The sequence below is a fragment of the Pongo abelii genome, chromosome 8, assembly GCF_028885655.2.
Source record: "Pongo abelii isolate AG06213 chromosome 8, NHGRI_mPonAbe1-v2.0_pri, whole genome shotgun sequence".
NCBI lineage: Eukaryota > Metazoa > Chordata > Mammalia > Primates > Hominidae > Pongo > Pongo abelii.
The window spans coordinates 116,979,896-117,204,661 of NC_071993.2; the positions used below are offsets into that span (position 1 = coordinate 116,979,896).

Sequence of the window (224,766 nt, forward strand, 5' to 3'; positions counted from 1 at the left end):
GGCCCACAACATGGAGGCTTAAAATGAAGCCAATCAAACAGAAGGCAGAGCCTAGAGATGGAGAGAGACCAAGCCCTGATGACCTCATTTGAGCCTTGAAGCCCCACTCCTGAAGCCAGCTAGCCTTGGGCTTTTTTGTTGATTCAATACAGTTCATTCTTCACTTAAACCAATTTGAATTGGGTTTCCTGTCTCAACAGAAAGGGCCCTAATTGATAACCTCTCCTACTCTAGCAATAGCAGGCAATGTGAGAGGGAGTGATATTTGTCTTATACTCAAAGCATACTGATGAAACTTCAGTCTGATTTAGTACACCAATGGGTCGGTCACGGACCATGCACAAGTGCTACTGAGGTGTAAAACCAACATGTGACACTTCCCCAGTTTAGCCCTGCAAGCGCTTGAGACACTGCTCACTGAAAGCTTCTTATGAATATTTCGTGTTTCTGTCTGAGTCGATCAAATTTCTCAAAGCAGTTGAGGTGAGAGTGAAAGGCAGGGGTTCAATGAGGCAGCTGCTTAAAGATCCCCTAAGTCTTGGGAGACCCTGGATAAAATTTGGCCAAGAAATAAAGGCAGAGATTTTTTCAGTCCAACCTGTCCTGGAAAGGCACTGTGTCATCTCACGCAATGAAACATAATAACCAGTCTCTCTTCCAGGCCGAGCTCTCAGAGCTCTCTGCAGGTGCACTGGCAGAGCCTGGAGAGGTTGGCAAAGGCCAGGTGGCTTTCTTCCCCCTGCTGCCTCCTCCTTAGAAGTTGCTCATTACAGAGTGGGACAGTGGTGTTATATAACACAAGCTCAGCCTGATTCTACTAGAGTAAAAGGGAGAGGAAAATGTCTAAATGTCTTAAACACACTGCAGACTGAGACCATATATAAGACTCTTTAGACATTGACAGACGGGCAATGCATTGAAGTCATAATACACCCTAGACTTCCTGTACAGTGCCCCTTATAAATGCAAGCACTTGTTATATAATAAGAGTCTTCTAGAGTAGAGCCAACAACAGCAAAGCTTGTATTTCTAATAATTCTTGGGGTTGGCCAAGCAACCTCTTTCCATGGATCTCCAAGAGCTTTGCAAACATTTGCTGTGAAGAAACCTCACACACACACACACACACACACACACACACACCCATATTTTTAAAAATCACCCTTGTGAATAAGGGTGATTATACACACTCCCACTTAATTAACAAACATGTCCTCTTGTAACCACATGTCTCCTGTGACATGAATAAGAAATTCAACACCCAGGAGGTGGAAATGAGTCCTGCTGTTTTTTAACCCTTTGTAAAAGTATGGGAACACTGTATAAAGGAGGTGGTTTCTGAGCAGAGGTATGTAGGACAAGAATGCTTAAGCCATGGAAGCACCAAAAAGCAGAAGCCCTGGAGGCTGTGAGCATGTAAACAGTCATGCCTGTACCAAGCTGAGCTCAGTCATACCTGTCCAGGTCCCTCTGGGTCAATCTATGAAGTCTCGGAGTTGGAGGAAGATCAGACGAAGTTTTATTCAGGGAAATAAATGGTAGCCAAGGCTACCATTTTGTAGGTATTTTGTAGATGTGGTTAACATTCATAATCAGTTGACTGTAAGTAAAGTAAAGTGGATGACCCTCCGTAATGCAGGCGAGCCTCATCCAATCCAGTTGAAGGCTTTCAGAGTAACCACTGAGGGTTCCTGGGGAAGAAGAAATTCTGCCTCTAGGCTGCAACATAGAAATCTTGCCTGTGTTGAAATTCTGTTGGCCTGCTCTAAAATCTTAGGCAGAAGCCTGCAACACGACTCTCATTTGAATTTCCAGTCTGCTAACATGCTCTATGGATTTCAGACTTGCCAGCCTCCACAATTGCATGAGCCAAGTAAAAAAAATAAGTCTCTCTTTTTCTCTCACTACAGCCATTTGCCCTGACTCACCTTGCACTTGACCTCCCTACCTGACCTCAGTTCTGGCTTATTTTTCTGTGTTTGCCTCACCCCTCAGCTCTATATTTCTAGCTTCAACCTTGTGCTTTTCACCTAGATGACCATTATTTAAACTTTCTTTTTGGCCTTGGCTACCATTTATTTCCCTGAATAAAACTTCCTCTGATCTTCCTCCAACTCCGAGACTTCATAGATTGACCCAGAGGGACCTGGACAGGTATGACTGAGCTCAGCTTGGTACAGGCGTGACTGTTTACATGCTCACAGCCTCCAGGGCTTCTGCTTTTCGGTGCTTCCATGGCTTAAGCATTCTTGTCCTACATACCTCTGCTCAGAAACCACCTCCTTTATACAGTGTTCCCATACTTTTACAAAGGGTTAAAAAACAGCAGGACTCATTTCCACCTCCTGGGTGTTGAATTTCTTATTCATGTCACAGGAGACATGTGGTTACAAGAGGACATGTTACAAGAGGACAGCAACATCTAGACTAGTGTCTGACCAAACAACTGAGACCATAGCCTAGACAGTTGACACATAAAATTAACCATCATGGGGTGTTTAAAGATGACCAACAGACCGAAGTGTTTACAAAATTCCTTACTCATAGAGACGTAGGGCTAGGAGATAGTCTATAGGTAAGGAATCTAAGAACTGGTCCTTAGATTCCTTATCTATAGAGTATAGATGAAGAGAGTATGGTGAAAAGTGATACCTGGATCACCCAAAAGATGGCAAGGACGTAGGCCTCCTAAACCCAGTCCTGTGCTTTTTCAAACTCTAGATCTAGATATCCTAAGCCCCAGTGTGCCAACTCCCACACAGTTTCTTTTTTGATCAAATTTGGTTGGGTGCAAAAACAGCCATGTGTCTTTAAATTTGTGCCAGCTAGATCACATTCTAATCATCCAAATATCTATTTCTTCAATAACCTTGGGAGGAAGTTAGGGATAGCAGAAGGCTAAGGACAACAACAAAATGCAAAAGTTTCCAAGAGACTGGAAAACATATGTGGAGTTGGAGCCTTGCCCTTCTGGGTTTTATTTCGGAGCCATCTACATCTAGCCAGCAATTACTTTGGGAATTCTCATTTGCACCTATGTTCATCTATTTGCAAAACTGAGTTACATCAAGATGGGCCTGCCTATCAAGAAAGGGCTGTTCACTTTTCCGTTCGTTAGGCCTAAAATGGCGAAATCAGCTTGTTTTTGACTTTTTGTGAATGAAATAACAGTGTTTGCTGTGTGGAACCATCTGGCCCATGCACAGCATGGATTGTTTGCATCAAACCCCGCCTGGCATCCCTCTGAGGTCAGAATCCTCCTATGGCTGGGGTGGCTCCAGGAAGTGCTTAGAGCAACAAAAAACTTGGCAAAAATAATCCACAAGAGCATCATGAATGCAAAAACTCTTCCCATAACAGAACAATCACCAGAGGAGCCAGGCGCTTTTCTGTGGGAACCAGGGTGTACTTGAAAAACTCACCCAGAGACCAAGGCAGAGAGGAACGATCTGTTACCATCCTCCCAATTTGGCCTGCTTTTATTTCTCTAAAATCATCGTTTGCAACATGTGGGTGTTACTGTGCTGTTTTTTTCCCCTAGTAGAATGACAACCAGGAAAACCTCCACACTTCAACTGAGCAAGTATTTGTCAACTTGAGTGGGATATAGTGAATAATAACAATAGCTAATTGAGCATTTACTATGTTCCAAGGAATGTTTTGAGCATTTTACATGAACCGACTCTTAAATCCTCACAACAACGCTGAGGTAGGTACATTATTATTCCCTTTTTTTTTTTTTTTTTTTTTTCTGAGACCGAGTCTTGTTCTTTCGCACAGGCTGGAATGCAGTGGCGCAATCTCGGCTCACTGCAAGCTCCACCTCCTGGGTTCACACCACTCTCCTGCCTCAGCCTCCCAAGTAGCTGGGACTACAGGCGCCCGCCACCGCGCCCGGCTAATTTTTTGTATTTTTAGTAGAGATGGGGTTTCACCGTGTTAGCCAGGATGGTCTCAATCTCCTGACCTTGTGATCTGCCCGCCTCGGCCTCCCAAAGTGCTGGAATTATAGGTGTCAGCCACTGAGCCCAGCCCTTATTATTGCCATTTTTTAAATGAAAAGATGAAGTAGAGAGATGTCAAGTTAGGGAAAGATTAAATTTCCTAAACAAACACCATAGTTTATCAATTCTAAAATAATTTTTGTCACATTTTAACATCACTGAAATTAGAATGTGTCCTACAATTGATGGCATGTTAGCACTGTGTCATAATTTAATTAACTACTTTTTTTCTTTTTTGGTGATGCTTAAAATAATATTTCATCTTACAGCAACAGTATCTTAAATTTGATGAGAAATGGCAGGGAGAGAGAGTCAGGGTAAAACCCAGGCAGTTTGACTGTGGAGTCTGTGTTCTCAGGCCATGCAATGAGAGATTCCCAGCTGCCCAGGGAGAAGGGGAGGGGAAAAAAAATTAGATTTTGATTTCAACTAGGAGTTCAGAAAATGCTATAAGTAGGATTTCTGAGACCTCACCATTCACCTAGTTCTTAAATTGGTCATCAAAAACAAAACAAAACAAAAACTTTACTTGGTTTTGAAATGGATAAAAAGCTAAGGCAGCCTAAGCAGTTTTCCAGTCTGTTAAAACAGAAATCTTCAATGCTTTTTGATAAACAAAGACCTCATACTGGTCCCCTCCCTATGACACCCCCAGAAATTCTGATACTATATGCTGACCCTACCATCACCCCACTCTGTGAGAATATTTGGCCTAAAAAATATTCAAAAACTGTCTTGTTCTGTGTACAATTCTACATGGGATTTGATCCACCTTTCTCTTTTCTTATCTTCTCAAGCATGATAATATTTAGATAGCAATAAACTTAATTTTTTTTAAAGAGTGAGGGTGAGTGAAAGGGTAAAGAGGGAGTGTGTGTGTGTGTGTGTGTGTCTGTGTGTGTTTTGGAATTGTTTTGTTTTGTTTTATATTTGGGTTAGTAAGGAAGAAGTCTGTATTTTTTTCTTTAAAGGAAATCTGTAATTTTAACCAATTTATTATTCCCAGTTTTTCAAGCAACAACACATTGATTTTGTTGCCCAGGAAACTGGTGGGAGTTTCTGGAGAATTAATTACCTCATTCCAAACCAGGAGGTCACCAACCACTCTCTTTTCAACTCAGTTTTTATATGAAACAAAGGCCATTCCTTGTAGCTCACCTGAGTCTCTCTAGAGTCTGAAACCTGAGTCTCTACTCATTCCTGGGATTTCGCACTTCCTGCTGCAAACCATATGTCAGGTTATGACGGGAAAACCCTATAGTTACATTTGGGGAGGGTGGGGGAGGAAGGATGAGGTCACAAATCCCTGCAGGAGGCAATCACAGCTCCAACTCAAAGCTGCTAGAAAAACATGTTCCAATAAATTAGATAGATTGTTTTCATAGCCCTTTAACAACATTTTGCTTTTTACAGTTTGAAGTGTCTTTCCCTCTACTCTGTGCCATAAGTGGGCTCCTTTTAGACTTTTGCAAAAGCTAGCGGCTAGCCTGCCCTGAGCGGTAATCTGCCTAGATTTTGTTCCCTGCACCTGGAAAGTTCTTTTAATTGGAAGCGTTTTTTATTCCCTTCCTTTCTTTGGTGGAGACACCAAACACAGAAAGCCTGGGGGGAAATGGGGTCTCTCGAGTCACTAAGAGACTGAAGTGTCTTAGGGGGCTTTGGTGGTACTGAGGACTCACCTAGCACTCCAGTAAAAGATGCCTAGGGATCTGGGAGGCATGCCTTAGGGAAGAATTTGTCCTCCTAAGGCCAAAGGGTGAAAAAGAAGGCTTGCTGACATGCCCCACTATTGATAGGAAACCCTGAGTACCAGGAGTAATCTGGTTACCAATCTGAACCACAAGAAATCTATCACTGGGGATGAGAACATAGTCCTTGTCCCTTAAGTGGAGGACAAGAAGAATGTTTCTTTAAAGATGACTGGCAGAAAACTGACTCATGTCAGGGTGGTGGAGGAGAGAAGGAACAGGATCTGAAATCTGGCAGACCTAAATTTGAATCCTGGCTCTGCCACTTGCTAGCTGCATGACCAGCAGTGAATGAACCGCTCTCTGAGCCTCTGTTTCCACTTGTACAAAATAAGGATAACAATATATAGTATGAGTACTATGAGGATTAAATTATATCAAGTATTTACACTGCCTAACACATAAAGGCATGGAATGGCTGCTCTATCCATGCAATGCATCGTGCAGATCTCTCTGACTTCACATCTCCACGTGAGAGGATTAGGGCAACAACTTGACAGCAGGTATGCCCCATTTTCTTTTCTCCAACAAAGCTCAGACTTATCCTATTCCTCAGCACACCTCAACTGCTTCTCCCTGGGGCCTGGTGGGCTTCAGGGGTTAAATCTGTGCTTATTTCACTTCTCCTAACAAGAGACCAGGAATGACGAAACCTCTAGCCTTGCAGCAACTGTGTTGCTTCGGCTAATTTAGGTTAATGTCATGGACAACTCATTGTCTTATGCACTTTCTTTTTTTTTTTTTTTGAGATGGATTTTCACTCTTGTTGCCCAGGCTGGAGTGCAATGGCATGATCTTGGATCACTGCAACCTCTGCCTCACAGGTTCAATCAATTCTTCTGCCGCAGCCTCCCAAGTAGCTAAGATTACAGGCATGCGCCACCATGACCAGCGAATTTTCTTTTTTTTTTTTTTTCCGTAGAGATGAGGTTTTACCATGTTGGTCAGGCTGCTCTCGAACTTCTGACCTCAGGTGATCCGCCCTCCTTGAACTCTGAAAGTGCTGGCATTACAGGCGTGAGCCACCACGCCTGGCCTTATGTACTTTCAAAACCAACTCACATCAAAGCAAGACCCAGATGTAAAAAAACAAAAACAAATTTATAGGGGTATCATCCCTTTCTTTCAGCTCTGTTTCTGTGAATTTATTTCCATAATAAGCACATTTTAGAAATCACTTAGTCTATTGCTATTTCCACTAACAGTTTCTATAGCTCAGAAACCTTTAAAACCCTCACTCTGCTAGATTGGGAAGTCCCACCTCCTCTATGAAGCCTTCTCTGGTTGCCCAGTTCACATTGTGCCCTCCCTTCTCAGAAATCCTGCAACACTGCTAATCAGCACCATATGGCTTAGCAGGGAACGTTGTTCTTGCTCCATAGTGCTGTGCTCATCTCTCTTGATTGCTATTAAGATTCTCGACGATGGTTGCCAGATAAAATACAGGATGCCCAGTTAACTTTGAATTTCAGATAAACAACAAAAAACATGTTAGTAGAAGTACATCTCAAGTATTGCATCCCATATTTTTATTTGCCAAATCTGGCAGCAGTAAGGCCACATTCTTATGCTTCTGCATCTGCAACAGCATTGCGGAGGTGAGACTGTCCTGGGCCACATCACAGATAGTTACTGATATCAACAACAACAACAATAATGGCTAACATTTATCAAGCACCAAGCACTTACTGCCAGACACTAGGCTAAATACCTTATGTCTACCATGTCAAGGAGAGGGTCCAAAAACATGTACATAAATATGTCAATGACAAAGCACGGTTGAATATGTTTTTTTTAAGGCAATGTAGCTTCAAGATTGAGGGGAGACACTCTAAGCCACATAGCCCAGCACTATCATTTACTGTCCTTACCACCGTGGGTGTTTACCTAATCTCTCCTTATTCTCCTCATTTATAAAATAATGATGCTAGTAAGGCTTTCCTCCCGGAACTGTGGTAAAGATTAAAGTAGGTAATACACGGCTGGGCGTGGTGGTTCATGCCTATAATTCCAGCACTTTGGGAAGCTGAGGCGGGTGGATCCCTTGAGCTCAGGAGTTCAGAACCAGCCTGGGCAACATGGCAAAACCCCATCTCAACAAAAAAAAAAAATACAAAAATTAGCCAGGCATGGTGGGATGTGCGTGTAGTCCCAGCTACTTGGGAGATGGATGTGAGAGGATCGCTTGAGCCCAGGAGGTTGAGGCTGCAGTGAGCCGAAATCACACCACTGCACTCCAGCCTGGGCAACAGAGTGAGACCCGGTCTCCAAAAATTAAACAAAATAAAGTAGGTAATACGTTAAGAGAGTGGCAAGGTGCCCAGCACATGGTAAGTACTCAGGAAATGGTAAGTACACACATTGGTGTGGTGGTAGTGGAGATGGTATCATTCTGATGGAACTTAGAGGTGGAGCTCTTTGGCCTGAGTGTTCGGTAGGCCTTCAGGACTGATAAGTGTGACGAATCAGGGAAGATTCCCAGGACAGCAAGAAAGTGGAAGGCCTTTTTAGGATGTGGTGGGTAGACTTACCTAGCTGCTTCAGTTTGCATGGGATTAATGCAAAACCTTGTTTACAATCAAAATGCTCTGTTAATCTAAATTAACTAATAGTCCTCATAGCTTAAATATTTGCTCTTGTGGCTAGAGCAATTGACAGGTCTTGGGACACACGTTGAATATTTGGTGACATGATTTTTTTTTTTTTTTTTTTTTGAGACAGAGTCTCATTCTGTCGCCAGGCTGGAGTGCAGTGGCGCGATCTCGGCTCACTGCAACCTTCACCTCCCGGGTTCAAGTGATTCTTCTGCCTCAGCCTCCGAAGCAGCTGGGACTACAGGCACCCGCCACCATGCCCGGCTAATTTTTGTATTTTCAGTAGAGACGGAGTTTCACCATGTTGTCCAGGATAGTCTCGATCTCTTGACCTTGTGATCTACCTGCCTCGGCCTCCCAAAGTGCTGGGATTACAGGCATGAGCCACCGCGCCCTGCCCTACATGATTCTTTTTTAAGGGAAACAGCAGGGATAGTTCTGAGAATTGATATCTGTCATTGCACCTCATTTCTAAGCTTATCACAACAAGATAACATTCACCAAGGCACTAAGATATTTATTGATTATCTATCGATTGGCACTAAAGAGAGTTGTACTCTCTTGGTAATGAACCTTGAGGATCCCCTCCAAAAGTTCCTTTTGCCCCTTCTCTTCTGAAGGAGGACTTGAGCACAGAAGTATAGACCCAGCGCTCGGGACCTTTTGCTGGATCTGTTTCCGCTGAGGCTTCTGCTCGGAGCTGAGGCTGTGGGAATGAAACCAGAGAGGGTGCCAGATGGCAGGGTGTGGGAAGTCTCAGGCTGGAAAGGGATGGCCAAAATAAACAAGCGACTGGAGGTCTGAAAAATGAATGGATAAACATCCAGACCAAAGTCAACAGTGCTGGAGAGTCCAACCCGGTCTCCGCAGCCGGGGAGGTTTCGACACGTGAGTTCAGTCTCAAGTCCTTGAAAGAACTTTTGTGCATCTGATTCTTAAGCATCCCTGCCTTGGAGGGGGTTGTAGGGAAGAGATCACACGGTTCCTGTAGCAATTCAGGAGTCGTTAGATTTTCATCAACATGCTTTTCTATAAAGTTTCTGCTTAAAAATCAGTAGATGACTGGACACTTGTTGATATTAAAGAAGTAATGTTAGTTTTTTTAGTATAAGAATAGTATTGTGTATATATTTTTTAAATAATTTTTTTTTGACATGGAGTCTTGCTCTGTTGCCCAGGCTGGAGTGCAGTGGCACGATCTCGGCCCACTGCAACCTCCCCCTCCCAGGTTCAAGTGATTCTCCTAACATCAGCCTCCCAAGTGGTTAGGATTACAGGCGTGCACCACCATGCCCAGCTAATTTTTTGTATTTCTAGTAGAGAAGGGGTTTCACCATGTTAGCCAGGCTGATCTGAAACTCCTGGCCTCAAGTGCTCCACCCGCCTCAGCCTCCCAAAGTGCTGGGATTACAGGTTTGAGCCACCGCGCCCAACCTTTAAAAGAATCTTTATCTATTGAACATTTACAGATGAAGTGATATGATGTTGTGCATTTTCTTAAAAATAATCTGGGAATGGAGGCTGGGGATTGGCCAAAAATGAACAATTTTGAGCTTGGAGAGCATTATACTATTTCCTGTACTTTCATATATGATGCTTAAAATTTTTCATAGTACAAAGGTTTAAATAAAAGTTGTCAAAGGTGCATTTATTTTTATCTCATAGAAAGAACCAAAGTAGGATCTAACAGAATATTTAGGGTTTTTTTTAAAGTATAAAAGATCCTGTTTTAGGTCTGCATAAATCACAATGAAATGGAAAAGAAGCAGAATTAAGCCATTTGGAGATAAAGCATAAATAAGTGTTTTACACATCTGAATATTTTATGACAGAATATCTGTGCTTTCCTATAAAGTCACGGATAATATGTGTATAGCACATTTGGTATTCTCACTTCTCCAGATAACTGGATTGTGTTCACCTCATTTTGGGAAACAGTAAATTCAGAGAGTAGAGTTTATGATGTACGTCTAAGAGATGCTTCAGAGTAGCAGTTATTACTTTGCTGGTTGGGGGCCCATTTGCAGTTCAGTGGGGTCTTGACTTAGACTGGGGCAAAAAGAGGAAACAACTCCGTGAAAGAAAGGAGTCTAGCACACTGACCAAAAAGTCCCTGCTGGAATTCTTCTCTGACTCAATTCATTTCCTCCCAGCCTTCTGGTATGATGGGTTTTTTGTTTATTTGGTTTGTCTTTTCAATCCCTGATAAATTTGAATTACAGTCACTCTATGATGTGTGCTATGGAGAAAAGCAAAAAAGCAAACTGTTTAGAATCCTTGTTTAAACTGGAATCACTGATTCAGCTTTGAAAGTAACACATGATCATTTCCTGGCCAGCAAAAGACCCCAAATCCTGTGTGACCAGTTCGTATTTATGCAACTAAAATGCCTCCAGTTTGTTTGCTGTTGTTGGGGGCTGGGTAGAAATGTCCTACTGTTTCTCTAAAGTATGGTTGGCACAGGCATTGACTCTATAATCTTACTGCGTTTGCAAATGTTGTTAGGAGACCAGCACATGTCATATCACATTGTTTTTAATGCAGTAAAGAGTCAGATGATACCGCACAGCCTGCTCAGTGCGGGAAGGTGCCTGGCTGCTCTGCTAGCGGAGTCCAAATCAATTATCCTCTAATCAGGACTGTTTCCGGAACTGGTCAGAGTGAGGTTCAGAGTGAAAAGGAAAAATTGCTATTTCTCTCCAGATCCTGTTTGCATCAGCGGACTCCATCTGAGACACATCCTGTTTGACCTCTGGTGTGGCGGGGGAGGGGAAATGGTCTGTTTGACTTTTGACTGTCACTGATCCGAGGGCCTCTTTTTCTCCAGGAAATTCTAGGATTAGTATTAAAACTTAGTCATCATCCTCAGTCTAACAGGATATACAGTCTGAGCTATTCAGGTTTCTCAGAGTAGTCTGTGGGACACTTGTTCAAAATGCAGAGTTTGACACAGTCTCTAGGAAGATGCTATTTAAACAAACTACCCAGGTGGTTCTGAAGTACAGCCAAACTCAAGAACTTGCATCGGAATGAGAACTGCTCAAATCTAGGCCACTGACTCCAGCCAGGCCCAACTCTTCTATTTATACTCTAATACTGGGAAACTTGTTTAGAGTTCTGGGCACCTAGAAGGGACCACAAAAAGAGATGCCGCTGTTTATGGGCACATAAACAGACACCACCTTCATACATGCCTAGGTGGCAGATAGTGAGAACCTGGCCTAACGCGGCGTCAGCCTGCAGGCTACAGTCAGACCCTGACCAGCTTCCCCCCAAGGCATGTCAAAATGGGAAAAACAAAGATAAAGTTAATTCACTCAAATTATTTTGTGATTATTTTAGCCATATCTTTCTTGAGGTCCTAAAATAGCTTTTCTTTTAGAGATTTATTTCCAATTTATGTGTTTATTTTTTGAATGGTTAATACCTGATACCCCTTGCACAAAATTTAGAATGTTCAAAAACCTCCTACCTTGACTATGTGGGAAGCCTCCTTCCCATCCCAAAACAGCTACTGATTTCTTTTTCTTCAAAAAATGCTTATTCAAGGAGGTAAATCTGTAGAACTCATTTCTAATTAAGCAGGTAGCATCTTCCTTAACAATATATTGTGGAGATACTTCTATATCAGTACATTTGGGGAATTTTATAAAATTAAATGACAGTGATGATATATTATAGTTGGGTATTCTTAAAATGCCTTAAAGACTGCGCACACACACACATAAACACCCCACAAAATCACACACATACACACATATTTGGCGGCCCCATACCAGAGCCCCAAAAATGTTTTTACATTTTTTTTCTAGTCCATGAAATCTGAAAGCTAAAGCCAGGGACATAATACTAATGAAGAATAATAATTTTAAAATTATATTATTGTAATATAACATCATACATAATACATAATAATTATTTATTTAATAATAATAGTAAAAGGGTTTCGGACTCAAATGGGTTTGAGCTTAAAGTTCTAGTTCTGTTATTTTCTAGTTCCAAGAATTTAGATAAGTTGCTGGTTTCTCTGAGCCATTTTCCTCATTTAGCAAAACAGAAGGTGGGGTGAGAAATAAAATCTCCTTCCTGAAGTTGTGAGGAGTGAATAAATAATGAATAGAAAGCACCTGGAACCTTGAACTTGAAGGATTATCAGTACGTGGGGCGCGGCTAAGATAGCTGGCAACAGAAAAGAGCTGCAGAGAGGTGACATTAGATAAGGACTGGAAGTGCTCATTGACTTTGGCAGTTGGAAAATCAATGAAGATTCAGCCACAGAGCTCAGGGGAGTGTTATGGGCAGAGATCAGAGCTGGCAGCAGGGGTGGCGCAGCGGCTGGCGAGGAGAGGAGGCAGTTGGTGCTGAACACGTGCATCCTTGTTGAAGCTCTGCACTGTGTGCTCCAGTCTCAGAGCAGACAGGCGTTCTTAGTCAAAGAAATACTGTCTGGCAAGCAAAAAGATCTTTCTGTTCCTTTATCTGCATTTTCTGAACACCGTGAAGGGATTATACCGGGAAGGGTGATATTTCTTTAAGCCCCACTTCTTTCTCAAGGACGCCACTCATATCCTGCGGCTGTTCTTGTGCTTCTCTCACGAAAACAGCCGCCCACCAATCTTCTCCAAAGACTCTTTCTCGCTAGTTCGTTCACGTCTTCCTCCTCTCCCCACTTCCTCTCTGATTCTATCCCAAGAAAGCCCAAAGAACCATTGGTCTAGAAGACAGAATCCTTCTCAGAGGGCAGAAACAATTCACAAATACACAATCCTCTTTGGCTGTCAACAGCAGGGTGGAAAGGGTGGGAACCCTGCTGGGTAATAATTTTTGTCCGTTTACAAGTGAATGAATGATGGGTTAAACTGAGCCAAACCCCAGTTGGGCTGCAGAGACACATGGAATGTGCCAAGGGTGTATCTGAGCAAAACTTTGAGGAGCTGTGAACAGACTGTGTGCCTGTGACAAACAGTGTGCTGCATTTAACAGAAATTAGGTGATCACAGTTGCCTTGCTGGACCAGCAGGAGTGATACTTCGGGATAGAGAGCATTCCAGGACCTCTTCGGTTAAGGGATCTAGTTCTCTTTCTGCATAAAGAACTGGCTGTCTTGACCCTGAACCACGCACTGTGCTGTAGCATGCTACCTTTTTCCATTTCTGAGTAAGCCATCTACGGTCAAAGCCCAACTGGAAAGTTCTGGGAGAATCCTGGGCATCAGGCCCAGCATCCCACATGATGGGCAAAATAAGACTGAAGCCAAGGGGAAAGGGCCAGTTGCTTAGCTCTGAAGAGTGTTCCAAGTTCCTTGGAAGAGAGGTCTCTCCCTGCCCCCTCCTTCTGGAGAACTGAGGCCCAGTTTAACAAAGCAGAAATGTGAGGGATTTTACCTTCTATTAAACTTTGTTATTTCAAAATAATGCTCCGGTTTACTTAAAGGTACAGTGCAAATAATTGGGTTCACATGTTTCACCAATTCAGATAAAAGGTGAGAGTCAATCTGCATAAGTGATGACTCTTTCTTACAGCGAAACTCAAGCCGGGAGAGGCAAGACAGTGTAGCTGTGGAACTGCTGAGAGCCCAGGCTTTGGGGTTAGACAGACCTTGTCACATCCTAACTCCATCGATGAATTAGTATCTGTGTGTCTTTGGGCACCTTATCACTGTGAGCTATAGTTTCCTTATCTGCAAATTGAAGATAATAACCGTACCGGCCAGGCGCAGTGGCTCACGTCTGTAATCCCAGCACTTTGGGAGGCTGAGGCGGGAAAATCACTTGAGGTCAGGAGTTTGAGACCAGCCTGGCCAACATGGTGAAACCCCATCTCTACTAAAAATACAAAAATTAGCCGGGCGTGGTGGCGCATGCCTGTAATCCCAGCTATTCAGGAGGCTGAGGCAGGAGAATCGCTTGAAACTGGAAGGCGGAGGTTGCGGTGAGCCGAGATTGCGCCACTGCACTCCAGCCTGGGAAAACAGTGAGACACCATCTCAAAAAAAACCATACATACTTACTTCATAACGTTGTTGTGAACAAATGTATATGGCACTTGGCATTGTGCCAATAGGGTATCTTTCACTAAATAGTTTATATTGTTGTTGGTAGGGGTTCTTGGAGAATCACACTTTATGAATGTGTAAGAATTTTTAATAAACTTTTAAATTTTGGAATAATTTACAGCTACAGAAAATTTGCATAGCTAGCCCAGAGAGTTAGCATATACCTTTCACCCAGATTTTTTTTTTAATGTTAGCATCTTAATATTACCATGGTACATTTGCCAAAACTCAGAAGACAACTTTGGTACATAACTACTGACTAAACTCGACATTTTATTTTTATCCATATTTCAGTTTCCTGTTCCAGGATGCAATCTGGAATATCAGATTACATTTAGAAGAATGTTTTTTAATTAGCACAACAATCAACATTATTAATCAATCAACTAGTGTCTCTGTTCTCAAAACCTAAATGTGGGGCCAAATACGGTGGCTCATTCCTGTAATTCCAGCATGAGTTCTTGCGTTGTTGCCCAGGTTGGTCTTGAACTCCTAGCCTCAAGGAAACCTCCTGCCTCAGCCTCCCAAAGGGCTGGGATTAAAAAACAAAAAAACAAAAAACCCTAAATGTACCTTTCAAGACCACTTGAGAGGTCTTGAAAATCCTTTATTCTCTTAAGTAGTTTTTTGCAATTTGTTGTATTGATTGGCATGGTAAGTCTTTTTTGCATGGTTAGTGAAATAATCGAATACAGGTTAGCATCCGCCTGAATTATCACAATATTCAGTATATTTGGATTTGAAATTAATAACATTTTACTTTGTACATAATCATGTCCTACAAAGAGATGTAGTACCTGGCACTTAGTTTGTGTTCAAAAATCGTAGTTGGTCAGCTAAATGTAAAAGGGAATTCAGATCTCCCGACAGCTTGATCTGTTTACAAGCACAGCTAGGTGTAGTTTGCCATCAGCTGGGTCTTGTTTTGAATGATCCCTTGGAGTTTAACTTTGCCTTTGCACATAAAGCCTGTTTGTACAAGATTATACAGAATCTGAGCAAATAAAACTTACTATTTGGCAAACCATGAATTTCTCTCCCACCTTTCACTCAGCAAGAATTGTCCCTCAGGGGCAATCGATTCCGACGTTGAAAATAATCAGTTTTGCTTTCATCTCTGAAGAAAAAAATACCTGTGTGTGCAAATTCAATTTCTAGGAAGTTAGATGTGGTAGTTGCTGTTTTTAATAAACGGTATTAACTGAAAATGATGAGAATTACCAGGGTGGCTGTGCCAATGAGAAAAACAGAGATACGGGTGTCCAAGCAGCTGTGAACTTTATGGTGTGACCAGGTGGGTCTGCTGCAGCCCTGCTGGGACCTCAGGGGTAAGTTATTACAAGATAGGTGTGGCTTGAAGGTATAGCTTCCTTCACCAGTATTGAATGCAGCATTGCATCCAAGGCATTCATTTAGCCATTCTTTAATTCAACTTAAAATACCTGTCAAGTGACAACTATAGACCATCTACTAGACTACTGTTACCAAAAGTGTGACCTATGGAGCATCCGTTGACCTGGGAGCTTGTTAGAAATGCAGAATTTCAGGTCCCACCCCAGTCCTCTGAATAAAAATCTGGATATTAACAAGATCTGTAAGTGATTCTCATGTCCATTAATATTTGAGAAGCACTTGGCCAGATGACAAGTGTTAAGAGCCAGGATCCTGTCAGGAGACGGATGATACATTTATTGAAGAGACTATTAATAAAAGTTAAGTTAGACTTACAGGAGGACACCAATAAGGAATGGTGAAGTGCCCTGGAACTAGTACCAGCAGGAAGTTGTTTCCATACCAGCAAGAGCTGTAGCTGTAGGAGAGGGCTATGCAGTAGAACCAATGGTCTTGGGTAAAAGAAAGCATTACCAAACTGTGCCTTGGCAAAGAGTGAGCTACAGGAATAAATAGTCCAACCTTTCTCTCATTCTCCAGCCAGTGCCACCCAACCCAATGCAAAACTGGAAAGCAAGAAAGTCCAGTTGATGCAGTTGGTAAAGGTCAGGTGCCCAGGGCAGAGGGCACAGTGGGGAAGGGTGGAAAGTGTCTCTGGGTCGGGCCGGGGTAGGGGTGCCAACAGAAAATATCCATCACACCACCAAACATGGCCTTTAACGTCAATGAATTTGTTCTACAGAAGAACTTATATATGTATAGTTTAGAGGTGAAGATAGCCCCTTTTGTTCCAACTTATACAAAAACTAGATTTTTCAAAGTGGCCTTGAATTTGATATTCTAGGATTCTCCCAGATCACTCTTTCACAAGCTGAGCATATTTCTAAGCAAGTATTATGTCAAAGGTCCTCAAGTAGGCGCTAAGAGAGAGATGGAAGTATTAAAGATGGTCTCTGCCTTCAAGAAATTTGCGATTTTAGGTAATCAGTGCTTCCTGTATAAAACTTTGCAGACAGGCTCACATATCAGCCAGAATCCAGTAAAGCAGTATTCCGAGTTGAGACTCTGGAACTAGGCTGCAGGGTTTGAAACTCAGTCCTTACTTATACTAGCTGTGGATGTGCTCCCTAACTTCTCAGTATCTTTGTTTCCTCCTCTGTGAAGCTGTGATGATAAAAATAATTACCTGCTTCAAAGGGTTGCTGTGATTGATGATTGTGAAGATTAAACGAGTTAGTACACAAAAAGTATTTTTAGTGGTCATCAGCTAGCACACTGACAACCCTATACGTGTTAATTATTGAAAACTCAGAGAGAACTATGCCCCTAGGGGCAGAGGGTCTAAAAAGCAGAGTACCAGACTAATGATATAAAGTTCCCTCTCTAAATTTATTAAAACATGTCAATTAAAGGAGAAAAACAAGGAGCAAATAATCACAGAGTTGGCACAAGGATAAGGAGGCATTGAAACACATAAGTTTGAGAAACCCCGACCCCTGGTTACTTCCAGCCCCTAGACTCTATGCAATCCCTGTTTGAATGTCCTCAGAAGATTAAGAGTCTTTCAAAGGGGACAGGTTCTTATAGAGCTTTCTGGTTCAGAGGAAAATGAAATGTAAATATAAAAATAGGAATGCTTTTAAGAAATGGAAGTTGGGGCCAGGTGCGGTGGCTCACGCCTATAATCCCAGCACTTTGGGAGGCCGAGGCGGGCGGATCACAAGGTCAGGAGATCGAGACCATCCTGGCTAACCGGGTGAAACCCCGTCTCTACTAAAAATGCAAAAAAAATATTAGCCGGGCGTGGTGGCGGGCGCCTGTAGTCCCAGCTACTTGGGAGGCTGAGGCAGGAGAATGGCGTGAACCCGAGAGGCGGAGCTTGCAGTGAGCTGAGATCGCGCCACTGCACTCCAGCCTGGGTGACAGAGCAAGACTCCGTCTCAAAAAGAAATGGAAGTTGGTTGGCCGGGCGCAGTGGCTCACCCCTGTAATCCCAGCACTCTGGGAGGCCGAGGCGGGCGGATCACGAGGTCAGGAGATCGGGACCATCCTGGCTAACACAGTGAAACCCCGTCTCTACTAAAAAATACAAAAAATTAGCTGGGCGTAGTGGCGGGCGCCTGTAGTCCTAGCTACTCGGGGTGCGGAGGCAGGAGAATGGCGTGAACCCGGGAGGCGGAGCTTGCAGTGAGCCGAGATGGCGCCACTGCGCTCCAGCACTCCAGCCTGAGTGACAGAGCGAGACTCTGTCTCAAAAAAAAAAGAAATGGAAATTGGTTGTGTATTCAAAACTAAAGGAGTTCTAAATATGTATGGGGGAACAGCTACTCTGAGTATCAAATGCGCTATGCACCCGTGCCAATATAAGTCATGTGCATATATCTGAGGGCAGAAGTCAGCTCTTGAGGCTTCATTTAGTTACCTCTTTGTCAGGATTTCCAACTTTTCAGGCTTCTTTTGTTAGATCCAGCACTGGTTTTCTTTGCTTTTAGATGAACTTTTGACCTATATTGCATTTCCAATCTCCAGTCTTTTAGTGGAAGGCCATTAGTGACTGGTTAAACACAGTGTGCACACACACACACGTGCACGTTCATATATTACATTTCCAGACCAATTGAATTACAGATGGAACCAATTTGAAAAGTTATTGAATTAAAACCCTAGAAGACAGAGATGGGTTTTATTGTTAGTGGTTGGCATGACAACTTGACATGCTAGAGAGTAGTATGTGCTGAGTTCAGGTCGTTGGAGACTCTGACAAGTTCAAGGCCAAGGCTTTGCTTCTAAATCTTGTTGCCAAGGTAATGCAGCATAAGGCCAGAGTCCACTGAAATGAATACCTCTGACGGGTCATGCCAGCAGGAGCTATCTGATTAAAAGGGATCTTTTTTTTGTTTGTTTGTTTAAGAAGAAGAAGAAGAAAAGAAAAAGAAACAGTATTTTAACAAGAGCAGGAAGAGAATGCAAAGGCGGGATATTGAAATATGGGCAACAGAAAGTCTGAAAGGAAAGCAGCCAGTGGATGCCAAGAAGTAACTAAATAATGGGGTCTGTTTTATTAGCAAGAAGTTGGTGATGTGTGAAGGTCTGCAGGCAGGGATTCCAGCCTGCTGGGCCATCTTGCATGCAAAATGATACTGCCCCAATTTGGTTCCCTGGCTCAAGTTCAGCAGAATGATTTCACTTGATTGGTGGCCACCCTCCTCCCAATGACAGACTTTAACAGATTTTCTTCTCTGATAATACATTAAGGAAAATGGTTTCTGAGGGACTTCATAGGTTACAGACATTTCCCAAGATGAGAAGGGAATCCACAAAAATCTCAACTCAAGAGTAGAGGCCACCAAAATGCCACTGCCTTCAGCCACTAGAATGGCCTTTTTGATATTCATGTGATTCATGCCCCAGTGATTTATGAGTCAGTAATGTATAAGATAATATTCTTAGATTCATAATCTTATGAGATCCTCATTTTCCTAGATTTATGTACTAATTTATCTTGGATTTGATCATGATGAAGCTGTGGTCCTTATGCTCCAAAAATGGGGAAGAACAAGTCCTTAAGCACATGATCTTATTTCCCATAGGGATTTGACCCAAGCACTGCATGAGCCATCTCTCCTTTACACTTCCAGGGATTTAATGGAGATAATCAGTAAATGGGGATATGTGGCTAAGAGGGTAAGAGGTGGAATCTGAAAGGAATTCAGAATCCCAGATCAGCAGTTCTAAAGTTCCTACATATTCAGATCAGAGTACTATTTCATAAGCAAATGAGGGAGTAAAAATTTACTTTGCTTATCCTACCCTATACAAATAGCTTATACTGTATAAGCTATAATGGAAAGTAGTAATATAGTAGCCCCTGGAATTACTGACAAAAATCCAACTCCTGCCTCTGCAAATGATTTGCTGAATGACATTGGGGCAAAGTATTTAACACGTTTTGTCTCTGTTTCTTACGTTTTAAAACAAGGTAGATTATCCCAGCTTTCACCTGTAATGGTCGTTCTCTACCTGGAATGTACAGCCAAATCATGGAGAGAGCTTTTTAGAAATTCAGATTCCCTAGGCCCCACCCCAGTCTCTACTGAGTCAAAATTTGTCATTTCCAAAAGCTCTACACATGATTCTGATTTGCATCTTTAAGAAGCACCAAATATTATGGATAACTTATAAAGATGAGCAAGCTGATATATGTGAGTTGTCATAAGCTCCTTAATCAAAGGGGTACTGCTAAGTTCAGCTTACATATTCGTTCAGCTTATATTTTTAATATAAAAAATTTCCTAAATTCCAAAGAAATTTGGAATGTAGGAAACTTGGCATACACAAAGTGGCTACATTTCCCTCTACCACTTGAAGTATTTAGAGTTGTCCAAGCTTTAAATGAAAAGCTCTTTGAAGTATCTTTCTTTGTTCATGGTTTGCAATATTCCCTTCAGTCTTTATTGATCTGGACAGAATAATAATGATGTTTATCTAATGCTTACTGGCACTCAGTCTGAGTGGTTTGTAAGTGTTAGCTCATTTGATCCTACTTCCTCTTACACACATGCTGTGAAGAGATTAAGTAACCTGTCTAAAGCCTCATGGGTAATAAGAGGTGTAGGTGGGCTTTGAACCCAGGAACCCCACTCTAGAGCCCCACTGTTAATCACTGTGTTACTCAACCACGTGATGGGTCAGATGTTTCCAGTGAATTAATTTTTCAACTATTTCAAGTGAAAACAAAAGCCTAGATGGTATATGAATTTTTCCAGGCCTCAGATCATCATATTTTAAAGTGTGAGCCTTAGACCTCCTGCATCAGAATCACCAGAGGTGCTTTTCTAAAATGCAATTTCCAGGAACTGCTCCCAGGCTTATTACACTAGAATCTCAGAGTGCAAGTGAAGACTGGAAACTGACATTTAGAAAATACACTCCTTAGGTGATTCCCGAACCCAGTGAAGTTTAAGAACCACTGGCCTGTATCAACATTTGTAGGTCACCATCATAGGGAATGAGGGTAGGTAGAACATCTTGGGAGCTGCGGGAACCAAAGTTGTTTTCCAGAATCAGATATTGGGCACTGCCTGGGGCAGAACATTCAGTCAAGTGGCTAATAAATGATCTGTGCAAAGCACAGCTTCTGCCCAGGAACCGTGGTTGTTGTCCTTCACGGAGGAGAGCCAGCAAATTGACAGCATGAATTTGGCTTCAGGGCCCAGATCTCATTTCTCCTCAAGGGGCTTGTGCTTGTTGATGGCAGGGCTAGCACTGGCCTGGAACTTTGATGTTTTCCTTTTCAGTATCCAAATGCTACAGAGACTGTGTCACTGCATACGCCGTCTCTGGTATAATGGCAGAGGCGGGGAGCAGACTGTTTGGAATGCAGTCTGGCCCCATTGGGACTTTGAATTGGGCTGGAACTTGCAGAGTCTAAGAGTTTAATCGTGGCATCTTTTTCAGATAGGCAAAGAAAAGGAAGCCAACCCAGAGGGGTTGGTGTTTAGTACTCTGGAAGAAATCCATGATAATTTTTTAAGGAATTGAAAGTTTTTATGAGGCTTACTGAGTATCATTTATATACAGTTAATTTTACCCTTTTCCAGTGCACAATTCAATGAGTTTTGGAAAGCAGCTATACTCATCGTCATACCACCATTGCCAGTCCGATAAGTTTTTACTAACGTATGTAGTCAAGTCACCAACATCAAGTAAGATAAAGAACATTTCCATCTCCCCGAAAAGTTCCCTAACACCCGTTTGCAACCAATCCCACCATATTTCCCCAGCCCTGTGGCTGCTGCTGATCTGGTATCTGTCTGATTCCAGAATGTCACATAAGTAGAACCTTATAATTCACAGCCTTTTGTTGCTGTGTGTCAGTAGTTCTTTCCTTTTTATTACTAAGTAGTATTCTATTGTATGGATGTGCCACAATTTGTTTATTGATTCCCCAGCCAGGCATTCGGGTTATTTTCACTTTTTGGCAGGAATTGACATTTAAATGAGCTCAAATTCAGCAAGCATTTATCGAGCATGCACAGAAACAGACTGTGGAAAATGAGATAGTTTATGTTTACAGCTTCTAATAAAAATTATAATCACACTGGAGATTCAAACTAACACCTAAAGAAGAAAGAAGTCTATTTGTGACCCTAGAAACAAACATGGAGGAAAAGGACTCCGTTCAATAGTATTGGTCTAATGATTAGAAAAGAATCTCATGTCCTTGGAAAGCCCTAAAATGATACTACCATGCTGAGACACATGAGGGCGCTGTAACCAACCAGCATTACCAAACACTTTATTCTTACAAAAGTTGTTTGTTTTTTAAATTTATTGGAATGCTTTGTTGAAAACTCTAGTGAATTCTCACTCCCACCCTTGGTCTCCTTGGCCACTCTTGAATGATAGAAAAAAACATAGGCATCGAGTGAATCTGTCTTTGACTAGTCATCAGCGGATTACTGTACCGACCACAGCTGTATGGTGAGGCTCCCGTCGGCTTTCCTACTTAAACTCACAAGGAAAGGCTCCCAAAGGAACTCTAGATTAGAACACCTCATGATCACAAAGAATACCTCATGATCACAACGAAACCTAAAGTTTCATTTTTATTGTTGTTTTCAGGCCTTCCCCGAACAAAACACACAAATATTAAAACATAATTGCTGGACAACATTTTAGAAAGACTTGTAAGGTACTTCTTTCACATCTCAGTAATTTGGCTGGTTGAAAGTTATTCCTTCTTCAATGAGAACACATGGACACAGGGAGCGGAATAACACACATTGGGGCCTGTAGCGGGAGAGCATCAGGATAAATAGCTAACACATGCGGGGCTTAATGCCTAGGTGATGGGTTGATAGGAGCAGCAAACTACCATGGCACACGTTTACCTATGTAGCAAACCTGCACGTACTGCACTGTATCCTGGAACTTAAAATAAAATATAATAAAATTTTTTTTAAAAAAAGAAAGTGGTTCGTTCTTGTCAAAGCAACCACTACAATCAGTTCAGAGGAAAGCTATCTTTACAGCAAAGCAGCCAGGAGAACTTAGGGTTACTGGGTTTGGCTTCTGAATGGCTGTTCAAAACAAAAACCGAAAAAAAAAAACCCTCTGGATACATTTAAAATTTTTTGAAAATCAATGACTCATTTGTTACAGAGTAAGCAAGTACAAAATAAAAGACACTTCATAAAAATTGCATTCGAATGTTCTGGTGGGATTCTAAATGAATTTAGCTGTGGGATGGTATATGATTTTTGTGCAAGATCCAGTAAGGCTTAGGGATTCCTCTCTTAGAGAAAGGATTTGATTCCATTATTTGAAAGGATGTCTTTCCAAGCCCTTTCTATAATTAATAAAATGCTCACTTGAAGAAAGATTTACTCAGTCAAACCTTTCCAACCTAAAATATGACTAATTGTTTCAAGCAGAAAATTATCTCTGGCTGTCATATCCAAATTATATAACAACATGGCCTTAAAATTGGGTGGAAAATAGTGAAGACATGATTCTAAAGGCAGGGTGTGGCTCTGGTCTGGATTCTTTAAGCAGTTTCACCCCATCTCTCACCCAGAGGGACCAACCTGATGTTTTCTTTCTTCCTATTTGAGTAAAACTCTGAAGCACTCGATCAAACCTGGGCCCTTCACACAATCCCACTGTGGCCCTTTCAATTATCCCCTTCAAAAGGCATTTTCGCATTCTTTCCTGACCTTATTCCTTGCGTCCAGAGCTCGCTGGCTCTGTGAGTGTGCTGGTAAAAGCATGCACCAATGAGTTGTTGCTGGCTACGTAATCTTGACCTGGCTACGTCACTTAACCTCTCTAAGCCTCAGTTACCTCCACTGTAAAATAGAGATTATAATAATACCTACTTCAGGCCCCCCTAATAGTATCTATCTGAAGTTGTTGACAAGAATAAATAAGATCATGCATATAAAGTAATATAATCCAGCATCTGACACACAGTAAGCCTTCAGTAGAGACTGACATTATTATCATCATCCAACATTATTATTATTCTTATTAATTTCCAGTATGGTCCCTCTCTGTATGATCTGATCTCCCGATCCTGGTAATCCATCCTCAGAGCTCCCTGGAAAGAACTCTCCTAGTCAAAAAAGCCCTTAACCACTCCTATCTCTGCATCTCCCCTGAGGGTTGTCCTCTCCTCCCACCAAGGTTCACAAACAAAATGTAGTCAATGCTAAAAATCCTGTCCCATCACATACTAAGTTGTGCTAAGACTACCAGGAATGGCCATCACTTTAGGTAACCATCAATTCGTGTGGCTTTACCTTAAAGGTGGCACACACTTCATCCTATTATAAATCTCTGCACTATTCATGTTTCTTTCCCATAGGGGAGAAACATCACTTCAGTAGCATATTCTGCCCATCAACAATCTTCTTCTTATAAATGAGATTCAGAAAGAGTACGATGTGAGTGGACAGGTGTTCTGTTTAAGGAAGGGAAATGCTATTTTACATAATTTCAATTATGTGCCCAGCAAGCCACAGAGTCAAGGCACAAGTTGACAATTATAGCTCCAAGTTTTGCAAGAGAAATGGAACAGAGGAAAAGGAAATCCAAAGAGACTATCATCCCAGTTTTTCGAAACTGCCTCTGGTGATAATGTCCTGTGAAAGATGAATGAGGAGAAACAAAGTGCCTCAAAATAGATTTGTTAATATTTCCTTTGAATAATGGGGGAGAGGTGTCCTACAGACAATTCAGAATAACTTAGAGACAAGTTGTATTTTAAATCAGTTTTCTTGATTAGCTTCTGTGGTATTTAGGAGTGTGGATTCTGGATCTGTCTGGTTAGTTTGATATTCTGTCTCTTCCCTTTAGCCTCCTTAAGCCTCAGTTTCTCCATATGTAAAATGGGGATGACAGCATTGTCTGCATTGTCTACTCTAGTGTTGTCATTAGAATTAAATAAGATAGTCCATTTATACGACAAGCATAGCACCTGGAAAGGGAAAGGGGATGGGAGATGAAGGAGAAGAAAATAATACAGTAAAATTAGGCCAGTTCCGGTGTAAAATTAGGCCAGGTCAGCACTTTGGGAGGCCAAGGTGGGTGGATCACAAGGTCAGGAGTTGGAGACTAGCCTGGCCAACAGGGTGAAACCCCATCTCTACTAAAAATACAAAAATTAGCTGGGCATGGTGGCGCACATGCGTAATCCCATCTACTTAGGAAAATGAGGCAGGAGAGTTGCTTGAACCCAGGAGGCAGAGGTTGCAGTGAGCTGAGATTGTGCCATTGCACTCCAGCCTGGGCGACATAGTGAGACTCTGTTCCCCCCGCAAAAGAAAAAGAAAAAAAAGAAAATAATATAGTAAAATTAAACAGAGAGAGGCCTTATCCAGACTAATGATGAAAGGGTGCATGAACCCACAAGTATGATTTACTCAACCCCATGCTCCTGAGGTCGAAGAAAAGCAATAAGGAGAAGGAGTTTAACACATGGACTTTGCCATTGTGTTTGTCCATTAGCACATCTTGGCTTATTTCCTCCTTCTCCACTGTGTCTGATGTGGTGAGTTTGCTCAGTAGCCAAGTTCTAAAGAAAATGAGTAATAAACAAAAAGGAGCCAAAACAATTATATACCCATAGATGTAAACCCACATACTAATAAGACTTTAGAGGCTCTTCAGATCAATCCTCTGAGACTGCAGAGGTTGAGTGGCCTGTCAAAGTCATGTGGCTAAGGAGTAGCCAAGTCAGGACCAGGCTCTAAAGGTGTCCTAGGGTCCCCCTCAGTACATCAGGCAGCAGGAGGAATGGAGATAATAATAATAATGTTACCTTATATCATATTTTACATCCAATGCAACATGAAAGAGAAACTTCTATACAAGTATCTTTTAAAGTTCAACTCACAATAGGCTTTACACTTTAAATGGGTCACTCTTCATCACCATGGTGATTCTTCCAAGTTTTCCTGGAATTATCAGCTGTTTTCTAATAAGGACACTCCCCAGAACTTGCAACTGCACCAAGCAGATAAATATTTCCCAGTAGAAAATACTTAGCTCCTCACTCAGCTTAGTCAGCAATTGCTTTTTCTTCTCCACTTCCCAGGAAAACAGCCTAAAGCATGCTCCTACATTTGCTTTAGATATCACAGAGTTCTTTAAAAATCTCTTGATTCTACTGAGGACAAGCTTGCTTCCTTGGATTTTATGTGATTTATATGTTGAGAAACAGCCACCTTCTTGCTTTCTATCTTTCTAACTGAGCAATGAGTAGATCACAATTTAAAAACATTGGAATAGTATGGCAGCTCTTCAAAAAATTAAAAAAGAATTACCATATGATTCAGCAATCCCTTTTTTGGGTATTTATCCAAAAGAATTGAAAGCAGGATCTTGAAGATATATTTGTACAGCCATGTTCATAGCAGCATTATTCACAACAGCCAAAATGTAGAAGCAACCCAAATGTCCTTTGACAGATGAAAGGATAAACAAAATGTGCATATTATTCAGCCTGAAAAAGAAAGGGAATTCTGACACATGTTATAACATGGATGAACCTTGAGGACATTAAGCTAAGTAAAATAAGCCATTCACAAAAAGAGAGAAACATTGTATTATTACACTTATATGAGATAGCTAGACAAGCCAAATTCATAGAAATAGAAAGTACAATGGTTGTTGCCAGGGGCTGGAGGGAGAGGGAAATGGCAAGTTGGTGTTTAAGGAGAATAGAATTTTAGGTTTGCAAGATAATAAAGCTCTGGAGATTGGTTGCACAACAATGTGAATATCCTTAGTAATACTGAACTATACACTTAAAAATGGTTAAGATGATAAATTTTATGTTGTCTATTTTATCACAGTTAAACATTTTTAAATTTTTTTAAATAAGAGGGAGAGAGAAAGAGAGATGGGGAGGCACGACAGAATGCATCCTGTACAGTTTGTATTAAATAGTCTCATTGTTTTAAATAGTTTTGTTCCATTTTATTTTATTTTATCTTATTTCAATTCAGGGTCTTACTCTGTCACCAGGCTAGAGTGCGATGGCGCAATCTCGGCTCACTGCAGCCTCAGTCTTTCAGGCTGAAGCAATCCTCCCTCCTTAGCCTGCTGAGTAGCTGGGACTACGGGCGCGTGCCACCACGCCTGGCTAATTTTTGTATTTTTAGTAGAGACGGTTTTGCCACGTTGCCCAGGCTAGTCTGGAACTCCTGGGCTCAAGCAATCTGCCTGCCTTGGCCTCCCAAATTGTTGGTTACAGGTGTGAGCCACCACGCCCAGCCTAAATAGTTATTTTAAATAGTCTCATTAGTCTTATCATGCATCTCAGTCATAGTTGTGAAGGTTCAGTGTTTAAATCTCAGGGCACTAAGTCTGCCAAAAGCACCAGCTTAAGGCAGTGTAAATAGACAGTGAACAACCATGACCAATTATTTACCTGAATGTTCCCCCGAATTTGTCAAGTTTCCTCTTGCCTCATATTGATCTCCAGTTGGCTAGAGACATCTACCCTTCCAGTTTTGTCAATATGCCTAGAGTTCCTTTGCATAAGTTATGATTTTGACTAACACTTAGAAATTGTTGATTTCACAGGGAAAAAAATGGTTCTTTTAAATGGACAAACCAAAATTCTTGAAGTTCAAATCCTTGCTTGTGACACAAGTTCCCCCAGAATTTTTTATACCTGCCTTTATGAGTAAAACTGTGTTCCTCTCCTAAAAAAATTTACATATTGAAGCCTTAACCCCCATAACTCAGAATGTGACCTTATTTGAAAACAGGGTAATTGCAGATTTAAGTTAAGATGAAGTCATAGCAGAGTAGAGTGAGCCTCCAATCCAAGATGACTGACGTCCTTACAAAAAGGGGAAATTTGGACACAGTCACATACACAGAGAGAATGCCATGAAGGCAGAGATCTACCAGCCAAGGCATGCCAAAGATGGGCAGCAATCCCACAGAAGCTAGGGGAGAAGCATAGAGCAGATTCTTCCCTACAGCCCTGAGAAGAAACCAACCCTGCCCACACCTTGATCTCAGATTTCCAGCCTTCAGAACTGAGACAATACATTTCTATTGTTTAAGCCAAAAATAAATAAAAATCATTGCCTTGATATGAGCTTCATTAATGCCACCATTTCCCTTTCTCGATTCCTTTGCCTCTTAGCGCCTTCTGCTTTTCTTCAACTTAGAAGTAGCCAGCTCTCTTCCCTCCAAAGTTTCCCTGCCCCTCTAGGCTCCCACCCCATGCACCATGGTGGGTTTTTTGTTTGTTTGTTTGTTTGAGACAGAATTTCACTCTGTTGCCCAGGCTGGAGTGCAGTGGCGCCATCTTGGCTCACTGCTACCTCCACCTGACGGGGTCAAGTGATTCTCCTGCCTCAGCCTCCTGAGTAGCTGGGATTACAGGCATGCACCACAATGCCTGGCTAATTTTTGTATTTTTAGCAGAGATGGGGTTTCACCATGTTGGCTAGGCTGGACTCGAACTCCTGATCTCAAGTGGTCTGCCTGCCTCAGCCTCCCAAAATGCTGGAATTACAGGCATGAGCCACTGTGCCTGGCCCCATGGTGTGTTACAATATGTGCAGGCTTTTTTTTCTTTCTTTCTGTTCTAAATTTTTTTATTTCCATAGGTTTTTGGGAACAGGTGATATTTGGTTACACGAGTAAGTTCTTTAGTGGTGATATGTGAGATTTTGGTGCGCCCATCACCCAAGCAGTACACACCGAACCCAATTCATAGTCTTTTATCCCTCACCCCCTTCCCACCCTTTCCTCCTGAGTCCCCAAAGTCTACTGTGTCATTCTTATGCTTTTGCAGCCTCATAGTTTAGCTTCCACTTATGAGTGAGAACATACGATGTTCGGTTTTTCATTCCTAAGTTACTTCACTTAGAATAATAGTCTCCAATCCCATCCAGGTTGCTCTGAATGCCATTAATTCATTCCTTTTTATGGCTGAGTAGTATTCCATCATAAATATATGATATATATATATATATCATAGTTTATATATCTTTGATATATATACCAGAGTTTCTTTATCCTCTCATTGATTGATGGGCATTTGAATTGGTTCCATGATTTTGCAGTTGTGAATTGTGCTGCTATAAACATCCATGTGCAAGTACCTTTTTCGTATAATGACTTCTTTTCCTCTGGTTAGATATCCAGTAGTGGGATTGCTGGATCAAATGGTAGTTCTACTTTTAGTTTTTTAAGGAATCTCCACTGTTTTTCATAGTGGTTGTACTAGTTTACATTCCCACCAGCAGTGTAGAAGTGCAGATTCTTTTATTATGGCCATTCTTGCAGGAGTAAGGTAGTATCACGTTGTGGTTTTAATTTGCATTTCCCTGATCATGAGTGATGTTAAGCATTTTTTCATATGTTTGTTTGGCCATTTGTATATCTTCTTTTGCGAATTGTCTATACATGTCCTTAGCCCACATTTTGATGGGATTGGTTTTTTTCTTTCTTGTTAATTTGTTTGAGTTCATCGTAGATTCCAGATATTAGTTCTTTGTCAGATGTATAGATTGAGAAGATTTTCTCCCACTCTGTGGGTTATCTGTTTACTTTGCTGAATGTTCCTTTTGCCGTGCAAAGCTCTTTAAATTAAGTCCCAGCTATTTATCTTTGTTTTTATTGCATTTGCTTTTGAGTTCTTGGTCATGAAATCCTTGCCTAAGCCAATGTCTGGAAAGTTTTTTCTGATGTTATCTTCTAGAGTTTGTACAGTTTCAGGCAAAAGCAACCAAGCTGAGAAATCAAGATCTCAACTCCTTTTACAATAGCTGCAAAAAAATTAAATACTTAGGAATATACCTAACCAAGGAGGTGAAAGACCTATACAAGGAAAACTACAAAATACTGCTAAAAGAAATCATAGATGACACAAACAAATGGATCAACGTCTCATGCTTATGGATGGGTAAAATCAATATTGTGATAATGACCATACTGCCGAAAGCAATCTACAAATTCAATGCAATTCTCATCAAAATACCACTATCATTCTTCACAGAGCTAGAAAAAAAATCTTAAAATTCATGTGGAACCAAAAAAGAGCCTGCATAGCCAAAGCAAGACTAAGGAAAAAGAACAAATCTGGAGGCATCACATTACGTGATTTCAAACTATACTATAAGGCCATAGTCACCAAAACAGCATAGTACTGGTAAAAAAATAGGCACATAGACCAATGGAACAGAATAGAGAACCAAGAAATAAAGCCAAATACCTACAGCCAACTGATCTTTGACAAAGCAAACAAAAACATAAAGTGGGGAAAGGACACACTATTCAACAAATGGTGCTGGGATAATTGGCAAGCCACCTGTAGGAGAATGAAACTGGATCCTCATCTCTTACCTTATATAAAAATCAACTCAAGATAGATCAAGGACTTAAATCTAAGTGCGGGCTTTATTTTCATTTAATTTTATTAACTTGTTTGCTTTTTATTATAAAAGTAATATATACTCAGGTTTAAGTTTACTTTGGCTGGGAGTGGTGGCTCGCCCCTGTAATCCCAGCACTTTGGGAGGCCGAGCTGGGTGGATCACTTGAGATCAGACATTCAAGACCAGGCTGGTCGACATGGTGAAACCCCTTCACTACTAAAAATACAAAAATTAGCTGGGTGTGGTGGTACAATTAGCAATTAGCACCAAAATGAGCATTCTTGTGTTTGTATCTTTAAGCACTTATTTGATTGTATTTAGAGGATGAATTCCTAGAACTATTGGGTCAAAGGACACATGCATTTTACATTTTTATAAATATTCTCCATGGACCTTAGTACCAGACAAAGCTGGGATTGAATCTGTACTCTGATACTAGCTGTGTTGCTTCAAACATGTTACTTTATTCATTCTTAGCCTCAGTTTCCTTGGCTGTAAAATGGATATAGATTATATCTCACAGTTGTTCAAGGATTAAACAATATGTTTAGTTCATAATGGTTAGCAGTTCACATATATTCATACCTTTCTCTCCTCTTTATTGTCCCTCTCCTAATTCCTCTCTGAGTTTTTGCAAATATTTGGCAAATATCCCACTTCATTTTATGTCAACAAATATTTATAAAACATTAATATGTGCAAGTTTTGACAAACGCTGTAGGGATTCTAAATGTTTTCTTTTAAGGCACAGTCCTTTCTGGAACTTACAGTACTGTACAGGAGAAAACTATCTCCCAGGTCCTACAATAGGGCAGGCCCTTACTTAAGATGTTTGGAATGAGTGAGTAAAGAAAGGAAGGAATGTTGCTGAATGAGTAACACCACAGTCTGGAAAAGAGCTCAGTGTAGGTTCTAGCAACATAGAGTGGAGCATGGAGTCAAAAGTGATGGAGATGAGATTTTGCAAAACTTTTCTTCTGGATTTTACCTAAACACAAGGGAGGCATTGGGGCTGAAGGCCAAAAAAGCATTTGCTAGAAATATACTTAAAGTCTTATGTTTTATCTTAAAACTTCACATGAAGTTTGCATTCTACTCCATAATATATTGTTTGTTTCCATATAAATGGAATCTTTCTCCTCAGTCTTAGCATAAAATGAACATTCCAACAAAATGTACTATATTTATTGGGTGGCTCTAGTTCCTCCTAACATGCTTTCAGAGATATGTACACCCAAGTTTGAGAAGCGTGAGATTAAAATAGATGCAGAATGAGTTCTCACTTCATGCTTCACCAGCCATCTCCCCTCTGTCTGTACTACACACCCACTCACAGCCTCATCCCTCTCAACTTTCTGCTAAAACTCTTCCCTACCCCTGTTTTCTCTTCACTCCTGGTTTTATTTTCCTTACTAATCTAAATTTTATGTTGAAACTCTGCTACTCAAAATATATGTAAGAAAAAGAAATCAGCTGCAAAACTCTTCCAACAACATTTGAGGTCATTAAAGTCTCAAGGGACCCCGTCATTCATCCACATTGTGTTAGCTTCTTCTGTCTCATCCCGGTCATCTATGACAATAGACTCTCAGAGAGATGTAGCTTGTTTCATTTAAATCTTGAAAAGCACCCAAACTAATGCCGTGGTCAATTAATGTTGCTTGGGTTCTGAGCATTCAGCTGAGTGTTCTCCTCTGTGTTTGAAGGACACTGTAAATGGAACACATGTTTTGAATTGCTTCTCCAGAGCTCTGATCTGTCCACCCCTTCTCTACCCCCACTGCTTGGGCTCTGGGTCAGTCCTCATCATCTCTTGCGTGGATTATTTCTCTAGCTCCTTCCATGGGTCTTCTTGTCTTTCTATTCTACCCTCCTCGAAGCTGCTAAAGTAGCTTTTCTAACCCAGAGGTCAGCCCATACTACTCCCTTGCTTAAAACTTAGGTGGCAACAATCTATTACCATGGGCAAGGACATTCCATTTCACTTATAAACATGAGTGAAAGAAGCCAGACACAAAAAAAGTACACACATTAAAGCTGTAAAATGGGTATAAATTCTATCTCAGAGTTGTTCAAGGATTAAATAATATGTTTAGTTCATAATGGTTAGAAAACCGATCTATGGGGTTAGAAGTCAGGATAGTGATTCCACTTGGCAGGGATGTGGAGCAGTAGTGATTGGTAGGGAGCACGGAAGGGGTTTCTGATAGGTTGTTAATGTCCCATTTCATGATCTGAGTACTAGAAAAATAGATAGGTTCAGTTTATGCAAATCCATCCAGCTGTACTCATGTTTGGGTCACTCTTCTCTATGTCTATTCTGTCAATAAAAAAGTATAAACAAACAAAAAAATTGGCCAATTTCCGTTAGCATAATGCACAGTCATTCTCATATCTCCCACCCATTCCCCCCACCAATTATCTGCCCTATGAATCAGCCACACCGGATCACCTGATGTTCTCCAAACACAGCATGCTTCCCATTTTCTCCTGATGCTGTTCACTTTGCCAGCAAGCTCTTCAACTGAAAGTCAACTTATTCTTTGAGGCTCCTTTCAAATATCACCTACTCCAAGAGATTTCTTCCTGACTTCCCTTACTTTGTATTTCCTTTCCTGTTTTTCCTACATATATAACAAGATGCATGCTCTGAAAAGTATGATTTATACTTAATGGGGCAATAGGATTAGAATGCAGGCATCAGGGATGGCCTGGAAAATCCACACTGTGTATAACATATTGTATTATAGTAATTTCTCTGGATTTATCTCTCTATCTGGACCAGAAGTTCTTAATCATTTCTGTGTCATGAACCCCTTTGGCAGACTCGGGAAGTCTATGGATCTCTTTTTTTTTTTTGACACGGAGTTTCACCCTTGTTACCCAGGCTGGAGTGCAATGGCCCGGTCTTGGCTCACTGCAACCTCCACCTCCTGGGTGCAAGTGATTCTCCTGTCTCAGCCTCCCAAGTAGCTGGGAGTACAGGCGCCCACCCCACACCCAGCTAATTTTTGTATTTTTAGTAGAGACATGGTTTCACTATGTTGGCCAGGCTGGTATCAAGCTCCTGACCTCAGGCAGTCGGCCTGCCTTGGCCTCCCAAAGTGCTGGGATTACAGGCGAGAGCACCTGGCCTGGATCTCCTTTTTAAAAGTAAGTTTTTTGTTTGTTTGTTGTTTTTTGAGACAGAGTCTCACTCTGTCACGCAGGCTGGAGTGCAGTGGCACAATCTTGGCTCACTGCAACATCCACCTCCCAGGTTCAAGTGATTCTCTAAAGTAAGTTTTTATAACTATAAGTCCCTAAATCATGTACAGCTCAACGAATTTGTACAAACTGAATATATTCATATTACTAGCATTTGGATCAATAATTAGCTAACCCCAAAGCCCCCTTGTCCCAGCCACCACCCCACAAAAAAGTAAACTATTTTGAAATTAGTCTGTTTTTAAACTTTATGTAAATGGAAAAATATAGTATGTTCTCTTTTGTGTCTGGTTTCTTTTGCTTAACCTTGTGTTTGTGAGGTTCATCCATGTTGCTGAATGTAGCAATTGTTTATTCATTCTCATCTCTGGGTGGTATTTCATTGCATGATTATACCAATGGTGATTTATTCATTCTTCTATTGATGAACATTTACTTTGTTTTCAGTTTTTTATTTAATGAATAGTGCTATTATAAACATCCTCATGCATGTAATACAGTACATATATGTACCCATTTCAGAACACTTTTTAAATGAATAAATACGTAGGAGCACAAAAGAAATAAATGTACAGCTTTCAAAATACAAAAAAATTTCAGATATAATTACATATGTGCTTCATTAACACAATTTCTACATCTAGCAGTGAGTCTAATAACTATTGTAATTTCAAAGTTATGATGTGCATAAATGACATTTTAAAATTTCTGCCAAACTACCATATGCTATGAAAATATCTGATTTCTCTTGGTAACAAAGTCACACATATTGTGAGTACTTCTGTTCTTTGGTGAATACATTTACAATTGAAGGAAATGTAAAATTTTAGTTAGAGGTTAGTGGAAAATAGACATGTGATTGTTTTTCCCCATCCAAATTCAAGAAGCCTCTGAATTCTATTAGGTTAATAACCTCTCACCTAGACTTAACCCCCTTAAAAGCAAGGATCATATCTTAACCATATTAAAAATTCAGAATTTGGCACAAAACTTGGCACACATTAGGTGCTCAAATATTTTTTGAATGACAAACTCATGAACGACAATAGCCAACTTTTACTGAGCATGTAATATGTGCCCGGTTCTATGCTAGGTACTTTAAATGTTCTTAAATCCTCACAACAACTTTTTGATTACTGCCTCCATTTTACTGATGAGAAAACAAGGACTTGGATAGGCTACATAAATTGCCATGATTTTATAGCCAGTAGGTGTCAAGGCAGGAATTTAAACTCAAATGTTTCTGACCGTCCCCCCACCCCCCCATGACCCCAGCTGACTGCTAACTTCTGTTTACTGCTGACAATTGAATGAGGAGATAAATGAATAAATGAATGAACAAATGGATAAACTTAACCAACTACACACTCTACTCCACTAATTTTTACAACTAGTGGAACAATTTCAAGAAGCAATTGGCTGGAATTAGTGATGCAGGGTGGTTGTTGAATATTTCTTTGCATGAGGCAATTTGGCTCCTTGAAAAAAATTAAGCTCAAGTGCTCATTAACACTGTTCTTTAATCAAATGAACTGGCATCTGGCAAATGTTAGATGATAGACGTTTGCAGTGCCCAGCTTTAGCAGGCAAGCTCCTGGGCCACAGAGCTTTATTCACTGTAACCAGTACCAAGCTCCAAGTGCACACATCAGGTTTTTTGTGGGAAATGATCTGATGACCAAGTCTCACTTCCTTTCAAAAAAACACTCATAATGGTCATATGCCAGTTAGGGCATTTTGCCCTACCTGAGATCCAAAGGAAGCTGTGGAGGGATATAAAGGAACCCTACATGTCAGGGGTTCCAGATTCCTCCCTTGTCTTGAGGGCTTAGATAGGTGAGGGTCTTTCTAGGGTATTAAACCAGATGGTCTTTCAGTTCTGACTTTTATCCAAAGGAAACATATTAACTTATTTATTTCCTTTAAAAAGGTATTCTCTAAGTGAGGACTCCTGAACTTTGTGAAAAGGTAACCAAGTGCTTAAACTTATGTTTGTGAATTTAGCTATTCTTATTTTACTGTTTTTTGAAATTATACAAATAATACTTGCACATGTAAAAGCACTCAAATATCCAAACATTTAAAGCAAAAAATGAAAATCTCTCTTTCTCCTAATCCCACCCCTCGGAATTAACTACTGTTAACTGTTTTTCGTACAGATTTCCAAACTTTTTTCTAAATACATACACCATATATTTATATCTATATACTCACATAAATATAGGCACATGCCCATGCATACATAGATGCATATATACAAATATAGCTCATCATATAGTGGCCTAAAACCTACTTTTTTCCTCAACAATATGTCATGGACATCATACCAGGTTAACATGATGTTTCATCAAGGCTGTATAGTATTCCATTTTATGGATCCATTATCATTGTTTTTACTGTTCTCCTATTGAAAGCTTTAGATTGTTGTTGTCACTGTTGTTTTGTTTGTTTGACATTGGAAACCACCTGGCAGTGAACATCCTTGTAACTATCTTGTTTAAATGTTCACACAAGAATTTCCGCACAGTAACTTCATTACCATGGATTTTTTTTAGTCAAAGAGTCACATGTTTTAATTTTTCATATTTATAGCCAAGTTCAAAAAGAGATGTTTTGAAGCTTCTGTTCCTACGGAAACTTTCTGTGAAGTTTCAAATGACTGTGAGGTCCACAGCTCTGGGTTATCTCACTCCTAAACTCATGGAATTCCTTTCACTTTAGTAAAGTTAGCATGTTTCCTGCATTACGACAATCTCTTATCCCAGAGCACATTTGAACTCCTTTCCAAACTATCCTTTATTTCAGATGCCTCTCATGCTGGAAAGTAAAGATTAAACTCTGCCTCCACTATGGATTTTTTCTAACTACTTAGCATACACTTGTGTACAGCTTCATTAAGTCCCTGTGTTTAAGCTTCCTTCTTTTCTATTGTACAAGCAAAAGAAGGTGGTTTTATTGAGAAGGAAAATGCAAGGTAACGTACAGAAAGTGGTTATTTATTTGAAACAGGAACAAGGGAAAAGTTGAGAACATTTCAGAACAAATCATCATAACAGGAACCTGAAATCATGCCATAAACACCTCAGGCCCCAAGAAATACTGACTTCAATATATTTTAAGAAAAGAATTCTTAATCGTAATTTTACCAAGCACTCTCTATGTGAAGGCATTTTATACATTTTATAGAAATTATTTCTTTTTCTTTTTTTTTTTTTTTTTTAAACAGAGTCTCACTCTGTCGCCCAGGCTGGAGTGCAGTGGTGCAATCTTGGCTCACTGCAAGCTCCGCCTCCCGGGTTCACTCCATTCTCCTGCCTCAGCCTCCTGAGTAGCTGGGACTACAGGCGCCCACCACCACGCCCAGCTAATGTTTTTGTATTTTTTAGTAGAGACAGGGTTTCCCCGTGTTAGCCAGGATGGCCTCGATCTCCTGACCTTGTGATCCGCCCACCTTGGCCTCTCAAAGTGCTGGAATTACAGGCGTGAGCCACCGCGCCTGGCCTAGAAATTATTGCTAATCCTCCCAATAGACTTGTCAGGTAAGTTGCAACATCTCCGTCAGGTAGATGAGGAAACTGAGCTTTACAGAACTGATGCAATTGGGTCAAGATTTCATATCCAGTAAAGTGCTTAAGATGGGGTTCAAACTCAGATTCATCTGATTTTCTTTCCATTGTACTTTGTTGTTTCTCTTGCCATCCACATTGCCAACTCAGAACTTCAAGGAAAAGAATCAAGACCAATGAATGGAAGTGCCAAGATGCAGAACTTAGCTCAGAGTAAGGAACATGAGAAGATGAGTCACTTTTCATGGGAGGTTGGATGAGGGATTACCTGTCAGGAGTAATGTAAATTATATTTCTGCAGTGGGTCAGAGGCTAGATCAGTCCTCTCCCAAGTCTACATATGTATACTTTGACTCCCATATCCATTTTACAGATAGGGACACAGAAGTTCAGAATCATTAAGTGATTCGTTCAAGTCCACAGCTAATTAGTGCAGACCCCAAGCATAGTGGTGGCTCTTCTACTGACCTTTCCACAAGAAAACACCCACTTCTAAGCTTGTAGACTTTCTTCCATCTTGTCTATATTTTCTTGAATCCCTTTAGTCACTGGTTTGTTTTTGTAGGTTCTGCCTTGATATCTTAAACAAATACAGGATTGGGGTAGAGAGTGTCATGCTTTTATTTTCTCCTCCTATCTCTTCCAAGAACAAAGGCACAAGGGGCAGTCTAGCGCAGGACCATTTGGCGTCACCCTACATCACCCTACACTTTTTTTTTTTTTTTTTTTTTTTGAGATGGAGTCTTGTTCTGTTCCCCAGGCTAGAGTGCAGTGGCGCCATCTCGGCTCACTGCAACCTCCGCCTCCCGGATTCACGCCATTCTCCTGCCTCAGTCTCCTGAGAAGCTGGGATTACAGGTGCCCGCCACCACGCCTGGCTAATTTTTTTGTATTTTTGAGTAGAGAAGGGGTTTCACCATGGTAGCCAGGATGGTCTCAATCTCCTGACCTTGTGATCCGCCCGCCTCTGCCTCCCAAAGTGCTGGGATTACAGGTGTGAGCCACCGCACCCGGCCACCCTACATTTTTTAATGCTTTGAATTCCTCATCTAGTAGTAAAAGTACTGATGCTATATATAAAGGAAGCAATAGCATGGAGAAAGAGGACTGAAATATTCCTCAAAAATACAAAAGCCATCCCAACCACAGGTACATCCAGTAAAAACTCTGGCAATCTTTTTAAAAGCAGTCAGGGTTGTATAAATTCTATCATCCCGTTTCATGGAAAAGAAAAAAAATGAAGGGTCTTTCAGAAACCACCACCTTCTGGACTGATGCATGTTGGGTCATGGCCAGACTTCAGGGAGACTGGCTCAGAAAATTTACACTGTATTTGAAGAGCCCCTGAATGTTTACGAGTAGGCTGTTTGATTTATGTGCCACCCACACTCCATACCAGGTCGCAGATACAAGTTCCAGTCTGGTTTCTCAGTTACTTCCCTGGCAGAGAAGTGAAACCACCTATCAGAAAAATAACTCACCTTTCTGAGAGAGAATGCCACTTACCTTCTCATCCCAAATTCACTGCAACAAAGTATAAACTGCATTTGAAAACCAGAGGCCTTGCTCATGCATTTGGAGACTTTGACTAGATCCCTAAATCCTTACTATTTAACTTAATGTAAAGTCTGGATAAGTAACTTTCTGTAAAGGCTGCTAGAAAGGCTTATCATTGAGTTAACAATTAACATCCAAACAATTTGACTCCTGGAAAGCCTATTTACTTTGATTACCTGGTTCAGGTAGTTTTCAAAATGGAATTCTTAAACATTCAAAGTGAGGGTTAGAAGGGCCTCAAGTACAGGCAAAAGCAAAGACCAGGTGCTCTCTCACTAACTGGCCAAGCAATGTTGGAAGGCGGTAAGGAGAAGGGGCTGATAGCCCAGACTCAAGCCGTTTTGTTGCCTGGTATTGTGCTGAACTCCTATAGACTCCAATGGGGATGGCACCATGTTCAAGAGGCCAAAGAAGAGACTCAGAGACATGGAGTTTTACAGAGGAGAGAGGCCAGTGGCGGTGGGCTGGGTATGAGAACCACTTGAAAAAAGCATGCAGTTTATACAGCATTATATAGCATTATATATTATTAGGCACTCCCTGTGCCTAAAACCTCCACCTGGCAACCTTCATTTAACCGAAAACAAAGGACCTCGATCTCCTGTACAGCCCTCATTCCACTGGACAGGATGGGGGCTCAGATGGTCCTTATAAGATAAGGAATAGATCCCTGATTTGGCCACTCTTGGATTTCTTAGCTCAGAATTCTGAACACACATTCAGGTGCATCTGCCATGTAGGATCATTCTCAGGATATGCACAAGTCAAGTGATCACTGTCAGGTGTGTCTAACATTACCTGGATTCAAAACCCAACCACTGCTATTTACCTGCTCTTTGATCTTGGGCAAATTACTTAACCTCTCAGTGCCTTAGTTCCACTGTTTCTAAATAGGTATATTAGGGCAATACCTCATGGAGGTGTATTAAATGAAACAATCTACATTAAAAAGCACTTAACATAGTACCTGGCACATAGTGAGTGCTCAGCAAATGTTAGTAATACTATTATGTTTTAATAAGAAGAATGGTGATTTTTCTCCACCCCCATTTGAAATGAAAATGATTGGCCATGCAGAATCAATATTGTTTTATATCCAGATTTTGTTATGTTTAATTTTCACAAATACCAACCACTATTAAAAATAAAAAATATTAACTAGACTGGTTTTTACAACTTGATCTCTATTTATACTGTATATAATCTGCAAGTGATTAGATTTCATTTTTATTACTCTTGTTAAACTACAACATGCTTCGTTATCTCTCCCTGGGTGTGGCTTACACCCAGAACTCCTGCTGGCTTTGTTCAGTATGCTTTCTGTCGTTACTTTAGTTTCAGTAATCATTGTGAATGAGACTGTGAGAAACTTGGCTTGTTCAGAAGATACTGTGCATAAGACATGAGGTAAGTCATTAATTTCTTAGCATTTTAAAGAGTTATAAGTCTTTTCAAAAATGGGGGAAGGAGGAAGGTCAACAAATGACTAGGATTTAACTCAAATGATTAAAAGGACAGGATGTTCCTCTTTTTCCCCTGGGGCCAGAGAAGGAAATGAGAACTAAATTTAATGTTATGAATTCTCATGTTCATAAATTAATGTCTTAGGTTTATGTGTCCTAGTAATTATGCCCTGCTTTGGAAAGCCTTGCTCTGAAAGTTTAGTCTGAAGGTAGAAACTCAGTATCTGGGAGGGCTTAGTAGAAACTATGAAATAAAAGTGTAGACAGTTTGCAGCAAGGTACTTAAATCATGTGTTAAACTTTCCTTCCTACCTCAGTGGTCGGACTGATGTCAAGCCATGGAGCTCTTCACTCTCTTCTGCCTCAATGAATTGTGCTGTTCAGGCTCTGCTATCATACATTTACACTTTAGTGAGAATTTAGGTTAATGTGTTACTACTCCCAGGAAGGATTTGTTTTGAAAGCTTTGCCTCTAACTATAGATAACAAGGTTTTTATTGCTATGCCATAGATTATATTTCAAGCAACTGAGGTCACTCTAAGTTAAGCAAAGCAGGAATTTATTGGAAGAATAAGGCACAGAGCTCACAGAATTGAAGAGAAAGCTGAAGAATTGGGTCTTGTAAAGACAGGAGCTAAGTGGGTTTTATGAGGTCTTTGTAGCAGTATCTAATTCTCATTTTCTCCCAGGACCTCCTTTAAGTGGAATTCTAATCTTAAGTCTTTGTGTTAGTACTCAAGATTCAAATGCTAGGAAGAGATTATCTGTTTGATTCAGCATGGGGTCAACCCCTATCTCAGAAGAGGGTGGGGTGCCAAGCTGCAGCAATGAGGTAAAAAAAGGCTCCAAAGGAATATTGGGGCACTCTTACTGGAAAAAGGAAGGAACACTGTGCAAACAAAAACATACATTTACTATAATCAACAAGTAAAGGAATTTCACAGACCTGTAAATAGAGATACTTTGGAGATATAGTCAGAGAAGGCTGTTGCTGCCCTTGAAATCCCCGCACTTAGGTAGCCATTTTTCTTCACATGATGAATCCTTCTGAAGGACCCCTTCACAATGACAGTCTATAAGTCAAATGAGACAGAAGGGACTCTAGGATTCTTTCGTTGCTTTTCTCTCAAAAGCTTTTAAATCACACCGTACGATTTGACTATATTTGGGAACGCCATTGAATTCTTAAAGCCATGCTTTGTGGTCTTTTACACAGATGCCGCTGAAATGTAGTTTCTAAGGCAAATATTTGAAAGAACACTGATACATCTAAAGTTGTAGATGTATCAGTACATCTACAAGTAGTACTTGTAGTCCACTGCACACCTACAGTGCTGGCTAAATATGCAGCTTCCAGAGTGCAACACCAGACCTACTACAGAAGAGTTTTGATGGGGAAGGGTTAAGATGGGGGCTGATGCTAAACTTTTAATGACCATCTAAATCTGGGTGGTTTTCATGTACACTTAAATTTGAGAACTACTGAACCAGTCTCAACAAATCCTAATATTTATTGGGTATATACTCTGTGACAATCAATGTTCTAGACTCTAGACTGTACTAGGGATACAACAATGAACAAGATAAAGTTCTTGCTCTTTTGAAGATTCCTATGGGGAGGAAATTAATGATAAATAAGTACGACAAAATTAATTAACAAAATAATTATAAAGTGGAGTTTGTACTCTGAAGAGAAGAAAGAGGGTAATCTCAAACTTAGCAGAAGGGCTCACTTTTATCTGTTATACTACTTCTTCTCAAGTCTTCTCTGTCTCAGGTAATGGTACTACCATCCACCAAGACACTAAGGTCAAAGGCTTTGGAGATCACTCTGGATTGAGTCCTCTCTTTCTCTCCTTTTCTGCACTCACCTCATGTACTCCATCAGCAAGTCTCCAAAATATACCCAAGATCTTTCACTTCTCTTCTCCACAGCTACCCCTACAACAAGACCCCATTTCCTCTTGTCAGGATGACTTTAATGGCTTCCTAACTAGCTTCCCAGTCTCTAGTCACATCTCTCTAGTGTTAATTCTGCACATAGCAGCCAGGAAATTCCAAAAATGCAAATGAGACTGTAGCCTTCCTTTGCTTAAAACCTTCTGAAAGTCAAACTCCTCACCGTGATCTGCCAGACCCACATGATCCGGCCCCCACCTGGCTCTCCTGTCTTGGGCCTCTTTCCCTCAGTCGCAGTGTTCGACCACCATGCCTTTCCCTCAATCCCTCAATCATACCAAACTTGTTCCTGCCTCATGACCTTTGAACTTACTTGTCTCTCCAGCTGCCGACTACAGATCATTCAGGTCTCAGCTCAAATGTCACCTCCTCAAAGACACCTTCTTCATCCATCCTAACTAAAGCAGTACCCCTCCCCCACCCTAGTCATTGTCAATGGCCTATTTTACTTTCTTCTTAGACTTTAGCATCTGAAATTACCTTATTTATTGATTTGTTTACATGTTAACATCTGTTGTTTTCCCAGTACAATAAAAGCTTCATGAGTACAGGGATTTTTGTTCATTTTGTTCACTGCTTTGTCTCTACCACCAGGAACAGTGCCTGGCACATAGCAGGAGTTCAACAAATACTGTTGCCTTAATGAGTGAAAATAACTGAGTGAATTAATGGACAGTGACTGGAAGTGGGGGGACTTAAGCAAGCTCTCAGTAAATGAAGGCTGGGTGTTTCAGGGTTTGGGGACTACGTACATTCTAAATTTGCCCTACACAAACTCTCTACTCCAGGCAAACAGATTTGTTTGCTGTTCTACCAACACACTTTATATGTTGCTGTCCATGTTCAATGAAGAGACCTAGGTTGTGCATTCATAATGAGCTTGACCCTGAGCAAAGCACTGTGGGACCTGTCTCAGAAAGCTCACATACATACACTTCCTCCTGCCACTACCATCACCTAAGGCCCTTCTCCTCCTCTTTACCCCATTAAAGTTCTGCTCTTCCTACTCACAGACATCCTCCCTGTTTTCTCCAGCAGGAATTGACCTCTATCTTCCCTGACTCCTTTTAGACTCTCTTATTCCCTGACTCTGGTATATTATACTTACAAAATACATGCCTGGGCAAATTATTTAACCTCTCTGAGCCTCAGTTTCCTCATTTGAAAAACAGGATCAATGATACTAATTTAGCAGGACTGATATCATGATTAAATGTAATATAAACTTCAAGCATAGTGCTTGGCACATAATCACTTTTTAAACTGTAGCTATAACAAATATTATTTTCCTCATTATTAATAAAACTATCATTATATCTTAATTATTAAAATAAAAATATTGATAAGGCAGTTATTTATTGAACATTCAGCATTTCCTAGGAGTTTACATTTATTATGTCATATGAAATAATTCTGCAATCTAGTTGTTTCATACATTTGTGTTTCATTTCCCAGCTAGATGTTGAGGCCATAAGCTATGTCTTAAGGTTGTTTTTTTTTTTTTTTTTTGAGACAGAGTCTCATTGTGACACCCAGGCTGGAATACAATGGTGCGATCTCGGCTCACTGCAACCTCCGCCTCCTGGGTTCAAGCGATTTTCCTGCCTCAGCCTCCCGAGTAGCTGGGATTACAGGCACGCACCATCATGCCCAGCTAATTTTTGTATTTTTAGTTGGCCAGGCTGGTCTTGAACTCCTGACCTCAGGTGATCCGCCCGCCTTGGCCTCCCAAATTGTTGGGATTACGGGCATGAGCCACTGCACCTGGCGTCTTAAGGTTTTTTTAAATAATCCTTCCACTACCAGACTAGTGTGCTGTTAATAACACATGCTCAAGAACTATCTGCTGTAAATAATAAGATGATTTATAGCTCTGAGAGTTAGTGATTTGTATTATGTCAGAATATAAGCTGGTCTGAAAAATCAGATCAATTCAGTCTGCAATTTTTTGTGTGAAAACTTGGGTTTGGATCTGTCAGCTGCTTAAATAGTGTGCTGATGCAACCTGTCCCTTCCATTCATTCGACGAGTACTTTTGAGCACCTACTATGTGCCACTCTCTGTTATGAGCAACTGGTAAAGGCTTCTAAAATAGGGAAATTATTACATTCATTTGTCAATATTTCTGTTATGTTTATAAACTCTACTTTTGCAGTTGCATACTCTTCCCAAGAAACTGGCTCATATTTTAGAATCTAAGTACTTAGAGAATGTACAGAACATACAGCATGATGAACTGTTAGGCTCTGGAGTCAGAAAGCCTGGATTTGAATCCTAGCAGTGTTAATTCTATGCTTTGATATCCTGGGCAAGTTACTTATCCTCTCCAAGGCTCAGTTCCTTAATCTGTACAATGAAGATAATAATACAGTAGTATCTACCTTTAAGGGTTATTGTAGGTATGAGATGAAATAACACATATAAGACATTCAGTACTGGTATGTTTTAAGAGCTCAAAATTTTAGCTATCATTAAATTACTAGTTCACATTACTCTACCAAACATACTAAGAACACTAGACAAGAATAATGCACCTGGAAACTCATTTTTGCACAAAGAGTGAGAGAATAAACAAATATTTAAATTCCATATGGTGTCAGGCATTAGAAGCTCTCCATATGTTACGTCATTTAATCCTCACAACAATGTCAAACAGGTATTATCTTACAGATTAAGATACTAGGGGCTGGGCATGTTGGCTCTCACCTGTAGTCCCAGCACTTTGGGAAGCCGAGGTGGGTGGGTCACTTGAGCCCAGTAGTTCAAGACCAGCCTGGGCAACATGGCAAAACCCCGTCTCTACTAAAAACACAAAAATTAGGCATAGTGGTGCACACCTGTAGTCCCAGCTACCAGGAAGGCTGAGGTGGGAGAGGATCGCTTGAGTCCGGAAGATTGAAGCTGTGGTGAGCTGAAATCATACCACTGCACTCCAGCCTGAGAGACAGAGTAAGACCCTGTCTCAAAAAAAAAAAAAATACTAGGACTCAGAGAGGTTAAATATTTTGCACACATTTATGCAGCAGAAAAGGTGTAGCCAGTTTTGTCCTTATCTGAATCTCTTTCACATAATAAAACGGGGGCCATCTGCATTTCACTCATGTCTGAGATTCTGTCTACACAGTACATGTTTCTATAGGATAGCTGTGATCAGACTGGTGGTACATGAGAATCACTTGGGGTGCTTAAAAAGTCCTCAATCCTCTTCTTTATTCAGAGATTAAAAAAAAAAAAAGTCTCAATCCAGGGCCCCATCCTAAAAGATTTAATTCAGTAAATTTGGAGTAGAGCCTATGAATCAGTATTTTAGGAAACACTCCAAATGGTTCTGTTGGAGGTAGTTCCCTGATTACTTTCTAGAAATACTGTCATAAGGAGTAAAACACCTGGTTTTAAGATCATGTAACATACTAGAGATTCGTAGCTGAAGTGTGAAGACATATGACCATGTGATGAAAAGATGTATATGCAACTAACGTATTTTAGGTTTCACATAGCAATTGCATTTTTTGCATTCATTTTAAAGTTTTTCTACATAGAAACTAGTGATTCTTGGCTGGGTGCAGTGGCTCACACCTGCAATCCCAGCACTTTGGGAGGCTGAGGTGGGCAGATCACTTGAGGCCAGGAGTTCAAGACCACCCTGGCCAACATGGTGAAACCTCGTCTCTACTAAAACTACAAAAATTAGCCAGGCATGGTGGCAGGCAACTGTAATCCCAGCTACTCAGGAGGCTGAGGCAGGAGAAACACTTGAACCCAAGAGGCAGAGGTCCCAGTAAGACTCCATCTCAAACACAAACAAACAAAAAGAAACTAATGACTCTTCTTTTTTTTTTTTTTTTTTTTGAGACAGAGTCTCGCTCTGTCACCCAGGCTGGAGTGCAGTGGCACAATCTTGGCTCACTGCAAGCTCCGCCTCCCAGGTTCACACCATTCTCCTGCCTCAGCCTCTCCAGTAGCTGGGACCACAGGCTCCCGCCCCCCACACCAGGCTAATTCTTCGTATTTTTAGTAGAGACGGGGTTTCACGGTGTTAGCCAGGATGGTCTCAATCTCCTGACCTCGTGATCTGCCCACCTCGGCCTCCCAAAGTGCTGGGATTACAGGCGTGAGCCACCGCGCCCGGCCGGAAACTAGTGACTCTTAAGTTGAGTTTATATGAGTCTTTATGTTCTACATATGAGTGGGCCTCCCATTAGGAGTTTCTTATTTGTAGCAGTTGTTTGCATATTTATTTAGCCATGATGATTTTAAGTTACCAAATAGAAAATGAATAAATGAGAATAAACACTTAAAAAAAAGAGGACCCTAAGGGTTATATTTCATTAAAGTTTCAGAAATATATCAGGCTTGATTACTTAAACAGTTGTATAAAGATCTTTCAGATATTTAGCTGAGGTTAATTCCTTTAAAATAAACCATATAGGTCACATAGTACTAATAAAATATGTTGACGAATCCTTGAGTATTGCCCTGATTATATCTCCTTGGGGAATGGAGAACTCATTAGCATGAATTCCGTGTTAGTCCTCCCTGCCTTGTTCCCCAAGTACTTTCCAGACTGGCTTGGCATAAAAGGGTGATCAAAATGTATGTAGCATGGCCAAGTTTCAAATGAATGGCTCATCTAACTCCACTGATTAAATACATAACATTACGTAGTTTGAAAAGGCTGTTGTGCTTCATTAAGTTTACTTTTCTGTCTGAGAGCTTTAAAAAGGTAAATTTTGGGGGGTGGGATAGGGAAAGGAGTCTATAAATTCTTGGCTCTTCATATTCAAATGGCATATGCATATTTCCCAACCCAAGGGAAAATCCTCAAAGCTGAGAAGTTGTTAAATTGGGAACAGTAAGGGGGTGTGTGTGTGTGTGTTCGTGTGTGTGTGTGTGTATAGAGAAAGAGGAAGAGTGTGTGTGTGTGTGTGTGTGTGTGTGTGTGTGTGTGCGCGCGCGCACATAGAGAAAGAGGAAGAGAGAAAGATAAACCTGTTTGCTTTCTGAAACAACAAGTAGTAAAACAGGTTGTTTAGGGTAAAGTCCCTTGAACTAGATAATTGATTTTAAATACGTTTGCCTATAATAATACCTTATATTTACATAGTGCTTTGAAAAGTTCAAAGCATTTTTACATTTATTATCTCATTTGAACTTCACTACAACCCTATGAAGTAGGTACAGCACGTATTACAATCCACCACCACCACCACTTAAAAGATAGCTAAACTGAGGCACAAGCATGTCGAGAAACTTGTTTAAGGTCATATAACCAGTTGGTGTTACATCTAGAACTGGAACACCAGAATTCTGAAACTGAAGCCTGTGTTTTCTTGGCAGAAAGTGCCTCTGCTACTGCTTGATCTACCCAGAGTTCCTGTTGAGATTTGTGGCTACAATTTAATTGGAGAATACAAATCAGGCATGTCTAAAGAGCTCTACAGAAAAGAGATTGTTTCTTTTAGATCATGACTGTGTTAGGAAAGGGAGGTAGAGAATGGAGTCACTTGTTTTGGACAATGCAAATTAAAAACAAACAAAAACACTTTGTAGTCAGTTTCTGGATATGTTGGGAGCAATTCATTCATTAAATCGTGTATTCATTTTTTAAAGTATCTATTAAGTGCCTTTATATAAGAGACTGTGCTGAGCACTTTGGGAAGAGGTAAAGAAATGCATTCAATTTGCGGGGAGGGGATGTGGGGGAATGCTTTGAATTATACAAATAATCACCATTTTATTCATTGTTCAATACTACCTGGTAGATGAAATAAAAAGCCCTCCTTGCAGAGAAGCAAGGAAAACAAAAACAGATGAAGGAAACTGGGCAACTAATTTCTTTTAATTCTCTCCCTGTAGGAGGCATTAAAAAAAAAATTGAGGCCGGGTGCGGTGGCTCACGCCTGTAATCCCAGCACTTTGGGAGGCCAAGACAGGCGGATCACAAGGTCAGGAGATTGAGACCATCCTGGTTAACACTGTGAAACCCTGTCTCTACTAAAAATACATAAAATTAGCTGGGTGTGGTGGCATGCGCCTGTAGTCCCAGGCTGAGGCAGGAGAATCGCTTGAACCTAGCAGGCAGAGATTGCAGTGAGTCGACTAATTTTTGTATTTTTAGTAGAGACAGGGTTTCACCATGTTGGCCAGGATGGTCTCGATCTCTTGACCTCGTGACCTGCCCGCCTCAGCCTCCCAAAGTGCTGGGATTACAGGCATGAGCCACCATGCCAGGCCAGACCCTGGGAAATTTCAATCCAACTTCCTCATTTTACAAAATAGGGAACTAAGAACCAAATAAGGTTATTTACTTGTTCAAGATCTCACAGGTACATAATTAACAAAAGCTGTGCGAAGAAAATCAATGGCAGAATATTTCCTGTATTTTTTTCTATTCATATTTTGAGATCACACCTCTTCATTAACTTATAGAGAAAAAAACATAACTGGTCAGTGCTTAAATCAAGTAATATAAAGATAAAATGTAAGGTTATAATGCAGATTCTCATGTGGACATAACACATTTTAATAGTGTAAATAGTAGATTCATATGCACTTAGAGTCAGTCAATCCACTTGTGTTTAATTTTGCTGAACTTTGAATTGCCACTGAAATAGCATTATACTGTGCTATTATCCAAAAATTATTTTATATATATTTTGTTTTTTTCTATATATAATATTGTAATTTTTTTTTTTTTTTGAGACGGAGTCTTGCTCTGTCACCCAGGCTGGAGTGCAGTGGCGCGATCTTGGCTCACTGCAAGCTCTGCCTCCCGGGTTCAAGCAATTCTCTGCCTCAGCCTCCTAAGTAGCGGGGATTACAGGCGCCTGCCACCACGCCCGGCTAATTTTTGTATTTTTAGTAGAGACGGGATTTCACCATCTTGGCCAGGCTGGTCTTGAACTCCTGACCTCGTGATCTACCCGCCTCAGCCTCCCAAAGTGCTGGGATTACAGGCGTAAGCCACCACGCCCGGTAATATTGTTATTTTTTTTATATCACATGAGCACACATTGAAATCTGTCAACAATATATTTTCTAATACTGGTATTCACTGAAGTTCCAAGTATGCTTATAGATAGGACTTGAATCCATTGCTTCTAGTCACATAAACGAGTTTTAATTCATTTTTCTTTTTATTCTTATATTAAATACTAAATAGTTTTCCTTTATGTAGTTATTATTTTAGTACGATGATTGGAAATTAAATATTAGCACAAATTACTAATCAGTTTCAAGGCATACAACTTTATTTTGCCATTACCCCGATGTTTGAAATTAGCAGGGCTCTTTAAAACTGGTGCTTCTAGCATTTCATTGACTTACACTAAAATCATTGCCTCCATTCCTCAACCACCCAGTTCATTTTAACCTTGACCTCTCACAGCTGTACTGATTTACTCAGTCCACAAAACTCCCTGATTCCACCCTCTCTGCCTCTTATGAAGCAATACTAGAGAGGAAAAACAAAACCCATTCCTTTAAGAGAGATTCCGCCTCCTCTCTTATAAGCAAGCGCCTAATGGTAATTGTAGAGTTTACTAAGTCAAACACTTTACTACTCAGCATTGAGAGAAGCTGCTGCTGCTAATGCTAATGCTGCTGCTGCTGCTGCTGCCGCCGCCGCCGCCGCTGCTGTTGGTCTGAGGCTGCAGTAGATTTCTGTGCAGCATTGCAGAATCCACACCTAGAGAACAGAAGACACAGACACGTACGTCTACTACCCTTGTTAGAAGGAAGCTTTGGATCTTCGGTGGGTAAGGAGATCTATCTATCTATTTTGTCCAGAAACTGTGAGAAAAAGAATGATCATGGAAAAGACTGTTCATCAGACATGCTTAAAATGGATTATGTAAATTTATCTTCCTTTGGTGGTGGTGGGGGTGTCTAGATTTGCGACTAGCAAAATATAGTGGGGACTATATTCTGATAGGTGCCCTTAGGATACTTTTTTTGCTATTCATAAAAAGGCTAACCTTGATGCATGCAAAGCTTTTCATTTTTTTGCTTTTTAAATGCAAGAAAATATCCAGCCACTCCCAATATCTCTCTCAAATACTGCAGATATTTTTAAATGCCAAATAAAATGTCAGGCTGAGCATTTTCTAAACAATTTTCTTCCCCAAACTAGGAAGCCTTCCCCACGATTCGTTAAGAGTATTTAAAAATAATAAGGCATTGTTGGATTTTTGAGCAAATGGGAGATCGTGGTAGACTCAAATTTCTACAGCCTTAGTCCAGTGGAGAGAGAAAACAATAAATGCATCACAGTTTGTGCCAAGACAAGATTCATTTTCCACACTTCATATGTGGGAAGAGGAAACTACATTTTAATTAGCACATTTTTAGGCAGGAGGGAGGGGATGAAGATGAGGGGGATGGCGTGAGGTATTTGAGGGGGACGAGTCTGCAGATGAGGAAAGGAAATGAAGTGGATTGTCGCCAGTGCCTTGGAAACGAAGGGAGATAAGGGTGGGGAAAGAAGTTTGTTGTGCGTGTTAGGGTGGGGTTGGCCCAAGGGACCATGAATCACTGGAATGGCGCTCGGAGGGGTGTGCTTGCAAGTGTACTGGTGCAGGAGGGACGTGCTAGTCGTGGGTGGCAGAGAAAAGTGTGCACCGCTGGGAGGTCTATTTCGAGAATAGGTTGGGGTGAGAAACATGTCTGGGCGAGAGGGGTGGGAGGCCCGGTGTCACCTGTGGATGGATCCACAGCCCTGCAATTGCGTGTTGCAAAGTTTGCCCGGCCCTGCATTCATTTTTGAAGGTTCTTGGCGATGCCTCGACTTTTCGCCTCAAAGAAGTGAGCTCTCATAAGGTTCAGAGGCCGGGAGCCAAAGCGGGAGTGAAGACTCTCGAGGGGTCCAAATGAAGCAGAAGCGAGAGCCTCTGTCCTCGTGAAGGTGAAGGTGTGAGGTGAATGTGGATGTGGAGGTGAAGCAGGAGTTGTGGGGACTAGGCGCCCGCGAAGGCAGCTGTGCTGAGAGCAAAGTCCAGGCCCCACGGGGGGTGTGCGCAGGTTGAACCTTTGCAGTGGCCTCCCCCTAAAGCCCCAGCAGCCAGCATGGGCGGCCGAGGCTGACTCAACGCGGCGGCTCAGCCTCCGGAGTAGGAGTCGGGGGCTCGCTCATTTAGGGCGGGAGACATTTCCGAGGCGCCCCTCCTCCCCTTCGCGGTCGGGTTTCTGTCGGGGTCGTTTCCCCCTCTGGCCCTCCGGGGACGCCGCGGATTCGAGCTGCACAGCCAGAGGAGAACGTTGAAGAGGCGCCAGGCAGCCGCCCCGAACCAGGCCCTCCCGGCTGCCGGGCCTGCAGGCCCCCACCGCCGCGGCTTCACGGACTTAGCGCTTGAGGGCGCGGAGGGGGCTGCGGGGGCGGGGCCAGGGCTCCCGAGGGGCGCTCGGGGCGGGGCCAGAGAGAGCTCGGGGCTGCCAGAGGCGAGGTCTTGAGGAGGCGGGGCCGGGAGGCTTCGGAGCCCAAGAGGCGGGGCCAGAGGCGTAGGGGGCTGCGAGGGGCGGACCTTGGGGGCGTGACCGGGGGGGGTGCTTGGGGACCTAGGGGCGGGGCGTTAGGGGGCGGGACCAAGGGACGCTCGAGGGGCGCTCGGCTAGTCCCGCCAGAGCGCGAGCCGCCAGCCCGTAACGGTCGCCAGTGTGAGGGGCGGGAGGGAAAGAAGAGGGGTTTAAATTAGATTTTTTAAAATACAGAGCAAGAGCTAGAGGCGTCGGCATCCCAGGTGTCGCTGCTTCCTGCTGCACAGGGCTCGGCGTACAGGTCCCTCCCTCCTCAAGCCCCCTCCCCTTCTCCCGCCTTACCCTCTGGGGTTCTGCGGCGCTTAAGAGGCGGCCGCAGCAGCGGATCCGGCGGCTGCTGCAGCCCGGGCGGCTGCGCAGAAGGAGGGAGGGGAAACACAAAGCCGGCTACGCGCTGCGAGGTAATCTTGTGAAGAGAGGACGCGTCGTCGTCCCGCCTCTCCTCCGGGCCGGGACGCGGGCACCCGCGCGGGGGCTGGCAGCGGGGACGTTACCGGGGGTCGCGCGGGGGTAGGGAGCGGCGGCTGGCGGGGCCGAGGGGACTTCTCATTGGCTGTCCCTGCGGCCTCAGGTGAACCCTTTTCCAGGGCGGGAGTGGGGACCACGGCCAGGCCAGAGGGGAGCGTACCTGCGGGGGAGGGTCCGGGGGTGGCGGTGCACGGCCTGCGGCGCCGCGGGGTGGGCCCGACGCTTCGCGCGTCCTCTGGTTTTCCCTAGGAAGGCGGGGAGTACTATAATCAGTTACTGGCTAAAGCTTAGGTGACCCCGGGGACCTTAAGCCCTGAAGGTGCGCTCCAGGGGAATGGGAGGTTCCTGCGCTTGGAAAAGGTGGAGGAAAGAGAGCGAATGTTGGTTTTAGTTGTTTTTCTCCTCATTTAAAAAAAAATTTTTTTTGTTGCAAGTTGAAAGTGTTCAGTCACCTTTCTCCTATAGTCCGCTTCCCCACCCTCCAACACAGACATACACACACACAAACACACCACCCCTACAAACGTATACATGTTAGGTTGAGCTTCCTGCTAGGGGTGACAAGCGAAGTTGGCAGCAGGTCTGCTGTGCTGGTGTTTGGGGCACGTCCAGCCTCTTTGGAGGTATGCTATTATAGCTTAGGCAAGACCACAGACAGGTAGCATAATCTGGGCCTCTTTTAAAAATGGCAAGAACGGCCTCAGGTGAACTTTTTTGTTGCAGAGATTTAATTGCAAGTAGGTGCCCGTTGAAAATGGGAGCGCAAGGAAAACCGCTAATTTCCTTGGCACATGTGCTGTTGCAATTAACCTGGTAGAGTGTTACGGAATTTAACTTAACCAAGAGGCTTTGAGGGAGGATTATATGCAAGTTTGGGGAAGGAATTGATAAGATTCTGGGGTATGGGACTAGCTACATACACGTGCGTGCACGTTTACGTTAAATTATGTAGCATTTTCGATTTAGCAGTATTAAATGGTTGCTTTTCTTGGAATGGCTCCTGACTACATAGTGCAGGGTACGTTCGAATTTTGGCTTTAGAAGACTCCTAGTGAGAGTGTTTTTAAAGATGGAAAAAATAAGAGTACAGTGCAATTTATCGTTTTTAAGTTAAATACTTGACTGTTAAAAATATTTATGTAATTAAGTTATGGGACCAGCCCATTTATAGGGTTAAGTTACTTAACCCTATAAATAACTGAAACATTATAAATGGAGCATTTGTAGAAAGTTTTTATATTGAAGTCTCCATTAGATTGTACTTGCGTTATAACTTATTTTCCTTTGCTTAAATGGAGCAGATTAATTTTATGGAAGGAGGACCAGGATAAAATAAAGGCCGCTACATTTAACTCTTCATCTTTCTGAAGAGTTCAGTCTGCTAACGCTTAAGCTGCCCAGAAGTGCTGGCATGTTGGTAATAGTTTTTAAAGAAGAAACGGGTGTATCTATTGAATGTTAAACAGAATTTGAAGGCGTTCTTGAGATAGTTGGTTATGAGACGTTCAATATGTTGCTACATTTTACATATATGATATCAGGAAATGTTTGGTGAACATTTGACATAGTTGATCATATGACACTTGGGAAATATTTTGCATGATAGAAGGATTGTATTTTCGTAATGTAAGTTTCAAGCATTGACTGAAAGGTAGAAAATTACACACTTTGCTGTCTCACCCCTTTTTTCAATATTATGCTGGGATGAATGTGAATTCTGCTCAATTATGTTTAAAGTGTAGATCTGGTCTTTGTAAAACCAGAATGTCTTTTGAGACCGAGAGAACATAACATCAGCAACAGCCCAACTCCTACACACAATCCTAAAACCTAGATACAGAGTGGTGCCCAACTTCTGAGGTTTTGAGGCTTCCTGAAGTAGGCCTATCATGTCTTGAGTGCTTTTGTCACATGTAAGCCTACAGGTGGTTAGCTGGTTAATCTCTCCCATTTCAAAGCAGTTGGTTAGCAGTACCGGCTGGCATGTATGCATGTCATCAGAGCATAAGAAGTGTTTGAGGGAAGAAATCACATAAAAGCATAGATACCTGGCTCTGAACAAACTGTGTAGCGTGTTGGGGAACAGTCACATCAGAACTTTAGCTTAACCGAGTTGCTATATGTAAAGTGCTTAGAATAGGGTTTGTACTCAGTGCTTTTTGTGTTTATCATTATCAGTATATAAAGTGACATATCTTTCTGAAGGCTGTTAGGTCATGCTACCCAGCATGTGAAGACTCAGCAAATATTTGTAATAGCCAATATTTATTTGCCTAACCTCTGTGCCAGGCACTAAGAGTTTTATATGATTTAATTTACTTAGTCCTTCCGACAACCCAGTGACTAAACAGAGGCATGGAGAGGTTAAGTATCTTCCCAAGGTGACACAGGTTGGTTCTGAACCCAGAGTCTGGCCCAAGAATGAGCCCATGTAACCACTGCCCCTTGTTGGTATTGAGCTCACTGCAAACCAGTGAGAGGTCTTCATGGTATTCCCAAGACTATCAGGTGCGCATGTCTTAACCACATCCTCTGGTATTAATACCACCAAGTTGTGCTTAAATCTAAAGAGTGGTGGTTAATCTGCATTAAATACAGTCACCTTTTGACGTTGAAAGAGTATACTCTTTTGATACACAACATATGTTTAGGGTGCTAGAGTTTGTGCTAGAGTGTACTAGCTTTCTAATTACTAAAGATACTAAAGTCTTTTTTTTTTTTTTTTTTTTTTTTTTTTTTTGAAGCTTACCAGCTATGTAGGGCCCCAGGTGGCCCAGAGGGCACTGATTCCCCTTGGAGATTCCAGTTCTGCAGTAAATCAGTAAAGCTTACCTTTCTGATTACCAACATCATATCAACCTGAGATAAATTTTAACTTAAGTTTGTTCTAAATACCACCTGAATTGCTTCCTAAAATGAACCCTAAATGCAAAGATGTAACTTGTGGCTTATACTTTGTCGTTCACATTCCTCAAGGAACTATGTGTTGCTGCTTCACCATTGTAGTTGATATGTCAAACAAATTATAAACTAAATTAGGAGCTGTTTTAAGTAATGTTTAGAATTATTGTAGATAGATGAAATGTCCTTTGACAACTTAGTGCAATGTAATGTTAGGAAAAAATGTTTAAAAACAAGCATGCGTTGAATTGAGAAAGTGCAAGTTTTATTGAAGACACAGGTTACTAATCTGTTTCTCACACTAAACACTGTTTTTGTTATAATTAGTGCGTTTCAGATTCCTTTGAAAATTATTAAATATGTAGAGTTTGAATTTTTAAAACAACTTTAAATATCGAGTGCTATTCTTTCTTTTAAACATAGACCTATTTGAAGTTATTTAAACCCAATTTAAAATTAATTGGACAGTCATAGACTGTCATGTCATTGAGATTCAAAGTGAGTGCCTTAATACTTTGTCTTCTTTGTTAATACTCTATGGTTTGAACTCCGGGTCCATGCCGGAGTGTTTATAGGTGAGATTGTTATGAGGTCTTTCAGGTTCTGCCAGAGATTCAATTCTCTTGGCCAAATGCCAAGACAGTCTCAAATTTTTACTGTAATTTTTTACTGTAATGGGTTGTATATATCAAGAATCCTCTAAAACATACAGGTTAGAAGTCTTTAATTGGCTATTGCTTGAAAGAAAAAGTCTGTTATCCCTTAGATGAATATAATTATTTTTTATTCTTGTGGTAGCTAATTATGGATGTGTGTGTGTATGTATGTGTATGTCAAACCATGCTACTTGAGGGATTCTCTTCCTTTTAGGTAAAGTTAAAAATTATTCACCTGGTGTATTAATGTAATATTTATTGAGTACCAACAGTATGCATAGGGTAATACCTTTATGTGGGAAAAAAAGTGTTGGAGAAAAAAGGTTTGTGGATCTTTTATTTCATGTGTATTTTAATGTTGCTGAATATCTGCACCTGTCTCAAAGTTCAAAATTGAATTGCACAGTCGAAAACATGTTAAATGTTAAGAAAGTACTGTTTAACTTAAAGTCTTAGATGGTAGCACAGATAATGAGAATCAGAGCCCCTTGTTTCCTTAAACTGTTTTTGGTTGAGTATGTTTGAAAAGCTGCATTAACAATCCCTTTCAGGCTTCTAGGACGTTACTTAACTGCATTGAAGGAATAAATTTAGAGTATCCTAGAAACCTTAAAGAATGAATGCGGCTTTCAGAGTTGTCTAGCATAATCCAAATAGTAGTAGCGTGATCACCAAAAGGTATAAAATGGATGAAACCTATCTTTGATTTTAAAAGGCTTACTGTTCTTGTAAGTTTGTTTCTTCAAGATAATATCGCTTAGTTTTAACTCCGTTAAAAGCTGAACCGTTACTGTACAAGATGTATAGGCCTTGGCATATGTTTATGTCGTTTTTTTTTTTCTTTTTTTGTATTTTTGAGACAGCTCTCACTGTGTTGCCCAGGCTGGTCTCGAACTCCTGGGCTCAAGCTATCCTCGCACCTCAGCCTCCCAGGTACCTGGGACTACAGGCATGAGCCACAGGCCTGGTTTATATCTTTAAGGTAAGATTAGATCTAAATGGAGCCTTTACTTGAAGTCAGACTGATCTGCATCAGCACCATATGTTATGTTTACTTTTTTTTTTTCTTTCAATGAAAATGGGCCTGAGGAGATTGGTTTGTACGCAGTACGTTAACTGGCATTTAAGATGACTACCTCTTCAAACAAGGCTACGGTTTTTTTGGTTTTTTAGGGTTTTGTTTTGTTTTGAGACGGAGTGTCTCTCTGTCATCCAGGCAGGAGGGCAGTGGCGTGATCTTGGCACACCGCAACCTCTGCCTTCTGGGTTCAAGCGATTCTTCTGTCTCAGCCTCCTGAGTAGCTGGGATTACAGGTGCCTGCTACCACTACCGGCTCATTTTTGTATTTTTAGTAGAGATGGGGTTTTGCCATGTTGGCCAGGCTGGTCTTGAACTCCTGACCTCAAGTGTTCCTCCCCGCTCGGCTGCTCAAAGTGCTGTGGTTACAAGCGTGAGCCACTGCACTCGGCCAAGGCTAAGGTTTTAATCTAGGGTTATGAAACTCATTTTTTTCTGCAGTGGGCGTATGCAATTTCCATAGGATAAACATTTCCCTGAACCAGCTAGTGGGTAAAAACACTTCTGAGAAATTTAAGGACAGTAACATAATGTCTTTAAAACCAGTGTGTCAAGAAGTATACTATATTAGTGAAACAATAAAATAACAGTGATCACAGATACATTAAGGCAAGCAATGGATTAAGCAGGATAACCTAACTCCAAGTAATATACACGAAATTATTTTTTTAAGCTTCCATACCTCTTTAAATTTATTCTTGTGATTTCTTTCTTTCTCCTCCCTCACCAAGGGAAGTGCTCACCTTTTCAGATGGAATGGAAGAGGAGAGTGCTGATGTGAGTGACTCAGTCTGTTTAACTCTGCCTCCATGGTTGTTTGTTGGTTACCTGCTAGAGGAGGTGGAACTCAAACAATGTAAAAGCAATCAGGTTGGAGAAGTGCTGAGTTTTTAGTGTCATGGGAACTTGGTGTATGTCTTTGTCACCATTAGCAGTGTTTCTGTGTAGTTCTTCCACAGTGGCTCAGCTCATCCTGAGCCCTTAAGGACAGCATTTCCGTTTTCCTTTTCCATACAACATTCTCATCCTATCATCTTTTGATTTGCTAGAATGACTAAATAAATGCTAGAGCAGAAAGATGGGTTTACTCATCCTCCTGGAGAAGATAGTTAGGCTTACTTGGTATATCTAAGGAAGTATATTTCGAAGTCAAGGCCTCCCCAGGGACTTCTAAGAACACTCCACTTTTACGCCCTAGGAAGTTAGAGTGAGCAACTGTTAGCTGCATCGTGACTTCTGTTCTCATTTGTCCTAATACATGACAAAAAAATTCTAAAAGGTCAGCCTTTTAATGTCTAAGGAAGTGGTTGGAAAAGGGCAGTGGTCAGAGCTCAAATGGAGTTGTGATTGGGCATAAGTGCCTTGGATGAGTGGAATGCTTCATTGCCTGAGCTGCACAAATGGGAGGTAGAAAGGAATTTGCAATGAAGTTGATGCATTGTTCGCATTCCTTATTTCCACAGCCAACTTTTTAAAGGTAAAAACAGTGTACCTCTTACCTTGCCTTTCTTTTACAGTTTATTTATTTATTTATTTATTTTTGAGACAGTTTTTTACTCTTGTTGCCCAGGCTGGAGTGCAATGGCGTGATTCTCAGCTCACCGCAACATCTGCCTCCCGGGCTCAAGGGATTCTCCTGACTCAGCTTTCCTGAGTATCTGGGATTACAGGCATACGCCACCATGCCCAGCTAATTTTGTATTTTTAGTAGAGATGGGGTTTCTCCATGTTGGTCAGGCTGGTCTCGAACTCCCGACCTCAGGTGATCCACCCGCCTCAGCCTCCCAAAGTGCTGGGATTACAGGCGTGAGCCACCGCGTCCAGCCTTCTTTTACAGTTTTTATTGTCAGAGTTGAGTTCACTTTCCTAAGGGAAGGTAGAATTTTTTTTTGAGATGGAGTCTCGCACTGTTACCAGGCTGGAGGGCAGTGGCGTGATCTCGGCTCAGTGCAACCTCCGACTCCCTGGTACAAGTGATTCTGCTGCCTAAGCTTCCCGCGTAGCTGGGTTTACAGGCATGGGCCACTACGCCCGGCTAATTTTTTATATTTTTAGTAGGGATGGGGTTTCAGCATGTTGGCCAGGATGGGAAGGTAGAATTTTTAAGGTGAATTCTATCTGATTGCTTGAAATTTTAGCTTTAAATTGGAGATTGCACTAAAAGGAATTTTTTTCTTTCTTCACAACTGTCTGCTTGTTAAATTTCGAATAAAGATTTTCAAAATAGAAGTGTGACAAACCTTACTCAACATTTAATAATTGGGAGCTATTATTTATTAAAGTACATGTTATCAATGAATTAGAAATTCATTGCTTTAAAAATACTTGTTTTTTGAAAAACTAGATCTACACTGATTTTCATATTAGAATGTTTGATTTTTTTTTTTTTTTTTTTTTGAGATGGAGTCTTGCTGTGTCGCCCAGGCTGGAGTGTAGTGGCCTGATCTCGGCTCACTGCAAGCTCCGCCTCCCGGGTTCATGCCATTCTCCTGCCTCAGCCTCCCAAGCAGCTGGAACTACAAGCGCCCGCCACCACACTCGGCTAATTTTTTGTGTTTTTAGTGGAGACAGGGTTTTACCATGTTAGCCAGGATGGTCTCGATCTCCTGACCTCGTGATCCACCCGCCTCGGCCTCCCAAAGTTCTGGGATTACAGACGTGAGCCACTGCGCCTGGCAGAATGTTTGATTTTTTTGTTTTAAGTGGACGTCAAATTTATTTTCAGTTAAAAATGCTGAAAGTAATACATTTTTACTTCATCTGTCATAGTGAATGTTGATAATGATAAAATCGTATTTCTCTAAGCACTTTGCCGTAACTAAATACCTTAGTAAAACATGCGATAGACAAGGGTCCGGTCACTAGCCACAGAAAGGCTGTCACTGTTATAGCAGAATGTAATAGGGAAGGAACATTTTATGCCTGAATAAGAAGGGTGTATTTGCTTGAGATAGTAATAACCTCTGAGAAGCTGATTAATTGGTAGTCACTTAAGTTAGATGATTTTATATTGTTTGATGTCTTATAATCTAAACATCCCTGTGCTCTTTTAGAATGTCTGCCTTGACCAGTCAGCATTTCAGGAGGGATTGTGACTATCAGTTAAGTGCTTTGAAGAGAGAACCCCTGCTTTGTGTCACACCTGAATGTAACAGAACATACTTCTTGGGGCTGTTTGGGCTCAAAGGGAAGGGTGCCATCTACTGAATGGCCAACATCAAGTTGAGCAGCTCCTGTTTTCCTTACAGAATTCAGCCAGTTCCTGGAGAAACCAGGCCCAGCTTCACTTGGAGGATTTGACAGGATCTTAGTACCAAGTGGAATTGTTGCCTGCTTAATTTTAATTATGCTTCCCAGCAGGAGGCCTAAACACATGATGAAGAACTAAATCAGTACTTGTTGGAATGCATGGGAAAAGAGAAACCTGAAGAAGTTGTTGGGTCTTATATTAAAAACAGCCGAGTAGTGGTGAAATTAAATTAAGTGGTAAAGAAAATTATTTTAATGAGAGCAGTCTTTCAATAGCAGGTCTGGTTGGTTATTGATGGCTCCTGCAGACAATAATGATGTTAAAATCTGCTTGGGCTTAGAATCAGCAAACAAATCATTTGCCTAACTGGAGGTAAGGGTTTTAAGAATACTTGAATACTTCGATTGTTTTTTTCTCCTGCCCTTTTTGTCTCATTTTGTAAGGCAACAATTCCTACTTGAGTGAATTCACTGTTTCAAAGTAGATTTTGTTGTTGTTTTGTTGTATGGTAGTGGTTTCCTGGTTTTTGTTTGTTTTTTCTTTCCCTATTTTCCAAAAACTTACTGTGGTAGCAGCCATGGGTAGAACTGGAGGTAGTAGAACTAGTTACAGGTCAGTGGAGGTTTAAGGTATCTGGAATAGGCTTGTCAAAGCCAGACAAGAAGGAATTTTGAAAATATGAATTCAAAGGAAGCTTTGAAATTGTTGCTATAAAAATACACTTGATTGTTATATATTTATATATATTATATGTAATTACTTAATTAGTAACCATTTTTATTAGCCTTTAAAACCTGCCAAGGATCATTTTAAGCACTTCGCATAAATTATCCAAAGTTTAGTGAAGTAACTTGCCCAAGATCATACCGTTAACAAAGGGCAGAGCCAAGATTTGAGGTCAGGGCTAATACCCTTAAGCACTATGCTATACTGCTGATTTATTTATGTTTATTTTTGTTGGTGACTGCACAGAAGAGTTGAACCAAGATTAGAATGATAATTTCTGCCTTGGCTGGAAAATACTGATGCTGGGGTTCTTGGTTTCTGTTGTTGTTTTTAGGAGAGTGGTAACATGGGTAAATAGGATTGAGATTTCACTAGAATCAGGACGTATACATGAGATGAACTTCCAAATGTTTTCTATTTGATTTCGTCTATGTTAACTTTTGTTCCTTCTGCTATATTTAAAACCGCAAGAAAAGTTTACTGAAACATGAAGTGAATTGTTTCACCCTGGGGCATGTGCTTAAAATATACCCTTCATGGGAAGAGTTACTGAAGAGTTTTTGGCTGGGTTTATTTTTTGTAGGGGAGTGGGGATTTGTTTTTTATATATATAATAGATATATATTTAGTTTGCTTCCTTCTAAATATTTTTATGTGGTAGTACTTTTCAATATGGCAATAATAATCCATGTCCACACTACAATAAAATTAAACCATGTGCCATCCTGAGATCCTAGGGGAAACCAACTTTTTGTGCGTACCAAGTACGTTCTGTATACTGAATAAGTACCATACCTTACGTGTATGTACTAAAACTTCATTGAATCCATGTATTTTTTAAATTAAGAGATATTTAATACCTGACTACTATTATGAGTAATGGTCTTGTTTGTTAACACATTTTGAGCATAAAAGGTATCTTGTTTAAAAAGGTTGGGGATCATTGTTTTGGTATAACCAAAAGCTTCTAAAATTACAGTTAAATGATGGTTGTGCTGTGTATTCTTAACCCAGTCACGCTTAGGGCTTCTGGCCCTTCTCCTTTATCTGTAAGGAATTATACTTTAATATGTGTCTTCCAGAAAATCCCCATAAGCTATGAGATACATCACTCCTTGAGACTCAGACTTTCCCAGTCAAACATGGGAATGGTCAGCAATAACTAAGACAACAATGCAAAATATGTTACTTGCCAGTGTGTGTGATGAATTCCAGATGACAGATATAGAAAACAAATGCCACAGGTCAACTGGTCAAGAGAAGAGATGGAGTGGGCTGGGCACAGTGGCTCAACGCCTGTAATCCCAACACTTTGGGAGGCTGAGGTGGGTGGATCGCCAGAGGTCAGGAGTTCGAGACCAGCATGGTCAACATGGTGAAACCCGTCTCTACTAAAAATACAAAAATTAGCCAGGTGTGGTGGCAGGCGTGTGTAATCCCAGCTACTTGGGAGGCTGAGGTAGGAGAATCGCTTGAACCTGGGAGGCGGAGGTTGCAGTGAGCTGAGATCATGCCATTGCACTCCAGCCTGGGTGACAAGTGAGACTTTGTCTGAAAAAAAAAAAAAAAAGAAAAGAGATGGAGTGGTCAGAAAAGCCCTCATGCGAAAGAAGAACAAGGGTGGACCTTGAAGGAGGAGTTAAGATTTCATTAAGTGGAGAAGATGGAAAGGATTTTGGCCAAAATTACTGTTCGTGAAAATGATTCTTTTTGTATAGCATGATGGGAGATAGTTTATAATAGTGGTTCACAGTATCTTGCCACTATAAGGCATTTAACGGCTACAGTGAAGACTTATTTGTAGCAGTGCCAAGGACTGGCCTCCCTAGGAAATACATTAGAATATGGCAGGAGTGAAGGGAGGGGATGGAGGTGGCGGTGGTGGTCACATGTAGACTTTTTTAACAGTGCTCCCTCTTAACTCCATATGAAAATTACTGGTTTTATAGGAATATCCTTATACATCTGTTTTGAAGGCGGTAATGCTTAGGAAAGTTAGTATTAATAGAAAGACTTTAGGAATCCTCATCATTCCCAGCGCTGGACAAGGAAAGCCTCATTTTGGGGAAGAGATGTACGATTTCAAAAATCTATATTTATCCATCATTTACTTTGTTTGCCTAATGCTAGAGCATATTCTGTCAATATCTGTTACATAACTTTTAAATCTAATATGTGGATGATGGATGGATGGATGGAGTTGATACGAGATATGACCATTTCACTTAAAATTTTTGTAAAATAACATTGTCCGTTTTCAGATTTTAGATTTGTTCCAAAGTGTCTCAGTTCGCTCACTCAGATTTGTCATGTTTATCCCTTACTATTTGAAAAATTCTTACTGTAACTCTATTCAAGACATTTTGAGCAAGTAACTTTCTGTTTGCTTTTTTTTTTTTTTTTTTTGAGACAGAGTCTTGCTCTGTTGCCCAGGCTGGAGTGCAGTGGCGCCATCTCGGCTCACTGCAACCTCCACCTCCTGGGTTCACGCCATTCTCCTGCCTCAGCCTCCTGAGTAGCTGGGCACCTGACACCACGCCCAGCTAATTTTTTGTATTTTTAGTGGAGACGGGGTTTCACCGTGTTAGCCAGGGTGGTCTCCATCTCCTGACCTTGTGATCCGCCCACCTCGGCCTCCCAAAGTGCTGGGATTACAGGCGTGAGCCACTGTGCCCAGCTAGTTTTCTTTTATATAAAATATGTGAGCCATTGGGATAAAGCATTTTTTTAAGATTCATCTGTGCTTGAAGGTGCTGTAATTATGCTTCTGAAGAAGCTGAATTCACCAGTTTGTAGGTTTACTTGGAGAGTGGCCAAGAAACCTATGATTGTACTGTGTGAAGATTCTGGGAATGGGGCTAATAGAAGATGAAGACCATGAAGGTCCTTGGCTCTATGTATATGTGGCATTTAAGAGAAGGACATCATTACCCCAGGAGCTTGTCAACTCCCAGAGTTTGTTTCAGCTCTTCGGAAGCTAAGAGCCTTTGGCAAAGGACAGATTCTTTCCAAAATACGTGAAATGAGCAAGGATAGCAACTTTTCCTAAAGCAAACTGTAGAAACATTGTGGTATCTTTTCCCATAAATGCTTTCCACTCTCATCTGAACTTTATTAGGTGTAGTAATATTAGTTCCTCATACATATTTGTGACCTGTTTAGCCCTTATTTTTTTTGAGCAGCTCGCTGCATCCTTTATTCATTTATTCATTCAACAAATATTTATTGAGCAATTATTATGTGTCAGGTTCCGTTCTTAGTGCTGGGAATTTGGCAGTAAGCAAAACAGACAAGTCCTCCTGCCCTAATGCAGTTTATATTCTTGGAAGTCAATAGAAATAAAGTATATGTTATGTTAGTGATAAATGTTATGGAGCAATATAGAGCAGGGAAGGGAAACTAAGGGAGTGTTTGGGGGTAATTGCAGACTTAAATAGAGCAGCCAGGAAAAGTCCTCACAGAGAAGGTGACCTTGAAGACGATGAGAGAGCATGCATGTGGATGTCTGCGGGGAAGAACATTGCAGGCAGAGGAAACAAGCCAAAGGCCCTGAGGCCCAAGCATAACTGGCATGGATGAAGCAGAACATGGTGGGGGTAATGGGAAGCCACTGGATAACTTCAAACAGAAGTGTGGCACAGTCTGACAGATGTTTTAAAGGGTTTCTTTAGGTTGTGTTTTGAGACTAGACCATAGTGAGCAAGTGTAGATGCAGGGAAACTACTTAGGAGGTCAATGGAATACTCTTGATGAGAGATGATGTATCTGGTAGAGGTAGTGAGAATTGATTGGATTCTGGATATATTTTAAAGATAGAATCAATAGGATTTTCTTACTGGAATATGGGGGTATATGTTGAGAGAGAGGAGTCAAACTTGACACCAAGGTTTTGGGCCTAGGCAAAAGTCTAAGAAGGAGCAGTTTGGAGAATGGGAGAGAATAAGAGTTCAGTTTGAGACATTCATTTCAAATGTCTATTAGACATCTATTTGGAAGTTGCTATGAGGAGAGATCAGTGCATAATTATAGGCTGACTGTATAAACTTGTGAGTTGTCATTTTCCTTCTCCATTTTTTAAATGGATGCATATTTAATCCCTTTGATGACTAGAATAAGCTTTGCTCTAATATGGGTTTGAGGTATTTCTATACATCTTTATGCTTCGAAGGGATTTAATTTATCTTATAAAACCTTGAATTTATTTTAACTGCTAAGGACACTTGGTCCTGAAGGAAACCATTTTCTCTAGGGATTGAACAATTTTATTTTAATCAAAATGTGAAAATAAAAATAGTGTTGTTACTGCCCTTTAAAAATGGAACAGTCTGGCTGTTCCTCAGAGTTAACGTGGTTAAAAATGGTAACGGTTATTACGATCCAGCACTTCTCATAGGTATATACCCAAGAGAATTGAAAATGTGTTCCCACAAAAAACTTGTACACTAGTGACCATAGCAACATTATTCATAATAGCCCAAAAATGGAAACAGCCCGTATGCCTATCAACTGATAAATGGATAAACAAATGCGGTATCCATACAGTGGGATATTATGCAGTCATAAAAAGGAATGAAGTACTGATGCATTTTATATTATAAATGAACCTTGAAAACATGCTAAGTAAAAAAGCCAGATACACAAGGCCACATATTATATGGTTCCACTTACATGAAATGTCTAGAATAGACATTTATAGAGACAGGAGATTAGTGGTTGTCAGGAGCTGCAGGGAGGGGGAAATGGGTAGTGGCAGCTTAATGGGTACTGGGTTTCCTTTTGAAAAGGAAAGATGATGAAAAAGTTCTGGAAATAGATAGTGGTGATGGTTGTGCAACATTGCGAATATACTGAAAACCACTGAAATGTACAATTATTAGTAAATTTTATGGTATATGAATTATGTCTCAAGTTTTTAAAAATACCAGGAAAAAATCTGTGCGTGCAAATTCAGATGTGTGGAAGAATAACTAAAATAACTTATGTGGACCTTATTTCTAAAACAGAACTGTTTTCCCAGTAGAAAGTTGGATGAAACAAGAATTATCTCACTCAACCTGGTTTAGCCTGCTTTGCTTAAAGAGGCTGGGTTAAGATGCTTTTCTTGTCCAGGTAGAAATCAGGAGGTGGTTTGTGATACTTGATAACTCAGGGGTGAGTCTAATTTTTTTTTTAACACTTGATTTTGTGGGGGATGATCTAGGGAAGCTGAAGAAGCCTCTATGATGATCCTTTCCCTGGGTTTCAGAGAGTAGGAACTGTCTTATGAATAAGTTTATTAGGTCTTAAGCAATAAAGATGGTCTACTTTTTTCTTCATATCTATAATTTTAAAATACGGAATAGTCAATTCCCAGTAATTTTTTTTAGCCAACCCAAAGTTATATTTACCTTCATAAAAGAAACAGAACCATCAAAGAGGATGATACTGGGTTGGCTAAAATATTTCTAAATTACCTTTCATATACCACTTATCCTAAAGTTATTTTTTTGAGATGTAATTCACATACCATAAAATTCACCTCCTAATTTTATTTCAAATATATATGTATATATATATAATTTTCTTTATTAGAATGAAAACTTCTAGAAAACAGTGGTCCATATTATTTGAATGGCTGCCATATTCATAGCTTGATAAGTTTTCAGTATTTTAAGGGAAACATATGTGAACCAGACCAAAACCTTAGTGTTGAAGATAGACATTTATGTAAGTAACAGACTCCAACACAAACCTGCGAGCTATACTATAGCAACAATTCAAAGGAAGTACAGGTGGGCACAGAGAAGGGAAATATCTCATTGGGGAGAAACAATTCAGGGAGGAGACTGGCATTTGACTTGAGCTTTAGAGGATCCGGTAGCATTTCAAGCTGTTGGGGAGGAGGGTGAATTATAGGCCATAATACTAGAATATGCAAAGCCACGTAAGTCTGTGGGATGGTTATGATATGGGAGAGGAAGTAGGAATGGTGAGGTTGAGAGGACCAGATCATGCAGGCCCTGGGTGCTACTTTAAGAAATTTAGATTTTATTCTGTGGCATCTCTTGCAGTTGATAAGAGGCATAATCAAATGTCTCTGAGATTTGGTGGTGTGAAGAAAGTCACAATGGAGAGAGAGTGTGTTGGCAAAGAGGTTAGGAGGCATTTAGAGGTAAGCAAATGAACTAAGACCATGGCTTTGAGATTTGAAAGAGAACGGTATTTGGTGTGTGATGGTATTTGGAGGTGGGCCTTTGGGAAGTGATTATAAGGGATTAGTGCCCTTATAAAAGAGACCTCAGAGAGCTCCCTCACTCCTTCCTCCATGTGATGACAAGCAAGATGACAACTATCTGTGAACAAGGAAGCTGGCTTTTACCAGACACTGAGTCTGCCAGTGTCTTGATCTTAGACTTCCCAGGCTTCAGAACTGAGAGAAATAAATGTTTGTTGCTATATTATAAGCTACCCAGCCTATAGTATTCTATTATAGCAGCCTGAACAGACTAAGACAGGAAGGAATAGGACATTTTGGAGGCAGAAATCTGTGCAACTTGCTGAACAATGGAGAGGCTGAAGAAATGTATAGTCACTGAGGGTCGAAATCTAAATGTGGCATTTGACTCCATTTCCAGTACTCTGATTTATGACAGAGGAAAGAGAACACTTGTACTACTTAGAAATGAAGTAGATTCAGCAAGTCTTGAAGGTATATTTTTCTTCCCAAACATAAGCATTTTAGAAACTTGACTAGTTCTTAATCTGCTTTACTGCTCAAGTATTACCCAATCGTCCAGTCTTTAAATTTGTTTTCATTTATGAATTTGGAAGTGGTCAAATAGTCATGATTTTGGCTAAAGAATAGTCTTTTTGTTTCCAAATGAAGGTGCTTCCCCTATGCTGTGTTTTTGCATTTAATTTTAAACTTTTGTGCATTGCATTATCCCAAGCAAATTAACACAGGAACAGAAAACCAAATACCACATGTTCTCACTTAAAGTGGGAGCTAAACATTGGGTACACGTGGACATAAAGACAGAACAGTCGACACTGGGGACTACTAGAGGCAGAAGAGAGGGAGGGGATAAGGGCTGAAAAACTGTCCAGCACAATGCTTACTTCCTGGGTGATAGGATCAATTGTACCCCAAACCTCAGCATATACCACAATATACCCGTGTAATAAACCTGCAGAGGTATACCCTGAATCTAAAATAAAAGTTGAAATTGTAAACAGAACTTTTGTGCAATGGAATAACAAAAGAATTGAAGGCATTGGGCTTTGCAATATCAAGTATTGCATGTTTTCATTACAGGAAGTCATTGTGCCATCTTGGTTTCCTCTTAATAACATATGGTGGTTTATCTTGGAACTTCAAAAGTAAACATAGAGTAAGCACCTATAATAAATTATTACCAAAAAAAATCACATGCAGAATTATTTTTGCTATGTGAATTTAGTGGAGAATCCAATCCAGTAAGACTTTTTGCACATTTGAATGGTGAAACAAGATGATTTGGCTCCTCTAGTAGCTTTGTTACAGGCACAGTTGACCATTTTTGTTTGTAGCTCCTTGTAATAAGATATTTAACACAGGGCTTTATATTAGGACATAGTGATTTTATAAATGGGTGGGAGAAAACACTGAATTTGACAGAACTAACTTCTAGATTATTTCAATGTAAAATTTTCATGCTTAAAATTTTTAAGTGTTAGATGTTTAAAATAACTTACTCAAAAGTAATTCTTAGTAAAATGAAAATCAGTGAAAAGCGCTCAGTTTTTTAAAAGCAAGAATGATTTTATTGGTTTCAAAGTTAAACTTACTATTTGAATCAAATTTTTATAAAATCCATTTTGTTTTTTAAATACTTGAAATTTTGAGTAAGAAATATAAGGACATGGAACAAAATAAGGCACAAAAGCGTATACAGTGAAAAGTAAGTTGTCACCCCCAAACCACTCAAGTTTCCTCCTCTTCTCTTGGTTTTTTTTTTTTTTTTTGGAAGACAGAGTCTCACTCCATCGCCCAGGCAGGAGTGCAGTGGGTTCAAGTGGGTTCTCGTGCCTCAGCCTCCTGAATAGCTGGAGTTACAGGCATGCGCCACCATGCCTGGCTAATTTTTTTGTATTTTTAATAGAGTCGGGGTTTTGCCATGTTGGCCAGGCTGCTCTTAAACTCCTGGCCTCAAGTGATCCACCCATCTCGGCCTCCCAAAGTGCTGGGATTACAGGTGTGAGCCACCGCACCTGGCTGTCTTTTCATGTACATTAGGTCAGAAATGTTTTTCATTGTTTATTTTAAAATTCCTGAATCAAGACTTGGCCTGCCTACACCTGGCAAATGAATTGCTGCATAAGAAATAGCTTTAGACTCAGAAAAACCTGGGGAAAGAACCACCTGAATTCTTCTCCTAGATGCGGTTTCTGGATCCATTGTCTGATTTATTAAAACGTTTCCTTTCATAGCGTCCCTCCCACTAAGGCAGAGGTATAGAAAGTGGGAGGTGGTAGCTATAATAATCTTTCACTCATATAGTATAAATAATACTTTTTAATTTAATAATACTAATTTAATTTAATTTAATATTTTTTAATTTTAGTTCGATATTTGTGGGAGAGATGGGAATCTTCAGAGTGGTGGTAGCCAACTTCTGCCTCCATGGTTCAATTAAAAGCAAGTCCCCTAGTAATAGAAGTAAGGGGTCTCTAGGCTTGCAAGTTTCTTCAGATGCTAAAGTTATGCCTTTGTGTAAAATCAGACTTCCTGTTATATGAGTAGACGTAGGAATTCTCTGTATACTTTAAAGGAGAAGCAAATGGAAATAGAGAGAGGGTGATAAAATCTAGATTCATAGAATTGTGGAAACCTTACCTCATTTTAAGAATGAAGAACCCGGTCTGATGAAAGGAAGTGCCATGTTTAAGGCAACACGTTGCTTGTGGCAGATCTAGACTCACAACTAAGATTCCTGCCTCTGTCCAGTGCTTTTTCACTTCATTACATTACGAGCCATCTTAACTCCATTCATGCAATTCTGGGGTAAGGGGTTTTGTCAGAATTCTACCTGACCTTCCCTAGAGCAGGGTTTGGACAGGATGAGAGACCCCAATCTCTCAGATTTGAGGCTTCTTCTCAAGATATCTGTTTTTCCCTTTTCCTTAAAAAAAAAAAAAAAAAAAATTTCATTGAATTTGGGAAAGTTTTGTGAAGTTTTTTCCAAAATCTGTAATGTGTCAGGAACTTTCTTGTTTTCTTAATAGAAGCCACACTGATGTTCTGTATATTGTTCCAATATTAGTGTGCTCACCGCTGAAGCAAGTCATGTACATGGTAAATGTTTCTGACATGTTTAGGAACATTATATTGAAAATTCAGAATGGATGTATTTGGCTGCCTTGACATTCCTTTTTCTTTTGGAAAGGAATGTATTTAAATGAGAAACAGTTCCACCCCTCCAATGAAAAGGAATAGTTTTAGGTCATTTGAGTGAAATAGATTATAGAACTTATGACCCCAGTTTTCTTGTTTTTTTTTGGAAACGGAGTTTCACTCTTGTTGCCCAGGCTAGAGTGCAGTGGCGTGATCTCGGCTCACTGCAACCTCAGCTTCCTGGTTCAAGCAATTCTCCTGCCTCAGCCTCCTGAGTTGCTGGGATTACAGGCATGTGCCGCCATGCCCGGCTAATTTTGTATTTTTAGTAGAGATGGGGTGTCTCCATGTTGGTCAGGCTGGTCTTGAACTCCCGACCTCAGGTGATCTGCCCACCTCGCCTCCCAAAGTGATGGAATTACAGACGTGAGCCACCACACCTGGCTGATTGTACTTTTAAGTCAGTTTTAATAGGACACAGGTACAAGGTCAAGGTACTTGAGAATTTTGGATTTAATGTTTTACATTGGTTTAAACTGGTTGGAGTCCAGCTGTGTTTCCTGGTGACAACATTCATATTAAAAATCTTATAGGTCAGTTTTTATAAAAACTATGTAATATTTCTTTTAAGTTAATGATTGATTTTTTTTTTTTAAAAAAACTTCTGGTGCCTTTGCCTGAGATTTTGGTTTGTAGAGAATAATATGTCAGTTAAACGGAAACTTCAATTACCTGAAAGTTTGGGTTCTTCATTTTAATGAGGGCCAAATGATTAAGAATACCATTGGATTTCAGTAATGTATTCGAAGTAGTATCTTCTGGCTGGGTCCTAAAATCAGCAGATGCTAACTATACCTTCTCTAGTCTTCTGTACTTAGAATCAGTATTTAGTGAAGATCCTATTATCTTGCATAATTCTTAAACAGTAAAGATAAATATGTTCATGAAAGTATATGAAACCAAAAATTGGAAAGATGGCTTTTAAGATGGGGGAATGAGGGAGAAGACTACATTAGTTTGGCTTATTACTGTAAGAATTTGTTTGCCATTTCTGATCAGAGTAATAACGTGGGTTCCTCCCAAAATGTTTGTCTTTTAAGAGAAAATCTAGTGAGCTATCAAGAGTTGTAATCACAAGGATTAGGCCTTCTGTTCAGCGATGCCTTTTGTAGAGGTTGAGTAGCTAGAACTACCTGCATGGTATAATTTGAAGTCTCATAGGAAGGCCCTGAAATAGTACTGTTCTCTCCACCCCAAAATGTGAGCCATATATGTAATTTAAAATGTTGTAGAAGCCACATTAAAAAATGTTTAAAGAAACGGACGGGAAATTATTTTCAATATATTTGATTTAACCTAATATATTTAAAATATAATTTCAACATGTAATCAGCATAAAAAATTTTTGCTCAGTCCTGTCTATATTTAACACTTAGTACATCTTAATTCAGGCTAGCCACATTTCAAGTTTTCAGTAGTCACATGTGACTAGTTGCTATCAAATTGGATAGCATATCCCTGGAACATCTTTCTCTTTTATCCCACCTCGGGTGAGAATTCCTCCACTAGCAGTTTTTCTAGGGGAACTAAAGTCTTGCCATTTCTTTATATGCTTCCTCTATAATTGAAAGGAAAATGAGACACTTCAGAGAGGAAAAAAACACATTAAACCATTCCTGGGGCATGTTTTAACCATTTGTGCTTTATGTGATAACCAGAAGCTAGTACTACTGAAAAAATGCAACTGTTACTGAATGAAAACTTCAGAGGGCAGGTTCAGTTGGTTATGCTTAAGTGAGAGGAGAGCTTGGATAGAAAAGGCTGCGGGTCAAGAAAAGTTGGGACAGGTTTTGACTTCAGATCTTAGAATCCTGTTGGCCTTGAACAAGTTAGCTACCTTCTCTGAGCTTTTTTATTTTCTTCATACATAGAATTGGGGTTACATACCTCTCAAGTTGCTATGAGGGTTATATGAGATGACATACGTAAAGTGTGTAATATGGATAATATTTGGTACATAGTAGGTGCTCAGTAAATATGTATTGAATAAATGCTTGCTGCTTATTTACATCCCTGACCCCCATCTCCCCTTATGAGACAGGAAAAGAGAGGAGAAAAGCCTAAAATGAATGTAGAAGTATATTAAATAAACAGCCTGGCCGGGCGTGGTGGCTCACGCCTGTAATCCCAGTACTTTGGGAGGCTGAGGTGGGTGGATCACCTGAAGTCAGGAGTTTGAGACCAGCCTGGCCAACATGGTGAAACCTCATCTGTACTAAAAATACAAAAATTAGCTGGGCGTGGTGGCGGGCGCCTGTAATCCCAGCTACTCAGGAGGCTGAGGCAGGGAGAATTGCTTGAACCCAGGAGGCAGAGGTTGCAGTGAGCCGACATCATGCCATTGCACTCCAGCCTGGGCAACAGAGTGAGATTCCGTCTGAAAACAAAAGAAAAAATAAATAGTCCATTTACACAATTGGCTGGGAGTCAGTGTTTGACCTGAGCAAATGAGTCTCTAAGCATTGTGGTGGAGATTTTAATTCAGTACTTTTATCTGAAAAGTTCAGAAAGTAATGATGTAGAATCATTCATACTCTGCATTGTTTAAATAGAAATAATTGAGTTTTGCTAATTTTATTTCCATGTACTTATACCATTAATAGCATTAGTAAATGTTTCTGAATTTGTTTCAGTTAAGAGAAGAATCACAATTAACTTTTCATCTTTCCATACGTATGATACAAATTCATCACTTTCCTTTTTTTTTTTTTTTTTTGAAACGGAGTTTTGCTCTTGTTGCCCAGGCTGGAGTGCAATGGCACGATCTCGGCTCACCGCAACCTTCGGCTCACTGCAACCTCCGCCTCCCAGGTTCAAGCAGTTCTCATGCTTCAGCCTCCCGAGTAGCTGGGATTACAGGCATGTGCCGCCACGCCCAGCTACTTTTGTATTTTTAGTAGAGACGGGGTTTCTCCATGTTGGTCAGGCTAGTCTCGAACTCCCCACCTCAGGTGATCCGCCTGCCTCGGCCTCCCAAAGTGCCGAGATTACAGGCATGAGCCACCGTGCCTGGCTCACTTTCCATTTCTTTAAAAGTTTTATCACAGTAGTTATTACAGTTTGGAATGTAAACATTTTATGTCTACTTTGCAAGTTTAATATACAGAGTAATAGATTGTCATGATGATTATAAACTTGTAGTAACTGGAACTAAGGAAAACATCTCTAAATGGAAGAAAACAGCCAGTTGGCGATTATACTTCTTGTTATAATGCAAATGGCATATTCTTCTTCCGGCATTAACATTAATTTGTACTTTCTATGACGTTAGTTGTGTAACAATGTGTTCTGAATCTGTTAAGAAGTCGTCCTATACATATCATATTTCTGATTTGCTATATATTTTGAGATATTTATTTGAAAATTTGAAATACTGAAAAGTGGGAAAGCATGGAGAGTTCTGAATAGATGATTAGATAAGGGCTTTCCAAAGCTTTAAGCTCACCAATGTGTGGGCCTCATCTGTGGTAATGTTCTTGGAAATCAATCACATTTGAAAAATCCAGTTTTCTTGCCAGTAGCATCTGGTTGCACTTTATATACTTTGAAAGTATTTTTTGAATTGCAAAAAAGCAAACCATATGACAAGACTTTTCTTACCTGATTGAAAGTTGCTTACGGTTTAGTTGAATTTTTAACAAACTTAACTAAAGGTATGATTGTCCAAATGCATGGAATATCCTGACAAATCAGATATAAAGAATTTTTAAAGTTATTATTGGCCTTTAAAAATTGCCCAGACTTGTACTTTATTTTAGTAACACTCTTAAGGAGTCTTATTTATTAAAAGTTCTTTCAGGTTTGTGGAATTTTGATGATAGCTGACCTGATTGGAATGTACTCTACTAATAGACAAAAAAGTGATGATGGCTGGGCACGGTGGCTCACGCCTGTAATCCCAGCACTTTGGGAGGCCGAGGTGGGCAGATCACCTGAGGTCGGGAGTTGGAGACCAGCCTGACCAACATGGAGAAACCCCATCTCTACTAAAAATACAAAATTAGCCAGGCGTGGTGGCACATGCCTGTAATCCCAGCTACTCGGGAGGCTGAGGCAGGAGAATCACTTGAACCCAGGAGGCGGAGGTTGCGGTGAGCCAAGATCGCACCATTGCACTCCAGCCTGGGCAATAAGAGCAAAACTCCATCTTAAAAAAAAAATAAAAAAGAAAGTGTTGATTATTATGTGATTGGCATTGCTCCACCAATTTCTGAAACCTTCTGACAGCTATTACTAGTTATATACTTGTGTATATGTTTGACAAACTGTGAGCTTTTGAGATACAGGTGTTTTATAGTAATCTAAGCAACTAGATTCTCTTAGTAACCTAGACATTTGTGAGATGATTTTAAGTGGCATGGATCTAGGCTAAGCTGTGAAATGGGTATTAGGGTAGATTCTTTGGAATGGGCCCAGGCTTGGTGCCAGAATTATAGAGTTCCACTGTCATTATGGTAACCACTAGCTGTGTGTGGCTGTTTATCGCTTGAAATGTGGCTAGTCCTAATTGAGTTGAGATGTGCTGTAATTATAAAAATATGCAGATTTCGAAGACCTAGTACAAGAAAAAGAACATAAAATAACTTTTTTTTAAATATTGATTACATTAGCTAGCTATTCCAGCTGACTTGGCTGGTCCAATTTGTATTACAGTGCTGTTTTGAGAGCTATTGCCTACAAGCAACCTCTACTCCTTCTCTAACTCTCTCATTGATGAAGTTTAAAAAACGAAATCAAACCACTTGCTCCACCCACTGTCTTTAATGGTTGCTGACTCCTGACCAGCTTCTTGAAAACAGGTGATAAAAATAAATTTATAAGTCCAGGCAAGGTGGCTCACGCCTGTAATCCCAGCACTTTGGGAGACCGAGGCAGGCGGATCACCTGAGGTCGGGAGTTCAAGACCAGCTGACCAACATGAAGAAACACTGTCTCTACTAAAAATACAAAATTAGCTGGGCGTTGTGGCGCATGCCTGTAATCTCAGCTACTCGGGAGACTGAGGCAGGAGAATCGCTGGAACCTGGAGGTGGAGGTTGCAGTGAGCTGAGATTGTGCCATTGCACTCCAGCCTGGGCAACAAGAGCAAAACTCTGTCCCTCAAAAAATAAAAAATAAATTTATGGCTACTATCCATTGGGCACCTGCCATGTGCAAGGTACTGTGCTAGGTACTTTACATAAAATCATGAATCCTCACATCAGTTCCACTGGATTTATATTATAAATTACGAAGAAACAGATTCAGATACATTTTGACTTTGCCCTGAGTAAGTGGCAACTAGTAGGTGGCAGAATGGAATTCCAACCCAAGCCAGCCTGGTTCTAGAACCAGTGTTCTTTCAGCTGTATTATACTCCCCTATGTTTTCATTTCCTATGTGTGTCCTTTAACATGAAGCAGAGTACTGTTTATAAAGGAGTCTCTTGGCAAATGGTGTTGACTAATCAATACTTAGGATCCTTAAGTTGTTTTCATTTGTCTTGGTGGATGACTTTAATGCGCCACCCTCCTACCCTATCTAGTACCTAGTGAGTGGCCTAGATGTTAATGAAGAGACATGAGCTGTTTTTTCTTTTTAAGTAACTTTTAAAAATTGATAAAAGTTACCTGTGTGTATTATCTAAAACATGATTTGGAATATGTATACATTTAGAACATAAGGTTTTGGAATATGATTTATGAGAATGCATAAATCAGTCTAATTGACATATGTATTACCTCAATACCTTTTTTTTTTTTTTTTTTTGGTGGTAAGAACATTTAAAGTTTCCCCTCTTAGCAACTTCAAAGAGATTTAATGTTATTGGCAGCCAGTTGAACAGTATAGATCAAGCCTATGACTTTCCCACCTGGAAAATCAGTCACAAAAAATGTTTCAGATGCCTTCAGGAAGAGATACAAGAAGAGTCTCCTTTGCTAAATGCCAGGAATATCAAATCTTGGACTTCAGAGACTGGCCATATAAGGAAAGGGATTTTTATAGACAAAGAGGGTTGAAGTAAAATAATGGGATAGAATAAGCATATTAAGCTGGATAAGTGTTATATAATCCTAGGTCATCTCTTAATGGCCATGTCCTTGACATTGTTGCATTAAGAATGAGAGCTCGGAGAAATAGTCCATGTGTTGGCATGCTAGTCTCTAAGTTAGAATAGATGTGATCATAAATCATGAGTGCTCTTAAAGGGTGGATCCTGCATTCACTCATCCACTTCTGCCTTCGTTCAGGCTCAAGCAAGTGGTGGTGACTTTGGAAAGATAAGGAGAGAAAAGGAAGGACAAAAAAGGAAAAAGGGAGAAAACCAGACTGGGGAAGTGGGCAGCAGGGATACTTGGGCAAATTCAGAGTGCATAGTATTTGTACATGTACATGCATATTGTATTTATAATACTAAGAGCTATGTAAACTGTAAAATACTATTTCAGGAAAGAGAGTACAGTATGCTAGAAAGAGAATTTCTAACTAGGTGGTGTGGATTCAGCTTTCTCAGCTCTACCATTACCCTGAGTGTAACCTTATGAAAGTGTAGAATCTGAAATAATTGCTATTCTATTAATATTTTTCTGGCTTTCCTTCCTGATTAAGATCATGTTAAGTTTGAAAACACTTTGTGCGTGCTTATATGCTGTATACATGTTGTTATTGTTTTTATACTGTTAATTATTTCTCTTCATCTAAAGTACTACCTACCAGAAACTTTATCGAGAGGAAAAAATTTATACCCAAGAACACACACATTATGATTAAGAGAAGTTAGAGTTAAATTAAATAGCCAATTTAAATAGGGCCAATTTGGCTCTCATCCCTAGGCTTTATAAAAGAGACAGTGGCAGCCTTGTGGGTGAGGGGAATGTGGACCTAATTACTCATTTAATTTAATCATTCATCTCTTTAACTCCTTTAAAACCTGACTTTTGTAGGTCGATTATATAATGTGTGTGAGCACAGTGTTTCTCTTTGAATGAAAAACCCTGTTGAATGGCTTTACAAAAGAAGATTTTGATATATTCATAGTAATAAACTTGGTTTGCATTTCTTTGAGGCTTATGGTCTTCAACTTCTGACCAAGTTAGTGAAGGGTTGCTATAACTACCAGATGGCAGTCTTTTCTGATCCAGCGTTAGATGCCAACAGACTAATAGCAGAATAGATGTAAGCAGAATTCAAGCACAGCATTTGAAGTATTGTTTAAATTGGTCATCTAGCAAATTTAATATAAAGAGGATAAAGAATATGTTCATGTTGCCATACAATTGTTTGGTTCTCAGGGCAGTCCCAGAATGCATCTTTAGTTTGTGTTCCACGTAAAATGCAGGGTACAGGGATATTTTGCCAAGTGCTGGTTTGAAATTTACTTGGGATCCATCCAGCTGGCAGATCAGCTGTGCTAATCAGATGGGCCCGTTTCTGGGGAATGGGATTTCATACAGGGAGCAGTGTTCTTGAAGTATAGTTACTTAAAAACCAGTTAATTTTTAATTTTAAAATTCTCATAAGTGCTATATTAAAATGTATATAGTACAAGTATTATGTATATAGTGCAAATACTTTGTGCATTCTCGTAAATAATAAATAGCAGGGACAATAAAGTCATTGTGCTATACTCAGCTGCCTTTAATTTCTATTTTGAATCTCTGGGACCATAATTTGCTAGTTGCCTGCAGTGTTTATTAGGATTAACTCATCTGCATTTCCCACTAATGTAGATCATTAGTTCTAAGAGATTTCTCAGGATAAATAGTGCCAAATATGTTTGGGAAACTACTTTCTGTACCATCTCTTAAAGGTTTATATTGTACCTTAGCATAGCAAAGACTGAGAAGTACTGCAATTAAGTACAGGGTTTGCCTTGTTTTGTTAAAACTCAGTGTGTCTCAAGTATGTCACTAGACCACAGAAATCAGTCTCTAGTTCCATCCCATGGAGCTCCTGTTTCTTAGAACACTCTTAGGGAAAACACTGCCCTTAAGTTACGAGTTAACAAATCTCTAGAGTTTATTTTTTTGATTACATTTTGGAACTATTACAATTAAAATTTGTAGTTACAAATATCTCAGCCTAGGGGATATAATGCTTTTGTTTTAAAAATCAGTATTCATAAGGTCATTTTACATAGAAATGTTAACTTCTATGGGGTATGTCTTTGAATTGATATTGACATATATCTTGGGACATTTTGATATTTTGTAAATATAATTTTCCTTTTGTTTCAAAAAAAATTACATTTTTTGATAAACCAGATAATTTCTTTAGCAAGTATTTTATAATTTAAAATTATATTTTTTATTAATAAAATAAAATATAATTATTTTAAATTCAACTGTAAGATAAATGTTTTAGTAGCAATTAAACTAGTCTGTAATTCTCATTTGAGCTGAAAGGAAAACCAAAGATTTCAATAATCCAAGATACTGCCATGTAATCAGTTATATTAAATGAGGTTTTGAGACTCTCAACCTAGACAATCATACTCTAAAGATGAACAAATTACTTACGTATACCAGTCGACTGTTTATATTCTCTAATCTGAATATAAAGGGTTTTAAACCTTTCTTTGCTTTCCATGAATTCCTTAAAAATGACATCTGAGAATGTTTTTTAAAAAATGGTATATCTAAATGTGGATCCTGAATCATCTCCAGGTTGTAAAACTGGAAAGTTGTGTCATTTTGTGAGTAATAGGAAATACTAAGTATAGACAAGCTTCTAAGTGTAAGCCAATGCATACATTAAGTAAATTAAACCAAAAAAGATTAACCAGCCATGTTTCAGGTTTTGGAACATGTAATGTATAAATGTAACCTACTAGAAAAATAGTTCTTTGCAATTAACCCTCAAACCAAATCATAAGACAGTTTTTTCAGTTGCATTTGGAAGACCATGTTTGTTAGCTTTGGCTTACCATTTGCTGAATAAATAAAAATGACATGTTTAATGCTAAGTAGTATTTATAACCAGACCATCAAACACCAAGTGGAATTCTGAGGGAGGGATTCTTTCATATTGAAATATAAAATAAACTTTTTGTCCTTAGGGTTTCATTAGATGGTACAAGATCTGTAAGGTAATGAGCTCATCCATTTCTCATCATTATCTCAGCGCCCCCTTGCTGCTATACCTTCATTGATATTCCCTTTCCACCCTCTGCTGTATCCCCAACCCCACCTATCTGCATCCCATGTTTTAAAGAAATTACAGGTAAAGGGAGTAAACTCACTAGAACAGCCTTTATTCTGAAGGATATTGCTTGGTGAGGAAGCCTAATGATTAGAGTGATAACTGACTCCATCAGGAAGCGAAGCAACTGCCCATCAACAGAAGTGCCATTAAAAGCTCTAAATCCAAGCTAGACTTGCTGACTAAACAGAAATTGCACTTGTGGCGCTTTGTCAGCTGCCTGTAGTTTGACCCTCTCTCCTTTCTACTACCAGTAATAGTATGAATCCTTTTAGACTAGTGGTACGCAGACTTTAGCATGCATTGGAAGCACCTGGAGGGCTTGTTAAACTGTAAATTGCTAGGCCACACCCCATACTTTGATTCTTTAAGTCTGAAGTAAGGCCCAGTAATTTGCATTCTCACAAGTTACCAGGTGATGCTATTGGTTTGAGACCAAGTTTGAGACTCAGTGTTTTTTTTTAGACTAAGAAATGTCTTTGAATTTTGTCTTTTCCTGTCTCTTATGCCACCACTGTCCCCATCGAAGCCTATCATCTGCCGGGCGCGGTGGCTCATGCCTGTAATCCCAACACTTTGGGAGGTCGAGGCAGACGGATCATTTGAGGTCAGGAATTTGAGACCAGCCTGGCCAACATGGTGAAACCCCGTCTCTACTAAAAATATAAAAACTAGCCAGGCATGGTGGTGGGCACGTGTAGTCCCAGCTACTTGGAAAGCTGAGGCAGGAGAATCACTTGAATCTGGGAGATGGAGGTTGCAATGAGCCGATATCTCGCCACTGCACTCCAGCCTGGGCGACAAAGCGAGACTCAGTCTCAAAAAAAAAAAAAAAAAAAAAAAAAGTATATAATATTTATTTCAAAAGTCATGTTTTGGTGATTTAAAATTTACATAAATTTAAAGAAAACACTGCCATATCATAACATACACTGCATTCAGCACTATTTTTATGTGTGTTTGTTTCTGATTGTAAAAACAGCATAAACTCATAAGATATTTGGAAAATACAGGCTGGGCGCTGTGGCTCAAGCCTGTAATCCCAGCACTTTGGGAGGCCGAGGTGGGTGGATCACCTGAGGTTGGGAGTTTGAGACCAGCTAGATCAACATGGAGAAATCCCATCTCTACTAAAAAATACAAAATCTGCCGGGTGTGGTGGCGCATGCCTGTAATCCCAGCTACTTGGGAGGCTGAGGCAGGAGAATCGCTTGAACCCAGGAGGCAGAGGTTGTGGTGAGCTGAGATGGTGCCATTGCACTCCAGCCTGGGCAACAAGAGCAAAACTCCGTCTCAAAAAAAAAAAAAAAAAAAAGATATTTGGAAAATACAGCAACAAATTGGTAGATAAAAATTAGCAGTAAACCACCACCCAGAGATAGCCTCTTATATTAAGGTAGGTTATCTATGCTTTATTAACATCTCCAGAATTCAGTGACTTATTTTCCACTTACATGTAGTTCAGTGTGGACTAGGTGGGGGTAGAAGAGGGTTTGTGGACCCAGGCTAATTCGTCTTGTGGCCCCCATCCCCCAGAGCCTTTGAATTCTGCCCTGCATCTTGGATCTTTTGCAGCCAGCCTGTAAGGAAGGAGAGACCTTGGAAGAATCCATAGTAGATTTTAAGAACTAGAGCTCCAATCTGGGACAGCAGCGTGAAAACAATTTTGTATGCTGTCTTATTAAAACATCTGTTTAACATTTGTCCTTAATCATTAAGTACTATTAGAATATTATGCAGCCCTTACAATCTGTCTTATTATTAACTGTTCTTTTTAAACAGATATAAAAACCTGCCTACTATAAAAGGACTCTTAGCTGCTCTTTAAAAGCACGTTGTCTTGATGCACTGTTTCTTAAGGGTCACACATATACATATATGTGTTAATTAAGTTTGTATTCATTGACTCGATAATTCTCCAAATAATTTACCTACAGAGTCCAAATGTGAAAAGTTAAATGCATAAGGATGAAAATTATATTTGTAAACTAGTAAAGACTAGAAAAAACTGGACATGTTTGAAAGAGACTGGTCAAATAAGTGTTAGTAACTACACACATTATACAACATTAGAATATAACACAGCCATTAACAATGATGTTTATTTGCTTAGAAAGATATTACACTAAATGGCAGGCTATAATATGTGTAATATGAAAAAATTGATTACATGAATGTACATGTATATGTGAATAGATACTTGTATGTGTGTTTGGAGGATATTACCACAGTGTTTCCTAGCGATTATTTCTGTGTTGGCAGATTTGTGGTGATTTTTAACTTTTTGGAAACTCTTCAGAAATGTTTCTGTAGTTTTTAATTGTAACGATGATTTATATTTAAGCCCACTCTCGCCAGACCCTCTCCCTTACCTTGCACATTGCTTCTGGCTTTGAGCCTTCCTAACTCTTCTCCTTCCAGAGTAATCATGTTGTTGCTTGCCCCACTCAATTACTCCACTACCACCTCCTCACATCCTTCAAGACCTTCTGACTTAAAAGTTCTCCTACCCCAATTTAAGCATTCAGGAACTGATTGGAGAAGAGCTTGAATTGGTGAAGTTAAAAAAAAAAAAAAAAAAAAAAAGTGTTCAGGGCTGTAATTTAGGTGGAGGGACTAATGAGGAAGGAGGAGTGTGGCCCTGACCTTGAGGCATGATGCAGTGGCAGAGAGTCCCAGCCACCTGGATATAATCTAGGAGGATTGTCTTTTGAAGTTAATGCTAATTATGTATATCAAAGTGAAGCTATTACAAACTGCTGAAGTTATTTCCAGTGGGAAAGCATACAGTGAGCACCCTGTTTAAAGAAAAAAGCAAAACCATAAAATACTGTATTAGTTATCTATTGCTGCATAACAAATTACTCCCAAAGTAAGCAGCTTTAGACAACAAACATTTATTATCTCACAGTTTCTGTGGATCAGGAATCCAAGAGCAGCTTTGCTGGGTTCTGGCTCAGGATGTTTTATGATGTTGCAGTCAAGCTGCTGGCTTGGGTCTTAAGTCATTTCAAGGCTTGACTGGGGCTAGAGAAGCTGCCTCTAACTTCGCTCTTGGTTGTTGGCATGCCATAGTTCCTCATGAGCTTATGGTGGAGAGCCTCAGTTCCTTGCTAAGCGAGCCTCAACACAGGGTCATCTGAGTGTTCTTAAGATGTGGCAGCAGGCTTCCCTTGGAACAAGTAGAAGGACGGGGAGGACCCAAGATGGAAGCCAGTTTTAAAAATAATCTCATCTTGTGAACATACCACCACTTCTGCCCCTATTGCTGTTGCTCTCTCAGACCAACTGTGATACAACGTGAGAAGGGGACTACACATGGTTGTGAATACCAGGAGGATGGGATGGTTAGGGACTTCTTAGAGGTTGCCTGCTGCAAATACTCATGCTGTTAGGTAAATCGTTAAGAAAGTTATTATTTTTTTTTTCAAACTTCCGGTCTTTACCTCATAAAGATATGTTAGACATTGCTAGTTTGAATGAGGTTTGGGTGAGAATATACTTAGTGGAACATGTGATGCAGCTTTCTTATCAACCTAGTGGAGATAGATTATGTAAAACCTTTGCCAAGACTGGAAGGTGATTAATAGGCCAGCTTACCTGAAACATGGTTGAACAGATTGACACTGGCAGGATCACACAGCACAAATTTAGTTTGGCCAATTAATATATGTACCCAGTACTTTTTGATGATTATCATCCATAATTGGGAGTACTTAATTGCATATTTAAGTACTCATTATTCCATTGCAGTATAAAGCAGATAGTTTTATAGTAAAGATTATACCGTGGAGACATTTACATACCATGTTGTGGAATTTGAACTTTTTTCTGTGGGAAATAGGGAGCCAAAGAAGGATTTATAAGAAGTGGAATGATGTGGTCAGATTTGTGTTTTAAAAATCTTCCTTTGGCAACAGTATTGAGAGTGGACTGAGAGAAGGTTGAAGGTAAAGAGATTACTAAAGTATTCCAGGTGAGAAAGAGTGCCTGAACTAAATCAGTGGACTCGGATAGAGAGGAAGAGACTTTTCCTGAAAGGAAAAATGGTAAAACAGAAGGAATGATAGAGTTGAAGGTCAGGTTAAAGAAGTGCCTATTTTCTGGCATGGAGAAAGAAAACTGGAAAAAAAGAGCTTGCGCGCACGCGCTCTCTCTCTCTCTCTCGTGCTCTCTCTCTGTCTCTCTGTCCCTCTGTCTCACTCACGCTGTATCTCTTGCTCATGCTGTGTCTCTCACTGTCTCTCTTGCTGTCTCTCTGTCTTTGGAAGAATATGTGGGTCATAAGAGTTTGATTTTTCAACATGTGAAGATTGAGATACTTGAACAGCAGACCACAGCAGGAGATTTTAAGTAGGCAGTTGAACATACAGATCTGGAGCACAAGCTAGAAGTTTGACAGGACTGTAAATAACAGATCTGTGAATTAATAACAGGAGAATTGAGAGTTGAAGTTGTGGGAGGCAGATGAGGTTGTCCAAGGTGAATGTGCAGAGTGAGAGAAGTACACCAGGGATGGAACTTTGTTGAATACCAAGGTATAAAATCATCCTTTTTATAGCCACAATCCAGACTAAGAAAATGCCAGTGTAGGGATACATTTCAATCCCGGCCCTGCTTGAGGTTACATTGAATAAGGCATCAGACCCCTTTGTGACTTCAAATAAATCGTTTAACATCTCGAAGCCTAAGTTTCCTCATCTGTAAAATGAAAGGGTTGGTTCAAATCAGCAGTTCTCAAGCTTTTTTATTCTAGATTATGTGTGACATAGGATGTTCACACTCAGATTTCCACAGACGTGCTTAGAATTATGGGCAATTTCCACTGCTCTGGTTCTCTGTCATACAAGAAATGCAAGATTGTGAGAACTAAGCTATTATAACAGTAATCTTGGGCCTCCTCTGTTATATGTTTAAAAAGCAACTAGTTCAGAAATGTTCGTACTCAATCAACAACAAGTTACTTGCAATAGATAACCTTACAGCTGATAGGCATGTAGCAACAAAACCAGTACTTAAAACTCCCAGGCTAGTTAGATTACTTTTAAAATTCTTTTGGGATCACAGACCCCCTGTAAGAACTAATGAAGGCCATGGATTCTCCCCCCAAAAAAATGTGTGGATAATTTTTTTATATTTGAGAGAATTCAAATAAAATATTCTAAAGTTGGTAGCGTCTCTTGGGATCCATGACCCTGTATTAAGAAATTGCTTTTCCAGATAAAAATTCCCTTCTGGAAGATTTTATGACTTTATTTGTTGTAAATGGAGAAGCATATTTCTTTGGAAATAAACTTTGTGATAGATCTTTGTAGGTATTTCTATAGTAGTTTTAATTTTTAAATAGTGTTGTTTGAGCTTGCCATAATTAGAAGACAGCCACCTATTCTGTGGATAAACTAGTGCCACTTTAAGAAAAATAAGATGATTTGGAGCACAATTATATTAGAATAACTACTAGTTATTTTAAACATTCTGTTCTGTACTACTTGGGTGAGGGGAGGGTGTCAGCGAAGGCAGTGGTAGTAAGGCAGCCAGGAGGTGACAAAGAGTCCAGGCATTCAGGGGGCTTTCCTGGTGCAAGTAAAGCCTTTCTTGCTCATGTTTGTCAGTCAGTCTTGCTCAAGTGACTTAGAGGTGTCTGGAAGTGTATGTTCAGTGAGCTGAGAAATAATCTTAAATCTTTTTACCAAAAAAAACACTCATGATTTTTAAAATAAATTTATTTCAATTAAAATAATACTATATTTAATCAGGAAATAGTCTAATAACATGGAATGTGGATTTTGGTGTTATCTAGAAAAAGTTAGAATTAGCACACTAATAAAATATTAATAGTCTTATTATTGATAACTGAGTTTTGTCTGGTGCTCTTTTTTTTTTTTTTTTTTCCATCAGTTTTTTTACTTCTTAGGCTTGGGAACCAAATCGAATTCTGGTAATTACAAATAAGTACTGCTTCAATTTCTGTCATCCAGTTATTTCATGAGAAAGTTTCCAGTAATGGTAAAGCAGTTTGATTTTGTTCTTTGTCTAGAGTACACCCATACCAAGATAATTTAAATTAATTTTTATTCAAAGTAGTTATTAAAACTTTGAGGGGAAAACATAGAATGCATATTTTTCTACTTCAGAGTTTCAGTGGGTCACATTTAATATTTTTAAATAATGATCACGTATTTCAGCTTTTCAGCAAATTGCATGCACTGGCCTAGTAATGATTAATCTTGGCTCAGTGATCAAGAATGTTGACTTTAAAAACTTATCTGCAGGCTGTGGAGTAGCCTACAGAGGACATAGTAATTTTGTTTGTGTTTTAATTATGTCCTGAAGATCTTGGTGTGTGTGGTTGTTGGGCCAGCCCAGTTTTCAGTTGAACGGCTTGGCCTTTACAGGTGGACTTCTCTTCCAAATGAGTATTTCTTTTAACTTGCATCCGAATTAATGTTCTTTGGAGAAATCTGTAACTTAAATAAAGAAATTGACTCCCTCCCAGGTTTTTTTTAAACAAATCCTATTTATTTTTTAAGTATTGCTGATCTTTTTTTGTATGACTTTCTATCTTTACTATTAAAGTTGCATTTGGATGTTCCTAGATATTTCACTCACCTATTTGCTGTTATTCCACTTTTAGGGTTAACTTAGCAGCCTGCTGCTTCATTTTTATTTTTTTAACCAAGGATGAATAGCTTGGTAAGAATGATATAGTAAAATGAACATGTATTTCTTAGGGAGAGGGATCACTATTGGAGCCACATTTTTCCACTGCATAAGTTCTCCTAAGAGTAGATTGGGAAATTGTAAAAGCTATGTTAGTCTCGTGAAACTAAGATGTTATTTTCAAATTATTGCATCAGGGCTCTAAATTCTTCATTCAATAAATATTTTAATTCTTGCTGATAATAAACACTATGGGGGATACAATGATGAGAAAAGAATCTATTTCTGATTTAAGGAATATCTAGTCAATGGAGAAGATACACTGTGTGCTTAAATAACTAAAGTAAAAAGTACAGATTAAGAGCTACGGTAGCTCAAAGGAAATACTATTTTTGGGTTGAGAGGAGTGAAAATTAGGGGAGATATGAGCCTTATAAAGTTTGTTGAACAGGCCGGGTGCGGTGGCTCACGCCTGTAATCCCAGCACTTTGGGAGGCTGAGGTGGGCGGATCACGAGGTCAAGAGTTCAAGACCAGTCTGACCCATATGGTGAAACCCTGTCTCTAAAATACAAAAATTAGCCAGGCATGATGACACATGCCTGTAGTCCCAGCTACTCAGGAGGCTGAGGCATGAGATCGCTTGAACCTGGGAGGTGGAGGTTGCAGTGAGCCAAGATCATGCCCCTGAACTCCGTCCTGGGTGACAGAGTAAGACTCTGTCTCAAAAAAAAGAAGAAAAAAAGAAAAGAAAAAAAAGAAAAAAGAAAAAAAGTTTTGTTGAACATTTAGAAAAAGGAAACTTCTGATTCTGTAAATGAAACTTTATGGATTGATTATATTAGGACAGCTTATGTGAGAATTTATCACTTTATATTATTGTGTCTTCTGGCCTATTAGACCATTGGCTCCTTGACAGTGAGAATCATATATTTTTATCTTTGTGTAGAACTTCATACTTAATTGATGCTTATCATATGATTTTTGAGAAATGAATCAACTAGGAACCTAGAATTTTCAATACAAAATCAGACAAGCACTTCATATATTCTTTGTTTAATGTAACATAGGTGCTGCCTTCTGTACATTAGCTTCAAAATGTTAAAAATATTCATAGAACATCCACAGCTGATAAATAACACCAATGAAATTTTTATTTCAGATACAGTTAGTGATGTAATGGGGAGGAGAACAAATATATTCCTTCAAAATAAAATTGTAGACTAAAGAAGTAATAGGTGTCAAAAGGGGAGGTAGCAGAGAGTCTTCAGATTTCTCCCATGAGAGTCAATTAATAAGACCCTTTTAATTCAAAATGAAGCTATGTGATTTATACTTTGGGACTAGGTAACTGTATGACCTTATCAAATGCTGTTTCTAAAAGTGCTATACTCATAGTAAAACTATGTGTATAACTATGCATAGTTAGTCCTCAAAATAGATTGCTATGTGCTTTTGGCTATGTGCATTTGAATTTTGACTAGTCTTACAAGTGGAATCTTACTGTAAAGTAGTTCCAGACCTGAGGAAGAATGTCAGTTATTCAAGGTGTTGGGGGACTAGTTGGTCACTTAGTAGAAAATACTTTTCCCAAACACTGGGTAGTTTGAAGTAAAGTACCTGGCTGGGCGCGGTGGCTCATGCCTGTAATCCCAACACTTTGGGAGGCCAAGGTGGGGTGAATCACAAGGTCAGGAGTTCAAGACCAGCCTGGCCAACATAGTGAAAGCCCGTCTCTACTAAAAATACAAAAATTAGCTGGGCATGGTGGCGTGCGCCTGTAGTCCCAGCTACTTGGGAGGCTAAGGCAGGAGAATTGCTTGAACCCAGGAGTCGGAGGTTGCAGTGAGCCGAGATTGTGCCACTGCACTCCAGCCTGGGTAACATAGCAAGACTCTGTCTCAAAAAAAAAAAAAAAAAAGAGAGAGAGAGAAAGTACCTATGGTGAAAGAATAGAATGGTTTTGGGTCCTCTGTTGCTGTTTAGCACTTTTGAGCTATAATATTAGTTATAGCAAAGATCTGTATAAATTTTATCTCCTTATAGTTGACGCTTGAGCAATGTGGGTTTGAATAGCACAAGTCCACTTACATGCAGATATTTTTGAGTACATCTTTTAGAAAATTATTTGGAGATTTGTGACAATTTGGAAAAATGGATGAACTAGAAATATCAAAATAAGAATAAAGTCATGAATGCAGAAAATATATGTAGATTCTAGTCTACTTTTATCATTTACCACCATAAAATATACACACATCTATTATAAAAAGTTAAAATTTATGAAAACTTACACACAAAAACACAGACCATACATGGCACTGTCACAGTTGAGAGAAATGTAAATAAACATAAAAAGGCAGTATTAAATCATAGCTGCATATAATTAACTCTAGTACATACTGTAGTCCTGTAATCATGTAGCCACCTCTTGTTGCTGTTGCCGTGAGCTCAAGTGTTAGGAGTATTTACTTAAAAAGCTGTGTGATGCTAATCATCTATGTGAACAGTTCATCCTTCCAGTAAATTGTGTATTTCAGTAAAAAGTGACCTCTCAGTATTATTGTGTATCTTTCATTGTATCTAATGCAGAAGTGTAAACCTTGAATAACACCATGAGACCCATACAAAGTGATGCTTTCAAGAAGCAGAGAAAAGTCATGACATTCTAAGAAAAAGTTGAATTGCTTGATGTGTACCATAGATTGAGGTCTGCAGCTGCTGTTGCCACCATTTCAGACAAATGATTCGTCTTGTAAACGGATGACATAAATTTTGGTATCAATAAATACGGTACAGTACTGTAAATGTATTTTCTTATGATTTTATTAATATTTTCTTAGTATTTTCTATAGCTTGCTATATTGTAGAGTACAGTAATGTGTATATAATATATATATATAAAACATACATAATCAACTGTTTATGCTATCAGTAAGGCTTCTAGTCAATAGTAGGCTATTAATAGTTGGGGAGAGTCCAAAGTTATACGTGGATTTTTTTTTTTTTTTTTTGACTGCATCAGAGGCTGGTGCCCCTAACCTCCCATGTTGTTCAAGGGTCATCTGTATGTAATTCTAGAGACGGGGAGGATCAAAAGCTTTGAAGGATATAAAATCTCATCTAAAGTGAAATTTTTATAGAATGTACATAAATGTATAGGTTAAACGGAAAGCAAAGTTACAAGAGCAAGGGTATTCAAATTCCACCTACTGTTGTCACTTTGGGGAAGTTGCTGAACTTTTCTAGGTCTAGTTTTCCTCATCTACAAGATGGAGGTAATTGTTGCCTCACTAAGGTAGTGGTGAGTATTAAATAAAATAAATATGTAAATCACTTACCATGATGCCTTGTACATAATAGTTGCTTTAAAAATAGTAGCTGCTAATCAAGCACAAAATACTGGTTTGGAAATATTTGGTTTGAAATTGAAAAAGAATAACACCTTAAATAAATACTGTCATAATCCAGGATAATTTTGTCCTTTTTTTTGGTTTTATGAAGTTTGCATTGAAGTAGTGCTGAAGTTCAGTGATTCTGAAGTGATGTCTATTATAAGCCCAAAGGGTCACAAGTGCTGACTACTGAGACATAGTAGTTTTCACGCCAAAGACAGCAGAATGGAATTTCCACGAGATCACTCTTTGTGATAGATATTTTAAAAGCCATGCTATTCTAATGTGCCCTGAATAATATAGATAGCTAGTTCACAGTAGCTAAATAAATATTATTCATTATCTTTCTATTTGCCTTTAGGGCAGTTGTAAAAGTCATGCTATTAATAGATCATTTATATGTTTAAAACTCAATAATATAGGTAACTCACAATTTACAAAGTAGATTTACCGAATTAACACACTTTTAGCAACAGTCTGAGTAATATTAGGCTTAGACAGTTTTACATAATGTACTTATAGTTGGAGACTTGGCTTCTAGTATATGACTTTGGGCAAGTCACTTGGCTCTCTCAGCCTCAGATTGCTCATCTGTAAATGTACACTGTATTAAGTGGGGAAATCTATTAAAATCAGGTGCTAGCATTTTCCAAGTATATATATCTGGGTCCCATTCCAGGTCTTCTAAATCAGAACCTCTGTAGGTTGAGGCCTAGATAATTTTTTAATGTATCCCTGAAAACCATTTTATAAATGAAAATTTGTGCAGATACTATCTTTTAATATTCTTCTTTGAATCTTAAGTATTTGGGAACTAATAGAGAAACTTGTCATGCTACTTATTGTATGACTTAGGAAAATAAGGAAAGACAGTTATAGGGAAAAGTCTCTGTTGCAAAATGAGAAATGAGATAGCTTCACAGAAGCACAAATGAAAAAAATGTAAATTCTAGAGAATTATCTGTGGGAAAAAGAAATTGTTTAATATATATACTCAGAATATCTTGGGAGTATCTTCAGCTGGTAAGGTAAAATGAGTATGGTTAAAATCCAGCTCAACTAATGAGAACCACTATCCCATTAGAAACAAACATATTATTACTATACTTTAAAAAGATTTAGCTAAGTACAATATGAAATGTATGGTTTCTCAAGTGATATGGTGTGCCTGTGTCCCCACCCAAATCCCATATTGAACTGTGGCTCCCATAATTCCCATGTGTTGTGAGAGGGTCCCAGTGGGAGATAGTTAAATCATGGGGGCAGTTTCCCTCATCCTGTTCTTGTGATCATGCATAAGTCTCACGAGATCTGATGATTTTATAAGGGGTTTCCCCTTTCGCTTGACTCTCATTTTCTCTTGTCTGCCACCATGTAAGACATGCCTTTCCCCTTCCACCATGATTGTGAGGCCTCCCCTCCCCAGCCACATGGAACTGTGAGTCCATAAATCTCTTTTTCTTTATGAACTATCCAGCCTTGGGTATGTCTTTATCAGCAGCATGAAAATGGACTAATACTGTAAATTGGCACCAGGAGTGGGGTGCTGCTGTAAAGATGCCCAAAAATGTGGAAGCTCCTTTGGAACTGGGTAACAGGCAGAGGTTGGAACCATTTGGGGGGCTCAGAAGAAGACAGGAAAATATAGGAAAGTTTGGAACTTCCTAGAGACTTGTTGAATGGCTTTGACCAAAATGCTGACAATCATATGGACAATGAAATTTAGGCTGAGGTGGTCTTAGATGGAGATTAGGAACTTGGTGGGAACTGGAGTAAAGGTGACTCTTGCTGTGTTTTAGCAAAGAGACTGCCAGCATTTTGCCCCTGCCCCAGAGATCTGTGGAACTTTGAACTTGAGAAAGATGACTTAGGGTATCTGGCAGAAGAAAGTTCTAAATAACAAAGCATTCAAGATGTGACTTGGGTGCTGTTAAAAGCATTCAGTTTTGAAAGGGAAACAGAGCATAAAAGTTTGGAAAATTTGCAGCCTGATGATGTGATAGAAAAGGAAAACCCATTTTCTCGGGGAGAAATTCAAGCTGGCTGCAGAAATTTGCATAAGTGATGAGGAGCCAAATGTTAATCACCAAAACAATGGGGAAAATGTTTCCAGGGCATGTCAGAAAACTTTGTGCCAGCCCCTCACATCACAGGCCCGGAGGCATGGAGGAAAAAATGGTTTCATGGACTGGGCCCAGAGTCCCCCTGCTGTGGCAACCTAGGGACTTGGTGCCTTGTGTCCCAATCACTCTAGCCATGGCTAAAAGGGGCCAAGTTACAGCTCATGCCGTGGCCTCAGAGGGTGCAAGCCCCAACCTTGGCAGCTTCCACATGGTTTTGAGCCTGTGGGTGCACAGAAGTCAAGAATTGAGGTTTGGGAACCTCCACTTAGATTTCCGAGGATGTGTGGAAATGCCTGGATTCCAGGCAGAAGTTTGCTGCAGTGCTGGGGCCCTCATGGAGAACCTCTGCTAGAGCAGTGCAGAAGGGAAATGTGGGGTTGAAGCCCCCACATAGAGTTCCCACTGGGGTGCTGCCTAGTGGAGCTGTGAGAAGAAGGCCACTGTCCTCCAGACCCCAGAATGGTAGATCCACTGACAGCTTGCACCGTGTGCCTGGAAAAGCCACAGACGCTCAATGCCTGGGAAAGCAAGCCTGGGTGGTGCTGTATCCTGCAAAGCCACAGGGGCGGAGCTGCTCAAGATCGTAGGAACCCACCCCTTGGATCAGCATGACCTGGATGTGAGACATGGAGTCAAAGGAGATCATTTTGGAACTTTAAGATTTGACTGCTCTGGCCAGGCGTGGTGGCTCATGCCTGTAATCCCAGCACTTTGGGAGGCCAAGGCAGGCAGATCACGAGGTCAGGAGATCGAGACCATCCTGGCTAACACGGTGAAACCCCGTCTCTACTAAAAATACAAAAAATTAGCCTGGCATTGCGGCAAGTGCCTGTAGTCCCAGCTACTTGGGAGGCTGAGGCAGGAGAATGGCATGAACCCGGGAGGCGGAGCTTGCAGTGAGCCGAGATCGCGCCACTGCACTCCAGCCTGGGCGACAGAGCGAGACTCCGTCTCAAAAAAAAAAAAAAAAAAAAAGATTTGACTGCCCTGTTGGATTTTGGACTTACATGGGGTCTGAAGCCCCTTTGTTTTGGTCAGTTTCTCCCATTTGGAACAGCTGTATTTACCCAATGCTTGGACCCCACTGTATCTAGGAAGTAACTAACTTGATTTTGATTTTATAGGCTCATAGGTGGAAGGGACTGGTCTTGTCTCAGATGAGACTTTGGACTGTGGACTTTGAGTTAATGCTGAAATGAGTTAAGACTTTGGGAGAGTGTTGGAAAGGCATGATTGGTTTTGAAATACGAGAACATGAGATTTGGAGGGGCCAGGAGTGGAATGATATGGCTTGGCTGTGTCCCCACCCACATCTCATCTTGAATTGTAGCTCCCATAATTCCCATGTGCTGTAGGAGGGACCCAGTGGGAGATATTTGAATCACGGGGGCAGTTTCCTCCATACTGTTCTTGTGGTAGTGAGTAAGTCTGAGATCTGATGATTTTATGAGGGGTTTCCCCTTTAACTTGGCTCTCATTCTCTCTTGTCTGCCACCATATAAGACATGTCTTTTGCCTTCCACCGTGATTGTGAGACCTCCCCAGCCACGTGGAACTGTGAATCCATTAAACCTCTTTTTTTTTTTTTTCCTGAAGTGGAGTCTCGCTCTGTTGCCCAGGCTGGAGTACAGTGGCACAATCTCAGCTCAATGCAACCTCCACCTCCTGGGTTCAAGCGATTTTCCTGCCTCAGCCTTCCAAGTAGCTGGGATTACAGGTGTGCACCACCACACCGAGCTAATTTTCGTTTTTTAGTGGAGACAGGGTTTAAGCATGTTGGCCAGGCTGGTCTTGAACTCCTGACCTCTCAGTCTCCCAAAGTGATCTGCCCATCTCAGTCTCCCAAAGTGCTGGGATTACAGGCAGGAGCCACTGTGCCTTTCTAAATTACCCAGTGTCAGGTATGTTTTTATTAGCAGCGTGAAAGTGGACTAATACATTAAGCCATATTATATTGCTCTCAAATGTGTTTGGATGATGTGGAAAGCGAACCCTCTCATATATCAGTTGGAGTATAAGTTGGTGTTTGGAGGGCAGTTTGCCAGTATCAAAATTAATATTGTCCCAGAAAGTAACTCACATATACAGTCAATTGATTTTTTGACAAGGGTGCCAACACCATTCAAGGGGGAGAAAATGGTCTTTTTCAAGAAATACCGCTGGGGAAACTGGATGTCCTCATGCAAAAAAATGAAGTAAGACCCTTGTACACTGTACAAAAATAAACTCAAAATGGATCAAAAACCTAAATAAAGAGCTAAAACCATAAGACTCTTAGAAGAAACCAGAGAGAAATCTTCATGACATCAGATTTGGAAATGATTTCTTGGATGTGACACCAAAAAACAGGCAACAAAAGGAAAAATAGATAATTGAACTTTACCAAAATTTAAAATGTTGATGAGGATGTGGAGAAATTAGAAATTGCTGCTGGTAATGTAAAATGGTGCAACTGCTATGGAAAAACTATACAGTGGTTCCTCCAAAAGTTAAACATAATACAAAATTTATATAAATATTTGCAAATAAGTATATATAAGTGCATCATTATAATAGTGAAATATTAGGGAAAATCTATATGCCTATTATAGGGAATTTGCTAAATAGTGATATATCTATACAATGGAATACTGTGCAACCATTTAAAAATAAGTTAGATGGCTCTCTAAGTCCTGAAATAGAACATATTCTAGGGTATACCATTAAGTAGAACAAAGCAAGATGTAGAGAAGTGTGCATTCTCCAATTTTTGTAAAAACAGGAAATGCATAGAAAGAATCAAGGTGGCAAAAGTAGTTCTAGGAAGGAGTTCAAGGTTGAGAGGAAGACTAACTTAATTGTATAGATTCCTTTTTACAGTTGGCTTTTTGTTTTTTTACTTATTCTTGAGACAGAGTCTTGTTCTGTTGCCCAGGCTGAAGTGTAGTGGCACGAACATGGCTCACCGCAGCCTCAACCTCCTGGTTTCAAGCGATCCTCCAGCCCAGCCTCCCAAGTAGCTGGGACCACAGGCCCACGCCATCATGGCTAAGTTTAAAATTTTTTTTTCTAGAGACAAGGTCTTGCCATGTTGCCCAGGCTGGTCTCAAGCTCCTGGGCTTCCCAAGGTGCTGTCTCAGCTTCCCAAGGTGCTGAGATTACAGGTGTGAGCCTTCATGCCCATCCCAGTTTGACTTTTTCTGTACCACTGAATTGTTTACTATGTACAGGTATTATAAGTGAATTGAAAAAAAAAATTGTACCAATAATGTTCTTTTATAGAGGGATCTTTCATATCACCTCTGTCTACCTGGAAAGTAAGAAGTAGGTACCCCCTCCCTCTTTAGGAAAACACCAACGAGTCACTGCTCATAAGATATGTTTCAGCCTAATGGTCCCTGCCAGGGGTTCCCATTCCCTGGGCCCCGGACCAGTACCTGTTAGGAACCGGGCTGTGCGGCAGGCAAGTGAGCGTAACCACCTGAGCTCCACTTCCTGTCAGATCAGTGGTAGCATTAGATTCTCATAGGGGCCCGAACCCTGTTGTGAACTGCGCATTCAAGGAATCTAGGTTGCACACTCCTTATGAGAATGTAGTGCCTGATAATCAGAGCCAGTTTCATTGGGAAACCATCCCCCTTCTCCCCCACCCCCAGTCTGTGGAAAAATTGTCTTCCCTGGTGCCAAAAAAGTTGGGGACCGATGGTCTATGCTAATAAATGTTTAGGGTAAAACAGCTTTCTTAAACTGCAGGCTCCTTCTGTGCATAAAGATACGTGGTTACTTTGACATATAGCTTATATCAAAAATGTAAATAAGTGAATAGTTTTATTTTTAAGCCTGAAAACCATTTCAGAGGTTATATTTGATAGGAAAGTCAGTGACTCAAATGAAAGGAACTAAGGTCCATTCAAAGACAGGGTTGCAGAAGTTGAAGTAGAAAAGGTGAATTTCCTTAGAGCTTGAAGAAACATTGTTCAAATGGAGTGCAGGAACAACCGTAAATATATAGTATGTTCTGTGAAGATATAAATAATAATGAGGCCTTGAAGAGTTTGTCCTGAGGTGGGCAACATACCTGGTTTAGAAAATGGAAAAAAACAAACACACACATGGGAATAACTATGCAAACACAATAGGAAAAATAGAGTTTTACTTTTGTTAGTGAGCAAATACAGCTTCCCAGTAGTACAGTAAATACAAGCCAGATGGCTGAGAGCATAAGATCATAGCAGAATGGGGAAAAATCAGCTGAACAATTTACCAGTGATCTGTCTACATTTTCACATTTAGTTCAATAGTAATAAAAAGAATGCTCTTGGATTCACTTTCAAGTAGATGAATTTACATAATGCCAGTTTCTGCTTGGGTATAATGTGGATTTTTTTGTTGTTGTGGCAAATGATAATGGAATATAAAATAGCTTTTTAGTTTTCATTGAACATTTCTCAATGTATCTTCTATTTGGTTATAACTGTTAGAAACTGTCTATCTGGATTCTATAAAGGTCACCGCTATGTGTTTAAATTTTATGTCTGCATTTCTAGTAATACTCATTAGAAATTAGTACATATGCTATAATACCCAAGACTATTGTTTTTCTATGAATAAACTTAAAGTAGTACATTTTCTCTCACAGGGTGTACTTGTGTTATGAATTTGTTTTTATAGCTTGGTTTTGTTCATTTTTTTAACTTTAAAAAAATAGTAATTGGAAGCTTTACTAACCATCAGTAGTCTTAATTTTCACTGTGAAGTTAATAGAATGACTGATTCATTTTCCTTGAGGATTATTGTTCTCATCAATAGGTAAAATAAGAGTAGGTAAAATTCCCCTAGGACAGAAAACTCCAATTCTCATGTACACACTGGTGATGAAAGTATTAATAAGTTTAACTTTTATGGAAGGCAATTTGTCAGAGGTTAAATGCGCCTACCCCTTGACTTGTCAGTTACGTTTCTAGAAATTTACATTTTAGTTCCAAAAAATGCAAAGTTCTATGTACGAAGATGTTTATCATAGCAGAATTGGTAATGACAAGAAAACAAACTGACCTGGAAACGGGAGATGTGTATGCCATAATCATGCACAGCAACCATTGAAGAATGAGGTCATTTGATGTGTACTGACTTAGAATAAAATGTCCAGTATAAATGTTTGAAAACTAAGCCGTAGAACAGAATATGCAATATAATAGATTTTTAAAAGTATGAACAATAAAGTTTCTGTTTATGTATGCTGAGGAAATGTGTGAAAGATGTACCTGACTTTGATTAAAATTTATTTTGGGGGAATGGTATGTGAATATTCAGTATGTGTTACTTTTATAATACATTTTCAGAAATCAAGAATGTAATATAAAGATTAAGAGCCATAAATCTGAGTCGCAAAATATTTTAGCACTATCAGATAATGCTGCTATTATTTGTGTGTAATACAGGGAGTCTTGGGTTTAGAATTAGAAGCCCTAGATTGATAATCTGGGACTATCACTCAACTAGCTGCAAGATCTTGGGAGAAAGCCAGTTTTCTCATTCTTTTTTTTTTTTTTTGAGATGGAGTCTTGCCATGTTGCCCAGGCTGGAGTGCAGTGGCACGATCTCGGCTCACTGCAACCTCCACCTCCCAGGTTCAAGTGATTCTCCTGCCTCAGCCTCCCGAGTAGCTGGGATTGATTACAGGCACGCACCACCATGCCTGGCAAAATTTCTTTTTTTTTTTTTTTTAGATGGAGTCTTGCTGTGTCACCCAGGCTGCAGTGCAGTGGCACGATCTCCGCTCACTGCAAGCTCCGCACCCCTGGGTTCATGCCATTCTCCTGCCTCAGCCTCCCAAGTAGCTGGGACTACAGGCGCCTGTTACCATGCCCGGCTAATTTTTTTGTATTTTTAGTAGAGACGGGGTTTCACCGTGTTAGCCAGGATGGTCTTGATCTCCTGACCTCATGATCGCCCACCTCGGCCTCCCAATGTGCTGGGATTACTGGCGTGCACCACCGTGCCTGGCCTCCATGCCTGGCAAATTTTTCGTATCTTTAGTAGAGACAGGGTTTCTCCATGTTGGCCAGGCTGGTTTTGAACTCCTGACCTCGTGATCCGCCTTCCTCCGCCTCCCAAAGTGCTGGGATTACAAGCATGAGCCACCACACCCAGCAGTTTTCTCATTCTTAAATGAAATTCATGTAAAGTGTTTACCTCTAGTAAGTGCCCAATAGTATTAGCTGTTTTAATGCTACTGAAATCTTTCTTGATTGGCATGTCAATCTGGAAAAAATATCAGACAAAAAACAGGAATAAGTTATGATGATAAAAACATATGGGCAGGTGTAGTCAAAATATTTTATTGAACTGTTGAACTTCTTGCCCAGGTGTTCTGAATTATGGTATTGCATGACCATAGAAAATAGTGGTAAACCAGTCTGTTTACATAAGCCACTCAGCTGCTTGTGGCTATTACCCTTAATTTCAGAAATATTACATGTGGTACTTCTTGAACGTTAATTTGCTGAGAAATAAGCATGTTTTGGGATAAGTACTGAGTTCAGTGTTCCATATTTGGCAGTTGATAAAAAATATAGGTTGCTGAGTTTCACAGCATAAGTTATTTGGCAATGGTATTAGCTCAGATTCAGCTTTTAATGAATATTTACAATATTAATATCTTACTTTTCCTTGATTTTTTTCTAAGAAAAGCCCAGATTAAAACAAAAATGGATAAAGTATAAGTGAGTGACTATGGCAGCTCAATTGTCTAACAACAAAGAGGCAGGCATCAGAGACTTTGATTCCTGTCCTAACTCAGCAACTTAGTAACTCTGTGTCCTTGAGTAAATCCCTTAACTTCTCTAAGCCACAAGACGGATCTTAGTCTATGTATTGGAGCTATGATTTTTAAAAGTTGTTTTGAGCATAAAATGAAATGAAGGATGTAAAAGTGCATTATAAACTTGAAGACACTATGCTGATAGAAAGATTACACAGCTCCTTCTAATCAAGACTTTCTTTGCATAGTTTATTAAATGACATAAAGCTCATTATACAGATTTTCTCAATGGTATAAGACAGTAATGGTCGAATGAAACATAAATCCGTGCTAACCACTATGAAATCTTTTGGCCTAGCTAAATGTGCAGACTATATAATCCCTTTGGCAGCATATGTATGAGTTTGTGACCTGAAGCCTGTTGTATTGCGAGCAGATTTTTATAAGTCAGCAAAGACATCTGAAATCACATCACAATTCCAGTGTTAATGAGATAACTAGCTGCATCACTGCTACCCTTCCTTGGCTCTTGGGTTTAGGGAAAGCCTTAATCCTCAAACTAACATAATTCACAATAGGTTCTGATGATGCTCAAATGTATATAATCTTTAGTTCCATGAATAAATTGCATACTAGAGTTACTCACTTTCATTTTGCATTTGCAGACTTTCTGTTCTTACATTGAATGATATGTTTTCTATCATTCAACTGATTCCTTTAATGATTAATTTTAGGCATAAACATAATATTTACAAAAGCAGGAAAGTGCAATTGAAAACTAGCAAAGATTAAGAGAATTAGTGTCAACCCTGTTTTATATTGGGAATTAAAACTGTTTTGTAGATGACAGCACAGCCGAAGTAAGGGTTTTTTCTCCTTATCACAAACAGTAGTAGGCATTGATTTTTAGAAGTAGAAAATACCTTTCCTTATGCTTGGGAAATAAATGGAATTTTTTACAAAATAATTACAGGACTTGGAGTAGAAAGTGAAAAATTAATTTTGTGGTTTAGAGTATTAATTTGCTCTAAGAGTTAATAGAAGGAAATGGGAAATGGACAAATCAGATTTGTCTAGTGAACACTGAATAGATTCCTCAAAGTATTGAATTTGAAACAATTGGCACAAATTTAAATTCTAAGATCTCTATAGCGAGTAAAACTTGAAGTTACTTTTTATCTCACCTTCCTCAAAAGTACCCTTACCATGCACCTGGAGCAAAGGAAAACCCCTTTCTTTTTACTGGTCGTCTTTAGCTATCACAGGGACTATTTGGACAGTGGCTATACTAATGGGAAGATGGGATTATAATTAGGTTAGTTTTGGTTCTTTCTAGACCCATGTCTTTATTTGAAAGTTCTTTGGATTCCTGTGGTCAGTGATATAGGGAAACTCTAGGTTCTTAACAGTTTCCAATTATTTTCTCAAGAGTTCCTTAGGTTGCAAAATATTTTGATGCCTTTGTGGATAAGAGATGGGCTGGGGTTAGTAACCCAGTACATTTTTTTGTACCCCCAATTCTCCCCATATCAACCCTTTCTCTACCCCACTCTGCACTTCTGTAATTGGGTATTATGTGACAACTAACTCTTCTCTGCATTGAATATATTATATTGTTACTTATCCAAAAATAGTTGCCAGTAATTTTTCCTAGTAGTTCTGGAAAATTCCTCTTCCTTAAAGATGCAGGAAAACAGTTTTACTGACCAAGAGGTGTTTTTTCAAAGACCCAAAGTTGAGAACTAATGCTTTCAAACTTCTGGCCTCAATCAGTCCTCCTGCCTGGGCCTCCCAAAGCGCTGGGATTATGGGCTAAGCTACCGCTCCTAGCCAGGAACTAATGCTTTAGATCTACTGGTACTCAAACATTATTGTTCTTTGGAGTCACTCGGTGCTTCAAAATTATTAATGTCTAGGTCTCATTGCTGAGATTTTGATTTAAATGGTGTCGGTGAAGTCTGGGTACTGGGATTTTTTTAAAGCTCTTCATCTGATTCTAATTTGCAGTAAAGTTTGAAAACCACTGCTCTAGTCAATAAAACAAAACTAGGCAAAACTCCAGGAAGGCAGAGAGCTTGTTCTCCACTCCACTGAGACCCCAGCATGTAAAATGATAAACAGTAGGCACCCAACAAATATTTTTTGTTGCAATGAAAGAATATACTTTTTAAGAATCACTATAATTTAAATAAACCAAGCATTGACTCTTTGAAATAATCTATAGGAGCTAATGATAAAGTAGTGATGAAGTATGGATAGTTTTGTGTATGTATGTAGAAAAGCTGATGCTAGATAATCATTTTCAAAAATGATAGATAAAAATCTTTGCATGAATATCAAGTGGAAATATGCTATCATTTCCCTTATGCATATTTGCATTTAAAATAACCCACAGGGACAAAATGATTTTCCCACTGAAGCTAACTCTTACCATGAAATATTTCTTTGATTTAGTTATTTTCTCCTTATCTCCTGAAGATTTTTTTTTTTTTCCTTTGGCTTGCCGTATGCATGTTATTTTGCTTTTCCTTTGTACTTTGGGTTTTTGTGGTGTATTTTTTGAGGAGGGCGATTTATTTTGCAACTAAAGGCAGCACTCTGCCTCTATTTTTTTCAGGAAACACCTTTTTTCTGTGTGATGCAGTCAGTTTTTGTCATTTCCACTTTAATGTGAAGTAAGAAGTCATCCTTTTCCTGTGAACAGGAAATTTCCCAGCTGTTCATAAATTGTGGAGCCGCCTGTGAAAAAGGGCAAGATCTCAGAATTCCTTCTCTCGATTCTACATGTTCTTTATTGCTTTCTACATATTGCTGATCTTTTCATTTCTAATGTGTACCATCTGATTGACAAGATGGTGACTTCCTGTTTGAGAGTTAGTTCCATTCTTTGTGTATCATACTCATGGTGATAGTACTTTGTGAGGACTGTGGCAACAGTGCTGTGCTCTCCTCTGATGTAAAGGGTAAGCTGGGAAATCAAGACATTGAAAGGAGTATTAATTTGAAAATAATTCTATAGCATTTTCTTGGGGAAAAAATGCTCACCACCTCCTCTCTTTTCTAAACACACCATTTGAGGATATCACTATTTCCTTTGTATTGAGCCTTTTATGTATGTTGAACTATCATTCGGAATATGATCTGCTGATGTACCTGGGCACCTCTAATCAGCATCTAAGTATCTAGCTCATGATTCTTTTCAGTATCACAAATCCATTCTAAAGTGGAACTGTAGGAAGGATCTGCCATATTACTGTTAAATTATCATTGGTTGCAAAATTTTTCCCAGTGCCTACGACACTGTCTTCCTTCTTTCCTTGACTCTCATCTTTTAAAATTATAGTTTATAAGTGACATTTAATTTATAAATCACTTAAAAATTACATTAGATCCATTTGTGAAGTGCTCTCATTTCACCTCCATTGCCTTGGGCCTGGGTTAGGTGCCTTGTCTGTTAGCTGACATAGGATCCTATGAAAGATAAAGGAAATTCTATTTTTTTAGTTATATATTGGTACCATGGAAAGACTTTCAGAAATGGAAAACTAAAGATCACCCATACAGGCCGGGTGCAGTGGCTCATGCCTGTAATCCCAGCACTTTGGGAGGCTGAGGCAGTTGAATCACTTGAAGTCAGGAGTTTGAGGCCTGCCTTGCTAAAATGGTGAAATCCTGTCTAAACTAAAAATACAAAAATTAGCTGGGCATGGTGGCACATGCCTGTAATCCCAGCTACTCGGGAGGCTGAGGCAGGAGAATTGCTTGAACCCGGGAGGCGGAGGTTGCAGTGAGCTGAGTGCATGCCCCTGCACTCCAGCCTGGGTGACAAAGTGAGCAAGACTTTTGTCTCATAAATAAATAGTCCGGGCGTGGTGACTCACGCCTGTAATCCCAGCACTTGGGGAGGCCAAGGCAGGTGGATCACGAGGTCAGGAGTTCGAGAACAGCCTGGCCACTATCACCATGTAGAGACACCCTGTCTCTACCAAAAATACAAAAATTAGCCGGGCGTGGTGGCTTGCGCCTGTAGTCCCAGCTACTCGGGAGGCTGAGGCAGAAGGATTGCTTGAACCCAGGAGGCGGAGGTTGCAGTGAGCCAAGATGGTGCCACTGCATTCCAGCCTGGGTGACAGAGCGAGACTCTGTCTCAAAATAAATAAATAAATAAATAAAGATGATTCATCCAAGTATGAATTCCTTAAAGGCCAAAGTTGGTTTTGTCTTTCTTGCTGCAACCTGTTTATTCTGAAGAGTACAACCAAACACATTAGTCCCACATGGCTTTTTATTTAGGGACATCATGATTAAAGGTTATTCTGTGGACTCTCAAAGTACTTGTCATCCATAGACTTGCTGACACCTCGTCAAGGCTACTTGAATGGGTGTATTACACAGGCCTGGTCAAAGGGTGAATGTGTGCTAGAAATGTGAAGTGAAGGGAATAGAGGTGAGGCTTGGGAACATTTATATTTTTTAGACTGCAACTTCCTGTTCAGCTGAGAAGATAGTCCTGTAGCTTTGCTGTTAGCTAAGGAGACAGTGTTGTAAGCTTGACAGATCACAGCTGTATCCTGTACTTTGTGTGAGAATGTATTTGCTTTCCCTCCTGTTCATTTCGTTTTTCTAATTTCCTAATATATTAACGTTTATTCCAGTGTTTGATGGAGTAAGAAGTTGGGTATATGCCTACATGAGAATGTGAATAATAGCTAAATACTAGGTTGTAGGCAGATAGTGGGTTAAATATGGGGTGTGTGTGCTGTAAAAACTAAATGACAAGGAAAACCCCGCCTCTGAATAAATTTTTACAAGAAAGTCCCAAAAGCACTTGGATATTTTAGCCTAGTGCTATAATTGAAGCAGTTGTCTTATTTCTTTGCAAATCACATAATTTCTTTATAAAGAATCAAATGCTTGCTGTGTGTTCTAAGCATTCCACCATTTTATTCTCTCTCAAAGCTTGAGGACAACTTCGGGACATTTCTTTCATCTCATTATCCTAAAAATCTTTGCCACTGGAACAATATTAAACTACTTCCTTCCTTGGGATTTTGCACTCTGTCTGAGCCTAATGTACTAGTAGATTGTGTCTATCAGCACAAATTCATTTTTTGACATTTGGACAGACAGAACTTGAAGTTTTTCAGTATCTCATCTCATTTGAAGTGGATGTTTCGTTGTTGGTATAGAGGAATGACAATTACCGTGTTCTGTAGGAGGTGGATTCCAATTTAAGCATTCTTTCCTGAGAGGCGACTTTAAATTTTATAGAGTAGAAAGAGTACTAGCCTGAAGTTAGGATATGCACATTCTGTATGACCTTAGATAGTGACATTGGGCACCTCTGAATTCTCACAAGTGAAAAGAAAGAATTGGACTAGATGACCTTTAAGGTCCTTTCGACCGTATTTGACATTCACTGAGCCTGAGCTTTGTGCTACGACTATGTTGTCCCTCTCGTTGTATTAGTGCCTATTACTCTGAAAGACCCACCACTATATAATATGAAAGATGAGAAAGAGGTAAGCCAGCTGAGCTGTTTAATTTAGAAAGATGAAGCCATGGTGTTCCAGATGGTGAGGCTCATCTGGCAGAGCCATAAATGACAGCCAAAGTAGATACAGGTAATACTGATGGCTTCCTGACAGTGTATATGGTAGAGAGGGGCTTATGGGATTGACTTACTCAATGACAGTTTTATTGGTGTAGTGCAGCCTGGAAAAGGGTTGTCAGTCTTTTTTTTGGGTGGGGTGGTGGTTTCTGTGTATGTCACACCCTTGATGCTAATTGATGTTGAACGTCTAAATGAGACAGGATTGACTGGAGTCAGCTTTCCTTTGGGAAAGCAGAATGATAGCATCTTCAAGAAGTACTTTTGCAAGGTATAAAGCAAATAGGTACTGTACTTCATAAACACTTCTGCAGTGCACATAAGTGCTGAAATAGATGAAATCCAGGTGCTTGTAGAGGAAGGAATATCCATTTGCACAAAGACCTAACTGAACAAATGGACTGGCTAAGTAAGGGTTAACTATTTGCTTTTCTTTTGTATTGCTGTATCATCTTTATCTGGTTACCATAATCATCCTTGTAAATTTCTAGTCTGAGATACATTCTACACTAGACCCATTATAGGATATTAGAATTGTATGAAATCTTCAAGGGCATCTAATTCAGTCCTCTCATTTTCACTTGAGCAAAGTGAGGCCTAGAAAAACTGAGTAACTTAACCAAAATCATTGTATGAGTTAAAATCAGAGCTAGAACTGGAACTAGAACCTAGTTCTGCTGACTACTAGATTTTTACTGTTAAGAATGCAAATTGGCCAGGCTAGACACGGTGGCTCACACCTATAATCCCAACACTTTGAGGTTCCAGGGCAGGAGGATCACTTGAGCCCAGGAGTTCGAGGCTAGCCTGGGCAACAGGAGGATACCCCATCTCTACAAAAAATAAAAAATTGAGGCCGGGTGCAGTGGCTCACGCCTGTAATCCCAGCACTTTGGGAGGCCGAGGCAGGCAGATCACCTGAGGTCGAGAGTTCAAGACCAGCCTGACGAACATGGAGAAACCCTGTCTCTACTAAAAAAAATAAATAAATACATAGTTAGCTGGGCGTGGTGGCACATGCTTGTAATCCCAGCTACCTGGGAGGCTGAGACAGGAGAATGGCTTGAACCCGGAAGGCGGAGGTTGCGGTGAGCCGAGATCATGCCATTGCACTGCAGCCTAAGCAGCAAGAGTGAAACTCTGTCACACACACACACACACACACACACACACACACACAAAATAGCTGGCTCGTGAGGGTGTGTACCTGTGGTCCCAGCTACTTAGGTGGCTGAGGTGGGAGGATTGCTTGAGCCCAGGAGGTCAGGGCTGCAGCGAGCTGTGATCTCACCACTGCACTCCTGCCTGGGCAACAGAGCAAGACCCTGTCTCAAAAATTAAATAAAAATAATACAAACCTACCTTTATATATTTGAAAGTATGAAATGTACCTCCAAAATTTTCAAAATGGGAACCGATTTTAATAAGTTAGTTGAAGAAGACAAAATTAGTTTTTTCTAGGAATCTTCCTCCCAGCCTTTGCTCTTCAATAACATATCAGAAAGTAGCATTCTACCGGCAGATATGTTTCCGTGTCACACTGTCTATCAGATTCTTAAACTATGAGATAAAACATTATTAGGCAAAAGTAGCATAATATGGATATAAAATTTCTATTACAGTGAGAATTCAGAAAATTCTCTTAGGACAAGATTGGATAGGGCAAGATTGTGTAACCCTGAAATGTGATAGTCTTGAACAGATATTTCAGGATCTGTTCTGATTATCTCTGCCCAGCAGAAAGATTGTGATTAAGGGAAAAAATAATTCTTAATTATTTGTTGTGGGTTAGTGGTTACATGCAGGTTTTTGTTTTCATTTTACATAATTTAGTTTTGAACAATGTCTTCATTTTTTTTAACGACTAGAAGGCCTAATTTAGATTTTAAGTGTTTTGTGAATGTGTTATTAATGTTTCTTATCACTAAAAATGGCATCAGGAGCTGAAGATGGGAGAAGCTGTTGAATTCAGACAACAGAATGCATTAATACTGTAACACTGCTGTTGGCCACGGTGATTGAACATTGTGATAATTTATGCTGCACTATGTATTTAAATCCATTATATTGTTGAGGTGGAGAAGCGGAGTAAGTAGTATACTGATTTGAGACCTAAATTTTCTTGAATTTATTTATTATGCCTCCATGCTAAGTAGTTGATATTACATGGGTCACTTATATTTTGTATAGGAGTATATATAGAGCTCATATAGGAGAACTTAGATTACTTCTTATAAGAAATTGGATATGAAAATGCTTTGGTTTTGTGAGAAAGAGGATTTAACCGTGTCTCCAGAGAGCTAAGCTAACCAACAGAAAAAATGGCATCAAGTTATGAGTTCTTGCCATAGAGGGAGGGGAGGCTTTTCTTTCTTTTAAGTAACTTAATTTTTTCGGATAAACTTTTAAATGCAAGTTTAACATATATATAGAAAAGTACAGAAATCATAGCAGTACAGCTTGATGAATATGAATATATATATTATATATATATATAAAGTGAACATGTGTAACCTACCTAAGTCAAGAACTAGAATGCTAGCAACACCCTGCTCTGGGTTCTCAGGCATTTCCCCCCTCTCTGCAAGGTAGCCATAATCCTGACATAATTTAGTTTTGAACATACCATATTCTAAATTCAAAATTTAGTTTTGAATACCATAGAGTAGTGTTGCCTGTTTCAGGATTTTATATACATGGAATCATTCAATATCTACTCTTTTGTCTCCAACTTCTTTTGCCCAGCATTTTTTTTCCTGTGGGATTTGTCTGTGTTGTTAAATGTAACAGTAATTCATTCTCTTTATTGTATGTACTGTATTCCATTTTATGAACATTAAATAATTCATTTAGATGATGGTCATTCAGATTGTTTCCAGTTTGCATCTATTAAAAATAATTCTGCCATGAACATCCTTGTTGTATGGTTTTTGGTGTTCATATCCATGCAGCTCTTTTGAGTGTATTTCTGGGAGAGGAGTGGCTGGCTTACAGGCCACTGTAAGGGTTAACTAAGCAAATAGTTAACCCTTATCTCCAACTTTTGCAGATAAGGCCAGTTTCCCGAAGTATTTGTACTAATTGACGTACCAACTCTGAGTTCCAGATGTTCCACATCCTTGCTAGTACTTGATATTAACAGTTTTTTGTTTCTGTTTTCATTTTAGCCACACTGGTAGGTAGAGAGTAGAATCTCACTGTGGCTTTAATTTTTATTTCCCTTATAGCTAATGATGATGGGCACTTCTTAATGTACTTACTGGTTTTTTGGATGTTCTTTTGCAAAGTGCTGTTCACGTCTTTTACTAATAGAAAAATTGGGTTATTTTTCTTTTTATTATTGATATCAGTGGTCTAAAAAGATATATTCTGGATTATCTTTTTTCAGATACCCTTAAAATGTTAACATCCGTTCTTAAAATCCAAAGTTAATAGCTGTCTCTTCCCTTTTTCTCAACAATACAAGGATCTTAAAATACTCTTATTTTCTATTCTTATCTTATATGCTATTATTAACCAGGGTATTAGTTCACCTTGTTTTTAACCACCTGCATTTGTTATTGCTATTGTTTTATATAGTATTTTTAAAACTACATGTTTCCCAGCCTGGGCAACATGGCAAAACCTTATCTCTACAAGAAATACAAAAATTAGCCAGGGGTGGTGGCATGCATCTGTAGTCCTAGCTATGCAGGAGGCTGAAGTGGGAGGATTGCTTGAATCTGGGAAGCAAAGGTTGCAGTGAGCTGAGATCTTGCCTAGGCGACAGAGCGAGACCCTGTTTCAGAAAAGAAAAAAAAAATTACAAATTTCTTCACTCACTGTTGTTTCTTCCATCCCAGCCTGCCCTTCCAGTTTTAATTTCTTTCTTCCTGGAATTTGTCCTTTAAAAGTTCCTTTAGTATGTTCCTAAAACTTTTTAGTGAGACAGTGTTTTATTTTACTCTTATTCTCCAAAGATAGTTTTGTTAGATATACAATTCCTAGACTGACATCTTCTCCCAGCAATTTGAATATACTTCTTTGTCTCATTGCTTTTATTTAGTCTTCTTTTGAAGTCTGTTGCAGGTTTAATTGTCAGTCCTTTGTAGGCAATCTGTCCCTGGACCACTCTGCAAAAAGTCTCTAGCCATGATTTCCTTGAATATCTCCTCTGATCTATTTCCTCTTCAGGAACTTTGGTATGTTGGACTCTACTAAAGTCTCTTAGTGTGTGTCTGTCTCTGTCTGTCTCTCTCTCTCTTTTTTCTTAGCCTCTCTCCCCTTTTTTTTTTTTTTTTTTTTTTTTTTTGAGAAAGAATCTCACTCTGTTGCCCAGGCTGGAGTGCACTGGCTCGATCTTGGCTCACTGCACCCTCTGCCTCCCAGGTTCAAGTGATCCTTCTGAGTAGCTAGGATTACAGGTGTGTGCCACCATGCCCGGCTAATTTTTGTATTTTTAGTAGAGACGAGGTTTCACCATTTTGGCCAGGCTGGTCTCAAACTCCTGACCTTAAATGATCCACCTGCCTCAGCCTCCCAAAGTGCTGGGATTACAGGTGTGAGCCACGGCGCCTGACCTTTTAGCCTCTCTTCTGTATATTCTGTTTCTTTGTCTCTCTGTGCTTCATTCTGGCTAGTTTTTTCAAGTCTGTATTTTAGTTTACTCTCTTGGGTCTCATGTACTGTTACTCCATTAAGTTTTTTCAATTATTCAATAGTCCTTAAAATCTGCTGGTCTTTATAGCATCCTCCTTTCTCATGCTTCTAATTTTATCTTTAAGGATTTTGAACACTTATCTTAATTTAAGTGTCTTGAAACATGAAGACCACTTCATGTTTCTCTCTTGACTTGGGGTTTTCTGGACCATGCTGGTGTATAAACCCAAATCTCAAATCTTTGTGAGTGTAGGCCTGTTGTTACAGATTAGCAAGGGAGACTTTTTCCATTCAGCGTTCTGGAAAAGACAGATAAGGCTTTTTGATTTGAGTGTTTGTTTGTTTGTTTGTTTTTGAGAGTCTCTCTCTGTCGCCCTCCAGGCTGGAGGGCAATGGCACGATCTTGGCTCACTGCAACCTCCGCCTCCGAGGTTCAAGCAGTTCTGCCTCAGCCTCTTGAGTAGCTGGGACTACAGGCATGTGCCACCACGCCTGGCTAATTTTTGTATTTTTAGTAGAGACGGGGTTTCACTGTGTTAGCCAGGATGGTCTCGATCTCCTGACCTCGTGATCCACCCTCCTTGGCCTTTCAAAGTGCTGGGATTACAGGTGTGAGCCACCGTGCCCGGCCCTTGATTAGGGTTTTTAATTCTCTCTGTTAAGGGATAGATTTTTTTTTCTTTCTTTTTGGTCAAACTTTTAACTAAGAATGAACCCTTCAACATTCTGTTTTTTTTTTGTGGGGTTCTCTGTAACAACTCCCCATCTTACAGAAGTCTGTTACAGGCTTCGATAAGCCTAGCCCACAATTTGTGACTTGAAGAAAACCTGGTTTCTAGTTGTTGACTGTGACTCTGAAATTCTTTTGTAAATCTTAAGCAGCTTATATTTCTTTGAGATATAATTGTCTAGAATTTTTTGGAAATTCTAAAATAAGAGTATTTCCATGAGCGTTTCTTACTAGTGGTGTGATCTATATAATGACATTATGTTGAGAGAGGTTTGTATATTTAGATCCCTCTTTTGCACTCTAGCTACAAATTTTTGTTTACAAACTGGTAAGCCAAAACGTTAAAGCTACACTTGGTTGCTCTGTTCTGACTGTGTTAAGAACACGGGTCTAGGTGCACTGATTGGTTTCTGGTTTAGCAAGCACACCTTGACTTTTGTATTATGGTGAAAGCAAATGCTTGTTAAATGTATAGTGCCTTTTAAAAAAATTCCTGTAGGAAGATATTAATGCTTAGAAAAATCAGTAGATTTGATTAATAAATCATCTATAAAAAACTTGAAATATTTTTCAACTTTCATTTCCTAGAGTGTAGTAAAGGCAGTAACTGTTAAACGTGAAATCAAATAAAGTAATTTGCATCTGGAAGAAAGCCTTTCTAAAATTATTTCTGTAGTTTCTAGCCACATGATTGAAAAATATAATAAATGTATATTATGTTATTACTTCTCATTTGCAGTTTTTATAAACTTTAAAACAACTTCAGAGGTGCTAACTTGGGCCTTCTTTCTTCCCTCCGCCTCCCCTTTTTATTTAAAGCATCATATCATTTATTATATTGGACCAGCAGGAATGAGTTTAAAGAGGTTGAGAACTGTTTCAGATTAATAACTTGGAAATATCCCACAGAAGTCACAGTATTGCTTATCTTGGATTAAGTTTTAAGAATCCAGTCATTGAGAATTATTTCTATAAGCTGCCAAATTTAAAGTTGGAGTGAGGAAGAACCTTACACTGATCCACATACCCCAAAATTTGTGTCAGTGTACTTTATAGGGATCTTGTAGTTTGAAGGATGGCATGGTCCACAAGATAAAAAGCTTCATCATGACAGTCAATTAGTAATGTTCTGGGTTTACATAGAGTTTATATTTCTTTCCTCAAGGTTCTCAGTTTTTCATGTATAAGGTGTACATTGCTTTTCTAAAATACCAACAATGCCAGATTATTTTTGCTTTGATTTGCTTTGTTTTTTTTCATATTCCTATGAACGATTTAGTTATTACTTCTCTTTGTTTAATATTTTTTAAAGTGATAGCTATTTATCCTAACTTTCTCTATACTGGAAAAACACCCCCTTTCCTTCCCCCATTTACAGGATTGTGCAACCTTCCAGTTAAACAAAACCAAAATTGTTCACTTGCTCAGTGTTCCACCCCCTTGAAATAAGCCACATAGCTCTCTATGGGTGTGGCCCAGCCTCTTTGGCTGCCACAGTTACTTGATCGCCTTATCTCATGTCACCCTTGGCTCCCTATATTGTCTCTTCATCTGCTTTCTTAGCTCCTCCTTTTCCCCCTTCCACCCAGTTTTTGTACTGCTCCTGTCACTTTCCTTCTCAGAGGTTCAGAAGCAATTGTCATGAGCTTTTCCACCGCCCCCCCTCCTTTTCTCTGAATCTTCTGAGGAAGTTACAGTTGGCCCTCCACTTCTGAGGGTTTCACATTCTCAGATTCAACCAACCGCAGATTGAAAATATTAGAGTAAAAATACAGAATAACTACTTACATAGCATTTACATTGTATTAGGCATCATAAATAATCTAGAGATGATTTAAAGTATTCAGGAGGAAGTACAAAGTTTTATGCAGATACCACTTCATTTTATATCAGAGACTTGAGCATCTTGGATTTCGGTGGCCATGGGAGGTCCTGGAACTAATCCCTGATGGATACCTAGGGACAGCTGTTACATATACACTGTCCAAAGAATTCATTGAGGATTTCCTACTCCAGGATTAAACTCCTGAAGTGAACGTTTTGAAAGGCAAAAGGATTTTTTCTTTTTTGTCAAAGTTTAGATGTTGTAGGTGTGAATTCATTACTATAAAGTACTTACAGCCCTTGCTTTATATAAAGTATATGCTCCTAAAAAATTGGCTAGTGGCTGGGCATGGTGGCTCATTCCTGTAATCCCAGCACTTTGGGAGGCTGAGGGAGCTGGATCGCTTGAATGCAGGAGTTTGAGATCAGCCTGGGCAACATGGTGAGACCTCGTCTCTGCAAAAAATAGAAAAATTAGCTGGGCGTGGTCATGTGAGCCTGTGGTCCCAGCTACTTAGGAGGCTGAGCTGGGAGGATTATTTGAGCCCAGGGAGGTTGTGGCTGCAGTGAGCCATGATCATGCCACTGCACCCAGCCTGGGCAACAGAGTGGGACCCTGTCTTAAAAAAAAAAAAAAATTGTCTGTATCTCAGTATAACATGGTTAAATGCAGGTGCAATTACTATTTAAGAGAACCTGGCAAGGAATCTTTAAATAATTTACATAAATAATCCTACCTTAATTTTTTCGTTTTAAAGGATTTTTCCTCTCAGGTTGTCATGATTGTATATGCTGTAAATGATCTGCATATTCTTCTTCGTAAAATTGGAAGATTTGTTATTTATTTGTACTTCAATGTGGAAGCATCTTAAACATTAACCCTGTGGCATTTTCTCATCAATAGTAAGTTGACCAAATGAGTGACCCAGTCTTAGCAATTTAACATATCATCCCTTTCAGCTTTAAATGTATATTTAATCACCTTAGCCCATTTTTCAATCCACAAAAGTAACCTTTCTCATATATCAACAGCTTTCTGGGCCAGTGAACCTTAGAACTTAAGTGCCTTACAAAACATAATGCTTATTAGTTGTGGTTTTTTTTTTCCCTTCCCACCCTCTCCGATTAAATCTACCTTGCTTATACTTGATGCCTTTAAGGATTTGAGCCCATAGGGTGTAGTATACTATAGTGCCACGTTGATCATGAAATTTGTTTACTGACTTTAGTATTAACCTAGAACATTCTTATGCCTCTTTTCATGGTGATGTGGTGTCAGATTACAATTTGACTGGCTTTCAAGATAATTGGTCTTAATTATTTCTAAGTCATTGGTTAATGCAGTGTAAGAACAAGCATTGTTTAAAAAAGAATATAAATGGCTTTTGAGTTTCTTTTCTTAGCATGCAAGTCAGATTAGAGTGAAAGCAAAAGCACATGACACCAAACTGTGTGGTTCGCTAATAGATTGTAGGCTTCCTGTAGCTTAAATTATACAAACCACAGTAAACTGTTACCCAGTGGCAATTTTGATTTCCCTTTTGTATTAGTTATAATCTGTGATACTTTTATTTAAAGTAAAGCCATGTGTTAAAAGTTTATTAAAACATAATATTGTCTTTTTTTAATCTTTCTCCTCTTCACCCCATACATATATACTCATTCCTTTTAGACCAAGCTCCAGGGTAACTTGCCCTGTAACCTTTCAAATAGGCTCCTTTCTCTGAATCTGTAGTTATTATAACATAATAACAGAGTGTGCTACAATTGTCTCTCCCTCTCCCCTGCCCCAACCCACTAAATTGCTAGTATTTTAGGGTCAGAGACAATGTCTCATTCATTTCTTACATTTTCTACCATGCTACCTGTTCAATTTTAGCATGTAATAGTAGGGGAATGCATAGTTAGTAGAATAAATGTATTTAAGAAAAAAGTAGAAAAGAAATATATGGTGAATTGATTTACCAACTCAGAATTTAAATATAAATTTAAAAAATCTAAAATCAAAGTAGGTTATGTGATCAGTACAGCTGTAGGTTGCAGAGAATAAATTGATACTCTACACTTTAGTTATGTTTGGGAGCAGTATGTATGATTCTGTAAACTGAAATCCCTCTAAAATGTACAGAAGAGATAAATTTACAGACCAGTTTTGTTTTTGTTACACCTTCTATCATGCTACTGAGTATATAGCAAATCTATCAACCATTGAGTGGAAAAACACATTAAGATACTTGAAGGCAGGCAGAGTTAGGCAGGGGTTGAAGAATAAAGATTGGGGGCTGGGGTGCGGATATCCAAACTTATCTCTCGCCCTGTCTTGGAAAATGCTTACTTATCACATCTGAGGACTCTTAAAGCATTAATTTTAGAGGCTGGGATGTGGCTCTTGTCATATACAGGCAGCCCAAGTTCTAGAGCTAGATCTCAGAGAAGCTGAGAGTGTTAGTAGGCCTACAAACACATCATGTGGGTTTTTTTTGTTTTGTTTTTAGTTTTTTGTTGTTTTTTTTTGGGGGGGTGGGGAGCCCGCTTTGCCTCCTGCCTATCCGACAGCAGTGTTTGAAGCTAAGTGCTTGAATTTGTTTTAGGAGGATAATTTTTAGAAACATCATTGATAAATACTTAAATTTCCCAAGATTAAAAAAAAATTGGGGGAATGGCTTTTACTGGGTAAAGTATTTGAAATGTAAAACATATTTTTCCAAGTAAAGAGATGTCTCATAGTTGGAAAAAGCAATTTAAAAATGCCTACAGAGCCCCATATCCTTAGATGGAACAGCTCAAAGCAAAAGTAACATTTTTAACAAATTGCAGGGGAGAGGGTTTCAGTCCAACAAAATAAAAAGGCTCTTTAGGTTTGCTATAGAACATTGTACCTATAATCAACAGTAATGTATACTTACATTTAAGAGGATAGATCTCATGTATTCTTGCCACAGTTAAAAATAAAAGTTATACCTCAAAGATTTAGAAAGTAAAAACAAATTGCATGTGTCATGAATATTTCATATATTGTGGCTATATTTCATTTTGTTTTTACTTGTTTTCTATTCCGTTTTAGAACTTTTCCCAAAACAGAAATTATTCATGATTGCAGATTTTTTTAATGGCACAAATAGATTTATTCTTCACTTTTTATTCTGTGCTTTTTTTCTTTTTCATGTAGTCTGTCTTCACGAGGTGTTAATAAAATGCATAGTTTTCAGAAGTACTATGCCATCAATAGAGTCAAAGCCATATTATGTCTTTCTACCTCTAGTTTGGCAACCTTGAAGATAAAATACAACCTCACTAGTTTGGTTAATTTTTGTTTTAAATGGGGATCATGCCTAATCTTTAGACCTAATGACTTACTGAATTTCAACCTCAGCTTTAATAAGCTGAACTTATCATTCACTGTAGGTTATGTTGTGTACATTTTTTTATCCAGAAAAAGCCTATTTTGAACATTAACCATATTTCACTTATCCCCAACTTTGCCTTTTCTATAATTCTTCCTTTTTAAATCCTGGATTACCTGTTTTAACAAATAACCATCTATCACATATTAAATAGGCAAGGGACATTATTCATTTACCATGTATAATTTTATTTATTTATTTATTTTTAGACGGAGTCTCGCTCTGTCACCCAGGCTGGAGCACAGTGGCACGATCTCGGCTCACTGCAAGCTCTGCCTCCTGGGTTCACGCCATTCTCCTGCCTCAGCCTCCCGAGTATCTAGGACTACAGGCGCCTGCCACCATGCCCAGCTAATTTTTTTGTTTTTTGTTTTAGTAGAGATGGAGTTTCACCATGTTAGCCAGGATGGTCTCGATCTCCTGATCTCGTGATCCACCCGCCTCGGCCTCCCAAAGTGCTGGGATTACAGGTGTGAGCTACCGTGCCCGGCCACCATGTATAATATTTTTTAAACTCCTTTTTCAACCCCTGGTCTAGGTCCTGAGGGGCCCTGCCCTCAAGTTGGACACTGTACGTGTGAAAGGTATACCCAGGGAACAGACAGTTGGTGTAAGGAGTGCTATGTTGGAAGTAAGCCAGAGGGTTGTGGGACTTGAGGCTTTACCGGGTGGAGGCCTGTAGGAGGCTTTTCTTCACAAATCCGTCTTTGCAGGAGAGGCTAAACCAGGGCATCCCTCAAATAGGAAATTATAGAATATAGTCAGAAATGCCTGCAGACAACAGTTGGATTTCACCAACTTGGATAGGCTCTCATTATCTTCTGAAGCGTGAACACCATGGTCAGCATTTTTATCAAGGAGTTATCTATGTGGTATTATCACTTGTGAGAACAGTTAACTGGGGGAACAAAAGCTGTGAGAGAGTAAGAGCTACTCTTGAGCCCTTCTGCAGTTCAAGGGACATCTCTGAATTATAACTATAGGATGGCAGACTGTTTCATGAAGCTTCCTCCTACATAGAACTCACACAACTCTTACACCTTGGCTTTGGTTTACCTTTTGTCCAGGACTTTTTTTCTCCCCTTGAGTTTTACTCCCTCAGCAGAATCCCACAACTGAGTTTTCTTCAACCTAGAACCTCCATAGTGTGTGTAAAATTGGCCTATTGTGAAAATCACCAGGGATGAAAAAATCACTGTTCGACTTATCTCCATTGCCACTAGTTGTATGACCTTATTTGCTTAACCTCTTTGAGTTTTAGTTTTCTTTTTTTTTTTATTTTTTTTGAGACTGAGCCTAGCTCTGTCGCCCAGGCTGGAGTGCAGTGGCACTATGTTGGCTCACTGCAAGCTCCGCCTCCTGGGTTCATGCCATTCTCCTGCCTCAGCCTCCCAAGTAGCTGGGACTACAGGTGCCCACCACCACGCCCAGCTAATTTTTTGTATTTTTAATAGAGACAGGATTTCACCGTGTTAGCCAGGATGGTCTCGATCTCCTGACCTCGTGATCCACCCGCCTCGGCCTCCCAAACTGCTGGGATTACAGGCGTGAGCCACCTCGCCCGGCCCTAGTTTTCTTATCTGTAAAGGAGGCATCATAACAGTACTACCGATAGGGTTGCTGTGGAAGTACATGGAATAAGTATGTAAAGTGCACTGCACAGCAGTCTGAATTATTCCAGTGGCACTTTAACTGCTTAGCAGCATTTAGATCTCTGAGGACACACAAGTTTGCACAGTTGGTTTTTAATCTTTTTAATATTTCATGCATTTTACTCTGATCATCTCCTTGCCCCCTATTTTTCTGTCATTTTGCTTTCCTTTTTGGAGAGTGTTCATCCTTAGTTGTTTTGTTTTTATTATAACTAAAATTACCATTCAGCACTTACGGATGGTTTCAGTGGGCTAAGCTCTAAGCTCCGTGCTATTTGTTGGAATACAAAGGTGCTCCCAACTGAGTAGAGGAACCCATGGAAGCAGCCAGCTTCCCACCCCAGACTAACATGAATTTAACCTGATTTAAACAGTTTAGACAGACCTTTTTTTTTTCCTTAGCCAGTCTTGTAGTAGATGGAGAGGTTATTTTCCATAGACATTTCAAGCTAGACTGAATGTCCCACAGAGCTGAAGCTTGCCAAGCAAAGCTCATCTCTGTGGCTGTTTTAAGTCACTAATAGTTAAATACCACATTTCTAGAAGTTGGTGTCACCATCAGCCAAAGATTAAACTTCTCTCCTCTCCCAACCCGATATATCCTTGACCAGATGATGTTTGTTGAAAAGGAAAAGCCCTTTTTTTTTGGTTTTGTACTTTTAGTCTACCACATGTTTGAGATGCCTGGTAGTTCCTTAACAAATCAAACTTTGTGACTTCGGGATTCATAGCACTTTAGTTGGAGACAGTTTCTCATTGTACTGGTTTGATTTCTGGCACTTGAAAACATCTCCATTTGGAAGCTTATGGAATGTTTCATTCACTCCCCTATTTGGAGTAGACAGTTTGTCTTCTCTTCATTGATCAAGCCCTAGACCTTAGTGGTGCCCAGAGTGAGTGTCCTATCTATGTTGTATTTGTATTTGAGAATGTACAGGCATTAGGAGTGCGTGAACTCTTGTGCAGCTGACGTTGATTGGAGGGCAAAAGGGGAAGGGGAAGGCCCTTAGGACAATGCATTCAGTCATGGGGCTACCTCATTTCCTTTTTTTTTTTTTTTATCTTAAAGCTAAAATATGTTTTCAATTATTTTGTTTTTAAAATGCTGTCTTTCTCTTTTCGCTAACTTTCATAACAATAACTAATCGCAAGTCATTTTATGTACTGAAAATACAATATGACAGAATGACATTTTACAAAATTTAAATGAAAAAAATATTTGAAATAAAATTGAATTTGGAGGACAGGGAGAGAAGGGGGATAGCATACTTCATGAGTTGCACACAAGCCGATACTTTAGTTGTTAAGCTTCTGGCACTCAGTAGAGTATTTTTATTTAAAATCTACAAAACTGAGGAGAGGGGAGGGAAGGAGAAATTTCATTGCTTGAAAGTTACCCTAGAAGATTGGATCTGTAAATTTACATGAATCCCTGAAACAGGCGTGTTATGTGAGTGCCAAATAATATCAAGACTAACCAAGAAAAACTTGCTTTTCTGCATGACTGTGGTGGAAGCATTGGTTCCCAACAACTTTCACATTTATAAGGATTTTTTAAAGGGACTAACTACACATTGGGCAAGTAGCTGTGTAGTCCAGAGTATTGGCTGGATTTAACATACTGAGGGCATGTGGATTCCTAAGAATGTCACACCTTGTCTATGCCAATAAATCAGAGTGTCTATTCTTGATACTAAATCTGATATCATTGGCAGATTTTCTCGTTTATTGGAAGGGTGATATTCAGAAGGGAGAATATATTTTCATGTATTTTGCTCTCTCTGTGATTGGGGTGTTTTTATGGTTTTTTTTTTTTTTAAAGCTATGAAATAATACTGGCAAGTCCCAAGAAAACTAGATCTGGATTTCACTTTGTCTCTTCAACTCTGTGTGATCTTGCGCACATTCCTGACATGTTACAAACAGCTTGTGTCTCTGAATGTGCAGTATCAATTTTCAGTGGTGAAAGCCCCAAAAGGAAACAGACTGATTCTTCCATGCACAAACAGCTGGGCAGTTGTGGATGGAATTAATTGCTGATATATATTGGCTGTGTTTTTCTTCTCTTGTCATTTCCTTTGCAGCTGTGAAAGTGAAGTTTGGCTTGAAAACACGTTCTGCCAGTGCAAATCCAAAAAGTATCAAGACAGGATTCTTCTACTATAATAACCAACTGGTAACTTTGAATTGTTAGTTTGAGGGGGAGATGAGGAAGAGCCAAGAGATAGCAGCAGGTGATTCATAATTACATAGATGGTTGAAAAAATAAATCATGCTGTTAGACTATGAGAAGAGTATGTTGGAATGGTTAATTTATCATGTGGCAAGAGTGACCTCATAATCCAATAAAGGCAAGATCAGTCAACAGCCCCTCACTGGGGTCCTGAGAGAGGATGTTCTAGGCCATCTCTCAAAATATTGAAATGTTCAATACTCCAAACTGATTTATTGTTCCAATGTGAGAGAGTAGCTTTTGGCTAGAGTAACGTGACAACATGCATCATTAAAAATAATATTTTCCTGGTGTTCTCTCAAATCCTTTTCCATTGTTCATTTTAAATTCTATGTAAACAATCATATAGTTTTTTATATGCTTATTTTACTCAAACTTTAATTTTATGATTATAGGAATTCAATTAAAAATAACTCTTGGTTGTGTTTCTGAATATGCGTATACAGAAAATAGTATTGGTTAAAATCACTTTGCATAATTATCAGATGTTTGATAATAGTTTCAGTAACTGATAAATTATTTTAGATCCTGTTAAAGAGATTTGTACAGTATTTATACATACTGTGGAAAACTTTTTAAAATAAAATTCCTACAAAATTATTGAAAAAGTGGGTGAGTATAAAATTTTTAAATGTATGGTATGCATAATAAATAATTTTCTTTTTTACATGTACATTTCAATATTCTACCAGAGCAACTCCATAAATGACATCTTATTTTGAAGGGAACTATTGCTAGTTGATAATAAAATGTTTTTATTGTTTGTGCATTGCTAGGAGAACTAGAGCACTGGTGAGGAGAGAAAGAGGTAATTTGTGTTCATGTTCAGGACCTCTGGAAACTGGCTGAAGTAATGTTTTAGAATGAGCAATGCTTCTGACACCTTGAGATATGTAAAAGCTGCTGTTGCTAAACTTAGAAGTTGGCATGGTTGGACTTCCTTTATAGTACTCCACTTCCATCTAACATTCTGTTGGTTGAACTGTGATCTGTCTTGCATTTTATCTTTACTTTCTTCACAAACAAGAAATGAGAACACATTTTACTTCAAGGCAGGAAAGATGATCTACAAACATGAACTCTCCCCCACTTTTTTAGGAGGACTAATCAATTAATTGTGACTCTGAGGCTCTGAAAAACGTGTGGCAATATTAATGTGCAGTTTGCTCTCACTGAAGTCTGCCTGGGTGTGTTGTTTCCCCCAGAGTGAGCTCCACCCTTGCTTTAACCACATTGAGTGTGGATATCTTGCTCTTTAAAACAAAGTTCATTTTTAGGGCAGTATTGCAACAGAATTGCCACACAAAAACCAGCGTAAGAAATGTACAGCACTTCAATTTTTTTGTAAGTAATGGATTGTCTATTGTAATACGGATTGCTCACAGCTTAAGGGGAAACACAGATAAGATAGATGGTTAAGCTTTGTGCCAGCTGCTGGTAACATGCAATATTCTTCTTTGGGAGGAGCCCTCTGGCTTTATCACTCCACTAAGTTTTTTTTCTTTTAGTTCACTTGTCTGCTTTTTTTTTTTTCTTTCCCTTTCTTAAACAGTTTACTGAATTGTTATTTTTAATGATTTTGGGGATGACACTGACTGTTCAAATGAAGGCAAATAGTATTCTCCCAAATGTGCTAGTTATTTAACTTGAAAATGCTTGAAGTAGTGTTTTGTACTGAATTTATTGGACCCATTAATAGCATAATCTGGCAATACTGTATTTTGAGACATCGTGACATGAACTTTGTGTGTAAGAGTGGGTTCATTGAATTAAAAAAAAGGCAGCATCTAAAGAGCCTTTTATTTCTGTCATAATGATGCTTTGTCCTGTTGCTGTTGGGTATTTGTCAGAAGAGTTGGGGCAGGCTGCAGCCCAAAGTTCTGTTCCATGCCTCATCAGTTCCGTGCCTCTGTGTTCTTTCTAGAGTTGGTGACGTGAATGGTGAGTTGAACTATAGGAGAATTATTGTTGTTCATTGAGGTCCATGTTCAGCAATTTTTTTTTTTGCAACTGGGGTCTGTCTGATCTTTTTTCTCCCTCACGCACTGAGTTTCTCTTTGTACCTGAGTTTTAAATGCCTTTGGAGTGTTTAATTATTCACTGACTGAAGTGGGCATGTGGAGAGAGAGAGGCTGTGCTTTGTGTTATCTATACTCTCTGGTGTGTGGTCATGCGTACACTTTGGGTGGACACTCATTTGGTGCAAGCAAATTGAACAACTGCCTCTGTTGAAATCAAAGCTGAATGTTGAAAATGGCTAATTTCTGTAAGGTTTGCAGGGGTGACATTGTGTCATCCTTTTTGAACTAAGACTTCTTAGCATCTCCTTGCTTCAGCTTCCTCCTTTTTACTTGGTAGTAATTGGATTTAGCTGTCTTCTAACTTCATAAGGATGTAAGAATAAAGCACAGATGTGGTATCATAGCAAAAAGCACTAGCCTGGGAATCAAGAGACTGTTTTCCCTCTTTGGACATTAGTTTCTTTACCTATACAATTAGGACTTTGGGTTAGCCTCTTCTAAGATCTTTTCTAGCTTTGAGTACCCTAATTTTCTTTGTAAAGACACATGACTATCCCAGCAATGCTAAAGGGAATATACTAGAATTGAGAGAAAAATGTTTGGATGTTAACTCATTCATTCTTGTAAGTGACATGAAAACTAAAGCTTTACTTTAAGAAGTTGTGTCTGTCAGGAATTTTGAAATTTACTTTTTAATATCTGAGTAGTAGAACTAGCTATATAAATCATCTCATCAGCATTTTCAAGTTGAAATTAGGCCAACCTCCTGCCACAAGTGTTTTCGTGGACCTTTCCTTAAACATTGGCTACTCAGTGTACAGCTATTAGTTTTGTAGCCTTGGGTAAAAGTGGCTTTCAAACTTTTTTCAGTATATTTTGCATCATGACCCAATCATGACACACAGGAACCACTTTACATCTCTGAAATAAATTTCTCTTACAACACAGAAAACGCTATTTTCTGTTATGTTTCATTTCAAAAAATATTGGTTACAATGTACTGTCCCTTTGAACTTTGGAGGAATACAGTTAAACTTAGACTTTTACAGTTATGCTGGAGCAAAGCTTGCCAACGAATTTGCTGTTAAATATTGAAATTAGAAGATTTTTAAATAGATTTTTATTTGGAACTTTAATAGAAAATCATAGTTAATATCTCCAGTAATACTCTATCTTTTCCTAAGTACATAATATAAAGAAACTGGAATATTTTTTACCAAGCCCTGTGCATCTGCCCCTCAATCTCCTGTTTACTCCAGTCTGCTATACAAGCTTTGTCTTATTTATGCATACCCTATTAGTGAGAACTAATACACATACCATGACATGAAAAGCATTGAGAAGGCTTTTCTAGAGAACTAGATATAATGTGTCATGTACATTAGATATAGAGTGTCAAATTACCATTGATAAACCCTTTCTTTATCTTCATCACCAGAGTTGTCTCCCAGAGCTCCATGGAATTTCCTTTCTCTGCTTTAATGTACTTTTAAAAGGCAATTTTACTAAAAAATGCATATGGTAAAAAGATAAAATAATATAAAAGGGCATGTGACAAAATGTTTTTCCCACCCTAATCCCTCAGCCCCACTCCCCAGAGGGGAATTTATTTTTCAAAAAAATGACGAGAGAGAGAGAGAGAGACAGAGTGTGTGTGTGTGTGTGTGTGTGTGTGTGTGTGTGAGATCTACCTGAACATCTTTTTAATCCATATAAAATTATACCATTATGTATCTACTCTTTTCCTTTTTTTTTTTTTTTTTTGAGACAGAGTCTTACTCTGTCGCCTCGGTTGGAGTGTAGTGGTGTGATCTTGGCTCACTGCAACCTCTGCCTTCCAGGTTCAAGCGATTCTCCTGCCTTAGCCTCCCGAGTAGCTGGGATAACAGCTCGGCTAATGTTTGTATTTTTAGTAGAGATGGGGTTTCACCATGTTGGCCGGGCTGGTCTGAAACTCCTGACCTCAAGTGATCCACCTGCCTCAGCCTCCCAAAGTGCTGGGATTGCAGGTGTGAGCCACTGCACCCAGCCTACTTCATTCTTTTTGATGGCTTTATAGTACTTTATTGTGTGGATGGATGTACTGTAACTCAGTTATTCCTCCTTTGATGGATATTTGGATCATTTCCAAGTTTGTCCCATCCCCTCTCCATCAGACGTACTTATGCTATCAGTCTTCTCCTACCTCCGTTTTGGGATAGAACCCAGAACTCGGGTACTATAGGGAAGGTATAATAGTGCTGTGTGGAAATAGAAAATTCTCTCACCAACTTCTATGTATCAGACTAGGGCTCCAAAAGTAGGCCGCACTATCCCAGGCATTCATGGGTGGTGGGGGTGGGTAAGAACTGCCCCTGGAGGAAGTCATTTCTCCTCAGGGCAGTGAAAGAACATTGGGTTCAAAGTCGGGTAACTTGGATGTGGTATTGGGGTGGGTCACCTGACCTCCTTGAATCCTCAGTTTTACCATCTATAAAATGAGAGATTGAAATAGATGAGTTTTAATGTCCCATCCAACTTCAATATTTATGTAGTATTTTTGTTGGAATATTGATTTAAACTGGATAACCCAAATTATATGAAGTTTCTCGTATTTAAATTAAAAACATCTTTTGTATATATTGTGTGGTCTGTAATTTATTTGACCTTCCATATGGCCTAAGCTATTTTAAAGTTTAAGAATGTAAAAAAGGAAAGTTGAATATCATTCTATATTTTACGTAAACTATCCTTTTCTAAAAAGTCAATTTCAAAAGTATAAAACCCATTCCAGAATTAAAAGCAAATCCTTTTTATCAGGCTTGAATACTTGAGGAAGAAGATTGTGAGGTTGTGTTCGTTTTTAAAATGGATCCTTATAATTTTCAGTGAGTCCAACCATTGAGAAGTAATCCTAGGGCTTTGAAACTTGGCTTCAGGTTTCTTGTTTAAACTGTTTGTACATTCTAGCCCTTTAATCCATCTCCTTGTTTCGTTAAATGCTAAAACTGACATTACTTAACATAACTAAAGTTTTCAGATTTGATGCTGAGGAAGCTGCTTTAGAGGTGAACTATATCCTGCCAGCAGAGTTACAAAGTTACATGGCAAAGTTATAAAGTAACAAAAGCAGTATTTTTGCTGTATCACACATAGGATATTTAGCATTGGGTAGCATTGCCTGTTTCACAGTTTTAGTTTCATAATTCAATCAAATGACAGCTGTTCTAAAGATAAAATGATGTAAGGACTTCATTTGATTTGTGTAATTACAACTGGAAGATAAAAGACATTTTCTTGGCCAGAAGGTAGGAGAGTTTGTATGTTTGTGTGGTGGTTACCTTAGTTTCTTGGCAGAAGGCTTATATACCTTGCATATACTTTTCTATAATCTGAGATATTATTTATTATTCAAATAATGCTAGATAATTATTAGTATTCCTTGTTAATTTTCATACACATTTTTTGACATACAATTCCACTTAGCAAAATGTATAGAAGACCTTCTAGCAGCCAAGCACTGAATTAAATGCTGGGAGTACCTAGGTAACTGAAACAGTCTTGCTTAGTATCCTCTAAAATGACAACTGCTCCTGTTTCTTGTGTTGTTGGAGCTTTCTAATATCCACTGGTGATTGGAGCTAAAAAAATTATTTAAATTTGAATCTGTGAAAATAGATGAAAAGTATGTTTTCAGTGTTTAAAAAGGAGGTCTTAATGTCTTAGTACAGTGTCAGTTACTTTGGAGGCACACTTCTGTATGAGGCTCTGCTGGTGACACCAGTTTCTCACTAATTGAACTCTAAGTAATGCTGTGGTGCTTGGACTAATTAATTGAGCCTAAATTTTTGTCTACTAAAACATATCTGATGTATGAAAATCTGTTGCAATTATTGTGCTTCACATATTATGATTTTTTAACAATTGCTTGTATGAAACCACGCTTGAAAATGGTCACCCACTGTTTTGAAGATACATCCTGATGGCTTCTTTGTCGAATTACCCCATCCATTGTGGCATGTATAACTAAGGAAATTCTTCATAGTTAGAAATATACAGGATGCTGCTGTCTACAGGATGTTGAACAAACTTTGTCTAAAGCATTTGAAACCATTTTAGGAAAACAGTCCTATGGTAGCAAAATCAGTCAAATAGATTGTAGTTTGAGCTGAAACAGACATTTTAAACGAGAGAGGGGGAAGTCTCATTACCCTGGTCTGTTACGCAGTCCCAGAAGGCACTGCTGTTTCTCCTTTGGAGCCCAGCATTTGGCTAGGGTCCTGTGACACACAGTGGGAATTCACTTCCTATCAGGAAATGCTGTTTTTCAATGTATTATCTTGCTGAGACAACCACAGTGAACAATAGGCTATTAACGTTTTAGAACAACAAGTGTCATGACTAAGCCAATATTTGCTTTGTTTTGAGTATCACTCTAAAAAAAAAAAAAAAGCTTTGGCTGAGCTTCAGAATACATTTGACCATCAGTAACTGTTGGGCATAAAAGTCATGACAGTTAAAAAGATCAGAAAAAAAATGCTTTAATAGTGGTTATGACCTTTTGCAGGCTTAGCTTACTCTACACACTTCCTGTCCTTAGATGAGAATGAATTATTTTAAACATACCTTTTGGGTATGAAAAATGTCCATTTAAAGACCTATTTTGAGTTTTGGAAGCCATGAATTCAAGTTCTATAAAACATTAAACTGTCTTACAAGATAGCTTATTCGGTTTACTTCTCTACACAATTATTAATAAACTGGAAAGTCCTTAAGGGCAGGAATCAGAGCTGTGCCTTAAATAGTCTTTATAACCTTTTCCTAACACCTGAATTAGCATTTGCTGATTGATTGGATCAGTAGTTTCTTTGGTGTTTGAAGATAACATTTTTGTATCATTATTTGTACCTAGTCTCAAAACATGGCGGTAAATATAGATTTTTAGAAATTGCTCTTTTTATGTATGTATTTACTTATGTTAAGTATTTCCAGATACCGATAATGCTCTTCTCATATCTTCACACTTTTTTTGTGTAATTACTTTTCAATCAGCTTAAGACATTTCATATTCAGGTCACAATATTCTTTACCTCAACCATCTTGGATACTTGGCCAGTCTTATCAAACCACGAATAGACCAGTTTTCAGAGTTTGCTCTAGAATCCCTGTCCTGGTTTATTCTAAGACAAGTAGAGAATGGGGGTATTATGAGTCAAGAGCCTTACTCACCTCAGTGAGTTAATAAACCCTTATTGAGTAACTCTAAGTGGACAGTAAAGAAAGGAAAAAATGTTGACCCAGTTACTTGGAGCCGACAGACTTACTCAAATAATTAAAAGGCAATACAGACTATGATGAAGTGCTTTGAACACTGAGGTTGCGGGGAGAGCTAAGATGGAGGAACTTAGGAAAGTCACCATGGAAGGGGTTGGCTTTTGAATAAGAATTCAAAGTATGGACAAATATTGGATGGATGGATGGAGATGAGAGGGGAAAACAGTCCAAATATATGAGATATGATGAGCATCCTGGCTAACACGGTGAAACCCTGTCTCTACTAAAAATACAAAAAATTAGCCGGGCATAGTGGCGGGCGCCTGTAGTCCCAGCTACTCGGGAGGCTGAGGCAGGAGAATGGAGTGAACCCGGGAGGCGGAGCTTGCAGTGAGCCGAGATCGCGCCACTGCACTCCAGCCTGGGCGACAGAGCAAGACTCCGTCTCAAAAAAAAAAAAAAAAAAAAAGAGAAAAAGATGTATGGTGAGCAAAGCAACAATCGGGGATGGCTTTTTTTTAGGAAGAGTCATTTCCCTCTAAACCTAATAGGGATAGACTTTGAAGTCTTTCCTATCGTTTTTTCAGGGCCTGAATTTTAGAAGCCCCAGGCTGATAGCTAAGTATTTTTTTAAAGATGGGACTTCCTGGATGCTTTTTTATTTCCTTGGGGGAGGGACTGAGGAAATGGTGTTTTTGGAAAACTATAGTAGTTGGCTTTGTGCTTCTTTGTTGCAACCAAGGATCCCAGGGTTGTAGTACTCTTACTACCTTTTAAAGGTTTAAAATAACACTTTCTAGCACTTTACAACTTGACAGAACCTTTCCTAGACAATAGAGATCAAAAGTAGACACAAAATATTTACCAAACTCTGGAGAGCTACTTAAGTTACTAAGCTCCTCATAGATAGCTTTTTATTTGACAATAAAGTACTTGATGTAGGCTTTAAGTCCAGCTAAATAGACACTATAGAACTAAGCTGTGAGTCTAGTCTTTGTGAGCCTCAGAAAAACAAGAGTCCTACTTCAAGCTGGAATTTAAAATATAGCAAGCAATTTCAGTGGACCTTTTAGGCATGTGTGAGTGGGCACAAAAAACTGAGTCATGAAGTTTACTCTTCCTGGTGAATTACCATGAAAGCTTGAAAGAAAAGCACTCTCATTATTTTAAAATAGTAAAAATTGTTTTAGATTCTTAGGGAAATAACACCAACAAAATGTTTTGTATATTAATCATGAGCACATACCTACAAACCCCTTAAAATCAAGAAATTGTAACATGAGGCATTACCTGGCTTTTTAAAAATAAAAGTTAACAGTTTATTTAATGTACAGTAGCACCTGAAATATGCTTAAAATTGTGCTTACCAAAATCTTTAGTTAAATTTCTAAGTGCAGTTCGTGTTTTAAATTTTTCTTATATGAACAGATCATATGGTCTACAGTCTTATGTATCTCATTCTAATCTAGATAAAGTGAAAAGTATTGGGTAAGATAAATTGAGGGACTTGGGACACGTCACTCTCTCTTAGGATCTGTTCTACTTTTCTCCATATGAGAAATGAGGTAGAATAAGATTTGATAATATCTTACATCCTTTTAAGCTCTAACACACCTTTAAATTCTAAGGATACTATTCGTCATTTGGCTCTCATTAGGTAATATCAGGGAAAACAACTCTTCTTGTTGGAAGAGTTCTTATTTGTATTTACAAAGCAATGTTGTTTCTCTACGATCCTAACAAAGGTATGAAAGTTATTCTTCATTGTTTTAAAGTCTGCATTTCTGTTGTTTTTGATAAACTTTCCTCCATAAATTAAATAGTTAATTAGTTTAATGTTTTCTCTTTTTCCTGAATTTGATATTAGACTTCTCAGGTCTTTTTCCAGATTTTCTCACTTTTTATTGAGAGTTCAGTTTCCAGCAGTGGACTGGAGACTTGGGTTGTTGTCTCTTTATCTTCTCATTATTTCCAGTTTCTTCATGTTAGAAATAATTTTAATTCCCCCACTTTTTTTGATATGAATTAGTTTGGTGTCATAAAATATCAGTGTATGCATACATTTTTAGAATTCTTATTCATATCAACTAGGCCTACTTTTCAAAGCTAAATCCTGTTTTATCAGCAAACAGCCTAGACCTCTTTAAATGCACCCACAAGCTTGCATAGCAGTTAATGTCCAACACAGTTCAAAATGAAATAATGGGGCATATATAATCTGGAGACCAGGATCTAGAGAACTTTTTCTAAAGTTCATAATAATAGTTTAGATTACATTTTGTTGAAGATTTAATTTGGTGAATACCCAGGGGATTTTACTGACTGGAATGCAGGTAAACAGTCAGGAGCAGATTCCCAGACATGGGCAATAGGAATGAGTCCAGGTATGTGAACAGTCAGTATGAGTGAGATTCAGTAGGTGTCAAACTGTAGTACATAGGCAGAGTTTAGGGACAGGGAATTTTTGGCAAAGGGTGGTAATTGGTAGAAGTCCAGATCGAATCAGTACCAGGGAGATCTGCAAGGCATCAGAGATCTACTGCCATATGCAAAGATGTGAGCTATCAGGTGACCTCAGGGAACAGTGGCAAATGATAGAAGGGTCTAAGATTGAGACGTGGGCCCTAGAGTTCAGGCATAGACCTTCAATTGTAAAAATATTTGAAGTTACCTGATACAGAAACAAGAAAGTGAATTAGGCTGCTTGAGAGTGAGTGGAGTGGCTCACAGTTTAATGATTAAGAAACAGACTTGGGCCGGGCATGGTGGCTCACGCCTGTAATCCCAGCACTTTGGGAGGCCGAGGCAGGCAGATCACCTGAGGTCGGGAGTTCGAGTCCAGCTTGACCAACATGGAGAAACCCCTTCTCTACTAAAAATACAAAATTAGCTGGGCATGGTGATACAAGCCTGTAATCCCAGCTACTCGGACGGCTGAAGCACGAGAATCGCTTGAACCTGGGAGGCGGAGGTTGCAATAAGCCGAGATCACGCCATCGCACTCCAGCCTGGGTGACAAAGAGCGAAACTACGTCTCAGAAACAGAAAAAGAAAAAGGCTGGGCGCAGTAGCTCACGCCTGTAATTCTAGCACTTTGGGAGGCTGAGGTGGGCGGATCATGAGGTCAGGAGATCGAGACCATCCTGGCCAACAGGGTGAAAGCTCATCTCTACTAAATATACGAAAATTAGCTGGGCATGGTGGCACGTGCCTGTAGTCCCAGCTACTCAGGAGGCTGAGGCAGGAGAATCACTTGAACCCAGAAGGTAGAGGTTGCAGTGAGCCGAGATCATGCCACTGCCCTCCAGCCTGGGGACAGAGTGAGACTCCATCCCCAAAACAACAACAACAAAAAACAGGCTTGATATGGTTTGGATTTGTGTCCCCACCCAAATCTCATATTAAATTGTGATTCCACGTATTGGAGGTGGGGTCTGGCAGGAGTTGATTGGATCATGAGGGTGTTTTCTAATGGTTTAGTACCATCCTCCTAGTGCTGTCTCATGATAGAGTTCTCACAAGATCTTGTTGGTTAAAAGTGTGTATGTAGCACTTCCTCCTTCGCTCGCTTGCTCTCCTGCCACCATGCAAAGATGTGCTTGCTTCCCCTTCACCCTTCTGCCATGATTGTAGGTTTCCTGAGGCCTCTCCAGCCAAGCTTCCTGTATAGCCTGTGAAACTGTGGTAAATTAAACCTCTTTATAGATTACTTAGTCTCAGGTAGTTCTTTACATCAGTGTCAGAACATCAGAGTGGGAACAACTGCAAGACTGACTTGATGCTGAGATGCTAAACTAGTTTCTTAGGGTTTCTCATAATCCAAGGGTCCCAGAGCCTGGCATGAACCTGCAAGGTGTGGGTTCAGTGGTCTCCAATGTGAGCAGAATAGCAGAAATGCAGCATGTATGTACACATGGCAAGAAACCCACTCGCCTTAGAAAGTGGCTTTTATTTTTTTTTTATTTTTTTGAGACCGAGTCTGGCTTTGTCGCCCAGGCTGGAGTGCAGTGGCACGCCATCTCAGCTCACTGCAACCTCTGCCTCCCAGGTTCCAGCAATTCTCCTGCCTCAGCCTTCCAAGTAGCTGGGATTACAGGCACCCACCACCACGCCCAGCTAATTTTTGTATTTTTAGTAGGGATGGAGTTTAGTAGAGATGTTGGCCAGACTGGTCTTGAACTCCTGACCTCAAGTGATCCACCTGCCTTGGCCTCTCAAATTGCTGGGATTACAGGCATGAGCTACCATGCCTGGCTCTGAGCAAGTGGCTTTTAAGTCCACCCTTGCTTAAGTGAAAATATATTCTGTAGTATTTTATGATTTAGTAACTGCTTTAACAGTGTTTCCGCTATGATGGAAGCAGTAGAGCCTGCTGCATCTTTAATTTGTGGTTGGCCTTCATTATGAATCTTCAGTTTTACAAAGAAATTTTTGTTCATCTGATGTGACAAGAATGTTCATATTTTTCTTGCTTTAGATTTCCTTGGAAACACTGACTGACAGAGTAGTTGGCAAAGGTCATGCCATTGTGGAAAACCAGAATGTTGCATTGTACTTATGTATATCAGATGTCTTGTTCAGGTTAGTGTTTTGACGATTTGTTATTTCTGAAGAGCTGACATTGATTCTGCAAAGGTGTGCTATCTATTCACACTGTTGGTGGTAAAATGCTTTCAAAAATAGATATTAGGATGGAAATTCCTTTGGAACAGTATATGTGTTAGTTTCCTAGAACTGCTATAACAAAGTACTGCAATCCCGGTGGCTAAAAACAACAGATCTATTCTCTTACAGTTCTGGAGGCCAGAGGTCCAAAATCAAGGTGTTGGCAGGATTGGTTCGTTCTGAGGGGTCTGAGGGAAAAATCTATTCCATGTCTCTCCCCGGGCTTCTCATGGTTCCCAGCTTGCAGCTTGGTCCCTAGGCTTGTGCTGCATTGGTTCAATCTCTGCCCTGTCATCACAGGGCTTTTTTCTTCCTTTGTGTCTTTTCTGTTACTTCATGTCCAAATCTCTCTCACTTTCCTCTTATAAAGATACTGGTCGTTGGATTTAGGACTCACCCTAATCCAGTATGATCTCATCTTAATTTGATCTACAAACCCTGTTTTCAAATAGGCCACATTGTGAGCTTCAGGGTACATGAATTTTTAGGGAAGACACTATTCAACCACTATAGTACAGTAGTATGGCTGAATGTCAATCTTTAGATCTAAAAGGTGATTCATTTGGAAAAGCCAGTTTTTGACAAATCCGTTTTGAGAAACAGATTTCTGAAATTGATAAAAATCGCTTTTTGTGAACTTCCACTTAAAACCATTAACCAATTGCTAAAGTGGCAGGTTATAACTAAAAAGTATTTTTGAAAGTAATTTTCAAGTACCATTATCTGTGCTTAATAAGATGCATTTTCATGGCACAATATTAGGCATTTCATAAATAAAACAGATCAAGTTGTGATGATCTTGAAATGTTCCTTAGCAGCCAAAATCGGAAGGCAGAAACTCCTCCTTCAAATCAGACGGCTTTGCAGTTGCAGTGTGTTGAGTTACCTACAGTTTTAGGATTGACTTTTGCAGCTGTATTTTATAAGTTATGAAAGCCAAAAGTCTTTAGCTTGAATATCTGAAATAGTAGATCAAAATGAACTTTTGGTAATTATACCCTGTGGTTCTTTAATTTTTTTGTGTATTTTCCTCCAATTTTTAAAATAAGGAACTTTGTCTCATTTTTTTGTGCCTTTCCATCCCTTGCTTTCCCCCACCGTGGCACGTCACAATGACTGTATTAGGAATGGAACACAGAAATATAGTCCATGGTAACAAATCAGTTTCCTAGACTAGCCTTTTCAGTGCATATTTATTTTGCAGACTCAGCTCATTTTTAATAATAAGCTTTGTTGGATTATTTGCATTTCTTCAGTTAAAATCTAATTTCAGCTTGTGAAATAGGTAGTTGTAAGGTTGGAATTTGGGGAAGTCAAATTTCCTATATTATTTGTATTTGAATATTCATTTTAGAAAAGGTCCACTGAGATTTGTAGAGTGGGTATGCAGTAACGTATGAAGTATGTGAGAGTTGATGTTTCTTTAAAAAATAAAAATAAAAATAAAAATAAAGCTTTTTGCCTAGAAAGACTACCAAATAAGAGTCAAAGACTTAAGGTATCTCCTGAAATTGAGAGCAATGAGTGTTTATTTAAAAATAATAATTTCTAGTGATTCCTCTTTTTAAAACCTCTCATTTATCATGAGCTGTCAAGTTCTGGATAGTTTCCTGGATCTCAGTTTTAAAATTTTCTCTAATAGCAGGGAACTCAACAGAAACTAAATGTCTGAGACGCACATCTAAGTAATCAATCCACTAGTCTCTGTCGGCTTTCTCTAAGGAAGGGGTTGGGATGTGGGGTGGGGAACCCTTCTTTTGTTTCTCAACCATTTTCCAAAACTCCATGTTGAGGACAAATGGTGACTAAGGGAATATATATAGAATGTTCATCATATTTTGTAGAAAGGAGAGTAAAGGCGCACCAAGGCCATGTGTCTTTGGGTTCTGTAAGATACTTGAGGGATTGCCTTTCTGTGGTTGATTGTTTTACTCATTTCATAGGAATATATATATATGTACACACACATATGTATATATGATATATGTTTATAATATATATGATATATGTATAAAATCAGTTTCATATTTACTTTTCCAAATGGTTTATGTTGGGAACAATTCAAGTTAATGTTAGATAATGATTAATGATTGAGTTTGGACTTGAAGAAATACTTTCTCTGAACTTTCTGTACATGTTTTCAACTTTGTAACCCTGCCCCTTGTATGGCCATTGTAATTGGTAAATTTGACCTAATTATAATAAAGATTTTTATTTCAAGTTACCAGTGAATGTTATTTTCACCTCTACCAATGTCTAAGCAAGTAACTGCCTCTCTTCCTCTCCCAACCCCCACCATCACAAGTACAGAAATCTGTTTGCCTCACTGTTCCTTGTAACAGGTAACATAGATCAATAAAATACCCTTCATCATTAGTGACACAGAGGTTAGATTGATCCTCATTATTGTCCAACTCTGTCTTTAGTCTTTGAATCACCCTGTTGAATGATTATGTTGACATAACAAGCACCTACTTGACTTTGACTTTCTTTCTTTTTTTTTTTTTTTTTTTTTTTTGGCAGACAGAGTCTGGCTGTGTCGCCCAGGCTGGAGTGCAGTGGCGTGATGTCAGCTCACTGCAACCTTCACCTCCTGGGTTCAAGCGATTCTCATGCTTTGGCCTCCCAAGTAGCTAGGACTATAGGCATGTATCACCACGCCCAGCTAATGTTTTGTATTTTTAGTAGAGATGGGGTTTCGCCATGTTGCCAAGGCTTATCTTGAACTCCTAAGCTCAGGCAGTCCGCCTACCTTGGTCCTCCAAAGTGCCGGGATTACAGGTGTGAGCCACCATGCCCAGCCCCTACTTGACATTTTTTTACTTACTGTTCTGCACTTACATTATGAACAATGTGTGTGTTATGACTACATCTAACTGCTTTGTTCCAATTGTACAATCACAAGGAGACTCATGTTTGCTAAGAGTTTATATTAATTCATATTATATTTTTATTTATAAAACAAAATTTGAAACTGAAACACCCTCTTAGCTGTGGCCTCCAATTGACACTTATTTTATCTTTTTTGAGTGACTGCTTAGTCAGACATCAACTTCCATTAAGTACAGAACATTTAGTACCACAGTGGGTTGCTGTTACTATTTTATTTTATTTTGTTATTGTTGTGGGGTTTTTTTCCCTTGACCTTAAGTTGGATTTTAAACTAAGGCTCAGTCCTAACTTTTACTAAACAACTATAGATTTATTGTTTCCTGGACTTCATATTGAGGTTTAGAATTTAGTTTTATTTTAAAGATAACAAGTCATTTCAAAAGAACAAAAAGGGGGTTCAGGAATTTAAGAATAATATGGATCAATCTGACAATTCCAGCAGCAGGCCAGAGAGGTAGGTAGGTTTCCACATGTGTAGGTTTGATAGCCATGGAAGACTTTGTGCAAATTTTATTGCTACTTTTAGAATATTTACTATTTCCATTTTGGTGTTGAGTATTGTGATCATATAATATTTTCATCCCTCCCCCCCCAAATAAAGGCAGTGATCTAATGGCTGGATATATCTCTAGGAAATGATAGTCCTTTGAGCCATCTCATCTTTTTTGGCTAACTCCACCATGCCTGTTAAGATCTATAACCATGAGTAATTTCCTTATTTGTGAGAAGAACCTTTGGTAATCTGAGACAAATTTATTAAACCTCAGTTTTTATACTACAAGACTACAGTAACTAAAACAGCCTGGTACTGGTTCAAAAACAGACACATAGACCAATGGGACAGGTTAGAGAACCCAGAAATAAAGCCACACACATACAACCATCTGATCTTTGACAAAGTCAACAATAACAAGCAATGGGAAAAGGATTCCCTATTCAGTAAATGGTGCTGGGATAATTGACTAGCCATCATATGCATAAGATTGAAACTGGACCTTTTCCTTTCACCATATACAAAATTCAACTCAAGATGGATCAAAGACTTACATGTGAGACCTAAAACTATAAACTCTAGGAGAAAACCTGGATTTCATGATGAAGTCTCCAAAAGCAATTGCAAAAAAACGAAAATAAACTAGTATGACATAATTAAAGAGCCTTCTGCACGGCAAAAGAAACTATCAACGTAGAAAACAGACAACCTGCAGAATGGTAGAAAATATTTACAAACTATGCATCCAACAAAGGTGTAATATCCAGAGTTTATGAGGAACTTAACCCAACAGGTAAACAACCCCATAAGAAAATAGTCAAAGGACATGAACATCCACTTCTCAGAAGACGTACACACAGCCAACATGCATATGGAAAAATGCTCAACATCACTAATCATCAGAGAAGTGCAAATCAAAACCGCAGGGAGATACCTTCTCATACCAGTCAGGATGACTGTTATTAAAATGTCAGAAAATAACAGATGTCGGCGAGGTTGTGGAGAAAAGGGAACACTTATACACTGCTGTCCAGCCACTGTGAAAAGCAGGAGGTTTCTCACAGAATTTAAAACAGAACTACCATTCAACCCAGCAGTCCCATTTACTGGGTATATACCCGAAGGAATAGAAATTATTCTACCAAAAAGACACAAGCACAAGTATGTTCATTGCAGCACTATCCACAATAGCAAAGACATGGAATCAACCACCTAGATGTCCATAACAGTGGTCTGAATGAAGAAAATTTGGTACATATATACCTTGGAATACTATGCAGCCATAAAAAAACATGAAATTATGTCCTTTGCAGCAACATGGATGCAGCTGGAGGCCATTACCCTAAGCAAATTAACACAGGAACAGAAAACCAAATACTGCATGTTCTCACCTATATTGGTAACTAAACATTGAATACACATGGACACAAAGGTGGGAACAATAGACACCCGGCCTACTTGAATGGGGAAGGTAGCAGGAGGATGAAGGTGGAAAAACTGCCTATCAGGTCCTCTGCTCACTTACTTGGCTTATGAAATCATTTGTACTCCAAACCCCAATGCCGTACAATTTACCTATGTAACAGACCTGCACATGTACCCCCTGAACCTAACATAAAAGGGGTGGGGAAACATTATGTTGTATACTTTAAATAAATACAATTTATTTTTTAAGCTGAAAAAAAACCCCTCAGTTTTCTTATCTATAAAGTTGGGAATACTGGTCGCCTTTTCATAGAGTTGTGAAGGATTTTTCTTGGAGGCTGGGGAGACAGAGTCTCACTCTGTCACCCATGCTGGAGTGCAGTGGTGCAATCTTGGCTTACTGCAACCTCCACCTCCTGGGTTCAAGCAATTCTCTTGCCCCAGCCTCTGAGTAGCTAGGATTACAGACACATGCCACCATGCCCAGCTAATTTTTGCATTTTTAGTAGAGATGGGGTTTCACCATATTTGCCAGGTTGGTCTCCAACTCCTGACCTCAAGTAATCTGCCTACCTTGGCCTCCCAAAGTGCTGGGATTACCAGCGTGAACCACCACACCTGGCCAGAGTTGTAAAGGATATTAAATGAGATAATCTGTGTAGAGCATAGTACCTGGAATTCTGTGATTGCTTTAAAATGTTTCATTAAATTACTGATTTTGTAGTTTAGACATGTTTATGTATACATGCATCTCTATTTAGTATCTATATTAGACCAATTTCTATTACCACTTATTTCAGTTGGTGTATTATACTTGTCTTAACTCTTTAGGTCCCAACAGAATCTTTTTCTGAGGTTTGTTTTGTTTCATAATATAGCCCTCAACTCTTTTAATATGATGCTAAATTATATTAAAGTGAAACTTAAATACAATTTATTATTACCCAGAGCACAATCAATGTCATTTTGTTAATAGCTTCTAATTAAGTCATAGTGGTCATCTGTCAGGTAAAGAGTTAAGACTTCCTATATACTGATCAATAGCCAACGTAGTCTCCTTTTCAGATGGACTTGAGCCAATTTAGTGGTCTGTACCTTGCATGTAGTTCCTTTTTGTTTGGAACTCAAAAGTTGTGTGGAATGTTCCATGATATTTTATTATACCATTTATCTGCCTGCTCATTGAGCTTCTTGGTCTGCCCATCTCCTAATACTCTTTGTCTTTATGCATCTTATTTATATGTTTTGCTAAGTACTGATGGCAAAGATACTAAGTGTCTTTATGGTGTGTGGGGGTGTGTGTGTATGTATGAAAAATATAAAGTTATGTGAATGTGGTCTTTCCCTCTATCTCAAAATCTTATTGTACTATATTTGCCTATTTTCGAACAGTGGTTGACCACAGGTAACTGAAATTGCAGTTAAGGAGGGGAACTACTGTATTGATAAAATGTTAGTGCTTTTTAATATTTAATGACGTAGTTACTTAAAACTTGTCCCTTTGGTATTTAGGTCAAACAAACCACCATTATACAACTACCCCACTTGTACATCTATTTTTCTGTGCATGCTAGGCAAACGGACCATTAAGTCTATTACAAGCACTAGAATTTTAGCTATTCTTAATAGCCTGTTCCTCTCAGTGAATGGTATTTATAAAATACATACATAAACATGGCGTGATGGGTCTGTTTTCTTTCTTATATTTCATTGAAGGAGTAAATTTTGATTATGGGGCAATCTGGATGACATAGTAATGCTAATAAACATCATTATTATGATTTTATAATATGATATTTGAGCAATGTAACTTTAAAAAAGTCGCTCAACACCACTGAATATAGTTTCCTCTCATCTGTAAAAAGTGATCATTGAATCCAGTCTGAAATATTTCAAGAGAAGCTCATATAAAATCAATAGCCTTTTAGGAATAAGAACCTAGTGCTTTGTGGGATAATTAAATTTTTCTCCATTTGCGCACTTAGTGCCATCTGTATTACTCAGTGCTGCTCAATGCCAGGTTCATTTGGGTTTTTTCTCCCATTTTTCTTCATTTTTGTCTATTTCTGCTTTAAGTTTTCAGATCTGTCAATTTCCATGTCAGTTGTATATAAAATTTTGGCTAGCATTTAAAAGCAGCTCATGTCTTTTAGAACTTAAAATGAAGAAAATTTCACTAGTGATCTAAGGATAGTAGCTTGTCATAGTTTGTGTAGGGTCTAAGTTGTTTTCTAGAACTTCAAATAACTTTAAAATTTCATAGTAACTTTCATCAAGAAAAACTAAAATAGCATTTGTTGTTTTGTTTTTTAACCAAATATGCTGCTTTGTGGTCTTGGCATATCTTTGATTATTCTTTTAAGTGTGGAACAACAGGTCTGGTTCTTGAAAGTACAGCCATCTCTTTGCTTATGCTAAAGAAAGCTGTTCAAACTGCCAAGAATTTTAAGTTTGGAAAGATTTTTTGTAAGTAATAACTTCTTTTCAAAAGATTGTTTTTACTATTCCCAGCCTAGAAATAATGCAAACCAGATTTATTTGGAAGAAGTTGTGATATAGTAAAGTAACTTAATTCAGCCCCCATTTATGGAGTTCTCTTCCATTGTGAGGACTACAAGATAGTCCCCATTCCCAAGCTTGCAAGGTGGTCAGTAGCTTCTCAGGTTGGATTTTTAAAATAACAGTTTTATGGAGATAATTCACATACCATGCAATTTGCCCATATAAAGTATACAATTCAGTGGTTTTTAATATAGTCACAGAGTTGTACAACTATCACCACAATAATTTTAGAACATGTTCATCACTCCAAAAATAAATCTCATTAGCAGCCACTCCTCATTTTCCCATAGTGCTAGGCAGCCATTAATCTGTTTTCTACCTCTATAGATTTGTCTCTTCTCAACATTTCATATAAATGGAGTCATACAATATGTGGTCCTTGGTGACTAGCTTCTTTCACTTACAATGTTTCAAGGTTCATCCATGTTGAAGCACATATCAGTATTTCATTTCCTTTTATTGCCATGTAATATTCCACTTTCTGGATTACCATATGACAAAATACTATACTTTGTGTTTGTCAGTTGATAGATGTTTGGGTTGTTTCTACTTTTTGCTATTAATGAAAAAATATGCTATAATTATATAATAGTCAAAGATGGGAAATAACCAATTGTCTTTGAGTAGGCAAATGATTAAACAAATAATGATACAGCCATACCATAGAATAGCATTCAGCAGTAAAAAGGAACAAATTATTGATATGACAGCCTCCACAAATCTTCAGTAAATGATTGAGTGAAAAAAGCCAATCCCCAAAGGTTTTATATATTACATATTTTCATTTGTATAATATTCTTTAAATGACAATTATAGCAATAGAGAATGGATTAGTGGTTGCTGCTGATTAAGGAGGGAGTGGAAATGGGCATTGCTATTAAAGGGCAGCATGAGGAGTACTTCTGGTGATGGAAATAATCTCCTTCTTGACTATATTACTGTCAGTGTCCTGGTTGTGATACTGTAATATAGCTTTGAAATGTGTTGCCGTTGGGAGAAACTGGGGAAAAGGGCATAAGGGATGTCTGTATTATTTATTATAGATAATTATATAAAAATATTTTTTTGGAAAAAAACAAAACTCAGTTGGCTCTTTCAGCATTCTACCTGGAAATCTTAGCCTGCTCCACATTTGTTAAGCATGTTTTCTAGTTTTCAAGTTAACACATTCTTGTTAGTTTGTGTTCTCATTATGCAACATAACCCTCTCTCCAGCCTCCAGTAGCAGTCTCGTCACTGCCTTGTCAACCTCCCCTAATAGCCTCCCCGCTGCCTAGGCCCCAGAGCTAATGCCACGTTTTCAGTTTTTGTTATTACAGCACCAGTAACACCAGTTTTCACTTTAGTTATCTGTTGCTGTGTAAAAAAAAAGAAACAACAAAAACAAAGCTTTGTGTCTTTAACAATTTATTATTTCTCATGATTCTGTACGTTGACTGAGTAGCACCTTACCTGCTTTTACCTGGACTCATTAATGTTTGCGATAGTTAGCTGGGGGGGTCTGCTGGGAACCTGGCTTATTGGGGACAGCTGGGCCTCTTTCTCCTCATTTTTCATTATGGGCTTCTTCATGGTGTGGCAGCTGCACGACCCTCAAAGTGTATAATGTCACTTCAGCCACATTCTTTTAGTCAAAGCAAATCACAAGTCCAAACCAGATTTAAGGGATAGGAAAATAGTCTCTACTTCTTAGTGGAAAAAGTGGATTGCAGGGAAGCATGGAAGAATTCTTGAGGCCATCTTTGAAAAACGATATACCACAGAGCCCAAATCAGGAGTCCAGCTCATCTAGAGGCATCTAACAGGTAACTCAGGTGGAAAGGGCTCTACAAGTGGACCTGAATACGAGCAAACCAGATTGTAAGATAGGCAAGCATGGCACTAGCAGTGCTGGTGAGCTCAGAAGTGAACGTAGGGATATTTTTCTCAGTCTGTGAACACTTTGGGTTAATTTGATAATGAACAGCTTTACAAAATACATGGTATAAGCATATGTCAGATACTGTTTAAGTATATTAACAGTTATACAATGTTACCTCTGTTACTTTGAGTTTTGAGGGTTCTTATACTAATCTAAGTGGATTGGGAATATAGCTTTCATATGTATGACTGTTTTTGTTTAATAGCTCAGGTATTGTTTGGGGGTTTTCTTTTCGTAAGTGTGTTTTGTATCCTATCTTAACCTGTGAGCAAACTTTTAAAAATTCTTTGGCGAGGAAAGAACATGGTATACTATAAAATTCAGGAGGGCCCTGAAAATTGTGGTATTAATATTTTCCTTTGACTGTATTGAGATTGGATTTGCTTATATTGGATTAATGTTTATGTATATATTTTGGATTGTTTGTGCTTTGTTTTGAAATTATTTCGGACCTACAAAAGAGTTGGCAAAAATAGTGAAAGAATTCCTGTTTGTCCTTTACCCAGATTCCCTAAATGATAATATCTTCCATAACCACGTTGTAATTATCAGTTTCAGGAAATTAACATTGATGTAAATATTATCAAATTTACAGATTCTATTTAAATTTCACCAATTGTCTCACTAATGTCCTTTTCCTGGTCTAGGATCTGATCCAAGATTACATGTTGCATTTAATTGTCACGTCTTAGTCTCCTTTGTCTTCTTTAATCTGGAACAGTTCCTTACAGATCCTTAATCTTTGTTTTTCTTGTTTTCTTTTTTTGAGATAGAGTCTCGCTCTGTCACCCAGGCTGGAGTGCAGTGGTGTGATCTCGGCTCACTGCAAGCTCCACCTCCCAGGTTCACACCATTCTCCTGCCTCAGCCTCCTGAGTAGCTGGGACTACAGGCACCTGCCACCATGCCCGGCTAATTTTTTTGTATTTTTAGTAGAGACGGGATTTCACCGTGTTAGCCAGGATGGTCTCGATCTCCTGACCTTATGATCTGCCTGCCTTGGCCTCCCAAAGTGCTGGGATTACAGGCGTAAGCTACCGCGCCCAGCCTGGTCTTTATTTTTCATGACCTTGACATGATTGAAGAGTACTGGCCAGTTGTTTTGTACAATGATCCTCAGTTTAAGGCAGTCAATTGATTTGATTCAGAGGAACCTAGTCTTCTGTAGTTCTGCTTTGAAATGGTTGAATATACTGAAACATTGCAGAAATAATATTCTTATCTGTGAATAATAATCCTAGGAGTTGGATGGCTAAGGGACTGGATAGAAATGTAATGATTGGGAGTATCTTTAAGTGGCTCTGTGTTTAGAGTATCTGTTTTATAGGTACTTATTTTCAGAAATCCTCCCCCAAAAATGTGCTTTCAGATGTATAATTCATAGAATCATAAACAGCCCTTTGTAGTATCCTCAGAGAGCTTGAAAATGTTTTTGTCTTTCTGCAGTGCTGACATTGATGTGTTTTAAACGGGTAGACATTGTGCTATTTGCAAAGCCTTCTATCTAAACTAAGCAGATAGTTGTAACATTTTATCTGTGGCTGGCTAAAGTTCTTTAACACCCATATTTCTTAAAGCAAATTGTGAACTATTTTCATGAATACAGGATTTTTTTTTTTTTTTTTTGAGATGGAGTCTCACTCTGTTGCCCAGGCTGGAGTGCAATGGCGTGATCTCAGCTCACTGCAACCTCCGCCTCCCAGGTTCAAGCGATTTTCCTGCCTCAGCCTCCCGAGTAGCTGGGATTACAGGCACCTATCACCACGCCCAACTAATTTTTTGTATTTTCAGTAAAGGCGGGGTTTCACTATGTTGGCCAGGCTGGTCTCAAACTCCTGAACTCGTGATCTGCCCTCTTGGCCTCCCAAAGTGCTGGGATTATGGGCATGAGCCACTGTGCTGGCCTGAATACAGAAACTTTTTTGCCTCACTCCATCACCCAGACTGGAATGCAGTGGTGCGATCATGGCTCACTGCAGCCTCAACCTCCTGGGCTCAAGGAATCCTCCCACCTCCACCTCCTGAGTAGCTAGGACTACAGGTGCATGCCAACACACCTGGCTTTTTTTTTTTTTTTAATTTATTTTGTAGAGACAGGGTTTCACTATGTTGCCCAGGCTGATCTGGAACTCCTGGCCTCAAGTGATCCTCCCACCTCAGTCTCCCAAAATGCTGGGATTATAAGCATGAGCCACCACGCCCAGGCTAAACTCTATTTAAAAAAAAAAAAAAAAAAAAAATTACAAAAATATGATTTACTGAGTACTATTTTTAAAAAATTAATATGTAAAGAAATATGTAATAAGCTACAATATTTCTTCAAAAAAATCAATCTTACTCTCCTCTCTAGCATATATTCATTCTCAATTAACATTTCCTACCCCTTCTCCCTTCCGTTTCCTACCTGACCATAACTTAGAGTTTCTATGGCATTGTTTTTCAAGCTGTGGGTCACAACCCATTAGTGGATCATGAATCCATTTGACTAGCGTTTATTAAAATGAAATAGATTAAAATAGAAAATATTGGAATATACCACATAGTAAGGGAAAGTATGTCATTAATTTATTTCAGTTATGTATCTTATATATTTGTATGTGAATACAATATAAAATGTTTGAAAGCCACCATTCTGGAGTGTTTCATCTATTTGTGTCTTGAACCTAATGTTTTTTAAACATGCATGTTGGATAGTTGTTGCATAAATATTTGCATAAGATTTTTAAAACTAGAATTCTGTATATACATGATACCTTGTTTCTATTCTGCATGGCCAAAGGCTACATCAGAGGGAAACCTTAGTGTTCACAAGTTTTATAACTACTTTTAAAAAATTTGTTCTTTGCAGCATTTTAAAAGAATGTTGTTTAAGACTATTTTTTCCCTAATGTAATTCATGCTGGTTTGTACTAGTTCCTGTTACTCTGAAATAATTAGAAAATATGACTTTGCATATGTGGTATTAAAAGTAGGAGTTGGGGGCCGGGCACAGAGGCTCATGCCTGTAATCTTATCACTTTGGGAGGCCAAGGCAGGAGGATCACTTCAGCCCAGCTGGGCACAGTGGCTCATGCCTGTAATCCCAATGCTTTGGGAGGCTGAGGTGGGCAGACCATGAGGTCAGTAGTTCGAGACCAGCATGGTCAATATGGTGAAACCCCGTCTCTACTAAAAAAAAATACAAAAATTAGCTGGGCATGGTGGCACGCGCCTGTAGTCCCAACTACTCATGAGGCTGAGGCAGGAGAATCTCTTGAACCCAGGAGGGGGATGTTGCAGTGAGCCAAGATCACGTCACTGCACTCCAGCCTGGGTGACAAAGTGAGACTCCATCTCAAAAAGAAAAAAAAAAAAAAAGGCAGTTGATGACATTGACATAATTTAATTGAACCATGAGTTTCTGTTAGCTCTGAAAATATCAATTTCAAATCGAGCATTATAATCTAAGATCTTTTTATATGAATAAAAAATTGTTCTAATATTTTTGAGAAGCTACTTTTTAAAGTGCACCTGTTAATTCTGAGGGCAAAATGTAAAAGTTCGGCTTGACCCATGTAAATTTTGAATTTAATGAATTTATCATGGATGTCCTTCTTTGTGTTTATTAATGCAGATAACAAGAGTAATCCACAGACTTAAAACATGAGCTCAGATGCCAGCCAAGGTGTGATTACCACTCCTCCTCCTCCCAGCATGCCTCACAAAGAGAGATATTTTGACCGCATCAATGAAAATGACCCAGAATACATTAGGGAGAGGAACATGTCTCCTGATCTACGACAAGACTTCAACATGATGGAGCAGAGGAAACGAGTTACTCAGATCCTGCAAAGTCCTGTGAGTTGAATTAGAAGGCTGTAATTTTTCTCCGTCTTTGGAAATATTAGTATAATAAGGTAGAAGGTTTCTCAAACTACCCTCAGGTTAAAAAAGGGGTGGTGGAGGAGTGGTGACCAGTTGCTTCCAGTCTTTCAAAGGAGAAATGGACATCTAATTTGTGTATTTGATTTGCAGAGCCTTAATGACAAACTAGTATTGTGTTTGGTGGTTTAAATTTTGTGTGTTTTTTGGGTATAGCACTTTATTAAAGGAGGATACCCAATTCAGACTGAATATGTAAAGAAAAGAAAGGCATGACTCAAGTCATAGGAACCAATAAATAAGTTAGGTATATCCCATGCCTGTATTTTCTTCTTCCTTTGGGTACCTTGACGCTCAGAGTGGCATGAGAAGACTTAAGGTTTTTGAGGAAGTCTGTGATTTGGCAGCCTAGTATTACATATGCCTACTGCAGGCACACATGCATACACACTAAATTAACTAAATTAAAAGTAGATTATAGGCCAGGCTCAGTGGCTCACAGTGTAATCCCAGCACTTTGGGAAGCCGAGGCAGGAGGCTCACTTGAGCACAGGAGTTTGAAACCAGCCTAGGCAGCATAGTGAATCCTTGTCTCTACAAAAAAATTTAAAAATTAACTGGATGTGGTGGTGTGCACATGTAGTCCCACCTACTCCTGGGAGGCTGAGGCAGGAGGATCACTTGAGCCCAGAAGGTCAAGACTGCTGTGAGCCGTGATCATGCCACTGCATTCCAGCCTGGGCAACAGAGTGAGACCTTATCTCAAAAAAAAAAAAAAAAAAAAAAAAAAATTCAACTCAAGCCGAAAAATCCTGTCTGCACAGCAATAGTCAGACTTTGTGAATCATATTCAAATGATCTGTTTTCTTACAAAATCTTAGTGGAAATGTATTAATACATGATGGAAAATGAGAAAACAGCTTGATTTAAAATGCAAAATGAATTCGTAACTTTCTGCATAATGAAGATCATGCACCCCTAAGGCAGAGTTCAGCACACACACACATGATGCCCAGGTTAGGGTTATATTAGGTTTCCAACTTGGGTATCAAAATTAGCACCAAGGCATAGAGCTGCCTGAAGTAGCCCTGGTAAATCATTTTTGTTATGTCCTTGTGAATTTAATCATAGAGGTAAGTCCAAAACCAAAGGGGAATTCCACTCTAAGTAATTAATTCTCCCATACCAGTGGCCTTGGTGAAAGCATTGAAGTACAAGTTATAAAAACAATGTAAGCTTTGAGTAATTTTATTATTTTATAGTGCCTACTTTAAAGAAACTCTTTCCAAATGGAAAGATTCATCAGAAAAGTCATGATGAGAGAGTAAATGTTCAGTGCCTTACTTTATGCAAACTTGAGTGTCTAGGTTTGTAAAGACTTGAAGAGCACATTAATTATTTAGATCAAAATAGATTTGTTTCCTTCTCCAAAGAAACCCCATTTTTCAGAACTAACTTACTAGACCAGAAATGGTGGCTCACGCCTGTTGTAAGCCCAGCACTTTAGGATGCCAAGGCAGGAGGATTGCTTGAGCCTAGGAGTTTGAGACGAGCCTGGGCAACATAGTGAGACCCAGTCTTTGCAAGAAATTAAAAAATTAGTTGAGCGTGGTGGTGTGAGTCTGTAGTGTCATACTTGGGAGGCTGAGGTGAAAGGATTACTTGAGCCCAGTAGATCAAGGCTACAGTGAACCGTGATCACACCACGGCACTCCAGCCTGGGTGACAGAGCAAGACCCTGCCTCAAAAAAAACTTTTAAAGAACTTATCAACCAAATGATTGTAGTAACAGCATATAGTAACTGAAAGAATGAAGTGAAGTTTCAGTTTTGGTTAAGGTTGTTAAATATTGAGATTTCTTTAGGAAGTATCTCAAAGAGGACCATTGAATTCTAACTGTAGAGTCTAAATGAAAAAAAGTACTAAACTCCATTTTTATGCCAGGGTTTTTGTTTTATAGTTTACCCATTAAACTAAAGGTGCATAATGTTAAGTAGATTAATGTTTTTATACTTAGTATTTCTATTTGTAAATTTTCTTAAAAGTAAAAATTTTACTTATGTCTTGGAGAACTTAGTGAAATAATGGGAAAGGGCAAACGCATAGTGTATCATTTCCCTATTCACTTAACAAGAATGATCACTTTCTGCCCAGAGAGGAACAAAGAAGGCTGAGATTTAAAAGAATTAAAAGTTGATATTTTTTTTCCTAGATCTTGGCTAATGAATTTAAAATCTTCTTTGTGAAAGACTTAAGAAAGTGTATACATTTTGTCTTCCTGCCATATTTTAGGACAGTGGTTTTCAAGTTTCTTTTAATGCAACAGAAACTTCACCAAGGGAAATGATGCTTGGTGGCTTGTATTAGTTATCTACTGCTAAATAACAAATTATTCCAGAACTTAGCAGCTTAAAACAAGCATTCATTATCTCACTGTTTCTGTGGGTCAGAAGTTTAGGAGCAGGTTAGCTGAGTTTTTCTGGCTCAAGTTCCCTGATGAAGTTGCAGTCAATATGTTAGCCAGGGCTGCTGTCATGTGAACGCTTTACTGGGGCTGGAGGATGCACTCTTAAGATGGATCACTCACGTGGCTGTTGGCAAAAGACCACAATTCCTTGCCACGTGGACTTTTTCTAAAGCTGCTTTGAGTGTTCTTCCCCAGAGCAAGGATCCAAGAGAGAGTAGCCTCCAATGCTGCTTTTGAACTAATCTCAGACATCACACACTATCACTTCTACCATATTTATTAGTTAGAAGTGAGTCATTCAGTTCTCCCCATGCTCCAGGGGAGAGAAATTAAGCTCCATCTTTTGAAGAGAGAATTGTCCACTCTCTGGTTACTATTTATTTATTTAGAGACAGGGTCTTACTGTGTTGTCCAGGGTAGTGTGCAGTGGCTGTTAACAGGCACAATCATAGCACACAAAATCCTGTACTCAAGCGATCCTCTTGCCTCAGCCTCTTGAGTACCTGGGACTACAGGTATGTGCCACCATGCCTGGAAGATCACAATTCATTTTAAAGGAACTGCAGTCTGTCCTTCTGCCACAATTTATTTTTCTTCCTCCCACATGCAAAATACACTCTTCTTCTCCTAGCACCTCCTAAAAAGTCTTGTCCCATTCCAACATTAGCTTGAATCCAGAATCTCATCATCTAAATGTGGTCCAGCTGCAGATGATCGTCCTCAGGGTGTAGAACCTTAAGTACAGGTCCTGTCAATCTATTAACCTGTGAAATAAAGATTCATGTTATCTGCTTCCCAGTGGCAGGAGAGGGCATAAGATAACTGCTACAGACATTCCTCTTCAAAAAGGAGAAAACTGAGAAAGTCAAAGGAGTCACTGGTCCAAAGCAATTGTGAAATCTATCTGGACAAATGTTTGGAAGTGTTTTGATTAGGACTCAGTCCTACTATTTACCAGGACTGAACCTCCCTGGTGCTTGGCTCTGCCCACTAGGTTCTTGGTTCCACTGTCTAAATCATCCTTCCTTTTTCTTGAAAGGTAGCCTGTGTTTGCCACTTTGTGTTTTTCTTAGTCTGCTTTCTTCTTACAGAAGTTTTAGGGGTCCAAAGGCCCCTTTTCCTTTTGTACTGTCTTTGTTCCTTTCAGCCCAAGCTTACAGTGTTTCTGCTGATATAATTCTTTAAAAAATTTTGTCAGTCTCCTGTAAATATTGGGATTCACTCTGTTAAAATCCATAACCAATAAAGATTAAAGTCAGATTTTACTAATTCATGTTTGTAAGTGACAAATTTGTACACCTTCTATTTAAAATTCTCAGCTAATTTGGGTAGAAGGGAAATCAGGAGAGAAATTAATAAAAGCAAAGTATAATACTTTTTTATTAAGCACTTACTATATGCCAACCACCTATTATGCATCTTTAATTCTCAAAGCAATTCAGTTAAAGAAGTATTAAGATGCCTAAGTTATAGATGCGTAAACTGAAACTTAGAGACATTAAATAACTTGCTGAAGTTTTACAGCTTAGTTAAATGATGTGGTCAGAATTTAAACTGAAAAGCTCACACCTGTAATCACTAGGCTGTACCACTTACAGCATTCAATGACAATGAAAAAATTCTGCCTGTATGTTTTCATATCATCTTATTCATCTTCAAAGCCTGCTGCTCAAGTTAATTCAACACAACCTGGAAGAGTTTATAATCACAAGACATTTTGGTGTAAATGTAAATTTGGATGACAAAAATCACCCCTTACTGCTTTGAGCTGAGAAAATAACAAATAATTTTTCTTATTCTGGCCCTCAGGTATTACTTATTTCTAGGAATTTCACAGCCTTTTTATCATTTAATTTTTTAAAATATTTATCTTAGAAGTCAAATACCACTTGGTAAATTAATTTGGCTTGAGATTTTGTTGCAGTAGAGAAAATCCACAAGTTCTCTTTGTCCGCTGTATTCGTATGTAATGTCTGTGGAGACCCTAAGTTCTAATTTACCCCCTGTTCTCAAAACGAAGCGTCCAGGACAAACTATTGGAATTAAGTGATGCCTTTTCAAAGTTAAAGAAGCATATAAATTGAAAAACTAAGCAATAGCACATTGAATACAAGAGATGGTTATCAAATTCCGAATGCATGGATGGATAGTGAATAGCTAGGTGGGCTTTGAAACATTAAACATTTGAATATTGTCCAACAGGCTCCTACTGAACTTGACTGCTTAACAAGGAAAACAGTTGCTGGGCTTCCTAAGCCTTACCACCATGGGAAGCAGTTTAGACTGGGTGACACAAATGTGCAGTGTTATTCTGAAAAATAACAGGAGTGTATGTGGTGGTAGCCTGGGCACATGACATACTAACAGTTTTTAATAACAGGGCAATGCATACTGCTGTAAGCTTATTTTGATGCAAGGAGAAACGTCAAAGGCATATACATTTTAGGATATCACTGGAAGTAAGGCCTAAGTGTTAACAGGGTTCCTTAATTCAAATTGGTCAAAATCACCATGATCTGTGGTCAGTTGAGAAGTTTAAGAGATGCAAGTATTCTTAACTTTATTTACATTTCTGTTGTACACAGCTTCAAGAAAAATATTCTAACCTTTAGCTTCATGTTAATTAAGAGTTAGATACAGAAGAAAGACCATCCAGAAGAAAATATGGTTTATTTGTTTTTTCTCCTTTCAACAGGGCCAGTGGTATTCTATTTCCAAATGAGTACATTTCTTAATGGAGAAATTCTAAGTAAGTTTGTTATGCTCCTAATCCTGCTTTAGGAGAGCTCTAATAACATAATTATAGGGTGCCTTGGGAGCAGCAAGTCTGTAATCTTTTTTTTTTTTTTTTTTTTTTTTTTTACTTTTTGCCCCAATTTTCCTCTCTAGTAATTTTGAGGTAAGACATCCAGATGTGGATATTTAAAATTCATCTCTGATGTCTCCGATATTTATCAGTGTTATTATCTGAGTGTAAGTTAGACATTACTGATAAATGAGCCAACATGGAGGTTTTTTTTTTTTTAAGCATTAATTGAAATAATTTTATCAGGTCAGGTTTTTTAAAAAAATCAAATTGGTTCTCTTTTCTGTGACTTAAGTATTTTATCTCCCGCCACTTTCTCCTGAAAGTTCTGACCTTGGATACAGAGCTTTAAAATGTGATGCCTCAAGTGAATTCTACTTTTGGTTTATAGTATTCCAGAATATGTGAGTACTTAAAGTATATTCTTAGCCTACATGAATCTCAAATCTCTGAATATCTGACATTTTTAGAAGTCCATTTATGTCCATACTTTATGAATTCAAAGTTTATAGCCTCACTCCCTCGTCATTGATAGATATATAAAATAAAAGGGTGTGAGATTCAGATAAGGCTTTTAAGGCACCCTGTCTCTAACTTAAACATTTTGCTTTTCACCTAGTGATTTTTTTTACCATACTTTTTGGACCTATGTTTGAAGAGCTGTTCAAACTATAATGTTCTGGGGGCAAATTAAGTTTTCAAGTAGGATTTTGTTTGAGTTGAAGAATTAAATGGCTTTTTAAAAGTTTATAACATTCAATGAGGATGATAACATTCAATGAGGATGAATTTCTTATTTAAAGAAAATAAATCTTACCTAGTACATTATGGGTAGGCCTGATTACACAGCAGGGATTTCTCATTCAAATAATAGACTGATAAGACTGTTTTCTAGCTAATAACCTATGAAATGGATATTTGCTACGTTAACTCAGTCAAGATTGAGATCAGATTCTTCACTTTCTTTATAAGTAGGAAAATGAAAAGAATCTCTTAACTTAGTATTAATTGAGCACTGAACTACACACTCAGGGAGAATCTAGAAATGTGAAAGACACAGTTTCAGTCCTTAGATAATATGGTATAGTAGAGTAGGAAAATAGTTAAACAATCACAGTCATGCAATAGGTACCCTAAGTATAGTAATAGGGAAAGTTCACAGTGAAGTGTAGAAGAGAAGAAATACAGAGATCCTTCCTAACTTGGATGATTAGGTGACTTCAAGGAGAAGGTAGCCTTTATGATGTGTTGAATAAAGGAAAGAATTCATTAGGAAGAAGAACAGTGGAAGTCCATTGGATGGACTTTCCATTGGATGAAGCAGATCGAGCAGGGCTAGAGAAGTGCAAGTTGCGATCAGAGAATGCTGCAAGAACCTCATAGGCTAAAGCATGAGGTAGTAATGGCAGATAAAGCAAAAAAAATTACATAGCAGCAAACTATGGAAATTTTGCAGTACCAAGCCATTTTGACCTAAGTTAGGAGTCAGTACATTTTCTCATCATTGCCCATTTTGTTTACACAATTTTTTATAAAAGTGTTTGTTTTGGATCTGGGTTCAAATTTTACTTTGCCTACCACTTACTAGCTATGTGACATTAGGAAGCTCATTTAACTTGAGCTTCAGTTTCCTTTTGGTAAAATGGGGAAAATACCTCACACAGTTGTGACAATTAAATAAAATAACATAAGAGCATGTAGTACAGCACGTAGCATGTAGTGGGCAACTATTTTTTGGAAATTATATATTTATTGCTAATTTGAAGTACATTATGCTTTTGTGGCAACACTTGAAGATTTTAATTCCTTAGACTATATTTTGGTTTTTGAAGGTCTTGAATCTGTCACCCTGATGGCATTCTGGTTTTATTCATCTTCACAAAATTTAACAACTACCACTACCTCCTCTTCTATGCTCTTCTGTATCTGAGAAAGAAGACATAGTTAATGCCGTGGTTTTGTGTATATGTTATTTGATCTTCTAACCAGTTCTTCTCTAGTGGAGACTCCAGGGAACTGTTGGCTAATCTGACTTAAGCCCAGTATGTGGCCTCACCACCCTGATTAGAAATTAAGTTTCTCATTATGCTTTGATGAATTCTTAGCTACAAGAGGGCAAGTACTTAGCCTGGTATTCCAGGATCACCATAATCTGCCAGTATATATATATTTTTTGCTTTATCTGCCATTGCAATCTAATGCTTTAATCTAGCCTAAGAGGTTTACTCAACATTTCAGATCACAACATGCCTGCTAGCTTATTAGTTGTATTTGGTTCCAGAGATACAATCCAAGTCTGAATAAAATTAGGAAAAGATCTTGTGCTCAGTTGAGGGTTCCAGATTTGAATCTTTATTCCATTTACTTATTAACTTTGTAACCTCGAGCAAGTCATTGCCCATCTCAGGACTTTGTGGTGAAACTCAAATCAACTATAAAGGATTATTAACATTGAACTTTAGTAAAAATATGATTAACTACCCATCTCAAAGATAAATAAAATTTTTATCTTAATATTTTAATGAAAGCTCAATAAATTTACTGATAAATTTTAAAAAATCAGCTGAAATTAGTAATTAGTAATTTTTTATATTAGTCTTATATTAGTAATTTTTATACTTACTGTTTTATGACAGGTAATTATCTGAACAATATTTGAGAAACATTTGAAACATGTAAAAATGAGTAATAAATGTTCATGACAAAATATTAAACCTTTTTTGCACTGGAAGAATTCTTACCTGTTGAAGCACTGTGAACTGTAAACAAGGCTGGGGAGATTTCATATACTTCGAAAAAAAAATTTTTTTTTATACCTATGCTGCATAGAAGCTATTTGTCAGCTTTAAAGGAGACATTCGTATTTTCCCTCTTATTCTTAATTTGATTTCAGAAGGGCTTATACATCCCTCTATGACACCATAGCTATCCCAAACGTTTTAGAATGGTACTCACATATTGTGGGATTTATGGTAATGAAGAAAGCATTTCACTGATGTAAAAAGAGCATTGGACCTGTGTCCTTGCCTCTGGCATTTACTAGCTGTATGTCCATAAACAGGTTTTCAACCTTTCTTTAACTTTCTCATCCCACCCAGCAGAAATTTCTCACCAGTTTAATAAATAATTGTGATTCTCTTGAGTACCTGGTTGATTTTTTTTTTAATCTAAAAACCATTGTAAATCAATACACTGAGCAGGCTGTCTTAATTCATGTTGGCTGCCAGAGTTGAGATAAAATTTGTCCCATCTCTAGCAAATGCATACAATTTTATGGCATTCACTTTGTATCTTAACCTCATTCCTGGCTCTGTCTACCCTCCTTATGCTTATTTTCTCTTCAGCTTTATTTTTCTTACCTGTATTTATTTTTGTAGCATTTTAATCTATGGAAGCTGCCTTAAATTTTTCCTGGAAGAACATGGGTGCAAGATATTTAATAAAATAGATAATGCCTACTTCTCCAAGCTATTGTAATATATGTAATGAGTGATACACATAGTAGGTATCATTAATTTTGGGTTTTTAAAAACTGAATCAAAGAATATTGGTTGTAACTACTTTGAACTGAGAAAAGTTTAAATAGTTTGGTTTTGAAGGGAAGATAGAGTTCCAGAAGAGCAGATTGACCTATTGCCATGTGTCCAGAAGTTTTCTGTACTTTATATAAAGATAAATGAGGATATGTGGAACATTTTTTTCCTTTCAGCCTTAAGCATGGTAAAATAGTTATGTTACTTATCTGTATGAAGGTGTCCATGTATCTTGTATACAGCTCTCAGCCATCTTACCTTCACAGGGTCTTCGATGAACAAGAAAACTCCCTAATGGAGTTTTCTGATAAATGAAGTATATCTTTGTAGAGGATATTTTACAAGACAGTTTTTCTGATTTAAATCGTATATTTAAATGAACTAGATACCGTCAGTAGAACCAGATGTTTTTGAACTTTTATTATATTGTGTGAATGATTTATACTTAACAAGCCTTGAATTTGTAAAAAGAAAAGCCATATTTAACTGGTGTAAACTGCTCCATGAACTTAGGATTCAAATGTCACAATTAGTATTTTTAAAAATTAATCACTCAAATATCCACTTGCCTTATTAGCAGAAAGTACACCATCTTTCTCTTGGAATTTCTGCTTTTCTCTGAATTCTTCCAGAACTTTAGTGACTTACACTGACAGGGTTAATCAGTGGCCTCCATATCCAAGATGGGTGTGGGTCGTGTATCCATGCATCAGTATGTATGTATGTGAGGGAGACACACTAGAGTCTGTTCAGCCCACCACTGCCACTGTACTTCCCTGCCCCATGGTAGAATGTTGAAAACCAGTCTTAAACTGCTCAACAGGAGCTAGAGGTTCACTGTTGACCCAGATGTTTGTGCAGGCCACCACAGTGCATCAGGGAGGGATCTTCCGGTGCTAAGCTCAGTCCCTTATGGGTTGAGCACCTAAGATTACAACTATTAGCACCCAGCTCTTAGAGTTCACATCATGGAAACTTCTCAACTATTGTTCTAAGTGCACTGCAAACACTAAGTCAGGACTGGGTCTAACATCTACTACCTCATACCCTTAGAACCACATTTCCCCTTACCACCATGAGCTCCTATGCCATTTTTTTTTTTTTTTTTTAAAGTTCCTTGCTGAGTGTGGTGGCTCACACCTGTAATCCTACCACTTTGGGCCGAGACGGGTGGATCACTTGAGGACAGGAGTATGAGACCAACCTGACCAACATGGTGAAACCCCATCTCTACTAAAACTACAAAAATTAGCCGGGCATGGTTGTGCACACCTATAATTCCAGCTACTTGGGAGGCTGAGATAGGAGAGTCACTTGAACCCAGGAGGTGGAGGTTGCAGTGAGCTGAGATTGTGCCACTGCACTCCAATCTGGGCAACAGAGCAGAAAAAAAAAAAAAAGTTTCCTAGACATCTGGGTTGTTTACCCACCCTCTCAGAAAGGCTCCATCTAAGCGGAGACTCCAGGAGATTTTATTCCTACCGTCATGAGGCAGACCACTGTCAGTGACTCAAAAGAGAGTCACCCTTCTAAAGGAAGTTTTCTCCATTATCTCCCAGGTGTTCATACCCACCCTTCTTGGAGTGAGTGATTCCAAAATAATTTTCTGCCTTCTCCCTCTTAGGCAAAGTGGGGGAAATGGAACTTAATTTCTGGCAGGGCATCCTGCTACATAAGTAACTAATCTCAAATGGAAGAGCAAGGGTTAAGTGACTTATGTTGCAAGAACCTTCATCTTTAAAATGAAGGAGACATGAGCAAGAGAACAAATGATAAACTTAATAAAATAAGTGTTGGTTGGGTGTGATGGAAAGTCAGAACCAACTATTTGTGATATGAAGGATTGGGAGAAGTTTCAGATGATGAACCATACTAGTAACTCGAGGGTTACTGGAATAGAGGCATTCTCTTAATGTTCAGGATTTTGATCTCTGTAAACACTGTTTCTGCCACTACCTCACCCACCCCACCCCCAAAAATACAGAACTCCAGAATAGGAATATATATGGAACCCAAAGTTCCATTAAAAAACTGTCATTTAGCCGGGCGCGGTGGCTCACGCCTATAATCCCAGCACTTTGGGAGGCAGAGGTGGGCGGATCACCTGAGGTCGGCAGTTCAAGACCAGCCTAATCAACATGGAGAAACCCCGTCTCTACTAAAAATACAAAATTAGCCAGGTTGTGGCGCATGCCTGTAATCCCAGCTACTCAGGAGGCTGAGGCAGGAGAATCGCTTCATCCCGGGAGGTGGAGGTTGCAGTGAGCTGAGATCGTGCCATTGCACTCTAGCCTGGGCAACAAGAGCAAAACTCCGTCTCAAAAAATAAAAATAAAAAAATTGTCATTTACCACAGTGTTGCAGAAGAGTAATTAGAACTCAACTCTTATTAATTTGCTTTCAGAGTTTATGGAGCTAAGGAATTTCCATGAAAATCATAAAATAGAAATTATTTATTTTAGTATGTCTCAGTGAAAACTTTTGCCATTGAATCACTCTGTATTCAAAGTTGTGCCCCATTCACATGGGAACTCTGTCTTTTTTTTTTTTGAGATGGAGTTTCGCTCTTGTTGCCCAGGCTGGAGTGCAATGGCATGATCTCGGCTCACCGCATCCTCCTCCTCCCAAGTTCAAGCTATTCTCCTACCTCAGCCTCCCGAGTAGCTGGGGTTACAGGCATGCACCACCACGCTGGGCTAATTTTGTATTTTTAATAGAGACGGGGATTCTCCATGTTGGTCAGGCTGGTCTCCAACTCCCCACCACAGGTGATCCGCCCACCTTGGCCTCCCAAAGTGCTGGGATTACAGGCGTGAGCCACCACGCCCGGCCAGGGACTCTGTCTTAGCTAAGCAAGGAGTGGGTCACCTTTTTTTTTTTTTTTTTTACAATGGTTTCTTGGTGCTTGAGTTGTATATTAATAAGAGGAGTTTTATCTGTGCCTGTCTAGTGTAGATATTATAGTATCTCATTTTCTTTGACATGAAGAATGCCTAGTGGTTTTCCCCCCTAAAAGCAAGCTTCTTGCTGCTTCTTGCAGTGCTTTGATTTTATTATTTTGTGTTTTATATTTGTTTTTAAATAGTACAGGTAAAAGCTATTCAGAAAAGGGATGGGGGAAAGATTGTATCAGAACAAGTTACTTTGGGCCATTCAGTCTTGCTTGCTCAGTCTTTATTTTTGTGTATTACAGGCCTTTCGGGAAGACTTGGAATGCCTTATTCAAGAACAGATGAAGAAAGGCCACAACCCAACTGGATTACTAGCATTACAGCAGATTGCAGATTACATCATGGCCAATTCTTTCTCGGGTTTTTCTTCACCTCCTCTCAGTATGTCAGTTTTGGAGAGTTTTAAACATTATAATTTTACTTCCACTTTGGAACACTGTACATCTATAGCAGCATATTCTGCTCAGGTTCAGTCCTTAAGTTTATAACATTTAATACTTAGAGTAACATAGTGTTAGAACCTCCTACCTTTTCATATCAACCAGGCATTTACTACACTTGGTACAGATTATAAGATGATATAAGACATGATTCTGGGCTGGGACTTGTGGCATGTGTCAGTAGTCCCAACCACACGGGAGGCTGAGGTGGGAGAAATACTTGAGCCCAGGAGTTCCAGACCAGCCTAGCAACAAAGTGAAAACGTCTCTATTTTTGTTTTTTGTTGTTGTTGTTCGTTTTTTCTTTTGAGACAGGAGTCTTGCTCTGTCGGCGAGGCTGGAGTACAGTGGCCCGATCTCGGCTCACTGCAACCTCCACCTCCCAGGTTCAAGCGATTCTCCTGCCTCAGCCTCCTGAGTAGCTGGGATTACAGGTGCGTGCCACCACACCTGGCTAATTTTTTGTATTTTTAGTAGAGACGGGGTTTCACCGTGTTGGTCAGGCTGGTCTTGAACTCCTGACCTCGTGATCTACCCACCTTGGCCCCCCAAAGTGCTGGGATTACAGGCCTGAGCCACTGCACCAGGCCGACCCTGTCTCTATTTTCTAAAATAATAGATCTGATTTTAATGTGGCTGGATATAGATCATATCACAGTTGGATTTGGAAGTTTGGGTTTTATTCCTAACTTTGATGGGAAGCCATTTTAAGCAGAAAGATGATTTTAAAAGACCGTTGTATTTTCTGTGTGAAGAATGAACTGGGAGATTTCATAGTATTATTAACAAAAATAGAATAGTTGGGGATCTAGTTTGGCTTGGGAAATGAAGAAAGTTCAACTTTGGGCATGCTCCATTTGCATTGCCGAGACATTGCAGCAATCGGAAGTGCAGTCAGAGAGTTTCGGGGAAACACTTGGCAGATGGACATAGAGAAGTAGTACTCAAAGCTGTGGACATTGATTAAATAATTATACAGGAGTATGGGCTGACAAAAGATTCCAAAGAGAAAACCTCAAAAGCTCAAAGAGGAAGACTAGTCAGGGAAAACAGAAACAGTGAAAGAAGCTGCCCTGCAAGTGTCCTGGATTCCATGGCGGGAACAAGGAGCTGCAGGAGACCTTGGCCTGCTGGCTGGAATGTACAAAGGCATGGCAGGAGGAAAGCCATGTGCCACTGTTTGGAGATCAGGAAATAGCAACCAGTTGCCTGAAATACTTACGTAGTGAAGTGAAAAGTGGAAGTTAAAGTTGGAAGGTTACGGGGAGAATAGGAGACAGGTTAATGGCTGACTCCAAAATTTTGTCAGAAATTATATTATTTTGTGTGGCTTATGTATTAAAACTATTCAGATTACTTCAGAACATCTCAAAATTAAAAGGTTTTCCATTGAAATATTTTCTTTAAAAGTTCTTGCTCATATTCTCAGGTAAAAAGCAGTGCTTTAGAAAACTCAGTGGCTTTATGCATAATGAATTTACAAAGAAAAGGGCTACAGTCGAGGACAAGAATGAGGCTTATTGCAGGGATCCACGCATGAGTTAAGGGCTGAACTCAAGAGTGGACAACGAGGGACCTTATGAAGAAAACAGTCATGAAATGTGGTGACAAATTATGTATGGTAACCCAGGAGAGGTTAAGAGGTAGAGGTTACTGAAACCCAAAGTTTGAGCCTATAGGAATGGTAATATCAATATTAGAAGCAAAGTAAGGAGAAGAGAGGAGGTAAGAAAAACCAGGAGAGAAAAGATAAAATCACCTTTAGACCCTTTTAATTTTCATGTTATTGTGTTGTAGGCAGTTAGAAATAGCAGGCTACGCTGGGCACAGTGGCTCATGTCTGTAATCCTAGCACTTTGGGAGGCCAAGGCAGGAGGATCACTGGAGGCCAGGAGTTCAAGACCAGCCTGGGCAACATAGTGAGACCCCATCTCCACTAAAAAATTAAAAAATTAGCCAGGTGTGGCAACGTGCCCTGTAGTCTTAGCTACTCAGGAGGCTGAGGTGGAAGGATTGCTTGAGCCTAGGAGTTCGAGGCTGCAGTGAGCCATGATCACAACCACTGCACTGCCGCCTGGGTGACAGAGTGATACCCCTGCCTCTTTTAAAAAAAAAAAAAAAAGGTGGGGCCAGGTGCAGTGGCTCACACCTATAATTCCCGCACTTTGGGAGGCCAAGGCGGGTGGATCATCTGAGGTCAGGAGTTCAAGACCACCCTGACCAACAAGGAAAAAACCTGTCTCTACTAAAATACAAAATTAGCTGGGCGTGGTGGCACATGCCTGTAATCCCAGCTTCTCAGGAGATTGAGGCAGGAGAATCGCTTTGAACCCGGGAGGTGGAGGTTGCAGTGAGCCGAGATCGTGCCATTGCACTCCACCCTGGGCAACAAGAGTGAAACTCCATCTCAAAACAAAACAAAAAAGTAGGCTGGAAAATGGGGAGGAGGACCTGATCAGAACTAAAGACCAGGGAGTGAGTCGTCTACACAAAAATAACAGTAGGGAGGCTCAAGAGTCTATAATGTTTTTGTAGGGAAAAGTAAAATGAGAAAGAACATAGTGGAGGACTGAGCTTTGGGAAAGAGCCAAAGCTGGGCAGAGGGAACAGATGAACTTGTTAAAGGAGAAAAGCATGTAGACAAGGAACAAGAGATCTAAGATAGTATCACATGGGCCTCGAGAAGAGTTCTAGGAATGAGGCAGTGTAAAGCGTGTCAAGCTGTAAAGAGGTCAAGGAGAATGAAGACTGAGCAAAAGTTGAACTTGGTGACAGTTGAACTTGACAATTAGATCATTAGAGACCTTCAAGACCTTCAATAGGACAGAAATCATACTACTATTTGCATGCATTATTTTCCATCTCAAATGTTTTTTGTGTTTGAATAAAAGTCAAGAGAGATAATAGAAAAGTAGCTTTCTGTTGAGGTCTTTTCATCATAAAACTAGCAGTAACCTCAGTATTTAACACTTTTACCCTCGGAGATATATGTAACCATTTTTCCCCAGTGGTGTGAGCCTTTGATATAGTCACTCTTTAGCAAGCACTAGATGAAGCAACTTTTACTAAGCAATCAAAGATAGCTGATACTTATTTTTACTCTCAGTGTACCTCTCTGAAGGAGAATAAGCTAATAAAATATTATATGGGCTGATAAATTTCAGATTATTATATACAAGGCTGGGATACTCCCAGACGCAGGCTACTTCCTAGCAACTAATTTCCAGGTAAGGGATTGCATGACTCGTATCTCTCTCCACATTTTTTGCTCTTTTAGGTCTTGGCATGGTCACACCTATCAATGACCTTCCTGGTGCAGATACATCCTCATATGTGAAGGGAGAAAAACTTACTCGCTGTAAACTTGCCAGCCTGTACAGACTTGTAGACTTGTTTGGATGGGCACACCTGGCAAATACCTATATCTCAGTGAGTTCTTCAGCTTTCAATTCCTTTTTTAAAAAATTCCAACTAGAAGGCAACTATACTCTTCTTACCTTTACCTGGAAGTCCAGTTTTCAGACTTATTCTCTAAACCTAGTATGCTAGATCACAACCAAATACTGATTTAAACCTTATCCCCAAGGGAGAGGCTCCAATTCCCCCACCTTTCTTCTCTCCTTACTATCTATGTTGTTCCAAGTTCCTTTGGTTCAGACCAACTGTAGAATCTATCCAGGAAGAAATCCTTCTGGCAAAATTGTCCCTCTCCATGATAATTATGTCTGAGCATCAGTGGCTTTAAAAAGCATTTGAGGCAAGGAAGATAGAGGAGGTCAGGGAAGTTTCCTCCCTGGTCTTTATTTTTTAAATATATTCTTTCCATTCACCATCATATTTTTATTTTGCCGCACTTGGAAAAAGATGCTATTTGGAAACAAAAGAGGATTAAAATATTGTACAATGGAAATGGTACAGATGCAGTCCACCAAGAATCTTTTTTCCTTTTCCCCTTCCATCTCTATTTTAATTCCTTCCTAGGAAGAGATTTTGTTCTTTCCTTTGCCCATTTTGCCTTAACTTCCAAGTTATAAATTAAGGTTATAATTATTACCACATTGGCTTGAATAATATTAGCATTTATTTTTCATGAACATAGCTGACCCTAAATAACCTTAGAGCCCCAAAATAACACTTTTAGGTAAGTCCAGTAAATAAGAAACTAATGTCGGAATTTTTTAGCAAGTACTTGAGGGAAACTTTAGGAAAGTTTCATGTTGTAGACCTTTAATTTTTGTTGGTTTTTTTTCCCTGATCTCTTACAGTTATTCATTGTAAATATATTTGTAGTCATGTTTCCACTGCAAAATATGAACCACTTCATAGTAATTCCCTGTTTTTTTTTCCCCAGGTAAGAATAAGTAAGGAGCAAGACCACATTATAATAATTCCCAGAGGCCTATCTTTTTCTGAAGCTACAGCCTCCAATTTGGTATAATTTTCCATTCTTGTGTTACTTTTTCTGAGCTTTGTTTTGCTTTTCTGACAGTTTTTAGCTTTTAGCACAGGACAGAATAAGAAGGTATGGATGGAAAGACATTTACTAGTGAACAGTGAAGGGAATTTGAACTATGTTGTTTTAGAGAAAAGCTTTAGAGAATAGCGTAATTGAAGAGACTGATAAATGAGTTGGTCTTATCAGTTAACTTGTCTGTGTTTTGAAGGGAATCGTGATTTTTTTTTTTTTTTACCACCCTATACACTCAGAAATTTGTCTTAAAAAAACACACACGGCCAGGCGTGGTGGCTCACGCCTGTAATCCTAGCACTTTGGGAGGCTGAGGCAGGTGGATCACGAGGTCAGGAGTTCAAGACCAGCCTGACCAACATGATGAAACCCCATCTCTACTAAAGATAACAAAAAATTAGCTGGGCGTGGTGGCGCACACCTGTAATCCCAGCTACTCGGGAGGCTGAGGCAGGAGAATCGCTTGAACCCATGAGGTAGAGGTTGCAGTGAGCCAAGATCGCACCATTGCACTCCAGCCTGGGCTACAGGGCGAGACTCTGTCTTCAATACACACACACACACACACACACACACACACACAATGTTCGTAGCTAGATTTAAACAAAGTTCAGCTGGTATGAGTATAGGATCTGACCTTAGTATTTTATCTTTTCCGTGACTACTCCTAGCCACTGTCATCAGCTTAGAGAGTGACAGGAGCTACCTTGGTTCTGGGTGCTTGCTGCAATGTTAGCAAATAAAAGTTTTCTAGCCAATTCTATACATGCCAGACTTGTTCAGACCTCCGATGAAGACCTTAAGTTTTCTTGGAAACTGTACTTCTTGCCAAGTACTAAGTTTTGTTGTACCTGTTTTATAAATAAAGTTTTATGGGAACAAAGCTATGCCTGTTAACTTACAGATTGTTTATGGCTGCTTTTGTACTGCAGCTGCAGGTTTGAATAATTGCAGCAGAGGCCCACAAAGTCCAAAATATTTGCTATCTGGCCTTTTACAAAAAGGTTTGCTACCCCTTGGTTTAGCTTGTGAAACACAAACTTTGATACGTATGTACCAGTTAAATATGTCCTTCTGATTTTTTCCAGGTGAAAGTCAATATAATAGGAGAAGTGGTTGACCAGGGAAGTACCAATTTGAAAATTGACCATACAGGATTCAGTCCCCATGCCGCAATCTATTCAACACGTCCTGATGTTAAGTGTGTGATACACATCCATACCCTTGCAACAGCAGCTGTAAGTCAATGAAAGGCCAAAACTGACAGTGACGCTGGAAGATGTATTATTTTTGTGGCTTTCTCAACAGGGTGCTTTACTATCTGCTTTTCAAAATCATATTTGATATAATAATCTGCATACCCAGAAAGCAAAAGGCCTTTGGAACCAAATGCTACCATTCTAGGAAACAACTGGAGAAATAGCATTTGGATTCTAAAACTAACCAGTTTGAAAATTGGGTCATTGAGTTTTTTGGAGCAAAGCTTCTTTCATAATGTTTGACACAGCATTTAAGTTGAGTTGTATTCCTTAAGTCCTTTGTGTGTGTGTGTGTGGAAGAAACAAAATGGGAAGTGAATAAAGTGGGAAGTGGGCTGCAATGGTGAACACAGTGAATAGGCCAGTGTTTTCCTGAGCTGACCAAACAATCAGGTTCCTATGAAAATGTATTTAGTAACCAAATGTGTTATCTTGGTATGGGCCAAACCAAATAGGTATCCTCCATGAAATGTGGGATCCTTCCAATTTCTCAAGAGTCTCTTCTTCTGGGAGATGTTGCCTATTATGACTACCAAGGGTCACTTGAAGAACAGGAGGAGAGAATTCAACTGCAGAAAGTTCTGGGGCCAAGTTGTAAGGTATGTAGTAGAGTTTGTCTAAGGAGCTATTTTTGTTGCTGCTGCTGTTGATGAAAACAGTGTGAGCTATGCCAGTTATTTCAAGTGATTACTGTGGGCATTCTATTTTAGGTGCTGGTACTCAGGAATCATGGTGTGGTTGCACTTGGAGAAACATTAGAGGAGGCTTTTCATTATATTTTTAATGTGCAGCTAGCCTGTGAGATTCAGGTAGGAAACGTTATTCCCCTTTTTTAATTGCTTTGTTATTTGCTCGTTTAGTTGGATTTTGTGTACTTATTTGCAAATACATATTAGTTAGTGGCTTTTTGTCTTTTAAGAGAAGTTTTGCTCTACTTATGTAGGCAGGGTTGTCAACTCAGTTATCTCTTGAATTGAAAATAGGAGTAAAGGAAATTAAAATTTTCTCACACACAATCTAAGGGCCTCATAAACATCATTTTCCCTACAATCCTGCTTTTTAAGTTAGTACGATTGCATATTTCTCTGTTTTCACCCTGTAATGGTGGTGCTAATTAAGAAAGAAAAACAGCTGCAAATCAAGAATCAAATGTGTTGTGGTCACTTTTGTAAAAAGTTTGACTAGGACCAGAAGTTTTATGAAATTGCAGTTTTCAACAATTCCACCGCCTCGTTATGATGAGAAGTTGGATATTTATTAACCATTTTTTTCATCAGAGATGTTGAATGTATTTAAAGGCCCTAATTTTCTCTTTAAATCAAGCAGATTTGGCCGGCACGGTAGCTCATGCCTGTAATCCCAGCACTTTGGGAGGCTGAGGTGGGTGGATCACCTGAGGTCAGGAGTTCGAGACCAGCCTGACCAACATGGAGAAACCCCGTCTCTACTAAAAATAAAATTAGCAGGGCGTGGTGTCATGTGCCTGTAATCCCAGCTACTCGGGAGGCTGAGGCAGGAGAATCGCTTGAACGTGAGAGGCGAAGGTTGCAGTGAGCCAAGATCGTGCCATTGCACTCCAGCCTGGGCAACAAGAGTGAAACTCATTCTCAATAAATAAATAAATAAATAAATAAATAAAGCAGATTCTCATGAAGCAAATGGTAATAATCTTAATTTATTGGAAGGGACACAAGAAAGGGGGAAAAGAACAACCAAAAAAAACTTTTTCTACCAACATTAACTTGTCCTAACAAACAACTTATTTTTGCTTTAATGGTTCCTCCTCTTCTCAAATGGGGCTATGAAAAACTTAATTAAATTAAGATAATGAGCTGATGGCTTCTGCCTAAATATCTTTAAATTCAAAGTACAGTGTTTTTGTATTCCGTAAAATTATAACTTTTAGCAAAAGTATTAACTGGATAACCCTGGGAAAACTTCAAGAAAAGAAATTTAAAATTTGGCAACAGAATTCCGTGGCTTAAAATATGTTAAGAGGTATGGCTCTAAATGTGTTTTCCATCAGGGAGGATCAGAGTCTTGGAAGGTTTCTTTTTCAGATAGGTGGAAAAGATACTTCAGCTGCCTGCTGGCACAAGAGTGTCATCTTGTCTTTGTTGTTAGTAGCCTGAGCAAGTATTATAGATATTTGCCAAATTGAAATTGTGCCTTTTTGAAAGTAAAATACTCATTACAGTCTTTATAGTTTTGTATCTCTGTATATTTTACCATTGATTACAGGTGCAGGCCCTAGCAGGCGCAGGTGGAGTAGACAATCTCCATGTACTGGACTTTCAGAAGTATAAAGCTTTCACTTACACTGTAGCAGCGTCTGGTGGAGGAGGTGTGACTATGGGTTCCCATCAAAAATGGAAGGTTGGCGAAATTGAGTTTGAAGGGCTTATGAGGACTCTGGACAACTTGGTAGGTTGCAAAATTGAAATAAAACTTGGATTTAATGTCTTCAGATTCAAGAGCAGATGCTTCCATTTTTGTAGAACATGCTCCATACTCTTCCAGAAGCTGAGCTTGGCCCTAGGAAAGCATTTCAGTGTGATTTAACCACAGCTTTGAGAATTAAACAGAACTTACAAATGTCGTTTTGTTTTGTTTTTTTTAAGATTACAATATATTGTTATTAACTGTAGTCACCATAGTACAATATATCTCTTGAACTTTTTCCTCCTGTTTAACTGCAATTTTGTATCCTTTGATCAACATCTCCCCACCCCCACCTCCTAGTAACCACTATTCTTCTCTACTTTTATGAGTTCAACTTTTTTTTTTTTTCTTGGAGGCAGGATCTTGCTTGGAGTGCCGTGACACAATCAGGGCTCACTTGTAGCCTCAACCTGCTGGGCTCAAACCATTCTTCCACCTCAGCCTCCTGTGTAGCTGGGACATAGGTGTGTGCCACCATGCCTGGCTAATTTTTTTTTTTTTTTTTTTTTTACTTTTTGTAGAGATAGGGTTTCTCCATGTTGCCCAGCCTGGTCTTGAATTCCTGGGCTCAAGCATTCCTCCCACCTCAGCCTCCCAAAGTGTGGGATTACTGGCGTGAGCTGCCGTGCCCAACAAGTTCAACTTTTTAAGATTCTGTATATAAGTGAGATCATGGGGTATTTGTCTTTCTGTGCCTGGTTTATTTTATTTAATATAATGTCCTCTGGGTTCATCCATGTTGTCACATTTGACAGAATTTCTTTTTTAAGGCTGAATAGTATTCCATTATGTTATATATACCACATTTATATCCCATCGATCAATGGACACTTAGGATGATTCCATATCTTGGCTATTGTGAATAATGGTGTACCTAACATGAGAGTGCAGATACCTCTTTGACATACTGAGTACATTGCCTTTGGATAGATATCTGGTAGTGAGACTGCTGGGTCATATGGTAGTTTTATTTTTAATTGTATGAGGAACCTCCATACTCTTTTCCACAATGGCTATACTAATTTACATTGCTACCAACAGTGTTCAAAGCGTCCCTTTCTCCCTACATTCTAACACTTGTTGTCTTTCATCTTTTTTATAATAGCGATTCTAACAGATAGGACATGATATCTCGTGCTTTAATTTGCATTTTCTTGATTAGTGATGTTTTAATACACTTGTTGACAGTTTGTATGTCTTCTTTTGAGAAATGTTTATTCAGATCCTTTGCCTATTTTTTAATTGGGTTCTTCTCTTGCTATTTTTTTGAGTTCCCTATATATTTTGGATAGTAACCCCTTAAAAGATGTATGGTTTGGCAAATGTTATCTTAGATTTTACCCTCTTCTGTGAAGGCTCAGAAGGCTGACTGCCTTCAGACCCAGGAACAAAGACTTAAATGAGCACTGAGATTTGCTTCCCCAAAACAGTTTTATAGATAGAAAAGTACTTCTGGTCAGCAACTTAGAACTGTTCCTTTGTCGGGAACAGTTGTGTGAGTGGAAATTGCAATATCAGCTGCAATCAGCTTTAACTAGGTCTTGAAATTTGCATAATTTCAACTCCAGTGTTACATGAAAGTTATGTGGTGTTTGGAAGGATGCCTTTTTCTTTGTTTTTCAGCAAAGGAGTCTTTTAAATCATTTGTATACAAAAGGAATTAGGATCCAAATGCTGTTGCTGATACAGGTTTGATGCTTCAAATGTGGTTTTTCCCTCCCTTAGGGGTATAGAACAGGCTATGCTTACAGGCATCCTCTCATTCGAGAGAAGCCTAGGCACAAGAGTGATGTGGAAATCCCAGCAACTGTGACTGCTTTTTCCTTTGAAGATGATACAGTGCCACTCTCTCCTCTCAAATACATGGCACAGAGGCAACAGCGTGAAAAAACAAGATGGCTGAACTCACCAAATACTTACATGAAAGTGAATGTGCCTGAGGAGTCTCGGAACGGAGAAACCAGTCCCCGAACCAAAATCACGGTATGCCAGTGTTTTACGTAGTTTGCCTTTACTAAATATTTTGCCTAGTTACTCAAGAATTGAATGTTCTATATTGAAAATATTTGGAAAGTAAAATAATATTAAAAATATTACTGTCACTTATCTGGCTTTAACTTTGTGCAAGACACTCTTCTAAGTGCCATACACGAATTTTCTCATTTAACTCTCCTAATATGAATGATGCTGTTTTTCTATTTTATAGATGAGAAAACCAAGGCAAGAAGGGTTAATTAATCATGTTTTAATGGTAAACTCGGGATTTGCATGAAGACAGTCTGACTCTTGAGCCCAGTTCTTGTCCACTACATGATACTGCTTTGTAGTTTCTATTAAACTATACCAGTGAATTAAAACTGTAAAAGTTATCAACACCTAATTGTACCAAAGCTGCATGAATCACTGCACATAGCTACCCTTAAGCAAGATCTTGTAGGTAGAGAAATGGGTTATTTTATCTTTTTCAGAATTTTGCATTAGATTTGGTTTGGTTTGGTTTTGGAGTGCATACCACCAAACATTCTCTAGGTCAGTCTTGTCCAATCCATGGCCCAGGATGGCTTTGGATGCAGCTCAACACAAATTTGTAAACTTTATTAAAACATTATGAGAATTTTTTGTGATTTTTTAAGCTAATCAGCTATCGTTAGTGTTGGTGTATTTTATATGTGGCCCAAGACAATTCTTCCAGTGTGGCCCAGGGAAGTCAAAAGATTGGACACCACAGCTCTAGATATTCAGAATTAGTTCATCTTATGTAAACTAATGGCATTCAATATGAAAATACCTAGGCATCAAAATGTCTTTTCTGTAGTCTATAAGATTTCTTGCCTCCCAGTAAAAGAACATAATTAAACTCATTGGTTTCTCAGAATTCATTTTGTTTACAGAGATGGATGGTCAGCCATCATTAATCTTGATCAAGATTCGCTTTCTTTAAGGATTATAATATGGGGTAAATGAGAAGAATTATTTAAGCTCTTTCCAACCCCATGGTTCTATTTTGCTGTTATATACCAGATTATCCGGATTATAAAATGCTGGTTAGGGCTTGGCCTTTTCTGTCAGCCAAAAATAAAAAGTGAAGTCTGATAAACTAAATCTTAAGATATTTCTTAAGGTTTTTTTTTTTTTTTTTGATTACTCCTTGGCCATCTTCATCTGACTGCTGTCTTCAGTGCAGAAGACAGAACACTGAATGTGAGTGAATGTGAGATCATGCTCTCTGTGCTTGAAGTAGTTTCAGCATCATATTTTCACTTGACACGAGGAGAAAGTTTAATTAGCAGTATAACTGAATATTTGTGTGAATCGTAATGGCATTTATTTTTTAAGTAAATGCTGATTTTGAGCCTTTTCTAACTAGTATGAGATGAAACTAATTCACCACTAAGATACTGCCTAGTGAAACTATTTAAACATTGGCATTGCCCCTCTTGAGACTATAAGCAGTTATCTAGCAATCTACTAATATTTTCTTAACACAAAGCTTCATTCTAGAAAATTTTTGATTCTTTAGTGGATGAAAGCGGAAGACTCATCTAAAGTTAGTGGTGGAACACCTATCAAAATTGAAGATCCAAATCAGTTTGTTCCTTTAAACACAAACCCGAACGAGGTACTAGAAAAGAGAAATAAGGTAAGACATGGTCTTCTATAGCCAGGGGAGACATTTTAATTGCTTTATGTTTAAATCACCGGTGGTTGAATCTGGTTAATGCCAAACTTAGAAGTTTGAATACAGAAGAATTTGGAATTTAATTCAGTATAATTTTAGATTATATTGAATGCCTCCAGCTCTGTGCTAGTTGGTGAACAGGCTACATAGGGAAGATGTATTAAACGTATTTCTGCCTTAGAGAACCCTGCTATTAGGGGAAAATGCAGTTCTCTAACAACCTAAGACGAAACGAAATAACTTGCCAGGAAGAGTAGAGGAGACTAATATGAGTTGTTAGGATGGTAAAAGAGGTCTTCATGGAGGTGGGAATTGAAGAGACTCTCACTCTGGAAATGTCAAATAGTAAGCTTTTATGAAAAGATAAAGCAAAGGTCATCTGCATAGTTGCCCTCAAGAACTTTGTATTGAATTGTTTTTCAATTCAGATTCGGGAACAAAATCGATATGACTTGAAAACAGCAGGACCACAATCTCAGTTGCTTGCTGGAATTGTTGTGGATAAGCCACCTCCTGTAAGTTTATGAAGCGATATGATCTTTGTTTTTTATTTACTACATTAATTTCATTGATTTTTAAATATGAATATTTATTTTTACTAAGGTTAATATAAGCACAAGTTAAAAAGTCAACTCACAAGATTTAAAATGCCACCCACAATTCCCAGTTTCCAGGTGCAGCAACTTTCTGTTCTTTTCATCGCTTCTAATGTTTACTTTGATGTTTCTGGTTAGTTAGTTGAGATGAGGTCTCACTCTGTTGCCCAGGATAGTCGTGAACACCTGGCCTCAGGTGATCCTCCAGCCTTGACCTTCTGAAGTGTCGGGATTACAGGTATAAACCACTGCTCCTGGTCCTACTTTGATATTTCTAAAGAACATCTTCTGCTTTTTCTTGGTCTATCAGTTTTGGACCTTGACTATTTTTCCTCAAATCTGTGTTATCCATTATAAGAAGTACCATTGTTTTATATGTCACTAAAAGAGAAAAAACACTGCCAATTATAATTGTTCCCAATTTCAGAGGTGGAAAAAGTTCATCTTAGAATTAATGAAATATTTTTGAAAGATGGGGATTTAGCCTGTTTATGCAATGCTTCCCTTTTTCCCTCTCCCCATTCTCTCAGTAAGGATACATCACAGTTTTTGTTTTTTGGTTTTTTTTTTCTGTTAGATCAGCTTTCATTATTTATATTACTACATGTTTGCTGCTAAGCCAGGTAGTATTTCCTTTCTTACATAAGTTACCCCTCCCTACCCTCACCTTGCCTTTTTTTCATTGGCTTATTATTTGGGGTACATTGGCTTAGTTCTTCCCAAACTTTTTAACAGAATTATAAAGTCCCGGCTGGGCGCAGTGGCTCACGCCTGTAATCCCAACACTTTGGGAGGCCGAGGCGGGCAGATCATGAGGTCAAGAGATCGAGACCATCCTGGCCAACATGGTGAAACCCCACCTCTACTGAAAATACAAAAATTAGCTGTGTGTGGTGGCATGCACCTGTAGTCCCAGCTACTCAGGAGGCTGAGGCAGGAGAATCACTCGAACCCGGGAGGCGGAGGTTGCAGTGAGCCAAGATCGTGCCACTGTACTCCAACCTGGTGACAGAGCGAGAGTCCGTCTCAAAAAAAAAAAAGAATAACATAAAATCCATCCTAATATTATTTTCCATAGGGTGAAAGGCAACAGGTAATCTCTCTGTTCCAGCCCCCCTTCTTTCTGATCCAAATCTAAATTGGTTGCTCTCAGGCCAGCTGCACAGGTTCATCTGGAGGATTCCTGTGCTGCTGATCTATATTGTATTCCGTTTCCTGTATCTTGTGTCTTCTGCTTTCTTGATTTCCTCCTTTACTGTAGAACGCACCCTCTAATAGCTTTCTGAGAAAAGGATACATAGGTAGTAACAGTCTGAAATGCCTTTATTCTATCTTCAAATGTGCATATAATGGATACAGAATATTTTAGAAATAATTTTCCCCTGAAATAAGAAAAGCATCATTCTGTTCCCTGTTTTATTGTTGAAGTAGGAAGGCACTGGAATTCCTGAACCTTTGTTTAGGATTTTTTTTTTTTTTTTTTGCTTTTAGACCTTTTCTGCATCCCTGCTGTTCTGAAATTTTATGATTGTGTGCTTCATAGATCTCTTTTTAGTCTTTTTGCTAAGTAATTAGTAACCCTTTTCAATCTACAGAGTCATATCCTTCAGTTCTGGGAGTTTTTTAAAAGTGTTTCTTCAAGAGAGTTTTCTTCCCATTTCTTTTTCTGTCAGTATATTATGTTAGTTTGGATTTTGGGCCTCTTTGAGCCTCTGATTTTTTTCTTTTCTCTCCTACTTGCCATCTCTTTGTCTTTGTATCCTACTTTCTGGGAGAATGTTTTCTAACCCTTTTAATTTTTTATTTTGGTGTTAACTTCTTTTATTTATTGTATTTTATTTATTTTTTTTGAGGTGGAGTCTCGCACTGTTGCCCAGGCTGGAGTGCAGTGGTGTAATCTTGGCTGACTGCAAGCTCCGCCTTTCTGCGTGCACGCCATTCTCTGCCTCAGCCTCCCAAGTAGCTGGGACTACAGGCGCCTGTCACCACGCCTGACTAATTTTTTTTGTATTTTTAGTAGAGACAGGGTTTCACCGTGTTAGCCAGGATGGTTTCAATCTCCTGACCTCGTGATCTGCCCACCTCGGCCTCCCAAAGTGCTGGGATTACAGGCGTGAGCCACCACGCCCAGCCAACTTTTTTATTTTTAAGAATTCTTATTCCCTGAATGTTCCTTTTTAACAACATCCGGATCTTTACACTTTCTCTTATTGCTCTAAGGCTATCAATTGTAAATTTTCTTCATTTGCCTTTGTTGTCTTTGTCTATTATGAGTTGTTCCATATATCTGTTTATATGGAAGAATGAGACATTAAAGCCTATCAGAAGCTCTGGGTATACACAGAGCTCGGGGATTGGTGGGCTTCACTGTAGGGTGATTGGATGTGGACCAGGTTGTTTCTCTGGGGAATCCCCAAACATTATTCTCTGTAATTCTTTTATCTGGGACTATTTAGTTTATCTGGAAAAGAACTCCAGTCTCCTGCCAGTTTCCAGCCATCATTCTAGGAGCCTGCAGCTGTATTTTGTGTCTCCTAGTTAGTTTTTCTTAGTTTTTCTTTCTTTTTTTTTTGAGACGGAGTTTTGCTCTTGTTACCCAGGCTGGAGCGCAATGGCGCGACCTCAGCTCACAGCAACCTCCGCCTCCCGGGTTCAAGCCATTCTCCTGCCTCAGCCTCCTGAGTAGCTGGGATTACAGGCATGCACTACCACACCCGGCTAATTTTGTATTTTAAGTAGAGACAGGGTTTCTCCATGTTGGTCAGGCTAGTCTCGAACTCTGGACCTCAGGTGATCTGCCCGCCTTGGCCTCCCAAAGTGCTGGGATTACAGGCGTGAGCCACAGCTCCCGGCCTAGTTTTTCTTTCTTAAGCCTCTACTCTTCTGCAGAGATGAGAGAGAGGGAAATGCTTGGCTCTGTGGAACAGGGAAGGGAACCTGGGTATCTGTTTCTTATTCAGACTTTTAACTTGTTCCTCTATTTTCACCTTTTCCTTACCACCACCTTCTGTGGTACCTATTGCCTCTAGTTTCTGGGCCTTACCAGACCTCTTCAGGGCAAATAAGCATGCTTCTCATTTGCATCCTTTTTTTCAGGACTGAGGCTTCAACTTTCTCAGCTCTGCTACCTGCTGTTCCACTTGCATTCCATCTTCCAAAAATATGTTAACATTTCTCATCCTTTGTTGTTTCCTCTCACATTCTTTTGTCCTTAAGGGTATTTTGTTTTGTTTTGTTTTGTTTTCTATTCCTTTACTATCATTTTAGTGGGGTTTTGGGAGGGATGAAAAATAAATGCATGGGTTCCATATGCCAAGTGCAACTGAAATTCTCATTATTTCCTTTCCTGGAGGAAACAGCTACAAGCTTATTTTCGTAACAGATTTAAAGAACTACTTTTGGTACAGTTTCATTTCTGTAAGCCTTTTTTACAGTGGTCTTTGAAATGGAGCATTTCTTGTTTTTTTCAAGTTTTTTTTTTATGTGAAGCTTATTAGAACTTGGCATAATAGTTTTTAAAAATTATTAAAATTTACTTATACAGGCTTATTGAGGAAATACCACTGGCAATTTTAGTCCATTGGATTAGTAGTTTAAGGGCATTAATCTTACCAAGAGCATTTTAAACAAAGCATGTTACCTTGCATTTCTTAGGATTGTTGTGAAATAAGGCTTCACAAACATCATATGTGCATTTGTGTGTATATAGATGGATGGATGGATGGATGGATAGATATATAAGTAAAACTCTTGGTAATGAATCGATTTTTATTTTTTCTTTGTAAGACTATGCAATTTGAAGATGATGATCATGGCCCACCAGCTCCTCCTAACCCATTTAGTCATCTCACAGAAGGAGAACTTGAAGAGTATAAGAAGACAATCGAACGTAAACAACAAGGCCTAGAAGGTTAGTTAATCTTTACATTCAACCTAGGATAAGCCACACTGATAACAATAAAGTACCTCACGTTGGATAATAGAAAGCAGTCAGTGTGGCCGGGCGCCATGGCTCACACCTGTAATCCCAGCACTTTGGGAGACCAAGGCAGGTGGATTGCTTGAGGTCAGGAGTTTGAGACCAGCCTGGCCAACATGGTGAAACCCCGTCTCTATTAAAAATAAAAAAATTAGCCGGGCATGGTGGTATACGCCTGTAGTCCTAGCTACTCAGGAGGCTGAGGCAGTAGAATCACTTGAACCTGGGAGGCAGAGGTTGCAGTGAGCCGAGATCGCACCACTGTACTGCAGCTTGGGCAACAGAGAGACTCTGTCTCAAAAAAAAACAAAAAGAAAAAACAATCTGAATGCTACTATTTTATAATAAAATCTTCTAGAAAGTGAGATTCCCAGATGAGTAAAGAATTACTAGCCAAAGTAGATGTAGATAAATTAATGGATTTAAACATTTCATAATTATGTGGCTTTTTAACTCTCTTAATTTTAAATAATTATAGATTCATAAGTATGTAGTTTCGATGCTTTGTAAAATCTCTATTTCTGGTTATCTCAAGGTGCCAACATTGTCACTTCAAAATTTAAAACTAACTGCTAAAATTTTGATGTGACTTTCCTTAAGCACACGGACACTCTAGTAGGTTGAGTTTTCTGGCTTTGGAACCCTTAGTAAGTAGATTGTTAGGATTATATTTAAGACTTGTTAATGAAAACATCTTAAACAATTGACTACTAGCTCCCTTTTTCTCTGGAATAAGAGATTCTTCCTAGCAGGAGTTCTCTATCTTGAGTCTTTGGATCAGCTTCAGGCAGTCCATGAGTCACCTGAAAAATACATGCTTAATTGTTTAAGGTACACATTTAGGGAGCGAAGGGTTCAGGGTCAGGAACAAACCTGTCACCCAAAAAGAGGGTAAGGAGCCTCTGCTTTAGAGCATCCACAACATACAGTTGAAATTTTTATGCAAAGCAAAATAAGCCAATAGTTAATGAATTTTTGTCCATGTTAGATATCATGTAGGAAGAACTAATGACATCTTGATCATCCAAGGAACAGTTTTTTGTGCCTTTGTCACAAAAGGGAGTCGTCCTGATTCATTAATGTAATTATACTAAATTTTCTAAGTGGTGTTATTGAATTTGTTTATTCTAACGTAAAGTTGGGAGCTTTCTCTGTTTTTCATATTTTGTAAAATGTCCCTCTTTAATCTCTTGTTTTTTGAAAGCCTAAAGATGCCAGGTAACAAATGTTGTACTCTAGAACCATCACCTTTTTTATATAACTTTATAGTAGTTTCTTCCACATTTATTATGACCTTATGAATTAGCTCAGTAACATTGCTCTGACAGGAATCACTAATTAAATATTGTTCAAAAATTCCGTGAAGCGTTCTGCCTCATTAATGTAGCATCATTGGTGAGGCTTTATAATTTTTTTCATCTGGCTGTGCAGTATGTTTTGGTTTTCTAATGCTAGCAAGAGCTACATGCAACATATCATTTGCCTGGGCTGCCAGTAGCTGTGCGTCTTTTGTAACCTGTATGTAAAATAACCATTCGCAGCCAGAAATGTTAACACATTAACCTCCTCTTAATGTATAATTATGGATATATGGGATAACTATTAGCATGCTCAGCTCACTGCTGAAGAATTTATCATCTCTGTGTATACAGGCATTTGATGTATGCACTAACCTCCCTAAAATCATATGCTGCTTTGTTTTGTTTTGCATGGCTTTTAACTAAACTCTTATTCAACAGATGCTGAGCAGGAATTACTCTCAGATGACGCTTCATCTGTTTCACAAATTCAGTCTCAAACTCAGTCACCGCAAAATGTCCCTGAAAAATTAGAAGGTACTCAATGTAATTTCCCACATAGCATTCACTGAGTTAGTCTTGAGTCTGTCCCTCTGTGTTTTGTTTTCATGTGAGGAAGTTGAATACCTCATCACAGTAAGTTTTCCATATTTTACTTATATCTCCCAATAATTACATATTTTATATCGTTAAAAATGAGGCGCTACTTTTATTCAGCATTTATATTGATTTACCTTAATCTGAATTTTGGCAACCCACAGTTCTTAAGAATTTGTGGAATTGGCTGGGCACGGTGGCTCACGCCTGTAATCCCAGCACTTTGGGAGGCTGAGGCAGGTAGATCACGAGGTCAGGAGATCAAGACCATCCTGGCTAACACGGGGAAACCCTGTCTCTACTAAAAATACAAAAAATTAGCTGGGCGTGGTGGCGGACGCCTATAGTCCCAGCTACTCGGGAGGCTGAGGCAGGAGAATGGCGTGAACCCAGGAGGTGGAGCTTGCAGTGAGCCAAGATTGCGCCACTGTACTCCAGCCTGGGCGACAGAGCGAGACTCCGCCTCAAAAAAAAAAGAAAAAAAAAAAAGAATTTGTGGAATTAAACATCTCCCAATCAGAAGCATGAAATCTTTTTCAGTATTGATTGCCAGATGATCCCAAAACTAGAGAAAAATATGTTGTCTTCCTCATTTATACTTACTTGATTTACAATGAAACTGTTATTTCATCAAACTGGGATTATCTAGCTTTTGCTCTTTGGTTTAACAACTTTGTTCCTTTCCCCTTTATATCATTAAAGAAAATTAGCTTCGTGCTAATAGATCACAATTTATTAAAATAATGATCTGTCTTCATTGGAATCAAAGTAATGCCTTATTACATTGCTAAAACATTTCAGTTTTGTAAAGTAAAGCAAAAATGTTAAGTATGTAAAATAACCCCCCAAAAAACCCTCCCCTTTCGTAGAAAACCATGAGCTGTTTTCCAAGAGCTTCATCTCCATGGAAGTGCCTGTCATGGTAGTAAATGGCAAGGATGATATGCATGATGTTGAAGATGAGCTTGCTAAGCGAGTGAGTAGGTTAACCACAAGTACAACCATAGAAAACATCGAGATTACTATTAAGTCTCCAGAGAAAATCGAAGAAGTACTGTCACCTGAAGGCTCCCCTTCAAAATCGCCATCCAAGAAAAAGAAGAAATTCCGCACTCCTTCTTTTCTGAAAAAGAACAAAAAAAAGGAGAAAGTTGAGGCCTAAATAAAGTCTTTTTATAATTATTATTATAACAATGTGACATTGCACATTTAAATACCACATTTAAGTTGATCATTAATATGCAATGGTAGATCAGATTGGGGGATGTAGCAAACTGGACTTTAAGAACTGGAAAGAGGTTTTACAAAATAAAAACTTTCAGATTCATCTCTCATTTTATATGTCCAAAAATGGCTTTGAATTTTAAGCAATTACTAGTTTTAATTAGCTCTGCCCTCATGAAGTATTATTATAATTCACCATAAACAGCTATCTGTCTGAATTACTTCAGGCCTTCTCCATAATATCTGTTAGAAAGAAATTGCCAGTGAGCAAGTGAGAATTTTTATTTCTCAATACCTGCTTCACTTGGTAATCATATTATAATTTTTTATCATGATTATTGACTATATTTTTGGAGTCCCATTGTTTCAATGGGCATTAACAGAATGCTTTAAAAACTTCTAAGACAAGAATCTATAGCATTAGTATACACTGGCACATAATTTTTTAAAAAGTTTTAAGAAAGGATTCATTTGGAATTTTATTCACAGTATAAAATTTCCTCACCTGAAGTAACTTTGTTTGCCAAAAAAGTTGTTTTAATAAACTATAATTTTTGAAAACTTCCTTTTTTATTAGTTTAGAAAGCCCCTTATTTTTCAACAAAGGGGATTTTGTACACATAACATGGGTTATTTAGTTTAACTCTGGCAAAAAAAAAAAAAAATTTGTATGTTGATGTTTGTATACCGTTCAGTATAAAAGTGTCCTAAGCATATTAGCCAATCTTTTCACAGTAGAGCATACTTAAGGCTGCTTGGTACCGAGTATACTTAAATATAACTCCAGAATCCAGGGACTTGGTGTCAAAATGGGATTAGAGCATATAAAGGTACATCTAGATTCATATTTGAATCTTATACTGTATTTTTCTCTTAGTATTGCTAATGAGTAAAGAAAAGTCTCATAAGGTAGCCAAATGAAAAAGAATGAAAGGGAAAGTGAAAAATTAAGGGAACAAAAGATGGGATGTGAAAAGAAGAATTCTAGTTTGATGGTGACTCATTCACGATAGGATACAAAGTGTGATTTGTTGGAAACATGTCCCAAATTTCTAAAATTCTGCTTCTCTGCCAAAAGCAGTGTCTTTCTTGGTTTGATATTTGAGTTTTAAAAGGGTCAAATCTTTCTGATCTTGTGTATCTTTAGAGGGCAGCACTAGAAGAAATCAGCAGGTCTAATCCCACCAGTAAGAAAACTACCACTTCTTGATTTTTACAGATTTAAAAAAATCTTTTCCGTTACCTTTCTTTTTAATGTAAATACAAATTTAAACCTAGGCTTAATATAGGCTTTTCCCCTTTCACCCAAGTGATGTCACAGTTCGATGCAAAATCAATGATCCAGAATGATCGTGGGTAAAAATAACTCAAAGTGTTTCTTAAGGGTGAGTTGGCATGCAAAAAATTACATTGATCACAGTGTGTTTTGGAGCTGGCTCTGTTTGTGTGCATATGATAATGCAGAGTTGAGCCAGAGCCTGGAAATGTCATTCTAGATCTCACTAACTACTGGAATCAGTGTTTTAATCTCTTGGTGGAAACTTTCAGTTGCTTAACTCTCTATTGGAAGATTTTTTTAATGTTCTACATCATTTATGTTGTATTACAATGTATGTAGAAACAGTAACCTGTGAACTATGCTTTTCCATAACTTTTTAAAAATATATATATCTAAATGAATGCAATGTGCATAAATATTTTTTAAACATAACAGTGAACTATTGCACCTTTTGCTAATGCCTCTATTTACTTGCTTTGGCATAAAGAATGAGCCAGTGAACCTCTGTGTCCTGTGGAAAAATGTATAAATGTTATCTGATATTGCTCTTAGATGTAATGCTAATTAATGTTAAATCACAAATAAACAGTATTTTAAATATACGGACTCGTATCATGAGGTTTCCATTCACAGGTGGTTACTTAGCCTATTCATGGTCTGTTGAGTTTAATACTTCAGTGAAACTTGGTAAGTTGTTGATGCTTCTGAATAAAGAATATCCTGATAAATATATTTTCAAATTAGTTGAAAATTATGTATATATACAAAACCTGTCTTTTTTCAGCTTATGTTAGAGGAGATAGTCCCTGAGAGACCTGTTTTGTCTCTTGATAATGGGTATGGCAGCCTCTATCAATGTAGAATAGATGTTGCAGGATATGTACCTCTCTGATTTTTAATGTATTTGTTGTACAAATAACAATGTAACAGAAAAACAGCAGAAAGAGTAGAAAATAGTAAACAATTTCATCACATTCACTTTCTTTTTTTTTTTTTTTTTTTTTTGACCGAGTCTCACTCTTGCCCAGTCTGGAGTGCAGTGGCACAAACTTGATTCACTGCAACCTCCGCCTCCCACGTTCAAGTGATTCTCATGCCTCAGCCTGTCGAGTAGCTGGGATTACAGGCGTGCACCACCATGCCCAGCTAATTTTTGTATTTTTAGTAGAGACAGAGTTTTGCCATGTTGGTCAGGCTGGTCCTGAACTCCTGACTTCAAACAATCCACCCACCTCGGCCTCCCAAAGTGCTGGGATTACAGGCGTAAGCCACTGCGCCCAGCCTTTTTTCCTTTTTGACATGGTCGCCCAGGCTGGAGTGCAGTGGTGTGATCATAGCTCAGTGCAGCCTCAGACTCCTGGGCTCAAGTGATCTTCTTCCTTAGCCTCCCAAGTAGCTTGGACTACAGGCATGCACCACCACACCCAGCTATTTTGTTTGTTTTTGTTGAGACAGGATCTCACCATGTTGTCCTGGATTCAAGTGATGCTCTTGCCTCAGCCTTTCAAATCATTAGGATTATAGACGCAAGCCACCATGCCTGGTCCATATTCACATTTTAAAAAATTATATTCCCTTCCTGCTGTTTTATATATATATTTATATATAGGTGTTTTTTATATATATATGTTTATAAATATATATTTATATATGTTTATAAATATATATATTTATATATGTTTATAAATATATATATTTATATATGTTTATAAATATATATATTTATATATGTTTATAAATATATATATTTATATATGTTTATAAATATATATATTTATATATGTTTATAAATATATATATTTATATATGTTTATAAATATATATATTTATATATGTTTATAAATATATATATTTATATATGTTTATAAATATATATATTTATATATGTTTATAAATATATATATTTATATATGTTTATAAATATATATATTTATATATGTTTATAAATATATATATTTATAATATATATGTTTATATATAGGTGTTTTTTATATATTATGGTGTGAATGTAATTTTTCGGGTTTTTTTTTCCTACTTAGATAACCCATCTAGAAGATTTTCAAACTAAATCTGTCATATGAATAACTTCTTGTGATTATTTTTCTACTTTGTCCTAAAAATACAGTACAAGAGGAGGATAACATGTTAATTGAGGGCTCTGGTTAATTGAAGTTTTTACTATAATTACCCATTATAAAAATGAAGGGTTTGGTCAGAGAAAAATAGTCATAGTCTTGGGCATATTTAATTATTACCTTGGCTTGTAAATAACCCTGTGGTAAAAAATTGGTATTTTAGAAAGATGCTCATTTCAAAATTCCCTTTCATAAAGCAACAAAGGCGATTATCTTCAGTTCTCACTTGAGAGTCAATACAGTACGAAAATTAGCATGTGCCTTTTCTTCATTGATTAGTATTTTCATTCAGCAGGGAATAAAAACCAAACTGATGAAATTTGTGACAGCATTGGCTTCTCTTAACATCAGGCCCCTTTTTTCCCCCACATGGGCAGAAAATACAAACTGGTTATTTTTTTTCAAACTCAAGGTTGGATACATACACATATCCAAGTTGCAATCTTGGCCAAACTGGGATTTTGATAAAAACAGTCTTGTTTGTGGCCACTAGAGGGAGTAATAGATCTAACAATCCAACGTTTCCAGTCCTTGCCCTGAACTTCCCTGTTTAGTCTGTAGGCACCATGTTTGTTGTGAAATACTCAGAACTTGAAAGAGAAGGCATTTCCTTTGTTGTTTATTCTCCTCAGTAGATCGTTCTCGACTTTGTTTCCTTAGCAGGTCCCATTACCGATACCACTTACAGTGGAGAACACATAGAAAGTTGTGGTGTGCTCTCAGAGGCTGTGATAGGATATGACACCTCAGAGTTTTCATACCTGTGAGTGACAAGATAATGCCTCCTTCAATAATTGACATTTATTTTTAACTGAGGAGCTAACCAGTAATATTTTTTGTTGATGCCTTCTGTGTACCAAACGTTAGGCTAAATGCTTTTCATATATGACTTCATTTGGCCTTCCCAGTATCCCAACAAAGTAGATGATATTATCCCCATTTTGTAGATAATGAAACTAAGGCTTGTAGAAGATGAAAAGTAGGTGGTAGGATTCCACCCATAGAGATTCAGACTTCTATAATTACTCATGCCATCTGTGTGCCAGACCCTGTGTGGCTGCAGTACATTTTCATGGTTTTTAGGAAGAGGCAGTTATCTTAGTTTGGACTGTAAGTCAAGCCATGGTGAACTTGTATTTTGATGTAAGTAGATTTGGGATCAAACACTGACTTTTGATTTGGAAGACTTTTTTCCCTAACAGATCACCTCAAGAATGAAGAAGTTGGTGGATACCTGAGAAGCAGGAATGACCGGAGGTGATAGCAACCTTTAGGATAAAGAACCAGCTCCTAAATCTTCACCATGACACCTGGAAGACAAGTTATCATACTTTGGCTTAAGGTGCAGCAGAGACTTGAGAAGAAGCCCTTTTTCTTTTTTTCTACTTGATTTCCATTATTGGAAACAGGAGAAACATTCTAAGGAAAATGTTTTTAAAACCAGAAAAGGTAGCTTAATCTAGTTACAGAAGTCATTTTAAAGATCAGAAATACACTGTATCTACAGTTTTATTTAAATGAATGTAATTGAAGATGGTCTGTCTTGGAGAAAAACCTAATGTAGAAGCTTTTTGGGGAAACTTGATAGAAAAAAACCTTGAATTTGCATACTCTTACTTTCAAAGGGGTTTCATTTCTAAGAGCTGACCATTAGGGGGCAATACTGGATCCAAATTTAGTTTTAGTTCATTGAGGGAACTCCTTCAAAGTATTTTTGGGCTTGATTTAGAACTCTGTTTTGATTATGCATTGCTAGGTGCAGTCTAAGGTTGAGGAAAGTTTATAGATATCAGATTATTTTATTTGTTCCTTATAGCCTGGTTATCTTGTTCTGACTTTGTAAGAATTATCCTTCTGAGAGCTGGTGCTTACCTAATGTCATACATTTCATGGGGGCGCTAAGCCCAGATTCAAGAAAAGGTCTTCAAGTCTGCATTTCATGCTTGTCGTACCACAGTTTTCCTTGGAAACCCATCAGGGCATAACCTAGGAATGGATAAAATAGATAATAGATACGTTTTCTAAAGTTGACTGCAAATTGTGATGTTTAGAACTTTATTACAGGAACAGTTTAGAGAAACACATTGCAAGACCAAGCCTAATAATTATTCATAATTCTTTCCTAAAATTTCAAGTTTTTAGATGCTCCATGAGTCTTTACAGTATTGTCTCAAGTTGCTGATTACTGTTGGAACCTCTAATATTTTAAATGCCATTTACACTTCAAGTGACAAACGGGCACATTTTGATATTCCTTCTGTAGCAAAAAAAAAAAAAAAAAATTTAGCAGAAAAATAGATGGATATATATCCACTCCACAATTCCTTTTTATTTAACAAAGTTTAATATGAAAATATACATGATCCAATTTTTACATCATAGTAAAATAGGCCCTTTGGAGAGAGGTCGTGGATTTCTCTGCAAAACAGCCTTGATTTATACTCATCCCAAGGCTTCTAACATGATATAATTTCCTCATATCACCATGAGGAATATCATTCTGTTATCCACTAGTTGCAATCTCCACACATCCATCAATCAAAAGATTCATAAAGGGATCAAATCTCTGCAATATTCCTTGGGTATGTCTGTCACCAGTTAAATCCAACAATAATTCTTGTCTGTACATTTTTTCAACTCAGGAAGGAGATCCTTGCTCATGGTGTTGGCTTCATGGACTCAGAGCTGCCATGACACAATTTTCACCCTCCTTCACGCTCCCAAAGTAGGCCTGGCCCACAATTATTTTTAAGGCCTATGTAATTTCTGGTTGGGTAAGTCTTTATACTGAAGCTGTGGTGAAGTGGGTTTTTTTTGTTGTTGTTGTTCTTGTTTTGAGATGGAGTCTCACTCTGTGCCCAAGCTGGAATGCAGTGGTGGTGTGATCTTGGCTCACTGCAACCTCTGCCTCCCGGGTTCAAGCGATTCTCCTGCCTCAGCCTCCCAAGTAGCTGGGATTACAGGTGCCCACCACCACACCTGGCTAATTTTTGTATTTTTAGTAGAAATAGGGTTTCACCATGTTATCCAGGCTGGTCTTGAACTCCTGACCTCAGGTGATCCACCCGCCTCAGCCTCCCAAAGTGCTGGGAATTCGCGTGAGCCACCGTGCCCGTCCCGTGAAAGTTATTAAGTTGCCTTTTTGTTTCTAGGTTTTATTTTTACAAAAACGGTTTTGTCATTCTCCAGAGTCAGTCCTGACCTTGCTTCTGATGGTAAGAAAACCTCTCCAGTGCTATATGACTGCTGTCATGAGGCAAGATACTTGTTCCTTGCTGAACAACGTGCTTTAATAGCATTGGTTTTATTCATCTAATTTGAATGTGTATTGAAGAATATTAGATTTCTAAGAAACTCTAGGATTTTTTTTAAAGTGTGTATGAAATGGCAGAATCAATATGTAGTACAAACTTGCAGCACCAAATGAAAGGACTTATAGGCAAGATTTTCCTCATTGTCTATTTATATTAGACTTGCACTCAAAAAGCTGGTAAATATGTGAGCCCTATAGAAAGACCATTGCAGAGTGTTAATTGGACTTCTTAGACCAAACAATGTCCCTTAAGATTGATATTTAGACTTGAAATTTTTGAGAAAAACTTGGATTTCCCAAAGCAATATAACATATCCTAGCAGATAGGGATGGAAATGAGGAAGCAGTACAGTTATAAAATGCAGGCTTTATTATTATTTTTTTCTTTGAGACAGAGTCTTACTCTGTCGCGCCCAGGCTGGAGTGCAGTGGCATGATCTCGGCTCACTGCAACCTCCGCTTGCCAGGTTCAAGCGATTCTCTCGCCTCAGTCTCCCAAGTAGCTGGGATTACAGATGCCCACCACCACGCCCGGTTAATTTTATGTATTTTTGGTAGAGACAAGTTTTCACCATATTGGCCAGGCTGGTCTCGAACTCCCGGCAGGTCATCCACCTGCCTCGGCCTCCCAAAGTGCTGGAATTACAGGCATGAGCCACTGCACCCAGCAAAATGCAGGCCTTAAGAAGCAGACTCAGCCGGGCCCAAGTAATTCCAGCACATTGGGAGGCCGAGGCGGGCGGATCACGAGGTCAGGGAATTGAGACCATCCTGGCCAACATGGTGAAATCCCCTCTCTACTAAAGATACAAAAATTAGCTGGGCATGGTGGTGCACGCCTGTAGTCCCAGCTACTCGGGAGGCTGAGGCAGGAGAATCGCTTGAACCCGGGAGGCAGTGGTTGCAGTGAGCCGAGACTGCGCCACTGCACTCCAGCCTGGCGACAGAGCGAGACTCCATCTGGAAGAAAAAAAAAAAAAAAAAAGGCAGGCTCTTTTGGATTTCCCTCTGGTACTCCTGACTTATCTTTTCTGGGTTTATAAAACAAATATAGTGACAGTCCCCAGCCTGGACCTGGAGCTATAGTGCTGCTAGACTCTTCTCAGTGGTTTTCCGGCTGTGTTCTGTCCTTCCTTGAAGACCATTTTCTTTCATAGACAGTCAAGATCTAAACTATTTTTTTTTTTTTTCAAAAGCAATAGCTTCTGAAGATTTTCACTAAGCAGGAGCTAGGGAGGAAGTAGTTGTTGCGTGCTATAACTCACCCCTTTCCTGTTGAGTAATGCTGTAGAGGTTGGATTCAGTGGCAACTGGCTTGCTAGACTTTGACTTCAGAGTAGATGAGCTCCTAGTTTTATGAGAGAACATGTAGATACAGCCAGCTTGTTGGCATGCACAGGCAATCTCTTCCAAAGGTGTTTGCTGGACTAAGGAGATAAAGTTCAACATTTCTTCCTACCTGATTTCTGTTTTGGAAATGTTGGCTTCAATTGTTCCAACTGAAATAAAGGTCATTTGAGACTATTAGGACAACCAAGACTGTATCCCAAATATTATGTACTGGTCCACATCGCAGGGAGGGGTAAGACTCACTGCACCCAGATGTTTGGGTATCTTAAGGCTTTTAAATTATTTAATTTAAAATATCCTGTGTGGTAATTGAGATGTTTTGTTTTTAAATTATTTTTTAAATAGTGTTTTACTTTAGAACATATTTTCAAAATAATGAAATTTTTTGGTATGTAGGTGTGGTCCTGTGTCTCCATTTTGACCTTTAAGTTAATATTGAGCAAGGGTATATGCACATGTACTTGCCAAAGCCAAGCTGAGCATGGCTCAATGAACTGCAGAGGAACAGGGCAGGCTGGGTGGGGCAAGCTCAGGAATTCTACCCACTCATTGAGCAAAGTCAGGCACTGGGGGAACAGCTTGAGCTGCAGAGCTAGTAGGAAGCCCAGCTCAGCCAGTGAGACATGGAGCCTGGAGAACACAGCCATCAGCCAAAAGCATAGTCTGGTAAATGGCCTGCGTCAGGGAAGTGGGAGTCCCAGTCAGGATTCTGGAGTAAGAAAGCAGGACGGCAGAAGCCCAGTAGCATGTGTAGGAGTGCCAGCCACAGGCTAAGCTCTAAGAGCAGCGCTTCCTCTACTTCCTGTGGGGTAATGGCAAGATCATGGCAGGACCTCAGGCTTAAGGGGCCTGGGTATAGTTAGCAGTTCCTCAAGACAGGAACTCAGATAGAAGGAAAATGACAGATGGGAATCCTGTTATCGGAACTGAGGTACACAACACTGCTCAGAATTCCAGGAGCCAGGCAGTGCTCAGAGCCAAGACAAGGTCACGACTGGCCTGGGGACAGGCTTGGCTTGGTGCTGAGTGAGTCCCAGAGCCAAGAGCTAGAGCTACCTCAGTTCCGCTGGCCTCATTAGGACTAGTCCTGGACACCACAGCCAGGTAAGCGGGTCAAGTGGCCCTAGTCGTTGTGGGAGAGGCGCACTGCAGAGACAGGGAAGGGCCCTGACCTGGCTTTCACAATGGAAGCAACCCTGTGTGATAACAAGACAGCCACGTAAGAGTGGCTGCAGGAATGAATTAATATTTCACACCAGAACCTACCTGAGGGCTAGCAAAGATGAATAGGCAAAGGCCAAGTGCTACTGAAACACTCGCAGTGAACATGGCCCCATATTTCCTGTGAACTAATTTTCCTATCTGGAGGCAGTTTCACTATAGAAAAATTTAGCTCCAGTGATGTCTCTGCCCTTCCCCGCCCCCGACCCTGCCACCCTCTTACCAGGAGTCACTATAAGATGCACCTCAAAAACACTAATTGAATAGAAGAGAATTGAAGACAGTGGTCTGTGTTTCCTCCTCCTATAAAAAATGAGGCTATGATTTTATGCTGGCAAAACACCTTCGATTCCACATGGCATCCTCTATAACCCTCTGGTTGTGGCAATAGCCGTTTGCCACTGAGTCAGAGGCCTCTCTGATTTGTCTTGCCACATCCACCCAAATAATGACCTCTCAGTTCACTCCTCCAACCTGCTTCTGGAGAGAATGTCTTCCTTAGGACCGTACCTGTAGGAGCTCCAATCCGTCATCATCTGGGGGACTCAGGAGCGAGCTGCATGAGTCATCCAGTCCTCTGCTCCCACAGTTGTCCATAGAATACCTAGCCCTGTCACCTGGCAAGCCGGCCTTCTTTCCCACCCCATCTTCCCCAACCTGCGTACCCGGCAGAAGACATATATCCTCCCAGTGACTGCCTTAGCTCTCCAGGCACCCTTCTCCACCTGGGCACACTGATAGAGGATGTTTCCTTTCATCAGAATGACTTCTTCCTTTACCAAACTCCAGTAGCACTTCAGGATCATACTTAGCCTGTCTTGTAAGCATTATTGATTATGCATCTGTCTCCCCTACAAGATCATAAGCTCTGGGAAAGCAGGGACTGTATATACCTTGTTCATCCTTTTGTCCTTCACCATGCTTGGCCAAAAATAGATTCTGCCTTTCTGTTGCTCACAATGGACAACACTGTTCATGTTGGTGACATGTTAATAACATGTACATAGCAGAAAGATGTTCTCATATATCTTAAATAGTGAAAGTCAGAAAGTGGCTTAGGGTGAAAATCCTCCTTGGGGCCATTAGTCTGATCTATAAAGCTAATAATAATAACAGCTACAGTTTATCAAGTGCCTACCATGTAGGCTTTGTACTACATGTTTTAATTACACTATCTCATTTAATCCTCAATCCTGCACTATATGGTTATCTACGCCAAAGGGGGAAACAGGTTTAGAGAGAGGCTAAGGAATTTTTCTCATTTCACCACTTAGTAAGTGGATTCAGACTCTTAAGTCTGTTTCTAACTGTTATGCCAGGTTATTCACTGAGTGCAGCCTTCTCGCCACCTGGTAGGAAAATCAGGTATTAGAGCTTGCAGCAATGTCAGAGAAGCCTTCCCCAACTTGTCTCTCTCATGGCTAAAGTGGCTTCTAGGTGAGAAAGAGTTGGCACCCCCACTGGCATTTGCTAATCTAGGGTGCAGAGGGCCTTCCAGAGCACCACAGTGTCGCTTCAGTTAGGTAGCCAAGGATAACTTTGGGAATGTGAAAAGGATAAAAGACTGAGTGCTGGTCTTAGCAAACCCTACTACAAGCATGCTGATAAAATGAATAGTGATAGCACACTTTCACTATTCTGATCAGCAGTGTGGTTTTCTAATTCATGTATTGTCCATTGGATCTTCACCAATTGTTTATTTAACTGAGGGCTGCTGCCATCGATAGAGGTTGTTGGCACATTTTAACCCTGAGTAAAATGTAATAGCTAGAATTTACTGAGCACCAGGTACTTTAAGTTGATGCATTAATTTAATACAACAAACCTCTGAGGTAGATTGTTATCATCTCCATTTTACAGAGAAGAAAACTAAAGCTTAGAGAAATTGCCCAAGATCACACTGTTAGTGTCAAAGCTGGGGTTCAAACCTAAGCAATCAAACTTGAGAGTTTATACTTCCACTTCCCTGATTCCCAAAAATACTTGCTGTCTTATTCATCATCTTAGTTTACTGTGGATCTCTGGGGACAGCTGGCGTCAGTTAAATAAAACATTACATTATACTGGGCTTGTGTTTTCTTTCCCACTCAATTTGATGATAGAATAGCTATGACACATGATATGCTGCATGTTATCTCATTAAGCAGTTACACCAATAATACCCTGAAATTTCCACATTTGAAATTGTTGTAGCACTTTTTTTCTTTGTCCAATAGTAAGGCATTATTGCTCTAGAGTCATAGAGACCTGAGTTTATTCCTACCTCTTCGCTTTTCTATGAAATGGACATAATAATTATGCTAAACTCTTAGGGTTTTAATAAGAAGCAAGATTATAATATTAAAAAAAAAAAAAACTTAGCACAGACTCTAGTATCAGGAAGCCCTCAATTGATGTTGGTGTTTTTTGTATTATCACTTTTCTCTATCTCGATCTGCTAGAAGAGAATGCATATTAGGAGACAGATTAAACAATCGCTGGCTTATCTCTCACAGTTATCCACTTGAAATTTGTCATTCCTATTCTTTACGGAATTCTTTGCTGAATTGTGACCAGTTTTCTAGTCTTTGAAAAAGGACAGAAGATGAGTAATGGACAGATAAGTTAGGTAATTTACTCTTTTCCAGTAAGAAACCCTATTGTTGGGAAGTATGACTTGTGCCTTGAGAAGGTTATGGATTAAAAGATGATGATGACTCCCCCCAGACAAGGATGGTCTAGAGCAGTAGCTTCAAGTTTAGTGGGAAAACCTAGACTGCAAGCAGCTTCCTGGAGAATTTTAGAGGAATATGACAGACAAGTCACTGTGGTTCTAAGATGTGTTCAGTGGAAGCAGCTGCCTTTCAGGCTGTTGTTGAAAGGACATTTTGTAGCTCTTTTTGCCCCTTGAAAGCTGAGGAGGCACAGGGGGCTGGTCATCTGCAGGCTGTGTGGCCCTGGCTATTTCATCTTGGAAATCTAGGAAAGCCTTGTATGAACAAGCTTAATGCTTCACAATTTCAGTTTTCTTGGTGTCTTGCAGATACCAAGTTTTCTATCTTGGGGATGCTCTGTTAACAGAGGTTAGACCAAGCTGTTCTCAGCAATCTGGAGAAAAGGCAGGTTCATGTTGGTCCTGTGCTGGCAGAACATTAAGAAAAATAACTGCGCTGCTTAAGAAAACCCTGCATATGGCCGGGCGCGATAGCTCACGCCTGTAATCCCAGCACTTTGGGAGGTTGAGGCGGGCAGGTCACCTGAGGTCAGGAGTTCGAGACCAGCTTGACCAACATGGAGAAACCCCGTCTCTACTAAAAATACAAAATTAGCCGGGCATGGTGGTACATACCTGTAATCCCAGCTACTCGTGAGGCTGAGGCAGGAGAATCACTTGAACCCAGGGGGCAGAAGTTGTGGTGAGCTGAGATCACACCATTGCGCTCCAGCCTGGGCAACAAGAGGGAAACTCCGTCTCAAAAAAAAAAGAAAAGAAAAGAAAACCCTGCTTATACTCACAATAAATGGTTGGGGAGGGGGGAAAGCATGTATAGTAAATGGGGAAAAAAGCCAGATTGTCAAATTATTTCTACACTTTGGTGCCAATTTTACTTTGAAAATTAAATGCAGTACACATTCATATTTATAAGGGGAAGACAGGAAAGAACACACTCGAACAGCATAGATTTAACAGTGATTTCTTGGAGGAATTACAAGTGCCTTTTATTGTCAACTCTTATATGTGTGTGTATATGTATATATTAACTCATGTATGTATATGAGTGTGTGTGTGTATATATATATATAAAAATATATAATTTTTTTAAGAGACAGGAACTCCCTGTCACCCAGGCTAGGGTGCAGTGGCACAATCATAGCTCACTGCAGCTTCAAACTCCTGGGCTCAAGCAGTCCTCCTGCCTCAGCCTCCTGAGTAGCTAGGACTACAGACAAATGCCACCTTGCCCAGCTAATTTTTTAATGTTTTTGGTAGAGACAGGATCTGGCTATGTTTCCCAGGCTTGTCTCAAACTCCTTGCCTCAAGTGATCCTCCTGCCTCAGCCTCACAAAGTGCTGGGATTATAGGCATGAGCCACAACACCAACTTTTTTATAAATCTCAGTGTTGAACAATGAAACAGTAGAAGCTCAGAAAAAAAAATTGTGATAATTAGGGAAAGATGTTACTTGGAGTCACGTCAATATGAAGTAATAAAAAGCTTGCAGTGCAGAACAATGCCTATGATATGCTGCCATTAGTATAATGAAGGAGAAAACAATTTATATGACTTGCTTGTATGTGTATAAAATATCCCTGGAAGTCTAAGCCAGAAGTCACACAGGGTTGGTCACGGGAAAGGAAACTGGCCTGTGGGGGATGGGTGGAATGGAGACTTTCTTTCCACTATCAACCCTTTTATGCCTTTTTAAAAATCTAGTACCTATGACCTGGAAGTGGTGGCTCACGCCTGTAATCCCAGCACTTTGGGAGGCTGAGGCGGGCAGATCACCTGAGCTCAGGAGTTCGAGACCAGCCTGGCTGACATGGTAAAAACCCCATCTCTACTAAAAATACAAAAATTAGTTGGGCATGGTAGTGGGCACCTGTAATCCCAGCTATTCAGGCAGCTGAGGCAGGAGAATCGCTTGAACTGGGGAGGAGGAGGTTGCAGTGAGCTAAGATTGTGCCACTGCACTCCAGCCTGGGCAACAGAGCGAGACTCTGTCTCAAAAAAAAAAACAAAAAACAAACAAAAACTAGTACCTATGTTAAAAGTTATATCTTTTGAATATGTATGTATGTATTAATATATTTTTTCTATTTTTATGATGCCAGGAGTTCCTGAAAACTGTCAGAAGGTGCATGGTTATACGTGAACTGTATGCACTACTGTATTCACCATTTCAAACACTCAGAGTCTGATCTACAGTAGGTGGAGTGTCTGCACGGCACCACCCACCAGATGGTGTGATGCTGTTTACCTAAAGGTCCACATGTCAAATGCACATCCTCATTCAGAGTCGCCACCATCACCACAAAAAGTTTTAATGTGACCCATCAAGTTTCCATTTTTTCCCTGGCTTGCAAGGAGCCTAGAGCTATGTTTTGTCTTTAGCCAGGTTTTCTAATACAGCCAGACTCCTCCCTATACCTACCCTATTTATTATTTCTCTGTCTTCTTTTAAATCCTGTTCTAATAGCTTTTCATTTAGTTAGAGCTATGACTTTACCTATATGCAGTTTCAAAACCGTTTTGGAAGGCAACAGGATATATGCTAGTTAATCTATTGCTATGCAACAAATCAAAACGTAGAAATTTAAAATAGCAATATACATTTAATATATCTCACAGTCTTGGGGGGTCAGAAATTCAGGAACGTTCTGGCTTGGAGTCTTTCAAGAGTTTGCAGTTGAGACATCAGCCAGAGCCACAGCCATTTGCAAGCTTGACTGGGGCTGGAGGGTCTTCTTCCCAGATGGTTGGCAAGTTGGCACCAGCTGTTGATGGGACCTTAGATGCTCCCCGTATAGGCCTCTCCGCAGGCAGCTTGAGTGCCCTCGTGACAGGCAGCCCCTGCAGCAGACAATCCAAGGGAGAACAAAGCAGAAAGCACAGTGACACATACTTGCACTTCAGCCACATTCTAATCATTAGAAGCGAGTCACTAAGTTCAGCCAAATCGAAGGGGAGGGACATTTTTTTCTACCTTTTGAAGAAAGGAGTGTCAAAAAATCAGTGAACATGTTTTAAAACCACCATGGGTTATAATAATCAATTATTCAATATCAGATTAGTCAGGTGGAAAATGATGGAAAGGTGCTTTCAGAAGGAGGGAACAATGACTAAGTACCTTCTGTGTCCTAGGCTCTGTACTTCACATACATTATTGTGTTTAATTTTTTTTTTTTTTTTTTTTTTTTTGATAGGGTCTCACTCTGTCCTCCAGGCTGGAGTGCAGTGGTGCAATCTCGACTCACTGCAACCTCTGCCTCCCAGGTTCAAGCGATTCTCATGTCTCAGCCTCCTGAGTAGCTGGGACTACAGGCACGTGCCACCACTCCCAGCTAATTTTTGTGTTTTTAGTAGTGTCAGGGTTTCACCATGTTGGCCCGGCTGGTCTCGAACTCCTGACCTCAAGTGATCTGCCCGCCTTGGCTTCCCACGGTGCTGGAATTAAACGGTGAGCCACCATGCCTGGCCCGGGTTTAATTTTATGAAAACTTTTTCTCAGTTTTACAGATGAGGAAAAGTGAGACTAAGTGGAGATACGGCTTGTCCGAGGTCACATCGCTAGTGTCAGAGTATTTCAAGCACATAGCCTGAAGCCACAGCTGTGCCATCACCTACCTCAGTGGAAAATGGAAAGCATTCCCAAGTATGTGCTACCTTGACTTATCTAAGCCGTGTCCATTTTGCCACCAGGGAGAATTGTGATCAATACCCCCAGTTGAGTGAATTCTAAAAGAGCTGTTTAATTTGTCTCTAAATGCTCTGGATCTTAATCCCCTTCAAAGCACCTCTCCTGCTTTCTGCCATTGCCAGTATTTGCCCAGTCCAGGCAGCGCCATGCCTGTCCTCACCCCTGACTTTGAGAGTCAGCCCACTCCTGTTCCCACTACAGCTGGCTGCAGCCTGGAGGCCAGTGGGGTCGATGAAGCAGGGTGGCACGGAGTGCAGGGGTGAGAGGGCAAAGCCCTCCATCTAATGGGGACTGAGCCAAGCCCAGCAGGGCGGAGATACGATGGCCCATCTCTGCCAGTTCCATGCTGGACTGCAGAGGCCTGATAAGGCCAGGGAACCACCCACCCAACTATGTCTCCTCTTCCAAATAGAGGTTTCTCCCCACACTGCTCTCCCCGCCATCAGTGGCCACATGGATGCTTTCCTCCGAGGGTGGCTGGCTGCCTTTCCCCACTGGGAGATGGAACGTGATCCGGGGCACGACCAGCTCTTTGGGGTGACAGGTCAAGTGGCTGGGGTCTGTGCTGGGAGTTCCCGCCTCTCCTACTCCCCTCCCTTCTCAGCATCAGCCAGTCCTGTCCTTCCAGAAAACAAACTTTCTGATGGATTCTCTAGTCAACGCTGTCCCTTCTCCTGGGAGCTCATACCTGGACAACTGCTGGAATTCTGCTCCACTGGTAGTCTCAGCTCCTAAGGCACATTTTCTTGGTAGAAACCGTTCCTTGGGTTGGAAGTTTGAGGAGCCAGTGTTATTGTTGGAACCAGAGCTGGAGTAAGAAGCAGGTCAACAGCTGTTAGCCAGCGCTCCAGTCTATAAGGGACTTAAAATCCATTCTGATAAAGGTGGAAAGGATGAAAAACATCAGCTTCCTGGAATTCCTTGTAAGAAGTCTACTGTCTGTGGTTAAAGAATACTATGGCCGGCTCACTGGCTCATGTCTGTTATCCCAGCACTTTGGAAGGCCAAAGGGGGTGGATCTCTTGAGGCCAGGATTTCCACCAGCCTGATCAACATAGCGAGACCTTGTCTCTATTAAAAAAATTTTTTTCTAAAAAAGAAGACTCTGATGAAACACTCTGAGGTGGAGGGAGGCATTGAGACCTCTAGCATCCATTGGTTGCCAAAGATGACAATCTGGTTAACAGCAGGGCCTTTCTCTCTGGGTGTGGTTGTGTGTTGGAAGCCCATTGCCACTCCCACCCCACCCTACTTGGCCCTCCACCCCTCTGTCTGTGCTCAACCCCTCTCTAGAAAAAGAAGTAACAGATATTGAGAGGGTATCAGCAGGCCAGGACACCAAGTTGTTAGCTCAAATAGAAGGACCGGGTCTCAGCCCACCCTGGTTGGAGCAGCGCACGTGTTGGGCAGGCCGCCCTCCGAGTAGGGGCTTTATGGGATGGATCAGAGCCACCACTGACTGGGATAAAAGGAGACTCTGGGGGGACCAAGCCTATAAACTAGCTGCCCTCCCAGCCGTCCGCCTTCCCCTCAGACCTGCATGCTGGCTTTAGGGCCAGCAATTCGACTGGAATTTTTCCTGTCCTCTTAGATGGGCATTATCCCTCACTTGCAAGAACCCGGGACATTTGACATTGATGAACAAAGCAGGGGAGTCCACCTCCTGCCTGGAGGGCAGCTGGGAGTCAGAGCCAGTCCGTGTTGCGTGCAGATGAAAGAACTCTTGCCTGGTGTGATGTGTGGGCCTTGGGAGAGGTCAGTCCAGGGGGAGAAAGTACAAAAGTGATCAATTCCACCAGCACGTGTGGGGACCCTCAAGTCTAAGGCAGGGCTCTGGAGGCTTTACCTGGACTATCACCCTCCCAGGACACCCCCACGGGGTAGGGACCATTACCACCTACCCTGCCTTAGGAGGGAGGAACTGCAGGCACAGGGAGGCTAAACATCTTGCTCAAACTGGTGGCTAGTAAGTGGGGTTCAGGACTCAAAGGCTGGTGTCTGTGACTGCTGAGCGCTTTGAGCCACTGTGTCTCTCCTGAGAAAAGTTGCCTTTCAGAGCTTGCGACCCCCAATCTGTGGCTCTTCTGTGCCTCTGCTGTGCTCCACCCCCTCCCTGGGGATGGACGGAGCCTGGGTCTTCTCCCCCTGGGAAGCTGTTAGGGCAGCTCCTGTGATCCCTGCAGCAAGATTATTTGTTTTCCAGAATAAATAGGAGCCTGAAATCAGAGTGCCGGTGTCCCGCTAGAAAGCGGATTCCCCACCTGGTGGGGAGGCGCTGGGCTGTGATGGAGGCTGAGGGGGAAGAAGAACCATGGAGCCAAAAGTCTTACCAAGGACCAGCTGAGTGTTTTCCCTGAGCTCAGTGTTCTCAGCTGTAGCGTAGGGATGAGCCCCTCCTCTTCCTGGGGCTGAGGCTGGGATGAAGGGAGTGTGGGTTGGTGCCTGGTGCTGGAGGGGTCCACGGCAGGCATCCAGATGCTGTCACTGGAGGGCACGAGAGGCCCCTCCTGGGATGCACCCTCTGTCCCCAGTCCCCCTGCACCACCTCTCACCCTTTCTTCTTTCCCTCTTCCTTCTTTCTTTCACCTCTCACCCATTCTTTCTTCCCCTCTTCCTTCTACATGGATGGAGGCCTCAGAGTGGCCAGAGAGATGTGCTGAGCCTGGCCCTCCCTTGGGAGGAGCACTAGACACACCTGCCCGCGGCCTGGAACACTTCCAGCTGGAAAGGCGAACCGAGCCAGGCCCTGAGTCAGTTAGGAGCGTGTGTCTCATGGCAGCCTCACCCCACGCCTCTGGCCCCTGCCCACCCCTCACTCACAGGCACCTACTTGCTGCCGTCCCTCCTCACCCCGACCTCCACCCACTCCAGCTGTGGCCTGGGAGGGGTCTGCAGTGAGGGAGAAAACATTGACCACAGAGACCATGCCACGGCCACTTTTCACTGGAGGGGAAACTAACTGCAAACTGCCTTCCTCCTCCTGCCCTCTCCCCTAACCCAGAGGGAAAGAGGTGTGGGGAGGGGGCTGAGGGATTACCATGCTTGGCTGGCTGGCTTTCCATGTGCAGAGTATTGAGGCTGCCTAATTGACAGATAGTAAACACGGATAAAGACTTTGGGAGAGAGAAGCAGGGGGTCGTCGGGACAAGGCAGGCTGAGGCATTGGGAGGGTGGGGGGCTGAGAGTCTTGGGAGAAGACCAGATGGCTCCCTGCCATGTCCCCATCTGGGCCTCTGCTAACTTTAAGCCAAGCGAGCAGGGCCTGGTGGACAAAGGCCAATGCGCACATGAAGGGGCCGTGAGAGGTGTGGCCTGGGGGAGAGGAGAAGCCAGGGGTTCCCCCTTCTGTGTGAGGCCTGGCAGCTTGAGAGTCTGGGCCTGGCATCCCCTCCCCCAGGCACCAGGAGAGGAATCCAAGCTCCCAACTTGTTCAGAGGGATCGTGCACCATCTCCATACCACCTCTCAGCTCGCCTGTGAGGGCGGCCCTGGGACAGCTCCACGCAGTGTGAATGTTAAGTTTTCCTGCAAGGAGCTGGGGTCTCTAACAGCCCTACTGGTGGCAGAGCTCAGGGAGAGGCTCAAGGCTGCTTGAGAGAGCCTGGTTGTGGCCACCAGCCCTGGGAACACCCTCCACTCCCTTCCAGCACGGCCCCAAACCCAGAGGATCCAGGCTTCCAGCACGGGATGGGGTTCTGAATGGGGAAGGAGGAAGGAAGCTGCCTGCTCTCTGCCTGGGCCCCTGTACCACCCTCACCCCAGCATGGTCACTCTGTTCAACCTACTTCTGTTTTCAAGGCGTCTTACTGTGCCCAGCACCCTGAGGAAGAGAGAGGATCAGAGACATCCCAACCTCCTGTTGGACAAATTCTCTTACTTCCACATTTCTGCCTTGGCTCCTTAGAGAACTCGTCCAGGCCTCTGCTGGATCCCCTGAGCTCTGACCTGCCAATCACACCAATGCTTCTCACCAGAAAAAGAACTGACTTTGCCTCCTCTCCCTCCCTGTCCAAATCCATCCCAGGCTTTCCTGTGCAGCTAAGTCCTTCCCAGAGAGACATCAAGATGAAAGAAAGCAGACAGACCTGGATTCAAACTTCATCCCTGCTCTTTATGACTTTGGGCAAGTTGCTTACTTTCTTTGTATCTTGGTTTCTTGATCTGTAACTGGGAAAGCGGGTGCCTCCTTGCTGAGGTGTTGTGAGGATTTAATAAGGTTCGACTTGGAGAGCACCCTGCCCTCCCTCCCTGGCAGGTGTACAGAGAGCTTGTCAGACCATAACTCACAGGCCACGTGGCCACCATTGCCCATTGACACTACCTCCGAAACCTCTCTCCCGTTCAGCTCCTCTTTCTATCCCCATTGTCACAGCCCTTGTCTGAGCCCCTGGTTTCCCACCTGAATTCATTTAAACAATGAATTCATTGAACCCCTTACTGGTCTTCCCAGAACCCCCTGTCTTAACCCTCAGTCCAGCCTCCCACTGTTGGAGAATGGGAGAACAAGCTCTTTAAAATGCAAATCACGGTCTGTCACTCACAGCCTAGTTGCCTATGACTTGTGAGAGATGAGATCCAACTTCCTTTGCAGGGAGAGAGTCCATTGGTGCCCTGGCCTTATCTGCCTCCTGGCTTGGTTGCTACCCTCCCACCAGTCGCCTCATCTGCCACTTGCATTCACAATACTAGGCCATTGCACATGTTCTTTTCTCTGCTTGACACGTCCTTACCCTGCTCAACTGAGAGCCAACTTCTCATCCTCCGGGGAGGAAGGAGTCATGCTATGTGGCAGGCACTGTGCTAAGCATTTTATTTGCATTATTTCATGAGACAGATACTATTATCCCCACTTAGTAGGTGATAAAACCAAGTCTCAAGTGGTTAAACAGAATTCAATCCTAGATCAATTATGATCCTAAATCCATGTTTTCCTGTTATGTCTATTTCCCAGCTCAAATGCCTTCTCCTTCATGAAACCTTCCCCGACTACGAATGTGGAGGCCGGATCTGGCTTGGTGTTTTGGGGGACAGAGTACGTAAATGAATTTCAGAGATGCAAAAAGTTTCTGTTTAGGGGAAGTGCATGATCAGTCCAACAAACAGATTCAGCATTTCCTGTATTCAAGGAACGTGTCTGGGTGCTGTACAGAATAAAAAATTAATTGGTGGGCAATAACGTGTTGGCAAAGATATGGAGAAATGAGTCTTCATACATTGCTAATGGGAATGTAAAATGGTACAACCATATTTGAAAAACAGTTTGGCAGTTCCTCAAAAAGTTAAACATAGAGTTACCAATTCTACTACTCAGTATATACCCAAGAGAAATGAAAACATATGTCCGTGTAAAAATTTTCACACAACTGTTCATAGTAGCATTATTCATAATAGCCAAGATCTGGAAACAATTCAAATGTCCATCAACTGATGAATGAATGAACAAAATGTGGCATATGCTTTCAAGGAATATTATTTAGCCATGTAAAGGGATGAAGTACCGATAAATGCTACAACATGGTGAACCATGAAAACACTGTGCTAAGTGAAAGAAGACACCTATTGTAACATTTCACTTATATGTGAATGTCTTGAGATGTCAAGAATAGTAAAAATCAGCCAGGTGCCATGGCTCATGCCTGTTATCCCAGCAGTTTGGGAGGCTGAGGCAGTTGGATCACTTGAGGTCAGGAGTTTGAGATGAGATGAGCCTGGCCAACAGGGTGAAACCCTGTCTCTACTAAAAATACAAAAAATTAGTTGGACGCTGTGGTGGGTGCCCATAATCCCAGCTACTCGGGAGGCTGAGGCAGAATTGCTGGAACCCAGGAGGCAGAGGTTGCAGTGAGCCGAGATCGCACCACTGCACCTCCAGCCTGGGAGACAGAGCAAGACTCCGTCTCAAAAGAAAAAAAAATAGTAAAATCCATAAACACGTAAAAAAGTCTACGAGTTCCCATGGCCTCGGGGTGCGGCGTAAATGCAGTGACAGAAATGGCTGTGGAGTTTCTTTTGGGTGTGATGAAAATGTTCTAAAATCAGATAATGGTAATGGTTTCAGAACTCTGTAAATATAGTAAAAACCACTGAATTGTACACCCTAAAATGGTGAATTTTATGGTATGCGAATTATATCCCGACAAAGCTGTTTTTAAAAAATTGGGCCAGGAATTCAAGACCAGCGTGGGCAACATAGTGAGATTTCCTTTCTACAAAATTAAAAAAAAAAATTAGCCAGGCATGGTGGTATATGGCTGTAGCCCCAATTAGTTGGGAGGCTGAGGTGGGAGAATCGCTTGAGCCCAAGGAGTCAAGGCTGTAGTGAGCCATGTTTGCACCACCGCACTCCAGCCTCAGTGAGAGAGTGAGATCCTGTCTCAAAAAAATGACTATAACCTAAATGTCCAACAATAGGGGCTTATTGAGAAAACTGTGATACAACTGATAGACAACTCTGCAGTGATTTTCAATGATACAAAATGTTGGTAGGAAAATGTTTTAATGTTATTGAGTAGTTAAAAAAGGAGTAATAGACTCAAAATAGAGTATTGGATTCCGTTCTGTTAGGTGTGCATGTGCACACGCACGTGCTTGTGTGTGTGTGTGTGTGTCTGCATAAGAAAATGGAAAGATCATCAAAATGTTACAGGTCCCAGCTGGGCATCAGGGATGCATTTTATCTTTTCTGCAGGGGAGATGGTGGGGAAGCCATCTGAATTTTCTAATATTTCCACATAGTAAACATCTATTAGTTGTGAAATTTCTAAAAAGAGTGATTAAGAGATCATCCTTGCCCCTCCAAGGGTTCACAATCTAGCAAGGAAGACCAATACAAAAATTGCAGAGGGAGTCCAAGAGACCGGGAGAGGGTGGAGTTCAGTTTTACTGAAGGGCATCAGGGAGCTCTCCTGGGAGGGATGGAGTCTGAAATTATGGCTGAGGCTGGCCGTGGTGCCTCACATCTGTAATCCCAGGACTTTGGGAGGTCAAGGCGGGCAGATCACCCGAGCCCAGGAGTTCAAGAACAGCCTGGGCAATATGGCGAAACCCCGTCTCTACTAAAGAAATACAAAAATTAGCCAGGTGTGGTGGCACACACCTGTAGTCCCAGCTGCTAGGGAGGCTGAGGTGGGAGGATCACTTGAACCTGGGAGTTCAAGGCTGCATCAAGCTATGATCACACCACTGCACTTTAGCCTGGGTGACAGAGAGACTCTGTCTCAAAAACAAACAAAAAAAAAAGTATGGCTGGAAGAAGCATTTGGGGGCACCACCAGAAAACTGAGCCTACAACCCTCAATTTCCAGGAGACAAATGGGAAGGGGCAAATGGCATTTCTCATCAACTGCTTCCAGAGATTTTGTGTCCTGTGTGGCCCAGTCTTCACCTCATGTGATTGAATAATTCTGGATAGAGATTGTGCCTTCCGTACCCCTACAACCATTGGTGGGAGATTGAGTACATTTATCAAAAACCTATGACCAGGCAGTCATCAAACTCGCCTGGCAGCATTTGAATCGGGTCTGGACCAGAGTCCCCTGGGGCAGCCAGTGGGTGGAGGGTGCAAGTGTGGATGCAGAGAGGCAGGACACGGACCCTCAGTCCCCTGCGGCTTCCCACGTCCACCTTCCCTTTTTCTTTCTGGTTAAATGCTATTTCCACTCAAACTGGGGAGATGCCTGGTGGGGTGTGAGCAGAAGTCAGAGGCTGTGAAATAAAACAAGAAAGATCAACAGGAAGCAGGGAGCTAAATCATGAGGAGAACGACCTCGAGAGGGCGTGGGCTGGGTTTGGTCTTATTTTTAGTGGTCATGGTGGTGACAGCGGTGGGGAATTGAGGCCAGAAGCAGGAAGCTGGGTTTCCCAGCATCAGCTTTTGATGGTTTCCGGGTCCCCGTGGGCCAGTGAAGAAGCAGCCCACCCCTGTGATAAATGAGTATGTTAAGTTGCCTTTGTCTTTGAGAGATTTTTATATGCTTTTTGTGAAACTGCTGCTGCTGCGAGGGGTCCCTCAAATCACAAATAAAGCAGAGCCTATTAACCAGGATGTGAACACTGCCCTGCGCATGCTCTGTGAGTGAGCCCCACACACACACGGGGTGTGCACTCACAACACAGGGAAGGGAGCTTTTGACAGGATCCAAAGGGCCCCACAATTTATCCCGAATTAAGAATCACTAATAAGGCCGGGTGCGATGGCTCACGCCTGTAATCCCAGCACTTTGGGAGGCTGAGGTGCAGAATCGCTTGAGCCAGGAGTTTGAGACCAACCTGGGCAACATAGCAAGAACCCCATCTCTATAAAAAATACAAAAAATCAGCTGGTCATGATGGTGCACGCCTGTAGTCGCAGCTACTTGGGAGGCTGAGGTGGGAGAATCGTCTGTGCCCCAGAGGTCAAGGCTGTAATGAGCCAAGATCATGCCATTGCACTCCAGCCTGGGTGCTTCCTGGTTAATAGTTTCCATGTCTGGTAGTGACTGATTTCCTGGCTAAGAGATGGCCATCTTTTTGCTCTGTCCTCACATGACGGAAAGGGCAAGGACTCTCTCTCTGGCCTCTTTTATAAGGGTCGTAATCCCACCATGAGGCTTCTGCCCTCATGACCCACATCACCTCCCAAAGGCCTCACCTCCTAATACTATCACATCGGGGATTAGGCTTCAACACAAAAATTCGGGGCAGGAGCACACACATTTAAACCATATCAGGTTGTCAAAAATAAAGTTTGAATCTCAGCATTGCGACTGATTTGCTGTGGGATTTTAGGCAAGTGACTTAATGTCTCTGAGCCTTAGTTTCCTCATCTGAAAGTGCATCTAAATGAGATATGGCACCTGAAAGCATCTAAGGGATATTTGCTGTATCTGAGTCTCTCTGGAGAGGGTGGGTGGAAAGGCATTCTGGGGCAAGCAAGGCCAGCATGCAAATTAGCACCCCGACTGGCGGAAGGCATAGGGGACAGAGGAAGCTCGTGATGCAGCAGGAGTTGGGTCAGCTGGGGCTTGCCAATTGTCCAAAGGCCCTGCCTCAAAGAACCACTTCTTTTTCCTCTGTTTGAGCCCCCTCCCCTCCTCCTCCCTAATACTTCAGCCATAACCTGTCTGCACACCCCACCAGGCATCTTGTTTTTACCTGGTTGGCCTTTCCAGCTACTGCGTATTTTAATTTGTGTCCTGACTCCTCCAGAATCCTGGGAGTGCCTCAAGGCTAGTGAAATGGCCAGGAAGGAAAAACAGCAGAGAGGAGTCAAACAGACCATGCTGCAAGCCTAACGCGACTGAGTTGTGAGACCTTGGGCAACTTAATTCCTCTGAGATTGAGTTTTTTCATCTGCAAAGAAGGAATCATTAACAGTACCTTCCTCATAGGGTGGTGTTTTAAAGATTAAAGGAGGTATTGCATGTAGAGACATAGATGGAAGGAAGTAAGCTCTCAATGAGTCTTACTTGTTAGTTTTTTTCTTACCCCCATCATGTGGAATGCAGCACTGAGCAAGGGCTCAGCTTCCAAAACTCAGCCAGGTGTCATTGCAGTCTTTCCCACAGACTTGTTTTTCTGGCAGACACTTACATGACTGGCTTATTGCAAATACATGCACTAGACTCCAAAATGCCCTTTTAGATGACTGATCCCAAACCTGGTGGCATGTCAGAATCATCTGGGTAAGCTTTCTTAAAAAAAAAAAAAAATACGGATTCCCAGACACCACCTTACCTACCAAATCAATCTCTGGGAATGGGGCCTGGGAATCTGTACTTTTAAAATGCCCCTCAGGTGGCTCGGATCCAGCCAGCAGATCACCATTTTAAAGGAAAACAGCCTTCTCTTCTGTTAAAGCTTCTTGTTGGCAAATTTTGAGCCATCTTGTTCCATTATTCAGAACACCCCACAACGGACAATGATAAGATGTGTTTATTCTTTCATTCATTCAACACATGTTCATTAAGTGCCTCCGGTCTAGAATAACAGCTAAAAGTTTAAGCTGTGGGTCAGTTCATACCCACTGGGATGGCTATAAACAAAAAGACAATAACAAGTGTTGACAAGGGTGTGGAGAAACTGGAGCCCCCATACACTGCTGATGGGAAGATAACATGGTGCAGCCACTTTGGAAAACAGTCTAGCAGTTCCTCTAACTGTTAAAAACATACGTTCTAGGTTCTCCTATCATCCAGCAGTTCTATTCCCAGGTGTATACCCAAGAGAGATGAAAACATATGTCCATCCAAAAACTTGCTCATGCTTGGTCATAGCAGCATTATTCATAATACTGAAAACGTGAAAACAACCCAGTTCATCAGTTGACAAAGAGATAAACAAAGTTGATCTGTCCATACAATGGACTATTTTTTGGAAATGGAAGTGCTGATAGATGCTACAGCAGGGAGGAACCTTGCAATCATTATGCTAAATGAAACAAGCCAGCCACAAAGGACCACGTATCATATAATCCTATTTATATGAAATGCCCAGAATAGGCTAATCTATACAGATGGAAGTAGATAGGACTGAGGGGTTGGGGGAAATGGGGAGTAACTGCTAACGGGTATGGGCTCTCTTTCTGGGATGATGAAATGTTCTAAGATTGTTTGTGGTGATGGTTGCAGGACTCTGTTAATGCACTAAGAACTGTCTGATTGTATACTTTAAATGGGTGAATTGTATGGTATGTGAATTAGATCTCCATAAATTTATTAAAAGTAGAAAGTTCAGGCTCTGAAGTCTGACTTCCCAGGTTAGAATCCTAGCTCTGCTATTTCACTAGTCGGGCGATTTTATGCAAGTAATATAACCTCTCCATGCCTTAGCTTCCTCATTGTAAGATTAATTTAGTTAATACGTGAAAAAGTTTAGAAGAGTCCCTGGCCCATGGGAAGTGTTCAGTAAACATTAGCTCTTCTTGTTTTGAGCCAGCCATGTTCTAGATCTGTGCTGTCCAATACAGTAGAGAATAGCACTTAAAATGTAGCTACTCCCCACCGCCCCCCCTCCAAAAATGTAGCTACTCTGAATTAAGATATGCTAAAAGGACCAGGCACAGTGGCTTGCGCCTGTAATCCCAGCACTTTGAGAGGCTGAGGTGGGTAGATCGATTGAGGTCAGGAGTTTGAGATATGCTGAAAGTATGAAACACACATCAGATTTCAAAGGCTTAGTATGCAAAGTAAAAATCTCATTAATATTTTATAATAATTACATGTTGAAATATTTTTGATATATTGGGTTAAATAAAATTTATTTGTAAAATTAATTTTACCATTTACTCTTATGTTTTAAAATTGTGGCTACTAGAAAACTTAAAATTGCATAGTTAACAACTAACATCATAATTAATGGTAAAAGACTGAAAGCTTTCCCCTAAGATCATGAACAAGACAAGGGTGTCTGCTCCTGTCACTTCTATTCAACATTGTGCTGGAGGGGCTAGCCAGGGAAATTAGGCAAGAAAGTGAAATAAAAGGCCAGTTTGGAAAAGAAGAACTAAAACTATCTCTGTTGACAAATAATCTTTTATATAGAAAATACTAAGATATCTGCCCCCAAACACCAGGCTATTAGAGCTAATAAACAAGTTCAGTAAGATTTCAAAATATAAGATTTGCATATAAAAATTAATTCTATATCCATACGCTAGCAATTAAAGTTTCAAAAATAGAATTTAGAAAACAATTTCACATCTAGTAGTATCAAAAGGAATAAAGTACATAAGCATAAATTTAACAGAAGTACAAGATGTGTACATTCAAAAACTGTAAAATATTGCTGAAGGAAATTGAAGAAGACCTAAATAAATGGAACAACAACCCATAGTTGTGAATTGGAAGGCTTAATATTGCTAAGATGGCAATATTCCCCAAACTGATATAACAGATTCAATGCAATCCTATCAAAATTCCAACTGACTTCTTTGTAGAAGTTGATAAGCTGATCAAATGAATATGGAATGCTTGTAAAATGCATGTGGAAATGCAAGGAACCCAGAATAGCCAAAACAATTTTGAATAGAAAAATAGAAGATTCATACTTCTCAATTTTAAAACTTACTACAAAGCTACAGTAATTAAGACAGTGTGATACTTGTCTAAAGATATAGACATAGAGATCAATGGAATAGAAATGAGGGACCAGAAATAACTCTCACAGTTATGGTCAATTGATTTTCTTTTTTTTTTTTCCTTAAAGATAAAAACAGGGTCTCACTATGTTGTCCAGGCTGGTCTCGATCTCCTGGGCTCAAGCGATCCTCCCACCTCGGCCTCCCAAAGCACTGGGATTTATAGGTGTGAGCCACCATGCTCAGCTGTCAATCAATTATCAACCAGGATGCCAGGACCATTCAATGGTGAAAATAAGAGTCTTTTCAACAAATGGTGCTGGCGTAAATGGAGATCGACATGCAAAGACAGGGCAGGACTACACCTCGTGTTTCCTGTGTCCGCTGTCAATGTGTAAAGCTGCCTTGGATTAAACATCCAACGAGAAAGGAAAAACCCTCTTCTCTTCCTGGGATCCCAGCCGCCGGAGCAGGGGCACCAGGCAGTACTCAGCACCACCTAAAGAAGTGCCTGTGCTTTGACCCGGCAATTCCACTTCTAGAACTTTACCCTACATACACACGCACACATGTGCACCACGACTTAAGTACATGGTTATCTGCCGCAGCATTGTTCCTAACAAAAAACCCTGGAGGTAATCTGTGTTCATCAGTGGGGGCCTAGTTATGCTGCATCCATAAAGGACCATAATTTATATAGCAGTAAAAAAGGATGAGAAAGTTCTGTGTGTACTAATAAGGAATGATCTCTAAGATCCATCATTAAGTTAAAAAGTAAGGTGCAGAGGCCAGGCACAGAGGCTCACAACCGTCATCCCAGCATTTTGGGAGGCCAAGATGGGCGGATCATGAGGTCAGGAGTTCGAGACCAGCCTGGCCAATATGGTGAAACCCGGTCTCTACTAAAAAATACAAAAATTTGCTGGGTGTGGTGCTGCGCGCCTGTAGTCCAGCTGCTCAGGAGGCTGAGGCAGGAGAATCTCTGGAACCCGGGAGGCGGAGGTTGCAGTGAGCCGAGATTGTGCCACTGCACTCCAGCCTGGGCGACAGAATAAGACTCCGTCTCAAAAAAAAATAAATAAATAAAAATAAGGTGCAGACAGTGTTCAAAGTATGTTAATTTGTTTATTGTGTGCCTGTGTGTAGGGAAAAGGAGTGTTTGCATAGATACTAAATACTGGTACATTTGGTTGACTCCAGGGAGAAACTGGGTGATTTGGCAAGGGACAGGAGAGAAATGTTTATCGTACATCCTCATGTCTCTTTTGTATCCAGAGAAATAAATGCATATTCAAAAAAATTAATAAAAGAAACCAGCAGAGTTTTTTCACAAACCTGAATACATGTTCTTCAGCCAAGTTTGACCTGAGCTACAACAGGAACTGGAAGTCATGGGTGGCTATTTTTCCTGCAGAATTACTGTGTGAGTTACTTTACCTCTGCTCAGAAGCGGAAGGGTGGGGATGACCAGTTCCCATTCCTTTCTTGCCTCCAGGGAGGTTGAGGAACTAAAGATTCTTCAGGTTGAGCTTTGAACTCCTGGGATACTCAGCATCCTGGAGGCGATGCAGAGGGCAGCTGTTGGTGCCCACACCCTTCTGCTGTTCTTGCATGCAGCTCAGTGGGGAGGCGTTTCCTCGTGCCATCAGGAAAGTGGCCCCTTAGGATCAATGGCACTGCCCAAGGGCTCCCCCATGTGATGGTGAGGGAGGAAGCCTGGCTCTGGCCCAGCTCTGGCCCCAAGGTGATGTGGGAGATCAGACAGGTAAGTGAACTGTCTGTTCCAACAGTCCTCCCAAGGAGCATCCCTCTTCCTGACCTCACAGGGACACCAGTGGGTGAGGATTCGCAAAGGAGAATGTGAAGCAATCAGGCTGTGACTGGTTTCTGGGGAACACCAAACTTCCCATGAGGAAGTAAGTGACTTACTCCCCAAACTGGCACTCTGGTCAAAAAAAAAAAAAAAAAAAAAGGAAAAGTCTGGGAAAGGCAGGATTAACAGAATTAATCAGGTACCTTCACTGCAGACCTTCTCAGAGCCTTAAATATGCTAAAAGCACTGGGACATGTCAGATGTGGCTATCCCGTGTATCCTTTCCCAAACTTGTTTGACCGCAGAAGCACTTTGGAGTAAAACACCTATTAAACTCTCCTGGAATAAAGGCAGCCCATGGAGCACAGTTTGAGAAGCGCTTATTAGGTGAAAGTAGGGTAAACACAAAACACTATTCAAAGGCACAATGGTAGAGATAATGACTGCAATATAAATTCCTGTCATTCTAACCTCCTATTCAGTTTCCCTGGCCCTGCTCACAATGCTAGGTGTTTTTAAAACTACAGACTATAAACCATTCGTGGGTAATGAAATCAATGTAGTAGGTTACAACTAGCTTTAAAACAAATGAATTGGGATGGAACAGAAAATAACAGAGGGTATTGCATTTAACATGGGTAAGTTTTGCTTTGTGAAGCACACATGCACACATGTATGCACTGGTTTGTGATAAAAAATGTATTTCTTACTGTGGATTATAGTCAAAACATTCAAAAAGATTGCTCTAGAGCTCCTCTTTCAGTACTAGGGTAATTACCATGTGAGGGCTTCCCTACTTTCCCAACTGAACCCGTCTGACTGTCTGCTGAGGGCTCTGGGGACGGGGGCCTCTCCCTGGCTGTGTGATTGCAGGACAGATTTTAGGATTAGCAGTGTCACCTCACTGGACCCAGAGAATGACAGAGGCCCCCTTTGTTATCTAATGTGCCCCAGAAATGCACATTCTTTCATTCTTTTTTCAAATGCTGCTCAGCCTTCCTGACCAGAAGCACCTTTCCACCTGGGAAAAACAGGATTGTTTTTGGGGCTTAAGCTTCTAGGTTAGACTTAGACGTCCAGAATGCAACTCTCATGCCTTCCATTCTGAAAACTCATTTTGACTTTGACTCTTGGACATTTCTCTTTAGCTGCTGTGTTTTTCTTTCTGAAAACATTGTGCCTGGGCATAAGTCATTTCCTTGCCCTGATTCTCATTCTCTGTGATGGGTGAGTATTGTTTAAAACTTCAGGGAGTGGCTGGGCACGTGGATCACTTCTGTAATCCCAGCACTTTAGGAGGCTCAGGTGGGAGGATCACTTGAGCCCAGGAGTTTGAGACCAGCCTGGGCAACAGGGTGAGACCCATCTCTACAAAAAAATTTAAAAATTAGGCCGGGCGCGGTGGCTCACGCCTGTAATCCCAGCACTTTGGGAGGCCGAGGCAGGTGGATCACGAGGTTAGGAGATCGAGACCTTCCTGGCTAACACAGTGAAACCCCGTCTCTACTAAAAATACAAAAATTAGTCGGGCGTGGTGGTGGGTGCCTGTAGTCCCAGCTACTCGGGAGGCTGAGGCAGGAGAATGGCATGAACCCGGGAGGCGGAGCTTGCAGTGAGCCAAGATTGCACCACTGCACTCCAGGCTGGGCAACAGAGCAAGGCCTCGTCTCAAAAAAAAATAAAACAAAATAAAATAAAATTAGTAGGTGTAATAGCATGCACCTGTGGTCCCAGCTACCTGGGAGGCCAAGGTGGGAAGATCACTTGAGCCTGGGAGTTCAAGGTTGCAGTGAGCTCTGACCACACCACTGCACTCCAGGCTAGGCAATACGGCAAGACCCTGTCTCTAAATAAATAAATAAATAACTTTGGGGGGTTTCACATTGACCAATTGGAACAAATATCCTGTGAAGCTTTATTTATTTATTCTCTATTAGTGATTGATTGATTTTCTGTTAAGGGGTGCTTTGTCAAAGTTCCAGCACAGCCACTGCCAGCTGTGTGACTCTGGGTAAGTGGGCTCCTCCCTCTGTGCCTCTGTTTTCTCATCTGTTCAGTGGGGGTAATAAAATCTGCCTCCCAGGGAAGTTATGAGGATTAAATGACACAGTTTCTCCAAGACATTTATCATAGTCCTGGCACATAGTAAGAGCTCAATTAAGAACTTTTTTTTTCAAGACACGGTTTTGCTCTGTCACACAGGCTGGAGTGCAGTGGCACATAATCATGGCTCACTGCAGCCTCGACCTTCTGGGCTCAAGCAATCCTGCCACCTCAGCCTCCTGAGTAATTGGGACTCCAGGTGCATGCCACCACGCCCGGCTAATGAGAACTAATTTAGTCACTGCTCCTCCCACTACTTCTTTGTAGTATAACTCATCTGTTTCCTTGAAACTTGAAGTGATCTGATCCAGCCTTCTGTGTCTTTCAAAGGACCCATCAAGGTTTGTAAAATAGCTTTGAGTGTTTGGAAGTAGTCCCCAAACCTGCAGAGGTCTCTGCCCAGACTCCCAAGCTTCCTGCCAACTCCTCCTCGGGTAGAAAGAGAGAGTCTAGTGCCATGAAGAATTCAGGGAGGCCTTCTGTGTCTTGGGAGAACACACAGGGCCCTCTGAAGAGACCTCGACTTGCCTTCCCTATAGGTTTTGCTTAACACTTTCTCCTGACTTTGCACTGAATGGCCCCGATTCCAGGAAACCCCTCCATCCTGGGCAAACCAGGTCGGTTAGTCACCCTACTTCCCAGGCCCCCCTCTGGTGGCCTTTATCCCCCACCCAGGACTCCCTGCAGCCTCTCACTTGGAATCCCCCACCCCTCACGCACATGCACGTTCTCTGCTTTCCTTCTCCTTGAGCTCTGGCTCCCTCATTCACTGCCTTCAAAGGCTCCAGCTTCACTGGCATTTCTCAGTTGACTCAACCATCTTCTCAACTAATCTCTGTGTCCCTTGAGGCCAGGGACTCTGTCTGGTCATAAATTCAGCCTTGCACCCCTCAGCAGCTCCCATCGCTTGAAGGGGGGACTGGCGCCTGACTGAGCGCTGGGCAGTTGGCTCAAAATCAGGAGGGAATAGCTCCAGGGACCACCTCTTCCTCTCCTCCCTGCTCATTGCACAAACCCAGGATGCCCCCTGCCCCTCTGGAATTCTGCATGGATGCCATGGCCCCAGACATAAGTAGAATTAACTGAGAGTCCTCTTTTTGACTAGAACCATCAGCAGAGATGACGATGTGGACTCTGAGCCAGTCTTGCTCAATGGACCATGTTATCAGGAACAATAATGACCTTTATTGAAAACACTAATTCTGGCTGGGCGTGGTGGCTCACGCCTGTAATCCCAGCACTTTGGGAGGTTGAGGTGGGTGAATTACCTGAGGTCAGGAGTCCTAGACCAGCCTGGCCAATATAGTGAAACCCCATCTCTACTAAAAGTACAAAAATTAGCTGGGCGTGGTGGCGCATGCCGGTAATCCCAGCTACTTGGGAGGCTGAGGCACAAGAATCCCTTGAACCTGGGAGGCAAAGGTTGCAGTGAGCCGAGATCGCACCACTGCACTCCAGCCTGGGAGACAGAGTGAGACTCCATCTCAAGAAAATAAAATAAAATAAAATAATAAAATAAAATAATAAAAAACACCAATTCCTGGGCTCCACCTCAGATCTACTCAATCAGAATCCTTCAGGATGGGGCCCAGGAATCTGCTTTTGAACAGGTAATTCTGACGTCAACTAAAATCTAGAAACCATGATCTAGTTGTAGAACCTCCTTCACCTGCTCCACTCCCAGGTACCTTTCCTGGACTCAATCCCTGGCTCACACTCTACTGGAGGAGCAAATGTCAGCCCACCCAGTAATTTCAGGGCAGGGGGTCAGGTGGGTGGCAGAGTGGCCCAACAGCATGGTCATTCAGAAAGGATGACGTGGACAGGCCAGCCCCCTTCTCCAGCCTGGGACAGACCCTAGAAGCTGGAATTGGTGAAGGGGAAAAGATGGCCCCAAAGCAGCCTGGCCAAAGCCCCCCGGACTGGGTCTTGCCTCCTCCAGCACGTGGTCTTTGCAGAAGTCTAAACCCCAGTATTAGTCTTGAGTTTTTATTTTATTTTTTCATTTTTATTGTGAGACAGGTCCTTGCTCTGTTGCCCAGGCTGGAGTGCAATGGCACAGTCTCGGCTCACTGTAGCTTTGACCTCCCAGGCTCAAGCGATGTTCCCATCTCAGCCGCCTGAGTAGCTGGGACTACAGGTGCATGCCACCATGTGAAGCTAATTTTTAAATTTTTGGTAGAGATGGGGTGTTGCTGTGTTGCCCAGGCTGTTCTTGAACTCCTGGGCTCAAGCAATACTCCCACATCAACCTCCCAAAGTCCTGGGATTACAGGTTTGAGCTACTATACCTGGCCTGTTTTGAGTTTTTTTTTTTTTTTTTTTTTTTAAGTAATTCTGAAGTGTTGCTCACCTGGAATTGGTCCCCAAAAGAGGACTTTCAGAGCCAAAAATCCCTTGAAATTGACTACACAATTGTGCGTGTGTGTGTGAATGCACATGTGCCTAATGGTTAATGGTGTGGACTGTGGAGTCAACTCACCACGTTTGAAACCTGGCAATACCAGTTTACAACCAGTGACACAAGTTACTCAACTTCTCTGAAGCTCTGCTGTCTCATCCGTAAAATGGGGATAATGAGAATACTTACCATATGGGTTGTTGCTAGGATTAAATGAATTAGTACATGTAAAGCACCTAGAACAGCACTTGGCCTGTGGTAGATATTACTGATCATTAGCTGACAAAATAATAGCTTTTGGCACATCTTCAAAAGTCAATGTTCCAAAAGAAGGTTAAGAAGCACTGACGTTCTCTTGGGGCCCGAGAGGCAGTATCGTGGGGTGGCTAAGGGTGTAGTAGTCCCATCCATGAACTCTGAAAGCTCTGTCAGTTTAAGCGGGGCTGGGGACAAGTAACTGTACCTCTCTAAGCCTATTAACACATCCTTAAACTGAGAGCAACCATAGCACTCATTTCATGAGACTTCCGTGAGGGTTAACTAGGAGGCTGGATTTAGGGTGCTCAGCACAGCGTCCGGCAAGCATCAGTAAAGGCTCAGCAGCCATCGCCATCATTTTGCTGTTGCAGGGGTTCCCAAGAGACAAGACTTCTCTATGATATCTCCTTTGCCAGCTTCCCAAAAAACCATCCACCAAAGCAGTCGGGAGAATGGTCCACGAAAACCTCCCTCCATCCCTCCATACTGTCTCGGAAGGGATAACTTCTCCTCTGCAAGAGAGAGTTTTAACAAGGACCAGCTCCCTACTGTCAGCCTCAGGGCGGAGAGAATCATTGAATCCCCTCTGAACTAGAAATGAAAAGTCTCCCCCTTCACCTCCTCCCCTTCATCTGGCAAATGTGGCTTTCCTCTGCTTTTTCCTGGCTCCCAGAGCTCCTCCCAGCCCTGCCCTAGGTATCTCTGGGGCATCAGGGCGGCTCTGAAGACAGCTCAGGTGCCCTGGAGCCATCAGAAGGTGCCAGAAAGTCTGACGCAGTGGCTCAGGAAGGACCTGCCTAAAAATAGAATCTCCAAATCTCAGGCCACACAGGAGTCGGAAGCCCTGATAGAGTATCGGGTGCAGCTTCCTCTCAGTGGGGGCTCCCTAAGGCCATGCCTCCCACACCTACTTAGCGCTTGCTGAAAGCAAACTCTGGGGACCAACCCCTGCCCCACCCCCCTCCCCTGGAGATTCAGCTATGGTTCTGGAGGGGGAGGCCTGAGAATCTGGAGGTGGAGGAGCATCTAGGCAACTCATGTATCAAATAAGTTACAGTATCTCTTGAATACCTCTGACAATGTGGAACTCACCATTGGCTGTCAAAGGTTGTGGGGAGGATGGAGTTAATGGTTAAGAGTGTGGACTTTAGAACCAGCAACGGGTAGGGACCTCCGCTCTCCCAGGTGCTAGCTCAGCCACATTCAACCAGTTAAACTTCACTGAACTTAATTTCTCATCTGTGATCTGGGGGCAGTAATTAATTGCAGGCATCTACTTCCCAGGTGGTCAGGAGGTTTACTTAAGCCAGTGTAGATGAAAGTGCTTAGCATACGACTTGACATTGTCCTCCATAAATGGCTGTTGCTAGAATAACAATAACAACAACAACAGCAAGAAAGTAGTCTGATGTTCTTTCTTATGTTAAAAGAACCTCTCCCTCTCTAAGCAAGGGGATTCTCTGCCTCTGAAGCCCCACTTCCTAATCTCTTTTTTGTGACAGCCCTGCAGGTATCTGAAGGCAGGTACCACATCCCCCTTACTCTCCTCTCCCCAATATTTTTTTCTTCCCTTTGAATATGAGGATTCTTAAGGCTGGGTGGCAACCTCCCAGGTACAATTTGAGGAAGAGGTAGAACTCTCCCCCTCAGACCCTCCAGGCACCACAAATCACCCAAAGTGTCACATCTTTATTTCTAGAAAGCCCCCGGTAAAAGTGTTTGTGATGGCGACTTAATGGCAGTCAACAGTCACTAGCACAAAACAGCTTTTGGAATGTGTTAGAAGAGGGGAGCAAGATACTCAGGAAGAGGGTCCCAGGGCAGCCAAGGTGGCCGGATCCCAAGCATCCTCCTTGCACTGAACATGTGCCTCTCTCCCCTATCCCCTCCTCATCTCCCTTCTCCCTCCTGGTGTTGAACCTGTGCCCCAAGACCTCTGGAATAACTGCCCCCACCCCACATTTTTCAGAAGGAAGGGAGAGAGAAAGGGCTGAAAACTTCCCATTGAATGGCTTTTAGGGGATGGAGGACATTGTGCATGTTTTGCAACTCTGAGAGGAGCCCAGTGTCTTCCCGTGATGTAGAGGTTAAGTGATCAGGCTTTGCAGAGACTGTCTTGGCACTGATCTCGCATCTACCACTTAACCTCTCTAAGTCTCCGTTTATTCATCTGTTAAAAAAAGAAAGAAAGAAAAAAGAAATAATAACGAATATCCACTTCACATGGTTACATTGAGAAATAAATAAGATAATCCACATGAAAGTATCCTGCAAGCCTTTGCTACTGTGATCTCTTGCGCTGCACATGGGAGGGTTTCACCAGCCCCAGCAGGTCTCCGCAGCCGTGACAGATTTGGTTTAGCGTCCTGGGTGTCAGAGCTTCACACGATGTCCCCTAGAGCCTAAAGGCTGGTGGGGGGACTGGAGCAACTGTTTTTCAATGGGGAGAGGTCAATGCTTCTGGACCAGAGGCTGGGCTCTGCCACAGCCCCAACCCGGAGCAGCTGCTCACATGGTACAGTTGAAGTGACGACCCTGAAGCTGCCCTTGAGCCCTTTATCGCCCTGGACTTGGCCATGGCGGCTGCCCCCCGGGAAGGAGATAGTCAGTTTCCTTGTCCTTTTCTCTCAACTTGTAGCAGGAGGACACCCTGGAGGCAGGAATGGGTGTGGCTTTGCAGAAGTAGTCTTCTGGCAGCCTGGCGGGTTGCAGGAGGGGATCCTTCCTCTCCCTAACAGCCTTGAGCCAGGGACTTTAAACAACCCAGGGTGGATTTTCTTTCTGTTTGCATTTGGGCTCCGGGAAATTAAGCCTGATGTGTGGTCCTCCCAGGCCTTCCTGGAGAGGATCCCCGCCTTTCTCCCTTCCTCCCCAGCCCATTTATTGTGTAGCCCTTGTGGGCTGCTGGGTCCATCGGTGGCCAAAAACATTTTTTTAAATCTGCTAACAAAGAATACTTCCTCTATCTCACACTGCAGTGAGGAACTATAAACTTTCTAACAGAAATGGGAGATCAGGAGTCAAAATATGGAACTACAAAAAAAATAAAAAAATTAAAAACCCAGACTGTTTTCCTGGAGGGTTTGCTGTAATTTGCACAAAGGGCTGAGATCTGTCTCGCAATGACTCCTTGTTGGAAGGCAGCTGCCCGTCGTGGGGGGCAGATCATCCTTTTCTTTCAGGTCCAGCGACTCCCTGAGGCTCTGAGCTGAAGAGAATCCCAGTCGTCTGCTGGGAGCCTAACCCTGCCTTTATAGATGCAGTATCTGAAGGGAAATGACTCACCTAAGATCATGGCTGAGTGAACCTTACCTTTCCTCTCCCAGGAGGAGGATGTCACACCTCATGTTTCAAAGTCAGAACTGTGCACAAATCACCACTATGTGATGTTGGACGCAACAACGGATGCAACTATATATATATAAATATATATTAGACACTACAAAATAATAGGAAAGAACCAAGATGAGTGTGCATCCAATTTGCTTCATAGAAGCCACGTTTTATTACCAGAAAGTTCAATGTAGGATGTTTTGGGGATCAAAGGGAAGCCAGCACATCCATCCTCTCGACAAACCATCTTTACCCTAAACCGCACAGCCTGAAATTCAACCCACCTAATAAATCCACTTTTAGTCTGAGAGTACACACACACACACACACACACACATACACATACATCTATCTATCTATCTATCTATCTATCTATCTATCTATCTATCTATTTTTTTGAGATGGAGTCTTGCTCTGTCGCCCAGGCTGGAACGCAGTGGCACAATCTCAGCTCACTGCAACCTCTTCCTCCTGGGTTCAAGCAATTCTCCCTCCTCAGCCTCCCAAGTAGCTGGGATTACAGGCACCCATCATCATGCCTGACTAATTTTTGTATTTTTGTAGGGACGGGGTTTCACCATGTTGGCCAGGCTGATCTTGAACTCCTGATCTCAAGCGATCCACCCCCCTCGGCCTCCCAAAGTGCTGGGATTACAGGTGTGAGCCACCACACCCAGCCTTATTTATATTTTTTAAACATCACAGAAAGACTTGACCACAGTTTAAGGACCTGTCTTTCATGTGACTAATGGGCATCCAAGTTACTGATGTGATTTGAAGGATGTGGAAGAGGCCACCCTGCACCCTAAAACTCTCCCCCAGCGTGCTGGCTCTGTGTCTGAAGTTCTATCATAGGTCCTGCTGCACATTCTTTGGTTTGGCTTTGTGTTTCTGGGGTCCCCAGAAATGGCTCCAGCGTGCCAGCTGAGCATTTGTCTACCATTAAGCCACTCAAATTCCAACTCAAATAACAACAACTTTTCCTGATTTTCCCCATTACTGCGCACTTGTTTTCTTCTAATCTGCATGGTTGGTGTTTTGCAGTGCTCTGACAGCCAGATGTCACGTGTCTCTCTCTTGCTACCTTCAAGATGTCTCATGCGTATTAAGCAAACATGACTAAGAATGACAGTAATGCCCATTTACTTTAAAACAACTGTTATTTTTATGTTATGATGTCTCCCTACTGTCATTATCATTATGCTTATACGATTTTACACAGGTGTAATCAAGGCTTGGAAACTGTTTTCTATTCTTTATTTACCTGAAATTGTTTCATATGTACTTTTCCACAGATCTACTTAAACTTTCGTATTATCTTTCCTTTTTAGTTAATATTATTTTACCTCTTTTATTTTTCTTTGGAGAAGGCATCATAGCTCAAAAACTTCCTTATTATCTTTCTTTCTTTCTTTCTTTTTTTGAGATGGAGTCTTGCTCTGTCATCCAGGCTGGAGTGCCGTGGCACAATCTCAGCTCACTGCAACCTCTGCCTCCCGGGTTCAAATGATTCTCCTGCCTCAGCCTCCCAAGTAGCTGGGATTACAGGCGCCCACCACCACTCCCAGCTAATTTTTATATTTTTAGTAGAGATGGGGTTTCACTGTGTTGGCCAGGCTGGTCTCAAATTCCCAACCTCGTGATCCACCCGCCCCTGCCTCCCAAAGTGCTGGGATTACAAGCGTGAGCCACTGCACCCAGCCCCTTATTATCTTTCATAACAGCAATGTGCTATTCCATCAATTTAATAAAACAAATGTACTTAACTATTTTCTTTTGCTGGGCATTTGGGCAATTTCCAGGTTTTCATCACTGTGGATCATGCTGCTATATCTTTATATAAACAGCTTTTTTAACTTTTGACCAACATCCTGGGGATGGCTTCCCCAAAATCCCTTTGGATTTTGAGTTCATGGGAGAAAGGGACTGCGCTTGCTGTTTCTTTGACATTGCATACTTTTTTTTCTTTTTTCTTTCTTTTTTTTTTTTTTTTAATTACAGACAGGGTCTCCTCCCTGTGTTGCCCAGACTGGTCTCAAACTCCTGAACTCAAATGATCCTCCTGCCTCAGCCTCCCAAAGTACTGGGATTACAAGTGTGAGCCACTGTGCCTGGCCATGACATGTCATACTTCTTTTTTTTTTTTTTTTTTTTTTTTGATGGAGTCTCACTCTGTTGCCAGGCTGGAGTGCAGTGGCATGATCTCAGCTCACTGCAACCTCCAACTCCAGGGTTCAAGCAATTCTCCTGCCTCAGCCTCCTGAGTAGCTGGGACTACAGGTGCGCACCACCATGCCTGGCTAATTTTTGTATTTTTAGTAGAGATGGGGTTTCACCATGTTGCCCAGGCTGGTCTCGAACTCCTGAGCTCAGGCAATCCGCCCGCCTCGGCCTGTCAAAGTGCTGGGATTACAGGTGTGAGCCACTGCACCCAGCTGACATGTCATACTTCTTATGTCCACCTCTCAACCCCTGATCTCACCTAGGAAAGAAATCTGCTCATCCCGAGGGCTCTATGCTTGTGCTGACTGATATTGCAGAGGGATAGCCCTGTCTTTCTTACTGTCCTTAAAGAAAGAGATTGGTGATCTTTCTTTAGGAAATACCCTAATCCTTAACAGATTTGGCTGCCAGGACACATTGTCCAATGGTGGTTGGAGAAAGACCCTCCCAGGAATTACAGAAAGAAGGACACCCCAGTACACTAGGCTGGCTGCCCACACATCAGCTGCAGAGTTTGACGTGAATAGTGCTCCTTGAGAACTGTGCTGGGTCCTTTTATTTCCGAGCAGTGAGTGATGAAGACAAGGAGTGGTTCTTCACCCCAGCAAAAAGGGTCCTGGACTGAAAAAGTCAATGGCCTCGGTGCTGAGCCAAGGTCAAGTCTGATTGTGTTTCTAGGAGATCAAGAACATTTCATTTTAAGCTATATATATTCAATAAACAGAAAAAGAGGGATTATGTCCCATTAGTGGGACTCCTCACAGGCCCTCAACACCATAACAACTGGTCTGTGGGGGCAGGATGGGCTCTTAGAGTCTCTGCCCTGCCACTTACCAGCTGTGCATCAATGGGCAAACCACTTGACCTCAATGATTTCCTTGGAGGCTACACAATGGGGACAATGCTGATGCTAAGGGACTCCACAGAGTTATTGTGAAATTAAACAATGTAATATATGCAAAAGTGCTTTGTAAATACTAAGCAAATGCCAAGGATTTCTGTTACTGGTATTTGGATGATCATCTTTGGCTAATTGGAGAACACTTGCTTTGTGCTTTTGAATGGAGGCTGCAACCTATGGCTTCTCTTTTGAATATCAGGTAACTGAGCTTAACAGCTCAACCTAGTCATAAAACAATATGATTTCAATCATCATGATTGAATGTTGTTTTTTTCTTTTTTTCTTTTTGAAACGGAGTCTTGCTCTGTCACCCAGGCTGGAGTGCAGTGGCATGATCTCCGCTCACTGCAACCTCTGCCTCCCAGGTTCAAGCAATTCTCTTCCCTTAGCCTCCTGAGTAGCTGGGACTACAGGTGCATGCCACCACGCCCGGCTAATTTTTATATTTTTAGTAAAGACAGGGTTTCACCATGTCGACCAGGCTGGTCTCAAACTCCTGACCTCAAGTGATCCACCCACCTCGGCCTCCCAACAGGCGTGAGCCACTGTCCCTGGCCAATTGAATGTTATTTTGTGTGTAAGACATTGAGCTTCTGCGGAAAGAGAAGAGAGAGTTACTCACTGTGTGGGAGACTCTTCCTCATCCATTATGTTATTCAATCCTTACCACAACTTTGCATGATAGATATTATTATTCCTCTATAATGGAACAGAAATTACTTGGGAAAAGTCACATCTCTGTACGTGCCACAGCCTGGGACCTGAACTCTGTCTGACTCCAGGGCCTGTGTTCTCACCTTGATATTTTGTTACGTCTTTGTCCCTAGGACTTCAATGTAGATGGGCAATAGGTCAAGAGACATAGACAGGAGGTACTAGAGGAGGGAGAAAGCACAATAATAGCTTACTATATGCATCAGTTAGCTATTGTGCATAACAAACCACCCCAAAATGTAGTGGCTTAAAATAATATGCTTGTCTTTAGCTCTTGAATCTGTGGGTTGATGTGGTGGTTCTTCTGGTCTAGAACAGCTTCATGTGTGCACCTGTGTTCAGCTATTGGTCATCTGTAGGTTGGCTGTGCTTTCTCACATATCTAGGGCCTCAGCTGGGACAATGAGGCTGATTCAGCTCTGCCTCACTTAGTCTCTTATCATCCAGCATGCTAGCCTGGGCACGTTCCCAAAGCAGAGACAGAATTCCAAGAGAGAGCAGAGTGGGTAAAACCTCTTGGGGCCTAGGCTCAGAACCGGCCCACCTGTCACTGCTGGCCAAAGGCGGGGGGCAAGGGTCAGGGGAGCAGGGGAGGCAATATTTCCTGCTGCCCAAAGGGGAAAAAAACTAATATTTCTGTTTAACATGCTTTGCCTAATTAAAACATTTAATCCTAATAATACCTCCTTGAGATGGAAACTGCTAGTAGTCCCACTTTACAGATGGGGATATTGAGTTACAAAGGGACAAGGCAAATTTTCCCTAAGAAGCACTCTCTGTTAAGTGGCAGAAAGTTGAGATTACAACCCAGAAGTCACTCTCTTAGCCACTTGTGCATACAGTATTTGCAGCATGATGCTCCCCTGGGGAGGGGCAGAAACCAAGACTGCTGAGGGAGATGGGGTAGGTTACACAGCACAGAATGCCTGCCTGTGCCACCCTGATAGGCGTCCAAATTGCCCAGCTTCTGTGACCTCCTTCTCCTGAGAAGGTGCCGAGGGAAGAAAGGGAAGGGGCCCTGGAGGATGGCATAGCCCAGCCCAGGCCACTGGCCCTTATATCACTGGAAATGCTTGTTTTGGTGCATTTAATTTTTTAAAAACGTCCCCTGGCTGGGACTTTCCTTGTCTGGCTCAGTCAGAGAGCTGTTTGCCTGGGAAGAGGTGGGAAGCCTTTGGACCTCGGAGGCCCTGATTGCCGCGTCAGCTCAGCATTGTCACAAAAATAGCCCTTCTCGGGGAAGGCAGGTACTTCCTCTGGCTGCGTTTCCCCTCTCAGCCCCGCCTGGCCCTCAGAAGAAAAGAGACACAGAAGCCACTGCACACAGGACTGGGACGTGGCTGGGGAGAGGGCTTTATGGGGACTCAACAGTAACAAAGGGAGGAAATGAATATGCAGTATTAGTAATTATACTGTACGCGTCCCAATTTGTATTTCAATATGTCATTTCCATAATAAAACTGCTGAAGCGAGTAACTAATGACACAGGCTCATGTCAGGGAGTTAGGAGAGGAAAGGGGTGACAGGGGCTTTTTTTTTTTCCTAATAACAAAATTGCCTTCAGTGAGAAACTCTTTCATGGCAGACTGGTTGTTCACAAGGCAGATGTATTTCAGGAGATGAAGCTGCAGCCCAAACCCTTTATGGAAAAGGAGTCAAGGTTGACTGGCCAACTGTTGGAGCTCCCTGGCTTCCACAACTGTGTGGAGTTATGCTCCGGGGCAGGGACACAGCCTACAGGACCTTGAGGCTGGATAAGAACAAACTGAGATGTAATTTGAGTTTTGGAAAGCCCAAAACCTAAAGGTATGAGCTGGCCAGTCTTATGAATTTGGCTGTCCCATTTAAGGTCCCGAACCAATTATATTTCTTTCTTTCTTTTTTTTTTTTTTGTTGTTGTTGTTGTGAGACAGAGTTTTGCTCTTGTTGCCCAGGCTAGAGTGCAATGGCGCGATCTCGGCTCACTGCAACCTCCACCTCCCAGGTTCAAGGGATTCTCCTGCCTCAGCCTCCTGCGTAGCTGGGATTACAGACATGCGCTACCATGCCTGGCTAATTTTGTATTTTTAGTAGAGACAGGCTTTCTCCATGTTGGTCAGGCTGTTCTCGAACTCTCGACCTCAGGTGATCCGCTCGCCTCGGCCTCCCAAAGTGCTGGGATTACAGGCGTGAGCCACCGCGCCCGGCCCCGAACCTATTATATTTCTTTTTTTTTTTTTTTAAGACGGAGTCTTGCTCTGTCGCCCAGGCTGGAGTGCAGTGGCGCCATCTCGGCTCACTGCAAGCTCCGCCTCCCGGGTTCTCGCCATTCTCCTGCCTCAGCCTCCCGAGTAGCTGGGACTACAGGCGCCCGCCAACACGCCCGGCTAGTTTTTTGTATTATTTAGTAGAGACGGGTTCTCACTGTGTTAGCCGGGATGGTCTGGATCTCCTGATCTCGTGATCCGCCCGCCTCGGCCTCCCAAAGTGCTGGGGATTACAGGAGTGAGCCACCATGCCTGGCCAGGCTGAGATGTTATTATGGCTCTGCAACTAGAGGGCTTGGGTTACCTTTAGCTGAGATTTTTGTCTTTTCTTGTTTTTTGGGTTTTCTTTCTTTCTTTCTTTTTTTTTTTTTTTTGAGATGGTGTCTTGCTCTGTCACCCAGGCTGGCGTGCGGTGGCCTGATCTCAGCTCACAGCATCCCCTGCCTCCTGGGTTTGAGCAATTCTCCTGCCTCAGCCTCCTAAGTAGCTGGGATTACAAGCGCTGCCACCATGCCCGGCTAATTTTTTTATTTTTAGTAGAGACGGGGTTTCACCATGTTGGTCAGATTATTATTTATTTTTTGTAAAGATAATGCACACATGGGAAGATATGAGCTGTGCAAAGGGGCATAGACTGTGTCTGTCTTGTCCACTGATGTATCCCCAGTGCCTAAAACAGTACCTGACAAATTGTGACTCAATAACAATGAGACACCTTTTGTTTATTGACTCATGTCAATAATTGTGACTCAAAGAACAAAGGGGTCTCTCTCTCTCACTCCTGGACTCCCAGCACCCCACCACCTGGTTTCCTGGGTATCCTTTCGGAGATATTCTCCACACGCACAAGCATATCTGCCAGTACAGTCTGTGATTTAGATACAGCCCTTTACCACCTCCCTCCCTCCTACCATCCCCATGAGGACTGACCACGCTTTGAGGATGGGAGATAACAGCCCACTCATGAACGCCTCTGCTGGTTATCCCACAAGCAGTAGAATCAAGTGTGGAGAATCCTGGCTGAGTCAGGAATGGGGACCTGGGGGCTTTGGAGAGCTCCTCTTGGTGAGCTGCGACAAGGATGGACCCAGACAGAAGATAGATGGGAAACCCTTCAGAAGGTGGCTGCAACCGTTAAGGGGCAAGAAAAGGAGGGTCCCAATAAAGCTGGTGGTTTTGGAGATGGAGCAGACAAGTTGTCTTGGAAGACGATGTGGAGACCTTGAGAATGCTCTTTCTAAAAACCTAATGCAGAACAGAAGAAAAGATGGAGCTGAGGGAAGAGTTTGTTGTTGTTTGTTTGTTTATTTGTTTGTTTTGAGCTGGGGTCGCATCCTGTTACCCAGGCTGGAGTGGACTAGGGCAATCATAGCTCACTGCAGCCTTGAACTCCTGGGCTCAAGTGATCCTTCCACCTCAGCCTCCCATGTAGCTGAGACTCCAGGTGCACATCACACCTGGCTAATTTTTTTTTTTTTTTTTTAATAGAGAAGAAGTCTTGCTGTGTTACCCAGCCTAGTCTCAAACTCCTGAACTCAAGCAATCCTCCCACTTCGGCCTCCCAAAGTGCTGGGATTACAGACATGAACCACCACACCCAGCCAAGAGTTTTCTTATTTGCTTGTTGGTTGATCTTGAACCCAGGAGGCGGAGGTTGCAGTGAGCCAAGATCACACCACTGCACTCCAGCCCGGGTGACAGAGCGAGACTCCGTCTCAAAAAATAAATAAATAAAATAATGATTTTAGGCTGAGCACGGTGGCTCAGCCTGTAATCCCAGCACTTTGGGAGGCCAAGGTGGGCGGATCACTTGAGGTCAGGAGTTAGAGACCAGCCTGGCCAACATGGTGAAACCCTGTCTCTACTAAAAATACAAAAATCAGCCGGGCATGGTAGTGCACGCCTACAATCCCAGCTACCAGGGAGGCTGAGGTAGGAGAATTCCTTGAACCTGGGGGGTGGAGGTTGCAGTGAGCTAAGATCACGCCACTGCACTCCAGCCTGGGCAACAGAGCAAGACTCCGTCTCACAAAAAAAAAAAAAAAAAAGAAACTATTTTAATAAACAAAATAGAGAGGGGAAAAGTCACATCCATACTATTGAACACTATTGCCTATTCAAAAGAATGGGAAGAACACAAAGATATATACATATATAAATATATTCAAAAATGTATTTTTATGTAGGGAAACAAATCATAATGTATACTGTATTATTTTCTGTGTGTAAAAAAGTGTACATCTATAAAATCCCATATGTTTATGTTTGCATAGATGGAAACATTAATTAATTAAAGTTAAAATTATTAAAATCCCAGAGATTGTGGTGCCTGTAATCCCAGCTACCCAAAAGGCTGAGGCGGGAAGATTGTTTGAGCGCAGGAGTTTGAGGCTCACCTGGGCAACATAGTGAGACCCTATCTCTAAAACAATTTTTAAAAAAAATGTTTGCATAGCTAAATGCAAACATACAAGGAAAAATCCAGAAGGATTGTAGTGCGTGTATGGGGGTATAACAGAATGAATGTGAATTATACTTTTTACACTATCTTATATACTTCTGTGTTATTTCAAATGTTTTTTGTGTAAAAATAAACTTTTTAGTTTTGAAAAAGAAGCCAGAGACCATGGCTGGTCTCAGAGCCCCTCTCCCAGAAGGATGAAGTTCCACGGCCTTCAAAGGCCACTTCTAGTCCTGGTTAGGACAGACATTCCAAATCTAGTCAGGGCCTAGAAGCTTCTCTTCTGTGGAAATAAAGCAAGCCTGCTGGCTTTAAAAACTGATAACACTGTACCTGAAGATAAGCCCAAAGCCCCCAGGAAGGCTGGAGTGGGTGGGAGGGCTGGGGGCGCTGCAAAAAACCACATTGTTGATAGTGTCACCCAGGTCCCGGCTCCAGGAAGCAACAATGAAAAGATATTGGCAACTTTGACATGGGGGAAATTGCTTTCTTCTGTAGGAAAGAAGAGTTCTGTTTTGCGGACAAAAAGCCACTTGCCCTGACAAAATGCTTAATTAGGAGATAAGCCAGGGAGCAGTAGGAAGGGTGTCGTTTTCCAGGGGTCCTGGGGAGCGTGTACACAGATGCTGTCCTCCGCGTCCTGTGGTCAGGGCTGATCAGGGCTTCGGGGGCCGCTGAAGAAGCAGTGTGTGGGCTATTATGGTCAGGGCTCTCCTAGCCCTGGACAAGTCATCGAATCTGTCAGGACCTTAGTTTACTCACCTGTAAACTGGAGACCGTAATCCTCACCTCACCGGGGTGGAGAGGATTAAGCGAGACTCTGCATTTCAAGTTCTCAGCACAGTGCCAGGCACCTAGTCCCTGCTCACTGACTAGTGGCAGATATCACTGTGATTATTACAAAGGCAATTCCACACATTGGTAAGGACATGGGCTCTAGGGTCAGACCACCCTGGTAAGATTCTCAGCTCCCTCACTGACTAGCTATGGAATTCGGGCAATCTCTTGACCTCTACATGCCTTAGTTTGCTTATCAGTAAAATGGGGATAATGTTAGTACTTACCTGGTAGAGTTGTTGCTAAGATTAAATGAGCTAATGTTTGTTAAGTGATATGTGTCTGGCCCAAAGCGGTCAGGGCTTGGCACATGTTAGCTGATACTATGGATAACAATGGTGGTAGCCACAAGGCAAGTATGTCCTGAGGGCTTGAAGTCTTCTTTCCCATCACGCATTCTTTCACTGTCCAATCCTGTTGGGTTGAAAGCAATATGGAAGAGGATTCCCTTCTTCCTCCTGCCCAGACAGATAAAATAAAGAAGGAAGAGGTTTCATTCCATGTCCCAGATGCCTCTGCTGGAAAGTTAAGGCCCAAGATTCTCATCTCCCTTGTTTCAAGACCCATGCTGTTTTCCCTCAATGTGGTTCCAAGGCACTGGCCTGATAGTCAGTGATGTGGACTGAGTGCCACTTGCCTGCACCTTTGGATAAGCTCCAGAAGAGAGAAAGTGGCAAGTGCAGGGATTCCTAATTGGAATTTGAAACCTGAGATGGTCTAGTGGGCACTGCCACCACTGAGGGTGGTGAACCTGGAAGTCTGAGAAGAGATGACCTGGGTCTGTCCCTAGGGGTTGCCACTGCTCAGATTTGGGCTCAGCAGTTTTTAGTGGAATCATTTCTTCCCAAAAAGGGCAGGGAGTAAAGTACTCCCTGCAAATCATCTTCTACTGAGGCAGTGGCAGTTGAGGGACACCCAATCTCTTAGTGCCAGATGCAGATGTTACAGAGGGATGATCCACTAAAGGGGCCACACGACCCTTCTCAGACACCCACGTTTAAAGTGCCAATTGCTGGCCAGGCATGGTGGCTCACACCTGTAATCCCAACACTTTGAGAGGCCAAGGCGGGTGGATCATTTGAGGTCAGGAGTTCGAGACCAGCCTGGCCAACATGGTGAAACTCCATCTCTACTAAAAATACAAAAATTAGGTGGTTATGGTGGTGGGCGCCTGTAATCCCAGCTCCTCGGAAGGCTGAGGCACGAGAATCTCCAGGAGGTGGAGATTGTGGTGAGCCAAGATCATGCCACTGTACTCCATCCAGCCTAGACAATAGAGCAAGACTCAGTCTCAAAAAATAAAAAATAAAAAATTAAAAATAAAGTGCCAATTGCCATGGGAGAGTCATCAGCATAAACCTTTATGCATATGTTAAGAGCAAAGCACAAATTAGTTGGCAGCTTCTTGAAAATTAGGATGACACTCAAGTGATGAAGACACTGTGTATGTTGGGGAGAAGGGATAGGAAGTGGACATCTTCATACACAGCTGATGGGAGCAAATAAACTCCAGGACAATTGGATAAAACCTTTTTCTAACCTCAACAATGTACAAATGTCTATCCAGCTATTCTCTTCCAGGGAGGTTTCCTAAGGAAATAATTAAGGATGAGGGCAAAGATTTTGCTATAGAATATTTATTGGAACATTGTTTACAGCAGCAAAAAATATTTGGAAACAATTTAATTGTCCACCATTGGGAGACTAGTTAAATTAATTATGGTGCAGCCATACAATGGAATATTGTGCAGCCATTAAGATATCATAAAAGCATACTTATTGACCTGGAAAGATGTTCAAGATTCATTATTGAGTGGAAAAAAAAGAGGTTACAAAACTGTCTGTATGGTATATAATTTGCAAGAAAAAAATATACATACATGCACACTTTGTAGGTATGGAGAGCATTTTTTTACAGAGGACTTTGCTAGGGGAACATGTAATATGGGGCCTTATGCAGAATGTTTCTGTATTATGGCAATATAGCTTTTTCACATAACATGTTTTTACTTCACCCGGAAGGCTGGGGGAGGTACAAACCAAGGAGTCTAAGTGGGAAAATAGGTGTTTGTGTGTATATATCCACCAAAAATGTTATCACTAGCAACTGGGATTTTGATAATTTTTATCATCTTTTTTCTTTCTTTTTTTTTTTGAGATGGAGTCTTGCCTTCTTGCCCAGGCTGGAGTGCAGTGGCACCATCTTGGCTCACTGCAACCTCTGCCTCCCGGGTTCAAGTGATTCTCCTGCCTCAGCCTCCTGAGTAGCTGGGATTACAGGCGTCTGCCACCACGCCCGGCTAATTTTTTGTATTTTTAGTAGAGATGGGGTTTTGCCACGTTGGACGGGCTGGTCTTGAACTCCTGACCCCAGGTGATCCACCTGCCTCGGCCTCCCAGAGTGCTGAGATTACAAGTGTGAGCCACTGCGCCCGGCCTATTATCTAATTTTTTCATCTTTGTATTTCTGTAATGATTATTTATTTATTTTGAAATTTTTTAAGTCTTTTTTTTTTTTGAAGGCTAATGGAAATCTAGATGGCCAGAGTTCTACAAGACTTGAAAGGGAGGGGAGGGGGAGAGGAGAGAGCACTAAACTCCAGTTGCCTCAGAATCTCATCTGCAGCCCCTCAGGGACCAATGCCCCTGACATTTCCAGAGACTCTCTTAGACACATGCCACCAATTGCCAGGCCTTCTTTTCCGTGGTCACATCTCCTTGGGGTGA

At 40.4% G+C, this 224,766-nt stretch overlaps 1 protein-coding gene, 1 long non-coding RNA gene and 1 pseudogene across 28 annotated transcripts; 1 reads left to right on the forward strand and 2 right to left on the reverse strand.

The window, feature by feature from the left end:
* Nucleotides 1-49,182: 49,182 nt before the first annotated feature.
* Nucleotides 49,183-51,974, reverse strand: LOC129048347 (uncharacterized). Its single transcript, XR_008510617.1, has 2 exons — nt 51,768-51,974; nt 49,183-49,641 (listed from the first exon to the last, which is right to left on the reverse strand). It is a non-coding gene; the product is annotated as an uncharacterized LOC129048347 (long non-coding RNA).
* Nucleotides 49,319-183,470, forward strand: ADD3 (adducin 3). 27 transcript variants are annotated; one of them, XM_054521385.2, is made up of 16 exons: nt 51,970-52,056; nt 88,408-88,608; nt 143,012-143,235; nt 155,259-155,397; nt 158,734-158,885; nt 159,808-159,888; nt 161,013-161,162; nt 161,639-161,782; nt 161,894-161,992; nt 163,425-163,607; nt 165,351-165,608; nt 167,146-167,265; nt 167,733-167,819; nt 171,687-171,810; nt 173,619-173,714; nt 174,644-176,879. In XM_054521385.2, the coding sequence occupies exons 3-16, from the start codon at nt 143,041-143,043 to the stop codon at nt 174,934-174,936; spliced, it is 2,121 nt and encodes a 706-aa protein (XP_054377360.1). In that variant the 5' UTR covers nt 51,970-52,056; nt 88,408-88,608; nt 143,012-143,040; the 3' UTR covers nt 174,937-176,879.
* LOC112135143 (small nuclear ribonucleoprotein G-like) lies at nt 180,855-181,073 on the reverse strand (annotated as a pseudogene).
* Nucleotides 183,471-224,766: the final 41,296 nt, after the last annotated feature.

Excerpts from the sequence above, each read along its gene's own strand:
- ADD3 (XM_009245785.4), top strand. The coding sequence starts at position 143,041 with ATGAGCTCAGATGCCAGCCAAGGTGTGATTACCACTCCTCCTCCTCCC. Across the intron at positions 155,398-158,733 it reads TTTTTCTTCACCTCCTCTCA|GTCTTGGCATGGTCACACCT; the intron begins GTATGTCAGTTT and ends TTGCTCTTTTAG. Across the intron at positions 165,609-167,145 it reads GTCCCCGAACCAAAATCACG|TGGATGAAAGCGGAAGACTC; the intron begins GTATGCCAGTGT and ends TTGATTCTTTAG.